General features: G+C 42.4%; 5 protein-coding genes and 1 long non-coding RNA gene across 16 annotated transcripts in view; 3 read left to right on the plus strand and 3 right to left on the minus strand.

Annotated features, from left to right (window-relative positions):
• The first annotated feature begins 15,824 nt into the window (after positions 1 to 15,824).
• PTH (parathyroid hormone) lies at positions 15,825 to 21,684 on the plus strand. The gene is made up of 3 exons (XM_081196771.1): positions 15,825 to 15,900; positions 20,019 to 20,109; positions 21,320 to 21,684. Exons 1-3 carry the CDS (start codon positions 15,876 to 15,878, stop codon positions 21,585 to 21,587), a joined length of 384 nt encoding a protein of 127 aa, XP_081052897.1. The 5' UTR covers positions 15,825 to 15,875; the 3' UTR covers positions 21,588 to 21,684.
• Positions 21,685 to 27,532: 5,848 nt separating this feature from the next.
• On the plus strand, positions 27,533 to 56,233 carry BTBD10 (BTB domain containing 10). 7 transcript variants are annotated; one of them, XM_081198422.1, is made up of 10 exons: positions 27,544 to 27,665; positions 36,281 to 36,439; positions 38,836 to 38,979; positions 46,160 to 46,350; positions 48,165 to 48,447; positions 50,037 to 50,139; positions 51,918 to 52,038; positions 52,508 to 52,705; positions 54,421 to 54,531; positions 55,077 to 56,233. In XM_081198422.1, exons 2-10 carry the CDS (start codon positions 36,339 to 36,341, stop codon positions 55,385 to 55,387), a joined length of 1,563 nt encoding a protein of 520 aa, XP_081054548.1. In that variant the 5' UTR covers positions 27,544 to 27,665; positions 36,281 to 36,338; the 3' UTR covers positions 55,388 to 56,233. The 7 variants fall into 7 exon arrangements, with proteins under 7 accessions (XP_081054553.1, XP_081054548.1, XP_081054552.1 ...); XM_081198424.1 differs by having other exon boundaries at positions 27,565 to 27,665; positions 36,310 to 36,439; XM_081198423.1 differs by lacking the exon at positions 27,544 to 27,665 and adding an exon at positions 29,767 to 29,819.
• A 916-nt stretch (positions 56,234 to 57,149) lies between these two features.
• Positions 57,150 to 102,185, minus strand: BMAL1 (basic helix-loop-helix ARNT like 1). 2 transcript variants are annotated; one of them, XM_081198337.1, is made up of 19 exons: positions 102,033 to 102,185; positions 81,847 to 81,984; positions 80,598 to 80,745; positions 79,550 to 79,570; positions 78,542 to 78,580; positions 78,090 to 78,131; positions 74,853 to 75,010; positions 74,222 to 74,301; positions 72,122 to 72,214; positions 71,728 to 71,845; positions 71,159 to 71,308; positions 69,030 to 69,276; positions 66,119 to 66,225; positions 65,677 to 65,827; positions 64,486 to 64,574; positions 63,187 to 63,295; positions 62,233 to 62,326; positions 58,737 to 58,839; positions 57,150 to 57,831 (listed from the first exon to the last, which is right to left on the minus strand). In XM_081198337.1, the coding sequence occupies exons 3-19, from the start codon at positions 80,735 to 80,737 to the stop codon at positions 57,671 to 57,673; spliced, it is 1,902 nt and encodes a 633-aa protein (XP_081054463.1). In that variant the 5' UTR covers positions 80,738 to 80,745; positions 81,847 to 81,984; positions 102,033 to 102,185; the 3' UTR covers positions 57,150 to 57,670. The 2 variants fall into 2 exon arrangements, with proteins under 2 accessions (XP_081054463.1, XP_081054464.1); XM_081198338.1 differs by having other exon boundaries at positions 81,847 to 81,979; positions 102,033 to 102,179.
• A 61,820-nt stretch (positions 102,186 to 164,005) lies between these two features.
• On the plus strand, positions 164,006 to 178,402 carry LOC308589557. 4 transcript variants are annotated; one of them, XR_014009383.1, is made up of 5 exons: positions 164,006 to 164,153; positions 165,285 to 165,458; positions 167,614 to 167,642; positions 174,802 to 174,882; positions 178,200 to 178,402. It is a non-coding gene; the product is annotated as an uncharacterized lncRNA (long non-coding RNA). The 4 variants fall into 4 exon arrangements; XR_014009384.1 differs by having other exon boundaries at positions 165,333 to 165,458; XR_014009385.1 differs by having other exon boundaries at positions 165,338 to 165,458.
• A 53,088-nt stretch (positions 178,403 to 231,490) lies between these two features.
• On the minus strand, positions 231,491 to 240,854 carry RASSF10 (Ras association domain family member 10). Its single transcript, XM_081198627.1, has one exon. It carries the CDS (start codon positions 233,221 to 233,223, stop codon positions 231,733 to 231,735), a length of 1,491 nt encoding a protein of 496 aa, XP_081054753.1. The 5' UTR covers positions 233,224 to 240,854; the 3' UTR covers positions 231,491 to 231,732.
• Positions 240,855 to 254,432: 13,578 nt separating this feature from the next.
• LOC308589408 (alpha-1,3-mannosyl-glycoprotein 4-beta-N-acetylglucosaminyltransferase C-like) overlaps positions 254,433 to 255,185 on the minus strand; it is a 4,940-nt gene continuing 4,187 nt past the window's right edge. Inside the window, exon 4 of the mRNA XM_081198643.1 lies at positions 254,433 to 255,185. This exon is cut by the window's right edge and continues 579 nt beyond it. Within this exon, the coding sequence (XP_081054769.1) occupies positions 254,632 to 255,185 (554 nt within the window). The 3' untranslated portion in view covers positions 254,433 to 254,631.

Here is a 255,185-nt window from a genome sequence, read left to right on the forward strand (position 1 = left end):
TGCAGGGGTTTGGACTAGATGACCGTCGGGCGTCCCTTCGAACTCTGCAATTCTGTGATTTGAGGAACCACTGTTGAATACATAAGAAGGAATATAGAACTGTGGAAGTTCAAAATACAAAATCTGCTAGCCAAGGAAGATTTAGCACTTACTAACTTTTAGAGATATCTGAGTAGGAGAACAGGCTCAGTAAAGGAAAGATCCCCATCTAGTGGTGAGTGAGGAAATAGGTGTTAAAATTGAAGAGATGGACTTTCCAATATACTTTGAAGTTAAGGGTTGTACAGTATTTTCTGAATGAAAAACACCTCCCTGAAGGAAAACATGTGAAGGTACAGTCTGTCATAGGTAACTAGTCTAGTTCTTCTACCTCCTTCCTTCTGTATGAATTCATAGATTACCTCAAGGTTTAATTTTAAGTTAGGCCCAGCAAAGCTGAATCTATCCATCACTTTTCCAGAGTAGGCCCAGGCCTAACTATCACTTTAGCCAGTACTGCCCCTTCCCATTGGAAAATGAAAAGCTATAACCAGTGTTGATATAAGAAACCAGCATTTCTCTTTGTTTCCTCACTCTGTGTTTTCTATTTTTCCTCACTGCTTTAGGTACCTTCAACCTTCCCCCCACCCAAGGTTCTTCTGGAGACTGTTTGGCTATGGGCAGGTTTTGGATATCAAGATGGTAACTGGATATTTGGCACCCGGCTTTCTTCAGCTGCTTATTTATATGCAATTGTTATTACAATTAGTTTTGAAGAATACAGAAATAACACTTGTCTGAACACACATTTTCTTGGGAACTGTTTACAGGGTGGGTGAGTGGAATTTCTGCCCCCAAAAACATGTCAATTGATACTTTGTTTAATTGCAACCTTTTGAAATTATTATTATGTAGCAGCAGTGCTTTCTTTCTAAAAAAAAATGTTTAGGGGTACTCTCATTTTCCTACTCATATTGAAATACTGCCCCTCAATGAGGCCAAATTTAGATTCACAAAATGTTTAGGGGTATGCGTACCCCCAGAAAAAGCACTGTGTAGCAGTAAGGCATAAGATAGCAATCGGCATGCTAATTATTTGTTACGTTAACATCACATCCTTGCCCACATGTGTTTTTAAGAAGAGTTTTCAAAAGTGAGCTTTTGGGGACTACAAAGCACATTGCATGACTCTTTGCAAGGGGCTTGGAAAGAGCCCAGAGCTGTGCTTTGAAGTCCCAAGGAACATGTGGTTGGGGGCACTTCAAAGCACTGGTTTCACCTGGCATCACTGTCATGCCAGATGACTGACACTTGGGTGGCCCCACCCATCCACCAAATTTGGACTGTGGGGATAGGGGAATAAGGACCTGATGCACCAGTAGGTTCCAGATTCCCACCCCTGATGTATGGTTTAATGGGTCCAGAAAATCCTCTTGCCATCACAGAGTTCAGAGTAAGGCCTGTCAGCCAGAGCTTGTTGGCTTTTTCCTACAGTGAAAATCAGCCTAAATTTCTGTGCCTAATCCACCCTCCAGACAACCGGTTTATTGAGCATTTGTCTTCTTTGCCAGCACAGTACTTCTGCAGAGGTTAAACTTAGGCTGCACACGGTTTCCTGCATTAGTTTAACTGGCTAGTCCTTCTGTCCTGTTTTCTAATGTCCCTTTCACACTGCCCTCACCTGTTCCATCATATCTTAAGCACTATACTGTCATGTTGCATTAAATGTCATTGACACTCAACAATGAGCAATGAGCATCTACAGATGTCAACTGAGATGTTCTGTTTATTTGTTTGTTGTTTGTTTGCTTGCTTGCATTCATACCTAACCTTTATCTCTGAGGAGCTCAAGGTATGATGTTTATGCTTCTCCCTCTGTTCACTTAATCTGCACAACAACACTGTCAGGTGGGTTAGGCTGTGAGGCAGGGACTGGCCCAAGGTCACCCAGTGAGATTCATGACTGAGTGGGGATTTGAACCCTGGTTTCCCATGTCCTAGTCTAACACTCTAACCACTGTACTACACTGGTTCCACATATCCACTGCTGTTTCTCCATTATTCACTCCTCTCCCTCTACACCCTGCCATTCTTATGCCCTTTACCTTTCTGGTATGAATTTCAAAGCTGAAAATACTGGCACACTTTTGTCATCCGGCAAAAGAAAAAAAGTGTGAGACTTGAAATGGGCGGGAATGCAGTACACCCTCGTATGCCATCTCATGGCTCGTCATGCAAACAGCTGTGGCATGAACCTGTGGAAACAGCAAGAATGTTATCATGTGAAACTCCCATGTTTTTCTGGGTTAAGGGGGCTGCAAATGGATTTTTCCAGAACCAAATAACACAGATATGTCCGTTAAACTTGCACCATATCCCATTAGTTTTCCAGAAGTGGCTTTTAAATCATGTGAAAACTCAAAATAATGTGAAATTAACATCAAAACAGAATAAACTGCAGAGTGAATCCAGCCTATGTCCGGTCTTTATTGAGCAGTCTTTCTGATTTGTTTGTGGGGAGGTTATACAACAATGAACATTCATCCTGAAATGCTTGTGTGGTGTGTATATATATCTTCCCATAAATAGTTCATTTAAGCTGCATTTCCCCATCACTTTCCCAATGGCAAAAAGCCAATTTTTAAAAAGTGAATTCATTGTGCTAGGGCGACAAAGTGGTTCCATCCTATTTTCATTGCACAAACCGAAATTTCCAAGATGCACTTGGATCCCACACACAAAATACAGTCATCCCGGAGGTGACCTGTCATGAAATGCTGTTTAGTATGCTACAGTATTGTAACAGAGATGTTAAGGTTTGTCAAATGAATGATGACTACATTGTGTTGAACTTGATTGCTTAGTAATGACTACTGATAAGGAGTTGTTTACAAGGAGATACCTGCTTAATGACTCTCTGTGAGAAAAATTTTCTTGTGTGAACATTGGTGACTGCTGAGCTATAACGACATATGCAATATGCTCCATTTCATGCTGGTGGAGCAGTTAAAAAATGGGCAGAATTAAACATTTTTCAGCTGGCTAAGGAAGGAATGGGCGATTCACATTTTGCTTCAGGGTAAGGGCATGCGCAGGCAATGAGATTTGATTTGGATCTGTATCTCTGTTGCTTTGGGAAGCAGCCCAGTCTGCTCTAAGTTACTCTGTTGTCTGTCCGACTCATTTTTTTCTTTCAAGTCCAGAGCAGCTTATTTAAGAATAGAGCTGTTTCCCACCATTCACTATTATAAGGAATAATAATAATAATAATAAACTATAACTTTTTCTTCATTTGACAGAAGTGGATAAAATTTCTAGGCGTAGGAGCAGAGGCATACCTAGGCTGCCTTGTGTCTTTGGCAAGGAGCTGTATCAGTGTCCCCTGTCCCTTGTGCCCCTGGCACCAAGCGATATCCAGTGACTTCCTCCATGGCCATTGGGGCTGGGTCTTCTCTGCTTCACCTCTTCCCTCCTGCACCTCCTCCTCCTCCTCTGTTGGTCTGTCTGTCTGAGCTTGTGGACGGGCAGACAGGCTCCTGGCCTTTGAAAAACCAAAGTCTATAGGTTCCCTGCATGAAACCCCCTGGATGTATCTGTCTATAATTTGGTGGTCTTAATCCACTCTGGATGGGCTGCTGTACCTGCAAACCAGTTGTGTGAAAAGCGCGGGGGGGGGGGGAGCTATAGTCATTTTTAGATTGCACAATATGAAGGGGGTTCTGTTTTTTGTTTGTTTTTTAAACAGATCAATTCTGTCATGAATAACAAAGTGGAGTTAGAAAAGCACAAAATATCTCCAAGACAGCTTCCCAGGGCCACAGATTCTAGTCACAGCTTTTGGCCAGTGGGTTCCTCTGTGGTACCAGAAAAGGACATTGGGAACAGATGGGATTGGGGTGGGAGAGCAGCTGCCCCTTTCTCGGCATCCCCTGGCTGAAGTGCCCCCCTTACTTTGGTAAGGCAAGCCCTCATTCGATCAGTGCTGACGAAATGTACTACTGTGCAATTTTGTTGCAAGCCTCAGATTACTTATCTTTTCTACTTCAATACGTGTGAGAATTGTTCCCTAAGGCGCTGGTAATACCAACATGATGATAATGCAGGCTAAGGAAATGTGCCCTTCATGGCAAGGGCGTATGAGATCTGTCCCTGCTTGAAAACAGCCATGAAATAAAATTCAACAAGCAAAGATATGCTGAGGGAAAGTTCAGAACAAATAAGTGTGTGTGTGGGAGAGAGAGAGAGAGAGAGAGAGAGAGAGAGAGAGAGAGAGAGACGGGAGGTTAAACACCCAAGAACCTGAAATAATTGAGATAGCTGAACAAAAAGCCGCAGTCATAGTATGCTAGGTTGAGTACCATTGCTTATACAGGCATTCCCCCTATTGTGTGCTATCAACTCGTGTGGTGCTGGGAAATAATTAAATAATTTAATTCATACCCAGAAATGGTGGGAGAGAGCTGGAGAGTCCTCATGGCTCATGAAGAGACCCTCCCTGAAGCCAGAAGAGAACTTCAGTGAAGGCAGAGGAAGCCCCAAAGAGAACAGAGGCTCAGCAGGGCTTTTTTTATGCTGCTCAGCCTCCCCACTTAACAGCTGGTAGTGCAGCAGCAGCCGCCACTTTCCCATGCATCCTGCAGCCTCCAGCTCGCCCCAGAGCTTCAGTTCCAGTTGTGGATGTTTTTGGCACAGTATTTTTGAACTGGATTTGAGAGAGAGAGGCAGAGACAGGGGCGCGGACTTATAAAAAATATTGGGGGGCCCGGGAAAGCTCATGAATAATAAATAAGCTCATGAATATGCAGATAAAGTGGCGCCGCCTCCTCGTGAGCGAATAGGGGAGAGCGTGCTGCGCCTATTAATCAGCTCCGAAGGAAATTGGGTGGAGCTTTTGCTCGGGAGGGAGGGCAGGAGGCATGCAGCCCGACCCTGTGCATTTTGGGCTGGGGGAGGGGCGGCGGTGGCGCTCTGCTGGAGGGGCGCCCGAGATTATTGGGGGGCGGAGCCCCCCCAAACGAATTTTTGAGGGGGCTCGGGCCCCCTCAGGCCCCATGGAGTCGGCGCCTATGGGCAGAGAGGGCATTTAAAGGGTGTCTAGAGGATGCTTCCCACTTACGTGATGTTCCCTTATGTGTGTGGGACGCCAGAACGTAACCCCCACGGAAGTGGAGAGTGGCTTGTATTCAGGTCTGCTGAAATGTTTCACACCCCCCCCCAGCAACAAAAGCTGAGAGGAATACCCCCCCCTTTTACTTCATGTCTCTGGTTCTACAAAGGCTAGAAATGTACTTCAAAGAAGGCAAGAAAGCAGAGAAACTGGGTATTTTATTTATTTCTAAAAATATTTATAGACCACTATTTTCGAAAAGCTCAAAGTGATTTACAGCAAAACCATGAGCGAGAGAGAGCGTTAAAAACAAACATTAATTAACCTTTGTAGAAAGATGTATTCCTAAGTGCAGTGGCGTAGCGTGGGGGGTGCCAAGGGTGCCGGCCGCACCGGGCGCAACATCTGGGGGGGCGCGAGTCCAGAGGGAAGGGACAAGTTCCTTCCTCCGCCGGGCTCCCCGCAGCCACCGCCAGCCTTGCGCCCTAGCGCGCGCGCCCCCCGCCGCCGCTGCGGCTGCGCTCCACTCACTGCTCGCAGGAGGAGCAGCCGCTGCAGCAGCGCCGGCGCCACCACCGATGCCTGGCCGGCACGGGCAGCCTACGCACCCCGACGCGCCGCCGGGCCTCGCCGCGCCCTGCGCTCCCCAAAAACCTCCGAGAGGAAGCCGGTGGGCGGGCGAGGCCCGGCTAAGCCTCTCGCCAGCGGGTTAAGGGGCTTTCGGTTTTAAAAGGATTAGCTTGGGAAGGGGCGGGGGGGGCTGCTCGCCGGCAAGCGCCTGCTCCGCGTTTCCAAAGGCGCTCGCCATCCGAGGGACACGGAGCGCTTGCAAGGAACGGGCTCCGTGGAGCAGGTTAGGAAGAAATCCCTTCCCTGGCAGGCCGCCGGCTTCGCCAGCTGTTTCCCATTCACGATCAGGAGGAACTTCAGGCTGCTTTCAGCTTTGGTAGAGGGAATCTAAGCAAGGGGATGGAGCCGGTGCCCTGAGGAAAGGCGGCAGCATTGGGTTTGTTTTTAGTTTAGAGAAAAGGCAAGCAAGAGGCGACAGGAGAGAAGCCTGCAAAACTAAGGCATGGCAAGGAGAGAGTGGACAGAGAGGAAAGTTTTTATCCCTCTCTCTGTACAATATAACTCGTGGGCATCCAGTGAAGCTGAACGTTGGAACAGTGGCGTAGCGTGGGGAGTGCCAAGGGTGCCGGCAGCACCGGGTGCAACATGGGGGGGGGGCGCTCGCACTCGGGTGCTAAAATCCACGGGTTAGGGGGCGCAAATTACTTGCCTTGCCCCGGGTGCTGACAACCCACGCTACGCCACTGCCTAAGTGCCTGCATAGGCCTGGCAGAATAGATAAATTTTTAGCAGGCTGTTAAAAGTTGAAACAGAAGGTGCCTGCTGATTATTGTTCATTGTGGGGAATGCCCATAGACAGTTGTCATGAGAGCATAACCATAGGTACCAAAGCATGCAGGTAGCTCAGTTGGTACGGATGAGACTCTTAACCTCAGGGTTGTGGGTTCAAACCCCAAGTGAGACAAAAAGATTCCTGCACTGCTGTGGAGATGACCTAGCTAACCCTCGTGCTCCCTTCCAACTGCAGGATTCTATGATTCTACAAAGAAGCATTTTTTAAAAATATGCCTTTCAGGTGTTCAAAGCCCAATGTGGTTAGAGGTGAGTGCAGATCCTCTCTCTGTTGCATTTCTGTCTCTGATACCTTCCATGTGTTGGAGAGCAAAGGTCTACAGCAGGGAGCTTGCTGTATGCCTGGAAGCTCCCTGTGTGAATTAGAACTCAGGTTTTAAAAACAAAAACACAAACCACATGGGAGCCTAGAACGGGTTCCCTTTTGCCTTCCAACACATGGAAAGTGCCAGGGGCTGGGTGACAGCGACATGCCAGAGAAGGTGGGTTTTCCATCCTAATGCCTTTAGGATCTCGGTGTGTGACTATTTAAAGTCTCAGGCACAGATATTAACTGCATGACTTGTTACCAGCTGTGTTTCACGGTCACAGGAAGATATATGATGCAAGGGAATGCCGGTGACAAAGTAGTTATCGTGCTGGGTTAGTGAGCTAATACGGAGCAGTGTTTTATTACATGACAGGAAAAGGGGTGGGGCCCACGCCACACAGCAGCTGCCGGTGCAAACCGTCTGAGCAATGTCAAGAATGAGAGCCACCCTGTGCATGAGAACGGAAGCAGAGCTCTGCTAGATCAGAGCAAAGGCCCATCTCACCCAACATCCTGTTCTCTCAGTGGCCAACCAGATGCCTGTGGGAAGCCCACAAGCTGAACATGAGTGCAACAGCACGCTCCCCATCAGCAAGAGCCAGTCTGGTGTAGTGGTTAGAGTGTTGGACTAGGACCTGGGAGGCCAGAGTTTGAATCCCCACTTGGGTAATCTTGAGCCTGTCATTGCTTCTCAGCCTAATCTTCCCCACAGGGTTGTTTGGGAGATTAAACGGGGAGGGTGCAGAACCATGTACACCACCTTAGGCTCCTTAGAGAAAAGTGGGACATTTGCACAATGAATGAATAAATTCCCAGAAGCTAATTTTCAGGATTTGTACATGCTCCTATTGACTCTGCATCCAGTGTGCTCCTGTGGCTGGTTGGGGAAGTGGTGTACACATGACATTAACCACACTATATCTGTCATTGTATTGGACCTGTCATTTCTTATGAAATGCTGCATTTCCCCCAGATCAACTTCAATTCAAATGGATCGCTGCAGAGCCATGTGGCTCTGGCAGTGGAGGTAGAACATAGGCGTTGTGGCTAATAGCCACTGATAGATTTCTCCTCCCTGAATTTCTGTAAACTTCCTCTAAAGACACCCAAGTTTGTTTGTGTATTTATTTCTTATTGCATTTATATACCATCTTTATCTTCCAAGGAGCTCAAGATGGTGTATATGGCTCCCTCCCTGCATTTCATCCTCACAATAAGCCTGTGAGTAGGTTAGGCTAAGAGATGATGACTGGCCCAAGGTCACCCAGTGAGCTTCATGACTGAGTGGGCATTCAAACTCTGGCCTCCCAGGTCATTGTCCACCACTCTAACTGTTACGCCACACTGGCAGCCATTGCTACATCTTGTGGGAATGAATGCCACAGTTCAACTGTATACTGTGTGAAAAAGTACTTTGTTCAGTTTGTCCTGAAAGGCCCAATGCTCAGCTACATTGGGTGGCCCAATGCTGTTGCTTTCATCGTTTTCCTGTAGGCAGCGCTTCAGTTCAAATCATAAAGGCTAGTTCAATAACTGATCCTTTCATACTGGCAGGAAACGGGACAGCTAGTGGAGGACACCCTGCAGTGAAGAAACGACCTGAGCAAGGTATTGTTTTCTTGGGAACCAATAACATGACCACCATCCCCATGTTGTCACGTCCATCTACAGAACATTTCTGCAGAAGTTATCAGTTCATCTGCAGAAATTGCAGAGAGTGTGAGAATTGGACCTTGGCATTTCTTTCAAGCAGCAGTGCTGGGAAAATCTCTTGTTTCTTTCTGCACCACAGCCAGTACGTCACCTGCTGTGTGCACCTGCTAAACACACCTCGATAGGGTAGGATTTAGATTTTGTCCCAAGACTGATTGTTTTATATCTTAAAGCAGGGGTGGCCAACTTCTTCAGGGCCACTCTGTTTTCCAGGTGCTCTCCCAGGAACTGGAATTGATGGATTTAATGTCACCAAGCAGTAAAGGCTTCGCAAGTATGGGTTGCATGAGCCCAGATAGTGAACAATCATCCTTTGGGGAGGCTTTCTAGAATGCACATGAGGAAAACAATACAATAAAAGTTGTATGAAAGAAGTCAGACCTGCCACAAAATGTTACATTGCAGAATACTCCCCTGTGACTACAGTATATGAGCACTGGTCCAAAGCATATTTTCTACAGCGTTTATATTTGCTTGCATGTAGGATTGGCTTGTTAAGAAATTGAACTGCATCCTTCTCATATGAATTCTTACAAGTCCGGCTGATGAAGAATTGATCAAGATTGGCTGATGAAGCATTCAACGAAACAGATTGGTTATCCGGAAACTCTGTTCCAGCGATATTTGGTGACAGATTATGTATATATCGAACTTTTGAATTATTCTACTGCGACTGGTGGAGATTTAGAGACTTTGATTGTAATTTCTGATCATTTGTATTAGTCTATAAATAGTATGTAGTGCCATTGTTCTAGGCCATCGTGTTGTGTTATATTGTTCAGCTTGTCTATAATGCAACACAGGGGTCTGTTTACGGACAAAATGTTACATTGCAGAATACTCTCCTGTGACCCTGTTTTCCTCCCCAACATCCAGCCAGCATTCTGTGCCTGCTGGTGACTCTCAGTCCTCATTGGGATACTTTGGCATGGGGGGGGAGAGTTTCCCCCACTTGGTGTCTCCCCCAAGTTTTTTGTACTTCTGCAAACCTTGCTTGGTAGTACTTCCTCCCTCCTTGTGCAAGAATGGTGCTGTTTTGGCAATGACACTCACCTCTGAACATTGGTAACAGAGTCTCACTGCTTCTTTTTCTAACAAGGAAAATTGAGAGCAAATTATTTGACCATACCTTGATTGAAATTTGGTAGCTTCCACAGAAGGTAGAATAAGTGTTTTGGGGGCTGTAACAACTTGTGGGCTACAAACGATCTAAAGTCATAAAAATATAAGAGGTCAGCCTGAGCTCAGTTTTAGATTAGACAAGCTGAGTTTGGAGATAGAAGTTGATGGTAAATCAGAAAAAAAAAATATGGAGCTGTGTGCTTGGGAAGTTATTGCAGTGATGAACCTAGATCTTCATTTCTTCTCCTTTAACAGCCTTGTGCATTACCATGTAGGTCAATTTCACATAAGAAATGGTTCTTGCTTGTTGGTTTGTGAAGCGAATTCAGATCTACATTGGCCTACATGCTCATTCACATTACCAGGGCCTCTCTTCCACTTTTCATCTTCGCTACAGTCAGGCATTCATTTTAAAAAAAAAAGTGTGAGGGATAGCTCAGAGTTGATTTTGTCAGGAGCTCGTCCTACACTCGAGTAGGACCCTAGCAGAGACACATGCCCAACTGGCATGTCTCTCCCTCCTGGTCGATCGTTTGGGAGCTTCAAAAGCTTTCTTCTGCCCAAACATCACAGCGACCCATGCCAACAGACATCAGCACACTTAGGGATCCTCAGAGTCTTCGCAGCTTGCATAACAGAACTCAGCAACTCAGCTTTTTGGCTAATCTACGTTTATTTACATATAAACACACACAGTGCACTGCAATATGGCTCCCTCTCTCTCTAGCATTAGACAGCAAAGAGAATGAACAAAGGGCAATAGTCCCACTTCACGGAACACAGTAACACAAACATCCTGTCTCCGTCACTTCCCACTCTGTGGAATGAAAACATGCACCATCATGTGATAGAGAACAATCCCATGACTGCAATCATGGAGCAGGAATTCTAACAGATTTAGCTCTCTCATATGAGAAATACCTCTGTCCTCAATTCATTGTTGATGTACTCTGCCCTGAAGCACTCTGCTCTGATTTTTACTTATCTATTTGCTGTGTAAACTCACAGCACACTGTTTCAGCGTACCTTTGAAAGGCATCTGAACTGCCTCCCATACTTTTAGCAGCTTGTGCTGAGATCTGCGCTATCTGCACCATTCACAGAAAGCCTAGGAATCCCCTAGATTAACACTGTAGAAGGTGAATCTGTTTCGGGGCTCCTTCACACGGTCTGGGATGGAAAGCCTAATTGCATATGGGGCTCTGGATCATGCCATGCATCAGGTGTGGGGAACCTCTGGCCCTCCAGATGTTGCTCAACTACAACTCCCATTTCCCCCAGCCATTAGCCATGTTTGATGGGGCGGATAGGAGTTGTAGTTCAGCAACATCTATCTGGAGGGTCAAATGTTGCCCACTCCTGTCACACATAATGAGTGTTGCTCAGTGCTTAAAGGACTCAGGACACAGACATACCATGGCACAGATTTGCAGGTGCTATTTTATTTTATTTCCCTTTTATTTGCAGATTCATAAATTGCTTCACAGCCAAAAGCTACTGAACGATAAGATAAGAACGGACCAAAGATGTAATAAACCAAAGCAATAAAGCCATTCCCTGCAAATGCAGAAAACGATTGCTCCTGTTTTGCAGGAAGCAAAACTCCTTTATTTAATTTCTATCCCCCCTCCTACTCCCTGCCTGCCACATCAACAATGCCCATCCCATCTATTTAACAAGCAGATTATGTGGGGTCTCAGGCATGCTTTGTCATTCCTGGCGCAGAGTGTCTTTGTTGTTGTTATTGATCACTGGGGTATGTCTCTGAGCCTAATAAGATGAAGCGCCTCTTCATGACTTTCCTTACCAGCATTCCTCTGCGCAGCTCATCAAGCCTGGGATTCTTCTCATTAAAGAGAGATGAGGTAACCATCCTTCCCCATTTAGGCTTCAAAACAGCTATGTAATGCTAGATGAATCCCCCTACGCAAGACAAGGTGTGAGGTGATGGCATGCGGATGACATGTCTGTCTTCAAAACATAGCATATCCAGCACAGAGCACTGTATGGAAAAGGCCTGAACTCATGCATGGTGTATGCTTCAGAAGCAAGCTGCAGACCACCCTGCCACCTCAGATATATAATGCAAAGTCCACTCAGCAGCTAGTGTATATCGATAAATATGCCCTGAGAAACCATGTATTATTGTGACTGGTGCTGAGATTTTAGAAGGTAAGGTCTTCTGCAGAATGACCATGAGACTCAAGGACAGGAAAGCAATTTGATCTTGATTGCATTTAAAGGCTAACCTACCTAATTCATGCATATCAAATACTATGCAAACTGAAACACAGTCATCTTTCAAAATTCACACTTTTTTGCAGTGATAGTTTTGCAGCGCTACTGTCAGAGCCATGCAATGTGTACAAAAATGCACACACTAGGGTAGTGTGTGCATAAAAATGCATATATGAGTGAAAATAGCGTACAAAAATGCATTCTCTTAGGGGAAATTGTTTTGCATATATTAGGAGAAATTTGTAATAAAATGCTGGTGATTTTTCATGAGGACTTTTAAAAAAAGATGAGCTGACGTGGAAATGTGAAGAACTGAACTGAAGAGTGCAAAAATGAGAATTTGAAAGAAACCAAAATTGACACATTCTCCCATCCCTACATGAGACTTAGTCTTTCTTATGCAGTTTATGTTTTTCTCAATCAGAGACCACCACTGCATTTATAGATATTGTCCACCTGATGAGAGTGACAGAATTAATAGATGCTCGGGATGGTTGTGCATTGCACAATATAAAGAGGTAGAGAATATCTTCAGAAACATTCAGATAGTGTTGTTGTTGTTTTCAGGTGGGCAAACATGTTCTAGAAATTTGGCCAGCGCGTTCTAGCTTGTGGGCTTCCCATAGGCATTTGGCTGGCCAAGATGTAGGACTAGAAGGGTTCAGCAGATTCAGCAAGGCTTTTCCTACATTATTATCATTATTAATTATTTATTGAATTTATATACCGCCCTATACCTGGGGGCCTCAGGGCGGTTCACAGAATAAAATCAAGATATAAAACCACAAAATACATAATAAAAATAAAAACAACCCAATTGCCCCACCCCATTTTAAAAGGCATAGGATATAAATCAGATCAACCAAAGGCCTGATTAAAAAAGGAATAGTTTTGCCTGGCACCTAAAGAGGTTTAATGAGGGCACCAGGCAAACTTCCCTGCGGAAGGGCATTCCACAGACGGGGAGCCACTTCAGAAAAGGCCCGTTCTCATGTTGCCACCCTCCGGACCTCTCAAGGAGGAAGCGCACAAAGAAGGGCCTCAGAAGATGATCTCAGGGTCTGGGTAGGTTTGTATGGGAAGAGGCGGTCCTTGAGGTATTGTGGTCCTGAGCCGTTTAAGGTTTTATAGGTCAAAACCAGCACTTTGAATTCTTATGTTAAGGATGTGCTGTACAGAGAGCATGGGACTAGTGTGCACAAAATAGGAGTCACCACCTGGTGGAAGGGAAACAGTTCAGCGGTAGGATACATGTCATACATGCAGAAGGTCCCTTTGATATAACCAATAAAGAAGATCAGGTAGAAGGTGATATGAAAGATCTCTGTCCATGTCTCTGGAAAGCAGCTGTCAGTCAGTAGATAATACTGGCCTGAATATTGTTAAGAGTCAACAATAGTGAGCTAAATTATTGTTGTACCTGATATGAGGTAGCTTCCTTTGTTCCTATTTGCACATAACAGAGAGGCTGGGACAACCAAGTTAGATGGGTGGGGTACAAGGAATAAAATTATTATTATTATGAGTTTTAAAAAAGGAACTAGTATTTTGAAAGCCCACATTCCACTGACATCCTTTGCCTCTTGTCTAGATGCCCCATTGATTGAAGAAGTTATTTTGAAGCTCAAAATGATCAAGAGCTGTTAATAAACAAGTACATTGTCCAAGCATGACATTTTTGTTAGGGCAGTTATAGGGCACCAGGGCCCTTCTGTCAGTTTTTATCCTTCGCTGAAAGCTTCATTTGGTTGCTAGCGTTGCTCAAGAGACACCCGAGGCTACGTCAACTTGGTTATGTTATGGACTAGGCATGCTGCTGTGGTATGTAAGAAGCCACAAATCTTGTCAATCAAATCAAGATCTAAAGGAGTTAACTGACGGTGCTTTCAGATCTCCATTGTGTCAGGAGAGAAACATTCTTTAGACACATTTAGAATGGTTGCCTCACCACAACCATCCATGTGTCACCACTTACTCCTCCTCCCTCCTCTTCCTTGACTGTGGCATTGTTAGTGAACACATCTAATGCAGCTCCCTGACGTGCGCAAAGAGCCAAACACTAATGCACTGCAGTGTAGTCCCTTCAATAGCTTACAATTTACAAGACTCCCATAAGTAAATGAAAGTGTTTGCATGCTCAAAGGTAAGGAAAGATTTTTATTGCCCTTTCTCAACTAAAGTTGGGCAAAACAGGAAAAAATTGTTGCATGAGTAGGAGGAATCAACATCAATGTGATTTGTCCTCTTGTATGGAATACAATACAGTGGTACCTCGGGTTACATACGCTTCAGGTTACAAACTCCGCTAACCCAGAAATAGTACCTTGGGTTAAGAACTTTGCTTCAGGATGAGAACAGAAATCGTGCTCCAGCGACGCAGCGGCAGCAGGAGGCCCCATTAGCTAAAGTGGTGCCTCAGGTTAAGAACAGTTTCAGGTTAAGAACGGACCTCCGAAATGAATTAAGTACTTAACCCGAGGTACCACTGTACATTTTATTGCACAATTGCACGTCAGTGCCTCATTCTTTTTAGCATGGGCGAAGACAGCCACATTTATTTATGCTCTGCTGCACATCTTAAGGTCAGTGGAAGATAATGATATATCTTTACATCTATATTTCATGTTTGGATAAACCAAAACACACAAATAAACCTGACCAGATTGGAGTACAGATAACTGTTTGCTATTCAGTGAAAAAAAAGGTCACGCTGAACTTTTTCTCTCAAAATGTGAGACACCAGCATCTTCACCCTATAATTGCTGTCCTTCAGAAGTTCATGATGCCCAGAGCTTTAAATCTGATATCCGAGACAAGGTTGTCATTATAAAGTTATTTACAAATTTTAGATTAATAATAGTGGGTTCAAGAGATGCAATGATAAAAGATTAACTCTATCCATGTCAAAGCTCTTTTTTGGAATCATAAAGTCATTGAATCTGAAAACAAAAGGTGATCTATGAATGTCTTCTCTTCACACAGAACTTGAATATTTGCAGTTTGACCTCCAGCTTTTCTAATTCTTTTATTTTTCGACATCCTCAGCCTCCATACTTGTCAAACACCTGTGGTCCTGACCCACTGTCAACAGCCCCAGGCCCTCTCCCCAAAAAGAGCCTAATTCGGAATCAATGATTGTACACTGAAATCAACACACAAGTGGGGTCCAGGACTGTCCTCACTATCCCCACCTGCTGTTGCACTTGCATGGTGGTTTGCCTTGCCTGTTTACACCATTGTGTTCTGCACAGAACTCCAGATCACATGGATGCCTTTGCACGTACATGTGAAAACTTCCTTACTGCAGATGTATGTAATGAACACATGGATGTCAGAGCGTGGGACAAGGCAGTGTGTGCAATGTTGTGTGCAGGCCCCAACTCACGTGTTGATTCAGTGTGTCATAGCATATTTATCGTATGCATTTGCTAGGCCAGTGGCTCTGGCTCATGAACCTAATTAGACTGGTCAGGCCTCATCAACTGACCCATGAGGTCATTTTAGCCAAGCCATGCCCACCTTCCCTACACCTGATGCCATACATGATGTCAGATGTGGGACAGGCAAAGGCGGGTCTGGGACAAAAGGGTTTGCAGGTACCGCCAATCAGTTAATTAGTAGCACCTGCATAGGACTGCCATATTTGGAATACTGCATTCAGCAGCAGTGTCCTGGCGGAAATCAGGAAAATGTCCAGGAAACTCCAGATGTATTGCCTCAAAAATGGCAAAAACTTTTCCGTCTGGATTTTCACAGTTCGCAATATGGCAACCCTACATCTGCATTGTGCGCGGCGCTTTGAAGTCAGCTGATAGTTGGGGTTCAAATTGCCATGCCTAAACTGTTTCATTTCAAACAATGCAGGTGAGATTGGGTCACTCGGCGCCATTGTGATCTCAGGGGGTTGACAGGTGGGTGGCCCATGAGAAAAGAGAAGGATCCAGTCAGCAGGCCAGAGCCAGGTTCCTATCTCCTTGCTAGTCCATGGGTTGCTTGAAAGAAGCAAGAGGTAACCTATCCAATGCAGCTGCAATCTTTAGGAAGACCACCCCTTCCTAATTAGTAGTGTGGTGTAGGGGTAAGCCAAAACACTTTTCAAGTCTAATTGCTGGTTGGTGGGAGAGTGTGTCCACAACAATTTCTCCTGATTATGGACCAGAAAAGCTGGTGATCCTTGCACTAGGTCAGGCATCTCCAACCTTCGGCCCTCCAGATGTTTTGGACTACAATTCCCATCATCCCTGACCACTGGTCCAGTTAGCTAGGGATCTTGGGAGTTGTAGGCCAAAACATCTGGAGGGCCGCAGGTTGGGGACGCCTGCACTAGGTACTATAAAGTAAGTAATGTAGGTGAGTAAGGTAGTCATACTGGGATAGCTCAGTTGGTAGAACAGGAGACTCTTACTGTCAAGGTCATGGGTTCGAGCCCTATGTTGGCCAAAAGATTCCTTCATTGCAGGGAGTTGGACTAGATGACTCTTGTGGTCCCTTCCAACTCTGCAATTCGATGGGTCTATGAAAAACGTTTCTTCCTACATCATTTACCCAGGGAGTACAAATTCATAATCATAAAAAGACTGTGACAAGTTGTTAACATATATCATGGAAGGATGTCGGTGAAAGACTTCAAAAATCTAGCTTTGGGCAGGAAATAAGGCCATCCACTTAGCAGTCTTCTGAAGAATAATCTATATGGGATCTAAGCCACAGTCTAAAAGTAGAGGTGGTGGTGGTGATGGTGGTGGAGAATCGGTGAACTCAAAATGTTGCCTGCACAATCAAGAGATACAAATAACTCAAGCAAGTGAGCCAACTCACCTGCCATGGTGGAAAACAAGCAGCAAAAAGTCTGAAAAACAAAACAATGCAGCCTTCAGTTACTGAGGAAAGCGTCTACTGCATGTGCAGAACCAAGATAACTAATTTAAAGCTTTAATTCGATTGTAATAGTTAAGCTGCTGCATGGGGGGGGGGGATGCTTGCTTTTAGGTGAAAAGTCTAGCTTAAGAACAGTTCTACTTTATTTTTCATTGTTTCCAAAAGGAAGGAAATAAAACGTTCCAATAACTGGTGTCCTCTCGTCTGATTTCATAGCTTTCACAACAAGACTCGCTTAAACTTTCACAGCAAGTTTATGTTGATGTTGCAGTGTGAGTAACTGATGACGTTGAAAGTTAGGCTACGGGGTTGTTCCCTGTGTTGCGATTTGTACTTAAAATCAATTTTTAGTGTTACAATAGTCAGCAGGACACCTGTGTAGCTTTTCCTTTTCCTGACTTGAATAGGTTGGATTTAATGAAGTTGAGCGCGCTGGTAAAAGTTTTCTAGAGCTTGGCATTTATTTTATTAGCTGTTTGTAACTCACTCACAAATGTGACCGTTTTTAGTCATCCGTGGGCTCATTAACATTTAGAGCTGATCATTAATTAATTAAACCAATGACATAATTTCTTTATAATGCATTTTTCTCCAACCCTAAGCTAAGATTCCCTAAAAGTCAAACTCTTTTGAAGTTGCCCAGGTTACTGTATTTTGCCCTCAACTTTTCTTTTCTTTCAATGCCCCATTAACAAAAGCACATGATGGGTGGTACATGAGGGTCAGGGGGTGTGTTTGGAGTGACATCAACTGAGACAATAAAAGAGCTCCTTAGTTACTTAGAAGTCTTCTAGACCAATTAAGCAGATTTTAAATCAACTTCTGCGGAAAACCTGCTTGAGAAACTTTGGTAAGAACTTTTTCTATTTTCTTTTGAAAGCAATTATTTGTAGCAAAATCAAAATTGATTGTTTCATCCATTATTGGAATGTCAACAGAGGCTTTTGACTGCCAGTCTAAATTGTTTCTTTAACCAGCAGCTTCTGAAATCTGTCAGGGAGACTTTTGCTAGGATGGAAACCTATTGACTAGTTCAATAATCACGTAAATCATGTGGAACTGTTTGGAGGATAGTCATATAAGATGTAACTATAGGTATTCTTATGCCACAGTGGTAAAAAATAATATGCATCACAGATATTGCTTTTAAAAAACACATTGAAAACTTTAATTAAAGTTATTAGGCATCTTACTGCTGTTTCTTTTTTCTTAGTATAACTCTCAAAATGTAAAGCTAGACTTGAAACTGGGCTCAGATTGTTTTCTTTCTGCTCCTTGCATCAGCAGCAGTAATACTGATCACTGCAGAGATTTTCACAGCACTCTGTCAGTGAAACACCCAATGATCATGATGGGTTTATGCCGGCGTGTAGCTTGAGCACCAGATTTTCTGTGCCTATAAACTTTATGGAGCAAAGCAAAAGGAAATGTGATTTCCTTTCCATAAGGAAGGTAGAGAAAAGAAAGAGTTTGCTGCAATTTTATCTATGTCACAATGAATCTCTGAGTGAGGGGGGAGTTTATGGCATAAGCAAGCCAGAATCAGGTTAGAAACAAGCCTTTCTTTTGTCTGTGATGCCATTTGACAAGAAACAGGCAAGCTAATATCACTAGGCACAACCCAGTGCTATTTTATGGCCCATTGATTCATCAACATGCTTAAATCTCTACTATTAAAATCAGTGGGACTGGACAGGGCTTAACCTTAGCTTAATGGGATCAAGGGACACAATGCTATTAAGATCTAAATTAACGCAAATTGACAGAGACTTTAGTCTGGGTAGATATATGTAGAATTCAGCATGTGATTTCTGTGGCTCTCCCATCTTGAGTCTCCCTCCCCGGCTACCTGTGCTGGAATGTCTCAGTGTCGTCTCCTTCCATGTACACTTATCATACACCAGGGAATACGCCAAAATTGAGTTAAGCAGAGGTGTAATGTGTTGGTGCAATATATATATTCTCTCACTCTTTGGTGAGAGAATCCCAGCAGAGTATTAAAGTCACAAAATATGCAGCAAAGTGAAGCATGGAAATGTCGGCTGTTAGGTCTTTAAAATATCCCTTTAAAGTTTAAAGTGAGTTTCAAAATGCATGGGAGTAGCATGGGCAGGGCAAGAGGGGCCATTGCCCTGGGCTCATTTATTTATTTTTGGACGGCTCATTTTGCTCCTTATGCTGGCCAGATGATCTCAGCTGCAGAGCAATCATATCTTTTAAGAATCTCCGTGTACAGTCGTACCTTGGAAGTTGAACAAAATCTGTTCCGGAAGTCCGTTCGACTTCTAAAATGTTTGGAAACTAAGGTGCGGCTTCTGATTGGCTGCAGGAAACTCCTGCAGCCAATCAGAAGCCACATAAGCCACATTGGACATTCGGGTTCCAAAGAACATTCGCAAACCGGAACACTTACTTCCAGGTTTGCGGCGTTCGGGAGCCAAAATGTTTGAGTTGCAAGGTGTTCGTCAACCAAGGTATATGACTTCAATCATGCGGGTGTTTTCTACAGAATCAGTAGAGTATTGTGCATTTTCAAGCCCTCGTGCTTGTTGTGTCAAGATCCATCAAGGGCAAGACCACTAAAATCCTCTTCATATATTTTTAAACAGGCATTCCGGTGTAAAAATATCACCGTAACAAAATATTATTTGAGTTGGGGTACAATCCCACTGCATTCAGTTCCTGCTTGTGGGCTTCCTATGGGCTGCTGGTTGGCCGCTGTGAGAATGCTGGACTAGATGGGCCATTGGGCTGTTCCAGCAGGCTCTTGTTATGTTTGTATGTTCATTGCCCATGCAGTATTTTTAATTTTATAGAGGATGGCTAATGAAGCAAAGGGCACTCCCCTTATATGGCTGGCATATGAATATGATGGAGAATTATTTTCACTGGACAAATCTCGTAATGGCTGGTTGCAATACCTCAAGTGGCTGTATGGAATAGACAAATCACATTTATTTTAATAAACACCAATGTTCTGTACTGTTCTCTTCAGTCTAATCTGGGGAAACTGTAAGGGAGAGAAACTAATAGGCTTAGCCAAGGTGTTACAAAAAGTGTGTGGGGAAGTGAAGTTGTTCCCCAGTTTGGTCCTTTGTTCAAATAAGAAAAATACACTACCGTTACACAGTCTTTTGCCTGAACATCACCTTCTTAAATGCTTTGATATTTATGTATAGCATTCTATTTAAAATCTCATATTATCTAACTCAATCCAACCATATGATAACTTTCTTTCATCTCTTATAGTTATCATGACTTCAATCAGAGACATGGCTAAAAGTGCAATCATTTTATGGGCAGTCTGCTTCTTTGCCAATTCCGATGGGAAAGCTGTGGTGTGAGTACAGTATTGCTGAATTTTTTTAGATGGTGAAATGAGTTAATGAGCAACATAGTCTAGACATGATGGGGTGGCAGCTGACTGCTGCTGCTTCTTGCTCTGATCACCTCAGTAAATTGCATGAATATTTTGTGTGAGTAAAAATCCATCATGGGGACCACTAGATGGACTAGAATCCTGATGAGGCCCCATTTGGTTCCAAGGAAGAATTCCTCTTGATACAAATATAAAGGTGTAGAGGGGCCAATCAGAATTGGGGGCACAGTAGGAAGAAAAGAGTTGAAGTCCTGGAACAACCTACCAGAGTGATAATCAGGAACCACCTCCCACCTGGATGCCTTTTAACTCCAAATAATTAAATAAAGGAAGGAAGGAAGGAATTGTTAATCCTGTGAACTCATGTCTACTTTGGCCCATAGGTGCAGTTAAAGGTGTTAGCAAACTTTGCAGCCTGGGTGAATTAGATTCAAGCAATCACTTAAAGTTTCTAGAGTTCAAAAACTTTATCCATGCAGGAACTATTCACAGGATGAGTAGAGATGAGAGAGAGAGGAGGGCGGGAAACCAGACATCCTGTCTCAACAAAGCTGGGGAAGTAGGGGCGTCTTACCCATAGAGGCTAGTGGTGCGGGGTGCTGGGGCGCCAAGTTCTGGAGGACACCAGGGAAGAGGTGGAGGCTGGATGTGGCACCTCCTGGCATCAGCTCACCACCCTAGCCCGCCTCCGCCTCACCCAGAGCCTCGCTCGGAGCCTCCGTCTGCCGTGGCCACTGCAGCACAAAGTGGCCAGCTGAGCCAGGAGGTGCCATGTCCAGCCTCCGCCTCTTCCCCGCCGGCGGAGCTGCCCTCCAGCCGCTGACCGCCTCCTCCAGCCCCACCGGCAGCGCCGTCCTCCCTAAAAAACTCTGGGAAATGGGGTGGTGCCACCAGAGGGAGCTTTACACCATGACGCCGGATATGCTTAAGACGGCCCTGTGGGGAAGGACAAACAAAATGGCTAAGCTTTTAGGGATGGAATTCACTTAGACAGAGAGGCTTACAAGCAAGTGCTGGTTAGATTGCTACACAAACAGTGGCATTGTGTGGGTTGAGATGCATTAATTACAAACTTAAGCGAAGGAAATGTATTTGCTTTTCTCCATCCAAAGGTTGGGCTGTTAATGCTATGTGGTTGTTTTAAATTCCACCTTATTTATCTGTATTACAGGAAGAGGTCAGTGAGCGAAATGCAAATGATGCATAATTTGGGGGAACACCTGCATTCGGCAAACAGGCAAAACTGGCTCCTTGAGAAACTGCAGACCGTGCACCATGACCCCCAGGCCAATGAAGCAGCAGGAGCAGTGGATGTTAAGGCCCGTGAGGTCCGAAGCTGGAGATTGCTCCCTGATGACCTGCAGGCAAAGCTGCAAAAGAAAGCAGTGGATTCTAACAAAAATTATAGAGATGCCACCTTCAAAACAAGACTCCAGTGAGAGGGTCCATAGTGTTGTCTTTCCAGCTAAGTGCATACAGTAGTGAGCAATTAGGGCATTTTGTTATTTATTGTTTATAAAATGATGTTTAAGGGCATGTTTGCATGATGCTACTTCTTGGGGATTAGGTGTGCTTCTGCTGTACATCTCATTTCTCCTAATGTACATGTAAGTGGGGGTTCACACACTACTTCTTCAGTTCTTCATATGGCTTACCAGGTGAATTGCAAGGCCGGTGCAAATTGAGCAGTCTACATTATTATCTTCCATTATTGGGGTAGGTGGCATGAGAGGGACTCTTACCTCTCCAAGGATATCTCCTACACTTCTTGAGTGTTCTACTACTGAGCCTGACACATTGGTCTGCTGCTGTAAGGACATGTCCAAATGAATGAAGAGCATGTATTGCCCAAGCCACTCATTTGGATCTCCAGATGGAGGCAACACAGACAAGCCAGTTGGATCCATTAATCCTCTGGCAGGGTAAGCTGGTGCCGGGACAACCCGTTGCCATTTCTATCCTGCTTGTTGAAATAATGCAGTTTGTTGCCTTCTCCTGGCAGTTAGGAAAGGGAGTGGCATGGAGAAGTCCAGGCATCAATTTGGGATGTTACAGTCCCTGTCTTAGTTTCTGGGAGATGGTAGCCTCCTGTATCCAGGCAGGCAGTAGCTGTGGCAATCTGGTTTCACTCCCATCTCTCATGGAGACAGTAATGTGAATCAGCACAGTGTTTGCGTCTGTGTGTGTGTGTGGAAGATGGCACAAAAACATTGATTTGGAATTGTCCCCATTCTTAATACACAGTCACTGGTAAAGTTTGAATAGCTTAAGAAATTGACAATGGTTTTTATCCAGAAACGAGTAGTCGTCCTGCAAAGGTACCATACATTTCAGTAAGTCTCCAAATGTGCTAAACTAAGGGCTCGTCCCACCACTTTCCCATGGGACAAACAGCTGTTTGCCGCTGAATCAGAACAAACGTCCATTAGTTTTTCTGTGGATTGGCGTTCTGATTCAGTGGTAAACAATGGGTTTTCCCAGAGAAAGTAATGGAGACAAGCAAAAGCAGCAGAGACCTGATTGGCTTTTGGATTGGCACCAATGCAAACTGACGAAGGGCTTTTGGGGAGACATGGAAGATTCAGCAAACTCAGATTGTAAGATAAATGTGCACAGCAGAACCAAATCAGAAGGGACATGTGTTCTGATACCTGTAGAGTATGCTAGCTTGTAAAATATTTAAGCTCACAGGCTCAAGTTAAGTTATCAGCACTTTATTTCATAAAGCCATATGGAAAGAAGCAGCACGCTCATGGAGCAGACTAAATCTAGTTGAACTGTCATTCCCTCTCCCTGGGGAACTCTGAGAACAGTAGTTCTGGTGGAGAGTCTAGAGCTCTCTTGTAGAAACTTCTCTCGGTGCCACACCAAACTACAGTTCCCAGGATTCTTTAGGTCAAACCATGGCAGTTAAGCTGGCATAAAACAGATATTAGTATAGATAGGTTTTGAGACTTGGACGCACCACATGAGTATATGGAGTGCAGTATGAGGATGTGATGTGCTGCCACATTCATTGCAAGTCCCGTGCACCTTTCCTTCCGCATGTACAGAGGCTTCTCCAACACCCGGGTGGATGCTTGTAGCCCTTGCTTATGCAGAGCCCAAAATGTGCTTCTGAGCACCTTACCTGCAAGTAAGTGTGCTTTGAATCAGAGCCTGGCACCCAGATCTGAAACGTATTTCCCTGGGAGCCCCATTCAAGTCAAAGGAAGTACATCTACATAAATTTGTGAGGCTGCAATCCTACGAATTCTTGCTTAGTGGAGACTTGCTCCGAGTAAAAATGCACACAATCCTACGCTATAAGGGGAAAACATCAGGGACACATCATGGGGCTGCCCAAATTGATCCAGGACTGGAGATGCAGATGGTGCAAGATTTGAGACGGAGGCCATTATCTTGCAGATTCTCGGCAGTCACAAACTTCCAGTTGAATATGTTAGTTTCTTTTTCACGTGAGACCTAAGGAAGATCAGACGCTGCTACTCTGCACTGGCCTAATCCAGTATGGTTGCTTTTATGTCTGTCTCACCTGTTTGTACGTGTGGCACCTCATGCATTTTGCAAGAGTTGGTGAATAAATAATAAATGTCAAAACACATCCGCCATTTTTAGACTAGAAGTGTATTTGCAAATAGCGAGCTGACATTCATTATATCTAGACAGCAAGGAAAATTCTGGCCCCCTTTAAATCAGTGGCAAAGCTACAATTCAGGGTCAGAATATTATCTTGGACCCCTACTAAAGACATGTTTCTGCAAACAGACAATACATTACTACAGACCCTTGAACCTGCAGAGAACTGCATTCAAATGGCATTCCATGTGGGAGCAAGGTTCTGACATGAGATAGGGTATGTTTGTGGGACTAAGACCTTAATATGCACTTTCTATTTATTATTTTGCTGTATGTTCATGTCTAACTTACACAAATGTATCTTTAGTCCTTTATATCTGTATCTTGCTAATGAATTGTCAAATAAAATGGACCAAAAGCTCTTGGACAGTAGTAGTTGAAAAGCATAAACCTTTGGTCTTTCTGTCATTATTTATACATGCACTTTCTCATAATTTCGGAAAATAAAACTATTCAGCTGAACCCACAGTTAGTTGAACCAAGTTGTCATTGAGATCAGTATACTACCATGGCAGGGGGAGAGATCAGTATGAAAAATTAGTTTTGACTAAGTTCCTATTCAACTCAGTGGGGATAGGTTCAACAATCTTCCCTCTCCACCCCCTGTAAGCTGTTCTGAAGATTCTCCTGCCCCCTCCCCAAGCCAATTTTGGTGGACATGGAAGGAGAGGAGAGGGGTGAAGTCTCATTGTGCAAATGGAAGTCCACTGATGGGAGTCACTAGTTGAATCCCACCTTTATTCTGGATCCATCCTACTGTATTTAGTCAGTAAAGCATTAATCTCAAGGTCTCCGGTTTGAGCCCCACATTGAGCAAGACGCCTGCATTGCAGGGGTTTGCACTAAATGATCATTGTGGTCCTTTCCAATTCTACGATTCTATAATTCTAACAAAGTATTTATGTTAACCTGGAAACACGAGAAAATACATGGCGGGGGAGCAGGGATAACTCTGAGAGGGCAAGCTTCCCCCTGTAACATGTTCAGATGCTGGGAAGAAAACACCAAGTGCATGGTTTTCCATTTGACAGTTGCAGCTCAAGCTGTGGCCCCCTACCAGGGGTGAAAATGGTGCTCTGCTGGTCACAATGACAAATATGCATCTGTTTGTGACCAGTCCAGTCTCAGCTGTTTAAGTTTATTGCAATGACACCATGAGTAGAACTAAGAGACAACAATGGAATTTTTTTACTGAGCACAATGTCTGTAATTACTTGCAATGCATAACAGCATGTTCTAGCATTATATTTTGATGAGTTAATTGTGGGGTTTTGCATAGGCAGAGAGAGGCGGCCTATCTGCAGTGTCTATCCTACTCCCTCCTTATTGACCTAGCCATATTTTGATTTGGTATCAAGATGAGAGTTTGGCTTAACCATGCCACTTTTTTGGCCCAAACGGAACAAGATATAACGGATAAGAATAAGAAACATCTCAACAGGCCTGCCATTAGAGGTCATTATTAGAGCTGGAAAAAATAAAGGTAATCATTCAAGGACTTTGCTCCCATAGTGATATTATCTTCAGGCAGAACAGACAGATGATTAAGCTTTTCAAACAAAGCAGGAGCCCTAAAGACAAAGTCACAAGACCCATTTTTAGCTGGCTTAGTCTGCTAGCGGGGGACCAGCAGTGCTAGCATGTGGAGAAATCTTTTAAGTTTCACAGGGCACTTTGGGATGAGAGCTCATTGTAGGATCAGTGTTACTTATGCACACAAGTTATTCACAGCATCCATACAAGATAAATAAAAATGCCAGCTAGTATTCCCTTCACCCCAATTTAGTTTCCCCTTACCATGGAAAATTGGGTAACTAAAAATAACCTCTTTTACATCTGCAGTCACTGCTGATGTGGCAGCTTCTTAGCATATTATTTATGTTAAGCAGTTTGCCGCCACTGTGGTGACGTTTCAGTGGGTGGCCTTCATTGATGCGCTCCAAATTCCATTTGCTTCTCAGCTGAGCACAATCTACCCATTTTGTTTCTGGTGACACAAGCAGGCTACCTAAAGTTGCTGGTGGCTGAACCTTTGACCTTTTGCATGCAAAGCATGCATTGTACCACTAAGGTAAGCTCCATACCAGATATATGCTCTGCCCTTCCAAGTAACCATGCATTGAACTGGACTACAAATCAGAAATCAATTATGGCAGGAGTAGGAGTGGCGGTTATGTGGAACTAAGCTTTGATCTAAGGTCCCCCAGGTGTTGCTGGACTACAAGCTCCATCAGCACTGATCCTTGGCAGCGCTGGCTGAGGCTGATGGGAACTGGAGTCCAACAACATCTGTAGGTTCACAACTTGCAAAACCCCTGACATAAGGCATTAAGGACTTGCCCAAGAAGAGCAACTTATTGAGCTCACACCCAGGGCTGATATTATTATTAAGGCCAACTAGATAGCCACCTAGGGCACAGACCTCAGAAGGAGCACAGTACTAACCTTTGAGGGGCACAGTTTTTATTATATCTTATAAATTTCTGTTTTTTTAAATTTTGAGGAATTTTATCATTTATGAAGTAATTAGTAGATTAGAATTAACTTGTGGGCTGCAGAAGTGATGAGGGTTTTCAACAAGTTTTGACAGATGCTACTGAGATTGCAAAGGAACTAGAAATACTACCAAACTTTTGAGAAAGAACAAGTTAGAAAGAGGGGAAAGAAACAGCAGTTTAAATTTGTGGCCCAAGAAAAGGCACTGCAAGATCCGAAGCAGATATCCAAAGTTAGGTTTCTGTTATGCTGTCTCACAACACGACCATAACAGCCTGTTGAAAACAGATTCCAACAGCCACCACACTTTAATTCCCTATTTGGCTTCCTCTGTGATATATACAGTATCAACAACAAAAAATCAAGATGTACTGAAGGCCTGCAAGAATTTGGAGAAATCACTGATGCTCAATGGAAACAAAGATATGGATACTGAAGATCTGTGCTGTGGACCTATACAGCAAAAGCTCGAAATCTTTCAGAGTCTATGCTTCTCTTCATACTATAACAAAAACTCCTGGATAATGTGCTCAACGTTTCTAAACAGCTCAAAGTTTGCTGTTTCACCGATTCTTGCAATTTAAAATAAACTTGGCAGCTTCAACGGTTGTGCTTTTCATTTCTTTTTCCTGCAAGACATCTGTTTCTGAAAACTGAAGTTAGCAAATATGTTTTTTGGGCTGGGGAGGGGATGTGCCAGTAGTTAGCCTTGCCTAGGGTGCAAAATAGCCCGGCCCCGGTCATGCTTACACACGGTCCGAGCGTGTTAATTATTATTAATAATAATAATTATACCCCGCCCATCTGGCTGGGTTTCCCCAGCCACTATGGGCGGCTTCCAGCAAAATATTAAAATACGATAAAATAAAATAAATGAAAGAAGCGCCGTCACAATCCTCCACTGATGCCCAATTCTCGGGGGACGACCGTCCACTTGAGCAGATTCGGGAAAAGGACGGGAGGAAGGAGGAGGAGACGTCGCTGCTACCAGAGGAGCGGGGCGAGAGAAGTGAGCGCCGAGGGGCGACGATGCCGCCGCTGCAGCCACCACTTCCTCGGAACGCGGCAGGCGCCTGCAAGAAGAGCCGGCCGCCGCGGAGCAGCCAACCCGCGCCCACCGTCCCGCGCCTCGGAGCCAAGCCGCCCGCAGCAGCAGCAGCAGCAGCCCTCGCGCGGTAAGCGAGCTTCGCGCTCTCCACCCGCTTCTCCTCCCTCCCTGCTGCCAGGCGACGCCTCGCGAGCTTTCCGCGCCTACCTCTCGCGAGAGCAGGGGGCAGACGGCCGGCCGGGGCCTAGTAGCAGCGACAGTTGCCGGCTAGAGGCAGCGGCGGCGAGGGGGAAGCGCGGCGAGGCTGGAGCCCCGGCGCTGTGGGGCGCAGCAGGTGAGGAAAGTGGGAGGGCGGCGGGAGGCCCTTTAAGCCCCCCCCCGGGGGTTGGTTGGGGCAGAATGGGAGGGTCGGGCAGACGGTGGTCGGCAGGCAGGGCGGCGGCGGCCACCGGTTGTTTTCTCCCACAGAAGCGAGTCTGGGCCGGAGATCCGAAGCGTCGCGGTGGCGGCCAGGTCGGGGCAGGTGGGCGCTGCTCGTCTGCGATGGCGGAGGGCGGGTGGCCGTTACCAGGGAGGTCTATAAAATGAGGAGGGTCAGCGGTTGTTGGGAAGCTGGGTACGTGTGGTGGTGGGTGCCGCGTGGTATTAAGATACGTTTGTGTGTGTGTACACGCGTATACCTGACTGTGTGTATGTGTGACGCGCGTCAGATGCGCGTGTATCTGCGTCTACCTGACAAGTGCGGCAAGACAGGTTTCTCTAGGAGGGGGGTATCTGTTTTAAAACCCATGTGGACCACAAAGAGTTGCGAGGAAGGAAGGGCGGGATTGAGGTGGTCATTATTATTATTATTATTATTATTATTATTATTATTAATTTATTTATAGGCTGTTTACGGCCTCGTTCATGGTGATTCCCGGTTCCCAGTGCCCCCTCCTTCCTCTCCTGGTGCTCTTACCGTTTTCACCGACGGGCTTGTTGGGCGTATGGCTGCTCCCACAGAAGTGCCTTGTCACGGGTAGCTCACCTTTGCCCCCTTCTTTGCCACATCCTGCCCTTCTGGAAGGGTGTTGGGGGGCATATTGGGGAAAGCCCGGGATGAGGAGGTGGAGAGGTTGTGTTGGGGGTGGGGGGAGAGTTTTAAGAATACAATACTGTACTCAAAAAAGTTGGACTGTTTTGAATTTTTTAACGGAAAACATAGATTTATGGGAAAAGTTGCCTTGTAATTTTCCCAATATATGTGCTGCTCTTTCTGTGGTTTATTCTGACTTTGGTGTTCTAAAGAGATCAGTCTTAAAATATTTCTAATGTTTACTTGGGAAGATAAGGGATGTTGTTTGTGCCACAAATCATTTACAGTGTCGTTTGTAGTTTTTTTTATTACTATTATTAGAGTTGGCTACCAGTACAGGAGAATGCAGTTGGGTCCAGTAATTCCAGTATCCCCATATCTGTCACATCACTCGTTCCAGACTTATCATTTATTCTTTGATCCTTGTGTCATTCATGTAACTCAGTTGGTGCCACTGTTTTTGTTTAGTATTGTATTTCACTATTTTGAAAAATATTTTCTAACAATACTTTTGATGTCATGCCACATACCTTCTTTATAAATTGTTTTTTGTTGGCATCCGTCATCTAACAAAAATTAAATTCCAACAGATGATACTTAGCTAGTTTCTTTCTTTTGGATAGGAGTTACTGGTTCACATGGTAAACCAAACCTTGGCTTAGCTGACACACTGCACTGACTTTAGGACTAGGAAGGAACAAAGTGGTTACAATTTCCTCTCCTCTCCAGTAGCCTACACATTCCTGCTAAGCTGTGGTTTGGCTTGTGTGTGAATGTGGCCATTTTGTCAGTTCTTTTATTATTGCAGTGTTAAAAGTTTTAAACCATAGATACTTAAGACATGTAAAATGTTTGAGTACTTTTCTTATATTTCAAAACAATTTGGGTATATTAATGGACATGTTCAAATATATACACACTTAACTTAGATTTGTGTTTAAGCTGTACACTTCTTGGAAAATAATAGAAAGCGCCTCAGACTAATCTAGATTGTATCATGACAGTAGATTATCCAACACTAGTCATATTTTGATTTTAGTGGGTCTGCTCTGAGTACAACTAATATTGGAGATCATCATAAATATTAAAAAAAATGTTATTCTTGTCTAAATAGAGATTTTAAGCCTCATTAAATCTGTGTGGTGCTTCAGTGAGACACCATGTATCTTTTGTAGTATAAACATCCCGTTTTATTGTAAAACAGTTAGCACTTATTATCCTGGAATTTTACACAACAGGCCTTTATGTTTTCTTCATCTCCTCTGCTTCTTCAAAACCTACAACTTCATTATTTTCCTTTCATAGAATATTTGCAAATACTAAACTAGTATGCTTGGATCATTCTGTTTTATTTCTTTTGCCTCCAACAATGCCCCCTTCATCATAGTAATGTAGAACAGTATTCTGGCTTTGGTAAGTAAAAGGAGACACTTAAATCCGGACAGAAATAGGAATATATTTATGAGAGCATTTTAATAATGTAAATATCAGCATCAAGAATGTGATTCCTAGAGGCATTGGGCATAAAGGCAAAATGTCCATAATTCTTAAAAATAACCCAAAGCAACTTACAGACAAACAAGCAAGACAATAAACCCCGCATGGATACAATAAAACCAAGAGGAAAATAAAATACTGTACATTAAAAAATCCCACCCTCTCCTAAAAGGCTACAAATAGTTAAAGTCCTGGTTACAGAGGAAAGTTTTTGCTTGGTGCCAAAAGATATGTAGTGAATGTGCCAGGTGAGCCTCACTGGGGAGAACATTCCATAAACAAGGGAGCCGCCTCAAAAAAAGCCCACAGAACAGTTGCCCCCCTCCAGACATGAAGAAGGGCCTTAGATTATGATTGCAGGGTCCGTGACAGTTCATATGAGGAGAGGCAGTCCTTGAGGTATTGCCAGCAGTTTGAATTTGGCTCAATCGCTAACTGACAGCCAGTGCAGTTGATCTAGGATTGTCACTATATGCTAAACCGTCTTGCCCTGGTGAGCATCCTGGCTGCTAAAGTTTCTGAACCATCTTCAGAGGCAGCCCCATGTATAATGTATTGCAGTAATCTAACCTAGAGGTTACCAGAGCATAGTTGACAGGTACAGCTATGGCCACCAGCCACAACTGATGGAAGGCACTTTGTTGCCACCAAGGCCACCTGAGCCTCAAGTGACAGCTATGGATCCAGAAGTACCCCCAATAATCTTAGCGGGTGCCACAATATTGGTAATGCAACACATTTTGGCTGTTCAGATCTTTAAATAATGCCTGTAATTTATTATGTATTTATAACCTGCTTTTCAATAACCATCATAAAGTGACTTACAAAGTGCAACCAACACAATATAGTTTAAAAACATTTAAAACATCTTCATCATAACATAAAAAGATATTTGAAAATTAGCTGTCCCGGGAACACAACAGTTAAAGATGTGATATTATAGCTTTAACAATGGTTGTTCAGTTCTTTATTATTGTGGAATGTTTTAAATGGCATTTTAATTAAGTTGTAAGCTGCTCTGTGCTTCTGTTTGTGAGGAAGGTTGGGATAGATAAAAAAGTAAATAAACATTACTAAAAGCCAGCACATAACCTCAACAGATACCTAAATACATAAAACCAAACCACAGTATCACTTTCACAGCTCAGTTTATATTAATCACTGAAGGCCTTGGAAAACAAATGTGTCCTCCCGGCCCACTTAAACGGGATGTCATGCTGTTAAACATGATGACAACTTTCATTAAAATAGAAAACCAGCTGTTAAAATTTTTACTTTGTGAAGGTCCAAATGGATATTTGGTAGAACTTTAGACAATGACTTAAACTGGAAAAGAAAATAAGGTGCTGTTTCCTAAAACTTCAACATAACACTAATGTACCTTAACTGGTGTAAGCTCCTCATTATTCTGAAGTAGCAGAATGCTTACCACCCCTCCTCCTCATTCCATCAGTTGTCTTAAGAGGCTGGTTCCCTATATATCACAGTGGAACAAATAAACTGCTAATTGATAAAAGTTCTCCAGAGGAAGTTTCTTGACATAATGTAATTTCATGTGCAAACTATGTCATAAAGTGTCACTTATCTTGTATGAAAGCCATGACTTGAGCCTAGAGAAGTTTACTTCATCAGACAAGCCTATCTGGCCCCAATCATCTTATTTAGTATCATGGGACAGGGAGGGTGACATGTAAGAAGAAACAAGGAAGAAAGAATGTGAGGGTAAATGGGGAAGAGATATTTGAAGATGAGGACAGATGAAAAGGAAAGGGGAAGAAGAGTCGGGTAACTAACCCAAGATTTGCTGGGATACGAGAGTTTGGATTTGGCAGATCTTAGTCTTTCCCAGTTGAGCCAGGTAGATTTTTATTTTTATTAAATTGTTATATCTTCTTCCAAAGATCTCAGGGCACTTCACAGCATAAAATACAAGATAAAAACACAAAATACATAATAAGGACAAGAAAAAAACAAATCAATAACCCACATACACATTTGAAAGGATAATCAGCCAAAGGCTTTGTTGAAGAGGAATTTTCACCTGGCGCCTAAAGGTGTATAATGAAGGTGCCAGCCAAGCCTGCTTCGGGGAGCCACTGCAAAAAAGGCCCGTTCTTGTGTAGGCACACAAAGATGGGCCCCCAATGGTAATTGCAGGGTCTGGGTCAGTTCATATGGGGAGGGGTGGTCCTTGAGGTATTTTGGTCCTGAGGCATTTAAGCTTTATAGGTCAAAACCAGCTCTTTGAATTTGGCCTGGAAACTAGTTGGCAGCCTGTGCAATTGGGCCAGGATCAGTGTAATGTGCTCATACCATCTTGCCCTGGCAAGTAGCCTGGCCATCAAATTCTTTACCTGCTGAAGCTTCTGAACCATTTTCAGAGGCAGCCCTATGTAAAATGAATTGCAGTAATCTAACCTAGAGGTTACCAGCAAATAGACAACAGTAGTTAGGCTGATCTCACCCTGGCTTAGTCTGCAGTGCAATTATGCTGATGCAAGACCCCAAAAGGGGCATTCCAGAGTGTGGTAGAATGGGGCAAGAATAAACTTATACCTATTCTAAACTTTTAGCTTGGTCATATTGTATGACTTTGGGCTCAGTGCTCAGAACTGACCCCCCACACTTTCTTGCCAGTTCAGGTGACAGTAGACTCCCCCCCCCCCCAAAGCCTCCTGAATGGAATTTGGAATAGCAGCAAGTTCTGCCACCATTGATTATGCTAGTTCAAATTACACCACCTTTCTACAATTAGGAGGAGGAGGATTATATTTATATCCTGCCTTTTCATACTGGGACTTAAGGCTGCTTACAAATTAGAACAAGACAGATAAAATTCAAAAAGCTAAAAACATATAAAAATAATCATTAAAAATAATTAAACTCAAGTAGAATGAAAACAATATAAAAACCAAATCTGTTAAATTACAAGTGATAAAACCAATAAAAACAGCACAGTGCTATTAAAGCCCTTTCCTTAAAAAAACACACAGTAAAGTGGAATAAAGCATTGTTGCTTTGTTAATGCCCCATATCTTTCAGGTATTATCCCTTCACTTGTTACATAGAAAGAGCCCAGAGTTTAGTGGTTAGCACACCATCTAGTTCAAAATTCATTTATTTATCTACACAGTGGTGCTATCCATGCCTGTGATGGTGTACTTTACAGAGTTTTATAATGAAAATACAAGCCACTATCAGTTCCTTGGGGGAAATATAAATGTAGCCCTTGGGAAGATAAAGACAAGAGTGTGTGTCTTGATAATAAGAATCCAGGCAGGGAGGGAGAAGACTGAAGAGGAGCTTCCTCCACTGGAAAAGTTGTACAAAGATCTACCTATAAGAGCATTGACTTAGAAAAGTGTTGCAGAAGCCTAAGGCATAGAAGGAGTCCAGGGGGAGGATTGTCCCAGTTCTCAATGTCGCTGCTGCTGTCCTTGATAAAGCAGACGGACACCTTTATCCCATGACATGAGAATTGCAAAGCCAATTTCAGGAAAACTCAAATTGTATAGGGAAGTTGTAAGTTTAAAGCAGTTTCAGTTCCTTGCATATTGTTTATTTGTAAGGTTCAACACAGTCAGCAAAATGGACCAACTAAAGTGGAGTGACCAGGAATAAACAGTCAGCTTCAATAGCCTGGAAGCAAGGGAAGTGAAAGCTTGCTTGAAATGGCCCTGAAAACAGATATTAGATAATGTCAGAGATGGTTACAGTTTCTGAAAGCTGTGGCATTTGCTAGTATATGGATTTACATCTGAGCTAATTAGAAATCTGATAAGGTGAAGCTATGAAATGAGATCATGTCAGTAGCCTGATCAGTAGTACCCATATTTAAATACAGTGCTCTTTGAGCCAGAAGCGTAAGGCCTTCTGCTTAAAAGTTGCACCTCGGCTCCTTCACATGATCACACTTCTGATCCAGTTGATTGTCTCATTTCTGGATTGATTTGATCTTAAATGTAACACATTGCTTCTCAGTCTAATACTGGTTCATTTAATATGATGGGTATGTAATATGACAAATATAACTTTTATGTATTTTTTAGATTATTCAAAGCACTTCACATATTATTCAAATATACTTTACAATAACACTGTAAAATCAGTGAGTGTCATTCCCATATTGTAGAGATGGGACTGAAACTGTGAGAATAGGAACTTGCCTTAGGCCACCTTGGGAATTCAGGCAAGTGAGGTTTGAACAATGGTCTTTCCAGTTCACAGCTTCCATGTCTAATGATGATATTTGCTGAGTCTCTTCTTGTGGTTAGCATTTATTGAGATTAATTGTATAAATTACAAATTGAAATGAAAAAAATTAAGATTTTAATGAAGCCTTTATCATGACATTTCTCTCTAACCACTCTCGTCTATTTAGAGTATAATAGCAGAGACCCAGTATGTGTATATTAACAAACTACATTCTTTTTTCAAGTCAAATGGAAATCAGGGCTATACATTTGTGATTCAAATACAGTCTGACAGTTAGGTAGAAACAACAGTTATACTCCTGTATAAATCTGCCTTCTTATGGTAGCTTCAGCAGAGAGACCTTGCCAAAAATGGCTTTCAGTATTATTACATGTACTATGAATTTGAGTCCTGGTTTGAGGGCTAATGGGTTCACATCTCTAAAAGGACGGGACTAGCCTTCCCTCCCTCTGCAGATTTCTTTTCTCATAGGTAAATTCCTTCTCCCAGAGCAGCCTTTGAATGCCTTCATACTTTGAAGGCAAAGTATGGAAGTGGCATTTGAGTGGTCAAAACAACAAAAAGTCGACCCTTGGTCACTTGAAGGGTCACATACTTAAGTACTTAAAATGGTAATTTATCAGTAACAAACTGAAGTCACTATGCTAATTATATAGTTTTGTTCTTCTTAGAAGCATAATGCATTTAGATTGGCAGATGCCTCTAAACTAGTACCGTACATTATTGATTTCACATATTACCACAACATGGTAAGTAGCTGACCGTCCAGATAACAATATTTTACTGGTCAGTTGACAGCCTCTCCAAATCATGCAGGCTACCAGTTTTATTTCTTTCAAAGCCACACAGGACCTACTTGCTCTGTTTTTCTTACCTACCTTCATGTTCAGTCACAGCACTGAGTGAATGGATGATTTCCTATTTTTCTTGAGTTGTTTTCTTCCCTTGATCTTCTCCTGTCCTCTATAGTCTTGATTCTTTTAAGTCTTGGATAATTTTGCATTGCTCGGAGCTTCATTGTATATATTCTCTTGTAGACCAAAGAAGCAGATTGTTGGTGAATTTAGTAACTACTTGGTACATCTGGTTTGGCTTTGAAATACTCCATATGAGGTTTTTTTTTTAATAGCTCCGATGATTACACTTTCTAAAGAAACTTCATTCCCCTCCCCACCTCTGTTCACCTGTGCAAACAGATGATGATTTTTATGGGGATCGAAACTAGGACTATGCTGAGATTCAAAGTGTTTATCAGAATATATACTACTAGTGGGGAGTTCCCAGCACTGCCCAGAAATACATACATACATACATACATACATACATACAAAAATCTGCTTTTTAAATAGTGTAATTTGCAAGTTTTGGGGTTGTGTTTACACACATGTACACACGCACCGACCTGGCTGTGGAGAACCTGATCTAGTACCAAATTGGTTTTTTGGGGGAGAGGGGCAAGCGTGATGTTGAGCCAGCAAGTCAAGAAACCAGTTTAATCTAAGCAAGCCTGAACCTGGATATTATCTCCATGCATATGGAAATCTAGGCTGTTGAAGAGAAATGCTGTGAATATTCAAAAGCTCTGAATACATGCTAATTATTGGCCAGTATTCAAAGAACTTGACCCTTGTCAGATGAACTGAAGGGGGCTTTTGCCTTCTTTCAGACAATGAACTGAGCAGGTTTCATGGCAAAGCATAAATTCAAAACGTACCTTGGATTAGGTGGGAGGAGGTACCAGCCATTAAAAGGAAATGGTGAAAACTTCCAGTGTTATAGCATAAATGGGAGGCTATGAGACCACATTTTGCTATCTGTCAAAGACAGATATTCCTATGAGTCATGCATTAAAGAACCTAGAGTTTCTTGTGTAAACTGTTGATGCATGTGCAGTTAAGCATTTTTGTATGTACTATTAAAAGGTAATTAAAGAGGCTGCTATCAATGTTCCATGTCTGCAAACATTCATGCATATAATTAAAACTGACTTCCCATAGTGGAAATGTCTCTGTACCATTGCCAAGTTCAGGTTTGTTTGCTTCTAAAAGTCTTGTTATGTTGACTGTGTGGGTGCATGTGAATAAATAGCAAAATGTTTCTGATTTTGCTTTTTTATTATTATAAATGGCATTTTAAAGGACAATGCTGCTCTTTTAATGTAGGTTATGAGTGCTGGCTGTATGCTTTTCAGAGCAGTAGTGTGAGGAAGCTTGGAGTGGAATGGCAGGACGGCCTCATCCTTATGACAGTAACTCCAGTGATCCAGAGAATTGTGATCGAAAATTGCATAGTAGACCCCGTAAACTTTGTAAGCATTCAAGGTAGGTAGCACATATGCTGTATAGCATCTCAAAACTTTAATCCAGATTGATTCTGAAAAACTATTGAAAAGTTTGATGCTCTCAGTAACAGATGATAAACATCATTCTGAGTGAATGTATCATTTTTTGTATCTTTATTGAGCTTGTTAATCACTTCTCACTTCTGCCAGCTGTAGCCATCTGAGAATGTGTAAAATACAGAGTTCAGTTGACCAATTATTGATTATTTCATCTAAAACTTACCAAAAAAACCTACCTGGGTAGAAAGATGTTAAATGAAACAAGTACGCCACTAGGTATAAATTATACACATCTAAGGCAATAAATATGGTCAAATGAATAATCTGAATAAGTTTTGTCCTGTCAGCAACACTATCAAATAGCAACACTATTTGACATACTTGTCTTAACTACAGATTTTTCCCCCTTCTGTAACTTGACTCTTACTGTGCTGAACCAATAGGTGAAGGCATTTGATAGTAGAAATAATTGCTTTGCAGCTTGCATTGCCATAATAAAAAATGTTAAGCAAATTAACACCTGGCATCTTTTCATGTAATAACTTTAAATTTAGAAGTTCATATACATTCATTGTAGTTCAAAATGATCCTCTCTGCCTCGCTGGGTATTGAAGTATCCATTGCAGAGATGGAAAAATAGGTCTAGAATATTACTGACAGAAGGTATCAGTTCAGTGAAAAATCTGTAAATACAGTTTATGGTGCCTTGCTTATATAAGCACTGTAACCTTGCTACTTTAGCACTAAAAACATGCTGTTGGTTTAAGACTGTTAACAGGATACCTTAGAAGCCACTGTGCTTATATGCTGCCTTGATTAAGGTTACCAGACATTCCCCAGGACAATCCCTGGATTTACAAATCAGTCCCCATACAAAATCCATTGAAGTTGAAAAGTGTCCCTGGATTCATTGAAAAAAATCTGGTAACCTTAGCCTAGATGGCCTTAGTCAGCTGGTGTATATCGAAAGAGCTGTCTGTGAATCATCTAAGAAAAGAATGGTGAGCAGGCATATTCTAGGAAGCCGCTTTCCAATTTGGAAATTTACTGTTTCTGGAAAAATCCACTCGGTCCTCAGCCCTGGGTCATTCCAGAAGTGATATAAAGCCCGATTTCAGCAGGCTTTCACTAGATGGGGATACGTTGGGTCAGCTAGAATAGCTTGTTTGCTTAATATGCATTGGCACTGCAAAAAAATGTTGTTACTTACCCTGAGCCTAGGACATCAGGCTTGGTTCAAAAGACTGAACTGCAAGCTGCAAATTCTGTTGTAAGAAATCATGCAAGTAATACAAATGAAAATAAAATTGTATTATATGAATAAAAGTAATTGGCAGCTAGCTTTGTTTTCTAATTTCTATACCACCTTTTATCGAAGGATCACAGGGTGGTTTACAGTATAAAACACAAAAATGCATGACTTTAGTGTTAAAAGTGTACATTTGGAGATAACGTTTAGAACAGAGAACATGGGTCATTATGCTGTGTTTATTTTTTGGAATATTATGGAAAATCTCACAACAAAATTGTTTTCAAGCATTTTAAGATCTCAAAAAAACAAACAAACATACATTTGTTACCAAAGTTGGGTACAGGGACATCAATAGCAAGTACTCTACTGCAAAACTATGGCATGCTCCCCTTCTAGACTCAGGGTGTGAGAACAATTGTTTGATTACACCAAAAGTCTTGAAAAAGGCACACAGATAAGCAGAGTGCAAAAACTGACTATGCCATGGCACAAGAACATTTGTGGAAGCTGTTTGCTAGAGAATTAAATACTGGATCAATCTTGTATTATTTTTGCAACTCACAAACAAAATAATAATCTAACATTTGGGGTCATGTGACACTTTACAGATGAGCATAATTTATTATGAGGGGCTTCTGTCCTTTCTGGAGTTAGAAAGAGCTAAATATTTGTTTGCTTTGATAGTTGCTTGCATTTTTGAGTTAAGAAGAGCTCTGCTGAATCAGACCAAAGGCCCATCCAGTTGAGCATTCTTTTCACAGTGGCCAACCAGATGCCTGTGGAAGCCCACAAGCAAGTCTTGTCCCCTCACATCAGCGGCCTAGATCTTGGTTTGTAATTGTATAACTGAGAAACATTGAAGTTGTAGAAGAAACTCTGGTTAGAGCAGTTACGGTGGCTCCTGCTTATTTTGCACAGGCAGTTTCTTAACCTGAGTTATCTTGACTCTTGCCTTTCTCTCCTATATCTCTAAACAGGGTGGCTTTTATTAAATATCTTTAAATATCCAAGCAAACCATATGATCCCAAATGAAACTCTTTGATAGTTTGTGTTGCTTTGAATGGCTATAAAATCAGGCATGAAAGATGTGTGATAGAATAAACCTTTTCCCTTGTTTTGTTAGTTTATTGAAATCTGACAAGCTGGCAGGACTAGAAATAGCTTCACAGATGGCATTTGGCAATATACCAAGCAGCTCTTCTCTTATGCGTTCCTTACACTGCCCATCAACTATGTTAGCCAATGGCTGCTCAGAGATGAGGAAACGGTAAGCATGAATTCAGCTTACAGGAGGCTGTGAGGTCAGACGTCAGTACTGCACTGTGCACGGCTGAGTCAGTGGCTGTGAGAAAATGAATTGAATTAATATCTAGGGGGCTTGCGTCTCTGAGCACTTAATGGACTGAATAGCTGTAACAGGATTGTTACCCTTGAGGGTGAGAGGAAAAGAGGATGCTAGAAAGTAAGGCAGGCTAATGGTGCAGAGGAGTACTGAGAGGAGGATGGAAATAGCAAATATGCTGAACTTAGCAAGTAATGCCAGAGGATGCTGAGCTGGCTTCCAAATCTACCGCCTGGAAGGGAGCGGATTTCCTTTGTACTTTAGTCTCGATATTTTCCCCATGTTTTTGTGTTTCTTCCTTGTTCTACGCCAAAAGCAGGTGCGTAACCATTAATAATCTGAACAGCATTTAGCAGGAGCTGGAATGCAAAGAAGACTAACTGTCCTTTGTGTAGTCTGATCTCTTTAAATGTCTGATATGACAAAGAGCAGATGTGTGTGTGCATGATCTTTTGTCTCAAGGAAAGACTGTAATATAAACAGAAATGTTATTGTTGGGGTGTTAAGATGCATTTATTTAGCTTAATTTAACAGGAGTTGGAAGTTTGTAGATCCACTCAAATGCAGTTTCTTAGAAGGGGCTATTTTTAAGTTTGGTTGACTAGCTTTTTTAGTGCAAGACAGAATATTCTTTTATTGTTGTTTGAAAGATTCATAGACAAAAGTTTTTGTAGGTGTAATGTTTATTTGAATGTACTCTATCACTTAGTCAGGAAGATAAAAAGATTTGGTTAGTAAGTCTCTGAAAGTGTTGGCATTTTTTTTAAAAAAAAGGTACTCTAAAATCTGAGTTTTCTAATTGTTAGTCCCTACACACTTCTTTAAACTATGAATATTGAACATGCTTCTTAAATCTGTAGTTTTAACATGTTGCTTTACAGCTCCTAGAGTTGTACTGTATATACTATAAATGCTTATGGCTGATAAAATAGTTGCTTTCATTTTAGTTGACTTGATTTTTTTTTTGTATCTGCATCATTTATTGCATAATTTTATTTTTATTGCATTTTTAGTGCATTATTTTTGTAGTGTAGAGCATCATATGAAGTTGTTTAAAATATGAGGAAATTGATGGTTTTATATACAAAATAGCTGATAGAAATTAATGGGTTGTTTTTCTTAAGACTAGTTTGGATTAGTTCAAATCTAATACTGTACAATATAGAGGCTTCTTAAAGTTACATGTATGGTATGTGCTCTGTGCACATCAATATGTTTGTGTGAAGTGACTTGCAACAAACAGTTGCTTTATGTGGTTTGCTGTTGTAGGAAGACAAATAGTGTGGAGTCATCCATTCATGTTGCAAGCTACTACATTGGAATGGCTGGGTCATTCTGTGTGATAATGTTTTGAGTTTACAAACGAGGGTTTATGTCCCCTTCAAATTACCAGGTTTGGGCAGCAATCTGTATTCTAGGTGCACATGTGTTAAAGTACTATGGCTAACTTTTTTTTGGCCTGAGGGCCACATTCATTCTTGATCAACATCTGATTGCTGCATGCCAATGGTGGAGGTGCCCCCGCCCCATACATATATCAACAGACACACAGCCCAAATGATCATTCTGATGACTGGGAAGTGGGTGATTTGCATCTCCAGTAGGAAACTGGAAGCCCCTCCCCCGGGTTGTGCCTATTCCAATTCCAATTTTTCTTGTGGCTACTGGCACTAAAATGGGTAGGGTTGTGGAAAGGGCAGAAAAACTGCTTGGGGGACTGAGTCACGCCCCCCTACATTACAGTAAAAGTAAAGGACCCCTGGATGGTTAAATCCAGTCAAAGGCAACTATGGGGTAGTGGCGCTCATCTCACTTTCAGGTTGAGGGAGCCGCCGTTTGTGCACAGATAGCTTTCTGGGTCATGTGGCCAGCATGACTAAACCGTTTCTGGCACAACAAAACACCGTGACAGAAACCAGAGTGTACTGAAATGCCGTTTACCTTCCCACCACAGTGGTACCTAATTATCTTCTTGCACTGGTGTGCTTTCGAATTGCTAGGTATGTAGGAGCTGGGACAGAGCAGTGGGAGCTCACCCTATTGTGTGGATTCGAACCGCCAGCCTTCTGATCGGCAAGCCCAAGAGGCTCAGTGGTTTAGACCACAGCGCCACCCACATCCATTACATTACATTACATTACATTACATTACATTACATTACAGTGCATGCTTCCAAAGAACTGTGCTAGCTCCTCTAAGTAACTTGTAATTGGACTGATATTTAGCAAACAAAGACTAAAATATGCCATGTTATTTTTTTAAGAGAATATTTTAATTTCTGTTTTTTCATAATATAAGCAAACAGTAGCAAATAAGAATAACCCAAATGGAGGTATACAAAATCTCAAATACAAGTTATTCTGTTGCTATAGCAGTTTTTGTTAGTTGAGTAATGAGTTGTCAGTGGTCTTGGAGTTGAGTGTGTTCACAAATGATAGGAAGCTGAACAATGTGTCAGCAAAGTCACTTTTTTTGGTCCTCCGTCGTAAGTTTTTCTGCTTGTGCAATTTACCAGACATTGCAATGCCAACAGCTAAGAGTTAAGCCAACTCCAGTTTTCCATTGTCTACCTATTATTAATTTAAGTGTATAAATACATCATTTTTCCAATAGCCAAAGGAAGTTGAACTGAAATCTTTGATGAGGGGGTAAATAATCAATTAAGTGCACTTACTGAGTTTAAGTATTAACATTCAACAAGTTCCAATGTTTCACCTGGAAATTTATTTTTATTAAAATGTTTTAAAACATTTGATTTCATTCTGAGTCATGGCAGTTGAATAACGTACTCAGAGGTATTTTAGATTTTAAGAAAACAAATGAAGGCACAGAGACCTGTTAATACACTAATCAGCAACAGAAGCACAGTTTTTGGTGACATGAAAGAGACTTTTCTGTGGCTGCTCCTATATTGTGGAATTCCAAACTAAGTTTAGAATGGCTCCCTCTTTGTTATCTTTCCCATGGCAGCCTAAGACCATCCTCTTCAGACAGGCCTTTGGAAACCAAGGTGCAGACAGTGCTGATCACTGGGTTGCTGTCAGGGCAAATTGTATCTTAATTGTTGGTTGTAAATATGTTGCAATGTATTTTATTATTGCTTTTAACTAGTTTGCTTTTATTATTCTATATTTTATGATTAGTGTGTATAATGTTGTAAGCTGCCTTGAACCCCAACTTGGGAGAAAGGTAGGGTATAAATATATTGAATAAATCATTTTAATATCCCTGAATTACTAGGAGTAATCCTAGGAGTAGTCACCTGGAAAGCTAAGTACTACTTTGATTTTAGATTTTAATGATTCCGTGTTCATTCCAGTTTGTCCAATTTGATTTGTCACAAATTAATTTTCAGAAATTCATTGTTTCATTAAATTAAACATCTTCCATTCTGAAGTCTCAGAATGGTTCCTCCTTTGGCACACAGGGATAGCCTTCGAAGTGGCAAGTATCTGCTCATCCCCAATACTCTCTTAGTCCTTGTTGCCAACACTCAGTGCGTACAAACTTCCTTCATTTCTACTCTTCCCAGTGAAAATAACTTCTTGAAGCACTCAAGAGTAGAGTTGTTTCTTTAATTTTCCTGTACATAATTGAAGAGAATTGAAGGATATTCTCAGTTCAGCTTCACACTTCAATTTATGCTATAGTTTCGTTGTTGTTTGCCTATAATTTTGGGGGGATAAATTTCTGAAACAAACGTTTGCTGCGATTTTCATCTGGAAACATATGCCATATTCTTTGTAGAGGAAATAGAGAATATTAGCAATATAAAATGGGAGTAAAATATGTTTTAAAATTAGTTTAGATTTTCCTCCTCAAAATACACATCTCAGTAGCTTAACAAAGAGTTTAGGGATTTTAAAATATATTTTTTTTACTGTGGTTTAGAATAAAATTCCAGTAGCATGATTATTCTCTATTCTAGAGTTTCAGGCTTCCTAAGGAAGTGTATTGTTGTGAGTCATCTGCAATACTTCCTGTTGCACCTGTTTACAGTAGATAATTTCCAGGTTTTAATATGCATGAGCTTGGCTTGTTTTTGAAAACAGCCAAAGAGAATAGTATTTTATTCTGTGGGTTGTGCAGACTTGCTCTGGGGCAGGACGAACCTTTAGGGGACAAAACAAAAAATTAAGCCTAAATGCAGATGCAAAATCATGACTTAGACTTTTATGAAATTTTACTTCCTTTAGCTAACGTATGTGTCATGTCACGTCGTGTTTCCTGCTTTCTTATTTCCCATTCTAGAGTTGGAGATCTCTATCTTTCACTAATGTTCACTCTTTGTCTTAAGCTGCTTATAGATTTGGAAAATGACTTTCAGAAAAGCAGCTTAGCATGCAGTGAAGGGATGGACAGTAATAATAAATACAGCACAGAGTAGTGCCAGCTTTTTTCTCCATCAGTAAACTACTTCAGGCACACACTTGAATGATCTAGGTAACTGCACTTTCGGTCCCCTCCCTCATATCTTGCAGAAGTTTTGAGAGGTTTGTCAATATGCGTAGGAGGGTATTTCTCCCTCCTGTCTTTTCAACTGGGCATAGGGTGCATTCATCCTGTGGTGGTTTTGTGTGGGCCGTCTGTCACTCTGAGGCTTGCTTCACACTTTATGGAACAGGAGGGTTCTTGTATTTCTCCAGCTTGCTGATGTGTCTTCTTATTGGCAATGGTAAAGGGAGCAGTGAGGATGCCGTCATATGGGCTCCACGGTTCCTTTTGTTTCCTCCAGTGTGCAAACATAAAGCATTCCAGAAATAACCTAGTTGAAATATTGTGGCAATGTGGGAGCTTGTCTTTCCTGTAATATGAAAAGTGTCCCTTTGATGCCATGCATTAGTTATGTTCTGCTGAAGTCAAGAAGGGGTTTTCTCCCACTTAAGATCTTGAGGGTGTGTCTCCCTTTCCTTTTTGGCATAAAGGACCATCACAGTTGGAGAGAAGGTTTGCGATGTGTTAGTCATAACAAGCAACTAATAAATATATAGGCTTTGCTTCATGCTTGAGATCTGAGATGAGAAGAAATTTCTCCTTCATCAGGTTAGCTAATTCTTCCTAGTCTTTTGTTGTGCTATATGGGTTGGCTTCTTAGGTCTTTTGGATATGTGGGGTAGTATACCACCTTAGCGGGTAATCTGCTTGTTTTCTAGTTTCCATCAGCCAGTGTGTGGAGGATCTAGTCTTAGAGGCTGGACTTTCTGACACTGCAGTTCCTCCTTGAAAGATGAAGACATAATTCTGTGGAACGCAAATACTTTTTGCTTGTCACATTTAATCTTAGACCTGTTTCATCCATGCAGCAATCCATGTGAGGCAAAGGAAGCTATTTGTGTGAGTGGCTTACATTGAAATTCAGGCACATTTTAACCACATCATCATTTCCTCCACACACACCTCCCCCTCCACCCAGTCATTTTTAATTGGGGTGGAATCCCCCATCATATCAGGCCTCTTCTCTGATCCAGTGCGATGGGACAGAATGTACATGAACTTCACCAACCAGTTTTCAGTCTTTTTCTGCCTGTATCAGGACCCAGAGCTACACATGTTTAGAGGCAATATAATGGGACAGTTGAAATGGTCAGTTAGCCATCTGTTGCTCATCTGTTGATAACTTGTATATAAAAACCAAGACCATTTATCCTACTTGTGGACTTTTGTAGGCATATAGTTGACACCATGGGACTGTTGGATTGAAGAGGCCTTTGGTCTGCTTGGCTCTTCTTGGGATCTTATTTTGGGGAGGTGATGATAAATCAAGGCAATTATATCTATTTAAAATGGCAACAAAAAGCTGATTTAAATAGTTGATTTAAATCAGGCTTCACATTTCTTAAGAGAGAGAAAGAGTGGTGCAAATCTGACCACTAAATTGCGTTATATTACAAATAAGATTATGTACCGTGTTCTCGAAGCTACAAACATGAGTCTGACCAAACTGTGGGAGGCAGTGGAAGACAGGAGTGCTTGGCGTGCTCTGGTCCATGGGGTCACGAAGAGTCGGACATGACTAAACAACAACAACCGTGTTTCATTCTTACAAGCAGACTTTGCACCAGGACAGTTTCTGTCCTGCTGTTTTGAACAAGCTTTACTACATTTGCCTACAGCTCTATTGTTCATCCAGTTTAATATGCATTCTGTTAAAAAGCAATTCTGCGTTAGAAGTAGACTGGATTGGTGGTTTTTAAATTTGACTGCTCAGATTTTAGAGGAGAGGCTAGGGTCAATCAGTGTGTATGATGTCAAATCACTGTTAATTTTCTTTAAAGGTAAGACACCACTTCTGCAAAAGGAAGGAGCTATATTAGCTGTGTGAATATGTACAAGTTAGTGGTACCTGCTTTGAAGCTTTTGGAAATGGTCTAAGGCTCCAAGCATGCAAATAAGCAGGGAGAGATTGTTTGATCTGCTGCTGATGTCACAATTGCTTCAAGGGAGAATGGAGCCAAGGGCTGTAGCACAAGGATGTATCTTGGGAGTCACATAGACTTCCTTCCCCACTTGCATGTAGAAGAGGTTGTGGAACTAGAGTGCAGATGTGGCATTTCTCTGGTTCCCCTTGTAATTAATTTTTCAGCTGACCTTTAAAACTTATTAATTGTACTAATTATAAATATTAGTGTTGCGGTATCCTTTTTGTCAAACTATTTCAAAAAGTTTGAGGGTTTTTAAAAATAGGAATAATTCAAATAATATTTATCTCAATTTTGTTTTACTTCTGTGTCAGTATCTTAAATATTTTTTCAAAGGCATTTTACATATTCTTAGTATATTGCACGTTGTGAATATACTTTTCAGTGTGCTCCAATGAATGGTCCATAGGATCTTCTATAGACAGGGTATTGCAAGCTGTAATAAAGAGGTGAGCAACATAATGATTCTGCCAGGATGGACTTAAACTTTCCCACAAGCAATGTGCCTCTTCTTAAATTTTTCAGAAACAGAACTTGATGTTAGGATGCCACTGAGGTTAGGAAATCATTTCAGCTAACGAAAGATTGGAAATAGACCTGTTAATTATTGATATTCCAGTGTGTAGATTGCTTTGTAAATCTTAATATGACAACTGTAAACTAAACATAAACATTTGTCTTTCTAGTTCTGCTTCACGTGTTGCTAAAGGAGATTGTAGCAAAATGAGTCTCCATGGTGCTAGTGGTGGGCATGAAAGGTCACGAGACCGACGTAGATCAAGTGATAGATCACGTGACTCCTCCCATGAAAGGCTCGAGTCTCAGCTAACCCCGTGTATCAGAAATGTGACTTCACCAACAAGACAGCATCAAGGAGGTATGTAAGGAGAGAACAGCACCTAAAGTCTTTTTTTTAAAATGTATTTTTTAGTAACAATAGAAATTTTGACCTTGCCATATATATGAGTGGATCCTTACATTTCCTGAAGACATATGTGTTTGTCTTCTTAATTGAGGTTAAATCTAGGGTTATTTCACACATGTGATGCAAATGTAAAAATTGCATTGGCCAGTATGTTCATTGGCATTACAGATGTCCATCCTCCACTTTATTTCCACACCAGTAGTTAGCTGTGAACATAAATAGTGCAACAGAGGCCCGGAGGCTATTTATTTATGCTTCATATATGAAAAATATCCTCACTAATTTGTTCTGTGTTCATATGAAAAACTTGGATCAACAGTATATGAAATCCCAACCCCAAATAGGTTATATTGTCAGTTCCTTCATTGAATCATATGATAATGGAAAGCACTAAAACAATTAAATAGATTTATTAACAGTTGTTTTATATTGTGAACTTCCCTGAGACCTGTGGGTGTAGGGTGTTATACAAAGAATTATTATTATTATTATTATTATTATTGGGGGATAGTAATCAACCATTGTAGAGTTGGAAGCGATCCTGAGGATCATCTAGTCCAACTTCCTGCAATGCAGGGATCTCAACCAAAGTATCCATGACAGATGGCCATCCAACCTTTGCTTTAATACCTCCAAGGAAGGAGAGTCCACCACCTTCAGAGGGAGTCTGTTCCACTGTTGAACACTTCTTACTATCAGAAATTTTTTCTGCTGTTTAGTTGGAATCTCCTTTTTTGTAACTTGAAGTGATTGGTTTGAGTCTTACCCTCCAGAGCGAGAGAAAACAAGCATGTTCCCTCTTCCATGTGACAGCCCTTAAGATACTTGAAGATGGCTATCCTACCTCCCCAGTCTCCCCTTATTCAGGCTAAACATACCCACCTCAAGTACTGCACACCCTTTGCACTTTTTAAGTGAACATACTTTTATTTGCACTTTTGTAAAATGAGGTGATCTTATTTGCTTATCACAGTGAACCAGGGCTTCTGGCCTGTTGTGGTTCACCATGAGCAAGCAGCATTCTGGTGTGCACAGCCCAGTCTCTTCTCACTTCTTTCTTTCCCTGGCACAAAAAGAAATCAACCGGGAAATTTATCACAGTGTCTGAACCTGAGATCTCAGCTTGTTCCCTACCAAGCTAGGATTCATAAGCCAACAGCAAACCATGGTTGATTATCTCAAGTCTTGAATGTAAGATGTGACTATTTCTTCCTCCCCCGCATGTATAGGTTTGCACACTGATACCTAGGACTAGAGATAACTGAAGCTTGTTTGAGAAAAAGTTGTATGTGTGAAATACCACTCCATTCATACAAGTTGTCCCCTCCCCAAGTGTTCTGTCCCAGCAGTCTGTGGGAAGGGAAACAGATCACCCACTTCCACTCTTAACCTCAGGAGTTCCTATACTGTGGCAGCGATGATGACTGCTGATCTTCACTTCCTATGTCCGTGGACAAGTGCACAGAGAACCCTTCCACTGCCGCTCATAACAATAAGATTCCATTCTGTGCAGTTGTCACCCATGTAATGATAAGCAGAGCGAAGGTTAGGAGACCTTCCCCCTTTGTCGTCCTTCACACCACAAGGTCACACCCTGCTGCCACTGTACCTAAGTCTAAGATCCATGTGGTTTAATCAATACAGTGGCAGCTCTGCTTGTTGGGTCACAATAATAGCTGCCCCCTGTGAGAATGTACGTTCTGATAGTGTAGAATATTTGGACACTGCAACACCGTTTACAATATTTTAATTTTTTTTTGTTGCAGAACGTGAGAAAGATCATAGCTCATCTCGTCCAAGCAGCCCTCGACTTCAGAAAACCTCTCCAAATGGTTCCAGTAGTAGTATTGGGAACAGTAGAAACAGCAGCCAGTCAAGTTCAGACGGAAATTGCAAGAATGCTGGCGAAATGGTATATGTATACGAGAATGCAAAAGAGGGAGCTCGGAACATAAGGACTTCTGAGAGAGTAACGCTCATAGTGGACAACACTCGATTTGTTGTAGATCCTTCTGTTTTTACTGCACAGCCAAATACAATGTTGGGCAGGTCAGCATTTCTTTTTACTGCATACTCATAAACTGTACTCCCTGAATTGCTGCTCAGAACAAATGTTTGGCTTGTTCAATATTTTTATTTGTTTAAACATTTTTATTTATTTAAACAAGGATGTACACTTTGGTAACACAAAAGAACAGGAAAAACCAACAGAATGAATGAAAACTAAAACTAAACATACACAAAGTACAAATTTGGGTTGTTTCATTTACTTTCCCCAGAAAAAAACAGTAATTATTTTGATGTTGGAGGGCAATAACGTTTTTTAAAAAGTTTTATTTATAAATATCAAGATACTGTCTTCGAGGTCTTATGATATTCTTAAAGCTAAAAGATTGTTAAGAATTCCAAATTGTAGCATATTTCATAGGAGTCATTTAAATATTTTTATCATGAAATAAATTGTTTTATGAAATAAATTGTTCAATTTTCTATACCTCAGTTTTACAGCTGTCTTGATTAAATATTTTTGTGCAACATTTCAGGTGAAATTAGCCTCTTTTAGAGTTGGTACCTTTTCTCTCATGAAGTGCAACTTAGATATTGGGTGTTTTTATCCTTGGGTAAACCTGTCCATGTTGGAGAGGAATATATCTTATATGACTTTCTCTACAGTAGTTAATTACCTAATAATGAATTTCCTCATGGGATGTGACCCGTGGCGGTATTGTTCTGCAGTGAATTACCAGATTCATTTTTAGATAGTGTATAGTATTAGGGACAGTGTATAGTGTATAGTATAGTATTAGGGACATATCAAGGTCTGTTCTTGTAGAAACCAATAAGGTAACTTCTAATGGCTGTGCTGAGTAGAGTTGGCTCTTATCAAATTCAGCAAAGGAGGTAACAAACCTTTTATGGATTGATCTTTGTCCATTTTAAGCTGACATTTTACTTGAAAGCATGTATTCGTCCCTGCTACTTATGGATTAAAGGACACATTGTAGATCAAAATGACATGACCATGCAGGAGAGTGAACTAAACCCATATTACCATATTTTTTGCTAAAAAAAAAAAATTAGGCAAAATTTGGTGTCTCATACATGGATAGTGAATGCAGAGGGGGGATGTGCGATTAATAGCAGCAGCAAGCAGGAGATTGGCAGTGGCGATTGGGTGGGTGATTGGTGGCTGCAGCAAGGCCTGGCGATTGGCTGCGGCAGGTGGGCTGTTGGTGGCAGCGAGTGGGCAGACAATTGGCTGCGGCGAGATGTGCGATTGGCAGTGGCGGGCAGATGGGTGAGCGATTGGCAGAAGTGACCCCCCCCCAAGCTAAACAACTTAATTTATTAATTTCGGGTTTAAAAAAATATGGGTTGTCTTATACATGGAAAAATACAATAATTAATATGGGTTAGTTCACTCTCCTGAATAGTCTCTTTGTATTTTATGTGTTCATATTTTATTTGAAGTAACAAGTCATACAAATATTATCTTAGGGAAGATGTAAGAGTTATTATTTTCTGTAGCTCTTAATTTGCTACTATTCTTTCTGCAGTTTCACCTTGCTAATTTGAACACTAATGAACGTTGTATATCTGAAATGACTTCTAAGCAAACCTTTTATATATATATCTAGGATGTTTGGATCAGGAAGAGAACATAATTTCACACGGCCCAATGAGAAAGGAGAGTATGAAGTGGCCGAGGGAATTGGCTCTACTGTGTTTCGTGCTATTCTGGTGAGATTACATTACTTGCTGCTCTTTCCACATTCATAAGTTTATGTACAAGAGGTACAGATTTTTTAAATGGTTTTGTAGAATTGAAAAAGAACACCTGAACATTCATCCTATTATATCCAGGGCCTGTGCGGGTTGTGATTGAGGGTGACTAAGGATTCCTGCAGGGCATTGTTATTCCATTGTGTGTGACATCTCTCTCTTTCATTCTCACATATATTGAATGACATTGTTTGAAAGAATAAATGCAATATGAAAATCCTTTACAATGCAGTTTTGTTTCTAGCTGTGTAATCAAAAGGCTTCAACTGAAATTGAGGGATATAAAAGGTGGTATCTATTTTTAGATATTTTATTGTCTCCAATGATAAAGAAGTTCTACATAAAAGCTTATTATTATGGACCTTTTGTATCACAGTATGGCAGTTGAGATAACTTATTTCACTACTGTGAGAACTGTTCTAGTGCCAGACATTAATTTCTGCAGTGTTTGACTCTAGACCAGTGATTTTCATCTTTCCTTGTTCACAGAACTCTTTCCATGAAACTGCTGGGTATTTCAGAGTGTTTTTGAGTGCACACTTGGTTTGCTTGAGGTGCTGCCCATTCCTATTGAGTGTCACGTGAGCTCTGTAAGCTGAGTTATAGAACACAGCCAGCACCACTGTGTTAAAACATTGGGGGGAATAGCAGGCAAGCTGTCTTTCAAGAAACACTGTTCAATATTACTGATATTCTCATTGAAGAATCTCCAGTAATCTTCCAAGGAACATCAGGATCCCCCAGACACAGAGTTGTTTGTGGATGGCTAAGTGGGAGGGTGAATCTGATAGGAAAAGATAGAAGAGGTGTCAGTTTGCATTTCTTAGTGCAGAAAGTATTGATTTGATGTGTAGAGACCTTTCCTAGTCTAATTAATTCGAGAGGGTACTGGAAGCTTCTTCGTGTGAAAGAAACAAGTACTGTAGAAGGTTCATGATGTTTGGGTTATTCCTTCAGAGAAGCTGAGTACAGCTGGCTTAAAGTGGTTCTGTTGTCTTTTTCTATGAAGGTCATGCTGACTATAATAGTAAGGCAAGAAGGAGCCTGGGTTTCACACTTTTCTATCTCTCTTTTTGTTCTGGTGTGGTGTTCTGTATATAGTATGCTTAGTGTTAAGGTTTAGTTTTATTATAAGTTATTGTTAAGTTTCAGTTAGGTCTGTTGCAACTGGATTTCTTATGGACAGTGCCAATCCTGAATGTATTGGATTTGTGACCATTATGCTCATTTGCCTTCAGCAGCAGTAAAGCTCTGCTGGATGAAATACAATTGCCTCTGGTCTATTTTTGGGGAATCCTGCAACATGTTTAGATTTTTTACTCTGATAGCTATACGTTGGAATCTGCTCTGGATCAATATGAGTAGAATTCATGACAAGAAGAAGCTAAAATCTTTGGCCAATGTTGTAGGGCAGGCAGGCATCCCCTAAGATGCACAAACCATAATAATGCAGGCCATTTGGATTGTACCCAGAAGCTAATTGGTATCCAGTACAGTCATTGCAGCTCCAGCCTTCTATGTTCCTTTCATGCCACACCTGACAGAAGGTATGCTTCAACTTTCTGCATTAGCTCTATTTTTTGCTCTGTTACCATGTAAAGGTATAATAGTAAGCTAAATTTGTCTTAAGATGGCAAAACAGAATTTTTGGAGAAGTGAAAAACTTTTCAGTAAGGAATTAGATGCTCCTTTCCAGTGTTTCATGGTAGTATAATTTTCCTTTTTCTTTTTCTAAGGATTACTACAAGACTGGGGTGATCCGTTGTCCAGATGGAATATCTGTTCCTGAACTTAGAGAAGCTTGTGACTATCTCTGTATTTCTTTTGATTATAGCACTATCAAATGTAGAGACCTCAGTAAGTACACAGTTGAAACTGGATTTATATGTATGTGTTTTCAAGATATCTTGTTCTAACTGTCAAATATTTTCCTGGAATAATATTTATGCAGCAATACAGCCATCTCCCTAAAAAGAACCCCTCATTTCCAGATGACTCTCCATATGTATCATGGCATTATTTTCTTTTAGATAATTCCATAACATCATGGAAATACATAGGAGAGGCTCAATGGGGAAATGAATCTTGAAACCAACATAGCCTGTTATCTGAAGCATTCCCAACAAATTCTTTCCCTACCACAAGAACCATATTGTTCAGTTTCCCTAGTCAGGGGAACGGCAGCAGAAGCTTTCCCCTTTTTTTGGTCTAGAAAAACTGTACTGACTAAAGTGTATTTAGTGTCTAAAGTGTATTTAGTGTACTGACTAAAGTGTCTTTCTTAAATAAGTGTTCAATAATATTGATTTGGCGTTCTTGATTTCAGGTGCTCTTATGCATGAATTATCAAATGACGGCGCTCGGAAACAGTTTGAATATTACCTTGAAGAAATGATACTGCCACTGATGGTAGCCAGTGCTCAAAGTGGGGAAAGAGAGTGCCACATTGTGGTGCTCACTGACGATGATGTGGTCGATTGGGATGAAGAATACCCTCCACAGATGGGGGAAGAATACTCACAAAGTAAGTCACTGAGGTTTTTTGAAGGTAAATTTGGCTCTGGGGTATTTCTCCAACAATACATGCACATATCCTCAGATAATTTCCATTAAACAAACAATAAAAACATCACTAGAAAACACCTGATGGTGATCTCTAAGAAAAAAATACTTAACTAAATAGGTAGTGGTGTTTATGAATTAGGCGCACATTGCAATACAGTTAAGGTTCTTGTTCAGTATTGGGAATTTATTTATACATAATGTACTTAATTGACTACATAGTATTAGAAAAGTTTTCAGTGGGTGTCTGAAAGTTGACACTGAAGGCGCCTATTGGCAAGAGTATTCCACAATAAAGGTAAAAGGTGAAGGACCCCTGGACAGTTAAGTCCAGCCAAAGGCAACTATGGGGTTGTGGCGCTCATCTCGCTTTCAGGCCAAGGGAGCCGGTGTTTGTCTACAGACAGCTTTCCAGGTCATGTGGCCAGCATGACTAAACTGTTTCTGGCGCAATGGAACACCGTGACAGAAACTAGAGTGCATGGAAATGATGTTTACCTTCCCACCTCAGCAGTACCTATTTTTCTTCTTGCACTGGCATGCTTTCGAACTGCTAAGTTGGCAGAAGCTGGGACAGAGCAACGGGAGCTCACCCCATCATGGGAATTTGAACTGCTGACCTTCTGATTGGCAAGCCCAAGAGGCTCAGTGGTTTAGATGACACTAAAAGCTCTGTGTCTTGTTATGAAGTGAACTGTGTCAGCTTGGGGAATGACCAGTGCCATTCCTGCAGATCTTGGTGATCGAGCTTGCATATAAGGGTTCAGGTGAGGTGTCCAGGACCTAAGTTGTTCAGGGCTTTGTAAATTAATGCAAGGATCTCAAACCTGCCTTGATAGTTGGAGGAAGCAAGGAGCGAAATGACAGCATTCAAGTGCAAAGCCTAATTTTGCTTAACCACGATTACTGACCTATTGTTATTTCCAAATTCAGCCTTTGCATAAATCCCATTGGCAAAGTATGAACTACATCGCAGCAAATTTTGGTTAGTCCAGTTAAATTAGAAGTGAAGAAGGGAGCATTCACAAAATTTTGAAGTGGGGGCAGTGCTTAAAACCTATTCCAATTTCTATTAATTATCTCACATTGGATTAAAATCTTTTGCTATGCCAGTTAGCAAAAAGCACTCACTGGCCCATCACGTTGTTCATGCTTTTAAGAAAAACAAATCTGGGAAAAGAGTACATGCACTTTTTAAATAATAGAAAAGCTTTCAAGAAGGAGGCCCCAGGCACACCAACTGCTTTTTAAACCTTTGCATGATGAGTCTGAAGGCCTGAAGGGACTTTTAAAGGCTTTGAGTGAATGTTCTTACAGCTGCTGCTCACAAGAGGGTTTCTGTCTTATTAGGGTACCTCCTCACAAAGAGTTTCTAATTGTATTCAGTAGAACACACTTAAAACCTCTTTAGAGCTTCATTTTAATTGCCCAAAGGTGTAAAGAGTAGCCCAAGTACCTGGAGACACTGGGAACAGGGCTTGCCTGCAGTTTTAAAATGCTTGACCTCTGTTATTTGTGTGGCAAAGTGGGTACAAAGGATTGTCTTCCAATTAAAGTTGCAAGCATTGTAACACTGGAGGAGAATGCATCCGTTGCTTTATCGACCGTTGCTGCTGAACCAGGAGTAAGCACTGCATAACGTTTTATTCATCGGTGCATTGTGTTCCCTCCCCCCAGTTATTTATAGTACAAAGTTGTATCGATTCTTCAAGTACATTGAAAACAGAGATGTGGCCAAGTCAGTCCTGAAGGAAAGAGGCCTTAAGAAGATTCGATTAGGTATAGAAGGTAAGAGGTCTTGGAATTACTTCCTAAGCTACATCAACAACGGATCTGTGTGTGTGCACTTCTGCATTTACACAAATGGAATAAGACAGGGTAGCACTGGAAGGCAGATAACTAAATTCAGAGAGAGCAACAGAGAGAGAGGAAAAAAGAGAGAAGCCTTGAACAAGAATGTAGTTGATCATTCTGAATGTATGGACCATTTCATGATTCATGTGTACATGAGTAAATCTTCCTGCGTAAGTACCAGTGCAAAGCCTACCTTGATAAATAAGCATAGCTTGAAATGTTAGTGTTTTACCTCTTGTGGTCTGTTAGCTTGTTATATATTATATGATCCTACACACAAATGACAAAAATATATTGCTTGAAGGCAGAGTGCCAATAATATCTTCAGTGGAGGGTGGAGGAGGTCCTTACATGGAGCAGTGCCTAAAACTAAAATACCTGCCTGGTGTCTTAAAGTGTTATATTATTTTAGATGCCCTGGAAATGAAGTACTTCTGGTTGAAACGTGTGCGAATTTTGTTTATCTTTTAATATTTCAGGTTACCCCACATACAAGGAAAAGGTTAAGAAGCGGCCTGGAGGACGGCCAGAGGTCATCTATAATTACGTCCAAAGACCTTTCATCAGGATGTCATGGGAGAAGGAAGAAGGGAAAAGTCGGCACGTTGATTTCCAGTGTGTAAAAAGTAAATCTATTACCAACCTGGCAGCAGCTGCAGCAGACATTCCCCAGGACCAGCTGGTGGTGATGCACCCCACTCCCCAAGTGGATGAGTTGGATATTCTTCCTGCCCCCCCTCAACCCAGCAACAGTGATGTGGATCCTGAGGGACAGAACTTGCCACTCTGATCTGAACTCTTGGTTAAACAAAAGCATGCTATTATAAAAATGAAGATGCTGTAATGAGCTCATACTGCACTACAATTCCAGCTTCTCTCCATTGTGTAATGAACATAAAATGTTTTAGGATATTGCAGTATGGACTTACAAAAGACCAAAGTGGGATCTGATTATGGTTTGTGGGAGTACATGTGTAACAACATCCTGAGGTTCAGTTACATACCTGCATATGTTTACCAGTAGGTTTTGTGGTATTGGTTATTTGTATGGTGGACTGTCCTCATCCTAAGGCTCTCTTGTCACAGCAGGATTTGGAAGTTACAGTTTATTCAGTATTTTGGTACACGAGTGGGCAAAATGCAGACTTAAAATTGATAGTGGCACTTTATTAATGGTGGACAAAAAGAATTCTCAAAGCCATTTTTATAGTCATGATGCACAATGTTGAGTCTAACAGTGTGCTTCTTTCAGAGACTTTCTATTCAGCTAAATGTAAATAGTTTGTTCTGAATGAAGGTGATGAGCCTACTTTGTTCTCTTATGGACGAGCACAAAATTAATTCTTGCCACTGGGGCTTTTGGATTGTGAGGTTTAGATCCAACAGCCTTCTTTTTCAGATTTATTCAGTGAAGGGTTTTTTCATGTTTGATGTGAGCCATGTTCAAGAGTCAGGAACATACGATACGGGCTTTATCTTAAAATTCTGCCTTACCTTAAATCTGTTCACATAAATATTTATTTACTGAGTTTTTTCATAAGTGTCATGGAATAGAAAAATGCAAATTGTTCACTCTTCATTTATTAACTGATTGTAAACGAGTTTTTCATTCAAATAAAAATTTCCATTATTTTAATATTAGCTGTGACAGTAATTTATTACGTATTTTTGTAAAACTAGTAACAGAATTTAGTGCCAAAATCAATGCCCTTCCCCCTCTCTTTTTAAAAATGAAATGCCCTAACAATCCACATCTGACAAAAGACTGGTCTTTTTTAGGGGAAAGCATTTAATGGTATGGAAGGAACCTATATCCTAGGTCCCAGTTGCAGTCATAGTATATGGGGACACAAAGACGCTGTTGTAAGGCAACTTCCTATATTTCTAAAAGTATAAGATTATATATGCAGCTCTGTAAAATCAGAAAAGACCAGTACAACAAATGGTATGTGGAAGTTATTCATTGTCTGTAATGAGGGTAGACTGGATGGGATGTGCATCTTTGTACTGGAAGGCGTTGCAGTAAAGTGTAGGAGGACATCTAGATTATGATCATGAGATGAAAATCCTCAAGAGTCAAGAATAAGTAGAAGCCAACAAGGCAAGTGCAGTGACCTGGTGGTTAGCAGCACCTAACGCTGTACTTCCTCCCCTGTATGAAGGTTTTTGCATGTCGTTTTTAGGCAAAACTTCATCTCATAAGCCGATATTTCTTCAGTCAAACCTTAACCGCCTGCTTTTGTCACCAGAGTATCTCCTATGCGCCACATCTTTTTTCATGCTTCAGAAGCTAGGCTGAAACTTTCATGCTTCAGAAGCTAGGCGTTTGACTGAAGAAATACATTGTAGGAAGTCCTGGTTGTGTGTGATTTGAAAAATTGCAGACCCCCATTGATGCCAGGCAATTCAACGGATTCCCATAAGCATACTTGTTCAGGTAAGGCCATCACTTGCTCAGGGGCCCCTTGCTTTGGAAATGCATTTGTTGTTCCTTTTGCCGTCGTCATTATGCACTTCAACCAGAAGTGCTTTTTCAATCCAAGTAAATGTAATTTAGAACAAGGGAAAACATTTTATTTTAAAAATATTTAACTGTCTAATACATTACACTTCAACAATATTTATAGTAAAGGATCTTACAAGAAACAGTTTTGATACATTAGTATAAGAAATATCCATTATCCACATGGGGGACCATTTTTGTAGTGTAAAAACACACCATACAGCTGAAATGACCATTTGCATATAAAAGCTACCAGTGATGCCAGTGCTTAGTTCGCACAGTGATCTTTTCCTTTTTTTAAAAAAATGTCAACACAAAAACAGAATCCAAAATATACAGTTAACGCAAGCTATACACAGCTAACCAAATCAAAGACGTAGGAGGAACACTGTAGCAGGTTGATCTCCACTTGGTGGTCTGAAATTACACATGGGAGAAGGATGACTGTTCTCTTGATATGGCTTTTTATGAAATTAAAACATCAAAGCAATTCAACAAGCTTCACAGATTGGAGAACTCCACCAATAATGCACTTTGATATATCCATATTTCAAAGCTATTGGGTAGCATTTACAAGGGCCATGGTAAGTCACTAAAATCAACGGGGCCTCCTAGACCCGCGTCAGCTTCCAGAAGGCTCATGATTACAGCCATTGCTGCTTCATCATTGCTGGGGCTGCTGGATCCCTGGTCGTTGTCTATCATGTCAATCCCTATATGCGAGTTTTCCCCTGGAAATAAAGCGGAAAAAATGAAAGCTATGGTGTGAAAAACGGATCAGCTCTGTCCAAACAGTATACTTAAGACCCTGAGATCATCTTCTGAGACCCTCCTTCGTGTGCCCCCTCCTCAAGAGGTCCAGAGGGGGGCAACACAAGAACGGGTCCTTTCTGCAGTGGCTCCCCGTCTGTGGAATGCTCTCCCCAGGGAAGTTTGCCTGGTGCCTTCATTATACATCTTTAGGCTCCAGGCAAAAACGTTCCCTCTTTAACCAGACCTTTGGTTGATCCATTACATCCTATACCCTTTTAAAATGTGTTTTTTGTTGTTGTTGGGGAGGGGGTTATTGGGTTGCTGTTTTTATTAGGTATTTTGTGGTTTTATATCTTGATTTTATTCTGTGACCCGCCCTGAGACCCCCAGGTATAGGGTGGTATATAAATTTAATCGATAAAAACAGCTGAGATAAAACAATGCCAAACAACAAAGAGGCATTACTTTTCCCTTTGTTCTGTATACTTTGTTCTAAGAAATGTACTAATTCACGTTTTAAAGATTAAATATTCCTAGTTTTATTACAAAAAATAATTGATGCAGATAAACATGCAAATGAATTGGTGCTCTAGAAAACTTGTAGAATACCTTATCTTTATAAGAGAAGAAGCAGAGGGTTAAATACTATTTGTTGGGAGGGACTCATCTGGAGAGAGTGTTTCCTGTATCTGGTGACCCTGAAGTTTTCCCAGGATTCCATCAAGAGAAGTTTGCCCTCAAGATTTAATTCAATATTTTTAAGTTAGAGGGATAGGACCCTAACCCTAAGGATTTTTACTACATAGTGACTGGGAGTGAGTAGTTCAATTCTCCATTCCTTCTTTTATTTGTCTTAGCTTGTCTTACATGGTTATATACTTACCAAGAATGGAAGAATTGTCAGAATACGGGTAGCCTGGATTGTCTTGGATCTGGCTAGATAGTAAACTGGCAGGAGGAATGTCTGGAGTTCCACCATTCAAAATCTAAAGAGAAATAGATAAAACATAACAGACTTTAGTCTCTAGCATGATCTGAGCACTCTGATCGTAGTATATTTTGCACACATGATCCTGTTACAAACTGTTAACATTTACAGAGCTTATGTTCTGACATTACTTATTTATTTATTCAACCAACCAACCAACCATTAAGCTGCCCTTCACCTGGCTCAGGAACCCAGAGTGACTTACAAAATACTAATGAAAGTTAAGCAAGTTAACAATAAATGGGCCAAATTTTTATAAAAACCAATAAAAAAAACCTGTACACCTTTTCATAATTTCTCCTGATTTCTACACGTTATGGTATCATGCTATGGTGAATCTTAGGAACTTTGTGGCTTTAACACCTGAATTTGAAGCAGAGGGAACCATTCGTCAACTTTCAGAGGATATTATTAACTTCAAATTTACATTATGACTCAGCAAGAATTTCCCTTTGGGCCTAGCAACAACCCATTCACAATGTAACAAGTCATCACTGGGGCTTTTCTTCCCACTGAAACCTGCTAGGCTGCGGAAATGACAGGTGAGTCAACATGTGATGAAAGCTTATTTTAGTGCTTATGTTAATAGCTCTGCTAGTCAAGCTATCCTGTCATCGGAATGATTTAAATGTGCTGCAAGTGAACCAATAATAGATCAATATAAAATCTCTGAATAGCCAACTTATTTTTTTAGCACTATAATTAAAAAACATGGAGTTACAGGCAATTACATTTTTATTTCTGGCAGTAAAATGACCTGGTAAGTCCCTACCTTGCATTCCAAAGGCCCCAGCTTCAATACTTGGCATCTCCAGGCAGGACTTGGAGACAGCCACTGCCGGTCAGTGTTGGGCAGATCTTTCCAAACTTGTCATGATGGTGACACACTTTTTAGATATGCATCATTTTGCAACACAGTAATTCAGTTTCACTAGCAAACTGGAGGTTAAACTAACCCCTTTCCAGCCCCTGGAGGAGTGCGGGGAGCATTCGCACAACACACCTACACACTGCAGCCGACACACTCATGTGTCACGACACAGTTTGGAAAGCTCTGGTGTAGGGAATACTGAGCTAGGTGGGCCATTGGTCTAACTTGGTAGAAAGACAGATTCCTAATGTGGTTTGTCACCTGGGTTGCAGTCACATAGCTATTTGGGGGTTGCAAACTTAAAAAAAGACTCAGTCCCTGTCTAAATAAGTTTTGTTCTCTTGCACTCTTATGCAGGCACCGGTGCCACCTCCAGGGGGCCCTAGAGGCCTGGGCACACACATAATTTTTGCTGTGGGAGCCTAATTGTAACTATTACTGGCATGTTTTACTACCATTTCAGATACAAACAAAGTTCAATTGAAATGTCGCTTAGGAAACTTTCAGCACCTACTCTGCTCTTTTGAAATGAGGGCAAGGGAGGAGAGGAGGGAACCTAAAACCTAAACAAAACCCAGCTGGGAAGATCATGCCAGTACTAAATGTTCACCAGGAGATGGCAGAAGCACATTTCAAAAAGGAGTCATCGCATCAGTAAGGATGTTTGAAATGCTTGCTGTGTTAGGTGGATCTGTGTGCAGCATTATCAAAATCTGCTTCACAGGGAGGAAGGGTTGGGGTGTGCAAATCAGGAGGGTCATGGGCAGAGGAGGAGGAGGAGGAGAAAGAAGAAGAAGAAGAAGAGGAGTTCGGATTTGATACCCCGCTTTATCACTACCCAAAGGAGTCTCAAAGCGGCTAACAATCTCCTTTCCCTTCCTCCCCCACAACAAACACTCTGTGAGGTGAGTGGGGCTGAGAGACTTCAGAGAAGTGTGACTAGCCCAAGGTCACCCAGCAGTTGCATGTGGAGGAGCGGGGAAGCGAATCCGGTACACCAGTTTACGAGTCCACCACTTTTAACCACTACACCACACTGGAAATACTGCAATGCAGGAGGGTGTGGCGAGATGAGCAAACGAGCAAATTGGCACTTGCTGACTGTGGTCCCTTGTAGGCCACCAAATAACTGTCAGTCCTAGGCAGCCATGCCCACTTACTTCCCTTGCGGAGCTGGCGAATGCCAGGTTGGCCTACAATAAAAAAAATTATCATCCATGACAATAACCATGGCTCAGGGGACTGAGGTGGCAAGTATTACGGAAACCTGGGAAGGTGGGTGGGCAGACTTGACCTGTTTCAGCTGAGCACACCTGGGTATTCAGTGCCGCATGAGCATTGGTTGGAGAACTCAAGGGTGGCCATTACTGTCATTCCTAAATCTCTGTCTTTCAACAGGAAGGCAATGCACCAGCATGATGGATTTGAGTGTATGTGCCTGGTGTTGGGCCAGGGAAAGAGAATAGGAATGTAATTGGTGCACTGCCTGCCCCACCACCCTACTGTCTTCCTGTCCAATCTGGTTGCAGCAATAATGTTTGAGAACCCCAAAGGGTTTGTTCTGAGGGACCAGCAGTGACACCAAAGGCATGATATTGGGCAACAGCCATGGGGCTGTCTCAGTACATCATGGGCTCAAGACGGGTTGCAGGTAAATGCACTGCATCTGATGTATGCTACTGAGTGGACTGGATGTGGCTCTGTGGCTGAAGGTGTCATGGACAGGCCACTTCCTGGTGGTTTGGACTGACGGTGGCAATACCAACTCCAGTGATTGCTAAATGCTTTGGGTGAGTTTCCAGCTGGCCTATCTGACACGCCTGTGGAAGCCTTGGTCTTGCTACAGGGTGGCAAGAGTTGCATTGGGAGAGACACAGGGAGAGTATAACCCTGTTGATTTTCCTCAGCATCTTAGCAGCTTTTGATACTGTCAACCATGGTATCCTCTTGGAGTGGATCTGGGGCCTGGAGCTACTGCGATACAGTGATTCTGCTGCTACCTGCAGGGTTGTTTCCAGGGTGTGGGACTGGCCAATTTCTGTTTGGCCCCATCGGGAGTTGAGCTGTGGAGTCCCACAAGGTTCCATCTTGTCCCCAGTGCCACTGCCATTGGATGTGGTCATCAGGTGGTTTGGAGCCCAGAGGCATCAATATGTTGATAGCATCTAGATCTATCTCTCTAGACCATGAGATGGAGCTGTGCTAGTGCGGAATCGGTGCATGAAAGCAGCGCATCGGGGTAAGGGCCAAGATGGCAAATCACATTGAAAATTGAAAACTTGCGCATTTGCTGTAGAGAGATAACTTTTGGGCAATTTGAAAAGTAACATTGTTGGCTGTACGTGTTCCAAAAATATTCAGAATGGACCTAACTCTTCCCTTGAATTGAGCTGCTGAGAATTCAGCCCTACAGAATACTAATCTAGCAACAGGAAGTTCTCACAGGATGTCTGCGCATTTGCAGAACAAATGTGTGAGACTGCTGAGAGAAGCCTAGCAATTTTAAAGACCCCATCTCACCTTTTTGCCTCCTGGCGAAGAAGTGTCAGGGGGAGGTGTGCTGGTCATGTTTAATGGACTAGAGCCACAGCTTGAAGGCGAAGAGCCTCTTATCCTGTCAAAACAAAAGCAGTCAGATTAGAAAGGTTATGCTAAACAATGCAATTAATGTTTGACCAAATTATCGTATTCATGGCAACCTGGCCCCTACCCACCTTGGAACACTGTACCCAAGGAGGTCCCATCTCTCTCATTATCAGGTGTGTGAGAGATGATGCTCTGGTTAGGACTTAGCATTTTGAATTTTAACATGCCAGAGGCGTTAATCTGTTCTGGTTTACAATGCCTTGGTGTTCTCAATTGTGTACATTATTGGAAGTAGAAAACATAACATGAGGAATTTCCCACTGACTATAACCAGCGATATTTTTCTAGAAAAAAAGGTGCCGGAACTCACCATGAACACCTCCCTCATTCTCTTAGAATGGCAATGGTGCCCTCCTGAGAGGTGCCAGAACTGAGTTCCGGCAAATTCCAGCTGAAAAAAAGCCCTGACTATACCACTTATGGTTCTTTTCTCCCTCTCCCCTATCAGTGATCAACATAATTTTGAGGCCGAGGTTTTGACCATTTTGGGTCATTGCTCTCAACATAACCCAATATATCGCCACACATCTTTCTCTCTACATTTCTACAAAAACAGCTACACCACTTACACAGACTACTGTAAATGCATCAAGAGAGAACACACTTGGCGATAAAAGTGAATGCATATTTGTTCTGGACTTGTCAGGTTTGCCTCCTGCTCCTACAATGACCAATAGTAACACTACAGCAGCTACTGATTTCTTGTAACCTGAAAGCAACTAAACAGGGATACTTGCTATTTATGGAAAGGAAGCATCTGGTCACCTTTTCTTCTTTTTTTTAGAAATAGAGCTTGAGATGGAAGAACAGCACTGGGGCTTTCCTCACCTGTGAATCTCCATAATTTCTTCAGCAATCATTCTGCCAATTTTTCCAGCTCCTGCTCTTGTTCCACCTGGAATGCCAGGGACTGTTGGAAGGGATCTTTTGGGACCACCTTTATAAAGGGGGGAGGAGAGAACATAAAGAGCTACACCCTTTCTGCTTGCACATTCTGAACACACATGAAAATTTTAGCGGAAAGCAGAAAATGTCCCTTGTCCAGCACTCTCTCCTCCATTTCCAATGTTAAATACTTTACTTCAGTAGTCATTGAGTTGTATCCAATGTAGCACCAAGTTAGGGTCCTGGCAGTGCAAGGATTTCTGCTTGCGCAACAGGACTCCTCCCATCCCACCCCCAAATCCTTTGTGCATCCTCCAAATCTGTTCTGGGGTCCCCCAACTTAGGTCCAGCTCTTAGGGCCTTCTGGCAGTTCCCTCACTGCGAGAAGTGAGGTTACAGGGAACCAGGCAGAGAGCCTTCTTGGTAGTGGCACCCGCCCTGTGGAGCGCCCTCCCAACAGATGTCAAGGAAATAAACAACTATCTGACATTTAGAAGACATCTGAAGGCAGCCCTGTTTAGGGAAGTTTTTAATGTTTGATGTTTCATTGTGTTTTTAATATTCTGTTGGGAGCCGCCCAGAGTGGCTGGGGAAACCTAGCCAGATGGGTGGGGTATAAATTTATTTATTTATTTTTAAGGGAGTGAGGTCCTGTTGTGTAAATCCTTGCACCGTTGAGAAGAGTTTGTTGGATATAGCCCAAGGATTCCAATCATTGCTGTAGCAGCGCAACAACTTCAACCCTAAAAAAAGCTCAGCGACGTTGGTCAGCCCTCAGGCATGTTCACTTCATCAAATCTGGCCCTCTTTGAAAAAAGTCTGGGCACCCCTGGGCTACTTGTTCAAATGACTTCCAAAGGAAGGCGTATAGAATGACAGACAGGACACCTACATATTTTGACCGACAAGGGATATGTTATTAACAGCTAAAGTGAGCCAAGTTAGAGTTTGTTAGAGTAAGACTAGGAACATCCAGCTTCAGATCTGCACTCAGTAATGAAGTAAAACTTAACTCCTATGTTACACTAACTTCACGTGTGTTCTTTGGCTCAGGGGCTCATTTGGACTCTGATATTTGGCACTTGAGGCTCGTGAAATTTAGTGAGCTTCTTGGCTCCAAAAAGAGCCACTTAGAACATGGGCTTGACTGGCTGACTTAGCTTTGATGGTGGAACACCAAATTGGCTAAAGGGGCTAAAAGGTGGCTATGAATGGCTTTGCACTGTACGGTGCTCTAGTTACCTTCTCCAGCCTGGAGCACACTGTCCATGCTGTGCGGTGAAGCTGAAAGCTGTGGGAAAGTCGCGTCTCCCCCATCAAGTACATTGGCGCTGCAGGGAGGGAGGTTTCAAAAGAAACAGAAAGACAAATGAGACCCTTGGCTTGCATGCAGCCAGTCACCATGTTTCCTCTTTTCAGATCATAGCCACAAAGTGAAAGACACACAGAAGAAATTACAAGCTTTGGATTACAAACTGATCATCAAGAAACAGATCATATGTTGCACAAAAACAAAATGTATACATCACGTTTCTGTCTTTCTGTTTGCAATACGTAAAGTAGAACTGGGATTTCCAGATCTCAGCAGCAGCAGCAGGGGTGAGATCCACTACACATTACAGCAGAATCAAGGAAGGCGGAAAGGCCGTTTACATGCTTGGAACATTAGGGAACATAGGAAGCTGCATTATGTGGAATCAAACCATCTAGTTTGGTCATGTCTAGCATCTGGCAGCATCTCTCCAGAGTTTCAGGTAGACGTCTCTCCCACCCCTAGTTGGAGATGCCAAGGATCAAACCAAGGCCCTTCTACATGCAAGGCAGATGCTTTGACACCAAGCTTCGCCCCTTCCCATTCATGCTTCTGTTTTTCCTATTCATTTTTTGTCCCTTGAAGAAATTCTGAAATGATACCCCTAAATTATAGGCCAGAACCTACATTGCAATGGAGCATGGCAACCAAAGTAGTTGCCTTCCCTGACCCAAGGCAATCATCAAGGTGAAGACCCTTATTTTGCAGAAGGTTAAATCTATTCTTGTCCTTCTGGCAAACCAATTAGTCTAAATTGGAGCATTCTGCTATATTTGAACATCAGGACTATTTGGCTGTTTCCAGTTCAGTCATTATTTGATTAAACATATCTTGACATTGAAAAGCAGATCAAGTGGCTCAATGAAGTGGTGTGGACCTATGTAAAATACTGTCTTGTTGACAAGTTGAGGCCCCAAACCAGGCAGTATGTAGGGTCCAGTTTTGCAGGCCACTTCATACCACTGGACCTAACAAAACTGTGAAGTCAATGGGAATGTCTGTGTATGCTTCATTACCAAGCAGATAACAATGTGCTGGTTTTCTACGTCTGCTTGTAACTCCTTTGAGACATAGAAAGGAGGATTAAGTGCCCAGCTTATCAGCTGAAGAAAAATACTTACGATACCACTGTGTTCGTTGAGACAATATATTCTACTTCTTTGGTCCACGGGTTCATGAAACTGAACCAACAACTCCTCAGTGTAATAAAAGATCCATCTTTGACTTTAAACTTGTAACAATTAGTATTAATTTTCTCTCTCGACTGTAAAACTGAAAGAAGGGGGAAATGGGACAAAAGTTAATATAAATGCACACTCCCTTGATAGTCGTGTGTGTTCATCACTTCCCATTGTGCGTTCCTTCCCACTGTGGCAAATTTCCTACATATGCACTATTATAATTACAACATCAACTTAAAATTTTCCCATTATTCAATTTATCCAGGTTGTGTTTCCTAACCACTCTTTCTTAATAAAAAACAGAAATAAAGTCAGAAATTTAATAAGTTTGGAATTATCTACCACCCCCTTGCATTTTTATTTTTTGTTTTGCTTATTTTACCTTGTCGATGACATTCTGCAAGATGCCCTATATCGTCTTGATGAAAATATTCATAACACGAAGTACCTAGAAGTTCCTGCGGTAAATATGCCAGAATTGCAGTTGCCCTAAAATATAAAAGGTTGTTTAGCTTAAAAAAATAATACTTAGGCAAAAACTACTATATAAAAAAGGAGTGCCAACAGACCAGAAACAGATTGGCATGGCCTGCTCCTTTGCCTTCAAGGAGAAACTTTTACTGTCAGAGAGAAAGACTGCAAAAAACATGGGCCCTCACACTGAAGCTCTTTCCTCTCCCTTCTGTTGTCACAACCAATGCTAATTATTCAGTATATAACAGCTCAACGTGGGAACACAGTTTCAGAAAATATGGCAGAGGGGTGGAGCAAAAGCAGGCACTTTATGGATTTATTTAAATGCATTTATAAACTACTTAATATTTCAAAAATCTCCAAGCAGTGTCCCAAAAGAGATATGCCAACCACAAATGGACAGAGGTACGCAAGCACAATGCCACTGATTTAAATGGGCTTCAAATGCCTGTAACTGGATGTTGGATTTTGTGGTTACAGTCAAAATTCAGTCTATTAACAAATCAATAAATTAAGTTCATGTATGTGCATGCTTTTGGTGCAGTGTTAAAAAAGGGGTGATAGCAAATGTGCATTGAGTGTGAGACCAAATGTACAAAGAAATGTAAAATAAGAAGTGACAAAAATGTATATTATTTGAGAGATTATTCATGAAACCTTTTCTTTTCCACCTCTGCTCTGTAATCTGCATGTTATGATTTAGCTGCTAGTAATAGGATCTTCCTTCCTGTTGCCAGGACAGTAGGTTGGCATGGAAATCTCTTGCATGCAAATATATTTCTTCTGATATTCTATCAGTAGTTTTTAAGGTACCATCTGTTTTAGCATCTGTATTCCAGATAACTCTGGGGAGGCTTTGCCAAGTATTTTCAATTTAGCTATTGGCATAAAAGAGAAACTCACTTATGAAAGTACTCAAGGAAATAAATAAACATGATGAGCACCCCCAAGGTTAAAGATCCAAATAAGTTTCTGTCTTCCACTAAATCCAGATTAGCTCTTCTGGCTGCCAACTGGCTGAATATATTATAGCCCAGAAAGCTAAAGGTTTATTTTCATACTACAATAAGGAATATAACTTCCCATGGTAACTTCTTAACACTGGAGAACATTTTCTAGTTATTAGCTCTTACCATTTAATATTTAACTGGCAAGGGTTAAAATGGAAACACGACCAAATGAACGAATATATAGCAATTCTCCAATGTATTCATATATTTAGAAATCCAAAGTGATATAATCCCTCCTTGCACAAAACTGAAAACATGTGAGAGCAGTAGCTCCAGTATAGAAATGGATTGCTGCCCATAATGACGTTGCTCACTTCAGTAGAAAGCTATAAAGGTGGCATTTTGCTGTAACATTACAGAAAGCTTTCAACCAAAGCTGAAATTGTAGTCAAAATTTCATTTTTGTGGCATGTCATGTTCTCTTTGGCATGCCAAAAATGAAGGGGGAAAGGGGTGCACAGCAAATATGCCACACAGCCATGCTAATTATTCGGTTATGACTGTGAAAAGTTCCTTCACCCTCAAAACAACCTTCACTTGCACCAAACGGAGAGTGAAAGGCAGGTTGTGCATCTTTGCATAAAAGAATCACATTTGTTCTTTTATATCCCTTTCTTAACCTCCCTTCTAAATACTAAGCAGGGGCATAGTTTGGTTTAATAAATCAAGCGCAAATGAATGATGATGCAACAAACGTGGAAGTTTCATGTATTTTCTCTTTATCGGCAACCCCTTCTATTCCTCACCTTTTATAAAGTTAAAGTAAATTCAAAGGATTTAATTTGGGGAAGCCATGGGTGTATTTTTAAAACCCAGTGGGAGTGGGGGTAACTATGATCTTGTAAGGCTGAGAGCTCTTGCACCTACTCTGGCCAGTCTCATTATTTCATTTATCAGTTTCTTCCCACAAGGAGTCTCAGAACGACTTATAAAAATAACAATCCATAATACAAATAATATTAAAATAAAAAAGCAACACTAAAAATAATCAAATCATAAACACAACACGAGCTCTCCCCCACAACGTAAGCATCCCTGCCAAAGACTAACCCTTTTAATTGTAATTTCTTTTAAACTGTTTTTAATGTTGCATTTTAAATGGTTGCTACCTGCTCTGGGGCCTTAGGATAACAGGCAGGTAATAAGTTAACAATAACAAGAAATGCAACAAGGGATAAATACACAATTGACTGGGAGAAATGTCTTTCCTGACATCAAAAAGATGCCAATGCCTGGGGCTGGTGAACCTTCCGGAGGAGAGCATTCCACAAATAGAGGGTCACCCCTGAAAAGGCCCTTTGGACTGTTGCTGAGAAGGGCCTCCAGTGTTTACCTCAAGCCATAGATCTAGGTAAAGGAGGTTCATAGTTTATTAATGTCTGGGCCATTGAAGACTTTGTGGGTTAAAATCAGCATTCTGAATTTGGTCTAGAAACAAATCAGTCAGATTGTGCTTTGTTTCCTGTGCTACGCTAGGAGGAAAGGAGATAACATGAGCACCATGGGGGGTTGTGGATTGCATCCCATTTTTCTAACCAAAAAGTTTAATTATTATTCATCAAACTAGGTGTCAATATTCTTGAGCAACAAATGATTATATTTATGATACAGGGATTCTGCCTTTCAGGGTGAGAAGTAATTTAGAGTCACAAACTGTGGATACATAATTGCTCCAAAAGTACTTTGCAATTACTTATTTTCATAACTAATATTATTGCTGTTCTGAATAAAAACATTAGTAGGTAAAAGAATAAACTTAAGTCAACAGACCATTGTCCTGATAGCATGAATTAAAGATGTTGTTCTTACCTCTGGTCTACAAATACAAATTTCCCATCAATTGCATGCCGAGAAACATATTCTGTCGGTTTAACCCTGATCTCTCCATTTACTGGTTGAGGAACTACATGAGGATGTAACCGTCCAATTGCAACGAGACAGCTTAAATTACAGCCTTCATTATCAGGCTCATTGTCTTCGTCTAGTCCCATTTTTGTTGGTGGCCAGCTTTTTAAATATCCTGTGCTATGGATAGTGCAAAAGCTTTTCCGGTCTGCTACAAAAGAAAATAAGGTTTATGTCATCAGTACTGCATTGGTGGGAAAATGGCAACTTGTGTTCAGGCATATGAAACATCTGGCATCTTATTCAACTTCTGAAGAGCTGTACAATGTGCAACAGGCTGTATGTATGCAGACTTCCATGCATATGCTTGGTCCAGGACCAGGAGTTCTTAGTTTCTTCAGGACCAGGAGTTCTTAGTTTCTTGGTGAAGAAACCCAAGAACTAATCGGTTGGGCAGGAAGAGGATCAAGAAGGTGCTACAGCAGTGCTGAACAAAGACATCTGCCAAAGTGGTATCGTGCAATTCTTGGATCATCATCTCGGTCAGCAGCTGGTAGTTTTAGCTGACCATAAACCAGAGATCCATCAAGAGTCTGCAGGAAAAGCTCCTCATGGAGGGCTCCAGAAGGGTCATGCAGTGGGTTCCAAGAAGCCACTGCTGTTTGGTGGCCCACCACAGGTAGCAATATCAGGTTCCCATTAGCAGAGTCCAGCTCTTGCACACCTACCTAGTTGTTATCATGGACCTTCAGAAGAGGACATGTGCTGCCTTGTTAGTAAGAAAATCAGACTACACCCCCCATTCTGACAGTATGTGTAATGCACACTGCTTCAGTAGAATTTATAGATATGTTGAGAAAGTGGTCATTTAAAAAAAACCTAAGCTTTTTAAAAAAATAAATTTCATGTGAATGAGCTCCTCACTGGTTTGCAGTCTATCTAGGGTTTCTTGAAAGGACAACTCATTTAATTATTAAATTATGCAATCCCCTCCATATCCAGGAGTTACAAACATTTCAAGTGTTTAGAACATAGGATCATTCTGATTATGCGCTTCCAAAGTGCAGTTTTATTTTAAAGATATTGATTTTCGAGGCTGAGTTCATTATGGTGAACTTGGCCAGTTCAATCTTTCTCCTTAAAAATATCCATTGCTGTTACACTTAAGACTATCAAATAATTTTATTTCCAAGCAAAGGCAACATAATCTGAGCAATACAGGAAAAGGAAGAGAAGGACTCCTGCTGGATAAGTCAACTTTGCTACTTTGTAAGTCAGAAGTGGACAAGCTTGCCACAGAATCCTCAGTACATCCAATTTAGACAGTTTACGTTGAATTTCCTGGGCATGGTTGTGATACTGGTTTTTTATCTGTAGTAGGTGAAGTACAACCTTTGTAAAATAGTTAAGACATTAATGTCAATGGGCTGGACAGGGGCGGAGGAAGGGGGGTGCGGTGGGTGAGGGCCGCCCCGGGTGTCACCACTGAGGGGGGTGACAAAGTGCCAGGTGGCACTCACCGTGGGGCCTGCAGTGCGCCTGAGCCACGTGTCTCTCCTGGGAGAGACGCGGTGGCTTGGGACCGTGCAGGCTCTGCGCTGCCCAAATGGTCTGCCTGCTGCCTCCCCCACCCCAGCTGTAGGGCGGCTGAGTGGGAGGAGGCAGACAGACTCTGGGGGCCTCGAGGTGCCTCTATGGTCACTAGCAACTTGACTTGCGTCACCAAACATATACTACTTGATAGCAAAAAGTCTTAGAAACTGTTAAGAGAATTGACTGTTTTTAGCAATAGCATTATTACAATGTTATTATTTCACCCATTCGTGGACTCAAAAGTCATGGAAGGACTGGAAGCTAAATCTCTTTTTCCAAATGATGCTTTATGTAGCCAGTGCAAATCTGATCCCATATGCAAAACCTGTGAATTGCTTCATAAGGTCAGAAACTGTAAGCCAGCGGGAGTCAGGTTTCTTCTTTATTTTTTCACATAGTTACAAATTTGCAGGGTCTTATTTGATCTCAGATAAACACCTTAATTGGTAGAAATTATCCAAAATTATTTTTCTAGATTAATCAAGACACACTACTGGTACCTTTCTTTTTAGAACAGGTGGAAGGAAAGTCTTTATCTTCTACTTTCACGGATGGTCTGTTGCATTTCATCCTACAAAAGAACGAACGTCTTGCTCCAGAGCATAGTCGTGATGGTCCAGGCGTTATATCTGTTTTAACTGGAAGTCCAGCTGCAGTGGAGTGAAAGAACACCAATCCAAAATGTTGAATCTGGCTTGGCTTTAAATTTCAAATATACAGATCTGTAACTAGATAGTTTGTATCCATGAACATAACTCAACAGAATGATATTCAATGGAGACAAAAGCAAAGTTCTGCATTCAGGGAAAGCAATTACGGGATTGGAAATACTTGGTTTAGCAACAATACATATGAAAAGGATAATGGAATTTCAGTCGATTAGAGGCCAAACATGAGTCAGGAGTGTGAAACTGCTGTAAAAAGGGCCAGTGTGATTTCATGCTTCCTGAGTTGAACCACAGTTTCCAAGTAACAAAAGGTAATAGTTCCACTTTATTTTGCGCTAGCTTAAAATCACCAGGACCTGTGAACTAGCCTGTGGAGCTCAATGAACATTCCAGTCACTCACTTTTCGCATCTATGAGCCTTTCCCGTGGTGCAGTATCAGAAGAAGAAAGTTGCTCCTTAACTTTGGCAATATCTTTAGGATGAAGGTAGTCAAATAAACTCTGACCAATCAGATCATTCTGCCAATAAAGAATGTTAACAACCAATTAAATTATTACAGACATGCAAGAAAAACTGTTAATAGCATTTTTGTAACATTTCAATTAACTGATATTTTAAATGAATGAAAACAATACTGTTTTTGTAAACTGAAATATTTCACTTCAACCCATAAAATAAAACAGAGAACAATATTGATAGCTTAAGCACAGAGTCATCTACACCCACCACTGAGTTGAACAAAATATGTTACAAGGCTCTGTTCTTTTCTACACCATAAGAAAGACAAAATATACCTGACTGTAGTTGAGAATCTTGAAGACTGATTCTGAAACAAACAGTATTTTGCCTCTGTCACAGCCGACAACGAAGAGAAAACCATCCGCAGCCTAATTGGGAAACACAGGATGGCCACTTTGTTATAGTGTGTTATTTACACATTGTTAAAATTATTCACAACATGCAGTTGAATTTCGGTGACCAAACACTTTGCATTTAAATATAACTAGATTAGCACACGGCAAAAAAATTCAGTGGAGACTTGAGTATGACGACACTATTTTTAAAATAATAATGCCAGAAAATGGCAAGGCAAAATGGCTGAATGTCATTGGTAAATGTCTATTTGTAAAGGGTAACATCCAGTCACACCTAAGAAATTATTTAAAAACCACCTTACTGCACTTGATCTTTTCTTTTTAAAAAACCTTTCTTTAGGGAAATTTCCAAAAACTGCAGGAGGTGACGTAGGGGGTGGGGTGGAGAGTAAGGGGTCATCTAATCTTCCTATTCTCGCTCTAACGAAACCTTTGTCAGGATCTTAAGAGTCTGCCAGGAGCTGTTCATGTGTGTGGGTGGAAAAGGCCATAGAAGCAGGGAATGCAAAAATGACTCACTTTCATTGGGCTGTTGCCAGCAATCTTTCCAAAGGGGCTTCTAGGAAACCAGGAGAAAAGGAATTGCTGGAAATAGGCTAGATTAATGCAAGGCAGACTCCAGAACATTATTATTGTGGAGTATCTTACCAGACACTTGGAAAGGGGTCATATGCATGCAACACACACGCAAAACAAAGAATGAAAATACTGCTTGAAGATCTTGCTAGATCTTTTCACCACATTAGAGAGGGGAGGAGGGAAGAGGTTGTCTTACACCACAAGATGGCACCCCTTTATCGCTTGGTTTATACCTCTTATCTGACCATGATGAATCTCACCCAGGGTGGGAGAGAGTTGGGTTCCTTTTACTGATGCCTTTCTCTAAAGTTTCATAGAATATGTTCTCTTCCGATCTTAAAAATAGGGTTATAAATCCTACTTAATTTCACTGGAGTGCTTTTCCATATGGAAGCATACAGAGTCAAGCCTGAATAATTGTATCAGTTGCACACCAAAGCTGCTTCGGCAGGGCAGAGACTCGGCATTCGTTTACCAGAGGGTAAAACCTGCAGGGCAGTCAGATCAAATTTGCAGAACGCAAATGAGATTTTGAAGATTTGTGGCAACCAATGAAAAGGAGCATTTTTATGTTGTATAGGATACTATTGGATACCATGTTTCTACCGACAGGTAAGCAGATGGGCCTTATTACTGTAATTCACTGAAACAGCATGGACACCCCAAATTTAATAAATATCAAGTCAGTTTCCACTAAGTTTCAAATATCACACGTTGCCATAAAAAACACCTTGAACCTGACAAGAAATTATAGTCAGTGTCATCCTTCACATGCACTTCAAGCAAAATCAGAGGTTCCCTATTCAATACAGAATATATTGTTGCCTGAAGAAAACACTGGAGTGGGGTGAATAGACAGCGAAATCAAAGGCCAGTTTCTAGAAACCAAGGTGCTTCATCTCCCTTTAGCATTTCTGCTCAGGAAACACATTAGTCAACCTCAAAACAGTAGAGCATTATGAATGGTATAATCTCTTTTTGTAGTCCCTGGTAATTTATTATCATTTTTTTGGTTTACTGGCTACTAATCCAGAGTTTCATGTTACTGGGGAGCTTACTCAACACTATATTGGGGTTAGCACAGTGTGCTCGTAACAGGCAGACAGTGACTTGCTGGTAAGTCCATTGGTTTAAAAGGGGCTGAAGCAGGGCTTTTTTCTGGAAAAAGAGGTGCCAGAACTCACCATGAATGCCTCCCTTGCTTTCTTATAATGGCGCCCACCTGAGAGGTGCAGAAATTGAGTTCCAGTACGTTCCAGCTGAAGAAAGCCCTGGGCTGAAGCTTTGGCATATAGCACGCATCTCCTACACTGGAGGAATTTATGGTCGCAGTGTCTGGTATAAGAGAACTCCACCCTACATGAAAACGCCACCATACTTACAAGAATCTTCTCTTTCATTGCACACTATACATGCTTTCATGTATCTGAAGACACATACCCTAAGAATAAGATGTTTTAGTTCATCGTCTGACAAAAAGGCAGGTTTGTAGTTTGCTTCTGTATATGGGTTTGTGGCACCTTAAAGGCAAAGGGAAGAAAAGTAATTATTCTTTGAGTAAATAAACCAGTTGTGCGAGGTGCAGAAGGGGTTACATTCTATTTGCACAACTATTTTCAGTGTCCCTAGTCTATTTTCTAGTAATGCCTAGAATGATGCCTCAAATACTAAAAACCAAGTAGACGCTGCTCCCAAAAGCTACTATGAGACAGCAGCAATTTCTTTCTATTCAGAAACTTACAAACCTTTTACCAATAAAGGTTGGCATGATAAAATATCTATTTTGTATCTTTTACTGGTATGAAAGCACCTTTAACAAATCTGTAGATCACATGGTGCAAGCTAGTTCAAATCTCACTTCAGTCAAAATCTCACAAGGTGCCCTCAGGTAAACTGCTGCTCTTTCATTCTCCCATCTAAAATAATACTAACCTACTTAACCACAATGGTGTAAGCAATACTGAAATAATAAGTGCAAAGTGCTTTCACTGCTCCATCACACCAACATTTCTCCTGGTTTTTAAGTTCCACAAGTAACCTCTCTAACTACACAGGTTGTTTTAAAATTTACCTCTTAACGTCTTCATGTGCTGAACAGCCATTCTCAGTACCGTAAGTTTATCTAGTTTTCTGGACATAGCATTGCATGTTGGCACTAAAGAGGCCAATTCATCGATAAAACTGTTCATCTTATCACGACGTCTTTTTTCAATCTGACTGTGAGCCTCCCTAAGTGATAATGAAATAAGGATCATGACATTTCAGGTATCCAGAGTTACATCACAAATCTTAATTGCTTTTGTGAAAAAAGAGACAGGATTGCTTACATTATCAGTTATCAGGAGATAAACCTTTATTTACTTTACATTGGCTACATAATGAAGAAATGAAACAAAGTAAACAGGAGGATGAAAGCTGATGAGTAAATTGAGGGAAACCAACTACAGTGGTGCCTCGCAAGACGAAATTAATTCGTTCCGCAAGTCTCTTCGTCTTGCGAGTTTTTCGTCTTGCGATGCACGGTTTCCCATAGGAATGCATTGAAAATCAATTAATGTGTTCCTAGGGAAACCGCCTTCAGACCAGGTCCGGGGACAGTCTGTCCCCGGACCTCTTCTGAAGGCTGGGGGGGGGGGGACAAGGGCTTTTCTTCCCACCCCCAGCATTTTAAAAAACCCTGGGACAGCGGAGGACTTCTCCGCTGTCCGGGCGATCTTAAAATGCTGGCGGGCGGCATTTTAAAATCGCCCCGGGACAGCGGAGGACTTCTCCGCTGTCCGGGGCGATTTAAAAGCCCCTGGGAAGGCAGGCAGGGGGGACAAAGACTTTCGCCCCCCGCCCGCCTTCAGAAGGTGTTCCCGCCCCCCCGCCCCGCTTCGGAGCAGCATTCCGAAGCGGGGCGGCTGGGGCAGGTGTTCCCTCCCCCCCGCCCCGCTTCGGAGCAGCGTTCCGAAGCCGGGCGGTGGGGGCAGGTGTTCCCTCCCCCCCGCCCCGCTTCGGAGGAGCGTTCCGAAGAGGGGCGGCTGGGGCAGGTGTTCCCTCCCCCCCGCCCCGCTTCAGAGCAGCGTTCCGAAGAGGGGCGGCTGGGGCAGGTGTTCCCGCCCCCCCGCCCCGCTTCGGAGCAGCGTTCCGAAGCTGGGCGGCGGGGGGAGGTGTTCCCTTCCCCCCTGCCCCGCTTCGGAGCAGCGTTCCGAAGCGGGGCGGCTGGGGCAGGTGTTCCCTCCCCCCCGCCCCACTTCGGAGCAGCGTTCCGAAGCGGGGCGGCTGGGGCAGGTGTTCCCGCCCCCCCGCCCCGCTTCGGAGCAGCGTTCCGAAGCCGGGCGGTGGGGGCAGGTGTTCCCTCCCCCCCGCCCGGCTTCGGAGCACCGGGAGAAGCGATCTCCCCGCAGCCCCTTGCTTCAAAAGAGGTCTGGGGGCAGCGGGAAGCGCTTCCCGCTGTCCCCGGACCTCTTTTGAAGCAAGGGGCGGTGGGGAGAAGCGATCTCCCCGCAGCCCCTTGCTTCAAAAGAGGTCCGGGGGCAGCGGGAAGCGCTTCCCGCTGTCCCCGGACCTGGGGCTGCGGGGAGAAGATCGCTTCTCCCCGCCGCCCCTTGCTTCAAAAGAGAAGACCCGCTGTCCCCGGGGCAAGCTTCGTTTTGCGAAGCAAGCCCATAGGGAAATTCGTCTTGCGCGGCAACTCGAAAACGAAAAAACCTTTCGTTTTGCGAGTTTTTCGTCTCGCGAGGCGTTCGTCTTGCGGGGTACCACTGTATAAATGAGGATATAAAGGTAAAAGGTAAAGGTACCCCTGCCCGTACGGGCCAGTCGTGTCCGACTCTAGGGTTGTGCGCTCATCTCACTTAAGAGGCCGGGGGCCAGCGTTGTCCGAAGACACTTCCAGGTCACGTGGCCAGCGTGGTGAAGCTGCTCTGGCGAGCCAGCACCAGCGCAGCACACGGAAATGCCGTTTACCTTCCCACTATAAAGCGGTACCTATTTATCTACTTGCACTTTAAGCGTGCTTTCGAACTGCTAGGTGGGCAGGAGCTGGGACCGAAAGACGGGAGCTCACCCCGCCGCGGGGATTTGAACCGCCGACCATGCGATCGGCAAGTCCTAGGCACTGAGGTTTTACCCACAGCGCCACCCGCGTGGGTAAAATGAGGATATAGTCTTGGTCATGTAAAGGGAAAAAAAGAAGTCAAGAATCACTGCAATTATCTGAAATGAATTGTTTTAGTTTAGACAACAACCCTAAGCCTCGGGTATGCCTGCCTGCAGGAAAAGAGACAGACCATTTCAGAGGAGCTTTCAAGCCATTTCACATACAATATAGAACACTCAATTTGTCTGGCAATCAAATTCTAATTGGACTTCCACACAGCATGAAGGCAAGGCTTCACCAGAAAGATGCTGAATGGGTAATGCTCAGTGATGATCATATAGGTGTTGCAGTGTGTGTGATGCACAAGCACCCACAGATTCTAGGGACCCACCAAACTCAAAAACCTTAAATGATCGTATAGGTCAGGTGCGTATTGCAAAATATTTTGATGAGTCTACTCATCAAATATTCGAAAATATGTAAAGTTAAAAATGTAATTGTTCTAATATAACTTTGCCATGCCAATAAATATCATGCATGAATATGTATTTATAATTTATATATATTCTGAAGATATGTACTTCATAGTTAATTAAATGTCCTTTTTGCATAAGAGTGTTTCATATCCTGTAAGAAAGGTACATCACTGTATTGAATCTTAGTGATGCTGATCTTGAAAAGTATGGGATGAATCTGAGCCTAACTCAATTCCCATATTGTTTAACATTTTTGGAATCTGAACCCAACATAAGGTCGTGGTCTCAAACTCTGAAGTGATTCTATGATTTGCTGTAGCAAACATTATTGTAAGATTATGTGTTTAATTCACATCTATTATACGCGGCACATTTATTACTTGTATAAATCTCTCTGTCACGTGATATATTTTAAATACTTCATAATTAGCTAAATCTTTAACTTCATCCACAATCTATAAACTGGAAACACTAAGGAAGCACAAACTGCAGGGTTTGAAAAATATCCTTGTTAGTGGGAACTCTATGGGATGCGCTGGCAGAAGAGAGAAATGTTGTAATCTCTGGATCAAAAATGAAATGGCTTTTTAATATAACCTGGTACGCTCATTTCTCATGAGTGTAGGAGCATAATTTTCTATTAAAGAAATAAAAATCCATTATAGGAACACATCCAAAAGGCCTTTATGGATCACATCATAAGCTCACTCACTGTTCAGGGAGTTAAAACAAAGACTCATTGTTTTACCTTGCATTTTTTATTCTGCCTTGCTGGTCTGTGTATTCCAACCTAGCAGAGAACAAAAGTGATACAAATCAAGTCGATACAGCAATATAATCTTTGCCATGAGACAAGGTGAGGAAGAAAGATGCTTTTCAAATGAATCTATACCCAAAGCCCACTTGAATATGTAGAAGTAACTGCACAATGCTTGGGATCACAGCCACTTACATTTCAGAAGGATCACAACTTCGCATTTTCTCACCAAGGTGAGGATTTCTATTTCATCTAGGTGTTATATTAAGACTTGATCTTCCAGTAGGATTACCCCAGTCCTTGTATAATCTCCAGATTCTCACAGACCTCAATTACACTCCACATCTCCTTATCTCACTCTCTAGAATTATCCAAGCTTTACTTTGAATACACTTATTTTTCAAGATGCACAATCAATTCAGCAATGATGCACAAATAAATACCTTCCATGTTGATCATCTTTATCTGTGTCCATACCTTCGCTACAAAACCAGAACAAAAGAAAAATCAACAGGGTCAAAATGCAGCAGAATTTGCTTCAATGATCCTCACTCCCACACCTTGCTAAAACATAAGCATTTACACAAGTAAAAACAGATGGCGTGCTGCAGCAGCATTCATTATATCTATATTTCCTGAACATAACCAAGATAAAAAACGGGCTGTTGAATGGCCATGAGCAGACATTCACCTCCACCCCACATTTAAATGTATCCTTGGAACTTGGCCATCCTTTGTAATGCATTGATATATCCACCTAATTTAAAAGAAACAGCAGCTAACTTTAGATGGTGGATACATTAAGGACTATCTAGTTAAACACATGAGCCTGGTTCAGGCATTTCTCTCCACACAACTGATATAGCGCAGCAAGTGACAAGGGGCCATATGCCCCGTCTCCCCATTATGCTTCACAATGTCCCCTTCTCAACACTGTACATGAGCTGTAGGAGCATCTACAGATTATGTATAGGCTATCGCTATGATCTGGAACCCTATATGCTCTCATGGGGGTGGCCTATGTGCATTTGGCGTAAGATACCTACAGGCCCACTGTCTCTTCTCCACAAGATTTCTATCATCTGATGAGAAATGCCTGCACAGGACTGGCCTGCCACTGAAAATGGTGAGCCATTTCCCCCTCAGCTAGCCCTTTCTACATTTGAGGACAGAGCATAGAGGGTGCAATGCTAATCATACAACAGGAATCCAAATACTGTGTGTGTGTGTGTGTGTGTGTGTGTGTGTGTGTGTATAGCTTCCCAAGAGCTTTTTTTCTTTAAAAAGGCATTTTATCAGAATCATGAACTTTGCTTACTAGTGACTAGCCAGATAAACAACAGTTAATATAGACTGTGCTTGAAAACAATCATATTTTTTCTCTTGCAATTCTTTTACACAGTGAGCATTGTAACAAGGCCCCCCTTTCCCCATATGATGTTTGTACTTACTCAAAAGAAAAGCCATCGAGTCTGAAAAGAGAGAAAAATATTGTTCAGTTTATACTAAATGATGAAAAGCGTTTTCTATCCACATTCAGTTTTCAGTGAATCTTAATTTCTACTATTTGATCATTGCAATTATGTACCTTGAGAAGATTTTTATTAAAAATCTGAACCTCCTGTCCAGTGGCGTAGCGTGGGTTGTCAGCACCCGGGGCAAGGCAAGTAATTTGCGCCCCCTAACCCGTGGAGCCAGGTAGGGGCAGAGAGCTGCGAGTGCGAGCGTGCCCCCTCCAGATGTTGCGCCAGGTGCGGCCGGCCCCCCCTGCACCCCCCACGCTACGCCACTGCTCCTGTCTAATGTTTCAGTAGGATACTTGCATTTGCAAACATAGGTATAGGTCTGTTCTATTCACACACAACTTTTATTTATTTATATTTCTTTCACAAAATTTATATACTGCTTGATTGCGGAGAGGACACCTCAAAGTGGTATACAAAAAACCCCCAATAAAATTATCAATAAGAATTAACAACAATAAGTTAAGACTTTTGAAAAAGTTGAAATATTTTATTTATTTCATAATATTTTGTTTCAGGTGGACATCCAAAGAAAGTAATGTGTGAAGAATGTGCGCCTTGGGCCTGACAAAACATCTCTGAACTTTTTCTGAAAGCAGAACTAGAATAATCAGCAAAGAATTGAATCATATTTTCAGCTTTAATTCAACTTACAAGTAAAGACTTATTTATCAAATGATACAACAAATACCCCCTATAAATGCAAATATTTAGGATAAGAACTCATTGTGCCACGTTTACAAAGCAGTCATTTTTATGTAAATGAAAGTCCATTGTCCCCCAAAACTCAATTCTCTTCAAAAGAGTGTATTTGTGATTTCCCATGAATTAATAGATCACTGTAGGAAATTTTTTACAGGTTGAAAAACACCTCATCTATTTCCATTATTTCTGGAAGGAAAACGGACTCCAAATAAAAATGGAATTTGAACAACAGGCACAGCTGAAAGGTTATACTAATAGGAAATGCACTTACTGATAATCAGTAGAACTGCCTTTCCTTTTCCTATTACAATCCATTCCTGAAGAGTTAAGAGAACTAGAGATTAGGTCAGTGGGGCCTGGTGACATAAAATCACTGATTGTAGAAGAAATGTCCATCCTTTGGTCAGCCATTGGATTGTCTAGAATTGCCACAAAAAGAAGAAGAAAAGAAGCACAGGAAATTGGTTTATCGAATGGCTACATCACAAGAATAGTTAATGGGTTCATAATAGCCCCTGCTATCCCTAAGAGTTAACTTCATTACAATAATTTCTCACCTCAGCCCACAACAATTCTATTAAGTATAATAAGAAATCATTTCCCCTATTCTACTGGAAGGAATAGATAAGAAATGCCATTCAGTGTCAGAAATAATGTCTATCCCGGTGTTCCTGAAAAGCTCACAAGAGAGGTAAGATGGAGACAGCCATTTTGTTTGTTCCCATGAGGTGGCAGTCAAAAGTACATGGGGTTCCGAACCTGGATGTTCCATGAAGACTAATCACCATAATCCTTTGAGATTTTTTACAGACTGTTTTTAAAGTCATCATGCCAAGATCATCTCAGTACTCTACTGCTGAACAGAGCGGTTATGCCCAGGTCCACGTCTAACACTCTTGCCACTGGGACCATAGCTGAAGCTTACAATTTCAATTTGAGTAAAGAGAAAGGTGAATCTGGTAACAGTTTTGCTATGCTTCTTTTTCAGTCTTCAAAGTGCTACAGTGCTCTTTGTTAAACTAAAGCTGTAGCCAACAAGATTGCTCTGAAAAACTAATTGTCATGTAATTTCCTGGTCACTTCTGAATGTATAGCAGCTGACTTTGCACCATGTGCTCATATTCCTAAAACACACCATGGATATCAAGTTCTTGAAATATTATATGAAGCCTAGAATTGATACATTAAAAAAAGTTAAAAGGTGATGGGACTTTATTTGAGAGGATGGCAAGACATCTGTAAAATACAGGCAAATGATAAAAGAGTTGGGAAAAGAGAACGGTAGAAAGCAAACAAATTTCTCCATGGAAAAAGAGCTGCAAAAGGTTCAAGTAACTTAAAAGGCGAAAGATAATTATATAATTAGTTTTCAATTATGCTTTTGTGTAATAAGCATTTTTAGAGTTCTTAAGAGTTCAACAAACAAAGCAGTCCACTCTTATTTCCATCTTTGTGAAATATAGTAAGAGTATATAGAAACGCAAGCCAAAAGCACCGAAACCCCCGATGGCTGTTCCTACCTGTAGACTTGATTTCTGGAATCTTAGATCCACTCTGGAAGGGTGTGCACTCCTGCTGCCAGTGCAAAGCAGCCAATCACCTTAACCCTCCTTTCATTTCCTCCAGCCTTGTTTCTCAGCAGCTTCCAAATGCCTGGGCTGTAGGAAACAAATATCACACTGTCAATTTCCTTTATTACAGCACCAGCTATATTCTTCCAATGCTTTTTAAAAAATGTTAAAGGTGACAACTAATTAACATTGTTCAGTTCAAAGGGTCCACACCCTAATCTGCTAGGAAACACTCCACTTCTTTATATCAGAATCAGGTGAGAGGGTGGCAGTGGTGAATCGGTGCCTCGACTCAGTAATGCCCTGCATGAAGGGTAACGTACTGAAGCTCAATCCAGACAAGAGAGAGGTGTGCATAGTTGGCCTTCAGCGGTGACATTCTGTCAACTTTGGATGGGGTTGTATTCCCCATGAAGAAGCAAGTTTGTAGTTTGGGAAAAACATTGACGTCAAGCTGATACTGTGGGTGGTCAAAATACCACCCATGGGTCTGGCACTTTCTAGGCAGATATAGTTACATCAGATTAATCAGAGGTGTCGTCACACCCAGGCTGTAATACTGTAATGCATTACACAGTACATGAGGCTGGCAAAGACAGCTCAGAAATTTCAGGTGGTTCACAGCAGGGGAGGAAATGGCCGTTCTGGACAATTAACAGCATCTAAAAAGAAAATCTGCACTGCACTAATTTAAGGTGTTGAGTTTAACCTTTTAATCCCTAAATGGCTTGAGGCCCTTTTGTCCCATAGGAACCCACCCCAAATGACCCCTCCTGCAAATACCCCTTTAGCAAATACCCATACCAAGGTTGTATTGGTGCAATTTGGAAAAAGGCTTTTTTGTTTGTATGTGATGTCTGCCTGGAATGCTCTTCCCACAACAGGTGAGGGGAACACTTATATCATGTGAACACAATCAAGCCCATTCTGTTCTTCAAGACTTTGCCCACCTCCCCCAACCTGCTGCCCTCCAAACGTTTTGAACCACAACACTCATCACCCCCAACCACTAGTCATGCTGGCTAGAACTGACGGGACCTGTAGCCCAGAACATCTGGAGTGCAATAGTGGTTTAAGTGTTTTTTTAAAGATTTGAGAGAGCTTTCTGTTCATTAAGTATTGCTGCTGCAGTAGATGAATTTTAAGTGAGTTTTATGGATTCTGTTTTAAGCTTTATAAACTTTGCTCATTTATTGGTTTTGCTTGCTGCCTGATATTATGTTTGTCATAGTACTGTTTCTGCTTATATATTGTTTCAACAGAAAAGCATATACAGTGGTACCTCAGGTTAAGTACTTAATCCGTTCCGGAGGTCCGTTCTTAACCTGAAACTGTTCTTAAACTGAAGCACCACTTTAGCTAATGGGGCCTCCTGCTGCTGCCAAACCGCCGTAGCACGATTTCTGTTCTCATCCTGAAGCAAAGTTCTTAACCCGAGGTAATATTTCTGGGTTAGCGGAGTCTGTAACCTGAAGCGTATGTAACCTGAAGCGTATGTAACCCGAGGCACCACTGTATTTTAAACAGATACAAACATACATAGTAGTCAGGAATACAGACACATAAGCATGTCTGTCATTACGCAGCCCCAAATGCTGCCTCTCTTTACACCAAATAAAGATGAATTAAATAATCAGTTAAACCAAGAGACCATAAACAAAACCCACCCCTCACATCCATGCGTCATGGCACTGGATGATGACTATTCATAGTTCAAGGCAAAGTCAAACAAAATTAAATGTACCTTCAGGCTGGCGTCTGATTGTATGGCCCAGTCTGAAATTATGTACAAGGATGTGTGCTCAGATACACAAACTCCCCACCCCCATTAATTTCAACAAATGGAACAGCTCCATGCACACAAAGGAAGGCCATGCAGAGCTACTGTGAATGAGGAACTCACTTGTGCAACCTTGCAACTATATTGGCAAAACTTTTTACTAACTCACAAGTCTCAGCATGCCTGTGCCAGGCACTTTCAACAGCCTGAACAAGTACCAACCCTTGGCCAACTTACAAAAGTTTCTCAGCCTGGTTACTTCCTTGGTGGAGACTCTTATAGATAGGTGACTGGGCAACTGCCAGGCCCCTAACCTAACCTATGTATGTACAGATGCTCTCCTGTGTGGACTGGAACATAATTGGGGGTCAGTACTGAAATGAAGCCCCTGGAAAGGGGGGGGGGGCGCGCGCACACAGCCAAACATTAGATTGAGGCACTTTCCATGAATGGAAACCCTGCTTACAGATGGCTTCTCAGCCCCATTTTGGAAACCTCCTTTTCCCTCAGTCCCTCATCCCATTCAACAACATTTCCTGACCTCCAGGAAAGATGGAGTTGGGAAGTTTAATTCCTTCAGCCCATCTCTGCGCACTTTGCTCTGTGTCCAACCCAAAGAAGCGTACTATGCAAACCACCTGTGGTTCAATATTTACATGTTCACAAAGCACATTTTTTTCAATAACTTCTAATTAAAATGTAATTTTACTACTTAGCCTCCTGCTCTCAATGTTAGCATTGCTTTTTGTATGTTGCCTTACATAATTTCTAAAACTTTTTTAATTGTTAGATTTTCATATTATAGAGTAAGACTGATATGCAGCCAAGAAGAACACATTGTATGCTTATTTGCCCAAGAATGTATATCCCCACCCTTTTAATATTTACTCATAATTCAGGGTGGTTAAAAACCATTAAAATAGCCCCTTCATAATGAAATATTAGAAGCAAACAGTTTAAGACAGAACAGACAAGAATAAAGAGGTAAAAAACAAGAATAAAGAGGTAAAATGACATCTACTAATTAAGGCAAAAGTTTGCTGGAAGAAAAAAGCATTTGCTAACCAGTGGAAAGTGGAAAAGAACCCAAATGAGCTTCACAGGGCAAGGACTTCTATAATTTGGATGTAAAAAAGATTTCTCTTGTTGTAGCCAACTGTAGTACAGAAAAAATCATAAACCTACAGTCTGTGGCCCATCAGCTAGAACGCTCCTTCGTGAGCCCTTTCTGAAATTATGTTGCACCTGAGCAAGAAGAGTTGTCTCTGCAAGGCAAGGCAAGGTAGAGGTGCCTATATTTTTTGAAGAGTTGGGGGTCTCTCCAAAGTTGAGGGGACTTTCACTTCATTTAGTTTTAAAATGAACTAAAATAAAATGACTGCCAGGTGATTAGGAGTCTTGGCAGCTGGTACAAAATAACCTCTTACATTAGCCACCTCTGGATTAAATTAACATGGCAGCCCTAATGATTTACAGGGCAATCCTGACCATGTCTACTTGGAAGTAAGTCCTATTAAATTCAGTGGGGCTTATGGCTGTACTCTTGGTATAAGTAAGGAACAGGAAGATGTTTACACTATCAAGATGAAAGGCTAGGAAACCTAACATAACTAAGGTACTAGAATCATGTAAAATATTAAGTAGATATGCTACAGTTATCTCCCACTTGGACTACTATTTTAACTTTAATTAATTGATTGTCTGTTTTTATGTTCTTATGTTCTTTGTATATTGCGTTAGTTTTATGATGTTAGCCACCCTGAGCCCGGCTCCAGCCAGGGAGGGCTGGGTACAAATAATTTATTGTTATTATTATATTATTATTATTATCATTACTGCAACATGCTCTATGCGGGGCTACCTTTGACGGTGACTCAGACATTACAACTAATCCAGAATGCGGCTGCCAGACTGGTGAATGGGAGCAGGCTCCAGGACCATATAACATGGGTCCAGAAAGATCTACATTGTCTCCCAGTACGTTTCTAGGCACAATTCAAAGTGTTGGTGCTGGCCTTTAAAGCCCTAAGTGGTCACAGCCCTGTATACCTGAAGAAGCATCTCTACCCCCATTGTTCAGCCCAGACACTGAGATCCAGCTCCGAAGACCTTCTGGCAGTTACCTCATTGTGAGAAGTGAGGTTACAGAGAACCAGGCAGAGAATCTGCTCGGTGGTCACGTCCACCCTGTGGAACACCCTCCCGTCAGATGTCAAGGAAATAAACAACGATCTGACTTTTGGAAGACATCTGAAGGCTGCCTTGTATAGGGAATTTTTTAATGTGTGATGGTTTACTATGGTTTATTAATTTGATGGGGTGGGCTTATTAATGGGTCAGATGAGTGGCTTATTTATAAATTTAACAACAACAGTAACAAATTTCCAACAAAGCCAGTGGGACATGTATTGAAAACCACTATTTTTCAATCCATATCTGGGATGTCTTCTAACTCTGCTTTCTTTAACACCCCTTCTGCACTGCTTCCCTCACACTAGCCGTGTGCTAAAAAGAATAACCATTATAAAATCCACTACACTGAGGTTGCTTTTAAAAAAAATACTCTGTCATTAGTAACCTCTGGTATAATACTTGTTAACTGCCAGGCGGCAGCTACTCATTTTATTACAATGTAATGAGAGAGCACACTGACAACAGATCTTTCCTCTTGTTTCTCAAGGCACTGCACAAAACAGCCCACAAACAAGGCAACACTGCCCTGCTGTAACATACTCTGAACACCCACAGTCCCAAACACAGCCAAGTTCTTCATATTGTGACCCCAAGCCTGTTGCCAAGATACTTCAAGGATTTATTTGAAAGAATGCCATCTAGGCCACTTCCTGATTAGAGTCCTGGTAGAAGAGAACCAAGGCATGCTCTCGATGGATCGCATTCTGCCGCTGCTGCAACTCTCCCTCTCTTATTTTATCTTAAAACATTTTCTCAGAGAGATACTGAACAGAAATCAGGGATCAAGTCACAGACTCTGCCTGCATTTGGATTCAGGGCTTCTGCCCATCGTCACATGATTGATTTAATCACGCAGCAAATCAGATCATGAGCACATAAACACCTCAATGAGCAAATCAAGGTCAGAGCAAAAAAAAAAAAAAAAAAAAAGTAGGTCAACTTAAAAAGTCTGCTGAGGCACCCATCTGGGAGGTGAGACCTCAACACGCAAGCGCTGCCAGCTCCAACACTGCCTACAGGAAAAATTACTGTCACCATAAAACAATGCTTGTTTCTTTCCAACGAGACATCACTCCTCACTTGCTGAATCACAAGTGCACCACACCACGAAGGCATTCTTTTTCAATTACCAACAATGTCTGCACTGCACTTCTTTTAGCAAAAGAAATACGACAATGAAAGTTGTGCCTGCTTTCATTATGCATCCCCAAATGACAAACGTATACAATGCAGACTTCCCAACAAACAACTGTGCATGTGTTTTGTGAACGGAAAATTATGAAAAATGTAAGAGTAGCCCTGCAGGATGAAAACAAAGCTACATCTAGACTGGCACTCTTTTTCCCAAAGGAGAGAAGCACATGCCTCCAGGAGCCTACAAGCAGGAATGTCACTCCCCAGAAACTAGCATTCAGCTGCAAAAAGTCTCCGACCATGGATGTTCCATTAAGGCAGGGGTCAGCAAACTTTTTCAGCAGGGGGCCAGTCCACTGTCCCTCAGACCTGGGGGGCTGGACTATATTGGGAGGGGGGATGAACGAATTCCTGTGCCCCACAAATAACCCAGAGATGCATTTTAAATAAAAGGGCACATTCTACTCATGTAAAAACACGCTGATTCCCAGACCATCCGCGGGCTAGATTGAGAAGGCAATTGGGCCGCATTTGGCCCCCGGGCCTTAGTTTGCCTACCCATGCATTAAGGCATCATGACTAATAGCCATTTCATTACAGCCTCATATGCAAACCTGTTTTCAAAAACACTTCTCTGAAATGAATGCTTAAAGGGTTTTTCAAACAAACAGTAAAAATGAAGGGGAAAAGATTGAGGGAAGTGAGTGCTAGGGCAAGTGAAAAGGCTAGGAAGAGGAAGTGAGAAAAGGAAGAGGTTGGTGGGAAGAGGAGGCAGAAGAGACAGAAGAAAACAGAGCAGTAATTCCCAACCTTTAGAATGAGAGCCCCTTTTTAACCTAAACTTTATTGCCACTAATGTAAAATATTCCTGCACACAGGACTATCAGTTGTATATGTCAATGAAATCTGTAATCCCTGTAAGTAAAGCTATTTCAATATACAGTACAATTAATCTGATTCTATTTTATTTATATTTCATATCTGTATTTATATTTCCTTTTTTATAAGCCAGCAGGCATTAGCAGCAAATGCTACTTAGAACAACAGACCCAAAAAGTCTGCCTTCCCAAATATCTTAAACCAGAAAATGGCCAGAACTCACACCCCACACCCAAGAATTAGGCAACACCAATTCACAGAATTTATCCCAATAAAGCACATGAAATAACGTCAAAACTAAGAAACCGTAATGTAATCAGAAATTAGGAAGCAAAAAGTCTGCCAATGGTCCATAATACAAATCCCATTAAAATTAAAAGGGGAGCACAGTGAGACTTGTAAAGGCTTTAATAAAGTTCCTCCGCTCCCATTTGAACCTCCAGAGGCACAAACAGGAGACAAGGCTGTTTTAAAGCCCTTTGCAAATGTGCTTTTTGAAGCATCTTCTCTCCCACTTTTAAACATACTGTAGCTTGTTCAAAGGAGAGAGAGGAGGCTGTTTCAATGAATGTTTTTGCTTTAAGTGAGCAGGCAAAGGGGCAACACCTTTTCTGACGCCTTGGAATGGGATGGACCCCAAGTTGGCACCACAAGTTAGTGTCTGTCAGCATCTGTATTAATTTGAAGACCATTATTATGGATGTTTCACCATATTTTGTCCAGATAGATATGTAGTTGATTTCATTATACAACCATATATGACCCTCTCATAGACTTCTCAATTAATCAATCAAGCTTGGACATGGATTTGTCCATCCATGGTGGGCTGCTAGGTGAGTAGGATTGAGCTGGCTTACAAGTTGGTGAATGTACCCTTATCACTGGAGGGTGGTGCTTTGATTCCTTCCAATGCCTGCCAACATGTAATGGGTTTTGGTTTTTTTAAAGGATGCTAAGACTGCCCCTCCCAGAATGAAGCATGTCTGAGCCCACCAAAAAGACATTATAAAATTCTGAGATACGGCATGTTAAAATGACTTCTCTCAGTAGGTAGCTATAACTTGGCTCATGGCTCACCAAAATAATAAAGTATATTTTCCCCCAAATAAACAATAGGAAATGTTAATGAATGAAAGGCCTGCAATTACATAAAATATGTACACATTGAGGTTGAATACACATTTTCATAGTGTACTGAACTTCACTCAAAGCTCTGACATCTTTCCATAGCAGCTGAGTTATCGCCTTGCATTCTGGCCATGTTAAACCTGACCTACCTATAGGTTTGGAAAGATATGAACAAGTCCAAGGGGACGGTTAAGAAACACAGTCAAGGAATTATAAACACAAGAAAGGTTCAAAAAGGAGTACCGTAAGTGCTCTTTTTTATCCAACTGGCCACAAATCACAACCTCATACATTGTTGCAAGTAGTACAAGCAAATCTTTAAGCAGCTACAGTATCAGACAATTTACAGTTCTAGACATCCATTCTGATTTTTAGTGCAGCTCTGAGCTTTGTGGCTAGCAACAATCCGTTTTAGTACTTCAAGAGCAATACTAGCACCTGCACTGCCTCTACCTTAGGCTACCAAATCAAAAGCTCATAAAAGCCAAACAAACCTCCCAAGGCAAGGAGTTCCACATTCTTGATGGCATGACATAAGAGATTCTTGCACATCCCTGCCAATTGTACCTCAGCAGGTGATGGGACACGCAGAAAGACTTCACCAAATGTTCTTAGTAGGCAATGATCTTACTAACCAGCTCATTACATGTTTTATTTGCCTGCATGCCTATACAAAGTTCCATTAGCCATTGGCATTAGCCATCAGCAACTATTTTCTATGTTTGTTTTCAGCCTCGCCTGCCCTCAAAATGGCCCATTTCATCAAACAGGGACACAATCATATGAACCACACACACTTCGTGTAATTGTGAAAATACTTGTGTCAACTGTATCGTATTAAAACACCCAGACTTAAAGGGGCAACAAAACAAATTTAGAGAACGTAAACATCTGTGTTCTGATTTACAGTATTTATTAGAGAATTTACTAGATTTTTTTTTTGCAAAGGTCCCAATTTACTATACATTTTTCCTTAACTGTAGTAAAAATCTATCACCCTACATTTCATGTTTGCTTATTCTGTATATTTGTTTCTCACGCTATCCAAAAACTGCAGGATTGATTATAAAAGAAACAAGTGTCTATAATACACTTAATCACATTGAGTTGTTACACTGAACCATGGTTCAGTGAGACATGAACAAAACTAGTCTCCTCCCAGACTCATTAAAGGGGGGAGGATTTTGAAAGCTTTTACTCCCACTTTCCCTTAATATGCACTGCATCCAAACCAGGGGAAGTGGTTCGAGTTCTACAGTTAAGTGTTCAACCAAACCAACCTCCTGGCCCATGGTTTGACATTAGCTTGTGTAATGCCTTCCCATGTCATTTATGCATTTTGGTAAGGATTATTCACAGAGGTACGCTGTGAGCAAAAGATGTACCTCAAGCTTTACATATACAGTATTTCAAGCTGCATAACAATCACTGTAAAGGCAGAACTGCTATGATGCTTTTGGTACATTTTAAAGGGATGCATGCAGTGTGATCCAGGCATGTATAATCAGAGGAAATTTTCATTTAGTCTTACTCACTAGAATAGGTGCTAAGGATTGCAGTTTGACTTTTCCTGCATATGTAAACAACACCCTAAGCCAAAAACCTTGGAAAAGGTCTCGTTCTAATCTACAGTTATAAATTATGGACCTTGTGAACATCAAACAGAGCTTCCTATTCACCTAGGGGAAGATATACTGAAATCTAAGTTTTAAACATAAACCATTACTGTACATCTGGCCAGCCATCCTTCACCAACCTTGTGCCTTCCAGATGTCTTGAATTATAAGTCCCACCAGCTCCAGCCTGCTTGGCTCTACTGAATAGGTCTGATGGGAGCTGTAGTTCAAAACATCACATGGGGCACCAAGTTGGCAAAGGCAGCATTGACTCCCACATTTTTTTTTTACACCACACATAATAACAGGATTGACATACACACATATTTCTGTGTTCAACATTTCACATTACTTGTCAGTCACCAAAACAAACTATATTTCCTGAAGAATCTGAATTGGTGACCTGCCACAGTCACTTATCCTAAAATATGTGCTTCATGCACAACATTATTTAGAGAAATCACTGGAAAAAAGAATATAAATCCTTGAACTAAGCCTGTCCACCATTGTTCAATTAATAGTATGTCCCCCAAGGGATCAAGTATGCAACTTTATAGGACTATCTTTACTATGTCAACTAGGAACGGAAACCACTGATTCCAACAGGGCTTAATTCCAGGCAAGTATGCTTAGGATTACAACCATGCACCAGGTATGATGCATGCTTAAGACTGCAGCATTTGAATGACATGAGGCCTATGCCAGAAAAGAGACACTCTGGGCAAAAGCAGATAAGAGTTCAACAAATGCTGGATTTACTGCTGGGGTGGGAACCTTTTAGGACCAAAGGCTGCATTCCCGTCTGGGCAATCTTCCAGGGTTGCATGCCAGTGGTGGACAGTGACAAAGGTAAGAATGGGTGGAGTAATTAATAGACATTTGACCTGTGTAAAATACACTGGTTTCTACACATACCTCTTTATACCCTCTACCCAGGCAAACAACAGTCTTTATAATGTTCCAAGTACACATTCCAGCCAGGCACCAACACTCCAGGAGGATGAAAATAATGCTGGAAATGGGGTGTAGCATGGGGAGAGTCCCAAAGGCTAGACAGAGAGTCTGAGGTTTCCCACCCTTCTGCAGGCACACACAATTACATGCGCAACCACCTACTGTAGTAGCTGTCTACAGCATAAGGAGAATTTTCAACGGTTCCTTAGATTCTAGATCTTATGCAGAAATGTGAGTAAGTCTCATAATGTGAGCAGTTGCTGTCGGGACACTTCTAAACCTACTGTGGCAAGTCAGGACTTGGCAGTGGATATTATTCATGCCATTGCAATGATTAAAAAAAAACCACCCTTCAACTTCAGGCAATACCAAAAATAAATTTTCAAGCTTGCTATCTAGATGACCCTACCTCGAATTACAGTGTGTGTGGTTTTTTCTAAAAAAATTTAGCTATCAATTTTATACACCCTTTACCCAAATAGGTAATTATAATGGAAAATACTGCTCTATACCAAATCAGACAGTTGCATCACCTAATCCAATATGATCTACTGTGATTGGAAACAGATATCCAAAGGCAGATGTCAGGGAACTGCCATCAGTACTGGAGGGGGAGAGCGAAAGCCAGAGGGATTCCAGAGAGCGTCCAGGGATCGGGAGGAGCAGCCCATCTTCTGGGGAAGAGAATCAGCGTAGCACCAGTGGAGAAGGAGGGCAGATGGGGGAAGCGGCGAGGCGGTCCCATGACTCCTTGCCAGGGACCAGCGGGGAGAGTAGGGGTCCTCCGCTGCCCACACCCTCCTTGCGCAGAAGGCTTTCGCGCAGAGAGAGTAGGAGGAGACTAGGCATCAAAGAGCTTCTTTGCTGGAAGAAGTTTAAGAAACGCCCACTCACGGATTCTGCCAGCAATTGAGTCAGCCACAGGTGAGTGGCTGTCTGGACATAAAAGGTTCACTTTGGCAACCCAGCCAGGTGTTTGCACCCAGCCGGGGAGATAGGCACCTGCTTACGCACGAGCAACCCCTAAAACCATTACAACAGAGGACTTCCCCTTCGCCTCACTTGCTCCCTTATCCTGGCGATCCCAGGAATTGTACTGTGCAAAGCCGGTGCTCTACCGCTGGCCCTTTCCAAACAGAGGAGTTTCAAACATCAGGGGCTGCATACAGTATATGTTAATGTTGCAACTTGGTTTGGGTTTCTATGATTTGCAAAATGAAACCTGCACAGATCCATTGGTACTGCCTAAAAATACAGGCACTGTCTTATGGGATCAAGCCATTTAATCTAAAACTTCTTCATCAATGAGCCATCAGATGCCCGTAGGGCTCTCCACATGGGGAGACAGAAAAAGAGAAAGAGAGGGAAATGGGGGGGGGGTGAGAGAAGGACTGGAGCTGCCATCCTAGATCCCAACCTCTCCACTAAGCAAATTAACTAAGGCAAAGATGCACTAGACAATTCAGAAATCAGATTGACAGGCTGCAGCAGAGAATGAGGTTAAATGTAGTTTCCAGATTTTCTTTTTGAAACTAAAGTCTACCCCCGCCCTTATGAAGTTATTAACAACCCTTCACTTACTGAAACATGAGTGCTTACATGAACCAATTTAAAATGCACTATGCCAAGAACATATGGGAACTGACAGTACTGCTTATGTGGAACAAATGTCACCAAATCAATTATGTGACAAGTAAAATAAAAAATATTACAGATGCGCGTTCTGTGCAAAACAAACAAAAAACTCTAAAAAGTTTAATTCTCCTGGCTGTATAAATTTAGGCTTCAATCCTAAACAGGCTTCCTATGCAGTAAACCCAACTGGATACAAATCCAAGCAACATCTAGATTAGTCCCGCTCAAATCAATGGGAGTAAACTGATTTAATTCCCAGGAGGAAGCAGTTTGTGGAATGTTGTTTTAGGACAACCCTTCAGATGTTTTGGACTACAACTGCCACTATTCCCAGCCAGCATGGCCAATGGTCTGGGACAATGGAAGCTGTAGGCCAACAGGCTGGGAAGGTTGCCTTCTGATATCTCAAGTCAGTTTGTAACTCAGGCTGCAACCAGTCCATTACTTGATGCCAAACTGGGTCTTCAGATTGTGAAATACTTGAGAACTTATGGATAACAATTTCTCAGGGATTCTGACAGAGATCAACTTGCAATCCTTCACCAGAGGATCAGAAGGCAGCACATAACCCATGCATATTCAGTTCCATGCCATTGTCTCGACCTTATTTTTCATGGGTATAAAAAGGAAAATAAAAGTTTGCTCCAGAGGGCACAATATGATTGTGTTTGCCAAAATGCAGAACAGCTATACCCAAGTCAAACTTGGGTTTATAGAGTGGAGAGAATAATAAGGGTGATATGAAATATTGGCTGCCCACTTGTATTATGGCTCTTCACCTGTGCAGATAGGACTGGCCCTTCTTCTCCTTCCCCCACCATGCATGCCCCTAAAATTTGCTTCAGGCGTTGTCAAAACCTCTGGAGCACATTGAAGGCATGGGGGAAGAAGAGGAAGGGGAAGGTCTGCTAGTGCAATGTTGGATCTTGCCCTAAGAATACAAGCAGGGCTGCAGGTTTAGTGGGCTTTTGTAAGAATCCATGTTTAAATGGTAAGCAATATAGGCTTACCAGCAAACATTAAAAGGAAAAATAATTGTAGACAGTGATATAGGCAGAGCAAACCTGCTTTCAGAAACATCTCGGATAATGCCTGAAGATTCCAGAAGGCAAAAGCAAACCATTTTAATGCTAATGATTCAGAATTATTATCCAGCAATAATGATGTTTTTCAATAAAAAAGGTCTAGCCTAGTATTACCGTTATGTAGAATAAATAACCGCTATGCTGCTGACATCCAGTTCTATTTTTCTGTTATATCTGAATCAGTAGAGGCTATACCTATCCACTGCCTGGATGCAGTGGTGTGTTAAGTGAGGGCCAGCTATCAAAGAATGAGTCCTGGTAAGGTGGAGACTCTGTGGGTGAGCAGTTCCCACATCTGGGAGGTGAGGAGTTTGCCAGCACTGAATGAAGTTGCTCTCTCCTGAAGAAACAGGTACATAGTTTGGGAGAGATCCTAGATTAATCTGTCCCTGGAGGCCCAGGTAACCCCTGTGGCAAGAGTAGCCTATTATTAACTTAGCTTGGTATGCCAACTACGCCCTTTCCTGGAAAGGGAAAGCTAGACCACCATGATCCTTGCATTGATAACCTTGTGATGGGACTACTGAATTGTGCTCTGTGTGGGGCTTCCCTCAAGACTGGTTTAAAAGCTGCAGCCAGGTTGCTGAGTGGAGCACCTGAACACATAAATATTAAAGCTGCATTGAGGGATAGAACAGCTACCAGCCATGTTCCAAGATATTGCTACTAACATATAAAGCTCTAAACAGCTTGGGACCAAGTAACCTGACCGGCTGCCCTATATAGACCTGTAATCACTTATATCACCTAGGGAAGTTATACCCAACAGACTATCACAGGGCAGTGACCAGAAAATGGGCATTTTCTGCTGTTGCCCCTGAACTATGGAATGCTCTTCCCCCTGCCATATATTAGTTGCTTCAGATGTTTTGTGAAGGCATATCTTTTTGCTCAGGCTTTCATTTATACACAAGGTTGGATTGTGCTATTAAATTCCTGTGTTTACCTGATTCGGTTTTATTATATTGGGGTTTTTTGTTTTGTTTTTATACTGTTTTCATATATCACTTAGGGAACTTTAAAAATATGATGCAGTCTAGAAATGCTTTTAAATCAATCAATCACATCAATATATTAAAAGTACCCAGGACTGGAACCTAAGATTGGTAACCTAAGCACTGATTAGAAAGCAAGTTCCAATGCTATCAATAATCCTCACCCTCCAAGTAAGACTGCAAAATTACCTGAGGGTATCACTGAAATCAATAGGATTTTCTTTTCAGTATTCACACACAGGATTAGGCTGTTAATGTGTATACTAGAGTGTGAATAAGCTTCAGTGAGTTGTGAATGGAGTTACAAGATCTTTAGACTAGGATATGCCATTCACAGGCAATATTGTTTGCTGTAGGAGTAGCCCACTGGCACCATTCCTACTAGAAATTAACCCAACACACTACAGTGTGGCATCACACCAACATCACAAGCTATTCCAGCTCCTGCAGCTGACTTGGAAACATCTCTTGGCTGTTGAGTCTCTAAATACCAAACTTCTCAAATAGCAGGAGGCTGAAAAGGTTACCAAGTTCATGGGTGCCAACTAATACTCATTGCCATCATAGGTGAGAAAAGATGACCTGGAAGTGTCTCCTTTTTCTCCTAGAATGATCTTTCCGGACACAATTAACTCAGAATTACACACTGGCTTATTTATAAGAACAAAGCAGGAAGGAGGGATAATTTATCAACAAGTTTTACTGCTCTTCATGTTAGTTGCTTCACTGTTGGAGGACAGCCAAGAGTCTGACAGTGTTAAAAGAGTTCAAAGCTCATTTTAGGTATTACTCGTTGCCCAAAGCAGCGCAAAGGGGATGACGTTCTCCTTCAGGTTTACAGAAAAGGTCACAAACATTTTTGCTCTGCTTTTAGGGATCCTAGGTATCACGTTATTGAGACTCAATTATTAGATATCAAAGGGTTTTCCTTTTCAATTATTAACTGTTTATAACAAAGTTCCAAAGAGAAGAATACATATATTGAATATTTTTTATTGCCAAGTGTATGCTACATTAGAAGTAGTTGGAAAAAATGAAAAACAGGTTAGAAAAATGCAATAGGGACCATACAGAGATTCTCTCACTGAATAAATGAGGCTGCCTTATACCAAACCTTTACCAATCCAAGTCCATGTGTCTATGCTGACTAGCTGATAAGTCTTTAAGTTCTCAAGCACAAGTCTTTTCCATCCCTACAACCAGAGATAAATGCCAGAAATTGTCTCTGTGGTTTTCCACTTGCAACACATGTGCTCATTTCTGTGCTATACATTCTCCCATTGTTCTGTGTACATGAACGTTGACTTAAGTCAGTTCACAAGCAAGTCAAGTCTTTTTGTTTAACCAGCACACCTTCCATCTCCAAACAAGTAACCCCAAAAGTGTATCTTAACCTTGAAGAATGACTTAGTAGTCAAACAGGATTTGTCGTAACTTCTCTGCAAGTTCATGTGCACCAAGCTAATATGTTGCCAACCTGGGGTGGTCCCCCCCCCCCCCAACTTGGTGAGAATGAGATGAAACACAAGCCAGCATCAACTCACATCTTAAGAGAGCTGTGGGGAGAACTGCTGGAACTCATAACAATATGTGTGGTGGGGATGATGAAAAAATGAGCTGCAGGCATTCTGCATAGAAAAAGAAGGTAAACATCAGTGGCAATATAACCACATTAAAAATATACCCACACAAATCAATGGAAGGAAATGGAGGAAATTGCTGGATTTTTCCATTTATCTCAGTAGGAGGGTACTTTCCTATCCTTTTGCAGGAAAAAGGATCAAGTCACTAACTTAGGCTGGAAGATGCTTTAAATGTACCTTGTAAAACTATTATGCGGTAGGATAGGCTTACCAGTGAAGTTCTGGTAAGGGGAACAAAGGTTGCATCTTTACAATAGCCAATGACATTGTGGTTGTTAGTGGAGCATGGCAGAAGCAGTATTTCCAATCTACATACATACCCTGTAAAAAGGTAGAAGGTACCTTTCACACCCCGTAAGTATCGTTACATAAATGTAAGCTCTTAAATTTAATGTTCAATACCTTCCAGAATGTTTGACTCAAAAAATGATAATTTTACAGAACTTGTGGCCACCTAAATTATACAGAAGTAGGTCAAACTTTAAAATTTGAGTACAGAATAAATATTGCCCATATTCTCTATTCAAAGAATTTATTAGAATTACCACAGCATACCTTTACAGCCAATGGGCTTAATTTCTATCAAGTTAGTATGCACTACCAAAAATCTAGATAAGTGTATTCTATTGCTTTCTGCTTTCCATCAAAATCAAAAAGGCAAAAAAATGTAAACTTACTAAATGTGGCTTGTAACACTTTTCTATCACTTACAAGACACAATTGGTTATTTGTTTACCCTGGGAGTTGGTAAAATGCATTGTGAAGTAATATAAATACTATTCTAAAGCACTGACTGTTTCTTCCTCACTTTCTTGATTTGGCCCCTTACCCACATGAAAACTTTCTAGCTCTTTTAATACCAGAAATATACTTATGTACATTTGAGAGGTGCCTTGAATAACATTTCCCATGAAGTTATCAAGAGATCTGCTCCTCTCTAGCACCAAAGGGTCTCACGTTCATGGCAATGGTTGGGTCTGTTGTAGAGCACATGGAGTTCAGTGAGGAGGAAGCGGGTGGGAAGGCTCAATAAACTCCCTATGAGGATACCAACTAACACACTCTCTCTCTCTCTCTCTCTCTCTGTGTGTGTGTGTGTGTGTATTCAACAACAACTTGTAAGGCACAAGATCAATTTTATGGACACCTAGTGAAACACACCATTAGGCTTCCAATTCTGTACTTGGTTCAAATAAATATGACTTTCATGCTTTGGTCCTTACATATCTGACTCTTCCCACATGGTCTCGAAAGTTGAAAAAATACCATGCAAGGCAGTAACAGGATATACTCCAGTTCTAGAATGCCCCACACTACAGAACTCTAGCCTTCCCAAGGCCATTATTTCAAAAAAGACTGTAGCATTTTCTGTTTGGGTTGTCACCTAGAAACTGTGGTTAAGCATGCAGAAAGCATGAAGAGTTTTATAAATGCAGCATTTTTAACTGTAGTATTTTTACCTTCTCTACTCTGTTTAATTTAAGGGCATCATTTATGGCTATCAATTTGGAGTTTACTACTGGGTAGGTTCTCAAACCAAATAAAACAATTTATTTTTAGACCATTACAGCTACATCAAGTAACAGTTTATCTGAAGTATTAGAATTATCCTCTTTCATTGACAACCTAGTTCTGAACACACTTTCATGGAAGTCATTTCCGTTGGTTTCAATGCACTCAGTAATCTCTTAGGTGATCAATTTACAGCAAAATGTATGTGTGACTAATTTGTTGCATGGGAACTATGCTCAAGGTAATATTTCTGTTTGTGATTTTTTTTTAGTACTCAAAATATTTTTGTTGCTGGGGAAGTGATCCTCCTCTAAGCAAGCACACTCATTGCCACTCTTGAAACATGGTGTTAAAACATGGTGAGCACTCACTGGATAGTGCCTGTGGCATTAAGTGACAAGACCATGGCTCCTGACCCATATCCATGCTATTTTTGGAGATGCAGACCCTTGGTGGCTGTGTGTTCCTTTCTATGCTGCTAAAGCACTAGAGGGCTGATGCAGCACTAGTTTGTTTCTTTTGTTTAAAGCAGTAACTCCTACCCCCTTTCCCCACCATGCATTTTTAAAATATTAACTCAAATTTGATTTTTACAACAGCCTACACATTTTTACTCATAAATTAAAGTCCCACAAAGTTCAATGCAGCAAGTAAGTGCACATAGAACTACAATTACAGTATTATGTGCATGCTTGATGTGGACTTCCCATGGTGCAAAGCCAGAACTAGAGCTGTCATCTGTAGTGTAGTATCTTGCCTTGTTTACAAATATAAATATTCTGAACAGCAGCAAGGGAATTCCACCAGCCCACATCTATTACATGAACTCAGGATGTCATATTAATGGCACTGCATTGGGACCAATGCAAGTACAACACTAAAGTGAACTTTATAAAATGCTTAGAAATCTCTTAATCCCAGGTGAGGCTACCATTCTAACCATACTTATTCAGATGTAATTACCACTGAAGAACTTCCTTGGACCTCAGTGTGGCTCAATTTAAGTATGGTTAGAATTGCAGCCTCAACAAGTTTCAATGTATCAAGCAGAACTACATATACCCTGTGGGCTTACACATGCATCATACTATATCCAGAACACATAAGCTTTCACAAGTGCATTTAATCTTGTAAGAAATTGATTCTTAGTCCATACATTGCCTCTCTGGTTCTCTTTCATCTAAGGACAAATGGACTGATAATATGCCTCATATAGGGGTGGACTTTGGTATTTTAAATTTCAGCAGTGCCCTGTGCATGGTCAAAATTCGGTACCACTCCTTCTTACCTTCCAGTCTGCTTAATTCACTATTTCATAGTAGTGACATCCTATGGCACCCCCTAGGCTTGGTACCCAATGTGGCAGAACCAGTTGTATTGCCCTAAATTCACCTCTGCCTCATCTGAACAACTTGTAAGCACCTTCCATATCTCTTCTGATTGCTCTAATTGCTGGAATAAGCAATCAGCACAACACAAATGTTGATTTTGATCAAAGTCTGGAATCAAGGAGCTCACTTTGCTCAGGAAAACAGGGAAACTAAATTAACATAGCCACTGAAGGTTACGCAAATGGCCAATATATCCACTACTGACTCAATTTAATAGGCACAGAATCCCCCAGCAGAGATAATGTGAACAATGCAACATACTCCTATTGCATGGTGGCGCATACACTAGATGGTTTTCAGTCAACAGGTTATCATACATGAATATATAGGATGCAATCCTAAATACACTTTGAGTAAGCTCCACTGGACACAGTAGGACTTACAAATAACATGTAGAACAGGGGTAGAGAACCTCTGGACTACAACTTGATCAGCCTCAGCCAGCATGGCTGATGGTCAAGGATGATGGTAGTTACAGTCAAGCAACATCTGGAAGGCCACCAGTTATCCACCCCGATGAAGAGTGGATTATGCTCTTAAACATCACTCTTATCTAGGAAGCTGTCTTTTACTGATCAAATCATTGGTCAATCCAGCTCAGTATCCTCTATACTGACTGGGAGTGGGTTTCCAAGGTTTCAGACTGGTGACATTCCCAGCCCTACTTGGAGATTCTGCATGCCAAGCAAATGCCCTACAAGTGAGCTTTGGAAACTCCATTAATAACTACGAAGTTAACTCACCAAGCACTTACAAAACTATTTGCCTTTTTCCCATTCAAGCATTTTAATGTCCTCTTTCGGTACTTTTTCTTGACAAAATTACAATACATCAGAGATTTTGCTATTTTACACCAGGGTCTATTCAAACTTTACTTAAGAGTGAGTTTGAGTAAATCCTCCTATGTTCAGGGGCCACCTGACAAATATATCACCATGCATTAAGATGGGCAGCAACATTGTAGCAAGAGAGTGATTTTGGTATTGGTTAAAATGATACAAAAGACAAGGTTTTTAAGAGTGTAATATGCTTGATGGATACAAACTCAATAAGAGCAAGAAAGAAGACACAAATGCTATCTTTATTGAACAATCATAGTATCTAGTTCAGATTTATGAGCAGGACAAATCATTTTACCCAACACATAATTATTTGCCTTGGTCACAAATCTGAACCAAAAAACAGTGTATTAAGAAATACATATGACATCTCCACTAAAAGAACCAGAACCCAGGAAAAGGAAATAAGATCGTGATCTTATGTATAATTTGCAGGGAGTAAGTCCCACTGCAAGTCAGCTTTATCCTCCCAGAAACACAAGGTCCATTCATCTTTTGTCTCCCAAGTTTTGCCTCTTACTAAGTTTGCATGAGTTATATTTTAAAATTAAGGTCAGTTACTAAGGCCTTACTAGTTGCTCAGTTGACCACAACTTTGTTTCTAAAATAATAATAAGAGGATGGGCTGTGGATTTACAATGCCAGTACCATTCCCACCCTGTCCACTGAATTTTTGTTTGAAAAAACCTCTGTCCAGAATACCACCCAAGTAACACTGCATGTATATAGGTTTTCTGTTGTTTTGTTAATAGGACAGCCCTAGGTAAACACACTCCGCTCCCTGTTCTCTGGTCCAGAGGAAGACAATCTAATCCCGTTTCCTTATCGCTCCTTAGCAAATATCCCAGAAATAAGCCCAAGAAACACAGGGAAAGGGGATAATTTCCCCGCGTGTGCATGCGAGCCCCCTTCTCCCTCTCCAGTGCACCGACCCGGAGGCCCCGAGGAGGAAAACTACCTCAAGTCCTCACCCAGAGTAGTAGATGCGTTTAATCTGTTGGGAAACCCGCCCCCCCCGGAAAAGTCTCGGGCATAAGCGCCCTGGTATGCGTGAGACAATTTTCACACATGCACCCAGACCCGCGCTTTCCGCGCACTCCCACCCACCCACGGGCAACACGCAGAGGGCAGCAGCGCAGCCCGAAGAAGAGCCACCTCTCCCCACACCTGACAGGAGTCGAGAGGGGCTCCGCATTTCGCCGGCAGGGATCCCCCGCTTCCCCGCACTGAAGTCACCGAGCAGGAATCTCCTCCACCAGCTCTCCCGCTCCCCTCCCTCGCCACCTCCATCTCTGCCCTCCTCCCCAGCCTGACTGCGGAAGGGAAGCGCTCCCCCGGTCCCGTTCCTCACCGTTTCAGAAGGGCGGCGGCGGCGAGCGGGGGGGGGGAGGTGCGTGGGGGTGACAGTGCGCAGCCCCCACAACGGCGCGCGGGATGGCAACACAAGCGACGCCCGGCGCGAGCAGCCCCCTATACCTGACCTACTTTCCGCCTGGCTTGCCACTGAACGTCGCACCACTAACCTACTTTCCAGCCAATGGCTTCTCCCCCCGCACCAAGCCCCGGTCCGCCTCCCGACCAATCGCGGGACAAAGCTACGCGGGCACGACGCCCAATGGGCAGCCGAGAGAGGCTTCGCGGTCCCGCCCTCCGCCCCGGCCGTCCAACCGGCGGCGTCGGCAGGAGAGAAAAACGCGTCGGGAAAGGGGATCAACGCTCTCGTTCCTCCCGCCTGTTTAAAGGGCTGTAACTTGTGAGGCGGCGGGGAAGCGAGGGAGAGCGGAGGAGAAGAGGAGGAGGAGCAAGGCTCCCCCCCCCCCGCGCGCGCTCTTTCCTGCCGGCCTGTTGTTGCTCCTCTTAACGGTTGCGTAAGTGACTGTTTGGGACGGGTGGGACCCGGATGTCTCCCTGCTGTAGCGCCGAGCGCGGGCTCCAGCCTTTCCTGCGCGCGCGCGAGCGTCGCTGTCGTCAGAGCGCTGTCGTCAGAGCGGGGCGGAGACAGCGGAGTCTGTTTTTCTTCTCAGGGATTTCGCTGCCTCTGCGCGTTTTCGCTCCTCGCGGGGAGGCCCCCCCCTCTCCCGGGAATGGCGCGCGGCTTCCCGCTCTCGGCGCCCTCTCGCGCCTGTGCCAAACGGCGGCCAAGGTTGCCCGCCACTCAGTGCCAGTCAGTTCACCCGAGCAGCCTCCGCTGATCTCGGGCAGATCCTGCTACTGGTGCTGAAGCGTTATTGGCTTCCCGCTCCGCCTGAGGGATCGCCGGCACAAGTTAATGTTATGAACACGGAATACCCCCATGGAAAAATAATAATTTGCTGATCGCGAAAACCCTCCTTTGCGCTGCCTTGTGCAACTCCGCATCCAGGACCCTTTGCCTCTCCCGACGTGCGCTGTGAAAACGTCCCCATCCATCGCCCTCTGTTTCCATCTCGACAAATTCCAGAGGACGGCTTATTGCGGCAAACGCCCACACGAACTTCTTTGCGGTGCCATAAGAGACCGAACAGATGCATTGCGACTTCTGCCACAATGCATGCTCCTTAATTTAGTCATTTGTTTACATTCTTTGCATGGTTCCTTTTCTTTCTTTATTTCGCCAAAGCGACTTACAGTTGTGAAACACTAAAACCGACGAATGGTGCAAAATTCAGAACTGAGTTTTCAGATCAACCGATGGTCCCCCTTCAGGAGCTGGTGGCACAAGCTCTCTGGCCTGGGCTTCCTCCTCTCTTCTGCCTTCTCTCAGGGCAGATGGGTGTTGAACAGCTCCAGGGTGGTGGGAAAGGGACTAACCCATCAGTTCTCTTGGGCCTTGATTGTATTTTTTGATTATTTTTATAACTACTTTTATCTTCCTGTTAGCCAGAAGCAGCTTGCATGTCAGTGATATAAAAGACAGTCACTGCCATCAAGCTTACAAACTAAAGGTTCACTATTAGTAGGATTACATTTACAGCTGCTATACTGCTAACAGAAGCTGAGTTAAGGGATCATATATCTGATGAAATATCTCCACTGGTTCTCAGTTACTTTCTAAACTCAATTCCAAGTGTTTTTTGCTTATTTTTAAAACCCTGCACAGATGCCTACTGGATACTTTCAATACCTTCATTCACTGAAATCTTTAGTTGAGGCCTTTCTCCAGGTGTCCCACATTCTTAGTTTAATGTGTGACACCTTGAAATAGAGCCTTTCCAGTTGTGGCTTCCAGTGTTTGGATCGTACTCCCCAGAGGAGTTCATCTGTTGCCTCCATTGCTGCTATTTCAGTGTCAGGAAAATACTCCCCCCCCCCTTTTCCCAAGCCTTTTACTTTTTTCTACCATTTAAGCAGAGTGTAGTATCATGCTGTTCTTCAGTTTCTATCTGTCCTGCCATTTTTGTCCCCCACAATTCCACTGCAGCGTATCTCAGACTACATCACAACAATATGCTGCAAGATTCCCACAAAAATCATTGTGTGCTGCTACAATAGTAACTTCTCTCATCCCTACTGTGACCACCCCCTCATACTGCCACAGCTTCAACTCTGTAGTTGCCATGGCAACATCAACCTCCGCAAAGTGCCATAGAAGCACTGCTGTAATGCCATAGCAATGACATCATGCTGCCAGGGATGCTGCCCATCCTCGCCATCTTCACATGCCATAACATTAAACTGCCACTGAAGTATTTCAGAGTTTCACAAGGCACATAGGAACATCAGCATAACAAACACATTACTGCCCTATGCACTTAAATTGTGCATATTTTATACCAGTAGCTGCACCCCTATTTGCTCCACTTGCCCCCCTTTACCAAGCCTGTGGGGAGAAGCAGGGTACACTTGCCCTGGGCCTCAGAGGGCTAAGCTGACCATAGGCAGTGGGCACCAGGGCCCTGCTGAACTTCGGCTGTCATGGCAAGAGCAAGACTCCTTCCCCAGGCTTCAGACAAGCTCTGCATGGGCTATTAATCTAGAGATTCCCCTTCCCACTCTGTGCAACTACTAAGATCAGTTTTCAGCTTCCCAACCCCATTTATGAAGCCGCTTCTCTCTCTGCAGTCCCATTTTGCACTAATTTTCACTTTTGCCCCATGCCCCTTCGTTCCCCTCCATTTGTGCAATCTGCTCCCCAAACTACCCCCATGTGTTTCCAGTGTTTTCCAAACTCCCCTGCCTCCATGGACCACCTGAAAAATGCCTAGGGTCTTGGAGGACCAACTTAACAATTTTTCTACCTGTTGTAGTAATTGTAGCAGACTGCACCGGAGGCTGTATGCTTTTTAATTATGTTTTTATTTCTTCTATTTCTTACAATTCAAAGTGTAATACAATAAAATACAATATATAAAAAAGCAACAAAAATTCAAATTAAACCATTTTATGTGATGGATGTGCTATCTCCCATATTCAACAACAAATCTACAGACATGCTGTGAACCATCTGAATGGAGCTAACGGACCACAATTTGGGAAATATTGGTGTAGAGAACAGAAGCAACTAGCAATATGGATTCAGCGGAACTTAAGCACTTATAATGAAAGCGCTAACTATTAACACTCCTATTGAGAGTTGAGATGAATGGGATTTGAAATGGTTTAAATGCCTGGATTGTGCCCTTGGTGTTCTAAACTGCAGCCATGAAAACGTATATCATTCCACCCAAGGGTGTATGCCTGATAATTGGTAAATACACAACATGGGAGCACCCTATATTTATTGTGCTTTTATGAAGGAGGACAGGAAGTACTTAGGGAAACATTCCAGGAACATTATTCATCTGTATTTGTGAATCAGACTAGTCAAGAAGGGAGTTCCCTAAGAGTGCTGAACAATCCTTTTGAACTTGATCTTAACTGCACAAGCAGCACAGTCATTCATCCTGGAAAACCAGGAAAGCCGGATAATGTATTGTGTGCATGCTCAAGAAATAAACTACAGCCTTTTCAAAAGTTATTTTACTATAAAACCTATTTTGCATAACACTAGTTACAACATTGTGGCTGACTCTTCCCATCTATCCATAATTCTGATGGTAGCCATTGTGGGCCCAACATAGGCCCAGCAGTAAACAATCAATGCAACTTAATCTTATCAGCCAATCTGCTGACTGGCATTTCAAGCTCCTGGTGATGTCTCCTTAAAACTGTAGTTTCCTTTTAGTGTAGCAGCGGCAGAATCAAAGTGAATAACTTGCTTATGGTGAATGCTGGCCGTCTTTTCAACCTGGAGCCCGCCAGCTGTTTTGGACTACAACTCCCATCAGTCATGTGGGTGGGGGAGGGACTGATGGGAGTTGTAGCCCAAAATGGATGAAGGACAGAGATGTGAAAAACTTCTCTAAAGGGAAGAGAGGACATGAAGTTGGCCGTTTTGTGAGTCAAGTGCTGTAGTAGAATTTATCTAAGTGTTCCCTGTTGCATATTCCCCCCCAGAGTGGCATAAATCCAAAACTTTGCTTTTAACTTGTGTGAACTCACCCTTATAATTAAGGAACTGGACCTCTCAATTGAAATGTTGTCAAAGCCCTCCGTCACCAATGACAACACCATAAGAAGAGCCTGCTGGATCCGGCCAGGGGTCTATCAAGTCCAGCCCCCTGTATTCACAGTGGCCAAGCAGATGCCTGCAGAAATCCTGCAAGTAGGACCTGAGAGCAAGAGCCCTCTTCCCTCTTGTGGTTTCCAGCAATTTGTATTCAGAAGCATTTCCAACTGAGACGACTGGTACTGTACACTGTATTTCAAATGCAGTTGCACCATAGATAATGCATAATGGCATTACAATGTTGATAGTTTTATTTTAAATTCCTTTCCTAGTGATCCCTAGCATGGGATTTGTCTTCTTCACAGCTGCAAGCACACTGAATTGATGTCTTCATTGAGCTATCTACTACAACCCCAAATAATCATTAAGCTCAATAAATTTGTTTTTAAACGAGGCTGTATAACTCTTGAAAAGATTCTCAGATACTTCTATAAGGCATTAGTTCTCCCTTAATTGTAATCAATGTCCCCAAGCACAAGATTCTATTTATACCACTGTCCTGTTTGTTTTACTATGTTTTCACGCACTCTTCTTCTTCCTGCCTTCCCAGACACAAGGACCAGGGTGGCCGCCTGCATTATGTTCTTCTGTTCTTACACCAAAGTACCTTCCAGTTTCACTCCAGCAATGACTGTTGCCTAATTTCATATTCAGTTTTCCTGGGCTGTGCTCCACCTAGGCTCCTGCCCATATCTTCCTGTCCACATTGTCTTCCTTATGGTCTGACTTCATGGTTTTGATCCCTTGGCTCCACTGGCTCTTCTTGCTTCACCACTCTGCCTTTCTTACTTGACTCATCTTGATCTTCTTAGATTCTTCCTCCTAAAACACAATCCTGATAAATGCTTCTGACATCTTTCCTCTCAATGACCATTGACTTACGGTGAACTTTGGGAATCCCATAAGTTGCACAGTGCTCTTTAATGCACAGAATACCTGTTGCACGTGCACAACTTCTAAACATACTCCTACATACTGCTGTTCTAATGGAACAGCCTTCTGTACTAACTTTCAAATGTTTAGTTAAAGCATTTTTATGCCACCCACCTTGTGCAGACAATTAAGGATCCCTAGGAAACAGGGTATCTGAAGGGATCCAATTATGGCAGTGGTTCCCAGTTAGGGGCCCGGGGACCCCTGGAGGTCCATGGAACAAACCCAAGGGTCCACGACACCACCCCCTGCCAGGGACTCACTTATCTTTCTAATTGCACAGTGAAAGCCTTCCATGGATCATCCAGCCTCTGCTCACAAACAGCACCTGCTTGCTGGCAGGGGGAAAACTTGTGAAAGAGCTGCTGGATGGCAAGCGAGCTGGGATTGGGCACAAACCTCTGACACAGTTTCTTAGGGTTCTTGCGATTGGATGGGGTGAGTGGGGGGGAAGAGAGAGTGCAAACAGCTCACATGCTTATCATTAAAAAAAATATGTAAGGGATTCCTTTCCCTTGCTCTCTACTTTTTAACTGAAAAGAACCAATTGCTTTCAACAGCTATCAAGTTCAGAGGACTCTCTCACTGTTTGTAGGTAGGGCTTTCAGTGAATCTTTCCTGATGAGCTTGGGATTCATGTCTCATCTTGGAAGTCCAACAGGGGAAATAGCTAAGCTAATTGCCACTATGATTAGCACAACATCTCACACTCTGATGATTTAGTTTAGTGCTAGGGCTGGGCAATATTTTCTTTTCAGCATTGTGGTATATCAGCAGCTAAACACCAGTATATGCTGATATATCATGATGGCTGGAATTTCTCTTGGCTGCTTTGTCCCATCTCTGGACAGTCCCAGCCCTGCACAGTGAATGAGTCCTCATGCCTCTCAGGCTCACGGGCAAACTGAGGAGCATCGGGTCTTTGCTGAACTGCTCAACTGGGGGATGGAAGAGGCCTTTCACACACACACCCCAGCTGAACGAGCCAGTGGTGGGCTGGGGGCTCTGTTAACTGCTTGACTGAGGGGAGCAGCAACCATAAACCCCTCAGTGAAGCAGTTTCATGTGAGCCGGTGGCAGGGCAGGTCTCCATAAAACTGCATGGCTTAGGCAAGGGCAGCTACACGCTCCTCAGCCAAAGCAGTTTAAAGAAGCAGAGGGAGGGAGGAATAAACTGTATTGTGCCTCACCAGTATGAGGGCAGAGTGGGATGGCTTCACTCAGTGGTATATCGGTGAAACCACTGCCACTCCTGAGTCCCTCTGCTACCAGCGCCAGCTGGAGGGAGCCAAGAACAGTGGTGGCTTCACTTGCTGAGTGAAGCCGCCATCACAGTCTGCCCCTCATACCAGTCATGCGTGATGCATCAATACATCATCCAGGCCTATTTTGTGCAAAGGTAGTATGCACTTGGCTAGTTTAGATGTATTCAAGTCTCCAGGGCCAGATGAACTGCATCCAAGAGTATTAAAAGAACTGGCAGATGTGATCTCAGAACCACTGGCAGTCATCTTTGAGAATTCCTGGAGAACAGGCAAAGTCCCGGCAGACTGGAGGAGGGCAAATGTTGTCCCTATTTTCAAAAAGGGGAAAAGAGAGGACCCAAATAATTACCGCCCAGTGGGTCTGACATCAATACCAGGGAAGATTCTGGGGCAGATCATTAAGCAAACAGTCTGTGAGCACCTAGAAAGGAATGCTGTGATCACCAATAGTCAGCATGGATTTCTGAAAAATAAGTCATGTCAGACTAACCTGATCTCGTTTTTTGACAGAATTACAAGCCTGGTAGATGAAGGGAACGCAGTGGATGTAGCCTACCTTGATTTCAGCAAGGCATTTGACAAGGTGCCCCATGATATTCTTGTAAAGAAGCTGGTAAAATGCGGTCTTGACTATGCTAGCACTCAGTGGATTTGTAACTGGCTGACTGACCGAACCCAAAGGGTGCTCATCAATGGTTCCTCTTCATCCTGGAGAAGAGTGACTAGTGGGGTGCCACAGGGTTCTGTCTTGGGCCCGGTCTTATTCAACATCTTTATCAACGACTTGCATGATGGACTCAAGGGCATCCTGATCAAATTTGCAGATGACACCAAACTGGGAGGGGTGGCTAACACCCCAGAGGACAGGATCACACTTCAAAACGACCTTGACAGATTAGAGAACTGGGCAAAAACAAACAAGATGAAATTTAACAGGGAGAAATGTAAAGTATTGCACTTGGGCAAAAAAAAATGAGAAGCACAAATACAAGATAGGTGACACCTGGCTTGAGAGCAGTACATGTGAAAAGGATCTAGGAGTCTTGGTTGACCACAAACTTGACATGAGCCAACAGTGTGACGCGGCAGCTAAAAAAGCCAATGCAATTCTGGGCTGCATCAATAGGAGTATAGCATCTAGATCAAGGGAAGTAATAGTGCCACTGTATTCTGCTCTGGTCAGACCTCACCTGGAGTACTGTGTCCAGTTCTGGGCACCACAGTTCAAGAAGGACACTGACAAACTGGAACGTGTCCAGAGGAGGGCAACCAAAATGGTCAAAGGCCTGGAAACGATGCCTTATGAGGAACGGCTAAGGGAGCTGGGCATGTTTAGCCTGGAGAAGAGGAGGTTAAGGGGTGATATGATAGCCATGTTCAAATATATAAAAGGATGTCATATAGAGGAGGGAGAAAGGTTGTTTTCTGCTGCTCCAGAGAAGCGGACACGGAGCAATGGATCCAAACTACAAGAAAGAAGATTCCACCTAAACATTAGGAGGAACTTCCTGACAGTAAGAGCTGTTTGACAGTGGAATTTGCTGCCAAGGAGTGTGGTGGAGTCTCCTACTTTGGAGGTCTTTAAGCAGAGGCTTGACAACCATATGTCAGGAGTGCTCTGATGATGTTTCCTGCTTGGCAGGGGGTTGGACCTGATGGCCCTTGTGGTCTATTCCAACTCTATGATTCTATGATACTGAGCATGGCTGGGACGCAGGTGGTGCTGTGAGTTAAACTACAGAGCCTAGGACTTGCCGATCAGAAGGTCGGCGGTTCAAAGCAAGTCAAAGTGCAAGTAGATAAATAGGTACTGTTCTGGCAGGAAGGTAAACGGCGTTTCCGTGCACTGCTCTGGTTTGCCAGAAGCGGCTTAGTCATGCTGGCCACATGATCTGGAAGCTGTACGCCGGCTCCCTCGGCCAATAAAGCGAGATGAGCACCGCAACCCCAGAGTCAGCCACGACTGGACCTAATGGTCAGGGGTCCCTGTACCTTTACCTTTAGTCTGCATGGATGTTGTTTTCTTGTTTTCTGTGGGAAGTAAAGTGGCTATATTTGGGGGTGGGAGGAAACAGATGTACAGAATCCTAATAAATTAAAAAGTTGGTTGTTCCTATTGGGTAATCAGCAAGAATAACAACCTCACTCCAAGTAAGTACTGTATTTAACTAATTAATCTCTTTGAACCAGGGATGAAACTTGGGCACAGGAGGGCTAGCTAGCTAAATAAATAAATACATAAATACACACACACACACACACACACACACACACACACATATACTACTAACATTACAAAATTCCAGCTGTTTTCTACTCCGTCTTCAGCAATACTTCATCAAGCCCTGACCAAGCCTTCACCTATGTCTTGAAGGTGCAAGTTCCCTCAGCAGAACCATATGCTGCAAAGGTTTTGCTAAGGTGTACCATCTCAGATTGCAAGTAAGGAATAGCATGTTTGAATACCCTCTCATATAAAAATCCTTCTGCATATAGAACACTTGCAAGTTAGGGAAACAACTGCTTTTTAAAAATTCAGTTGTAGTGGAGCAATGGAGAGAAGTTTTCCCTTCTGTCTGGGGATAGGCAATTTGTGGTAATATCCCAAATTTTATGGTCTGCTTTTTAGTATACCTTTGATTATTAGGATTCACCACACATTTTCTTCAAAAAAATTGCTTTGCACAGGTAACTACCATAGAGTTATCAAAATTTTCAAAAGTAAGGGGTCCATGGCTTTGCTTTCGAAAAACGGGTTCCTCAGTAATTAGCTAATTGAGAACGATTGAATTATGGTATATAGCAATAGCACATGTCCCATTGCAAGCAAGTATACAGACCCCAATTTGTTGTCTTAAGTGGTAATTTCAGTGGGCAGAATACAGAGCTTGATGCTGGAGGAATGACACAAGCAGAAACTAGCAGAGTAGTTTTGGGCTAAGCCAAGAGATACTTCTGCCCCATCCACACATCCACACAGTCACTACGCATGGCGGGTCAGGGGTTTGCTTTGCAGCCTTATTTAAAAAGGAAAATTATGCCCCACTTTTCTTTCTAAAATAAACACAATAGCAACTTTCAAAACCACGAAGGGAAAAAACAAACCAGGACATAATGAAACCAGTTCAAATTACTAAAACCAATTCTATAGTTTAAAATCAAGAAGAGGTCAAAAGCGTTCAGCGTTATAGCAGGGAGACAGGATTGTAACCTATACTAAAAGCTTGGTGAAATAAAAAAGTCTCAGCCCCTTGCCTGAAGCTTTTAAAAGAGAGAGGGGTCCAAAAACCTCTCCCTTACATGGCAGTTGTTCCAAGCAGGCACTTCTTAAAAGGGTGAAATCCAATCAGCTCTCTCGTTTCCTTACACCTTCACATTCACTAATAATTTTATTGTTTTCCCTCTTTGCATCCTTATTTTTATAGCTGCTGGGCTACTGTTAAGTTGTGCCATCTGCCAGCAGCAGATGGCATCCTAGCAAATAGAAACAACGAGAAGGAGCTCTTTACACATCAGCAAATTTGCTTTGGGGGGCAATTGATTTATCTCCGTCTCTTCCTTTTGAAAGCTAGTCTCCAGACTTTGGCTGTGTCTTGGATAGTTCCAGTTAGCTTGCTAGATCAGACCCAAGCAAACCTCAGTCACCCCCCTCCCCCAAAAATTCTGTAAGCATTGCAGAGACAGGGCCTTCTTAAGCATATACAGCGCTGTGGTGCAAGGATCCCTTTGGAACACCCACACACCCGTTTCCCAGAGTTGTCAACCTTTTTTTGGGGAGCTGACACCATGCTTACACATTATCTCTAACAAACCCTTAGAACAAAATAAAATGAAAAGGCAGAAGAAAATCTAATGAAGTCCTCAATTCCAAAGCAAGACTCATTCAAGACTCAGCAGTTCTTCTAATTCATCCTCATGATTCAAATCACCACATATCAAAAAGTTAAAGGAATCACCAGTTTGTTGTTCTTTAAATAAATTAGTAAAGACACAGACAATGCAGTTCCCGGCCAATTTGTGTTTAACTACAAAGCTGACGTTTTCAAATATTGTGGGGTAAAGCAGTGATATCCTGAACCTAAAAAGGTCCCGAAACTTGGGTCACAAAGGCTGCAGCCCTAACTGCACTTACCTGAGAGTAAGCCCTGCTGAATCTAATAGGACCTTACTTCTGAGTAGACAGTAGGACTGCAGCAAGAAACACAGTTGGGAATTAGAGCTTTCTGTTTTAAGTCTCAACCAGAGGAAAATGTAATATTGGAGATTAGGGAGAAAGGAATATGAATAGATTGGGGGGAGAGGGCTGACGAGAGACCAAAAACCACAGGTAGCAAGACAAGGCACACTTTCCGGGGAGCAAGTCTCACAGTTGGGTTGTGCGTGTGTGTTTTTCAGAAAAACGTAGAATTGGAAGGGACCCTGAGGGTCATCTAGCCCAACCCCTGCAATGCTTTTTAGCTTGCATTGATCTCAAAAACCTTCAGTGCCTTTCTTTTCATTGGATAGGCAATTAAAAGGCTTGTTTCACAAATAAGGGAGAAGGAGGGTTGCTGGCTTGGTTTGGTTTGTCTTTGTTATAGTTTTTAGCATGTGCTTCGTACCATAGTTTCAGGCTGTGAGCCGCCCTGATATCTATGGGTGGAGGGCAGCAGCAGCAGCAGCAGCAGCAGTAGTAGTAGTAATGGTGATGATGTTTTTCGCAGGGCTTGGAGTGGGTGATGGCCAGCTGCTGGAATGAATGGGGTTGGTGCTAAATGGTCTGGCTTGCTTTACAACCCCTAGGGACCTTGTTGGCGGTGGGGGGGGGGTGATGGAGAAGGAACCCACCCTCCAAGAAGAAGAAGAAGAAGAAAAGTGAAGGGAGGAGGCTTCCCTTCCCCGGGATAGAGTTGCCCATAACATTAAACACAGGGAATGATTCCAGGGGGAGAGAGAAACCAGGGCAGCAGCTACTGCTACTCATGGCTTGGGCTAGATGTAGCTGAACAGTACGGGCAAGGGGACCCTGCAAGCAGGGCTGCAAACCCAGTGTGGAGGCTCCATGGCTGGAGAAAGAAAGGGGGCAAGTGGGGGGCTCTCCTCCTCCTCCTCCTCCTCCTCCTCCTCTTCTTCTTCTTCTTCTTCTTCTTCTTCTTCTTCTTCTTCTTCTTCTTCTTCTTCTTCTTCTTCTTTCCTCCTAAGCCTCTGCAGGGATCGCTCTCCCCTGCAGAGGCTTGGGAGGCAAGCTGCATGCCCGCCAGCCATATGATTGGCGAGGCGCAGCTGGCGGGTGCAGGGAAAGGGTAGGCCGCTGGTAAATCCGCACAGCTCCTCCACTCGCTGGGGTGCCCCTGAGATGCCAGCACCCTGGTGCAAAACACCAATAAGCCCAATAGGAAAGACGCCTCTGTGCAGAGAGTTAAGCTAACTTTGCCAAAATGTAAATGCTGAACAGAACTAATACAGAACTAATGACTTCCGAGATTTTCAGGATCTCAGCTATGGAGCTGCTTAACTTTAGCAGAATTTCTTCCTTCGCACTGAATTATCTCCCATGCCAGCGCAGGGCCGGTCTTGCTATGCAACTGGGTGGAGTGACCTACTTCAGAAGACACCTTGAGGGGGTTTAGAGATGAAGGTGCATGAAGTCAAATGAGGTTATGCAGTGATGCTTCAGTGTTCAGGGAGAAAGCAGGATAATGAAACTGTTCGAAATGAAAATTGGAAAAGCTAGCTGGAAGAAGAGAGGGAGATAGTTAAACCTTTCTTTCCTAATGTTCTGGCAAAAGCACGTGAGGAGCAGGATTTATCCTTGGCATCAGCATAAATCCCAAAAAAGGAGGTAGAAATAGCAGGCTTTCACTATCCATAGCATGGCTTTACCTTGCACAGACCACTGGATGTGGAAGTGCAAAAAAAGAGAAAGAAAATATCACCCACAGCCAGGGGTGCAGAGTCAGGCTACAGTGATCTCTTCTGGAATTACCTATGGCTCAAATGTGCAAAAATGACACCTAAATCAGAAGCCAGCTAGATCGAGTTTACCCCAGTTTACAAAAAAGTCATTCTGGCTTCCGGAATCCGAGGCCAGTGGCAGCCATAGAAAACAAAGAAATGCAAAAGAACAGGGTGGTTCTAGAATGGAGGATCCTCAGCTGCACAACAAACAAATACAAAATGAGGGAGTCTGGGCTCTGGGTGGCGCTGTGGTCTAAACCACTGAGCCTCTTGGGCAGGCACCCCCAAACTCGGCCCTCCAGATGTTTTGGGACTACAATTCCCATAATCCCTGACCACTTGTCCTGTTAGCTAGGGGGGATGATGGGAGTTAAAGCCTTACCTAACCTTTACCTTACCTTATTACAGTACAACAACAGGGCTCTCCATGGCCACTTGAACAGTGATACAAATGTGATTCAGATGGCCACTCACATACTTTCCCACCGTGAGAATTGGGAGTACACTCCATAGCCCTGCCACCAGCATCATGCACACCAGCTGCTTCTAGCACCTTTAGGTACCACACAAACATCTACAGGAATGGGGGCCGTTACACCAACATTCTGTTCTGATTTGTTAGGTCTTGCCAGCTAATGTTTTCAAACAATGGAGACTTCTGAGCCAATTTGATTACGAGGAGACTCAAAATGAACCAACCTGGTGCTTTCTTTTAACAAGCCACTCTGTAGATTGCAGTCATATGTAATGAGAAGCCTGGTTAGCACGTCTCAAGTGACGACTTTCCAGGTTTTTGTTTCTCTTAAATTCTCAACAATGCATTGCCCATGGGATGTCATTTGGCGTAGGCCACTAGTTTCCTGGTTTCCATTTCAAGGAAGAACTCTCACCCACTGATGCTGTTATTTATTCTCTCCCCCCCCCTTTAATGTGCATTGTCATCAATCCTATTTCAAAGCAAATTTGTGGTTTCTACCTCACGACTTCTGGATGCTGTAAATTCAAGGCAAATCTTCACTGTGCACACTCAGTTCTTGAGATCAAAGGCATTTTCATTGTTTGCAATGGGAAATGATAATATATCCTGAATACCTTAGACCACTGAAAAGGCTCCATGGACTTCGCTTTCTTTGTCCTTCATATAATTGCCACTGACAAGAGTTTGCTTTGATGTGTACAAAATTAATCATGCTCCTATTTTCTGCTCTTTGAGGACGCCAGTGAGGTTTGCGCACTGGGCTCCATCCGCTATCTTTTCATTTCCATGGTTACTATTAGTCACCATCATTGTGTTAACACCCCTCAAATGGCACACTGATTATTTCTCCTTTCCTGAATGTAGTACAAAACTGGCCAATTAGGTTACATTCAAATGTCAGTCTGGCTCCCCATGTTGTGATCTGAGGTACAGATTAGCTCCTCATTGATTTTTTATTTTTTTAAAAAAAGTCGGCTAACAACTGTTGATCACGATAGTATTTATTTAACAGAACTGTTTAAGGCCCCAATGTTATAGTTGTTGGCCTCAGGATAGCTATCTCTCTTCTTTTCTGTAAGAAAAATAAAAATGTAAGGGGATGTATATATGAGCCTCAGTGCTAGCCCTACTATAAGGTAGGTTGAGGCAGCTGCCTTAGGCAGTTAACTTTGGGTGGCATGAAATGACAGCAAATGGTGCATTATTTAAATTATTATTATTTATTGTGGGGTTATTTTTACTCCCTGGGGAGGGGAGAATTACTTGCAAGGTTTTCTCCCTCAGATGCCAGAATAACTTGGCTGTCCTGGGGTACTATTAAGGTTGGGGGCAAATTCAATTCATTTCATGTTTAAAGGTAAATCTGATTTATTTACACTTTTTGAAACAATATGTGGACTGAATTTTGCAATGTGGCTCTCCAGCCACGTAACTTGTGCCAACATGCATATGTGCATTTTAATATGTGTATTAAAATGCACATATTAGTGAGAATAACATACAAAATGCATTGTATTAAGGGGAAATTGCTTTGCAGAAATGTGTGCGTTAGGCAAAAAATACACACAAATGTGCGTACAGAAGGAGAAATTTGCATTAAAATGCTGATGAATTTTTGTGAGTGTTGGAAAAACGAGAAATGTATAGGAACTGAAACTGACAGATTCACCCGTCACTAGGGGAGCCGTTCACCATGCTGTGATAGGCTAGCCCTGGTGAGCCGCTTGCTAAAGCTATGCCAAAGAAGATAAATCCTAGTTGTACATGATTAAAAACAACAACACATATTGTACTATCAGGGAAAGCTCTATTGTTAGGTATATATAAGGAGGCAGCATGTGTTCCGCCTGAGCCCCCTAGCTATATCCTTCTGTTGGAAGACTGAACTCTACATCACACTGCCTGTTCTGCACCTGCGTAACTACCCTCCTATCCTCAGGTGCATTGAAGGAGGCTGTCCCATTGTCAGCAATGAAGGAATATTCAGCAGCCACTCTGCTTGAGTTCTGTGTACAGAAGGGTGGTGGTGGTCATCAGGGCTGTTTCAAGCAGCAAAATGTATGGGGCTCGCCCTGGGTACCATGGGAGGGGTTCTTGAGTCCTACACTCTTTCTTTAGCTGAAGCCTCCTCTCCCACAATCAGAGCTTTGGGTTGCCCTTCCCTTCCTTTTTGTGGCACCGCCCACAGAACTGTACTCAGTATTCCAACTGTGTTTGCAGCATAGATTTGCATCCTCCCTACAGTGCCACATTTAACTACAGTGGGATCGTGCAAGTGAAATTTGTAACCAGAAATTTCCCAGGTCATATTCGCATAGTTATTTCCTATAACAAACACTCCACGTTGTGCTTGAACTCCAGCTCCTTTCCCACCGGTGCCTTATTCACACAGTTGGTGCAAGGGCACGTGAACTGCTTGGACACTGCCCATAGGGAGAGGAGAACAAGCCAGATATCACAAGCAAGCCCAAGTCAAGACGGGGACATGCTTGACAAGTATTTGAGATTAACCAACTTCTTGTCCCAGCCCCCTCCATCAGAGCAAACCAATGTAGTAGTAGATCCCTTTTCAGATTAGCTATTTACCTCCACCTGCTGTTCAAAGCGAGAGATGTCACAATTCCAAATTCTGTATAAGTTTACTCAGTGCTCCCCCCCCCAAAAAAAAATGTTTAGGGGTACTCTCATTTTCCTACTCATAATGAAATACTGCCCCTCAATGAGGCCAAATGTTTAGGGTTATGCATACCCCTGTGTCCCCCCAGAAAAAAGCACTGAGTTTACTACCCTAGCAGCTGTGCCTATTACAACATACTGAATGGATATGGTTCTCTCTCTCTCTCTCTCTCTCTCTGTGTGTGTGTGTGTGTGTGTGTGTGTGTGCGCGCGCGCGCACACACACACACACACACACACACACACACAGAAGCCACATAGGATTACTTAGAACCAAACTCGTCAGAATCTGCAGACTCAAGAAATTATTATGCTGTCTATCTCCTACTCCCCATTTTCCAAAAAAACCTTGCAGGTTCATATGTTCACATTCATCAGGCAATGTGGAGCAATGGCATACATGTATCAAAACCACCAGAGAGCAAATGCTACAGACTATTTCAGTATTGGGTCCAGGGATGTTTGCAGAATTTCATTTTTGCAAACTCAAATACAAATGGATCTGCACCACCTGGACCAATGTGCGAATCAGAATGTTGCCATTCTTTGTTTTGTTTTTTAACTTCTTTTTATTAATTTTGTATGCCAAACAACAAACAAAGAAAAAGAAAAGTAATTAAGACACACCAATAAAGAGAAAAAAAACATCAAGCAAAACATAAACATGTAAACAAACCAAAAAACAAACATAAATTAACACAAATAATGATTGACTTCCCTCCAACTCGGTTTTGGGTTATGTAAAATAGTAATTCTATTCTGCAGTTTCCATTTTGTATCATCTAAACCAGTGTTTCCCAACCGGTGTTCCGCGGCACACTACTGTGCCGTGAGACATCGGCTGGTGTGCCGTGGGAGGGAGGCGGGCGAGAGGCGGCGGCGGCGAGGATCCGGCGGGGGTGGGGGGAGCGGGGGCCGTCGCGCGCAACCGAACTCACTTGGCGCGCTGCCGGCTTGTCCTCCTTCAACCCGGGTCGGGCCAGGCCTGCTCACGTCCCCGGATCCCCTAGCAGCAGCCGCACGCTCTCCAAAAGCGCAACGCTGCGCGCAACCGCTCGGCCAGCTGGTGCTCTGCGACTCCGCCCTTTCCCCTCCCAGCGCCGGAGGGTTCGCGCGACCGCAGCTGTTCCCTTTCGCAGCGCGCGGGAAACAATTCCAGGCCGATTGCCTTGTGCCGAAAAGCACCGCCTCTCCTTCCAGCTCAGGCCCGGGCCGCCGGCTCCCCGAATGACGTCACGGGGGCGGGGCTTTAATGGTGGTGTGCCGCGAGATTTTTTTCCGGTAAACAGGTGTGCCGTTGCCCAAAAACGTTTGGGAAACACTGATATAAACATCGCAAGAATTATATTAAACCTACTGTGATTTTTATATCTCTAGAATTTGATTCCATGTATGTTATAAATTTAGTCCAGTCATCAGTAAACTTTGTACCTTTTTGCTGTCTGATGTTCTGCGTCATTTTTGCCAAATCCATATATTCAAATAATTTAATTTGCCAATCTTTAACGGTCGGGATATTTGGGGTTTTCCAATTTTGTGCTAACAGGATCCTAGCAGCTACAGTTGCATATTGAAACATTATATGGTCCTCTTTCTTAATCTCGTCTCCGATCATTCCCAGAAGAAATGCTTCGGGTTTTTTAACGAAAGTGTATTTAAGTATTTTTTTTCAGTTCATTGTATATAGATTCCCAATTTTTTTTGATTTCTTCACATTTCCACCACATGTGGAAAAAACTTCCTTCTTTAGTTCTACACTTCCAACACCTATTATCTCCGGTCTTATACATTTTTTGCAGTTTCACAGGGGTGATGTACCAGCGGTACATCATCTTTTCCATATTTTCTCTAAGAGTGGTGCAAGCTGTGAATTTCATTCCTTTAATCCACAACCTCGTCCATTTGTCAAAATCCAAATTATATCCAAGGTCTATTGCCCATTTTGTCATAACATCCTTAACCTCCTCATCCTTGGTATCCCATTCTAATAGCTGATTATACATTTTAGATAGCAGTTTGGTTTTACTTTCTATTATCTCTACCTGGAACTTAGATTTGTTCTCATTCATTCCGATCTTTTTATCTTCCTTCCATAAGGCATTAATTTGATGATACTGCAGCCAACCTGATAATTTATTTTTTAACTCTTCATATGGTCTAATTTTCCATCCTCTTTCTGATCTTTCCAGGAGGTCTTCATAGGTCCATCTCTCACCTTCTATATTTGTTTTTTTAATAGTTAAGATATCAATAGGCGAAAGCCACCAGGGGTGTTTTTTCCCCAACAGTTTCGTATTCTTTTCCCATGTTTCTAACAATGTTCCTCTAATAATATGATTCGAGAAGCCTTTGTGCACCTTATCCTTATTCTGCCAGAGATAAGCATGCCAACCAAATCTTAAATCGAAGCCTTCTAAGTCTAGCAGATCTGTGTTTTTTAAGGTAATCCATTCTCTAAGCCAGCAAAGGCACAAGGCTTCATAGTACAGTCTCAGATTTGGGACCGAGAATCCCCCTCTGTCTTTTTTATCTGTTAACAGTTTAAATCTAATTCTCGGTCTTTTACCTTGCCATATAAATTTGGAGAGAATTTTTCGCCAATTTTGGAATATTGCACTACCTCTAATCACCGGGACATTTTGAAATAGGAATAACAGTTTCGTCAGTATGCACATCTTGATTGCTGCCATTCTGCCTGACCAGGAAAGTTTTGTCCTGTTCCAGATGTCTAGTTCCTTTTGGATATCCTTCCAGGTATTTATATAGTTATCAGCCATTAAATTTATGTTTTTCGTTGTAAGCCAGACTCCTAGGTATTTTACCTTTTTTGCTTCTTTAATTCCTGATTGAAGTTCTAACTGCCTCCTTAAATCTTCCCCCATGTTCATAACCATCATTTTAGTTTTAATTTTGTTTAGCTTAAAACCCGCTACTCTCCCAAATTCCTCTAATAGTACCAGGACTTTGTCAATACTTTGTTTTGGGTCCTCCAGTGATATTACCAAGTCATCCGCGTACTCTTTCAGTTTAAATTCTTTCACCCCAATTTTAATTCCTCGTATCTCTGGTGTTCTCCTTATATTATTTGCGATTACTTCCAATACCATTATGAAAAGAAGCAGTGACAGGGGGCAACCTTGTCTCGTACCCTTTGAAATCTCGAATGTATCAGTTAAGTTGTTGTTAATAATCAGTTTGGCTCTTTGACTAGAATAAATTGCTTTGATTCCCTCCATGAAGGCACCTTCTATCCCTGCTTTCTCCATACACTTTAATAAGAACTGCCATGATATATTATCGAATGCTTTTTCTGCATCAATAAAAATTAATACAGCAGGGATTTCATTCTTCCTTTCCAAGTATTCGATATTTATTATATGCCTGACGTTATCTTTTAGTTGTCTGTTAGGAAGGAATCCAGCTTGATCCGTGTGTATTACATTTTTTAGATAATACTTAAGTCTGTTTGCCATGATTTCCGCAAATATTTTATAATCGTTGTTGAGAAGCGATATTGGTCTGTAATTTCTTACACTCAGTTTATCTGAATCCGCTTTGGGTATCAATGTTATGTGGGCATCTTTCCAGGAGTCCGGTATCTTCCCTCCTTATAGGATGTTATTCATTACGTCACATAGCACCGGGGCTAAATATTCTCCAAGAACTTTATAATATTTGGCCGATAAGCCGCCTGGGCCTGGTGCTTTCCCTAGTTTCATTTTCTTTATTGCTTCCTGGACTTCATCTATTGTTATGGACTTGTTCAATTGGGTTTTCTCTTCCTCCGTTATGGATGTTATTCTGTTATTTTCTAAATATTTTCCTATTTCTGTTATGTCTTCTTCTTTTTTATATAATTTTTCAAAGAATTTTAGGAAGTTTTTCTTTATTTCGTTTGGCTCTTCCACAAGCCTTTCTTCTATTTTTATCTTATTAATCACATTTTGCTTTTTCCTTTTTCGTAGTTGCCAGGCCAGAAATTTTCCCGTTTTGTTTGCGGATTCGAAGAATTTTTGCCTCATTGATTTAATTCTCCATTCGACTTCTTGGTTAATTAGCATTGAATATTGTAATTGTAACAGTTTGGCTGTTTGTTTAATCTGATCGTCACTAGGATTTGTTATTAATTTTTTCTCGTATTCTCTTAATTGGGTCAGGATTCCATCTTTCTTTTGTTCTCTTATTTTTCCCCTGTAACTGTTTTGTTGGATTAGGAAGCCTCTTAACACCGCCTTACTGGCATCCCAAACTATATCAATATTTGTCTCTTTATTAAGATTTAAGTCAAAAAAGTCTTTTAAGGTGTTTTTGGCCTTCTCAGTTACATCTTCGTTTTCAAATAAATATTCATTCATTCTCCATCGATACATACCCTGAATTCCACACTTAATTTCCAGGGATATTGAGTTATGATCAGACAGAGTTCTGGGTTGTATTTCACATTTTACAGCTCTTGTTACTAGCTCTCTTGATACCCAAATCTGGTCTATTCTGTTGCCATTCTTTGGCTTTGGTGCTTCATGGCTGAAAAAAGTATCAAAATGCATTTTAAATTGTGTATTTTGAAAGAGAACAGTTTAGAAATGTGCATTTTGAGAGAAGGAAATGTTTAGGAATACCTTTTTTAAAAAAAAGAAAAAAGAAAATGTGTTCAAAATATGTATTTAGCTATTATTGTGATGCAAAGTTCCATACATATATAGAAATATAAAAAACCACTGCAGATGCTGGCTCATCCAGTATACCGTACAATCTCATCTTACATAGGAGGTTGGTTCCAAGGGTTCTGTGTATACTAAAAAAAGTGTATATTCAAACCATTGGAATCACCCCAATGGGAATCAAGGCACAGAACCCAAGAGCTCTTTTTGTGCCCAAATCCCCTGATGCAAACATAACTCTTTTAAGGTCTTGTAATGGGAATTGGGGTTGCTCGTGCGTAAAGGATGCTGAAGATCTAGGCAACGTTGCCTGGCTAAACCTTTCCCTAGCTGGACAGCCCTTTCTCCATGGCTGTGTCAGTCACTGGCAGAATCCGTCAGTGGGCATTTCCTGAACTTCTTCCAACATAAAAATTCCTTGACGCCCAGTCTCCGCCTAGCTTCCCTGCGCGGAAGTTTCCTGCGCAGAGTAGGCGTAGCCAGCGGAGGTCCTGGACTCTCCCCGCTGGTCTCTGTGGAAGAGTCTTGGAGCCCTCTCTCCAAATTCCTTCCCTGATCCCCTTCCTCCCCGGTGTCATGCTGATAACCTTCCCCAAAGGGAGTGTTCTCTCTCCCTCTACTGTTCCCTTCTCCTGCATGGTTGGGGAGCCTTACCTCCACTCTTGGCTCCAATGGCCGTTCCCTGACAGGTCTCTACCTTGCTTCCCCAAAAAATGGCCCTCTGCACGTGCCAGATCCACATTTAACTTGTGGGATTTCAACCAGCTGGCCTTCTACTGTGTATAATTGAAACTGCACAAGTTAAATGCATGTAAGACATGATCGTACTGTGCCTCAGCTTATGAGATATTGAATATCATACATAACATCAATAAATCAGACGTTTGACATGGACGGCAGCTAGTGTGAGCAGGTGCAAGAGAAGGCGGTGGTGGAACTGAGAAGTAATGCAGAAAGAACATGGGAGAAAAAGGAGACAGCCAAAGCACACAATGTTTTGGTGTCAAATGCATTTGGAAGTGTTTGTGCAGGTGGTGATGCTGTCATGATGCCTGAGGTGAAGGGTAAGATGGCAGGCGTCCCACCCTGTATTACTTCAGGAGTGGTGATGGGACAGCATCCCAAGGGCAGCAGGTTAGCTTAAGAGATATAAGGCACACTGCCTGGCACACGCTGATCTGTCGTTCAACGGGGGGACAGCTGGGAGCTCAGGAGGAGTGGCTGAGGGGCTGCCCCTGCTGCCCTGGCAAAGGTAGGTGGCTGCATAAAGCAGTCATCTTACTTTGCCTAATGGTAAGACCAGCCCTGCAGGAACAGCTGTAGGCTGTGGGCTTCTGGTCAGTGAGGCTTATGTCTTTGATAGAGGATTTCCAGGAAATTGGGGGGGGGGTTAAGAACAAAAGTGGGGCGAGGGGCAGACAACCTTTCTCTTGATTAGGTTCCTATAGATGTTTGTACAGTCGTACCTTGGATCCCAAATGCCTTGAGACTCGAATGTTTTGGCTCCCGAACGCCGCGAACCTGGAAGTGAGTGTTCCGGTTTGCAAACGTTTTTTGGAAGCTGAACATCTGACAGGGCTTCTGCGGCTTCCGATTACGTGCAGGAAGCTCCTACAGCCAATCAGAAGCCGTGGCTTAGTTGTCGAATGTTTTCGGAAGTCGAACGGACTTCCAGAACGGATTCCGTTCAACAGCCAGGGTACGACTGTACAGTGGTACCTCGAGTTACATACGCTTCAGGTTACAGACTCCGCTAACCCAGAAATATTACCTCGGGTTAAGAACTTTGCTTCAGGATGAGAACAGAAATCGTGCAGCGGGTGGTACAGCAGCAGCAGGAGGCCTCATTAGCTAATGTGGTACTTCAGGTTAAGAACAGTTTCAGGTTAAGAACAGACCTCCAGAACGAATTAAGTTCTTAACCCGAGGTACCACTGTATAAGAAAGCGAGCGCGAGCTAAGCAAGACAATATGTTTAATACATTATTGCATTTGCTGCATCTAGTTTCTCCCTCCACTCCCCCCCCTCTGTGAAGGAACCAGGATCATGACTGCAGATGTGTGTGGAGGAGTGATTTTAACTCATACCCCTGACATGGTTCTGAGAAATACAGTATCATCGACCAATTTGTTCTTGTATATATTTATCAAAACACAAGGGGGCAGAGTTGCATAGGTTTATAGCAATAGATGTAAGAACTGTGTAAACTCTAAGAACTTCTGAAGTTGCTAAATTTCTGTTTGTGAAGATGCAAACTTTACTTCGTAAAAGTGCTTTACTTGACTTTTCTTTTTCTTTTTTTACAGGTTCAACACATCTCAGGTCTATTAAAGGGAGGTGGGGGAAGGGTACCAAAACAGAGCCAGAAGGAATAATCAAATACAATTGAAAAATTTGGGATAGAAGAAGGAAGAAAGTACAGTGGTACCTCTGGTTACAAATGCTTCTGGTTATGAATGCTTTGGGTAATGAGCTCCGCTAACCCGGAAATAGCTGTTCCTGGTTGCGAACTTTGCCTCAGGATGTGAACAGAAATTGCACGCTGGAGGTGCATGTACAGCGGGAGGCCCCATTAGCTAAAGTGGTACCTCAGGATAAGAATGGTTTCAGCTTAAGAACGGACCTCTGGAACGAATTAAATTCATAACCAGAGGTACCATTGTATAAAGGTACACATTGCAACTTATTCTGACTGGAATTAAAATTTAAATAGGATTATGATACATTTGAAGGTAAACCAAAAAAGCAAATCTTCTGTTACAGCAAATCCTGTTAAATTATAAAACGTTTGTAGTTTAATATTTAGTTACGGAATACTTGGGAACTATTTTTTTCCATACCCATGGAAGATTGTGATGAGATTCCCAAATTGTTATAAACTTCCCAGGAATGTAAATAGGGTTACCGCAAGCAACAAAAAATGCTGGCTTTGATGTGACGTTTGATTCAGTTCAACTGTGCTAAGCAAATTACAGACCTTGCATGGAGCTACTGTTATGATACTGAAATGCTTTTATAGCATCTAACAACCTCTCAGTCCAGCACCCTCAAATGCCTTTCTGTGTTTCTTTTCCAAATGACACATTACAAATTTAGCTCATCATGAGTCTTAAGAAGGCCCTCCACCTTTGGTTTCTACCTGGCTGCAATTCCCTTTGCTCAGCTGATGCCAGAGAACCTAATCTCAGCAACCAGGATTCAATATGAGGCTGAGTATTGCTTTTTCAATATCACTAGTTTGTCCTGCGGCCGCAAACTAAGTTTCCTTGGTAAAAAGCCCAGCTAATTTCAGTTGATCTTACTCCCAAGTCACTATGTGAAGGATAAGGATGGATGCTGCATATTGTGGCCAGGTTGTTGAGTGGAGTATCTGGATGTGCACATATTACACCTGAAGTGAGGGAACGGCATTGGCTTGCCAGTCAGCACCAGGCCATGTTCAAGGTTTTGTTGTTTGCTTCTATATTCTTTACTCACTAGTTTTATTGGCTTTAGGTTGTATTTTCAATTTTGTGAAATTTGTTTTCAAATCAACAATGCAATCCTATGCATGTCTAATGAAAGTAAGCCCTGCTGAGCCCAGTGAGACTCATTCCAAATTAAACTTGATGATGAATCAGTGAAATTATTTGGTGAAACAAAAGTTGGTGGGGCATTTCCTGAAACATTCTCCTCAAATTACAGGGTCAATTTTATAAACTTCTGGTTAAATTGCTGCTTCTTACCAGCTGTAAAGGTAAAGGGACCCCTGACCATTAAGTCCAGTCGCGAACGACTCTGGGGTTGCGGTGCTCATCTCGCTCTATAGGCCGAGGGAGCCGGCGTTTGTCTACAGACAGCTTCCAGGTATGGCGAACCAGAGCAGGGCATGGAAACTACCTTCCCCCTGGAGGGGGGAAAGCACTTGACGTGCTCTCAAACTGCTAGGTGGGCAGGAGCAGGCACCGAACAATGGGAGCTCACCCCGTCGCAGGGATTCGAACCAGCGACCTTCTGATCGCCAAGCCCTAGGCTCTGTGGTTTAGACCACAGCGTAGTTTTCACTTATTTTGTTTTTAAGAATGAATTGAATGGGGCGGGGGGGGGGGAGCTCCTTAACAGAATTATGGAAACACTGGCTTATCACATTCCAGGTTCTTAGATAACTTCTAAGAAACAAAAGTATTTGATGGCAATTTTACACAGTAATTTAATGAGAATTGCAACTAGCACGGGGGCGGGGGAATGTAGGAATTCATTCCTTCTTTTGAAATGTACAACTTTGTCTCACGATAATCTAAAGTACATTTGAAAAACTCCAGAATCTTGCAAAGTGGGAATAGCTTTGCTACATATATCATAATATGAATGAGCTGCTGAAGAGTGTGTACCAGGGGAAAGATTTCCTGGGAACAGTGCCCAGACCTGTGGCACGAAACAGTACATTTTTAAACACAAAAGGGGTGGGAATAGGGCTTGATGATTACTGTGTTAGCCTGCACTCAGATTGAACTGTAGGTAATCATAAAGTGGAATGAAATTCATGTTTACACACTTTCAGCGCACACTGCCATTTAAAACTCTGAATATAGTGCACTTTCCCCCTTAAGGGAACCGTGCATATATTGTATGCTTTTGTTTGCTTATACATATGACTCTTTTCTCATATTCATCATTCTAACTCCAAGTTCTCCCACTGATTTCAGAACAAGTATGACAGGCATTTGAGCATATTCGTTTTGAGGCATCATTGCTTGCATTCCACACTTGTGGAGAAAGTGGATAGAGAATTTATTCCCTATCCGTCTCCTAACACTAGAACTTGTGGACGTCCAATGAAGATGAACAAATAAAGAAAGTTCTACTTCACACAGCACATAACTAAACTTTGAAGTTCATACCAACCAGAGGCAGTGATGGCCACCAACTTAGATGGTTTGAAATGAGTCTGCTATCAGTGTCTACTAAGCATGATGGCTATGTTCCACCTCTGCTGTCTGAATGTCAGCTTCTGGAAACTGCAGGAGGGGAGAGGGCTCTTTTGCTGAAGTCCTGCTTCCAGGTTTTCTGCAAGCATCAGGGCTGGCCTCTGAGAAGAGGATGCTGGACACAATGGGCTATTGGCCTGACCCTGCAGGCTCTTCTTATGTCCTTGTGAGGTGGAGTGGAAACCTCTCTCTACACCATGCATAATTGTATATACACTTTTATCACTTCACCTCTTAGTCACCTTTCCCCTAAACAAAGAAGCCCCAAATGCCATAGCCTTTCCTCACAGGGGAGTTGCTCCATCCCCTTTGTGGAGCAACACCCCCTTTTCAAGTGCCAGGCAAAGAAGACAATACTGGGCCAGTTGGATCAATGCACTGATTCATAATAAGGCAGTGTCATATCGTCATGTGTTTGTATTATGATATTAATTAGGGTTAATTAAGGTTGCTCCTTAGTACCTGCCTGGACATGGGGCTACACTTTTGAGTGGCCTGAGGCACTAAGAGAGTGTGCAGCTGCATTGCTTCCCTGCCCATTCTCCCTACCATTAAAAAACCAAAAATACTACTTTGATTTGGGTTCCCAGGTAGTACAATGTTTATTCTAGGTTGCTTGAAAAGGAGCTGTGGTACAACGTGTTTTGCATTGGATCTTGGAATGTTCAAATACCAGTAACATTGATTAGGAAACCCTGGAGAATGGAATAATTACCTTTAGGTGAGCCCCAAAAAGAGAGTTCCAGCTTCCTTTTACTGGCCTACATACTGTGCTTTAAAGGCAGCATGATACATAGGCATTTAGCATAGATGAGTAAAAAGAAGGTGGCAGCTCTATGGGTCACCTGATGCCATCCTGGCATCAGGTGACTGACAGGTGGAGGCCCTACCCACCTGTCAAAACGCCCCATTGGAAGGGGGAGTTGAGGGTGGGTTCAGCTGTCTTGATCCTGCTCTCCACCCCTGATTCAGCAGCTGAAGCTTTTCTCAATAATTTTGTCCTTATGCTGAGAAAGGCTTCCTTTACATCTCACCTCACAGTTAAAAAGGTAAAGGACCCCTGACAGTTAAGTCCAGTCACGAACGACTCTGGGGTTGTGCTGTTCATCTCGCTTTACTGGCCGAGGGAGCTGACGTTTGTCCCCAGACAGTTTTTCCGGGTCATGTGGCCAGCATGACTAAGCCGCTTCTGGCGAAATCAGTACAGCGCACAGAAACGCACAAAAGCAGAGTGATTAAGACGGTTAACAGCCATGGTCCTGAGATATTAAAGCAGGGAGAGAAAAGAGTCAGCTTCTTGCATGAAAATGCTCAGATAAAACAAGAGAAGATGTAGCTGTTAGCATTTAACGCCTCTGATGGTGCAGATGAGATGCACCTTTTCCAGCCTGTTTTTGCTGAGTCTTTTTGTCCATCCTTCTCTCTCACCTGCAGTAGTAGGAACTGGAAAGTCCCATTCAGCACTATTGGGGAAGAGAGGAGTACAGATGAGTGAGGTAGGAATCTCCGGCATCTCACCAATGTGATTAAAAATAGACACACACTCAACCAGTGTGAGAATTGGCACGTCTTTCTGGTTGCTCTTCAGCTTTTTCTTACGACTTCCCCTTTTCTGGATTCTTTCATCTTTCCATTTCTTTTCATCAGGGCACTCCTGCGGGTGTTAGAGTTGCCTTCAGCTTGACTCCTTCATTTGGAGCCTGTGGCAGTCAAGATTTTGATAAGACAGGCGAAGAAGGAAGAAAAAGCAGCTGGAGGATGAGGCGAGGGCAGAGGGAGACGAAAGAGCTCTGAGTGGAGGGGGACCATTTCCCCATCCTTTGGAGCCCCTGGGAAACTCAGGAAACCTGCTGTACCTGGAACTGGGTGTGGAGAGTGCAGCTGGATGGGGCACCGCTTGTGGGCAGCCTGAGGAATTACCATTCATCTTGGGTCTGCCCATTAAGGCAAGCATAGAGTGAGAAACTAGAATTCCCAGGAATTCTTCTTGTGAGACTTTTGTGGATGAGTTGAGTTTGTTTGGACCCTGGGTGAAAACTTGGCAGCTGAGAGGGAGTGAACGTCAGAAGGAAAATGAATTGATATTGATGTGCATATATAAAAAACTTTGTATGGATATAACGTTTTCATATGTAGCTGTATTTCTGTAATATTTTATTTAAGTTGTGTGTTGTTGCTTCGGTTTTTTGCATACTGCTTAGAAATTTTTCAAAATATATTAAATGGTATAGAAATTAAATATTCAAATCATCAAATCATCGGTGCATCAAATGCACTTTGAACTGCCATGTATACACAGTTTGCATTTGTGAGTACCGTAAACTGCTGCCTCTGGATTAAAAAATGCTTTAGCTTGCATTGTGAGAGAGCAGGCAAAGAAAAATTGCCTAGTGCAGCTTGAATCTCTGCTTCTCTACAATTATGTTAATAACTGGAAATCAGATTTAATTGATATTTTAGGGTTTTCACATAGCAAATAGAAAGTTTTAAATTTCCTGACATAAGCAGATAAAACCTTCTCTCCCAAGAATCCCTAAGCATTTGATGAAAGCTTTGTGCCAAGCAGATGCAGTTCTTGCTGAGAAGGCTCTCTATTTTTGTCACAAACTTAAAGAAAGCAACTTTAATTTCACGTTTGTTTAGCTGCAGCCTTAGAGAAAATGAAGCTCTGTTATTTGCCTTGTTTCACCAAAAGCAGGACATTACCTTGTTGGTTGTTATACAGTAAAATAAACAGGCCAGATTCAGCAGAATTGAGAGAGGTCCTAGTAGATTATCTGCTACCCCTTAGGGTTGTAGCATCTAAGGACTGAGGAGAAATTTTGTGAGGCAGTTCTCCAATAAAAATGTGTTCAAAATTGAATATACTAGGGGAAAGGTGTACATGTATGTTTATACTAGTTAAAATAGCATACAAAAAGTGTTATATATGAGGACATTGCTTGCTATATATCTATATCTAATGGCCCCATGACCTGGAAAGCTGTCTGTGGACAAACGCTGGATCCCTCGTCCTGAAGCAAGATGAGCGCCGCACCCCACTCACCTTTGGCTGGATCCTTTACCTTATCTATAACCTATCTATCTATCATCTATCTATCTATCTATCTATCTATCTATCTATCTATCTATCTATCTATCTATCTCCCTATCTCTCTATCTATATCTATCACTAAGTTGCATATAGAAATGTGTATAATTAAAGAAACGCTGATGACTTTTCATTAGTTATAGGCAATGTAGTAATGTGGGAATGTAGGAAACTGAACTTAAGACTGAAAAAAATGAGAAACTGAAGTTGGCAGATTCATCCATCCCTAGCAAAGTCAAAACTTTGGACCTGTACCTTTAAATCCCCTGAGGCTGTAGCCGGTCCACCCTGGCACAGGGTGAGGCAGCTGCCTCAGGCAGCAGAAATGGAAGAGGTGGTACTCCCCCACGCACCCTATTTGCCCCACTCTTGCCACAGAAGCAGCCCAGGTAAGGGAGGATTAGGGGCGGAGAGGGACCAGCAGCAAAGCTCTGTGCAATACCTCCCATCTCACAGAGCTGGCGAGAGGCAAGGTATCCTGCAGCCGGCTTTGCAGCTCCCAGGTAAGGGAGGATTAGGGGCAGAGAGGGACCAGCAGCAAAGCTCTGTGCAATACCTCCCATCTCACAGAGCTGGCGAGAGGCAAGGTATCCTGCAGCTGGCTTTGCAGCTGCCAGGGAAGGGAGGTTTGGAAAGTGCTTCTTCTTACAGCGAATGGCTTTCTGGAGCTTTCCACCCCTCGGGCCCAGTGAGCTGCCGAGACTCGGCAAGGGCTTGGTGAAGGCTTCTCCTCCCCCGTAGAGGTTTGTGCCTCTCTCCATCACAGGGATGGCGGGGAGAATGTCACCTCATGTGCTGAAACATCTATGGCTGCCTCGTCCCGAGACATTGAAACATAAGGAAGTGATGTCTTCTCTTGGCCATTGCCCCCAATCTTCTTGTGTTGTACAAAGAGCATGACATCACGCTAAGCCAAAGCTTGGTTTAAGCTCAGCATCGTACAGCAGTAAAAATGAGGAGCAAAACAGCTGTGAACTCCTCTCCAGAAGCCTCCAGATTTGCCGTTGTGTTAGGTGAGCTGCAGTTTGCCTATGGTGACATGTGAATATGTGGCTCCTTCCAGCAACTGCTGCAGCCAAGCTGGTGCCAAATGTATTGCTCGGCTTTCCTTTGGACCACGTCAGCAAGGCCAAGGGGGGCAGGGCGTCTTATCATCTGGGCAGCCCCGGACCTCCATACACACTGCCCAGGCTTGGGCACCAGGGAGGTCACTTGGGTGTTGCTAACGCAGCGGCTTGTCTTCACCCCTGGAGGAACACTCCATTGTCTCTCAAGACAGTCAGGTGCCAATAAGTAGAGTGCAATAGGACCAGTGGAGGAAAGCATTTCAGTTCAGTTTGCTTTCAGGCGTGTGTGGTTAGTGTTAATTAGGTAATTTGGGGAGCAAATCTGCATGTATGCCACATCCTTTGTGTGCCTCCTCCTCGAGAGATCCAAACACGAGAACGGGCCTTCTCTGCAGTGGCACCCTGCCTGTGGAATGCTCTCCCCAGGGAAGTTTGCCTGGCGCCTTCATTATACACCTTTAGGTGCCAGGGGAAAATGTTCCTTTTTAACCAGGCCTTTGGTTGATCTGATTTACATCCTATGCCCTTTTCAAATGTGCTTTTTGTGTGGGGGAGGGGCAGCTATTGGGTTGTTGTTTTAATTCTTATTATGTATTTTGTGGTTTTATATTTTGATTTTATTCTGTGAATCACCCTGGAACCCCTGGGTATAGGCTGGTTTATAAATTCAATAAATAATAAAATTATAATAATGAGGATGGGGAGTGGAATGGAGGTTAAGAATGGAGGCAAACTGTGGTTAAGAGGACTCTGGCTCAGAGTTTAAACAGGCCCAGATGCCTGCTTCAAAAGCAGAAATGTCTCTGTTTGACTGGACTCTGCTGGTTCATGGGATATGGAAGGCTTAGCAATGCTTCAGTCAAGCTGAGGTAGTATTCCTGTGCAAAGGAAGTGCAAGGTGTGATACTCCCTCCAACCATGAGTGCCTGGTGACCCTGTGATCGACCATGAGATCAGAAAAACTGACAAGACTTTAATCAGGCTGAGATTGTGTACCAGGATGAAGTAGGCACATAAGTGGCTCCAAATTACCTTCCCGGGGCTCCTTGTACCCTGCTAAGGCGTGAGAACACGTCACTCCTCAAAAACCATTAAAATTAAAATGGAATAAAATGAAACACCTGTTTCACAGGACTGCGCTCCTGACATCATCTGCCAATACAGAATTGAATGGCCATGAGAAAAGGTGGGCTGAAAGGAAAAAGGTCAACCAAGACAGCAAAATTGGGAGGTGTAGCGAAACCAAAAAGAAACTGGACCCAAAGTGAATTTCTTATTTGCCTAATTTTAGTTTTGCTTAGCTCTGAGTTTTTCAAATAGATTTTGGCTTGTGCTGGGAACTTTGGAGACCAGACTGCTTTTTTGCCTTCTTTCTTTTCATGCTAAACTCAAGGTGGCGAGTTTAACAAACTTTGAGATACATCATCTAGAACCATAAACTTTTTTTTCCAGGTGGAAATGTCTGCTTCTACCCATCCCTCATTGAGTCTTAAAGACAGTGGTTTGATTTTCTTTATTTTCTGATGTTTAGTGATTGTACTTAATTGAACTCTTCACCTTAACATTTTCTTCTTCAGGATTTAGGCAGCTGCAGGTGTCTCTCAATTCTTCATTGCTATTTTGGCTCTTTAGAAACTGTGTTACCCATTCTGTCACATACCGAATTTGGCAGCAAAACACAGCTTTGTGAAGCTTTTACTCTGAAGTAAGCGCCTTTGATTTCAACTATTTAGGACTGCATCCCTGATGCTCAAAAGTCACAGGTCAAAGGATTTGACTATTGTTTGAGTTGGCCCGAATTTAGAAGCTTGTGATTTCAATTAGCAGGTTGGAATGTCACCATGGGAAGAGTGTTCTTCCCTGTAGGTACTGTCCTATGTCTTAGCTAGCTTATAAAACCATTGTGTAAGATGGCCCCTTGGCTTTCACTTGTTAAAGCCTTGTTCACCTTTTTGCTCTGCTGAGCACAACTTTGTGACTTTGTAGCTGAGGAATTAAGATGCGAGCACAATGGGGATTTACCAATAGTTGTTTGAAGATTAAATTAAATGACTGTTCTGTATAATATTTCTGAGTGGATTGGGACGCACGGCTCTAATTGCCTGCTTGTCTCTTCTCGTTTGCTACATGCCATTGTCACTGCTGAGTTCTTTTGGAACATGACTTAGGGGTGGCATAGTTCTTACTGAGCATTAAGAACTACTATAGGTTTTCCCCAAAATTGGCTTTGCCTAGTGTTGCAAATAGACTTTAGCATCTTTGTCGTTTGAGTTCATACCTGTATTTGAAATAAAAATCTGGTTTATAAATGTTCACACATAATTTGTTTACATATTTCCACAGATAATTATCCTGAGCTAAAACTTAAGACTTTGCTGGCTTAAATCTTTTGCAAACAAAATTCACTGCCATACTTTAAAATTGAATTTGCAGATGAGGAAATACAATACTTTTTAGTCTTTAGTATCTTACCGTTTTGGTTTTACACTGATAACACATTCAAACAAATCTTTGCCTGTTAGAATCATTCTAATACAAAGACAATTAGTAGTGAAAAAAGTGCCATGTATGTGAGAAAGTATTATTTCAAATTAGCCCTTTAAGTGGCTAATTTATTTCCACTTATGGAGCATTAAGAACTTCATTAAATTTGTAATCTTATGATTATCATCCATACAATGGAGTTACGCAATGATTACAGAATTTCATAGTGCTGCAGGTTATTTCTGCTTGCCAATATATCTTCTTAATTTAGACACATTTAAATAAGGCACATTATTGAATATATTGTTGAAGATATGACATTTTATTTTCCCCTTCTATATATTTTGAATCCTATGGATAAGCCATTTTGCTGAAAGACCATGTATTCAAGTTATGTGTGGTGAGGTCTTTCACATGTTCATAAGTACTGTTGAAAAGCCTGTGTTGAAAAATAAGTTGGTGGTTTATATAAAGATACCTTTGATGCTGGATGTGTTTCTCTGCTTGCCTAGCAAATAAAATTTCATATACATGATCCTTCATTTATACCTTTAGTGATGCGTTGGATTGTAGCTGTGTTAAATGTCAAGGATTGCTGCTTTGGAAAGAAAGAAGCGCTCTTTGGTCATCAGCCAAATTGTTAGAATAAGCTTCTGCTTTGACATCAGCATCAGAGACACAATTACTTTGAGGTTTAACAAATTCTTGGGAGACATAAATTGGTAGGATTAGACCAAGCCATCTTTAGAACTAGCCAGGAAAAAGTACTTTTGAACGATTCAGTGCTTATAGTTGGGGCAGAAAGATAGCTTTTTGGGAAGCTAAATGCACGTTAAGTTAACCATTGTACAAACCATTTCCTGATTCACGTTCTCACCATATATTCCTGCACATTGCAAACACTATACTTTTCCTGATGTAGACAGTGATTTCTCTCTCTGAAATGATAACATGTAAGGCCTGAAATAATCTCTTGCCTAATTCTGTGTACTCCCACTCCCCCAAAAGAATGTCCTGTTAATTGCAGTTGTGGGTAGGAAGTTCCTGGCTCTGGGAATTAGGTAAACAGCCTGTTTTGGATGAGGTTGCACTCCCTCTGAAGAAGCACATACACAGCTTTGGAGTGCTCCTTGATTCTGAGATATCAAGTGCCTGCGACAAGGGATGAGGTGAATGACAGATAAACTGTTACTGATTGATTGTCTGTTGTTTTAGTAAAGGTATCTCCCTTTAGATGCTTGTGAGCAGTGAGACACTCACAAGAAATTCCTGTGCCATTCAGTGACAGGGAATGTATCAAGGCTGAATGAACATTTTTATTTATTTATTGTGCTTACGGAACATTATAAAATAGAGAGGGAGGGAGGCTCATTCATGCACAAATCTCCTAGTGTGAATTGAAAAGTAGCAGAAATAAATAGGCAACTGGAAGTATATGCAGCCAAAAACATCAATATATGAAAATGGAACATTCAAATTAAGAGACATTCCCCATGAAATAACAAAATATGCCTGTGTTAAAAGCTTTGGTGGTGGCAACATAAAAATCCAATTAAAACAATGAAAAGCTAAAGATTAGCCATCTGGGGAGAAAATCTAATGGTAATCACTTCATCTAAATAAATAAATAAATCACATACTGTACACTGCAGGGAGCAAATTAGAGGGACTTCGGAGCATGTTCTGCTATGGTGAAAGAGATTCTTTGGATCATTCCATCAGTGCAAGCTTTTCAGCTTGACAGATGGGACAACCCGCCCCCCTTCTCCCCCTGCATGTTGTTCTGAGGGTGAGGGTTCTCCTAGCCTGCCAAAACCAATTTTGGGGAGTATGGGAGGGGGGAAAGCCCTGTTCCACAAGTGGAAGTCCTTGTGTAGCCCATAATTTCTAGATTTTTCGGTGTAATGGGAAGCTAGGATTGATAGCTGAATTCCAGCTTGTGCGGCTATTTACACAAAGGGATGAGCGAAGTGGCTGCAAAGGTGCTCCATGTACTTACACATAGCTTGTGCATAACCTGAAAACCTGGCCACAGCCGGGGAGTTGATGGTCCTTTCCACGTCCACCCAGAGGTCCTTTTTCCTCCAGCAGTTGTGGAAAAGCCAGTGTAACTATGGTCAGATCCACACCGTACCTTTAAAGCACATCCAACAGACATTTATGGCACATTCTATCCCTCAAAGAATCCTGGGAACTGTAGTTTAAGGGTACTGGAATTGTAGTTCTGTGGCAGGGAAACGGCAGTTCCCGTGATTCTTGTGGGGAAGTAATGTGTTTTAAATGTCTGTTGGATATGCTTTGAAAGTGTCGTATGGTATATCAGTCATATCCTTTAAGTTTTTGTGTTCCAGTTTAAATCAAGATAACTAGACAGTGGGTTAGCAGTTACCACGTGGCAGCCTTTACCAAAGGTTTCATGGGCTTTGAAGATACTCGAACTCAGGACGCAAGGGAGAAATGTGCTAAGAGGAAGGCATGCTTGGCAAATCCACACTGTGATCCACTCCCACCCAGAAACCTATGTCCCCACTGTGGAAGGATGTGTGGATCCAGAATTGGCCTCCACAGTCACTTATAGACTAACTGTTAAAACCGTGTTTATGGAAGACAATCTTACTCAGCTACGAGTTATCGACAAAGAAGAAGGACCACATGGCATTCATCTGGTGAGCCTTTCACCCCTGGGAATTGGAGGAAACCAGGAAAACTCAATAAAATGGTACCTCGGGTTACAGACGCTTCAGGTTACAGACTCTGCTAACCCAGAAATACTACCTCGGGTTAAGAACTTTACCTCAGGATGAGAACAGAAATCGTGCAGCGGCAGTGGGAGGCCCCATTAGCTAAAGTGATACCTCAGGTTAAGAATAGTTTCAGGTTAAGAACGGACCTCTAGAATGAATTAAGTTCTTAAGCTGAGGTACCACTGTACATTATGCCTTACATTCATTCAGTGAACTCTACTAAACATTATGGGCAGGATTCCCCTAACAAGCCCTGCACAAATACTTTTTATTGTTCTATGGGGCGTCCCACCCTCCTCCCACCATTTATCCCCTGCAAAATCCCCCCACCCCCCATGACTCTCCCAGAACAGTGCATGGGAGAAGGAGAGGGGGATCATTCTATTCATCAAGGATCCATCATAGCACAACACTGAATTCCATCCTATGTTGAGAGGGTAGAAAATTATGCCCTAGGGATGCTGACTGCCAGTGTCCATACTAGGTTCACATTGCTTGTGGGTTTCCCACAGGCGTCTGATTGGCCCCTGAGAGAACAGAGCATTGGGCTAGATGAGCCTGTGTGCAGGAAGGTTCTTCTTAAGATATGGAAGTCCTATTTGTTGTGTTTGTTCTAACATACACGCAACAGAGGAAAACCTAGAATCATAGAATCATAGAGTTGGAAGAGACCACAAGGGCCATTGAGTCCAACTCCCTGCCAAGCAGGAAACCTGAGATTCTCTGTACCTTTTCTTCCTTGGCAAGAAAAGCATTTGGGACAGGATATTTTTATCAAACAGCTAGAAAAGAAAGGGTTAAATGATTTTCACCATTTCCATCTGCCCACTCAGCCAGAGGCTACCTGTGGTTGCTTTACATCAAAAGCTGATCACCTGGGGGGGGGGGAAGCTAGTCAAGAAAGCCTAGCACAGAACTAAATGCAACCTGCAGGTTGGCCCAGAGAGTGCACCTCCCAGATAAACTCATCCTTTTTTGAGAACTCTGGATCTGCATTAGAGGAGGAGTGCATGTTTGGGGATTGAAAATAAACCCCCCTCTCATATAATCAAACCACTCCTAGGAAATAGAAAAGAAATGGAAGCTAACAACAACAACAACAACAACAACAACAGCAACAACAACAATGTATTTGTACCCCGCCCATCTGGCTGGGGTTCCCCAGCCACTGTGGGCAGCTTCCAACAAAGATTAAAAATACATTAAAATGTCACACATTAAAAACTTCCCTGAACAGGGCTGCCTTCAGATGTCTTCTAAATGCCAGGTAGTTGTTTATCTCTTTGACATCTGATGGGAAGGCGTTCCACAAGCCAGGCACCACTATCGAAAAGGCCCTCTGCCTGGTTCCCTGTAACTTGGCTTCTCGCAGTGAGGGAACCGCTAAAGCCTTTCTTTTAGGAATTCTAGGTGCCGAGATCCTAATGGAGCAGAAAAGACTATTTATTTATGCAACCACAGCTGCGCAGATGTTAATGGCCCAGAGATGGAAACAAGATAAAGACCCTACCAGAAAAGAATGGCAGATTAAGTTAATGGATTATGCCAAAATGGCAAAAATGACGGAAGATTCAGAAATCAGGAAGACCAAAATTTTAATAAGGAAAGTTTATAATTTATCTTAAAAACCATTGTAAACAGCTAAAACCGTTAGTAGGATTGGAATAACACTTGTAGTTTAATGGTAAATTTTGGATATAATGGAGATGTAAAAGATTTGGATTATTTTAAAAGATGCAGGAGGAAATGACTAACAATTGGACCCACAAAGGGGTAGAGGGAGGTTCTTTGGAATCTTGTTTTTATGTTGTATGTTGGATATGTGACTGTAAAACTTTAATTTGAAAAACCAAATACAGTGGTACCTTGGTTCTCAAACTTATTACATTCCAGAAGTCTGTTCCAAAACCAAAGCGTTCCAAAACCAAGGCACGCTTTCCCGTAAAAAGTAATGCAAAATGGATTAATCCATTCCAGACTTTTAAAAACAACCCCTAAAACAGCAATTTAACATGAATTTTACTATCTAACAAGACTACTGATCCATAAAAGGTAAGCAATAATCAATGAACTGCAGTCACACAATCAATCAGTAGCTGAACTGGGTTCCACACAGTCACAAAAATAAAAAAGCTGCAAAAACAAAAATGCAAAATAAATAGCAAAAAGAGACAGACCTCAGCATAACACTCAAAACAGAAGTGTGGCACTCAAATTGGGAGCATAACACTCAAAATGGAGCACGTTCGGCTTCCGCAAAAAGTTTGCAAACTGGAACACTTACTTCCGGGTTTGCAGTGTTTGGGTTCCAAATTGTTTGAGTACCAAGGCATTTGAGAACCAAGATATCACTGTAAATAAATTTATTTGAAAAGAGAGGGAAGCTATGTTGGGAGTAGGATCTTTCTCCCCGACATTTTGTTTCCTGTGGGCAGGGTTTGTTTGTTTTAAACATTGCAGGAGAATTCACACATTTCCCCCCAGTTTCATTTCTTCCTGTGAGAAAATGTGTAGGGATACTTGGCTCTGTTTTATACGTAGGTCTCTGTTTTCATTTTGTTGTTTTTACTTTGTTTTCACCTGTGATTGTGAGCTTGGGAAACAATTTGTTCCCCTTTCCCCCTGTTGTCAGGCAAGAATATTCCCAGAGCTGGCAAATTCAAAGGAGCTCTATGTCTGGATATGTCTGCATCTAGAAATGAGCAGATGGATTGAGACAAAGAACTTAATCAGCTTACTTCACAATGAAGACCAATTTTTTTTCACCTGCTCTGTAAACGTTGAATTAGTTATGGATCTTGTCACAAGGGGTGGAACAATGCTTTCCCATCCTATCTACAAATTACAAATATTCTCCACTTTTGGACATACTGTAATAGGACAGCCTAGGTTATCCATCTGTATCAATCTTTAAATGTTGAGAAATAGCACAGCTTTGCAGAGGCGATGATGTGCAGTAGAATGAAAAGACACCTACAAAATTAATTGTATCTTCAGTAGAGATGTCAGAGAATTCCATCAGAAAGAAGAGTGGAGATTGCAGCATTTTGCATGTTCGTTAGAGGGCAGGAAAGAAATCATCTCCTATAAGCATGTCTCATTGTGTAATCTACTATCTCCAACAAAAGAGCAGATGTGTCGTGTGGATTATTTCCACGTATATATGATTTACACACATGCACACACACACACACACATCACTGCAGCGTTATATTCCTCACATAAGAAACACAGGAGCTGTTCTTCAGAAATGCCTGGAACTAGAGCACTATAATTGCTAATACGAAAGGTTCCAGAACAGGGGTTCTAAATGTTTCTACCCCCCCCCCCAGGCCTCACTTGAAACGGCCAAAAATATTGGAGGCCCATTACCTGGACGAAGCTATGGCACTTTAATTTATGACAAGTGAAAAATTCTGCTGAACATTATTAACAAAGTATCTTTTTAAAAGTGGAAACACCTGACAACTTTAGATTACGAATTCTTATAAGCAAGGGCTTGTTTCAGCATATCACTGAAGTATAAACTAGGTTATGACTCTGAAAACGTAGAGAAATAAATACCCTATCTGACACTGTAAAGAATATATGGCACACAAGCAGCTTCTAAATTGCCTGTTTCAGGTGCCAAATTCCATGCAAAGCCTCAACAAACAACGTATCCAGTAAACTGCTCTGTGCTCTTGATGGATGAAAAGCATCTCTGAGGGGCTATGGACTCAATGTAATTCTAAATTGAAGCAAGAATAGTTCACACACACACACACACACACACACACACACACACACACACACACAGGCTGGCATTCTCTCTCTCTCTCTCTCTCTCTCTCACACACACACACACAGTCAGGAAATAAAAATTTTCTAATAGATGTTCCAATTCATTAGTATGAACAACTAAGAGAAAAAAAGAACTTGTTTACTGGCATCCATTCACTAATTTCTGTGCAGATATAGTTTTTCTTTTAAACTGGCATATAAGTGACAGCTTTGAGTATACACAATACTCTTTTGAACATTAGAATGACTGAAAAGCATAAACGACAACAAATAATATATCATCATTTTAATTAAGCTGCCTTTGCTTTAGAGTCTCAGTCAGGATTACTTGTTTAATGGAGAGATATTACTTTTGCCCATGCAACATACACATTCATTCTCTGAAAGGCAATATTGCCTGTGCTTCAACATGAACTTTTTCTGACTGTGTGCCAAAAGAGTGATCTACTAGAATATTTTAGCATTTCTAATGATAGGAACTACAGAGATAAACTTAATCTACATGCAGATGCACATAATAAATTTATATGATGCCTCCAGGAAATGTCTTTATGACTTTTAACAATTTTACTTTGGGCTTAATGCAGTCTCAGTCTTCAGAATCTGCAGGTGGATGATTAGAAATAGCTAACAAGAAAGGTCATGATGCCTGAATCAATGCTTATCCATAAAACAGGAATTTTAGGGTTTTAAGCTCCAGTCCATGCTGAGCTTTTGCTAGCGCAGCCCGTACTGAAGCAGTCATGTGACCTGCTGCCATGTTCCAGGGGGGTGGCTGTATAAGGCAGCAATGGTGCTCCAAAAACCCATTCTCAGCACTTAGGACTCAGCTAGGCTGGATCTAGACACATCAAAGAAGCATTTCAGAAGCTTTGTAAATTTAACAGGGAAAACAGGTAGAGAAAAACAGGACTCCATGTTGCCATCTGGTGGCACAATGTTGTATCGCATCTACAACGCATATAAATGGCTTTTTATTTACCAGTCTAGCTAGCGATTTATATGCCTTGTATGTGCAATATAACATTGTGCCACCAGATGGTGATGTGGAGTTCCATTTTTCTCTACTTGTTCTCCCTGTTTAAATTTACAACACTTTAAACTGAAACACTTCTTTGATGTGTCTGGATCCAGTCATAGTTGCAAGTATACATAGAAGATTTATTGCAGGCTGTGGTGGCTGCATCTGAGTAGGAATTATCCTTTTCACACAGCTGTCGTGCTGAAATGGCCATGGGGGCCATTAGTGTTAGTAGTATAGTTATATATAGCTATAGTTAGTGGTAGAGCACATGCAGAAAACCCCAGCTTCAGTCCCTGGCAAGCCCAGGTAGGGTTAGGAATGTCCCTTGCCCAAAAGCCTGGAAATATGCTGAGCTATAGCAGACAATGCTCAGCTAGATGGATCAATGATCTGACTTGGTATAAGGCATTGCCCCATGTTTCTATATTCCTCTCTTGACTGGTAGGGCTGGGAAGAACTCCACTATGAAATCTAACAGCCACTGCTAGCCAGCGTAGAGTAATCTGAGCCAGATGAACCAACAATCTCTTTTAGTATAAGGCAACTTATTGCGCTCCTAAAATGCCCTTAGATTAATATAAATTAACATGCAGATTTTGCATTTGTCAATAGTGAAACATCTTGGTCATTGAAAATGTCAGTGCTGTGCCATGCTCAACTTTGCCAGCTGCCAATTTGGAAATAGAAAGTAAGCTGGGAAATAAAGTTCCAAGAAGGAAACAGTCCTATATAGCAGAGTAACCCCATATGTAAAGCCTAACTTGACATTGCTCTTAGACAGTCTCCATTTCTTCACATTTTGTATCTTTAACCAGGGATGTAAAATATACAAATAACTTCATAAGGCTGCTGGAAATGCAACTATTCTAACCCAAAAGAACCAAGTGTGCTCCCTTTGGGGAACCCATGGTAGTTTTAAAGATTCAGCTCTATTCTGAATCCAGATCTGGAACACTGTCCTAAATGATGATACCCTCAAATTGAAACCTCATATAAACTTTTAGGGTAAATTTTACCTTCGAGGATTTTGAGGACAGGAAGAGCATGTTTCTGGCTTTAGGTTCTCAGTAATTTAATAACGTTTTGGACAGATTGTTTGGCTTTCATCCTAATAGCCTAAATAAATATTTCCCAACTGCCAAGTGCAGACAGCATCACCCTTTGGTTTCAGTTGGACTGGGCTTGTTCAATTGCATGGCTGCAAATGTACTGTGCATGAGAAGATTACTTTCTACCCAAAAACCGCAACCCTTGTTTTATCATAATTGATATATCGTGTTGAGACTTACAAAAGTTTCCCGAAGCTGACAACAGATGCCTCAAGCCAATTTGTGTGTAGGAGAAGAAGACCATATCACTAATGCATTTTAAGAGAGTTTGGGGCCTCTTTACCAGCTGGAGAACAGTGATAAAGCATGGGTTGATTTGTTTTCGTTTTTGAATGTTTAAGTGGGAACCACCTAGGGTGTAAGACAAGCAGGTTAGTCAGAAATGCCTGCTTATTACTGGAGTTTGCCACATCACCTTATCTTTTTCTTTAGTATGGGCACATATTAGTGCATATTTGAAATCACTGGGAGTTAACTTTGGCTGCTTATACACCATATATTTAAAGCAACCACCCTCTCTGAATCATAGGAACTGTAGTTTAACCACCATAGTGCTACAATTCCGAGCACCCTTAATGAACCACAGTTCCTAGGGATCGGGGGGAGGGGGTAGCGAACGTGCTTTAAATGTATGGAGTTTATGAAGAGTTTCTCACATTCAAGTACTATCCCGAATAAGTTGTGTTTTGCACTAACAGAGCCCAGTGATTCAATTGTGCCGTGACTAGCAGCCTGTAAACAAGCAGATGCAAGCGGAAATCCTCTCAATTGGATTAAAGGGCTGAGAGATGGGTGGATAAAGGGGTAGAGCTCATGTGGTTTTTCCGTATGTACACACACACACACAGCAGTGCATTTAGACTAATTGGAGAAACTTCCCAAAGTGCTGTTATGTGTTTATGTGAGCATGTTTTTAAAGATGATTGCTGCCAACTGAGGCCATGTGCTCTGGTTCAACTCTACTTCTGCTTTCAAAAAGGCAGTCGTGCATGACAAGGTTAGCAGAATGTGGGCGGGGTTACGGCGTTCAAATGTGCGCCCTACAGAAGGCAATGTAGCTCAGTGTCTGCACTCAGATGCCAAGTAGATTTATGCCCATGCTCCCTCATCCAGGAAGTGATTTGCATCAGAAGCTCACCGATGCCCCACAGAAGCAGGCTTATGCACACCAACTGCTTGGATTCAAGTCAGCGGCGTACAAAATAGCAAACCATTTGATCTTAGTTCTATGAAATCCTCAAGGATGTATAGTTGCCTGATTAAAATTAAGGCTCTGGGACCCCAGCTGCATCACACTGTAAAGGCAGGGTGTGTACACTTCCATTCAGAGAGATCGGATTTATACTCCCTTTGACATTAGAGACTGAGGGAATGCAGATGGCAGCTGTAGCTTCCTTTGTCAGGTAATTCATGAAGAGGCTCTTCTGTTGCCATTTCATGGCATCTTTTCATGCTTTCTCTCAGCAGGAAGCACAGCTTTGGGGAAGCGGATGCGTTGCAGAAAATCTGGGGAAACAACACTAAACTGCCCCAATAAGCCTAACTTTCAAAATTTGTCTATCCCTTATGCATGCTTAACTAAAGTCAAAGGAAAATAAGAGAGAAGCTAAAGTAAGTCTACATCTGGGCAGGGTTGCTTGGGAATACCCTTATCTAGATGCTCCATTCTCAAGGAGAGAAATAAAAATATTCCATGTAAACTGAATGGGGACATACTTTAAGCCCTAAGAGGGAAGGCTTAACTTACTATGTCATTAACACTCTAACTTGCTACAGGATATCATTGGGGTCAAGGGCTTAAGAGGGTTCAAATGCCGATTAGACATCTTTAAAGATAATGAGAACTTCCACAGATGCATTAGATAGGATTTTTTTTAAAGAAGTGCTATAAACCGTCAGACTTCCAGAGCGTAAACCAGCCGGGCTGCCTCTTGTAACCTTCTGTGTAGTCTGTTCATGTTGGTCTGGGTAGTTAAGGCCGCCAGGGCTTCATCCAGAGATGTTGCCTGTCTGAGGCACTCAGGCAAAGTGGCCATGTGTCCTACAAGGAACTCTTTGAGGGAAGGGCTTTTTCTCAGTGGCAGAGCATCTGTTTACATGCAGAAGATCCCTGGTTCAACCCACAGCATATCTAGACAGGGCTAGCAGTGTCTTCTGTCTGAAACCATAGAGAGTCACTGTCAGTCTGTGTAGACAATAATGGACCAAATAGAAGGTGTTCTGAAGAGGTCCTCTTTCTGAAGAGCAGCCTGGTTCAGGTCTGGTTGAAGAATAAAGAACCATAAGGAGCGAGAGCAGTTGGAACTGGCACAGCATAGTCCAGATACATCCCCTGGTCACAGTCTTTCCCACTATTTCATTTTAGCTCGGTTTTTATGAAATATAACCCCAGAGCCTGATACATTAAAACCAACATAGCTTTAAAACAGGAAACATCATGTCAAGAAGTCCAGTTTGGGCAGATACAGTACAGCATCTCATTATGGTGTGATTATATTTCTATTAAAATTATGTTATTTTTTTCTCAGTTTCTATGGATAAAGTAGCATATACGTGTTTTATGTGAATCTCTGCCCCTTTTTATCCTCTATCTTTTTGGTGATGCAGTCTGGCCACCGTACTTTCAGGACACTTGCACCTCACAGTCTGCCTCTTTTCGTTTCTTTTTGTCTCCTCTAGAGAAGACACATTGAGTCCTTAGGCACTTATTTCCTAATCAAATACACCTCTCTTTTACTGGGGAGGGTGAGAGAATATCTTCACCTTTCAATATCATGAGCATGCTGCATTTTTTGTGGTGAGGTAGCAGAAATCTCCTACATTTTATTTAGCTTTGAGAATCAATTTACAACTTGCCCATATCCATATTACAGATGCTCTGTAAATTGGGAAACCTGCCTCTGCAACTAGTAACTCTGCAACTAGTAATAGTGAATTATTTCACAAATTCCCCCTCTTGTAGTATACACCTTCTTCTCAGTAAATTTTAAAAGATGGTTTGATAATCTTATTTTTTGTGGCAGGGTGCTGGGAAGGGGGGGAAGGCACCCTGTAGAGCGTTGCTATAGATGCCTCCAATAACTTGTACATATTCCAAGGCAAAATTACTTGGATAGTTTATTTGAGGACAAATTTGTCATCTTGTATAGTTAAGCTCAGTTGTTTATCTGTCAGAGAATCCTCCCTTGGGGCCATCTGAGCAGACAATACTGATTTCTTTTTATGAGTAAAGGAGGAAAGCTGGCCTGGCCTTTATGATGCATTTCTGTTTTAAGTGAGGAGATGTTTCATAAACAAAAAAGGCTCACTAGACACAGAATTGATGGACAATACCTGACAAAAGCCAATACAGTGGTACCTCAGAAGTCAAAACAAATCTGTTCCGGAAATCCATTTGGCTTCCAAAACGTTCGGAAACCAAGGCACAGCTTCCAATTGGCTGCAGGAGGAATTGGAAGCTGCAGAAGCCGTGTCGAAAGTTTGGGTTCCAAAGAATGTTTGCAAACTGGGACACTCAATTCCGGGTTTGCAGCATTTGGGAGTAAAAATGTTCAAGTTGCAAGGTGTTCGTCAACCAAGGTACAACTGCATTAAGAACAAGTCCAAACCTTTGTTTTCCAGGTGAAAGGCCAAAAGGGGACTGTGCTCCATATATGGCGGAGGTTTTACTTGATGAATATTTCCTTTTTTCAAGTCTATCTCCTCTTGGAGATAATAACTTAGAGAAACGGGCCTTTAGTATAAATTTGCTTCAGAGAATTCAGCTCTTAGCCATTCAGTGATTTGCTGCTGAAGGACTAACTTCAGTGATTCTGCCTGACACGGGATTTATGCCAGGAGTGACTGGCTAATCCTCATGGAACACTGCAATTATCACCTACAGGATAGGTGTTAAGTGCTGCCTTCAGAAGGCAATTATCAGCTCTCCTCCTTTCCTGAGCAGAAACACAGAAAGTGCCATTCATTCTCAATTTGAAGTAGAGGATCAGAAAGGAATGCTTGCTCTGCATCTACAGCAAAGAGAGGCTAGAATGGCTCCTTTTCTTTTAATCTTGCTTCTATTCCCACACAACTAAGGATAAGAGAGTCCTTGCAGTCCTTTGAAAGTGCAAGAAGAAGACAGGAGTCTAAACACCTGAGTGGAAAGTGGAGACCTTCCCCCAGGTATCCTGAAGTTAGTTAGAAGGTGCTTTCTTCTTCCTCTTCTTCTTCTTCTTCTTCTTCTTCTTCTTCTTCTTCTTCTTCTTCTTCTTCTTCAATGAGGGAGCCAAACTGTATGAAGCACCAGCTCCTTGGCTATTAAATATGAGGGTGCAGAATATGAAACTCAGTGCACTCTCTCGCCTTTGAAAGTCTTTCTCTGAGTGATTTATTTATATAAAAAACTTTGCAGAGGCACCATCCATCTTGGATTCTTTGTTATGAAGCCAAATCCCTCCAGGTGGCTCAACCAGATGCTAGCACCTTGACGACGCCCTAGTTTGTATACTATTTTAATAGATACTAATTACCCATTCAGTGTCATTACTGTGTCTTTCTGGCTCTGGCTCCAAAGTTACAGAGCAAGTTTCAACAGTCATGTAAATGGATCTCTCTCTCTCATATGTGAGACTAGAAAGTGGGTTAAGAGTTTGTGAGAGGAGTTGGTCCTTGTCTGCGCTTAGTATCTGGAAGCCTTGTTAGCTTTCAGTTTTCTCAGTTCTTTGGCATTTCCTCTTCAGCTGAGATTATACTCGAGTCTAAATTTTCATGCTTTTGGAGAATAAGGATAAACCTCATGCCATTCCTTTGATCTTCTATGAAACGAAGTGAAATTTCTAACTGAAACGCAGTGCTCAGCTTTATTAAACCCAGTGGGGTGGGAAGCAGGAATCCTTTTTCCTCTTACAGTGGTACCTTGGTTCTCAGACACCTTGGTACACAAACAACTTGGAACCCAAACACTGCAAACCTGGAAGTAAGTCTTCCAGTTTGCAAACTTTTTCGAAAGCCGAACGCTCGCTGTTTTGAGTGTTATGCTTCCAATTTGAGTGCCACACTTCCATTTTGAGTGTTATAGTGAGGTCTGTCTGTTTTTCCTATTTCTTTTGCTTTTTTGTTTCTGCAGCTCTTTTTGTTTGGTTTTTGTAACAGTGAGGAACCCAGTTCAGCTACTGATTGATTTATTGCAGTGCATTGTTTATTGCTTTCATTTTATGGATCATTGGTCTCGTTAGATAGTAAAATTCGTGTTAAATTGCTTTTTTAGGGGTTGTTTTTAAAAGTCTGGAACAAATTAATCCATTTGCAATACTTTCTATGGGAAAGTGCGCCTTAGTTTTGGAACAGACTTCTGGAATGGATTAAGTTTGAGAACCAAGGTACCACTGTCCCTATATTCTGGTGAATTAGCCAGCCATTCTGGACTACCAACCATTCATAATGTAACAAAAGAAATACAGTAGTACCTCAGGTTAAAGACACCTCAGGTTACAGACACTTCAGGTTGCAGACTCCACTAACCCGGAAGTAGTACCTCCGGTTAATATTGCATATGGTATGTACAGTTGTTTATGGTTTTTTACATTACTTTTGCTGTAAAAATGTGTGAGATTACGATATTGTATTTATTTGCATAACTTAGAGCCTGTTCTGCTGATGAAGCCTAGGATGGCGAAACAAGGCTAATATTCTGGATATCCTTGTCTTAGACTATGAAAGGATTCTGTGGAACTGTAACAACCCTTCATGTGGATTATTGGACTCTTTGAACAGACAGATGGAACAGATACTTATACATGTATGGACCTTATGCATGAACTGACTAGAGAATAAACTGATCCACTGGATCTTCTGCTTTTTTCGTTGAACTTTATGAGACTTCTGTTGAAATCTACAAATTGATACAATGAATAGTATACCTTGTTTATTCAAAAGTACAGCCGGTTACATCTTGTGTATTAATCAGTGGCGTAGCGTGGGTTGTCAGCACCCGGGGCAAGGCAAGTAATTTGCGCCCCCTAACCCCCAGATGTTGCGCCAGGTGCGGCCGACCCCCCCTGCATCCCCCACGCTAAGCTACTGCTCCCATCCTCTCATAGCTGGAGGTGCCGGCGACTCAACCTGGGGGCCTTTTGCAAGGAAAGCAGCGCTCTCCCATGCAGCCACGAACTGTAGTAGACCGGCTCTTTTGAGAAGCAAGGCGGCCTCGGCTGAGGGACGTGGCTGGTCTCTGCAGGGGAAGGAAAGGAAGAGACCGCGGGGTCTTTTTCTTCCAGGCATCCGTCCAAGAAGGAGCGTCTGCCTCTGGTTTAAACCTCGCTCACCAGAAGAGTTGCAGATCCAGCCGGGGCCGCGCGCGCTTTCCTGAGCGGGAAAGCAAATGCGGGGGAAAGTCTCCTGAGAGGCGCCCTCCCTGCTCTCAGAATGGCGGGATGATGAGAGGCGCCCTCTAAGGGACAAGAGACCTGGGAAATCCACCTCCCACTGAACTGAGGTGGGGTGGGGGACTTAATTGAAAAGAGGATCGCAGCTTCCTCGAAGGGAGCCTTTGACCTTGAAGCTTGCTGCTGGCAGGGTGGTTTTTTGCGGTCGCCCCAATTTGGGGCGCAAATACCCGGCGGCTTCGCCCCCCAACCCCCGCGAAGATGCGGCTTGGGGGGCGCGCGCGCGTTTCCACCTGACTCTCTCCCTCGCCCCCTCCCCGGAGCGTTGCAGTGAGAAAGGGAGAGTCTCCCGCTCGGCTGCCGCTGTTTCCACGTGTCCGCTGCCAGAGGCAGCAGCGTCGGCGGCGGGCGGCCGTGCCTGTGCGAGCAAGTCTGGTGGCGGAATGGTGGCAAGGTGCTGCGGCTGCCGCCGGGCCCTGGCGGTGGTGCCTCCCGGCGCGCTCTGCCTGGGCGCGGCGCTCAGCGGGCTTCAGCTTTGGCTTCTTGGCCGCGGCCCTGGTGCTACAGCCTGTGCCCGAGGCTCTTCGGAGACTCTGGAGGCGGCGAGCGCGCCCCCTCAGATGTTGCGCCCGGTGCGGCCGGCCCCCCCTGCACCCCCCACGCTACGCCACTGGTATTAATCAGAGGAATTATTGGCATGCCTTAGATGAAATCTCCATGAGGCACCCCTAGTTGAAGCAGGACCTTCTGAAGTACTCTGGGGCACCTCTTCAGCTCAGAAGCCAAACTGAAGTATCTTGTGATTGTTAGGCTACATGCCTTTGACAAACTCCGTTGACACTTTGCTCTTCTGTAGTCTGCAAACAGAAGCAGCTGTTCTGAATGCAGATCACAGGCATCAGCCTCCTCTAGTGTTGCTAAGGCAACTAGACAAAGCAAGCTGCTAGCTTTCACATTATGCCTTTCCTTGTTAGCCAGTGCCCTCTTAAAAGAACTCCTTAACACTCTTTTTTTTTTTTTGTCTGGTAGAACCATCAAAACAAGGAATTATCTGAATTAAATAGAATTAGGTTTAATAAATTTGCAGAAATTTATTTGCTCAAATTAGAGTCTGAATTTGAAAGAGGAGGATGTTTGAAGAAGGCAAAAGCAAAAGGGACCAAGCAGTAAAGTTTTGGGTGGAATAGATGTTAATAAGAAGAAGAATTGAAGAATGAAAAGAACAAGAGGTAACATATAGGTAGGGCAAAATAAGAAAGAGAAAAAATGCTAAAGTGGTCATTTAAAGAAGAAAAGGGTAAAAGTTTAAACAAGAGTCAAGAAATGAGAATCCTATGAAATAAAGAACAAGGAGACTAACCTGATCTCGTTTTTTGACAGAATTACAAGCCTGGTAGATGAAGGGAACGCAGTGGATGTAGCCTACCTTGATTTCAGCAAGGCATTCGATAAGGTGCCCCATGATATTCTTGTAAAGAAGCTGGTAAAATGTGATCTTGACTATGCTACCACTCAGTGGATTTGTAACTGGCTGACTGACTGAACCCAAAGGGTGCTCATCAATGGTTCCTCTTCATCCTGGAGAAGAGTGACTAGTGGGGTGCCACAGGGTTCTGTCTTGGGCCCGGTCTTATTCAACATCTTTATCAACGACTTGGATGATGGACTCAAGGGCATCCTGATCAAATTTGCAGATGACACCAAACTGGGAGGGGTGGCTAACACCCCAGAGGACAGGATCACACTGCAAAACGACCTTGACAGATTAGAGAACTGGGCCAAAACAAACAAGATGAACTTTAACAGGAAGAAATGTAAAGTATCGTACTTGGGCAAAAAAAAATATGAGAGGCACAAATACAAGATGGGTGACACCTGGCTTGAGAGCAGTACATGTGAAAAGGATCTAGGAGTCTTGGTTGACCACAAACTTGACATGAGCCAACAGTGTGACGCGGCAGCTAAAAAAGCTAATGCAATTCTGGGCTGCATCAATAGGAGTATAGCATCTAGATCAAGCTAAGTAATAGTGCCACTGTATTCTGCTCTGGTCAGACCTCACCTGGAGTACTGTGTCCAGTTCTGGGCACCACAGCTCAAGAAGGACACTGACAAACTGGAACGTGTCCACAGGAGGGCAACCAAAATGGTCAAAGGCCTGGAAACGATGCCTTATGAGGAATGGCTAAGGGAGCTGGGCATGTTTAGCCTGAAGAAGAGGAGGTTAAGGGGTGATATGATAGCCATGTTCAAATATATAAAAGGATGTCATATAGAGGAGGGAGAAAGGTTGTTTTCTGCTGCTCCAGAGAAGCGGACACTGAGCAATGGATCCAAACTACAAGAAAGAAGATTCCACCTAAACATTAGGAAGAACTTCCTGACAGTAAGAGCTGTTCGACAGTGGAATTTGCTGCTAAGGAGTGTGGTGGAGTCTCCTTCTTTGGAGGTCTTTAAGCAGAGGCTTGACAACCATATGTCAGGAGTGCTCTGATGGTGTTTCCTGCTTGGCAGGGGGTTGGACTTGATGGCCCTTGTGGTCTATTCCAACTCTATGATTCTATGATTCTATTCTATGATTCTATGAGAATGAAGAAATCTGTTTTCATCTTACATTTGTGAAGAGGAGGCTTGTATGGTCAGAGCCAAAATTATGGCACCAGACGACAGAAAATCCCCAAAGCTGCTGTAGCCTACCTGCTTTAAGAAATGGCATGGGTTTTACCTCAAAAGAACTTTTTCAAATTGTGAGCCACTGTGATATAATATCATTTCTACTCAATTGTCTCTTGTGCTCTCCAATAAAATGCCAATCTTGTTATGCTTGCAGGGTTCCTGGATACTGGCCACCCACACAGAATTATTTAATCAGTCTTATCATGGAGATGTTCCTTGGCTCACTTTTGAACTTGTCAAGTCAAAGTTTGAAAGCAAGCCATCTTTAATTATTTTTTAATTTCAAGCACATCTTTCAGAGCTTTTGAAAGTGTGTCTGAGACAAGCAGCTCCTGAAAAGACCATCTTTAATACCTAATCAAGTCTTTCAGAAACCCCCCACAACCATTTCTTTTTTTGAAGTTGAGCCAGTGCTGAGGTGACTTCCAGTTTACTGTAGTTTACTCTTAGGATGGAAGCTGCAGACTCCATTTGCAACTTCAAACAGTCTCAAAATGCCATAACATCTGTGGCTTCTAAATTAGCAATAAAAATCTCCCTTTACTTCCAAAGAAGACTGTCTTCTCCAATATATTTGCTTTATTGCAGTGACAAATTTAGGATGGTTTTATAGTCCCGATTTCCTCCCCTCTCCATTAACATATATTCTGTGATTCTCAGCTCATTTTCATGTTGTCAGTAACTTCAGCTCCAGTAATTGACGGATTCACTTCTTCACCAATTTTCAAGATTAAAGCGGCGCTACTCTGTCTTCCAAGATTATTTCTTAATGTGATGATAGATTTCCATTTTAATGAGCCTAAATATCTGTCAGCATCTTTCCCATGCCCATCCCAGCGAAACTTTTATTGTTAAACTCTTCGTGAAAACTACTTTATACAGTTTAAAAGAGGAAATACATCTCTATATGTTGATTTGTGATGTTTGTGTCCCACCCCCACCGTTCTTCAAAGGAGTTCTGAGTGGGATGCAGTGTGTTTCCTCATGATCTCCCGTTCATATACTGGCTTGCATTTTATTCATCAGTTGTGATTTAGTTATTAATATTAAGTAATGCCACTCTAAAGATAATCTACACTAACGGATTCATATGAACATCATCATATACATAATCTCAGATCCTTGAGAGTTGTTTTTTATATATATCCATGTGCACACTCCCTTCCACTTCAGGACAGGAGTATTTTGAATTATTTATTGTTAGGGTGGCCATGCTCCCTACATTCCAGAGCAACTCTCCATTTGAAGCCCTATCAGAGGACAATCCTCTGCTTAAAAGTGTCCTCTCTTTGAAGGGCTTCCCAGACTTCCTGTCTGACTGCCATGGCAAATGGCTGTGCCCATTCCAGCAGAGCCTTTCTGTGTGGCTAATTGCGGATAATATGGGAGCAATTATCCCAGGGCCAGGGGGCTGCTCTACCCACAGATCGTCCGATACCTGCCGCCCATCCTGATGGAATGCGGGGGGGGGGGGGGCGGCGCTGGCTGCAATGCACTGCGTTTTGGCAACTCTCCAAAGCTGTCGCCATGAGCGGAGGACACCTGTTCTTTAAGATGAAATTGGGACTTAACTAACAGGCATGCTCTGAACTAGGGGGGAATAAAGTATTCTGCTAACTGAATCAGCCACTAAGCGCCAAGGTTTTGACCTGGAGAAGGACTTTCGTCATGATCAGATCAAGAGAATGGGAAGGCACCCAAAATATATATAATTTGGCACTGAATATTTGGCTTTTTTGTTGTATTATAATATGGAATGTTTTGATGTGATTTTTATTGGATTGTTAAATGGAAAATTTAATAAATATTTTGTGTGTGTGTGTGTGTGTGTGTGTGTGTGTGTGTGTGTGTATGGGATTCCCATTCCAAGCCCAGTTTGAATAACAGATTGATTGTTATTATTGTGCAAGACACTGTATTTCTATTTAAGTTCTATACAGCTACACATATAAATTGGCATATACAATTTGTGTGCAGATGCATAGCCTTTTTCTTTCTTTTTCTCTCTCTTTTTTTAGTGTCTGCGTGTCTTGTTTTTCCTGAGAAATTATTTCATTTTGACGAGCTGGAAGATAACTGATTTAAAACAGGATTTTATCTATGAAGTAGATAATGTAATCCCTTCCTCAGCAGCTGGTTGCAAATATGAATGTAGATAGAAAGAAAATATTATCAAAAATAAATATTATCTGAGCCAGCTCTACTAATGGTCTGCAAGTGAAGTCAGTTTCCCATTAAACAATCTCTCATGAATTTATCATACTCAGAAATAGTTGCAAACACAATAATTTGGAGGAGAGGGTAGAATCCACACTGTAAGACTGTTTTGCAGACTGTTAAGGCTAAATAAATGAAATTAAATTTTCAAAGAAATTTAAAGCAACTTTTAGGTCTTGCGCACGCACACAAATGTGCTTGTAATGAGATCTGTGAGTTCATTTGCGTAATTATTTTCCATGTGGAATTTATTATGGCCTTTCACACTCTAGCATAAATGAAACAAAAATTAGATTGAGATCTACAAGTCCAGATTAGAAAGCCAGGCAGCAGGTGACATCCTACGCGGAAAATTAGCCTTTCTGCCTACAACTCAGTTATCCACCTCATTCGTCAGTATTTAAGGCTGGTCTTCCTCAGGCAAGAAGCTTATTTTTAACTGCAAAGATAATCCTTTCTTCATCTTGATTAACTGCTGAAGTAGCCAGCTCTCTAAATTTGCACCCCACCTCATTTTGGCCAAACATCTTGTTTCTATGAATCAGCTTGCTAACAATTGGGTGTGTTGCACAACATAAGTCTGTATGCTGTACTTAGCAAGTGAGAATGAAGGAGGTAGGGTCACACCACTTTCTTTGCCGGGCATTTGTGAAGCATGAAAAGAGGCCCTCCAACCATACCAACGCTTGTGTGTGAAACTTGTCAGCACAACGGGAAGATCCTAATTGGCCCAGGATTCCCCAGCATGGGACAGTTTATGCATATAGGTCTTGAGCCCCTTCACATGCTTGCCCCTCCTCCTCTCAGTGTCTTTGGGGATGTTTATTTGAATTATATTAAGTTGCAGATAGCCAGTGTGGTGTAGTGGTTAAGAGCGGTAGTCACGTAATCTGGGAAACCGGGTTCGTGTCTCCGCTCCTCCACATGCAGCTGCTGGGTGACCTTGGGCTAGTCACACTTCTCTGAAGTCTCTCAGCCCCACTCACCTCACAGAGTGTTTGTTGTGGGGGAGGAAGGGAAAGGAGAATGTTAGCCGCTTTGAGACTCCTGAAGGGGAGTGAAAGGCGGGATATCAAATCCAAACTCTTCTTCTTCTTCTTCTTCTTCTCACTCTCCCCCCCCCCCATTTTTGGAGGTTTAATACAGCAATATTTGGCTTGTACATTTAGTTGGTTGCTAGAGCTTTATTCATTTTCAGCGACATCCAAATGATCAGGCAATCCCACCTGGTGTACTGCTGACGGCCATTCCTGTTTTTTTGGTAGAGGTGTTCTCTGTTTGGGGAGGAAGCCTCTTTGCAAGGTGGGTGGCGGTGGGGGAAGGAGATTTGAAGTCAAAATAACTGTATGTTGGTGTGAGACAAGTACCTGATACACACACAAACTAGGAATTTAGAGAAAATAGTCTTCAGAAGCATTTTCTCCACCTGTCTATTATTGCAGCATATTTAAGTAGAAGATTGCACAGGAGGGGAAAAAACCAGGCAAAGTACTTAACTCTAAATTCCCTTAAGCTAAACTGCTTTCTTTTGAAACTGCAAATCTTGGAGGAGTGGGGTGGAAGGGAGAATTATATAACTTCTGTTCTGAAGTTACTCCAGAAATTTGCACAATGATGTAAAGAAATAGTAAAGACCTTCAGTGTGTGGACCTAGTCATTTGCAGTGGCTCATGTAAATTTTATGCAAATCTGTACTATCTTTTTTACACTTTTTTAATGGTGCATAAGTAGCCTCCCTAGCGGTGAATCATATGATTGAATGTTCTCTCAAATAAGAAGGTACCTGGATGTCAGGGAGAAAGTCCTAGCCTGGCCTCATCCCTGAAATGTTAATCTTGCATATTCAGGGATTTTCTCCAACAACTCGGGCCACATCCACACTATACATTTAAAGCACTCTTTTGCCACTTTAATAAGCATGGCTTCCCCCAAATAATCATGGGAACTGTAGTTTGTTAAGGGTGCTGAGAGATGCTAGGAGGCCACTCACAGAGCTACAATCAGAACCCTTAACTGTGTGACCAAAGTATAATCGACAAGTGTTGGGAGAACCACATTAAAAGACATGGGAAGAAATGAGGGCAATATGGAACATGTAAATCTACCTTCTACATAGTATTGGATTCAAAGGTGCTGCCCATGAAAGGTTCCCTTCCATTCGCTGAAGTGGCTCATCTCCAGGGAAGACTATGCCAATATTCACCACAGATAACTTTTCTGATTCACCCCTCCCATAAATGTCTCCTTTTTATCCTCTCAACCATTTGGACACCAATGGCAGAGGAGGAATAGGCTTCCACATCAGCAACAAGCTGCAGCCTACACATCCATCTACAAGGAGAACTGCAAAACCACCGAAACGTCTTCCAAGGGACCATGTGAGCACTTCCTTTGATGGAAGCAAGAATTTTCTACAAACATTAATAATAATAATAATAATAATAATAATAATAATAATAATAATAATAATAATATCTTTATTGTCATTGCCCCCTCTCGGGGACAACGAAATTACTTGGCTGCTCCATCCACCCAGGTAGGGCACTCCACACAAAATCAAAACAACTATAAAAACACTAATTAAAACAATACAGTATAATACAGCAAGGAAGATTAGATGACTTTCAAAGTCCAGGCTTCCCATTCAGGGCCGAGATCGCTCTGGAGAAGAAGCTGTTCTTAAGACGGCTCGTTCTTGTCTTCATCGTCCTGTATCTCCATCCCAACGGCAGGAGCTCGAAGAGACAGTGACCAGGATGCGATGGATCTTTTACTATGTCCAGTGCCTTCCTATGGCACCTTGTGGCATAAATCTGCTCTAAGGTGGAGAGTGGGCAGCCAACAATGCTCTCTGCTGCCTTAACAACTCTGCACAACCCCAACCTGTCCTGGGTAGTACAGCTTCCGTACCACACACATAAGCTATAAGTGAGCACGCTCTCAATGGCACAGTGATAGAAGGCAAGCAGCAGTTTCTGCGGAAGATGGTTTTACCAAGGCCAGTGACGAGTTTGTATGGTGAGATCTTTCTATGTCTGTTTAATTGACCACTCTCAAGTTGGTGGTTGTAAACCTCCTGCTGTTTTTATGGTTGGAAACCTTTAATACTCAAGACATCACTGAGATGGTGAGGGAACAAAAAAGCCAACAACCCAAAGAAATAATCTGGAAACAAATACATGGATCCAGGTCATTCTTGATATCAACATAGGTTGAGTGGCTCATTGATGCATTCAGGAGGGGGGGTATCTAATTTCTGACAATTAATATAAGCCTACTTAATGAGAATTACATTTCAAAGAGAACCATGTCAACGCTTCATGAACAGAGAAGTGAGCAGAACTGAAACATGTTCCATTGCTAGCTCATTAATCCTTTTCGAAATCTGGTTTTATGATCGCCTTCCTGTTACAAGGCAAAAGTAGCAATATACTAAGTGCAGATATGTGAAGAATAGATCAGGTGTATAGACTAAAGAGTCAGTGCAAGAGTAGATGGTGATCCTGCCATGTATGTGAGAACTGAGGTAGGATCATACCCTCAGGAGTAAGAGTTAATTTGCTGGTGGGCATGTATTGTTTGAAAGCCAGTGCACAGAGGATTCTAGTCTCTGGAAAAAGTGCCTCTCAATAAGGAAGAATATAACTGGTAAACCAAATGTGCAGGCATAATACTGCAGTAGGTGCTGGACCCCAGAGCCTTAAAGGAACACATATGATGCAGTACCAGCAATTGGATATAAACCAATTATAACTACCGGTAATTGCAGGCTATGTCTCAGATCTAGCTATCTGCATCCTCCCCAAACTCGGCCCTCCAGCTGTTTTGGGACTACAGTTCCCATCATCCCTGACCTCTGGTCCTGTTAGCTAGGGATGATGGGAGTTGTAGTCCCAAAACAGCTGGAGGGCCGAGTTTGGGGATGCCTGTCCTAAACTGTTCCATTACACTACAGTCTCATAATATGCAGCACAATCCTGTTCATGAGTCCTCAGAAGTCCCTCTAAAGTCAATGAAATTGACTCCCAGGTCAACCTATATCATTTATATCATTCTGCCAGGGCCAGCCTCAGATGAGCTGCTTTTGATGAGCAAACCACTAGCCACATAACACATCATTGCATTGTTGTATTTTTACTGTCCAAAGTTGGGGAGAGATACTTGTGGAATTTTCTGTTTTAGGCATCAGAACAGCTCAGCTGTGTACCTTGACTAAGGTGGTGGTTGCAGAGGTTGCCATTTGGTGATGGGGTGGGCAAGTTGTCTGGCTAGACTGTTGTTTGGGCAACAAATGTGAGCAATTTCACAAATCACTGAGATCCTTTCAAGCAATCAAGACAAAATAATTACCAACAGGACAGCAACATTTCCACCAAACTGAGCAATGTCTTTATAAAGGGTGGTCTTATGCACCACCTTGGAGAAACAATTTTATTGTGCTCATTTTGTTACCCCCTCCCCACTTCCGATGACTTGTGTATTGTATCAAATAGTATTGTTGTAACAGCCAGTGGCTAAGCATTGTAAACCATTACTATGTAGATATGAATGAGGACAGAAATAGGAATAAAACGTATTTAAAATCCATTTCTCTTGATTTCATAATTGAAAGATTAGAGCATATTCAGAATTGTAAAATTTGAGCCATTGGGTTAGAACCAATAAACTTTACTCATGGGAAGTCAGATCTATGTATCCAGCCCATTATGTCCTTTGGTTGCATCTCTGAAAAAAACAAATCAGAATCTTGCCTGATTTAATATAGAAGAAGGCTGCCCTCTGCATGTTTACTTGGAAGTAAATCCAATTAAACAAAGTAGGCCTTACTTTCAAGTAAGTATTCATGGGATTGTTTGCACACACATTAAATAAAGAGCAATCCTAAAATGTAGAGGGGTTAACTTGACATTTCAGAGTTTATAACTTGATAGGATGAATGGACTCATTGAAGATGCTGTTTGATGGTGGGCTGAGTTAAATAGTGTTTCATCTACTAATTTTGAAAATGTAAGCTGAAAGGCCCCAAAGGCAAGAAGAAAATTCCCCCTTCACTTAAATAATAAAATCAGGAGCCTCAAAATGAAGCTGAAGCAGATTCTTGGAACAAATTCAACTGCTCTAGGCTCACGGGAACGAAAATACTGCATAAAATTCTTTTTGCAAGTCGTCGCTATGTCGGCAGATTCCGATGAGTGAAAATATTTGCAATTTGTTTAGCCGGAGTGATAGCAAATGATAATTTCGTCAAAAAAATTGGCACACAATGTTTGAGTGTAATTGGACTGAGAAACAGCTGAAAAAGACCAGCAGGTGTCCTTTATCAGGGCTAGACCTGCTGTTAAGCAGAGTGAGGTGGCCACCTCAGGCAGCGGGTGCTGGGCCATGGTGAGTGGCTGCGAGGTGCTGAAGGACAGTGGTGGGATGGTGGCTGGTCCATTAGGGCAAATGAGGCACTACCTCGCCAACCTCAGTCTACCCTCAGCCAGCCCCTGCCAGCCTGCCATCTCACTGACCACCAGCCCACAGGGTGGCTCTGCTAATCAGCTTCGTCCTCACTTGTCTCAGTGTTGAGCTTGTAGAAGTGAGCAGGGAGGAGAATGGGAACAAAATTGTTCGGCTCTGTCTGTCTGGGGTTCCAGTATTCCACCCTACCCATCCCAATGGGCACCAGCCACCACTTCAGAGATGTGTGCCACATGGCCTGCACACATACATACCATACAAGCTCGCCTGCTGCCCTCTGGTGCACTGGAGGACCCTATTGCCTCACCTGTGTTGAAGTAACATCCAGCTGTTAGGCTGGCCAACTTCTAAATATGAAACGGAGAGGTTGCTCTCTTGCTCTTTGCCCCAGGCAGCAAAATGTCTCGGGCCAGCTCTCTTCCTTATCAGCTCATATGATTTAAACAGTGGAAATGTTCAAGATTTTACGCAGTTATGTTGGAATCCAGCCCAATAATTTTAATCAAGACGTCTTGCCAGTGTCAATATTTGAAGATACAATCTATGAAGCAGAGTTATGTGCAGTCTTTTCCTGGTGACATGCCAAATAGAGAACTTTTCCCCTGCAATTAAATAATGCCTGTTGAGATTATTTGGCCCAGAAAGATGAAAGATGGCAATTTGATACAAATTTGTAGTAAAGACTAGTATTGTCAATTAAATGTACAGCTCTATTAAGATATAGAAAACAATACAGCCCAAGCTAATACTTTTTGAATTCCATTCATTTCAACAGAGATATTTTGAGTACACAGTGGTACCTCGGGTTAAGAACTTAATTCATTCTGGAGGTCCATTCTTAATCTGAAACTGTTCTTAACCTGAGGTACCACTTTAGCTAATGGGGCCTCCCGCTGTTCTCATCCTGAAGCAAAGTTCTTAACCCGAGGTACTATTTCTGGGTTAGCGGAGTCTGTAACCTGAAATGTCTGTAACCTGAAGCATCTGTAACCCGAGGTGCCACTGTATGCCTAATTATTCCACTGAAAGTGGTGGAACTTTAAAATGCTTAACTTTGGCCATGACTGGAACTCTTTCCTGCTAAAAGGAAATGTTAGCTTATTAGTAAATGGTCAAACAGTCAGAATCTGAAGTACAAATTATAATGATATTGCAATCTGAATAAATAGTGACACAGAATGCTGAGGTTGCAGCATTTATTGTGGCTGCTAGGAGGCAACAGTGCACTGGAGTGACTAGCAGGTCCGAAAAGGCTGCAAGGAGCCAACATTTGGCGTATGTACAATTGCATTTTGAAGTGATCTACGCAAAGAAATTATATTGGAATGTGTGTTTCAAGTAAGATGGCATTTGGCCAGGATACAACCAGAGGCTTATTATCTTAGATTACCTGAAACAAATAACTGGGACATGTTTCTACCTCACAAACCCAAATATGCACTTAAAATAATTATTGCATGGTTTCGAAGACTAGTTTGAAATGAGTCCACTTAAGAATAAGTCCAGAATTGGATTGTCAATTAAAAAAAAAAGGTGGAATTAAGTTGACCATATGATCTGGGTTATTTTCCTCCTCTCATCCATATTGATGGTACTCAAATATCTCACACACAAAGAAGCGACAACACAAACATGAGTGGCACTCACACTTTTCTATCTCTGCTTCCAGGTTTCATGCAAAATTGGTGGCAGGGGAGATGTTCTGCCCATGGAAAGGAGAATGAGCAGTGCTATTTTTCTAGAAAAAGAGGTGCCGGAACTCACTGTGAACACCTCCCTTGTTCTCTTATGACAGCAATGGCGCCCACCTGAGAGGTGCCTGAACTGAGTTCCAGCTGAAAAAAGGCCCTGAGAATGAGCATCTTGCTGGGGGGAGGGGAATGTCCACATATTCACCTGAGGCTTAGAAGTGGCAACAGTCACTCATGTTTCAGGGGACCATCTGAATCATATAAGAATATAACTCAGAACAACAGCAAAAATACACTGAAACACCTTATTATTACTGAAGTTTTGCTTCTATACACTGGCCCCATTTTTCTCAGATGTGAGACAGTTGGCTTATCCCCTCACTATGACTTGCTAATAATCATTTGTTGTTGGTAGTCATGTACTGGAAACACTGGCTGAAGAATGAAGCATGGACCACTGGACTCTCATTCTGACATACAGAAAAACCTGTTAGTTAACACCCTCTGGAGGCCAGGAAACAGTGAAGTGACATCACTTTGCGCAGTTTTGGTATGTCAGAAATGCTGTCAGCAGCTTCAAGGGGTGTGGATAGGTGCTACATATGCTCTAAAGCCCAAACCTTGGTTAATATTTTTCCTTTCTTCTGGGCAACAAATCCTAGGTGCTACTAGGAACAGTAGATATCCTATTACAAAGGCATTTATTTGTAGCAGCAATATAATAGAACATCCATTATGCAAACCACAGTCAACTAGAATCTTCTTGTTATCAAGTGCATGTAATCTGATGTGCCAGTGCAGCAGAAGGCAGACAATACTCCCATTTATCTAAAATGCAAATTATTTGGATGCCTGCTAAGCAATTAGGATAAAAAGACTTGGCCCCCATCATTTGCTGTACTGTTCTTCTAAAATAGCTTTCCCCAACATGGCAACCTCCAGAGGTTTTGGACTACAATTCCTATCAGCCTCTGCTGGTGAAGTGGACAACTAGTTTGACTTTAGAAGATAATATTTCCACATGGTAAAGAATGATGCTTTCTCCAGATGGCATGTATTTTATACACTACACTACTCTATATGCCACATTTGTCTTCTTGTAAATAAATATGGAATTGGTTTTGATTTGTGGGGTCAGTAGAAACAAACTCACTGAATTTACCTGCAAGCATAAATAACATCAAGTAATTAGATGCTTGCTTAACACCTATCCACTTGATTGACTGAATTTATTAGTCTAAAAGTTGCCCAAGGTATTTGATTTCTTTTTTATGATATTTCTCTCTTTTTGTACACTATTAGGATACTTTGAGGTTTAGTGGTTTAAAATTTCTGTGAGATAAATGAAAAGTGAGATCTTAGACAAGGTAAAGCAAATTGCTCTGTGACTTAGTTCTAGGTTTCTAGGTGATCTGTTTTGTTTCCAGCCAGTAGATACAAACGAAAACAGCTCAGTACATGATTGGCAGGAGATTGCTGTTTTTTTAATGGTAAATACTGGCACATCTAGGTACTGTTGAACAATCAAGCATATCGAGTTTCAAATGTTGGTGATAATTTTTCTGCAGCGGATAACAATAGTACCTGGCAGCAAGGGTGAAATACTCAGTAGGGCACAGCTATGTAGCTTTAAAAATAAAAAGGGGGAGGGACAAACAAGATTATTTCTGAGCAGAGCCAACTCATCGTGTTTAATGCAACTCTATGCAAAACAGAGGCATAGAGTTACATGGAGGGGCAGGAGCAGGTTAAAGGAGTTTAGATGCAGCTGGACAGCAGCGGAGAAAAATCCACTTAGCCTATATATGTGGGCAAAGAACTTCAACCTGCCATGGTATAAGATCAGGGCTTTTAAAGGACTTAAATGAAGACCTCACACTTATTAGACAGCTCTGTAAGGCCTAGAGTTCTGGATAATTGACAAATGAACTTTGCTTTGGTCAACAGTTAAAGTGTTTATGAAACAACGGATGTGGGGTGGTAGTGAGGGTGGTATTTGCTTGGTTCATATTCTGCTCTAACCACAAGAAAATGTAATCACAACATGTGTAACTGCAGACTGGCACATAATGCTAGATAAGCTGATTTCAAAAGAGCAAGCCTATTTTAGTAAAGGTAAAGGGACCCCTGACCATTAGGTCCAGTCGTGGCCGACTCTGGGGTTGCGGCGCTCATCTCGCTTTATTGGCCAAGGGAGCCGGCGTACAGCTTCCGGGTCATGTGGCCAGCATGAGCAAGCCGCTTCTGGTGAACCAGAGCAGCACACGGAAACGCTGTTTACCTTGCCGCTGGAGTGGTACTTATTTATCTATTTGCACTTTTACGTGCTTTCAAACTGCTAGGTTGGCAGGAGCAGGGACTGAGCAACGGGAGCTCATCCCGTCACGGGGATTTGAACCGCCGACCTTCTGATAGGCAAGTCCTAGGCTCTGTGGTTTAACCCACAGCACCACCCGTATCTCACTATTTTAAGGCTATTTTAGTAACTTGTCGAAATCTTCTTGCAACTTTTGTCATTTCCCAGGATAGTTGAGGAAGTGATTTGCGTGCTTGTTGTGTGTCAACTGCTATAAAAATATCTTGCACTTTGTACAATGTTCAGACCACCCATGGCACAGGTGGGCAAAAGGCGTCTCTCTTGTTATATGTGTCAGAAATTAAAGAGATGTCATTGGTGTATGTTTCAAAATGATTATCTTGTGATCTGATTTCCACAATGCACTTAAACCACTACACCAAAAGCTCCCACTCTTTTGAGAAGTGGTATGATACATGGGTGAGAGGTTTGGACTAAGAAATGAGAGACCTGGGTTCAGAATCCTCAGTCTGCCCTAAAGCTATTTGAGCGACCTTGGTCCAGTTAATATATATCAGCTTAGTTTACCTCACAAGGTTTTTGTGAAGTTAGAAGGGGGTGAGGGGAGAAAAGAGAATTGTGTACATCATTTTGAACAATTTGGGGTTAATGAAATTGATAACAAAATCACTATCCATGTGAATCTTCAATGTCCCACCTGTTCAACTCCATTGTATTCTTTTGTGTAAAGCTCCAACAAAGTTCTCATTGCGTTAGATTTAGAACACAGTGGTACAGAATAGACAAAAGGCAGCATTCTAATCAAGGTTGCAAGTGGAATGTGGCACGTTATGATATGAAACATGTATACCTGCAGGTTACCATTAAAGTCAAAAACCCCAACCAAATCACAACAGAGGGATTGAAAGGTTCTGGGTAATTAAATGGAACATACCCACAGAGGAAAAAGAAAACAATTCAAAGCATTAATAATGAAAGATTAACTATAATCTCTAGGTAACCTCTAGGTTAGATTACTGAAACAGATTATACATGGGGCTGCCTCTGAAGACAGTTTGGAACCATCTCTTTCCATATGAACTGACCTGGGCCCTGCAATCATCATCTGAGGTCCTTCTTCATGTGCTTCCTCCACTAGAGGTCTGGAGGGTGGGAGCACAAGACCAGGCCTTTTCTGCGGTGGCTCCCCATTTGTGAAATGTTCTTCCTAGGGGGCTTACCTGGCCACCGTCATTATACTCCTTTAGGTGCCAAGCAAAAATGTTCCCCTTCTCCTCGGCCTTTCATTGGTGTTAATGTTTTTGTTTGTTATACTATGTTACATACTTCTGTGTTTTTATATTGTAAACTGCCCTGCAATCCTTGGGTGAAGGGTGGTATAGAATTTCTTATTCTTATTATTTAAAACAGAAGACTGTCTCCTCCCCAAGAATTATGCTATAGATCTGTCAAAATCAAGGCTGTCTTCTCTTCATATCTTTAATTGTACTTGGCTGATATTCAGACCAATCCTCACTACTGATAATGATAGGTTGCTGTGGGAGGAAGAAAGAGGTAGACACCAATTACTTGGATTAAACAGGTCACAACTTTATTTCCACAACATGGCATAAAACATTAGCTAGGCTCCAGAGATATGGGAATTTAGAGATGATCCCTGGAAAAAGGGGGCAGAACCAAGAGCAGACTTAGAGGAGCGCCAACATAGTAATCTGTTTTATCTGTTTAGCAATAAAACATTTTATTAACTTTTTACTTGGTGCGACCTTGATGTGAACGAATTCCTTATTACAAAAGCCATATACAGTGGTACCTCTGGTTAAATACTTAATTTGTTCCGGAGGTCTGTTCTTAACCTGAAACTGTTCTTAACCTGAAGCATCACTTTAGCTAATGGGGCCTCCTGCTGCCACTGCACTGCCGGAGCACGATTTCTGTTCTCATCCTGAAGCAAAGTTCTTAACCTGAAGCACTATTTCTGGGTTAGCAGAGTCTGTAACCTGAAGCATATGTAACCTGAAGCGTATGTAACCTGAGGTACCACTGTACTGCTGTTATCAAAAGGCAGTGTGTGGGATGCAGCAGTCATATGATGAATTGGTACAAGCTCTTTCGATTTTGTTACAGGCTTATGAGCTCCAGTTTGCTTATGCTACTACAGTGTTTTTTTAAAAGAACAGTGCAAGTTTATTGGGATTCCTATACAGAAGCTGCATAACGGCAGACAAGGTTTTCTAAAGCTTGATGACCGTCCCTGATATTTACTTTCTCCTACAAAGTGAAACCATAGGAGAACATTAGGTGCATTTTATTTTATTTTTTAAAAATGATGTTTATTGGGAATTTAAAATTACAGAAAAGAGAGAAGAAGGAAAAGCAAAGAAAAAAGAGATTAAACAATACAAATCAATAAAAAGAAAATAAAAAGTACCAAACATACAATACACCAAAATCAAAAACAAGAACAAAAAAATAAAATAAAAACAAATCCAATATTCCCATACCCTTATCTTCATTAACTTGTTTCCTCGACCTCCTCACACCTCCCTTTTTTGTATTCTAATTATTAATTATCTCAGCAAATCCTTTCCATCTTTCACTGTATTCTGTCCTTTAATTGTCTTAATTTATTTTAGCCTTATCTTACCATAAAAAACCCTAGAACTTAAAAACTTATTTATACATAACTCCTTATAACATTTCTACTAAAGCCTAATAGTTTCATTCCAAGATTTTCCTAACAGTCATTAATTTTGCAATATTTCTCTAAATGAATTTTTAAACTTTCTGCCAATCTTCATCCACCGTCTCTTCTTCCTGGTCTCGGGTTCTGTCAGTCCTTTCTATCTGTTCCATCTAGTCCATCAACCTGGTGATCTTATGTCCGAGGCTCTTAACTCTTTTCCATGTCCCTTCTGCAGATCTTCTTCATAATTGTACCTGCACTTTACTTTGTCTTCTGCTGGTCTTGTTCTTAATTTCCTTCCTTTGTCTCTGAGGAGTAGATCTCGGGGGAACAACCTAAGAGTGTCTTTATCCCTTCTCGGCCGGTCAGCCCGTTCTCCATGGTTAGCACTAAAATCCAAAAAATATTCCAAAACATACTTCAATGCCCCTCCAAAGTTGAGTGCCTCGACCACTCCAATCTCCTCCTGGCCCAAAACCAAATCCCAAAGGTCAGAGCATCCCTGCATAGGAGGATCTGACCAACTTGCCATCTCCAGTCCCGACAGGACTCCGTCTCTCCAAGTCTGTCTCACTCCAGATTCAGTCCTCAGAAACGACAGCTTATGCTCCTGCAGGACCGCATCTCTTTCAACTTGTATTACTTGAGGTTCAACAACAACCTCCTCCTTTGTCTTCTCCGCAACTTGCCCTGTCAGGGCAGATTCCTGGGTCAGTTGTTGAGCAGGTTCTATATCAGTGGTCACTGTTTGACCGAAATTATCAATTGCAGTAGTCATCAAATCCATCTTCGCATGAAGCTGCTCCAACAAAGCACTTGTCCTGCACAAAGCAGACACTAAGGTTTCCTGTGTCAACATTCTTATCCAAGGTCAGAGCCTGTTTCTCACGCTCTCTAATCTCTACAGCTGTAGAGTTCCCCAGGTCCACTCCAACAACAGTTCAAAAGCTCCCTCTAGAGGAAACAATTTCTATTTGTATCCATCCTTTTACAAGCAGATCCAGCAACAAAATTGCTTTCATTTTTCAAATCTTTGTTCCTTTTTAGTGCAAAAGGAAACATTGGAGTCAATATGTTTCTCTTATTTAACTATCTGTCAACATGCGTTATTATTCACAGTCAATGAACTTTCCCCAAACGTCTATCTTTGACAGCCCGTTCCCAGGTTCAAGACGATAGAAATTTATCTTTCTTTACTCCCTCTCCTGCAGGCTTGAACAATTTAAGATTTCCTCCCTCTTCTCCTGCTTCCAAGGGGGGTTTGTAGTTTAAACCTATGGAAATTTAGTCCTTTACAGATGACTTTCCAGACTTTAGCTTACGATGTCTTTGCTTCAAACTGTTTACAAAAGTGGAAGGCGGACTTCCTGTTTAGACCTTCCCGCTCCGGTGCCAAATTATGAAGTTTAGTAATCCAATTTTCCGTTCTACTCACAGGTACTTGTTTAGAGTCCAATTGTCCACAGGAAAAAAGTCAGTGCTCTCCGACAACAGCAATGCGGCTTCACTCCGTGAAAAGAGCAATCAATTCGAAGCACCACGCCGCTCACCCCACGTTGCTCCGGATCCCCGTAGCTGGGTTTCCCCGCAAGTAGGGGAGGCGCTAAAGGTGCCAGCCGAATCCCAGGTACACAGGCTTCTCCCGCCTGTGGTTTTTAATGGGTCTCCGCCTCGCCGTGGCGGTCCAGACCCTGATTTTCACGGAGCGGGTTCCTCCAGATCAGAGGAAGCCCGCCATTGCCGGTGGCGCTAACCTGGAAGTCCCATCAGGTGCATTTTAAAGCACCCTCTCCATTCAGGTAAGAAAACAACGAAGTGCATGAACTAAACAGGTGACTCAGGACATACTGCAGAATCCCCTGCAATGCATTGTGGTTCTCTTGAAGATCTACAGGATGTGTTTGGCACAGGAGTCAATGGATGCATCATGCTAATCCATGGTTTAGTGCGACTGTGGTATGAGCTGGAATGACTACGAGCACGCCTACAGTTCCAGCACTTCCCTCTCTTCCCACTCAACTAAGAGGAAAATTTCAACAGCATTTAGTTTTGCTTTCCTTGAACCTTGCCTGCTTGTGTTGCCTAGACCAGGGACAGATATAACAAGCAGGAGAATTTTTTTTTTTTTTTTAATAAATAACTTTTATTTTTTATTTATTTTTTTTTTTATAAATAACTTTTATAACAAGCAGGAGAATTTAACAAGTAGCTATATAACCCATAGCTTGAAGCTGGCTTGTTCTGAAATGGACTGGCATTTCTTCAAAACCATGATTCCAGCAAGCCGAGAGTCAGGGAAAATGAAGTGAATGTTGCAGAAGTCATCCTTCTGGGCATGTAAGAGGAGGGGTGTGTAAAACCAAGGCTCATGGCAACTCCTTCCTGTTCATGCATGATTTAGCAGGACATGCAAATGTATAAAAAGGGTTTCCAGAAAACAGACAGTTATGGCAGAGAGGGCACCATGCTAAACAGCAATGATTTATTTTTTCCCCATTAAAAATTACATGGATCCTGAAATTTGCAAAGCCTCAGCATGGTGTTTAGCTTACCATGCAAATGTTGAAGCCAAGAGAAAGATAAACTCATCTCAGATATGAGGATGCAGGAAGAAATGCTCAGGGACAACGTTTACAGGTCTGATGCAGTTTGCATAGCTGATTAGTCTGCCTTAGTCTAATTACCCTTGCCTGTCCTGACTGTAAAGATAAAGACGCAGAATATTGAAGGCAGCTAAGATGAAAGAAGACCGTCTCTGCCATAAAGAAAAAATACATAACCAGCAGCCTGTCTGTCTATCTGTCTCAAGCTCGAGGCCTAATTGAACCCAGTTTTATTGAGGTGCAGCAGACACCACCAGGCCATTTTTTTGGCAATGCTTCACGTGTCAGATATCAAAGTCTTACTTCATGCTAATTAGTCTTACTAAGTTATTTACTTTGGCAGTTCTCGTGGATGCTCACCAAAATAGACTTTTTAAAATTAGCTTTTTAAAAAATTGTTTTGTTTTGTTATTTAACGTTGAACACACTCAACTTCGGTGAGCTTAGACATATTATATGTATTCTCCAGTAAATAGAACCTATTCATCCCATCTTCTCAGCAAGTGTCTGGGTAGAATAGTAAGTTTCCCAGCATAGTTGGAACAATTACTTTCCTAACATATCTGAGCGATGACAAAATGAATTCCGAAGAGGAGAATTTGAATGCCTTCCCTGCATATGTCTTTCTTTTATATCAAACACTCCAGTTGACTTTGGGCAAGGGAGGGGCAGCTGCAGCATCAAGCAGGAGGGGATGCAGCATGGAAAATACCCAAAACAGATTTGCTCAAATTCCATGATTTCTTATGGTTTCAAGCAAAGAGGTTTCTTACCAGTGTGGTGTAGTGGTTAAGAGCGGTGGACTCGTAATCTGGGAAACCGGGTTCGCGTCTCCGCTCCTCCACATGCAGCTGCTGGGTGACCTTGGGCCAGTCACACTTCTCTGAAGTCTCTCAGCCCCACTCACCTCACAGAGTGTTTGTTGTGGGGGAGGAAGGGAAAGGAGACTGTTAGCCGCTTTGAGACTCCTTAAGGGGGGTGAAAGGTGGGATATCAAGTCCAAATTCTTCTTCTTCTCACTGTCTTCTTCTCTAAAGGGACGTACATATTAGAAAGGAAACCTTATTAATCAAAGGGCTTCATGTGCATCTGCAGCAAGGAGTTGACTTGAATAATGGAGAGCATGTCAAAATGCTTAGCATTTGAAATGAAAAAGATCACTAAAAAGCATAGTCCTCCCAACGTATTCTTTATGTGTAAACTGAATGTATTCATCAGAAAACTGTCGTGCATGCACATAGCAATCTCCCATGCTGAGATGACCACAAGCAAATATCGTCAATGTACCCTTAAATAAAGTCCTATGCAGTAGGAACCAAACAATTTCCACATGAAAGGAGTGGATTTAGCTGAGAGATTCTAACAATAGTGTCATTTACTCTGCTGAATTTATTACTGTATTTTGATTATTAATCAGCTGATCGGGAGGCGGGATCTATGCAGCATTCAAGACAGTTACATTTTCTCTTATTATCTCAACTGAAAGCAGACTTACATTCATCTGGACACTGATTATCCTGAATAAATATTCCTGAAATATTTGGTTCAAGGAGAAACCTGTTCTTTAGTTGCTTGCACCACGGGCTTCAGATCCCAGCCCCAACTTTATCCATGTGGCACAAGCTGAGCAGACGCCTGCAACAATGCCCTGATACATATTGGAAAACAACGCATCCCTGATGTATAGCCCTTTTTAATTGTTAGGATATTTTATAGCACAAAGTGCATTGCAAGAATTTTTTCTTTAATTTCTTTAATTTTCTTTAATTATTGTGAATATTCGCATCTTAGAGACTGGAACTCAATTCACAGTGTGACTTGTTCCAAGGCTGCCCAGGGTTTTTGTGGCTGAAAGGGGACTTGGAGCCAGCAGCACCCTCCAGCTCAAGTCCAACTGTATCCACCAGACATATCTTCATTTGCATCCTGCTGTATAAGCAGTAGAAGAGTCCTTTGAATTTCTGCATACAAGGGAGCTTCTCCATTCATTCCAATAAAGGATGCAGTCGCGAACATACAAGTTGTGCACCAGAAGCCATTTGCAATAGCAATTTGCTCGCTTCTCCTAATCCTTCCTGCCTGTCAGGTTTTGCAACTATCTTGTGGCCATGGATATCAAAGCCAATCAATCAACTCTGCCAAGATTAAGACAGAAAGGGAGGTTTTACAGAAAGCTGATAAAACCAAATGTCATTGAGTTGGGTCCAGATTTACATGTGACCAGTGCTTTTCTTCTGGGGGGACGCAGGGGTATGCATACCCCTAAACACTTTGTGACTCTAAGTTTGGCCTCATTGAGGGGCAGTATTTCAATATGAGTAGGATAATGAGAGTACCCCTAAACGTTTTTTTAAGGAAAAAAAGCACTGCATGTGGCAATGTTCCCTTGTGCTGGAGAAAGGGTGAGGCGACAATGTTCACCAAATCCTCCTTCCCCAGAGTCCCTGAAAACCCTTCACCTGTGTCCAGAGGTGGATTTAGGGGGATGCAACAGGTTTGGTCACACAGGGTGTAGAGCCTCAGGGTGCCGCAGCTATGATGTAGAAGAGATGGCGAGAGGCAGGGGGCCACCAAATTTTGGTGTTGCCCAGGGCGCCACTGAAATTTGAGTTCTGCAAGGTCCCCCACTGCCTGTAGCCCATGAAAATCTGCTCCAAAGGATTTAGGGACCCTGCAGAGCAGCATAAGAAGTGACTGCAGAGGAAAGGGAGAATCAGCCCAAACCATCTTCTACCCTCCCTTCCAGTGGCAAGCCTCCAGTGGAACTCAGAGCCTTCTGGGTGAACATGTGAAGTACAAGGTGTGACCGGAAAGTTCAGTGAATGGTCACAGAAATCGGATAGCAAGAAACGTTCGGACATACAATCAGCATCGGAAACCCATGCTCACAATTGTGTACGGAGACGAAGCTGTAACTCGAAAGACAATGTATGAGTGGTTTAAGCATTTCTGTGAAGGCCGCCAAACCATGGAAGATGACCCTCAGTCTGGCAGACCGTCAATGAGCAAAACGGAGCCAAATGTCGACAGAGTTTGTGAGTTACTGATGTGGGATCGGCGTTTGTCCATCTGAATGATGGCTGAAGAATTGCATATTCTGCATGAAATCATTACTGAGGTTACTGAGCTGTTTCACCCTTCATATTCTCCCAAACTGGCCCCACCTGATTTCTTTCTTTATCCAAAACTGAAATCTGCACTGAAAGGGCACAGATTTTCCAACATTTCACACGTCCAAGCTGTTATGATGAGGGAACTGAAAGCAGTACGAAAAGAGGACTTCTCCAGAAGTTTCCAACAGGTCTACGAACATTGTCAATGGTGCATTGTATCAGAAGGGGGCCTGCTTTGAAGGCCTGTAAGGTGTGTATGTTCAAATATTTCTCACTGTCTGATTTCTATGACCATTCACCGAACTTTCCAGTCACACCTTGTATTTCCATTTGCAGACAGGACACACCGGATCCAACCCAGTGTTTTTGACCGTTATCTAGGCAAAAAGAATTCTCTCATGTTCTTTAAGAAAATTAGTAGCTTTAGGGTTTGGGATTGCAATAATCCAAAAGTTGGCAGAGTTCCTCCTGTGCGTTTCACAAGGTATATTTGTCCTCAGTCAACATTATCCGCCTGGGTGTGCAGGATGTCTCATGCCTGAAGACTAAAATCTTTGGAGGAAAAAGGGTAAAATATAAGGATCATTCATTTTGTCAAAATTCATGAACAACTGACTCCTCATATTGGAAATTGGCTTTTAAAGCTGGGCTCTATCATTTGTGACTGCACCATGTGATGTATAAAACTCATAAACATGTTGCAGCAAGTCAGAGATGGGCGTGAAGCAGAGTTTCAGAAGCTGCCAGCACAGAGGAACCACTAAATTGGCATGGTGCCTTGATAGGCCCAACCCTTAAAGAAGCCAAGATTTAAACTATACTCACACGCACATTAATGACAATATGGTCACTGAATACTAACATGGATAAATACTATTAATTAAAAACATTCAAATGTTGTTTCAAAACTTCATTTGCCATTTTTAATAAGTGTTAAGCAATAGTAGTAAACATTGCTACAGTCATTTTAATAATTTCATTAAAGCTTTTTTTAAAATGCTACTTAAAAACTACTACCCGACACCTTTTTATGTTGGGTTTTTCATGTTCTTTCAAGGTTTGCCTCTTCTTCTCTGAACAAACCAATAGCAAACTTTCCACGAACCCATGCTGCCATCATATGATGCCAGTGGGCATCTTTGTTGCATCAGATTTTTTCCCCCACCTCCGCCTTTCACTCTGGCTGACATAGACATCAGGATTGTGGATATAGCAATGGCTGTACCACTCCATCAAGCTCTGCTGTTCCCAGCCAGATTATTTTGGATGGCACCCTAAAAACATGCATTTTTGCACAAGCATTTCCCAGCTCTTGATACCAGATTTTAACTACCTGGGTCCTGTGTGATCTTTTACTGTTTTATCGTAATGTTTCATTAGCATTGCTGTTATTTTGTTGTTATAAAACCCCTCTGGATTTATAATTAAATGAAATCTGGCACTGAAATTATTTTAAATAAAAAGAGGAATGCACAAGCACCTCTGTGTGCACTGTGAAAGGAGTTGAACCTATGCAGACATTGGAAGCAAATGTTTGCAAAGCCCTTTAGGGTGTTCAACAAGTTCCTGCTCTCCTGTCCAAATGGTTCTCTTCCAGCGCTTTTTAAATTTGGCACCCTGTGGCAACAAAAAAAGGCACCCAATTCAAAAGCACAGAACTGTAGCTGGAAAGGAAAAATTCTCAGCTTTTTCCTTTCCAGCAACAGCTTGAATTCAAAAATATTTCTTTGCAGCTGCAAGGAAGACAGGAGGAATTCTTCACCTGAAGTTGAAGCGCTTGATGTCATGTGACATCAGGTGATTGACAGGTGAGCAGCCCTTTCCACCTGTCAGGAACTTTTGTATCCAATCTGTGAAATTCACTTCCCTACCCTTACTCTAGGATATAGACAACAGAGCAATAACCATATTTGAGATGGCTGTTCCACTAATGTGAACATGTCCCACATTTATTTCATATTACAGAAATTTCCTGTTACTCTGGGCTCGTTGTTTGTTAAAAGAGAACTATGAGGCATGACTTTGGTATCATCTGCTTCACAATCATTTGCTGTGTAGATGCAAGGCCTCTCCTTTCTCTCAAGAATTCAGTGTGTGCTGAGCTAGAGATTTTATCAGCAGGCAGCTTTGCTCTTGAATCAAGGGCTTAACCAAAGGTTAGCGGAGATTACTGCAAAAGCCCCAGAGTTGCTTTACGGGGGAAATTGTGTTTATTGACAATGAGGTGAGGCATACACATGCATATATGCGCGCGAGCACGCACACACACACACAGAGTGGAGAGGTTGCGCAAGTGATACAATAGCAGACCTTCTTAGAGAAGTGGTTTCAAAATGGATTTCCCACTCCTTTCAAGACTTGCCAAGATTGCAATCACCTTGTGAAAGGCTTGCCTGTGCAAACTTGTTCTAAGGCGAGTGAATCCAGATGGTCATTGTGTAAGCTTAAACGGGGACCTTGTTGTGCTCAATCCACCAAGCTCTGCTCACATGTAGGCCTTGCTGAGATGAATGGAAGTGGTGCCTCTTGGTTAAGGGGGAAATGCTAAGAGCTTTCGTTAATGCAATGCAAGTTCCTACTTTATGCAGCTGTCAATATATTCTGCCCACTTCTTTTATACACCCTAGAAGTTTCTTTGAGAGATAGGCCAAAGAAATTTTTGCCCAGGCACTCCAAACCGAAAGAAAATAAACTGAAATTATTTTTCCATTAGTGTATGTTCTGTGAAATAAAGCTGCCAGCTTATAGGTCTGGGTTCTACTGCTGAAGCTTGGGCTAGTGCATCATCTTTTAATGAATGACAGGCTGACTTCATGTGTATAGACATAGCTTTATGTGGAAGCATAATGGCCTGCATCTTAGAAGTCCAGACTGTGCCCCACAGATGTAAAGTGGAGGGAGGGTTTGAAATGAAGGAGCAGTCTGTTAATGGATACATTTAACATATATCTAAGACCTCAAAATCCCTATCACGCAGTCTATTGCACTTCTCTTTCCCCCAATGTTTTTTCTCCCTGATAACAGAAATCTGGCCAAGGGAAATGCTTCTCAGGGAAGGATTGTGAGGGAAACACCCCCATTTGAGGGAGCATTCAGCACCCCTTTCTACAACTCTTCCAGAGGAGCCTTGAAACTAAACACCCAACTTCTATCCAAGGAATGATGTAAAACGAGAAACAGGATCATTAGCAATCCATCTCGCTGTAGCAATATATATACTATCTTCCTGTGTTTTACCGTAGATATTGGAACTATAGATACTGGAAGCTTTGTCAGAACAGGCCTCCTTAAACAAAGAAAACAGCTACCTAATCCTCTCTAAGGTAAGCTTTCATGGCCAGAACAACAAGCAACATTTCGCTTCTGAAAACCCAAACAACCCCAGACTGCTTACATAGAAGCCTGGATAAAGATAGATTCTTTAAAACCGGAGTCATAGGGACCTATAGCAATTGTTTAGATCTGGACCAGATTCCAGGGAAAAATAAGAAAGATTCTCAGTTCAACTTCAGTGTAGACCACCAACATTAAGGAGTGGCACTGATTTGGCATCAGAAAGGCAATTATTACTACTTTGCTACCATCCATGGAATCCTGCAATGGGACTTCCATACTGGCTCATGTGTGAAGCTTTTCAGTAGAGCTGGCTCACATGTTCAGTTGCTGGTTACAATAATCAATTGTAGATAAATTAAATTATGCAGATGGCTATGAGAACCAGGCCTCTGAGAAGATGTTCTTTTTTAAAAACAACAACAAAATCTAGGAATAGAGAAAAAAAATTATTCACAAGGGTCTTGTGGTGAGCTCTGCATACCAAACATCTCCTAACAGGTCTCCCTCTCTCTCTTACTAAGATGAGAAGTCATTTTGAATAAGTTGCCTGTTCAAAGAGTTCTTTGATAAGCACAAAACTGCTTGCCAAAATTCATATTTAGAGCCTTAACTGTGGGAGAAAAACCAAGAAATTCAATACTAAACAGTGGATTAAAATGTATAAAGCATATTAAATGTTGTTAGTTGAAAGCAGGGTTGTTGGTCGTTAATGAACACCCTCTGCTATATACGTAGAAGCTATATCCATTTTGGTAATATAACTCTGCCTTGGGCATGGTAGAAGTTGGGAGTAATGCCAAGGCCCAGCAGGGCCAACTGCCACCAGACTTCTGACCCCACAAGAGATGTAGCTCAGCTGGGCCATGGTAACACCAAGCAAAGTTTTGGGCCCACAAGTGTGATGCTTGTGTACTGGCCTGTGTTGCTATGCTAATATACCAGCCCTACTCCCAACTTGTATACGAAGTGGGCTGGGCTGATTTCATTAAGAGGGTGGTGCCAGCCACCAGATGTCTACTATGTTTTGGCTGGCACTTCCTCCAGACATCGCCCTAGTCCCTGATGACTGTCCAGCAGGGACCAGAGGGCTTCCCACCAGCACTACTGAGCAGAGCTTCTGGCTTACATGTATGTCCTGATAAGTACTGCTGACTGTGTTAACGATACCCTGTCCCACCCCTGGCATATCCACATTGTGACAGGTCCAGCATCACTAATGTGATGGGGTCAGCAATTGCCCATGATGTATTCAGGCCCAGAGCTCCACTTGGTACTGCAGCCTGAGTACCAACTAGGAAATGGTGGTGGCAGGCACTGACAGTGCAGCCTTTCAGTTGGCCAGATTTGACACTCATGGGCAAGGTTCCATCTTGACTAAATAAAACTTTGCCAGTTTCTCCAAGACAACTCTTGGACAACTTGTATTGTCTGTTTCAGCTCAAGGTGGAACTACTCTATTCCGAATTTTAAAATGGAAAGCGTAATGCTGGTGGTCAACAAAAGAGGTTCAAAGTCTCTCTCAAGGCAAATCTTAAAAAAAGTAGTATAAACACCAACTGGTTGGACAGTTTTCTTGAAGCTACAAACATGAGTCTGACCAAACTGCGGGAGGCAGTGGAAGACAGAAGTGCCTGGCGTGCTCTGGTCCATGGGGTCACGAAGAGTTGAACACGACTAAATGACTAAACAACAACAATAAACACCAACAATTGGGAAACACTGGCCTGTGAGGGCTCCAGTTGGAGAACAGCCTTTACCAAAGGTGTTGTGGACTTTGAAGATGCTCGAATTCAGGACGAAAGGGAGAAACGTGCTAAAAGGAAGGCACGCTTGGCAAATCCACACCATGATCAACTCCCGCCTGGATACCTATGTCCTCACTGTGGAAGGATGTGTGGATCCAGAATTGGCCTCCACAGTCACTTATGGACTAACTGTTAAAACCGTGTTTTTGGACAACAATCTTACTCGGCTACGAGTGAACACCAAAGAAGAAGAAGAGCATGTACTGTGGCCTTGAACCAGCACCTTGATTCTTATCCAGGGGCTTGGCCTGCTTACTGAGCTCCAGCTTGCTTGGGCCACTGCCTTCACTTGGTCATGGGTATCACTGTGGATCAAGACAACATCTTTTCCCTCTTAAAACCTTAGTCATCATTTTCTCAGATGACTGAACAGTGCCCAAAACTGGAGTGTAAGGAAGCAAATACCTATATCTGAGTTATGTGTCTATACTGAGTTTATTGTAATGATATTTTAGGATCCCTTATTGTTCTTCTATTCTTAATTGTCTTTGAAATTTTGCTCAGAGTAGTAAATAAGTTTTGCTCCAGGAATTAAAGGAGCATTCTCATTTTCATTAATATAATTTCTACTGGGCAAAGTATACTATGACGTATATCCCATTGACCTTTAAAGTCACCCGTGAAGCATACAGTTCTTAATCTTACTGTCTAGATGTGCAACCAAAACTCAGACACAACCTCCCAGTGGGCTTGTTTGGCTTATGGGTATTATGCCATGGCAGAAGCTTCAGCAGACAATGTCTTCAGATACCTGGTAATGAAAACTACAACCTTCTAATGTATTTCTTGCCAGCCCAAGGAGGTATACTAAAAAGTCCTATTATCTTAATAGAGTCTATTGAAGGTTGGAGCTCATATTTGACTCTTACCTTCCCTTTTCTCTGGCAAGATATACAAAAGTCTTACTCATTTCTGACCCCAAAGGCGTGAATAAATATGTTGGCTTAGGTGGTGATTAATGTATGTTGATCTCTTGATGTCTACCAAATGGGGAGTCATGGGTGAGGAACTTTAGTTTGAACTCTTTGGGCATGAACTTGTTAGATCACATCATGGCTAGGGGGGGGGGGGCAGACATTTTGCATAGCAGTTTCTTGTCTCTGCAAACCTCAGATGACAGAGAGGCTTCTACTTAAGCTGAATCGACCCCTATGGAGAAATCACCACTGATACAGGGTGTGGGTAAGGAGCAAAACACACTTTGTGTTCATTTGGCTTCTCCCCCCATCCTTTTCTGTGTGTGGGGTGTTTGACAGGGAATTTGTGCAGTTGGGAAATCTGCTTTAAACCTACTCAACACCAGTGTGCATTGTGTTTTAAAGTTGTATTGCTACAAGCTTGTCTTGATGTGTTATTTTTGTAATTTAAAAAGAAAAAACCTGAGCTGTGAGCTGTCTTGAAGACAAATTCCATTATTTATTTTTAAAACAAATAAGTAAAATAAATAATTTTATTTATTTATTAACAATATTTTGTGTTCTTGCTCATAATTTATTCAGGTGGTTTCCCTCTGTATAGTTTCAAGAACATCATGTTTCTGCCAAAGCTTTGTGGGTGGAAAGAGCCATAAGCATCATGGGTGAAAAGGGGGGGGGGGAAACGTGTAGCTTCAGCTCAGATGTTAAAAGACAAGCATCTCTCCGAATCACCCCGAATCTGTGAGCCGTATGTATTTGTGAAATAAAATTAAAACCTGGCAACCTGAAGCGCATAAAACACACCCCTTGTCAAAAAATTTACTTTCAAGATGGTGGTGTTGTTGTTTTTTTAATAAACCTCAAGATGGCTGTCTAAAAAATTACAGAATATTGCTGGAGGTTTTCCTACTTTAGGCCCAGTGGTACTGTTAACAGTCAATGTATGCAGGCAAATGATACACAGTCCTGACAAAATAACATTTACATCTAAACAACCTTGTTCTTATACACTTAACATTATGAGACTTCAGATACACTGTACTTCATTGTTCCCCATCATTCAGAAATCAATATACCTTCACTGCTGCTTTTCAGCTGCAGATTGTCATAGATATTCTACAGTCATTCTTTTGAGCATCCCCCCCTTTTTTGTCATTTGAACCTAAAGTAGCAAGAACTTTCGGGAGGGAGGTGGGGACTTTTGTTAGTCAGTGAACAGGCTAACAAAAGTATTTGGAGTGATCCAGGATTATCTTGGAGACCAGGGCCAAAAGCCTGAGAATATATAACAAAGTAAAGCTGCTCACAGACACATCATTGTAAAGCTGTTATTTGAGATGTATGTCAACAGCTTTGCACTTCAAGAAGCCAGTTAACAGTTCTGGGAGGAAACCATCCTCCCAACAAAATGTTGCAGTAATGCCATTATAATATACCCCTCCTCTCTCACTCTCTCTTCCCCTCCCTTCAAAGCAAACAAAATTATTATTTGTTAATACACTTTAATTACCATCTTCAAGTCCTCAGAAAATGTTCCTGTCTGTGCCTACCTCAAGTATATTCCGTTGAGGACCTGCTTTATTTTGTACACAAGGTAATAGAGAAACAGATCCTTGCAACTCATTAAAATGGATCCTGTTACCAGTGATCAAAAGCACAAAAGCTGCCCTGTAAAACCTACTAAGATTACTCACTCACTTGCTGCTTATGCTCATTTATTGGATGGCCACAATCCATTTTCAGTATCTTCCCGGCAGGCCTAGAAATGAAAGGAAGTCACACACAAAAAAGCAGCTGTTGTCTTGCACAACTTTCTCTCACGTCAATTGGCTTGGTGAGGAGAGATTCCTGGGAGCTTTGCCCAATTCATATATATGAGAAACCAGTCATGAAAGGCTTCAGGGATTTTATTGGGTGAGATACGGGTCTAGGAAAATAGCATGTTACACTTGTAAAGGCAAAGTATTCTATACCTGAAAGGATTAGATTATATAGCAGGTGTGCTCAAAATGTACAAATAAATCTCTATAGTACAGTTGTGTAAAAAGAAGCAGAGATCATTTTATTTGCTACGCCCTCCCATCTCGCCACCTGAGGTGAAACAGGAATTGCCAGCTCCTGGCTGCCCAGCCATGTGACCCCAACTTCCTCTGTTACCCCACAGCTCTCCCCAAACTTGGCGAGAACCGGGATGCTCCTCAAAGCATTGCCGCTTGCTCAGTTTCTCTGACCCGGGTGCAGGGAAGTCAAGTGACAACGCTATATGCCAGAATACCTCCCCCTCGGTGGTGGAAGCAGTGGGACGGGCTGAATGCCGCCTCTTGCATTTCTGCTGCTTGAGGCGGGTGCTTCACCTTGATACACCTCTAAACTAGAAACTCCTGTCATTTAAGAAAACTTCACTTTCAAATAATCATTTTTTCCTGTTATCAAGAGAAATGAATGATACATTCTACACCAGGGGTGGGCAGAAGGTAGATCTGTATCTGCAGTAGTTCTTGGGGTGATTTGCAGTAGATCATCAAGGATGATTTCCAATGATTTTACGACAGCAACAACGAAATGACTCCGCTCCATGCTCCAGCCCTAAACTATACTGCAGAAATGAAGAAGGATTGGGGTAACCTGGAGTGGAACTTTGTGTGGAAGGAATGCGAGCTGTTCCGCCAGGCCTTCGGTCGGGGTTCAGTCTGATTCTTTTCTTTCTGTATAAGAACAAGCATTAAAGAGGCCTCCTAGCCCGCTCACAGGTCCTTTATAAGACCAGTGGTAACAGTTGGCCCTGGAGAATATTAACCGCTCTCAATTTTACCCGTGGACTGCCATCTGTCCAGATTTTAATTTGCTCTGAACTAATTTTAAGATGTATTTTAATTAATTGATTGCCTGTTTTATGTTCTTATGTTCTTTGAATACTGTGTTAGTTTTATGATGTTAGCCACCCTGAGCCCGGCTCCGGCCAGGGAGGGCAGGGTACAAATAAATTATTATTATTATTATTATTATTATTATTATTATTATTATTATTATTATTATTATTATGTTTAGGAGATATTAGAACTAAATGGTGTTCACAGTCCTTCCACACAAAAATCCACTCCTGGTTACCCCAATCATTCTTTCTTTCAGCAATATAATGTAAGGCTGGAGGAGAGACATCTGTTATATGATCCAGAACAAATTCCTGGGATCGGAATTCCTTGGTTCTAAGTATATATCTTTTGTCCCAGGCTCTGTTTGGTGGGCTGAGGTTTCTAGACCCTACATGTCTAGAATCTGCCCATCCCTGCAGTATATGTTAGTATACAAACTAACCACATTTGGTGAGGTTGCCTCTCTGCTTTGCTTTCACCGGCAGACCGATTTTCCTGTTTAGTCAGGTCATTGGCCACTGATAGGCTACTGTGGCAGGGGTGGGTGTTGTATTCCACCCTTGTACTTTTAAATGGCTTGGCGTGTCTTCGGTGCTGTTTTTAATCGGGTTACTTATTTAATTGCTTTTTAATATTTAAGTTGATTGTGTGTTTTTAGTTGCATCTGTTTTAATTTATGCTGTGGGCCCTACACTGGGAAAAAGGGGATATATAAATTAAATACAGTAAATAAGTGCACTACCACACCTGTGTGTTCTCAGCCTAATACAGTGGATGCTCAGGTTGCAAACATGATCCGTGTGGGATGCACGTTCACAACCCGCAGTGTTTGCAACCCACAGCGCCGTGTCAGCGCATGCACAGGTTGCGATTCGGTGCTTCTGCGCATGCTCAAAGCGCGATTTAGCGCTTCTGCACATGCGTGACCGCCGAAACCCAGAAGTAACCTGTTCCGGTACTCCTGGGTTTCGGCAGTCCGTAACCCGAAAAAACACAACCTGAAGCATCTGTAACCCGAGGTATGACTGTATGCCTATCAACAATATACGACCTTCCATTCCATAGTTCAGGCAATGTTTCTCCACAGTCCCATTTCTTAATCGGCACTTGATAGACTCGGGTCTTATTTTCATCTACCTATTTCTCCCAGAAGTTGCTCGGTCTTTATTCCCCACCACCACAAACATTTTTTCCCAATGAAATGCCCTTTGTCTCCTCTTCCTTCAACCACCCTGTTGTCCCTCTTGAAAATGGTTGGCTGTGTGAATTTGAAGAATAATGCAATGAACATGCATAGCAAGTTTCATCCATCTTAATTTCTAGGGAAGGGGTAGAATTGTTGACTGAAAATGCACAAGCAGCAAAGAGAAAAGCTTCCTATATAAACTGGAAAATGTTAATATTACTATTCCAAAAAAATCCTTTAACAATATTTTTTTTAAAGATAAAAAGTGATTGCTTCCAATCACTTAATTCCATGAGAATTAAGCTGACATTTTCTTGTTTTGTTTTTTATTGTGCCAAAGTCTTATATGGGGTGGGTCTACCTGATGTTCAACACAAAAATCTAAAGGTGTGAAGGAAGGAAATGAAGCAAAAATCATGGGAAGCCTCACTATTTGTCCTATACTGCCGCTGAGGTTTTTTTTAATGACTGTGTTGAATGAATATTATTTATTGCTGAAAAGGAGACCAATGTTCTTGTGGGCTTTGGGGTCTACAGCTAATGGCTCTCCAGCATAATGAAAGCATTTTAGCAAAGGATTGCTTTTCTCCTTTTTCTGTTATGTTGTCATTTGTCTTTCTATTCACATTTCTGTCAGCACTATGTATACAAAAGCATTGTGTGGTAGGTGTTTCCCGGCAAGTTCATTGCTATGCTTCCTTGGATACTTACTAAGCCTGCCAAAAAAATATGTGGCTTTTATGAAAGTGGGTGGGGTCAAATTCTTGTTGGAGGCTCTCTCAGGAACGTAGTGTCTCATGAACTAGTTTTGATTTATAGCTACTTTTTCTTCTTCTTAAGTAGTTTGGATGAAATGAGACATTACAGTGGCAGACCTGAAAGTGTCTGACTAAACCCATAGCCATAGAACTGAATCATTTTGCACCCAAAACTGTGTCCTCAGAAGCTGCTTTGCCCCATTTGGTTTTCCCCTGGTGGAGCTCTACAACCATTTAAATGTTGAGGACGGGATAGGAAACAAGGAAAAAACACATCACCACTAAGTAGTGGTTTAGGTCAGTGTTTCCCAACCACTGTTCCGCGGCACACTAGTGTGCCGCGAGATGTTGCCTGGAGGGAGGCGGGCGAGTCGGGCGGCGAGAGGCGGGGCGGCGGCGGCGAGGAGAGGCCGCCCAGCACAGGGCTCTCGCCGTCTGCCTGCCTGGCTGCCTGCGAGCTCGGCGGGCAGCGCCTCCGTCCGCAGCGCCCGCCTCGCGGCTCTCATTCCCTGCCCCTGCCAAAGCTCACCCAGCCAAGCCGCGCTCTCCTTCCTGCCTCGCTTTGCTGCCTCCTCCCCCCCACCCCCAAAGCTTGGAGGTTCCCCGGCAAGGGGGAGGGGAAAAAATTGAAACTTACACTTTTGTGCGTCCCTCCCGGCGTGACGCTGCGCGCTGACGTCACGGGGCTGTAATGGTGGTGTGCCTCGAGATTTTTTTCATCAAACAAGTGTGCCTTTGCCCAAAAAAGGTTGGGAAACACTGGTTTAGGTGAGGGAGCTTACACATTTTAACCATAAGGTGACCTCCAGAACTGTGTTTCTCAAAGAGTGGGTTGGCAACAGAAGTTAGGCCATCCTTGTCCAGATAACAACATAGCTGAGCCAACAGAAGGCACTCTGCAGCACTGAGACCACCTGAGTCTCAAGTGACAGTGATCAATTCTGAAGCACCCTCAAGCTACATAGCTGCTCCTTCACAGCAGCTGACCACCTTCCATCTATCCATTCTAGGGAGACACCCACTAACAGTGACTCAGTCTTATCCGCATTGATCTTCAGTTTATTGACTCTCATCCAGTTCATTACTGAGGCACACGAAATCCACTGCTGCACCGGCAGATGTAAAGCAGAAGTAGAGCTGCGTGTCATCAGTATATTGCTAACATATTCTAAGACTCTGGATGACGCCACTAAGCAGCTTCATGTAGATGTTAAACCATACCCTGCAAGTGTTCCAGAAAAATGGGAACATCCCATTTTTTCTCAGTAGAAGATGGTTGCCATTTTGGGCACCATGATCTCGCACCACAATTCCCCTCCCACAAAAAGTGCTTTTTCAGGGAGGAGAATGGCATCACAAGATCACGGTGCCCAAAATGGCCACCAGCCTTTCATGAGAAAAAATGGGAAGATGGCATCATCCTAGACTATGGCATCCCAGTGTGTTGGAAGATATGGTTAAACATGGAGAATAAAACTGAACCATGTGGAACCCCACAATGGAAGTTTCCATGGGGACATACAACACCCCCAAGCATCACCCTCTGAAAATGACTATCCAAATAGGACTGGAAACATCGCAAAGTGTTGCCACCTCCTGCCCCGTGACTCAGATAGCTGCTGATGACAGAAAGTGATGACAGTAATTGCCAGTAGATAATGCCAATCTCTGCCTCCATTTTGTGACTGGTGGGCCTCAAGTGATTTTCATGCACCTCCAAGTTCAAGAACCCTACTTCTAGAGACCTGTGCCAGAAAGAACAAATGATATCATCAGCCTGTGGAGACCTGGCTGCATGCAGATTGTACAAATCTTCCCCTGTTACTCAGCCACCTGTGCACAGGCCTCTCCTGTTTTTCTCCCCAGGTTCAAAAGGTAACTTCTGGTTTATTCAAAAGACAGGAAAATTCATTTAGTTGCTTTTCTTTAAAATTTACGCAGCCTAGATTTAAGCATTACTTACTTTTATCCTTTAATCCAACTGTCTGGAATTGTTTATGTAACTCCTCTTGTATAGCAAGGGAGGAATAGTTGAAATAAAAACAAAAATGAATAAATTCTGGAAGACAGAAAGAGGCTATAATGATCATACAGGTGACCTCATTTTGCCCCCCTTGTGGGTTGAATGACTAAACTGCCCAGAATTTGCCCGTTTAAAATATGGAAACCCAAAAGGTAGCCTTCCCCCCCAGATACATGAATAGCCTTTCAGAGGTCTACACTTGGTGACTTCAATCGGCAGCGGAATGAGATAAGAAAATGCTGAAGTGGTGAAACAGACTGTACCCTTTTGAATTGTGTTTGTGTGAGGTTTTTTAAAGTTCCTTTGTGTTTTAAAAAACTTTCTTTGGAGGTAGAAAACTAGTATCGCAGGCATGAGCAGGGCTACCTTGAAGCTACTCTCCTTACCATTTAATTTTTTTCAGGAAACTTCTTTTTTTAATGTGGTGAAGCATGCAGAAGAAGTATCCTCCACTAACAGTAGTGCAGTGCATTGCGCCACATTATCATTATACCGCACATTATACCAACTACCGCACAATTGCACTCATTTCACACGCTAGCAAGGTTATGCTTAAAATTCTACAAGGCAGGCTTAAGCAGTATGTGGACTGAGAACTACCAGAAGTGCAAGCTGGATTTAGAAGAGGCAGAGGAACCAGAGACCAAATTGCAAACATGCGCTGGATTATGGAGAAAGCTAGAGAGTTCCAGAAAGACATCTACTTCTGCTTCATTGAGTATGCAAAAGCCTTTGACTGTGTCGACTACAGCAAACTATGGCAAGTTCTTAAAGAAATGGGAGTGCCTGATCACCTCATCTGTCTCCTGAGAAATCTCTATGTGGGACAAGAAGCTACAGTTAGAACTGGATATGGAATAACTGATTGGTTCAAAAGTGGGAAAGGAGTACGGCAAGGCTGTATATTGTCTCCCTGCTTATTTAACTTATATGCAGAATTCATCATGCGAAAGGCTGGGCTGGATGAATCCCAAGCCGGAATTAAGATCGCTGGAAGAAATATCAACAACCTCAGATATGCAGATGACACAACCTTGATGGCAGAAAGTGAGGAGGAATTAAAGAACGTTTTAATGAGGGTGAAAGAGGAGAGGGCAAAATATGGTCTGAAGCTCAACATCAAAAAAACGAAGATCATGGCCACTGGTCCCATCACCTCCTGGCAAATAGAAGGAGAAGAAAAGGTGGCAGTGAGAGATTTTACTTTCTTGGGCTCCATGATCACTGCAGATGGTGACAGCAGTCACAAAATTAAAAGACGCCTTCTCCTTGGGAGAAAGGCGATGGCAAACCTAGACAGCATCTTAAAAAGCAGAGACATCACCTTACCAACAAAGGTCCGTATAGTTAAAGCCATGGTTTTCCCAGTAGTGATGTATGGAAGTGAGAGCTGGACCATAAAGAAGACTGATCGCTGAATAATTGATGCTTTTGAATTATGGTGCTGGAGGAGACTCTTGAGAGTCCCATGGACTGCAAGAAGATCAAACCTCTTCATTCTTAAGGAAATCAGCCCTGAGTGCTCACTGGAAGGACAGATCGTGAAGCTGAGGCTCCAATACTTTGGCCACCTCATGAGAAGAGAAGACTCCCTGGAAAAGACCCTGATGTTGGGAAAGGTTGAGGGCACAAGAAGAAGGGAACGACAGAGGACGAGATGGTTGGACAGTGTTCTCGAAGCTACAAACATGAGTCTGACCAAACTGCGGGAGGCAGTGGAAGACAGGAGTGCCTGGCGTGCTCTGGTCCATGGGGTCACGAAGAGTCGGACACAACTAAACGACTAAACAACAGCAACATCATTCTACCACCCACCACATTCTGCTAAATGTGTGGATCCAGTCTGAAACCTGGTCTCTGTGGGAATGTTCAGGGAGGCAGGAGAGGATATATTGTTTATTAATATCCTTCCTAACTTGCGCTAGCAAGTTCTATAACTTAGCAGAGTTTTACATTCCCCTTTTAAACGCACAGCAGATAGCTGGTTGCAGGCTTGTTTAAGCCTCTCAGTATTAGATTCCTGGTAAGTTCCCTTATATCCCTCTTAAAAGAATAAACACGCTGCAAACTTGTGTAAAGTATATAAAATAAGTTTACTCACATCATCAGTTTACAGTTAGATCCCTGAAGGCAGACTTAGTCACAAAGTATACATGTGGATCTATCCCATATGGAGATAGTACCAGTGTCCTCTTTTGGCTGAGAGCCAACAGAGCAATTCTAGCTAAAATCTGCTGCTCCAACGATGGAGGAAGTCAAAGAGAGAGCGAGAGAGAGAGAGAGAGAGCGCATGCCCTGTTCCTTTCAAGCTGCAGATGTGGATACACTCAGATTAAAAATATGCACGCAACCCTAAAAACCTCCCTGCAAATTAAAAAAACCCCACTATCATATCAGGGAGAAAGTCAAGTTCACTTGGCAAGTTTTATCTATTCAGAAGGTGCTACTATTCCTGCACATTTAATCAAATTCCTTTAAAATGTTACCATTATTTGTTCCTTTTCCTTTGTTAGTCAATGCTTCAAACTTGCAAAACAAGACTTTGATTTGACCTTCAGGCAAAGTGGGTCCCTGGTCCTGGTCAAAGGGGTCTAAAATGAAACAATCAACTATCTGAATTCCTGAAGCAGGACCCAAATTGAAGCTTGTTCTCTATGCTTATCTTGAGGCATATCTTCAGAAATCAAGACTCTTATCTCCACTTTCAGTAAAATAATTCAATAACTTTCCTGCACCCCCTTAGCTATGCCAGAGGTTCTGCTATAATTTAAGTCTCTGTGGAAATAGTAATAAAGCTTTTTATGTATGTAGCATATTTCATCTGAGGCGTTAAAGTGATTTATGAAAATTTATTAAGTTTCAAACTCTCTTTAGACCCTGGCCCAATAATTCTCAGAGACATTTATTACATTGCTCAAGATCTCTGTAGTGAGGAATATATCAGTGCTAACAAGTTTTTAGGGATATTCTTTTGCCATTCCAGACAGTATTCCCTTTGTCAATATTTTTATAAAGGGGCTTTTTTCAGTTTCCTCCTGTTCTTTCTGACATTCATGTGGAAATCTGAGAGCTGTCAACAGAGCCCTATTCCCCTATATAAATCAGTGCTGTTCCTTTGTAATGAGGATTACACAGCAAATGCTGAAGGCACTTCAATGCCAGCAACCTCTGTATTAATGCTCATGGGTTCCAAGAATCAACTCAGGGGTGGAGCATGTCAGAAGGTACTCTACACACACACACACACACACACACACACACACACGTGTACTTGTGTAGAGCACTTCCACAGAAGGCAGAGTAGGCTCCATACTCCCCTCCTCTATTGTTTTCCCATGTCTATTTTAGATTGTAAACCCCTTATCCACAGCATATCATTCAAGAATTTCTTTACCACTTAGGGCTGTGCCTGGGTACACCTGGCCTTTGAGAAACTTGTATTTTAGGTCAGCCCCTCCATTGTTTCTTAACAGATAGACTTCCTGTTCTGGCCACCAGAAAACATCTCAGTTCATAGCAGAAACCATCCATTTCTTCCAACAAGCTCAATGCGGTCTGCATTGTTCGTCCCCTCCCCATTTTACCCCCTAAACAACTATGTGGTGTAGGTTAGGCTGAGAACTAAGGACTTCCAGAAGGTCTCCTAGGTTAGTCAGTATTATTTGAACAGGTGCCTTCTGTTTCAACTTTAAAATGCCTACTGAAAACTCTTCTATTCCATCAGGCTTATGTGGGCAATTAGGAATAGATCTTTTCATAATAGCTGGCTTATTTATGATTTTAACATTTTATATGGTTTCCTATTGTACATAATTATTGTACACTGCTCTGCTATATTTTATGAACAGCTGCATATAAATGCTTTTATAAATAAAATAAATTAAAGTAGATCTTGGTTCTGGAGCAACATGCTGTTATTGAATTTTAATTGACTACAAATCAAGGTCTACAATTGTCTTCTTGTTGTTTTTTTCCTTCTTAGAGATCACCCCCTCATAAACTTAGGTGCTTTGGAAAGGGCCCTATCTCCACCCTTAGCGAAAGAAAGAAAGAAAGAAAGAAAGAAAGAAAGAAAGAAAGAAAGAAAGAAAGAAAGAAAGAAAGAAAGAAAGCTTTGTTTTCACCTCTCTGTGTGTATATTGGGGGGATTTCCAGCAATTTTTCTACTTCCAAACATGTGATTCTTTGCAATGTAGCTTTTATAACCATCTTTTCTCTCTGCCTCATGTTGGAATAAGGACAAAATGTTACAGGACAAGCTCTGCTCTCCATGTTAATTGCTCCGGTTAATTAGAGATACTATCATACTTGTAACCCCAAACTGACTCCCACAGGCAGCTAAAGACACACCTATATCAGTAAGCACTACAAAAGGCAGAAACCTGCCTCAGGACATTGGGGTAGAAAACAATGGAGTAATAAAATAAGGAGCAATAAGCAAATGCACTGGTGAACAATTTTGCTTTTATACTCCTTTAGATTTTTCTAAGTGAAGTGTGAATATGGGAGTGGTAATGAAGATCACCAAAACTGAGATTAGCAGCAGAACATCAGACACACACAAAATAATGCTTTAATAAACAGGTAGAAAAAGGAGGGGAGCACTGAAGCATTTGATATGGGCCTCTCATTTCTTCATTTGTTTAAGATGAATAGGTCCTATTTGTTTGGTTTCAAACTATAATTAACTAGGTGAGAAATCAAGATTAGTGCCATGTATACTTTAATATGCAGTGCTTGAGACAGGAAGATTAAGAAATGCTCATAAGCCCGTATTCTGCTCCTGTTTAAAGAAATATATTGATATTTGATTTTTTTTGTTTTGTATCACGTGCTGCTCAGTTTGGATCAGTTGCTGTGTGCAAATAATTTAAGGTTCTCTTGAGAAGGTGTCAGATAAAATTGACAAAAATACGCAAACTGGATGTACAAACCGAGCAATGAAATGACAAAGTCAAGCTTCTTGAAATACAAGTATTGATTGACTGATCATATTTCCACAACACAAAAGGTTATGACCAAAGGCTAGTAATCCTATGAATTGCTACACACTGGCCAATGTTAAGACCTGTCAGCTCCCAAAACCGAAATCAGGTGAGACCTCCTCATCAGACGTTGACCTCACTACACATTTTACCACAAACCAGCTGGAATTAGAGCACCATGAAGGAGCTCCTACTCCAGGGAAACATTGTCATCCAGAAGTAAGGAACCAAATGAAACCAACTGGGTGCACCCCTCCCCAGCTCTGAATCCCGTAATTACCACTCAATATTTCTTGGCCATGCTAGGCACCTCATTGCAAGGCTCAGGAGAAAGAACCATGACCTTGTCAGCATCAAGGTCTTACTATTTCCCCGGAAAGGGTGAGAGCAGCTAAGCCGGCCATAAAAACCATCAGGTCACAGCAGAACAGTCACACCTGCTCCTTGATTTGGCTGCCTCTTGGGCAGCTTCCCTGTAATTCAGTACTTGGCCTTCTGACTTTGGGCATGGACTTGACTGGTGCTGCTGGACAGCTCCCCTGTGGACTCCTATTCCATCTGCCAGGTCTTCACAGAAGTTCTCTAGTTCCCTGGACTGCTCCTCTGACTCACCCAGAAAATGGAGCTCCGTATGGCCAGATGCAGCCATGTGGTAGCACATGAAACCAGAAGACAGCAAAGATAAAAGCATAGAAGGTATGGGCAGGTCAGAGCAGGTCATAAGAAGTGTTCTTATTACCATTTGCAAATGCAACCAGCCCTTCTGCATCTAGCAAGGACACATCTTTAGAATTAAAACTTTTCATAGGGCCCGGAACAGGGTTTGAAGATATGGAAATGCAGAAACAGTGCTTTCCATATATACAACTCCTGGTAAGGATAGTCGATAGTGATAGTGTGATCCTTTTTTCTTTTCTTTTTTACTCTACAGATAGCAATGGTGAAAAATAGCCATTCGTGTTAACTTCTGCAGCATGAAGGAAGAAGCATGTGTTTCTCACACATGCCATTCACAAATTAGATCCAAGCCCTTATTCACAGGGCTAAAGCACATATGCAGTCCTGTCACTGTTCATGAGGATCTATGGGTCAACTACTTCCCCAAAGGCAACCACTTATTGTATAGTAAATTATATTGGTTTTATTCCCCGCCCCCCGCTACGTTCCCCCTATCTTTATTTTGGTTGTTTAGTGAGAGTGCAAAGCATTGTTTTAGAGCTTTCTCCCCTTAATTTCTTCATTCTCATATGCCATTGAATTATGTGTTCTTGACTAAATAAATAAAAATATATATATTTTTAAAAGACCTGTTCACTGTCAAAGAACTACAGTCCCTACATTTCCCTAGGCAGAGGGGGAATGCAGGGAGATGTATATAGAAGCAGCAGGCTTCCTATCTGCAATCCCTCGTCTGATTTTTTTATATACAGTGGTGCCCCGCAAGATGAATGCCTCGCAAGACGAAAAACCCGCTAGACGAAAGGGTTTTCCGTTTTTCGATGCGCTTCGCAAGATGAATTTCCCTATGGGCTTGCTTCGCAAGACGAAAACGTCTTGCGAGTCTTGCGATTTTTTTCGCTCCCCCCCTTTTTCTAAGCCACTAAGCCACTAATAGCCTTTTAGCCGCTAAGCCGCTAAGCCTTTAATAGCCACTAAACCGCTAATAGCGCTAATCCGCTAATAGGGTTGCTTCGCAAGACGAAAAAACCGCTAGACGAAGAGACTTGCGGAACGGATTATTTTCGTCTTGCGAGGCACCACTGTATACCGGTACTTACAAAGCCTTTTTCCTATTTAATGCATGCAATTAGCTGTAAACTATATCAAGCCTACACAATAAAAGAGAAAAGAAAACAAATACTCAGGTTTCATAGAGGAGGAAACACGCAGAGAAAGATGGACAGACAGACCATATGAGGCTAGCATTATCTGACTTCAAGCCTCAATCATGCCTAAGTACAATTTTCTCTCAAACAGGTGGCAAAGGCCCTGTCTGGCTCAAATCCTGCTTAAATAATCACACACAATAAAAATGTCCGCTGGATGGAGATACACATTCATCCTGTCCACACCGAACTATGAATCTAGCCAGTTCAACAAGGCCTGCATGAGCATTGCAACACCATTACAGGAGGAGAAACTTATTTCCACATACTTATCTCCCTTGATGGACACCGATGAAAATGCCTGCTGATTATAACAGAGCTGATTTTATCTGAAAGGTACATGAGAGTAAAGCTGTTTTGAAGTAGACATGTACCTCTATGGCAGGGGTGGCTAACCTGGGCCTTCCATATGCCACTGTGCTCCAAACCCTACCAGCCCCAGGCAGCAGGGCCCAAGAGCAGGGAAGACGGGAGTTCCCATTCAGCAATGTTCAAAGGGGCACGGAAGGGCTGTCCCTTCTCTATGGGCTGGAGACATGAATCACACTAGAATGTAATCATTACCAAATAAAAACCCAGAGCGGCATTTTGCCTGTGTAAAGCCAATCCACAGAAACCCTAAAATGATTGATTGGAGTGAGCCCAGTGCTGGATTTACGTACAGTGGTACCTCAGGTTAAGTACTTAATTCGTTCTGGAGGTCTGTACTTAACCTGAAACTGTTCTTAACCTGAAGCACCACTTTAGCTAATGGGGCCTCCCGCTGCTGCCGTGCCGCAGGAGCCCGATTCTGTTCTCATCCTGAAGCAAAGTTCTTAACCTGAAGCACTATTTCTGGGTTAGCGGAGTCTGTAACCTGAAGTGTATGTAACCTGAAGCGTATGTAACCTGAGGTACCACTGTATAAGCTAAACATGCTATAGCTCAGGGCCCCACTCTCTTGCCCCCCCCCCCAAATAAACTGGGTGTACATTTCCAAAATATAAGATAAAAAACAAATAAAATAAAACCTACATACAGCAACAGTGTTTTGCTTTGTGTTGTGTAGGCTCCTATGATGTAAGTAATGGGCCCCACCTGCTAGCCTTCTCCCTAAAATATCACATATAAAGGGCCCCATTACCTTCAGTAGCTTAGGGTCTCATCAAACCTAAATCCGGCCCTGAGTGAGCCCTATAGGTACCCCACACAGAAGGACCCATAGGCGGCAACTCCTAGGGGCTGAGGCAGTCTCTCCCCCCCAAAAAAGTATTTTTTTAGAAGAGCGGGCCCCCTCAATTTTCAGAGGGTGTTTGCCTCTGCCCCCTGGCACCTTGCGATGTTGTGCGCATGACATTGCATTGGGGTTGGGGGTCCCCAATCTGCTAGAGAAGCCAATGTCTCTGGAAGGACCATAGTTAAGGCAGCATGTGAAGCTCCAGTGTCTGCCACAGGCAAATAGATTAGCTGGCAGGGCAACCTAGGGTTGAGCACTGGAGGGACGGGAATATCTGGCTCTCTTAAAGCAATTCTTGCATAACAAGTTCTCGCATTTCTTTGATGCATGCTATAATGAACTGTTTACTATTATTATCATCACCACCACACGATCATATCGCAGTCCTATCATAGACATTCTCATTTTTCATGACTATAGCCTCCAAGTATCAAATGTCTAGAAAAAAAATGAAGTTCATCGAAAAATTAATCTCTTATTTTCTGAACTACAAATTGATTGCTCACTGCTAGCAATGCAAAAGCGGCTGCAGGAAAATGCTGTTCTTTTGCAAATTTTGTGTTATTCATAAGGAATAACTCTGGGGTACCTAATGTCCAGAAGTTGGTAACTACAAGTCCCATCATCCCTGACTGCTCACGCATGAATGCAGCTGCTGGAAGTTGTAGTCTACAATATCTTACCACAGTGGCCACCCTTGTAATAGCTTGCGTGAGCTAAAGTTCAAGGGCATTAAATCAACACTACATGGCATGCTGTTGTTGTTTTAATCTTTGTAGAATGTAAGAATATTCTCAGTAAGCTTTGCACAGGGTTTAGGAATATGAAAATAATGACAACTTCCTACTTTTGGACTTTTTCAGCAGTACGTAGGGTTAGCACCATTCCCTGAACACATTATATGTTCTCTGGCGATACAGAGGTGAGTCTTTGAAAATGGAAAATGGATAGCTAAAGGCCTGATAACAGTGGACAGCGCTGGTAATAAGGCAAGTAGATTTGCCAATCAGCACTTGCAACTTGTTGAAAACCCGAGTGGAAGATGCATCTCCCATCCCTAGCAAAGCAGAGGACAAAAGCTCTGCAGGCAGTGGCTCAGCGTGCGTTTGCTCTGTGCCCTCTGGACCAGCTGTAGGCGCCTGCTTAAGAATGAGTGTCAGTGGGCGACTGCCCCTTTGAGTGTGCTGGTTTTGTTATCTTATTACACGATTTTTAAGAGGACAAAGGTGATAGAGATGACTGAAGGCTTTCGCAGTGTATCTGCGGTGACCTTTCTAATCTTCACCGTATTATGAAGACAGGAAGACAAAAGCAACCCCTCCTACTATTGTGACAAAGACCTGCGGGGAAGAAACCACAGGACCTACTGCACTGCAAAAGGTTTTGGAGCCCTGAAAGTCGAGGCAGGGTGGGGGGGGGGGAGAGAGTAAAATCTCTGAAATATTTGTCCTGAGAAACAGCAAAAATGGTCGCTACCACCCACCACGGTGTTGCTTGCTTAGAACACATCTCAAAAACTTTGCCTTTTGACGTCCTACTTAAAACAACAACAACACAAAAGACTCTGTAGATATATAGGCCCAAATTTGGAGGCTTAATGTGTGTTGTCCTTTGCTACCTCAAATACAACATGACAGGTTTTATTTCCTGACATTTATCACTGTCTTCAGAAATCTGCACAAATATTCAGATATGTTTCCTGCTGGCATGTTTGCGAGAAAGTGCATATTGCTTTTCTGCAAAATGAGCAGTCAGACTCGCTTATTTCAATGACTGAAATTTATAATGTGAGAGAAATGAACAAACTGAACAAATTCATTTAATTTTAAATCAAGTGTAAATAAACTGATCCTAAAGAACTAGATCAAGCACACTTGGAAGCTTCCACACAATTATGAATCCCAATAAGGCAGAGTCCCAGATGACAATGAGGCAGTACACACAACATTTTATTCTGGAATCAATGGAGAAAGAGTACTTCTATCTTTTGTCTACACAGTCCACACACAACCTACATCTATTGGATATTCTCCCCTCCCCAAAAAGCACTTCTTGAGAAACTGGTTTCATTCTGAATATAAAAGCCTCATTGTACATTGATTCTGCATTACCCCTCACAGTGTGTCCTTTCAGAAACAGATGAAAGCAGATGTGGGTGGTTCTGACAACTGGAGGTAGGGGTTTATACACACCTGCCCAATGACAGTGTGAGTGGGTGTATACCAAGACTGCAATCACCACTTCCTTCATTCCTCTGGGGTATGTGCAGGGAGGAAAAAGCATGGGGAGCCTACTCCACAGGCGGGTTTTCAAATATGCATCAAATAACCCCAAGCACCCTTGTGGATGGCAGGATCTAGAATCAATCTAGGTGCTCAGCTAGATTGGTAAAGATATTCCTTTTATATGTGTTGTATATGTGATATAACACTGTGACACCAGATAGCTCTGTGGGGTACCATCTTTCCCTACCGGATTTCCCTGAATGAGTTTACAACACATTTAACTGAATCGTTTCTTTGACATTCCTAGATCCAGCCTAGACTGAAAGCAGCATGAAGAGGATGGTCATGAATAATTCTGGATTCACAAAAACTACATTTGGGGGGCTACAAATGGTTTAGTGTGTACGCAGCCTAAGACTTCCAGCCACGTTAAGTCAAATGGACATTGGCACTCCCTTCAGATCTTCCTGATCAACACACAAATATCAAAGAGGAGCCCTCACACTAAGGGATGTTGGGGGCTGAGCTATTTTTTTTAACAAGGACCAGGTGGCAAGATCCATGTGCATCATACATGTTTTTAAACAACTTCATTGGAACTTGTTCTGTTTTTGGCTCAGTTAAAATGCTGGTATTGATCTTTAAGACCTACACCTCTTGATCATAGGGCAAAAACTTTGAATTTTATTTTCCTTGATGTTTTAAGCTAAGTGTTTGTATTCTTTTTCTGTGTTCTGTGTCCAAGATATAACAGTTGTCAACAGCTTTGTATTTCATTATTTATTGTTGTAAGCTGCATTGAGAATACATCCTGGATTCTAGTCCCTTCCCATTATGGTCTGAAAATGTCAGTTTTAAAGAACATGAAACATGTCAGAGTGAAATATTACTTTAACTTCCTGGATTGCATTCAGAGGTGACTTTTGCTAACCTTTTTTTTTTTAAAAAAATCACATTTTAAGACATGTGAATAAAGTATTGGTGGTGAATCTAGTGTTTTTCTTCTTTAAAAAATGAGGTGTTGATATATAAACTAGTTAAATGACTGCCATGGAGACTGCGGAAATAATAGTGGATACATCTGACTGCCAGTGACTGAGAGAAAATCATGAGGAGGACATAAATTAAGAAAACAATGAAATATTTAAAATAGGGAGAAAATTGGGGCTATCACCTATTATTTCTTATCAGTGAGATATATTAAACCAGAAAAAAGGTAGCCACTTCATCAGCATCACTTTGGGTTTGGAAATTGGATTAGAAAAAGAAGACTTGGAAAATGGATAATTTAGAAAGCAATCTATCGTTGCTATAGAGCCAATTACTGCCGTTCTTTTGAGAAACCGATCGAATGAAATATTTCTCATTAGGATTCTTTTAGAGATTTGTAGTAATTAAAGCAATTTAAATTGTAGATTTTCTAAAAGAAACAATTTACTGTCTTTGGGAACTGAGCCCTTTCTCAAATAACTGTGAAATTAAGACATGCTTGAAACAAAGAAGTTGGTTCTTTCCAAAACACTGTGTTTTATTTATTTTATTTTTGCTTCTTGGCTTAGTGTATAAAAAGGAATGGAAAGCAAAATCATTATGCTGTGATGTATTTCATGTAAAATGAGTGCTTCAGATACTTTGGGTATGCAATCTGCACTTCCGTCTCTGTGGCCTCATAGCCTTATTCCTAGAGGAGAAGACTTTCAACAGCTGCTAGCCACAGTGGCTACACTTTGCCTCTGTGGTCGGAAGTACTATACCTCTGAATGCCAGTTGCTGGAAACCTCAGGAGCCAGAGAAAACTCTTGAGCTCATGTTCTGCTTGGCGGCTTCACATGATTTATCTAGCTGGCCGCTGTGAACACAGGATACTGTACTAGATAGGCCACTGGCCTGATAAAAAAGTGTAGATTAAATTCCTCCAGAGCCATCTCTCAGCAAGCAAAATTGATTACGATGCGATTAAATTACAGTGGTACCTCGGGTTACATACGCTTCAGGTTACATATGCTTCAGGTTTCAGACTCCGCTAACCCAGAAGTAGTACCTCGGGTTAAGAACTTTGCTTCAGGATGAGAACAGAAATGGGGCACGGCGGCCCCTTTAGCTAAAGTGGTGCTTCAGGTTAAGAACAGTTTTAGGTTAAGAACGGAACTCCGGAACGAATTAAGTACTTAACCCGAGGTACCACTCTAGTTCTTATTTCATTTCACATCCTGGCAACTTATAGGATATCTCTGACCTACTATCTCTCAAAATCAGTCTCCTTCCCCCCAACCAGAAATGTGGGACAGAACAAGAGACTGAAACAAACCTTATCATCTGCTTGGTTATTATTATTACTTCCATGGATTTAAATCTGTTAGCCTTATGGTGTATACGAAGGTTAGCCCTTGTGGATCTTTTATCATAATTAGAGCAATGGAATGACAGTAGATTTATGGTGTGGATTTATACTAATAGCCCTTGATATCCAAACCCATTTGGATGCTTGTATCCAAAGAGTTAAATAAAAGATTTATCTGGTCATTCTCACCTTTCTTTCAGTCACTGTCCATGTCAGTCAGCTTGAGCCTAACAACAGGAAAAGGGTTGGTCAGCTCTAACATATGAAAACTCCCCAGGGAACACTGAATGATGACTTTGAGGGATTTGTGCAACATGTGACCTCGTTATATTTTTTTCACTTGCATCAGCAGGAGGCTCTTTCTTTTCTAAATTTACTTATAGTTACTAGCTTCTGTGGTTAGTGTTCCCTGGCCGCTCCCGTTCTGTGCTTTTGGCAGGCTATAATTTTATGGGATCACATGTTGTAACATTATGAATCTGTATTACGTTTGCATATAATTACATTTACACCCTTGCTGATTTGCTCTTTGTCATCTTACATCCTAGCGCCATGTACGCTGAGGGCATCAGTGCTCATAAAAACAATAACCTGTGGGATTCAGTGCTACAGGAAATGGCTCAAGGAGCCCAAAATTATCCCCCATGAAACAATCAGCACCATTTTTTAGGACAATAAGAACTGTTGCCTCCTGGTACTGTAATTTTACCCTCGAAGAAATAGCCATTGCAGTTTGCAGCTCACCCTGAGTCAATGCTTTTGGATTTCTTCACATGAAAGTAAATAAGCTTCATTAAAAAGTAGTGGCATGTCCTCATGTTGCCTGGGTCATTATCACTGAATGCCCCCCATCCTAGCCTTTCTATCTATCATTTTCTTTCCAGTGCGCTTCTGGCTCAAATTTCCATACAATATTTATGTGACATTCAGCAATAGATTAGCATCAACCGGTTGCGAAGGTGGAGCCACTTGCTGCTTGACGACAGAGTACATGCTTTGCTTGTAGGGTTATATTTACTTATTTGAAAATATTTTATATGCTGCCTGTCATGTCAACATATCCCAGCAGTGTAAAAAAGAAAAAAAGAAAAAAGATGTGCTAAAAGCCAAAGATATAGCACAGTCAGTAGCCGAAAAGCTCAGTAGCTGACACCTCCAGTGAAAAGGAACAGGTATCAGGTGGTAGAAAAGCCTCAATGACTGGCAAGGTGCTGTCAGTTAAAAGTTGGCAATATCTGGCTAAGTGGACCAGTGATATAGCTCAGTAAATGGCAGCTTCATAGCTTCAGATTTTTTATTATTATTATTATTATTATTATTATTAAACTTATGTGGATTTAAAAATGATTCAGTAAATGGTAGCTTCTAACATTCACCTCAATCTCAAGAGGAGGATGCAGTTGGGGTTTTTTGGGGGGGCTAGGGAAACCAAGCCAGATAGGCAGGGGTATAAATTATTATTATTATTATTATTATTATTATTATTATTATTATTATTATTATTAGTTGGTTGTGGGCACTTTGGAAACCCAAAGCTATTGTTGTGAAGCAACTAACAACCACCATGAACTACAAGGACCGCTACTATACAACTTAAAGATCCATGAATTGATGACTTCTGATACTGGACAACAGTGCAATGGCTCAGTCAATTTAAATAACGTCGGAGAACCAAAAAGAAAAAAGAAAAAAAAGGCAGTCTCCATTCACCACCACCACTAACGCATCTCTCTCTCTCTCTCTCTCTCTCTCTCTCTCTCTCTCTCTCTCTCTCTCTCTCTCTCTCATATTGTGTATTGTGTGAATTCTTTTATTAGGAATCATGACCAACATCCTGACTCTTTTCCAAACTAGGGATTTCATTCAGTCAACTGGTTCTGAGGCAAGATTGAAAGAACATGCCCTAGGGAGACTGGGGCCTGCGCTCTCAAACAGCAACCATCCCATGGAACTGAGGAGAACTTGCATAACAGTTTGTGATATGGCAGGAGGGAAGAGACATCTCTCGCTCCACCACAACAAAGAGCAGGTCAGCTGGGTAAATCTGCGAGTCTTGGGGATAAACTACCCATTGCAGACAAATGAGTGAAAGAAGCATCCATTTTACCTCTCCAAATAATCTGCCAGCTCCCCGCCCCAGCCGGGTTTTACATATGTGTTTATATAAACATGCATATGAACTTTCCTCAGGAGAGAGAAACTGCTGAGGGGGTGATTTGATGCTGGGGGGTGGGGGAAATAGCACACAAGGATAGAGTTGTGCATTCCCTTCCCGTCTGCATTTCTTTACTCCAAATCATACCCTCCCAAACCTGCTTTTCATTATTATTTTTTAATATGCTGGATATTCTTCACATATAATTGCATGTAATGTGTAGTTTTCCCCTCTGTGTTCACAGGTCAAAAGACAACAGTGAAGTAAGAAGATGGAGGAAGTTGAAAAGAGGTGTGTGTGTGTTTGTGTTTTAATGGAGAAATAACAAGCAAAAAGGGAACGTCTTGGAGTCATGAGAAGTGCTGGGAGACTGACTAATAGCTGTGCATGGAAAAGCAGCTAAATGAATGCTGCCGGCATGATCTCTTCTGACATACGCATTGGGCTGAATGCATTGAGCTGGGCTGCTCAGGACAGATTGCATCTTGCAGTAATTCCCACGATTCCCCAAAAATATCCAGATCGCTTGCGATGTAGAGGATGATTTATGAATTGAAAGATTAATGCTTTTTGTTTGTTTATGTAATGGGTGCACTTGGCCTTGCCTTCGCGTAAGAAGAAATGCCGCGCCGAATATATATCCTGAAGCATTAATCACATAATTAGCAAACTGCATGAAAACACGGGCTACTGCAATGACCTTGAAAAACCCAGACAATGTTGGATGGAATTCATTTTCTTCTGAAAGATGTCTCAACAAAATATGAAAAACAGTCCGGAAGTGAAATGGAATGTTACTAACATGCCTTTACCAAAAATATTCCTTATTGAGTGTGCTACATTAAGGCTATTTAAAGCCTTAGTGAAATTGTACATTGAAATTGTACATTTCCCTTAATAAAATACAGTATAGGTTAAAAAATTTCTTCCGTATTTTCCCCTGAGAGTTCTGCGAAACTTTCTTAAGGACTGACTACAGAGAGCTGTAGCTCAGTAGTAGAGCTTGTGTTTTGCATTCTCAGGGTCCTGGGTTCAAATTCCACATCTCCTGGCAGGGTCAGAATACACCTTTCTCTGAAATCCTGGAGACTTGCTGCCAATCACTGTATCCAATACTGAGACAGATGTGTCAGTGGCCTGATTCTGTATGAGACAGTTTCCTGTGTTATTTCCTCAGGATATAACTTTTGTGATTTTTATTTCTTAATTTTATTTAAAAGAGTTTATATATTGTTTGATTTTAGTAAAAACCCTAATCAGTTTACACGAAACATTCAAATTATCAATAATGTGGCTGTTTTTTTAAAAAAAAAACATTTAAAAATAATTAAAATCAGCAGTGAAAGAGATTAAAACCTGTCAACATCCACATGTCTCGGTAGGCTTGTCTAAACAAAAACGTTTTAAGGAGGCATTGAGAAGAGTACAGTCAAAGTGACTGCCTGACATCAACAAGTAGGGAGTTCTACATTAAAATATTGATTTCTTACACGCGCAGAAGGAGTATTATGTGGCTCCTATAACAGGGTCTGTTCCGCAGATTGAAGTGGTTGAGTGGGTGTATCCTGCAAGTCAACTGGTCTTAAGCTGTTAAGGACTTTATATACTAATAGTAAGTTAAAAAGGTAAAGGTACCCCTGACTGTTAGGTCCAGTCTCAGACGACTCTGGGGTTGCGGCGCTCATCTCACTCTATAGGCTGAGGGAGCCAGCATTTGTCCGCAGACAGCTTTCGGGTCATGTGGCCAGCATGACTAAGCCACTTCTGGCGAAACCAGAGCAGCACACGGAAACACCATTTACCTTCCCGCCAGAGCGGTACCTATTTATCTACTTGCACTTTGACGTGCTTTCAAACTGCTAGGTTGGCAGGAGCAGGGACCGAGCAACGGGAGCTCACCCCATCATGGGGATTCGAACTGCCGACCTTCTGATCGGCAAGCCCAAGAGGCTCAGTGGTTTAGACCACAAGGCCACCCGTGTCTTAATAGTAAGTTACTTGCATGGTAACAAATCAGCAACCGGTGCAGATCTCTGAGCAGAGGGGCTGTATGCTGATGGGGTCCCCCCTCCTGTCAGCAACCGTGGCAGTTTCTGAATCAAGCTCATAGAAAGCTCCATGTAGAGCGTGCATCGCAGTGACCCAGTCTTGATGTCCTCAGTGCCTGATCTACTGTGGCCAAGCTTTCCCAGTCCTGGGGCTGTCGAAGCAGTCATATGAGGTGTAGCTAGTAAAAGGTGCTTCTAGTCACTGAGGTGACCTGGGCCTCCAGTGACAAAGTTGGATCCAGAAGCACCACTGGATTGTGTGCCTGCTCCTTCAGGGGGAGTGCAACCCCATCCAGGGCAGGCAACTGACAAATTTCATGGACACAGGAACCAGGACTAGCCCAGCCATGGGGCAAGGTGAGGCAACTGCCTCAGGCAGCAGGAACCACAGCTGCAGCAAATCCCGATATAGATATTTATGTCCCCCTTGTTCCTGTTGTAGCTCTTCACTCAACCTTTCATCCTGATTTGCTTCTACAAAGCTTACGTGGAGGTGAAGTTATATCTGGTCTTTACTATTTGTTCTGATTTGTTTGCAGGGCGATTACACAATAATGAACATTCACCCTGATTTGCTTGCAGTGTGTTTACATGCTTCTTAGTTATTCATAGATAACCACACTTTCCAATGCATCTCCCATCACTTTCCAAACCGCAAATCCCCAATTATTTTTCAAAGTGGATTCTTTGCCCTAGGGTGACAGAGCCCTTTTTAATCCACTTAAATTGCACAAATCTGAATTTCAAATATGCACTTGAAATCCCTGACATTCAGGAGGCACCCCATGTCTGCAGAAACCTCCCTTTTGTGTGTGGGTGCTGCTGTTTTAATTTCATAAGGATTCACGCTCAGAGGGTGAGTCTGCAAATATTGTATAGGATGCACGTTAGTGCTGATGAAGTTCTTCATTTGTATTTAGGAAGGTGTTACATTTACATTCAATCCTTCCCCCTGAGGCGCTCAGGCTAGCATAAAATGGATTCCCTGGTGGTCTCCCATTTGAGTATTTGGTAGGTTCAAACCTGCTTAGTTTAAAAGACGGGTCTGCCCCAGGTGTCTTCCAAATATCCTCTGACATATAGACCGGGCTCTATGGATTCCTTGCATTTTTTGAAATGTTTCCTTACCTTCTTCCATTTGACTCAAAGTGATTGCAATCCCACAAGCTTTGAAGCAGCACTAAACATTGTATGATTTTGGTATGAGGGCCATATACACCACTTTTCTCAGTACAAAGTAAGCACTAAGTGACTTTCTGTGACTGCCTTAGGAAACAGTTGCCATCTCCTGATCATGAGAATGCAAGTCATCCCCACTACCACAAAGGGAGTAGGAGATGGACAACGACATCAAAGAAAGTTGTCATGATTCCTGCAAGGCCAAGGTGTTATGTACTGAAGTTCTCACCCTGGGCCAGCAGGGGGATACTGTAGATACTTTTCACTCAGGTCCACGTATGCTAATAAGGGATTGAAAGTGACGTTCAGTGATTGGATAGTTACAGAAAATGGTTACTGTTGCATTCTAGAGGAGCTCTATATAAGCAGGCTGGCTGAACCCTTCAGTTCAGTTCTGTTCTGGCCTGTGAATAAACAAGAGCTGTTTGAAGAATCGCTGTGTCGTCTGATATGTTCATCCACAACTTAACACAAAGCATTTCCCTGACTATAATTAGGCGATCTCGTATTACCTATCCTATTCTTTCAGACACAGATGTGACTTGCACGAACACTCCCATGTTGTTCGATTGGAATGGGAAGAACCCTTAATTACTTTGGACACTCTCCAAGACACCTGGGATATACTACAGTCCAAAAGGAACACATACCTTTTGTTCGCTTTCAAATGTATTCTTTACTAGTTTTCTTTTTAAAACAACAACAGCCCTATAATAAGCCCACGAGCACGTGTGCAATTTTAAAATACCAGTATATAGAAATATATCTCTGTATAATAGCAAGTTGCCAGCATTCTGTCATGCTCAAATATGAGCAAAAATAAAAAGCAACCTGTGATGCAGATCAACAGATGGGGCTTTACAGATAGGAGAAATAACCCCACTGTTTGTGCCAGATGCAAGCTACCTTCCCCCTATTCAGTTCAGCTGAACCTAGCTGGCTAATTGTAACCTAGAGAGAACATCTAACATGTGTAATGCTCTTTTATCCCATATTAAATAAGAGAACAACCTTGGATTTAATGAGGCATGTTATATCATTATCTTCGGGGGGAAGCAGGGAGGAATCCGAGTCTGATTTTGAATTCCATCCTTGCAGCCTCCTAGTTATTTTTTGAAGAACATAAATCTCAGCCAAGCCAAATCCCTACAACCAACAAATATTCCGTGATCATAGCTGCCCCCTGCTTGTGGTTCTGACTTGTTAGCCATGAGCATAGCTGTCAATGTTTCCCTTTTTTTAAGCGAAATTCCCTTATTCCGAATAGGATTCCTTGCAAGAAAAGGGAAAAGTTGACAGCTATGGCCATGAGCAGAAACTGCAATCTTGCATTTCACTAGAAACTTTCTCCATGGGGATTTAATGTTGCTTTGCAAAACTGCATCTTCTGATGCAGGGCAGCTAGTGTTTCTCTTTTTTCTATGTTTTACAGATTTTCAAATCAATTTGCAGTATTTTTTAGAAAGTCTGCATGAAAATTCATCAGCATTTTAGTGCTAACCTCTCCTAATACCTTTCTGCCTAAGATGTTTGCAAATAATTTTTCCTTAAAATAATGTACTTGTGTGTGTTACTTTCACCAATGTATGCATTCTTAGTCACACTTTGCCCTAGTAGATGTATTTTTCTATACATTACATGACTGGAGAACTGCATTGCAAAATTCAGAGAGTTTATATTTTGAAGGATGGCTATGTTTCGGTTCCTGTGTTGCTTTGAGGAAGTTCTAATTTGGTAGGTTCAATGTTATTATGGACTGAACTGAATTTCTGCCCACCCCTAGTATTGGGTGGTCATATGTGGAACAGATCTGGTATTGGTGTTTTCTAATCCAAGAGGCCTGTAGCCTGGAGGTGGGATCTGGAAAGCAAAGACAATTGATTCTGCTCTGTCAGACAAGCAAGGGTAGAAGACAATATTCCTAGAATTTGTCCCTATCCCAGCCAATCCAGAAAAAGAACACTGTTTCACAGAACACAGTTCCTAATATTGTACTTTCCTAGACTCTTTTCTACGTAAAAATCTTGAGCTAAATTAATCTGTTAAGGGCTCAGTGGCTTAAACTGGGAATCTAATAATCTACAATTAATTGAGCAAACAATTCAGTTCCAGAGCTTTTTTTTTCAAAAAAAATGTTTAGGGGTACTCTCTTTTTGACTCAAGAAAATCACCATTTTATAGTTCAAACCAGGAAAATTAATACAGTAAATGGACAAAAGTACAAAGGTTCACAAAACGTTTAGGGGTATGTGGACCCCTGCATACCCCCAGAAAAAAAGCACAGGCTTGAATCATGCACTGCCTTTTTTAAAAGTATTCTTTGAATTAAATTTCAAAACTGTCAAATTTGAATTATGAAAACTTTCCGTATTTCAGATTGTGCAAAAAATTGTTTCTGTTCTAATTTATCAAATGAACAAGAATGTGTCTCCTTTCACTGCATTGCTTCATAGGCTGTTCCATGGCACATGACTTCTAAAGGGTAAAGAAAACTATGGATGTATGTTTTGCCAGTGATAACAAATTAAAAAGCTTCTTTTATTCTTAATGCTGAAGGGAGTTGGATTCTGTCAGATTTAGCATCTACACATGTTTGGACTAGATACACCAACAAAACATAATAGATGTTTTAATTAACAGTCATTACAACAGAAGATTCTGATTACATTTTTACATATAAACATTCCCAGTTGAAATTAACTTAATTTCTCCCCCCAGTAATTTTAATTTGTGTTCATCATTCATTGACATACTTTTTAAATCTCCTGATGATGTTTAAGTAAGTTTTGCCCTTCAAAAAACCAGGTCAAGAAAGACAACTTAATCTCTCTGTGTTACTCCCCTGTTATTTTTTTGAGATGCTTGTGATTCAAATTGCTTTCGGATTTATTGTGTTGACTGCACTGTTAGTATAATTTGTTGAATAATGCGAAGCGTTTTCAGCCTCTTTCATCAATGAGTAATGTGCATTAACATGCCAACGGAATCTTTCGGGGTTTCGGGCCCTGGACTTGCTGAAGGATTTCAAATGAGGCCTTGTTGCTCTTCCACTTACAATTCTGATCAGGGTTTTCTTTATTTTGTTCCATGAACAGAATAGGTACCAGTGCTGTGCCAAAGATTTCCATTGCGTGTTTTACCTCCTCCACCAATGAATTAGAAAAATAAATTGCATGACAAAATTATCAAAGGGGACAGCAGATTTCAGTGAAATTCTTCCATCTGCGGTGCAGGGTTTTGTTTTGTTTTTGATGAACTTACCTTAATTTTGTAGTGGCTTAGGGGTGTTTTTGAGTGTCATATATTTCATTCTAAAAAAAAAAAAAATTCACGTTCTCCAACACTCTGCAGCCTTCCCAGGTGCTGCTAGGCTTCAGTGAAAAGCCATAATGAAATAAATTTTCCCATGGGGCCTTTTCAGATCAGGAAGCACAGGGAGACTGTGGCATGCTGGAGACGAGAAAATAGGTACTACTTCCAGCCATGTCACAATTATGAAGTGACATCAAAATCCCACACCCACTGGAAGTGCCCTGAGAGTGAGGCATAAAAATGGGAGTCTATTTTGTGGAGGAAGAAAACGTTTGAGAAATTGGAGTGCAGTTTTAAGCACAGCACTAATTCATATAGACCAAAACCCCTAGTCTGGCTAGCTCAAGTCTCCCTGCAGTGGTGTATTTGCCTTGCATGGAGCACTGAAGAAGAGAGGGAGCAGAAAGATCACAGATATTTAATACAGTCTGCTTCTCCACTCCTTTCCCTCCACAGGCCGTTAGGTGGGAAAGGCAACTTGTGTTTTTTGTCTTATTGTTCCAGGAGGTGAAAAGATGCTCACTGTCTTTCCAGTGAATGTTCTCCTCATCTTCTCATCTCTCACCAGATCAGTGTCCTCCCTTTCCATGGGCAGCAGGGAAAAGATGTTTCTGCACATGTATATTTTAACAGCTTCTCCACAAGAATATCTGCACTTAAAATGATAGTTGGGGGTGCAGGTACAAAAATTCCCTGGGGTTCCAAAGAGCATAAAAGACGCATTTATTTAAAATGCCTCCTTCTTATCTTAAGCGTGCTGACATTTATCATACAATTAAATGACCAAACTAATATTTTGTTGTGGTTGAGATTGCCCTTGCAATTTAGTTCGTAGCAAATATCATATCATCTAGCACTGCATTCCTTTAAGAATCTGCTCGTAAAAAACAAAGGACTATCATATTTATGCTACAAGCATATGCTGGATTTATACCCTTTTAATTACAGTAATTACCTTCAAAGTATCCTGGGAACTGTAAGTTGGTGATGGTCTGGGAATTCTTTGTTACATTTCTCTGCATAGAGCTACAACTCCTAGGATTCTGTGAGGAGAGGAATTTCCTGAATATTTTGAAGATGTGAGGAGTGTCACCTAGCTGTCAGGAAATGAACACTGGTGTCATTAAAGTAAAGGCTATCATCATCATCATCATCATCATCATCATCATCATCATCATCTATTAAATTTCTATACTGCACTTCATCCAGGTTTCACAAGGTGGCTTACAATATAAAACCACAAAAATACATAACATAGTAATAAACAAACAATACCCCCAACAACACACAGTTTAAAAGGCTATAAATTGTTTAATTCACCAAATGACATAGAGAAGAGGAATGGTTTTTCCTGGCACCTAAAGATATGTATCGAAGGCACCAAACAAGAGAGCATTCCACAAGCAGGGGGCCACCACAGAAAAGGTTTGTTCTAGTGGAGGAGGCACAGGAAGAAGCGTCTCAGATGATGATCTCAGGGACTGGATCATATGGAGAGAGGCGGTCCTTCAGATATTGCAGTCCTGAATTGTTTAAGGTGTTATAGGTCAAAAAACAGCGCTTTGAGTTGGGCCAGGATCGGTGTAATATGCTCAAACTGCCTTGCCTCAGAGAGCAACTAACCACCAAATTCTTTACCACCTGATGTTTCTGAACTGTCTTCAGAGGCAGCCCTATGTATAATATATTGCAATAATCTAATCTAGAGGTTACCAGAGCACAGACAATAGACGTTAGCCTATCCCTGTCCAGTTAGCTGAAGCTGATGGAAGGCACTCTGCACCACTGGGGCCACCAGAGCCTCAAGTGACAGCAATGGCTCCAGAAGTACCCCCAAGCTACATACCTGCTCCTTCAGAGAGTATAAGCCAATAAAGTTAAGGCCACCTCCCATTCATCCAGTCTAAGGAACTGCCCACTAACAGTTCCTCAGTTTTATCTGGATTGAGTTTCAGTTTATTGGCTCTCATCTAGTCCATTACTGGGGCAAGATGACAGTCCAGCACATCCACTGACACATTTTTTCAAGACCTGAACTCTCTCTGTTTGTTTTTCTGGACCCTTCATCTTCTGCACTATCAGGCAGTTCAGTCCATCAAAGAAGAAGGAATATCTTCTATAGGGATCTTTTTATATTATTATATTATATAGAATATAATATTATTTATATTATTATATTATATAGAATTCTATATTATATAGAATATCTTCTATAGGGATCTCTTTATATTATTGCATACCACTTTGATTTAGGGGCAAACTGCACGGTAAACAGCAGTTATGTTAAAGAAGTTCTGGTGGCACCTTCTTTCCTCCTGAAAGTTCCTCCTGAAACACAGAGCTCCAGATCTGGGTTTGAGAGGTAAACAAGGACCCAGAAAACTGGTGAGAGGACAACACAAGGTTAAAGAGGAATGCACCCAGCAGAGGACCACAAGGGCATTGCTATATACGACTACAGCGTAATAGGCATCCGGCAGAACAGAATGTTTCTGCTGGCAGGGGGAAATCATCCTGAGGGCATTGACTCGCTCTGTTAGTGCCAAGGCAGCCTCTGTGGCTTGCCTTTGAAGCATATCCATGAATGAAATATGCAGAGCAGCTGCTCGGGCATAAAGCCACATAGTTATCAGATTCCATCTGGTGGGCTTACAAGACAGACAGTTGGCAAGCCTAGAACTCTGCCTCAGAGAGGCTGCAACTTGGCTCTATTAGCTTATCAAGGTTTGCTTGCTGTGGGTCCAATAAAAAGACTAAGAATATGCCCACCATCCAGATTATCACTATGCGCCAGCTAAGGCTTTATTAGGAGGGAAGAGGCAGTGTGGTTTAGCATAAAGTAGAAAGGGGACTAAATGAGAATATGGGACTCATCTCCTGCACTACTTTTCAAAGTCATGGATTTCATGTTCTCTGTTGATTGAGTTACATAGCTCAGGCCCCCAGCCCTGCCTAGAGACTAAGCTTAAGATACAGCCAATATTTGTAAGAAGCTAATACCAAGCCTGACTCTCTGAAATATCATGTTTTACTCTGGAGGAAGGCAACTGAGAAAATATGGAAATTGTGTTTTGGTTTGGGTGTCAAAAGGTGCCATTCACACTTCAGGGCTTACCAGAGAGCAAGCCCCATTGAACTCAGTCAGCCTAACTTCCTGATATGTTTGCCTTGGATTTGGCATTATGGTGCTCTGCAGACATTTTGGGGGTGTATATTAAATGTGTACCGTATGGATTTTTTTCAATGCTAAAAGCCAAACTTAAATCATTAAATTAATTTACACATGTATATACTTCTACAGTGGAATGCCTTCCCTAGTGAGGTGTGCCTGTCTCCATCATTATTAACTTCCAGCAGGAATTTGAAAACCTTCCTGTTTATTCAGTCACTTGGTGACGGAATAATACTGTTCCAGGCAACCTAGATCATTGGGTGGAAGTATGCTTTTAACTTTTGGAATGCTTTGATCTATTTTAGAATGATTTTGTTTTCAAATTGCGTATCTGTTTGCCCCCCTGGGCTCCTTGGGGAAGAAGGGCAGGATATAAATTCAGTAAATAAATACTGTAATTCACAACTGTTGACATAGAGTATCCAGTTCGTTGTAATTGAGGCAAAAACAAATGAACATGACTCTCTCTGTACTTTGGGAGCTGCATTGTGCTGGTATATTTGTGATAAGAACAAAAAAGTGAACCCTAACTACGACATATCTTGGCTTAGTAGTCATTTTGTTCCACCCTCTAGCAAGCTGCAATGCCTTTTCTGAGCAGAGATGCTGTATTAGCAATGACAAATCTCCTCAGAACACCCTCATGTCACCATGTAGCTTTGAGCATTAAACGTCTGTCTGCAGATAGTAAACTCAGTCCTTTACAGCAGAATGCAGCAGAAACAACTGTGGTTGGAATAGCCACATCAAAGGTTTTATTTATAAAACAAATAACAAAACAACAAACTACTCTCACAGCCATCTTCTTCAGCAGGGGAGCAGAGAGAGAGCAGAGAGAGGGAGGAGACATTTAAATAGTTCCCATACTCATACATCAATTAAGTAATTAAAGGTAACCTGCAACATTATGCAATGTGAGAATGAGACATTACAAATACTAACAGTAGCATTGTGAGGGACTTCTGGTGAGGGGGGTGATGGCTGCTGTCAGCTTCCCGGAAGAGCACCTCACTTTCATCTCAGAAGCATTGTCGAGCAGGGGCAAAGGAAGGGGTGTGTGGTGGGTGCGGGCCGCCCTGGATGTCACCACTGGGGGGTGACAAAATGCTGGGTGGCACTCAACGAGGGGCCTGCAGTGCTCCAGAGCCACGCGTCTCTCCTGGGAGAGACGCGGTGGCTTGGGTGCGCGCAGGCGCCGCACTGTCCAAACAGTCCACCCGCTGCCTCCCCCCCCCAGCTATAGGGTGGCTGAGTGGAAAGAGGCAGGCAGACTCCGGAGGCCCTACAGTGTGCCCTGCCCCTATGGGCAGCTCGCCCCGCCCCTGGGCGCGCTGCCCCAGGCACCCGAGCAGCTTCCTCCGCCACTGTTGTAGAGTAGTTTCTTTGTCTCATTCCAAGGACACAGCTATAAAGTTTAAACTGGACCTTTTCTTAACAGCATCAGCCATTGCCAGTTACAGCAGAAGGAGTGAAAGCAAAAAGAGAAAACTAAACTCACAACTGAGGAAGGCTACTTTCTGTTCCTAGATACAGTGACACTTTAGAGCCTTTTTTGCTCAGTACAGTGAGTATTAATTAAAGGCTATTGCTTATCATAACAAGAAGTCTCTTCTGATGGGATTTCTGGGTGGAAATGGTGACCACCAGCTGCTTGGAGAAGCACCACTGCCACTGTGGAACAGGAGCAAGCAGTAAACAAAAGTAGGGGAAGACTTAGCCCAGGGGAAGCAATTTTGTATTACCCTTCAGCAACTCCCCTCCATTTTAAGTTCAAAGTTCACTATATGAGAATTTTCAGAACCGGCGTAACATACATTAGCACATATTAACTGGAGCTGGTCCAGTTAAGTTGACCACGTTTTATGCATCTGGCCAAAGCCAATTTATTCCATTTTCATCACACTTATCTCACAAGGGTTATTGTGGTATATATACCGGTAAGTAATATGGCGAACTCCATATAGTGGCAAGTGATATTAAAATGTTTACCCATAGTGGCAATAACACTTCTGTATGTAAAAGAAGGCTCAAATTACTAATAGAAGAATTGCAAAGAGGAAACAATAAGCCACCAAATAAAGGGGAAAACTGACTGTGATTTCCATACCGGGGTGGAAAGCTCTTGCCCTTATTCCTTATTATCACATCGGACAGGAAAGCACTTAGAGAAATTACAGTCATTGCAAAATTGTAAAGGTAAACAAATGTGCAAAGAAAATACAGTAAGAGAAGTAAATAAATTATAATGAATGAGATTCCCCTCCAAGGCTGTAGGCATTCATAATTATAGGAGGTGGTTGTTATCACAGTAAACTGCAGAGGTGGGATTAAGTGTGCATATAATTAACACATTCAAAACAAGGTAATTGTGTTAATAAACTAAATTAAGTACTTTAAAAGTGAATTACTTGGGTGACACATGACACTAAAATCAACTGATACCTTGAAATGCCATCAGGTTGGTTTGGTGGCATTTTCCAAAGTGCACGCAGATATTTCATCATGTGTGTTCTAATTCAAAATAATCTCTATAAAGTAGAGTGAATTGGTCAGGCTCTGTGCTCCATTAAATGTTTTATATAATGGTTGAAAGGCACCCATGAGAAGACAGATGTGCCTTGAGTGATTTCCTTTGGACTTAGAGAAGATTGATAGCATCTATGTCAATATTGTTGATGGGAAATGTTGAAGCTTAGTGTCAGGAGGGGAGAATCAGTAAAAACTGGGTACCCTATACTGCATGAGCGGAAATGTTCCCACTTGCCTTATGCCAACATTATAAACAACTAGGGATGTAATTCAATATAGCATGCATCTTTGTTCAGCTTTCATATGATCTCAGGCCTCTTCTGGTTCACTACAGTTTCAGTTTCACAATGTTGGTGTTCTTTCGATTTGCCATGCTTCATCTGCAGTGGATTTTGTAAGCAATTTCAAAACATTTGAACCAATAACAAGGTGTTCACTTACAAAATTGATTGGGTTACTTAACCTTAGTTATCTGACCTTACTTACCCTCCCCCCACAGCCTGTAGTGCGGGTGTGTGTGTGTGGGAGAGAGGGGGGATAAAAACCAACCATAGCACTTTTCAAGGGTTATTTTGAATAATGGGTATGTGGGTGTCTGGTTCTTTGTGTTCAAGTGAACACTTGCTACTGCTGTTGGAAGTGGTGTAGACCCCTCAGTTCATTACAGCTAGCCAACTTTGGAAAGGAGATCTCTTGCATGAAGTGAAGCTAATGCAGCAGGAACCTTTTGTGATGGAAAGATGGCTGGCATCAAGTGAAACTAATTTTTTTTGTTAATTTCAGGAAAGGAAGGGGCAGGGCGCAATAATCCCATGGACACTTGCAGCATCTCCTTCAGTGTATGCTTGCTTCAAAGGTGGAATGAAACAATGAATTACATGCTTTGTTAGCAGTTTTGAAAACTGCAAACCTGGTGCACATCCCTGGATACAAACCAGTGCCTTGTATCTGATGCAGAACAAAGTAACCATCCCGTCAGCACAAGTGGGACTTCCCCTCTTCCGCCTCCCCGACACCCCTTTAAATCTGTTTTGTGATTTCCCTCTACCTCTGGAACAGATCTGGGGAGAATGCAGGGCAGACACAGGAGGAGAAAAGCGAGGAAGTCCCATTGTTTGTTTGTATGTGTGTGTGTTCTTTATTGAAAAATATGGGGGGGGGAATTATACCCATTATAAAATTATAACCGCACAAGGTAAAATAAGCCATGAAAAAATGACAATTGTTAAGTTACACTCTTGTAATAAAAAAAAGACAAAAGAAAATGAAATTTATAAATTTACAAGGTTATTATTTTACTTATTCTAAACTTAACCTAATGCAGTGTTTATAAAAATGTCCATGGCAAGTTTGTACATGACTTGTTCACATGTTGCAAGATTATACATATCTTCTGTCCATTCATTGAAGAGACCCACATTTTTATTTTTCCAGTTCATCAATATCAGTCTTTTTGCCACAGTAAGGGTGGGGAAGTCCCATTGTGCCCATGGAAATCCTTGCAATAATGGGATGGCTGCTGGATCTCAGCCTTTGTCATTAATCAGCTGTCACTTGCTTTATATGTGAAACATGAACAGCTTTCTTTTGTCTGTCCTAAACTGTCTTTCTTTTTTCCTTATCTCTTTCTACTCAGGTTCACTTTACTCTTATCAACATCTCTTCCCCTATTTTTCCCTCGTGTTGTTGTCCCATAATTGTTGGTTCCCATTGCCCTATCAGTCAATGACTTATTCTCACCCTCTCAACTGCCCCCACAATTCACTACATCCCCAATATATTGCGTTTCAAGCCTATACAAGTTTACTTAGAAGGAAGCCCCATTTAATTCAATAAGGTTTACTCCTAGTTAGTGGGTGTAGAAATGCACTGCTAATAGTATCTCCATTCTTCTTTCAGTATCACCAAGTTTTTATTGGTAGGGTGTGTTGAACCTCTCCCACATTGCAAAGCGGACCAGCTTTACTAAGATGCAATGCAAAGTCGCTGCTTCAGGCAGAAGGTGTCAGGAGAGAAGCCATTTCCCCATCCTTTCCCATCTACAAACTCTTTCATTGTTTTTAATAAAAATGGCCAGAGGTGGGAAGGAAGAGGGGATCATTCTGACCTTTCTTCTTATTCTTCGTATGCAAAAAACCTGTCAAAAGCTGGTAGTTCTTGTGGATAAAGACCATGTGATAATGGTCTCACAGGGCATAGGGACCTGGTGACAGCATGAAAGGATAGCTTTGTAGCTTCCTGGAAGTCACCACTCTTCTCAAGGATGAGACCACATTTCAATTGCAGTTCAGGTGCTAGCCCATACGGTGGTACCTCTGGATGTGAACGGGATACATACCGAAGCTCCGTTCGCATCCTGAGCAGAACGCAACCCATGTCTGCGTGTCTGCATGTGCGTGGGTTGCGATTCGCCGCTTCTGCACATGCACACGACGTCATTTTGAGCGTCCGCACATGCGCGAGTGGCAAAGCCCAGAAGTAACCTGTTCCATTACTTCCGGGTCCCATGGAATGCAACCTGAAAACGCTCAACCTGAAGCAACTTTAACCCAGGGTATGACTGTAATGTGTTCTATAGTATTTTGCTTCTCAAGTCAACAAGGTTGCAAGCCAGAATGCCCATCTGTTCAGACAGGAAGCAATAGTTAACAAAAGTAGCGAGTTGATGGGGTGGTGAAGGACGGAAAGATATCTAGGAGAACAAGACCTCAAAAAAAGATTTTCCTCTAAATTCTGGGTAGGTAACTCCAAGTATAAGATATATTTGAATTGGAGTAGCACCTTCTCATTTCCTAGACATTAACTGTCCCCAGTCTAGCTTTAGTCAAGTGCAAGTAGCATACATGTGAATCTGTATAAAAAATGCATCCAGCCAGTTAAATGACCCGATAAACACTGAATGTGGTTATACCAGCAGATGTACATTTACATATGTACCATCTATATCCTGGGGTGTGCTCTGTGCTGTGGCTAAATAGCAAGGCAAATTTTGGGGTGATTTTGCCTCTTCCGAAGTAGAACCATTATGTCAACAAAGCACTCTAAGTCAGATCATGGGCCCTGAAAAGCTTGTTTTTTTCTGTACATCATCTCTATGTTTGTTGTGTTTCGCTGTTTCTGTATAGCACTGAAGAGCTCTGGGTGATATTTTTTTGTTAAAGTAGAGTAGCAGACAGGTGTGAGTTGTTGTTTTTTAAGCTAATCAAAGTTAAAATTTTTAAAATTGCCTGCTGCTCTGCTTTCAGGAGGGTAAGGAATCACTCACAGCTCTACAGCACTCCATAGGCTCCAGTAAGGGTAGTCTCATTTTGTGATGCCTGTTGGAGAACAGCCTCTCCCAACACAAACAAGTGCCAGAAAGTGAATCTAGGCTCGTGTTTTTCTCTTAATGTAGACTTAGAGTAGACTTAGTCTGTTCTTCAGGGCTCCTGTTCCTGCAAATTTCATCCGCTTCTGCCAAAAGAAGGGGAAAAGCAGAGCTTTTTTTCAGCCAGAACTCACCAGAACTCAGTTCCTGTACCTCTCAGGAGGACACCATTGCCATTATAAGAGAACAATTGAAGCTTTCATGGTGAGTTCCAGCATTTCTTTTTCTAGAAAAATAACACTGGAAAAGTATGGCAATTTTTAGATTCCCCATAAAACTGAATGGGGAACGTACAATTTAATTACAGATAGGGAGCCATGTTGGTCTGCCATAGTCAAAATAAAAAATTCCTTCCAGTAGCACCTTAAAGACCAACTAAGTTAGTTCTTGGTATGAGCTTTCGTGTGCATGCACACGAAAGCTCATACCAAGAACTAACTTAGTTGGTCTTTAAGGTGCTACTGGAAGGTACAATTTAATGTTACACAGAGTGGCACAGAATCCAAATCACAGATCAGATCAGCACAACAGAACACAGGAAAAAAAGTACAGATACAAAGTGAATGAGGGGGCATGCACTCCCCTACTATATGCACAGAAGCCACCTTCTGTTTATGTAACCTTCTTGCTGAATTAGAGCTATTGAGGTCAGTAGATATTTAAAATGTTTGACTTTAAAAATAAAATCTGGAATTGCAGTTATTAAATACATACCAGGTTGGCCGCTTTCATGAAAACAATTGTGCATTTAGATATTAAAACAAAGGTACTATATCTTATCTGAATTGGAAGACAGATTAGATCACTTCCTTACAGCTACTAACCTAAAGCTGCTTTGAACCACAATTCTACTGATGAAAAGTACTTCTTTTATAGATAATAAACTAAGTAACCAAATAACCACCTACTCTGCAGCTGGTTAAAATGATGATACTATGCTTCAGTGATATGAAAAAGTTCTTCCTGTGAGTCACAGTTACAGAAATGCTATCATCAGTAAGCTAGCTACCTCTCCCAGATTCATTAGGGAATGGCTCCACATCTCTCATCTACAGGTCATGTGGCAATACTGCTTAACTACAGAGTTCCACATCTGGTGATATCGATTGGAAAGAGAATTACTATTATTCTCATTGTATAGCTAAAGGAATTGCTGGGAATATCCCTGTGCTCATAAAATAGATTAAGGGACATGCCCAAGGTCAAATTGCAGGTCAGTGGCAGAACAGGAAATAAGAATTCCAGCCTCATGATTCCTAGCCTAGACCTGTATGCAGTAGGTCAGGCTGGTTCTCAAGACATGTCTCACTTCCCAGCTATTCCTCCTGTGCAGAGAGCCAATCAAAGGCCCATTATTAACGCTCAAAGTTAAAAGCCAGCAGTAACACAAAAGTGCAGGGCAGAAAATTGCCTGCCAATTCTCTTCAGAAAAGAGCTCATTATCTTGGGCAAAACATAGCTTATTCCAGAACATCTGTCAGGAAAGAAGCTTATTTCTGCAGACTCCAATGGTGACATTTCTATCGCTATAAATAAGGTGCAAAAATATTATGCTGCATATAGAACACAGTATTTATATAACATTTTGGGGTATCTTTACTTCTTTTTAAGCAGGCCATGGAACATGGTTCACTAGAAGAAGGACTGGAGGCCTAGTCAAGCGTTTGCTCTAAATCTTGGTGAAGTTTTAAGCTTACGCATGCAGCTAATAAGAATATAGATAAGGATGGCATATGAAGGTCATGTCTTTATCAGGTTCCTTCAAGGAGAATTAGTTTTAACTAAACTGGAAAAAGGTCCTGGAGATTTGACATGACTTGGAAAGGATGTTAAGGAAAGGAGAGAGTGCTATATATGGAAAGAGGAGTGTGCAAAGGTCAAGAGAACAACGGGGTGGTATCCAAGCCAGATGATAGTTAACTTGTAGACCAATGGCATACATGTCTACCCAGAAGTTTTCATCCATTTGTGTTTAAGGGGACTTACTCACATGTATGCTGGCACAGGGTTGCAGTCTAGGATTTGGCTTAGGGTTAGCACTGGGGGAAAGCAGAGATATTGTGACTAACAGCTTGCTGTATTTGAACATAATTTTTATAAATGTCAGTTGTTTGTGGATATTGATTTGAACATCTGGGGGTTTTATATTGACTTTGTATGTTTAGTTTTGGAGGGGAAAGTGTGTGTTGTTATTGTATTTTTCTTTTTCTTTTATAAAAAGCTATACAGTGGTACCTCGGGTTAAGTACTTAATTCGTTCCGGAGGTGCGTTCTTAACCTGAAACTGTTCTTAACCTTAAGCACCACTTTAGCTAATGGGGCCTCCTGCTGCCGCTGCACCATCGAAGAACGATTTCTGTTCTCATCCTGAAGCAAAGTTCTTAAACTGAAGCACTATTTCTGGGTTAGCAGAGTGTGTAACCTGAAGCGTATGTAACCTGAATCGTCTGTAACCTGAGGTACCACTGTATTTGTTTTTGCTTTCTTCTTTGTTAAATTTGACTAGATGGATAGATAGATGATAGATCAAGGCAGACAGACAGATAATTGATGAAAGAGAAACTGCCCAGCAGAGAAAGGTTAAAATGTGAAAAAGCTGTTCCTAAATGTGCACCAACTTTACAGAAAAATGACTAGTGGACAAAAGACTAAATGCAAAGTATCTGTCTTAATTGGAGATGTCCTCCCACCCCACCCCGGCATGTTGAAATGCAGTTGCAAATCCATGTTCCTGCATGGCCACCCATTCATTTAAAAAACCTGGCAAGGATGCTTAAAATAAATCTGCATCTCTTCGTTTTGTACAAGCACATCCACAGCCTGAGAGACACTCAAGAGCCCTTTAAGTGGCATGTGTGAAATCTGTTGGTGTCTGACTGCCTCCCTAACAAGTCCTTACAAAATAAAGGCTATATGTAAAGCTTTCAGATAAACATCACAAAGTATTATGTAATGGGCATTTCTAAAGTCATTCCCCATAGTTCCCACTAGATGTTATTTCAGTTATGCTCCATAGTGACCTCATTTTTTTTAATTTTATTTTTTGCTGAAAGTTTAATTTCCCGCCCTAGGACTAAGCTTCTAAGTTCATTTAGCCAAAGTTCATATTAAAATGACCTGTTGGCAAACAGTAACATCTGTGCACATTCCCTGAGATACAAAAATGCTCTTTCTGAAGATCCTTGCTTCAAAGCAAAACTGTAAAGCCCCTACATTGGATGGTCTGTCGCATTTGGATGCTCTGTGCCACATGGCAATGTGGTAATCATTTGTGATGGCAGCATGTAGAGAAAGCATATTACTTTTAATGTGATGTCACATCCATGTATTGGCTTATACACAAATATTTAAAGCCTATTTACACCACTAGCTGCGGCGGTTGTTGTTTTCAGTCAGCTGGTGATCGCTTTTAGGAATGCTGCCAAGAGCAGAATAATTGTGTGGCTGGAGAAATACTCGTGTGGGACTTCTGGGTTGGTGCCTCCGGTAATGGCGGAATTCCTCTGATCGGGAGGAATTCGCCCCATGGGAATTTGGGTCTGTACCGCCACAGCGAAGGTGGAGACCCGTAAAAATCACAGGCAGGAGAAGCCTGTGAGCGTGGGATTCGGCGGGCACCTTTTGCGCCTCCCCTACTCGTGGGGAAACCCGGTTTCGGGGATCCGGAGCGACGTGGGGTGAGCGGCGCGGTGCTTTGAATCGTCTGCTTCTTCCACGGAGCGAAGCCGCATAGCTGTTGCCGGAGAGCACTGACATTTTCCTGTGGACAATTTGACTCCAAAGTAATTACCCGTGAGTAGAACTGAAGTGGGAGAATTGGATTTTTAAACGTTTAATTTGGTATCGAAATGGGGAGGTTCAATACAGGAAGTCCGCCTCCCCCTTTTGTAAATAAACTGAAGCAATGAGGCTGCAAGCTGAAGTCTTGGAAAGCCTTTTGTAAAAGACTAAATTTCCATCGGCAAAAAACATTTTTGGAGACAGGAGAAGGGGGGGGGGAGTGATGGACTGAATATGCCTGTAGGAGAGAGTGAAGAGAGTTAAAATACCGCCGCTCTGACTCTGGAAAAGGGCTGCTAGCAGGATTGATGTCTTTTGGAATGTTCATTGACAGCATTTAGAACGTTCATTGACAGGTAGCTAAACAAGAGAATGCATTGTTTCCTCTGTCTCCGGCTGTTTAAAAAAAAAAGGAGTAAAAGTAACTGAAAACTTAAACTAACTTTGGATTATTGGAACTGTGTTTAAAAGAGGACATTACTGACTAATACAAATAGAAACTGTTTTCCTCTAGTGGAAGCTTTTGAAATTGGTTGCTTTACAGGAGCTGGGCTAGGGGAATTTCCAGCTGCAAGATAAAAAATTGTGAGACTCTGGGATCGACCTTGAATTTCTTAAGTGTTATGGCAAATGGAAAGGAAAAAACAGACGGAATGTCGACAGAAGAGGCCTTAGCGGTCACATTAGTGAAAATAAACGATTCACTGGAACAGCTTCACAAGAAAACAGACGTGATAAATGCAAAAGTGGGTGCTGCAAATATTAAAATCGACTTAATTGCAGAAAGTATAAATAATCTGGGACAAAAGGTGAATACCAATACAGAAACCATCCAGAAATTGATACAGGAATCTACTTTGATACGGCAAACTGCGGATGAAGCCAGGGAGAAAGCCCTTGCTGCTGAATGTAAAGCAATACAACTGGAGAGAGAGTCCCATCCATACAAAGGCAACTTGATGAACATAAGCTGACATTTGTTATGATTGAACTTAAAGAAAAACAGACGAATTTGAGGACCAGAGCCCTACCTGAATTGGAAAAGGAAAGCTTGACAGAGTTTCAGGAGGAGACAGGACTAACATCGGTTGAGAAAGAGAGGTATTTGGGGGTTAGTATGACCACCAAAAATGTGAATCTATTTAAGGATAACTGTGAAGGACGTTGGATTGAAGAGAAGGGGGATTTGGAAATATGGACAAATCTGAAGTTGTTATTGTTGGGCCGAGTTGCTGTGGTGGGGATGAGGGTTGCTGTGTTGCCGGGGATGTTGCTTTTGTTTCAAACATTGCAAGCTTTGGATGGGATGGATTGTTTCAGGAGGTGGCAGAGGGATGTTTCCAGATTTGTTTGGCAGGGCAGGAAGCCTCGAGTAAAATTTAAGATATTGACGGATGCCAAAGAAGGAGGTGGACTTGCCCTGCCAGACCCCTAAACTTTGTTGTGAACCATCTGCTTTTTGCTGGCTGAGAGAATGGCTGCTTCTTGAAAACATTGAAGTGTTGGATAATGGCAGATGAAGTTGATGGACTATATGGAATTGGCGGAAATGACTGGCAAGATCCGAGACCAGGGAGAAGAGTCGGTGGAAGAAGGAGACTTCCGGGTTGACGCGATCTGGAAATGGCGGATTCCCTCCGAGCTGCGGAGGGAATCGGCTCTACTGAGGACGGGTCTTTGCCGCGCCGGCGACGCGGGGACCCTTAAAAACCGCAGGTGCGGAAGCCTGCGGACTGAAGACTCGGCGGGTGCCTTAAGCGCCCCCCCTGATCCACGAAGAGCCTTTTTAAAGGCTGCGGAGAGGATACGGGGGTGGCGTGGCACTGAGAGTCGACCGCTACCTCGGTGGAGCGAAGCCGCGAGCCATGACCAGAGAGCGCTGACTTTCTTCCTTGAAAATTTGGACTGAAAGAATTACCCGTGAGTAAGACGGATTAGGACTTTAAAAATTTTACCCTGAATTGGAGACGACCGGGGTGTGTGCTAAAAGGAAGTCCGCACCCCCCCCCCCTGCAGACGATCTAAGCAACGACATAAGAGCTAAGCTGGAGAGCCTACCCTTGGTGGGGTGAGTTAAAAAGGACACTAACTTTCAAGATTTAGTTAAAGGAAATTTTGTGCTGGAGAGTGGAGTTTTGGAGACCCTCTTTATGTTTTAAACAACCCCCCCTCCCGGGCTCGGGAACGTCCTGCCTTTGTGCCTGTGCAAGAGCTGCGGAGTTTGACAGCTGTCAAAGCTGTCAAACGGGCAGTTTAAAGCGGAAAAATCACTATTTAAGATCCCTCTGGATTAAGACGAGTTATAATTGAGCTAAAATTGTTGGAAACAAAGTAACAATAATAAGCTAAAGGACTGTTGGAGAAAAGACTAATAAGTAACCAGATTCCCCCTAGGGGGAATTCTGTGAAACTACAATGGATACAATGGCTGTGGATGGAAAGTTACTAGTGGAAATCGAAAGGATGTTTCAATTGGTGGGAATCTTACAAGAGCAGAGCTTAGCCATGAATAAACAACTTATCACTATGACCTTGGGAACAGGCAACTCTGCTGTTTGTATTGAGGACCTGAATGAGAAAGAATCCACAGCTGAATGGGAAACAATGTCTACAGAGGTGGAAGAGACTAAACAAGAAAAAGAGAAAGTAACCTTGGGAAGCAACAACCAAAAGCTGACATCTGTGGAACACAAGCAAGGAGACTCTGGGAACATATCTACCACAAGTCTGCGAAAGACGCAGAAGAAGAAGGAGGAGGTTCTGGGACAATATGGAATACAGGAACTTAAAATAAAGAAATATGATTGGGGCCTCCGTTTGGACTTTGACTTTGAAGATACAGGCTTTGTGGAAATACTCCAGCAGTTGCTTTCAAATCTCCTTGTGGGAAGAGAATATGCTTTGATGGTGAAAGATCTTTTTCCAGACTCGACGACTGACATAAAGGACTACCAACAAGACCGGCGGAGAGGGACTGAAAGGGACTTGAAAGCCTCGGACGTGAGGAACCCAGGCTGAGAATCTTGACTTTGGATTTTTATTGGGAAGGGACAAAAACCGGGGATGGGAGGGAGGGAAGAGGAGATTCTTAAAAACTCTTAAGACTTTCAGGTTTGGTTAATATGACTTTTAATCAAGATAAAATGAAAAATCGATGGAAGAGAACTTAAGTCCAACTTAGGAAAATCAATTTTTTTATTAGAAAAGAGGTAATAAAATGAATAAGATGGTTAAGAGGAGAAATACCAACTTGCTGATATAATCTTGGGAATTGGGATGCACGAGGGGGGGTGGGGGGAAGTCAGGGAACAAGGTTATGAAAAGAGGATCTGCTGAATTTATACATGTTTGTGTCTTGTGTTATTTTTGTGTCTGTATTGTCTTTATAAAAGCGGAAAACCCAATAAAAATTTTATAAAAAAAAAAAAGAGTCGGTGGAAGAAGATTGGAAAAAGTTTAAAGACTATTTATAGAAATATTGTAAAATTAATGAATGTTAGAAGAATGTTGGAATGAAGTTATATGGCTTCAGTAGAAATGTTATAAGGAATTAAGTATAAATAGATTAATAGAATATTAAAGGAAAAAATAAGGCTAGAATGTGTTAAGATAATTATAGGATAGAAAACAGAGGAAGATGGAAAGGAATTGCTGAAACAATTAATAGAAGTGGAATACAAAAAGGGAGATGTGAGGAGGTCGTTGGAAATAAGCGAATGAAAGATAAGATATTGAAAATGTTTGAGGTGTTTTTAAACTGTTTTTGCTTTGTTTTGTTAGTTTAATGTGTTAGTGTTATGTACTGTTTTTGTAGTGTATTTGTATTGTTCTTTTTCCTTTCTTTTTTTGTTTGTAGTGTTGTGTTGAAATTGTTGGAAAAGTAATAAATATCTTCTTTTTTTATAAAAAAAGGAGAAATACTCGTGTGGGAAGGAGCTACAGGACGGACCTCTCCTATGCAGCTTCAGATATTGAGGAGTGGAATTGAATGTAACCTTAAGGAGATTGTTCCATTTCTGCTTGCCCAGTGAAATAGTCCCCCCCACCCCCTGTTCTAATGGTTGCTCCAACCCCCCACAGCAGATTTGCAAATAGGCATGGGATTAGGAGACGTAGGGAAGCCCTGTTGTACTAACAAGAGTTCTTGCAACGGGCTTCTGCTAATGAAACTGAGTACTGTAGTTGAATTCATTCCCAAGATTGCTGGCCAGCAAAGAGCCTTGTTGCAGTGGGGAGCCTCCATCCTCCATCCAGTGGGTCTATACCTGGCCTCCTCGTATGGCCTGCGAGGCCATTTCAGCCAGGCCACGCCCACCTAGTCCAAATGCAAGGCCCAAATGGGTTTCCGCGGGTAGCCCAAGAAATGCAACATGCGTCACCATTCTAAACTATTCATAGCCAGCCCTTATCTACCTGTGCTATCAGCATTATTATGTTTGACCCGCATCACCACGAACCAGTTTGGTGTAGTGGTTATTGTGTTGTATTAGGGTTCAAATCCCTTCTCAGCCATGAAACTCACTGGATGACCTTGGGCCCATCACAGTCTCTTAGGCTGACTGTCTCACAGGATTGTTGTGAAGGAAGGAACAAAACCATGTATGCCACTTGAGCACCTTGGAGGAAAGGTGGGATATATATATAATAAAAAATAATAATAAATGAGCAGGTTTTGTAGGTGAAGATGTGGTTTTTGAATGAGGTGGATGTTATCAATAAAAAAAAACACACCAAAGCACTTCACTCAAGTTCAAGCATTGTATAAGCTTGTAAACAAGCTTTGTTGTAAATTCAACAAAGCAGCATCTTCTATCAAATACTAATATATCTTCAAAATTAATAAAAAAAATGTAGAGCTTGGTTAAAAAGGTATTTCTCAATGGGACTCCCATGTATAAATTCTGTTTTGTCTCCACTTGTTCTTCTAAAGCCAGAAGAGCATTTTCTTCCTCTTTTAAAATTAAACTAAAGTAGTCATAGAGTTATTGATGCATCATCACACATTTCCTGTCTCACAGGTTTGGAATACAGTACCATTTTAAGGAGGATGCTGACTAAAACATTGACCTGATCTCACGTGTGTTGTTTAGTCATTTAGTCATGCCCGACTCTTCGTGACCCCATGGACCAGAGCACTCCAGGCACTTCTGTCTTCCACTGCCTCCCGCAGTTTGGTCAAACTCCTTTTGGTAGCTTTGAGAACACTGTCCAACCATCTTGTCCTCTGTCATCCCCTTCTCCTTGTGCCCTCAGTCTTTCCCAACATCAGGGTCTTTTCCAGGGAGTCTTCTCTTCTCATGAGGTGGCCAAAGTATTGGAGCCTCAGCTTCAGGATCTGTCCTTCCAGTGAGCACTCAGGGCTGAATTTCTTAAGAACTGATAAGTTTTATTTTACACATTGTGTGTTACCTACAGCTGCTCCTCTTGCCTGCAGTGTTTGCATTGCAGTTTAATAGAGCATGAGAAATTAGAAATCACATAGAATACTTATAGGACTTACTGAGATGCCAGGATTCTGAAACTTGAGTTTTCTGTGTTGAAAGCAGCTAGATCAGTGCATGTTCCCCATCAATATGCATAGGTCTAAGGCAGCAAGGCTCATTTTGTTCCTTTTCCACAGCTTTGGTCTATTTTTTCACGTGTTAACAAGCAGCAAAAGAATAAGCAGAAAGACAGGATCCTGTTTTTCCATCATATTTTTTCAGTGTGGCACTCAGTTAATCTGGGACAGAACAACACTTTGCCAACTTCTGTCCTCAAGTGAAATCTTCCACTCCTTTTTAGCTTGGCTGTGGTACCTAATAAAGGAAGAATAAATGAGACAAGAAGCTGGGAAAGGTAATAATCATGGTCTAGCACAAAAAAACTCTTTGATCTTTCCTACCTCCTTTTTATAGCACTGTGAGACAAGTATGCCTGCATATAAACTGTGGCTTTAAAATGCTAGATGTGAGAGTCAGACCCCTAGAATTAGGCTTAGACTGCCAACTGGGCAAGAGGGACACCTGCCCAGGGTGCTGTCTTGACTCAACCCTTAGCTGGCCTTTCTTTCCAGCTGCCATGGAGCAACCCTTTGTGATTGATTGCATCCACCTGAAGCCGTGCTCCCTTTCTAAGCTGATAAGAGGGAGCTGGCTCTTTATGTGTTTGTTAACTCTGCTCTTCCCTGCCCTTCCTCCAAAAAGACCTCAGGATACCAGACATGGCATAACCTACTTTCATTCTCATAACAACCATGCAAGACATAAGAACATAAAATGAGTCTTGCTAGATCAGATTAATAAAATAATGTATCTAGTCTAGCATCCTGCTTCCCACTGTGGTCAATTAGATGCCTCCAGGAAGCCCACAAGCAATAGCCCTCCCTCTTGCTCACCAACAGCTGGTATTCAACAGTTGCCTCCTTCCTTTCTCTATCTCATTTCTTTAGTACAGTGGTTTTCAAACTGTGCTCTGAGAAATCATGGGCACGTATCAAGGAGAGTTATTTGATGAAACCATACAAGTTTCTTCAGAAGACACCACAACTATTTGTGATATTTCCATCCAGAGCTGCATGAAAGTGCTTGATCAGCTACAACAGGTATGCAGTGCGTCCTCTAGAATAGGCTTCAGGATCTTCTACAGTATGAATGAGGTCCTCTGGTTGTTGCTGTACTCTGACTTCCATCATCTTCAGGCAGCATGGCCGATGCTAAGGGATGATGGAAGTTGTAGTCCAGCAACTGGTTCTCCAAGCCTGCTTTAGAATCATAGACTTGTAGAGGTGGAAGGGACCCAAAGGGTCAACTAGCCCAAGACCCTGCAATGCAGGAATAACACCTGACAGATGACCATCCAATTTCTGCTGGGAAACTTCAAATAAAGGAGAGTCTGCCATCTTCCAAGGTAGTCCATTCCACTGTCAAACAGCTTTAACCACCAGAAAGCTCTTCCTAATGTTTAGTCCGAATCTTCTTTATTGTGATTTGAATCCATTGGTCCAGGCCTTACCCTCTGGAGCAGCAGAAAGCAAACTTGCTCCATCTTCCATGTGACAGCCCTTCAGCATGCAAAGGTTCCCTGAAACGGCTCACAAGTTACTCAGTAGATAGGGTAATATGAAAAGGATATTCAGAATGTTTGAAAACCACTGTTTAAGGAAACATAAATACCACAATAGTCCGGAATTATCCAGGGACAAAAAACAACCCCCCCCCTCAGATTGTTCCCTCCCAGCCTCCCTTCAGTTCTGTATGCTTATCCATCTCCAAATTGCCTAAAGATCTGAGTCAGGGTTTAGGGCAGCAGACATCTGGCAAAACCTACTGTGAATAAAGTTAAGCTCTGCGTGCTGAAATAAGCACAATGACACTTACATAAGGGATTACACTTCTCAAGCAAATGGAAATGGCTATTGGAGTGTGGGGGAGAGGAGATAATAAATACAGCATACAGGCACAGCAGCTAAGTGACACGGAAACAATTGAAACTTCAAACCTGCGTTACCGCTCAGATTATTTCTTGACATACTGCTCTCCTCTCCTATTTCAAGTGCGGCCTATGCCATAATACAATGCAAAAGGCTACCCTGTCTCAAATGCAGACGTTTTGTACCTGCAGACAGAGCCACAGCTACTCAAGTGCTTTCACATGCAATCTGAGCTTCTGGCTTCCCAACTTTTAGTTCCTTAGCATTGGTACCTTGTGTCTCACATTTCACAATACACCAAAGATGTGTATCAACAGCACAGTATAGCACATTCTGTGGTAGCTGATTCTTCTTTCTGTCATGTGGGTTTTTTATGTGCTTGGTAGTACAGCCAAGAGGAGAGTTTACGAAAGCTTGGTGAAAAATAGACGCTATCCACAACCGCTTTCCTTACCTGCCCATTATGTCTATAAATAGTTATAAGCATGCAACAAACAAAAATGGCCTCCACCCTCCAATTGAGTTCTCCATAAGCACTTCTTTAAACACACACACACAGTTCCGTAAAGGGCCTAATCTAGTTAAGTGAGTATTTCTCTCCTTTGACCTTAATTATTTATGAGGATGATGCTCATCATCTTATATTCCACAATGCCTTCCATGACCATGTTAGTTTGCTTCAGTCTTTGATTGGCCATATGCCATGAGCTCACCTTGACATGCCTCATGCTACAACTGCAGGGAATGGCTCGCGATTTGCCCAGGGCTACTGAGGAAGAGCAGGATTTCAACTCTAGAGTGATTCCAGCACTGTGCCTGCTACAAACAGAATTGCCACTTCATAGGTCTCCCTATGACATTGTTCAATTCTGTGCATTCTGTGTCATATTCTTGAAGCTAAATTCACATGTGCTATTTCCCCAGATACAACTGACATGCTTCTCTGCTGTTCTCCTCTTTTGCGTAGTCAGCTGTGTAAACTGAATCTGATACGCTAGCAGCCAAAGCAAGTGAGAGGGCTTTTGATCTTTTCTTTCCTTCCTTCCTTCGCTAAGTAATGAATGGCCCAGTACTAACCATGTTTATTCAGAAGTAAGTTTCATTGAAACCAACTTCCTAGTAACCAAGTTCACAATTTGCAATCTTGCAGGCCGATCTTGTTAATATTTACTTGGAGATATAAATCACACAGACATCAATCAGACTAACTCCTAAGAAGGTATGTACTGTATAGCTCAGAAGTCCTACATGGGAGTAGGCCCCATTGCATAGGATTGTGCTGTTCAAATCAGAATTTTAGCATTCTAAAGACACCATTTCCCCCTGTAATTCCATTGCTTTTCTTAATAATATAGCAAGTAGATATTTTGCAAAACTTCAAATGGATAAAAACAATATCCAATGTGTTATTAATAGCTTGCCTTGAAATTTGTTAGTTGAAAGCTGCACAATTGTACCTGAAGTTCAGTTATATTTCTACTGTTGTAAAGGATGAAATCCTTAGTTTTTACCCTTGAAGGTAGATGTTACTGATGTCTGTGGATACCTACCAAATTATAGAAAGGAATTATGCTGGTCTATGACCGAAATAAAATTTGATACTGATACTGATACTGATACAAAGGAATGATATGTTTTAAAGTGTCTAATTATGGTTTACTACATAAACATCAGTATGGTAAATACAGACTGTATCCTTTTAGGAACTGTTCAGCAGCAGAGGATGACTATTTAGCTGAAAACACCAGGTACTGATAATACAAAAAAGTGTTACTGAAACAGCTGAAAATGCTACATTCAGCTGCGTTCTTAAAGGTCCTCTTTGTCAGCCGGGGATGGGCAGGCAACTCAATTCAGTTCCCAGTTAAAGATGCCATCCTTCAAAATTCGCAATTGTCTGACCTTTGCAATGCAGTTCTCAAGCCAACTAATGTGTTCAAAAATACATATACTATTCTTTATTTTATTCATTTATTTCATAAAAATGATACATCACTTGATTGTAAAAAAACCAACAAAAACCTCAAAGCAATTTACAACTAGGGTAAAGTGTGCATAAAAACGCATGTGACTGTGAAAATAGCATTCAAAAATACATTATATTAAGGGAATATTTTGCTTTGCAAAGATGTATATATCAGGCAAAATTGGATATAAAATGCATATGAGGAGATATTCACATTAAGATGCTGATGAGCTTTTATACAAATGGATGCTGAAATGTGGATAACTAGAATTAAAGGGTGGAAAATAAGAAACTGAGAGGAGCTACAACTGACAGATAAGCCCATTCTAATGGTCACCATATTAATTTATTCTGGTCTGTGTTCCTGATTTGAACTAAATGTCAAAAAGACACTGCAAGCCATGTTTCTTTCTCCCTTTTTTGGCCCATATTTGTTTGAGCTAAATAATGAACACACTTTCTCGCCACCTTATAGCTCCCACCTACTAATATTCGTTTGAGGGAGCACCAAACGCTTCTTTGGGTGTTCCTTCCTCCAAGAAAGTTAACACTCCATGCAAGACAAAGTGGGAGCATGGTCACTCCCACCCCCTCCATTGCTCTCCACTGGTTGTCTCCAGTGTGCAGCCTACCTTACTGGTGTGGAGCAGACCCCAGCTGCAGTCCTCCTCAACTTGTGGAGGGCCAAGGCAGGGAGAGATTTAGGACTGTAAGAGTGGTGCACATGCACTGGGGGCTGAGCCAAGGGGGCGTCCTCTCATCCTCTCAAAGACGCTGGGCTTTGGGAAGGAAGTGTGAGGCTTTTGACAGGGTCCTAAAGTCCTCCTTCCTAAAGCCTAGTTAGCACTCTCCCAGCTTTGAAAAGGAAATAGGAGGGCTCTAGGACCCTGCTAGAGCCCTCACACCTCCTTCCCAAAACTGGGTGCCTCCTTGCCGGCCTTTGGGAAGGCAGTGTAAGGGCTGGGGCCTCACACAGGTTGCCATACTACCCAGGTCTGCCACTGGCAACAGTGGGGTGACAGCAGGGATGAGAGGAGAAAAGCTTGCCCTAACATATTCCTCCATGTAATGTTAATGATATTGAGAAAGGAATGCTTGAAGGTTTCCAATCTCAGGGATATCTCATTTACTTTCCAGACAGCACATTTGTTGCAAAATTGGCAGGTGGAACACGGTTGTACAAATGTGACAAGACATTTGCTGAATGTCGCCCTGGCTCCATCGGACCAAAGGTGTTTTGAACTTACATTTATCAAAAAGTAGCTACTCAAAGGTCTTTTGAAAGTGAGTGGAATTCCAAATACTGCATAGAATAGGGTTCAAAGAGGGGAAAGTTGGTGGGCATGCATGCCTGAAGTTGGTCTTTGGGTCATGGTCATAGTCTGTGAGGCCAACAGTGAGGTTAGCAACTTCGCACCTGCATGCTGTGACTTTCCAATAGTGCCCGTCTGCAAAGGTATCTGGTTTTAAATAGCAACCACAGAGGCCCAATCAGGTCTGCTCTTTCCTTCTCCTCCCTGTTCCCAACCAATCACTCCCATGCAAGCTGCACTTCGCCACAGGTGGAAAACATCATTTGACACCAATGGAATTAGCACCGCTGCTTCCCCAATTCTGAAACTTTGAAAATTTATTTGAAGGGTTTCCATTCCCTCTTTTCAGACTCTTAACCAAGAGTACACCCCTAGCTAGTTTACCCAGTTGGACAACCATAATGCATTATAAATGGGGCTGCCCCAGAAGATGACTCAGAAATTTCGATTGGTACTGAAGAGCAGCTGACTGTCTTAAAGGACAAGTTACAGTACATTTCAGTCCAATTCAGAGTGTTGGTACTTACCTTTAAAGCCTGAAATTGTTAGGGGGTCCAAATATCTGAGGTAGAGTCTTTTTCTTTAGGAACCTGCCAGGGCTTTCAGATCTTCTACTGAGACTCTTCTCTGAGTACCATCTTTTTCAGAGTTATACTGTTCGGTTACATATAAGAGGGCTTTTAAAAAAAAATAGATATGGCACCATGATATGGAATATCATCCCAAAAGAGGTGCACCTCGCATTTACACTGCAATCTCTATTCTTTTTGGATAAAACATTTAAGCTCTCCTGGGCATTTTAACTGGTTAAGGCTTAGTCTTGATGGGGGGGGGGGGAAGGTGCTGAATGGTTTTTAAAGATTAATTTCATTGTGGTTGATTTGCATTTATGATATAAGTGCCTTGAAATTGAAAGAGGATGAAGGGTGTTTTAAAGGAATGAAATAAATGTGAAGTAACATTGCTCGGCTGTGGATATTACAGAAGGAGTAGCAAGATATTGTTCCATTGCTACTGAAAGGTTATTCAAGGCAGCAGGGCAATAGCTCAATTAAGGCACTGGCATGTGTGATGGGAAGGTTCTTACACAGCATTGACTTAATCAGCACTGATGGATTACTTTGGCTTAGGCTAAGACCTAATTTAAGTCCATTTTATTTAAAATATACAATTATTCTGCTATTGTTTGGGGGTTGTTTATGGGGAAATGGGCTTGCTAGACATATTGATGTTTCCAAAAGTCTTCTGTTGGTTTTGAGCAAATTACGTTAGGTCTTCTGCATCCATCATCCATTTCTGAGAGGAACAGATGCTACATTTTTTTGTGGTGTGGTTTAGTTTCGTTTGCCTTCAGTGGTTCATTATTAGCATTTAAATTAACCCCCCCACCACCTGCATGACCCCATGTACACATGCATATGATATCTATTGCTGTTAAGGGCATCAGGGAATCAACTGGAATCTATTCCAAAACACAGCATACATACTTGTGAGTGAGTTATTAATCACCCAGTGTTGCTGCTGTGTCCATCCTTATTATTAATCATCATCATCAAAGGAGCAAACTAATTATTTCATGGCAAGTTACACAGCTGCCTTTAAAGAAAGGAAAAAAAGATCAAGGTGCTAAGTGTTCTGTTTCAACTGGAAAACATAAATCAAATGAATTCTATAAAGAAATGCATACTGTCCCATGTTTACATTGCAGAACTGAACGGTTAGAACTTCCCATTCAACAATCTTTGATGTGAAATAAAAAGGTATGAATCTGAAGGAAACAGGTTATTCCAATATTAAATGAAATGCAAATACCCCTCTCTTGCTGCTTCTTTAAAAGATAAAAGTAGGAAGGAGTCAGCCTGAAATCTGCCTGCCAGGGACTCGCTTTAACACGTTTCAATGTCAAAGCCACAATTAAGATGCAATCAAACGGCTATGATACAATATAATCTCCCTTTCCCATTCCTTCAGAGAACCCCGCACATCCTTTGCAGTCAGTGGGCATCAAAACGCAGCTGATGTCTTTCCTTCGAACTTTTTGTTTGAAAAACAATACCTATAGGGTGAGATGCTTTTTACTTCAGAAAAAAAGAGAAGCCGGTGTTTTTAGGTGCACAAATGTATGTTATGATTCCCGGTGACCACAAATTAACTACAAACATGAATTTTATTATTATATTTTATCAGAATGAAAGCATGTGCCTCCTTGAGTCGTTTTGAAAAATAGATCTTTGTTGGGAGGGGGAAGCGGAGAGATCCAGGAACTCCCCGTCTGAGCATCTTGCAGAAGACAAAACAAACAAACAAAGAATAATAATAATAAAAACCCGAGGGAAAGCCCAACTCTGCGGTCCCTGAGATGACATGTGGGGGGAGGGGGGAGGCCGCCGCTATACCAGGGATTCGCAAACGGGCAGCGAGTCCGAGTCCTGGCTGTGCATGGAGCTCAAGCCCGTGTCGGAATCCTCGTCGTTGTCGTCGCAGTCTTTGCGCAAGCCGCGCGCAGCCTGCTCCCCCCACACCTCCGCCGTGATCGGGGCCGGGTCGGGGGGAAGCTGGCCCCCGTCGTCGTCGTCGTCTTCGACGGGGAGCTGGAGAGATGGGGCCGCCTCCTGCTCGAGCTCGCCGCCCGCCTCCTCCTGGACGTCGAGGGAGCGGATGGTGTCGAGGAGGCGCTGCAGCTCGCTCTCCTTGTCGGCCCAGGCGCGCTGCGTCGAGTCCAGGTCGGCCTTGACGGCCTCCAGGTCGGTGCTGAGGCGCAGCCCGATGTAGAGGCTGGTGCTCAGCTGCGTCTTGACGCGCTCCTGCTCGACGTGCAGCTCCCCGCCGCCGCCGCCCACCAGCTCGGTGGTGTTGCAGTCCGTTTCGGAGAGGCTGGCGCTGGAGCCCTTGGCGGCCGCCAGCTCCTCCCGCCGCCGCTTCATCCAGCGCTCGTTCAGCTCCTCCTGGATCTCGCCGGCCAAGTGCTCCAGCAGATCCTCCTGGCGGCGCCACTGTTCCTGCAGCTGCGCCACCTCCTCGCACTTGCGCGCGTATTCCTCCAGGTCGCCGTCGAGGGTCGCCGCCTCCAATCCCCCCTGCGCTTCCCCTTCCTTTTCCTCCCCGCCGTCGGGGACCTCCGTGTCGCCGCCGCCGCCGCCCACCAGGTAAGTGTCCTGCACGTAATTGACGCCGTGGCGCTTCATGCGGTCGAAGTGGATCTTGGCCTCGAAGCGGTCGATCTCGCGATCCAGCTCGCGGAGGCGCTTCACCTGCTGGCGGATGGTGTGGTCCTGCGACAGCACGAGGTGCACCAGCGTCTCCATCCTCTCGGCGGCCGGCGCCTCCTTGGCCGGCGGCTCGTCGGGCTGCCCCGACGGCTGCCCCTTGCGCTTGTTGATCTTGGCCAGCTTGCGGAAGGCCTTGCGCACCACGCGCCGCTGCCGCTCCTGGGTCAGCGCCAGGCTGGCCCGCGCCGCCGCCGTGGCCAAGCCATGCTGGCAGGGGCTCTCCTTGCTGGGCACCACGCGGGCCTCGGCGCTGCGCGGGCCCGTGTTGGGCAGCGACGCCTCGCTGCGCACCAGCACGAAGCGCACGTTCTCCTGCTCGTCCCCCCAGGCGGCCCAGAGCCGCAGGATCTTGGTCTTGTTGGGCAGGATCCGCTCGAAGCCGCGCCACTTCTCCACGATGCAGTAAGACTGCGGGACCCCCGACAGCATCCCCCCGCCGCACTCCTGCAGCGACGCCACCTGCTGCTGCTGCTGCCTCCGCCGTCGGCTCTGCTTGCTGTCCTCCAGTAGCACCCGCACCACATCCGAGCAAGTGGTGCGCTTGGAAAGCCCCGAGATCAGCTTCTCCTCCTGGCAGATCCACACCGAGATCTTCCTTCCCTCCGGCTCCATCAGGGCGCGCCTGCGCTGGGGGCTTGGAGCTGCTGGGGCCCGCGGCTACTCCCGCCCAGCGGGGGATCCCCCATAGAAGCGCTCAAGGGTGCCGCGGCGGGCCAAGTCGGACGGCCCGCGAGCCCAGCCGAGCCATGGCTCCAGCCTCTCGGCTCTTCTCTCCCTGCCCGACGCCGTCTCCTCCTCCTTCTCCTCTTGGCTAAATGGATTCCACTTTGGGGCTCTCCATGATCCAAGTCCTCCGCTGGCCGCGTAAGACACAGGCTCGCCTCCTTTTGAAGCTTTGCAATCTTTCCCCTTCCCGTCACTCTCTCTCTCTCCCTCCGACACACACGGCGCGTACGCTCAGCCCGGGGAGTCCCGGGAAACTGCCAACTTCCAGAGTTGCAGCTCCTCCTGCTTGCTGCTTCTGTTGCTGCTTCCAGCAGCGCCTCTGTGTGTGTCACAATCGGCTTTGCCTGGGAGTCTGACACTGCCCTTCCTTTGCTGCCGCCTTTTTCCTTTCCTATCACGTGGTTCTCTCCTCCCCCCACCCCTCTCACACTCACACACTTTTCTCTGTGTCTGTCTGAGCAGCTGTACTGTTTGATCCAAGACGATCTCCCTCTTATTGATTTTACCCCTTTCAGGCAAATTCACTCTCCTGCCTGGAAAACAGAAAGGCGCCCACCTATGCAATTGGATCAAATGGCTTGCCAGATGTTAAAGTAGAGGGTTGGGGGAGGGAGAGTTGGAAATGCTGCTATCCTGACATCCTACAGCCTCCAAAAGAAAGAAGGTGGGAAACAAAACTTCAAAGCAAAAGGCCAAAATGAGACCACATTTCTTCCGTTTCAGTAAAGTCCCCAGCCCTGTAATTAAAAGGAGTTCATGGGTGCCAAAGCACTTTGCAGATTAAAATGCACAAGCAAACAGTAAAACTTGCTAAGTGTTATTAAAATCCTTCCTTGCTGCCAGGGCTTGAAGAAGAGAAGACTTAGCCTATAAGGCTGCAGTCCTGCTAGGCATACTAAGAGGAAACTCAGCCCCACAGAGAGCATAGTAGGACTTACTTCCCAAGTAAACGTTGTGCTGTAAGCATAGATTTGGAGTACCAAAGAAAATGGGCATGTGGGTGTTCTTTTTTAGAAAAATTATAATTGTGTCGTATAATAATAAAACATTGCTTTTCCCATAAAGGAGAAAATAGCAAAATGGTGATGATGATGATCAATCCCATGACATTTAAAGTACCTTAAGTTTTCCCATCATTAAAAGCCACAAAGCACGCAATCACAGGGAACTTTCTCCTAGTTCCATTGAAATGAATGGGGAGCTGTGCAAGTGAGCATCTCTGTGCTTCTTTCACTACTCTTATTAATTTCAACTCGAGAAATTCCTGGAAGACACACAGATCGGAATAAACAGAGTTTGAATAGTTGCCACCTTGGAGAGTGTTGTCAGTGTCCATGGTTCCTGCTTGATTTGTGGGCACCTATAAAACTGCCCTAAACTGAAAAAGAATGAAATTGGTATAAATGTATGTGTGCGTTCCCCTCCCCCCCCCCCCAAGTTCACATTTGCCTTAGGACAGATGAACACAATTTCCGAAATGATGGGTGGGCTACCTGTGGTTTACCCTGTTATTTTTTTTTCATTTCTCACATTGTGTACAGACCTCTTTGTAGGGACTATGCAGCATTCCTGGCACACTTGCAAGCCTAAGGAATGGCTAGGCTGCAGTCCGTCTTCCTGGTGGGCAGGGTATGGTTTTTTGGGGGGGGAGGGTTTGAGCAGGAACTTAAGGGAGCTGAGTTCCCTTACCTTTAAAATAATAATAATAATAATAATAATAATAATAATAATAATAATAATAATATTGTCTGTGAGGGCTGGAACGGATATACACCCAATGCCTGATCAAAAAATCCACCAATATCTGTAATCAATAAAGTTGTGGCCATTTCTTATCCTTATTTATTAACTGCTTGAGTTTATTAGTCACATCTTACATTTAGCCATTGCCCCGGGGTGAGGGTGGGTGGGAAGGTGGCACTGCGACTCGGCCCCTCAATAAACAAACAAAGAAAGAAACTAACTAACTTTGTGGTGAGTTCCCCCACCCTTTTTCCAGAAAAAAAGCACTTCTGATGAGTTAGTTCTCCATGTACAGATGACTTTTGATATCGGAGCATTGTCAGTCAAATACTCTCCCAGGTGCATTCTGCATCACCCCAGCAATGTCTTCCCTTCATGCACATTATTAATTACATTTATATCCTCCCTTTTTTTAACTAGAAGAAAGTCAGAGGGAGTAACCAGGCCGCCCCTGAACCTTGGGCACTTCTTAGCTTTAACCACAAGCCGCATTGGGAGCCATTAGGACAGCCTTCTCCAACCCTAGTGGCTTCCAAATGCTAGTTTCTTCCAAATGCTAGGTACATTGAACTACAACAGCCACCAGCCCCAGCCAGCATGGCTAATGGTTAGGCATGATGGGAGTTGTAGTCCAGCAACTGCTGGAGGGTACCAGGTTGGGAAGTCTGCCTTGGGCTATCCTTTAGATCGAACCTGCTAGCAGAGCAGTGTGGGAAGAAGAAGCCGCAGGGAGAGAATGCCCTGTAGCCTGCATTCTGAGGTGGTGGTTCCCCTACAAGAATACCATCCTGCGTGCAAACCCAGCATGTTTGGGCGAGCTTTGCTCAACTATAAAGCATCGCTCTGCCCGTTGTGCGGCACTGAGCTGTAGCGTGGCATCCGTTGGATAGATTGCGCTTTGTGTGCCAGGGGAGGAGGGCTGAACACCTCCATGGCCTGACGGCAAAGAACTAGCATTTGGAAGCTTGTTAAAGTGTTGGGGCAGTTGGAGTTTGCAAGGGAAGCACATTAAGTGGGTTAATTAAGTGCTCGTCCGTGACGTACGAGTTGCTTCATTACGACTCCACCGTGATCGCTGTAGGCTGTGTGCAAGCTTAGGCATATTTTATTGGTTTGGTCATGCTAGGTTTTCACTTGGAAGGGTTTCTTCAAAAGCATAATACCTCTGCATATGCATATATATATATATATATGCATACGTGTATATATAGTACAATGGTAATGACCTCTTGGCAAATCCTCCTCCTCTAGAACCATAGGGCTCTGTTTAAAGTTCCACACTCCTGTTTGGCAGAGGTTTATCCCTTCCCTGCCCAGCCACCATCCCAATAAGAATTACAACCCCTGCCAGGAGTAAGGGATTTCCATTGGGATTGTGACTGGGGAGACAAAGGTTAAACCTCCCATTCCCAGGCACTGTTGAAAACCAGGGGCCCTTGCACCTAGTTTTATATTTAAAAAAAGAACAGCAGACCACACAGTTGCTAACCACACAGTTTCTGCAACGTGTAGCCTGGCTGTAATTCATGGTTATAAAGCAGTTTTTTAAAAAATAAAATAAACAATAACCCAAAACAAAACATGGCTTCTGAGCAATGAGATTTTGACTCCTAGTTTTTAGTGTTGTGAAACTTGGGACTCCTGATCAAACTCATTAAAGAAACTGGGGATTCAGGAATGTTTGTGGAAGCTAGAGTAATTCCAAGTAGCTTGCGATCTGGGGAGAGAGACCCTTAAAGTCATGTAAACTACATTGCACTGAGTTTAGCTATAACACTGTGAAGCAGGAAGGGGCACATTCAAGGAAGGACATGGTAAGTGAGAGGTGGAGAAGGTCCTTAGCTCAGTGGTGGAACTCTTCCTTTTCAGGCAGAAGGTCCCAGAAGGTTCAATCCCTGGAATCTCCAGGTAGGTCTGGGAATGTTCTCTGCCTACTATTTTCCGGAAGGGAAGTTAGATAGTTTCGGCATCTCATCCAGTGTAGCATAGTGGTTAGCATGCCAGACTAGGACCTGGGAGACCAGGGTTCAAATCCCCACTCAGCCATGAAGCTCACTGGGTGATCATGGGCCCATCACTGCCTCTCATAGCCTAACCTACCTCACAGGGTTGTTGTGGGGGGAAATCAAGAGTGGGAGAAGCATATGTGCCACCTGGAGATCCTTGGAGGAAAAGTTGGGGTATAAATGCAATCAAGAAATGTAGAACAAAGTATGGTTTATAACAGGAATGGGCAACTCGAGAGCTGAGGGTCAAATTTGGCTCTCCAACCCAGGCCTCACACCATCTCCCCAGATAAGACCCTTCACTGGCCCTGCTTTGCACCCTCCCTGAGTGTTTTTCCTGGCTGGAATACATCCTTGTTTCTTGCTTGTCGGGATGGAGGCTAGAGAGGGGTGTGCAAGGGTGTGGAAACTTGCCTACTTTTCAAAGGTAAGATTCACATTTAGTTTCCCTGCCCGCTTTTGCCTCTGGCCCCGCCCTCCACTGCCACATGGCCCCTGGAAGTTTGCCAAAAGCGGAACTTGGCCATTCTACTGAAAATGGTCCCCCATAAGATCTGAGAGTATTTTTTTCCTGTTTTCTCCCCCTGAGCAATTCATATGGAGGTGTTGATTTAGGACTGGTGCTTAACTTGGTGACAGCTGCTAAGATCCCAGTTACATCACACTGGAGAACCTCTATTAATCTGCCACTCTGTAATTGGCTTTATACGACACATCTGGAACTGGCGACAAAACGTTGCCACGGGGAGCGCTCAGGTTCAATGTTTCAGCTGTCTCGCTTAGGAAATAGTGAATTGCCTTTATGCGTAAACAGACTCCATAATTTGTGAAGATAACATATAGCGGCTACAGTAGCTCATGGAAGAAGCAAGCTGTGGCACCAAATCCAAAACTTAGCAAATGTTGAAGGAGGAGCAAGAGGAAGAAGGCAATGTGCACAGAATTAGGCCTGCAGCAGACACTCCCAAATTCTTTGTGTGGGGCTGCTGGTGTGCAGGTCAGGCTGCAGCTGGCTCTGGTCAGTTCACAGAAGTCCTCAAGACAGCTTTAATGAAGTAGGTCTGGGACAGATATCTGACAGGGAGGAAATTCCAGGTGTGTGCAGGAACACAGAGTGCTGAGGGAAACGAGATGACCTTGAGATGAATATGTATGCTCAGGATTAAAGGTGTTGAGCAGGAATGTACTGAGAGATTTTAATATATATATATATGGGGAGGGGGCAGGATGTCCTCCCAGTGGTTAAGATGTGCTTCTGAAAGAATGTAAGGGCTCTGCACCTGGGAACCATGGGAGATTGTTCCAGGATTTGTGTGCTCGTGTGTGTGTGTCCTCAATTCCAAGTTTGAGAGGAGAACTGAGGTTGCCATTTTTATGCTATGCTGCTGAGGAACTTGGAACACTCCCAAGGCACCATGAATACAGGAAAAGGAAGCTGCCTCATACTGAGTCAGACCTTTGCTCTATCCAGCTCAGTACTGTCTACACTGGCTGTGGGTGCTGTTCTCCAAGATTTCAGAAACTGAGTCACTCCCAACCCTACCTCGAAATGCTGGGGCTTGATCCTTCTGTGTGGAAAGCAGATGCCCTTCCACTGAGCTAAAGATACAGCCTTTACTGACTACAAGGAACAACAACAACAACAATTTATTACTTATACCCCGCCCTTCTGGCCGGGTCTCCCCAGCCACTCTGGGCAGCTCCCAACAGAATATTAAAAACACGATAAAACATCAAACATTAAAAACTTCCCTAAACAGGGCTGCCTTCAGATGTCTTCTAAATGTCAAGTAGTTGTTTATCTCTTTGACATCTGATGGGAGGGCATTCCACAGGGCGGGCGCCACTACCAAGAAGGCCCTCTGCCTGGTTCCCTGTAACTTGGCTTCTCGCAGTGAGGGAACCGCCAGAAGTCCCTCGGTGCTGGACCTCAGTGTCCAGGCAGAATGATGGGGGTGGAGACGCTCCTTCAGGTATACTGGGCCAAGTCCGTTTAGGGCTCTAAAGGTCAGCACCAACACTTGGAATTGTGCTCAAAAACGTACTAGGAGCCAATGTAGGTCTTTCAGGATCGGTGTTATGTGGTCTCGGCGGTCACTCCCAGTCACCAGTCTAGCTGCTGCATTCTGGATTAGTTGTAGCTTCCAGGTCACCTTCGAGGGTAGCTCCACATAGAAGATTCCCCCATCCCAGCTCCAAGCTCAAGAGGAGAGCAAGAGCTATTCCTTATTGCCCAGAGACTGGATAAAAATTCTCTCAACCCTCTCCATGCCTCTGAGCTTGCATTCTGAGGTCAGAAGCTTGATGAGAGGTCAGGGGCAAGGCCCCATTCCTTATAAGAGGCAGAGTCCTTATGACCACACATTTTTGGTTAGCTACCAACACCAGCCACACAGTGTGTAAATACCCCAAGAAAAGCTCAAACCAGAGTCTGAGCGGTTGGAATGCAGAACAAAGATCAAAATTAGCAGTGTTGCAGCCAGACAGGAAAATACAGAGTACAATTGGATCAGAAAGGTTCCTAGTAGCTTAACACAAGGAAGCACTGTGTCCAAACCTGACAGGTCATCTTCTTCGCTCATTTAGGCTTGGTAGCCTTTATTCTTTATCTCCTCCCTTCTCTTCTCACTGTCATCTTTTCCTCCCAAGAAAAAGCAGTGTTACTCACAAGAAGGGTTTCCAGAGAACAGGAGCCTTGCCAAAATTTATAAGCTTCTGTTAGGGAGTTAAGAACATAATGATAGTCTGGTGAATCAGGCCTGTGGCCCATCTAGTCCAGCCTCCTGTTCTCACAGTAGCCAATCAGATGCTTGTGGGAAACCAGTGAGCAATACAGGAGCACAAGAGCATTCTGCACTCCCATGGTTTCCAGAAACTGGCATTTGGAAGCACTGCTGCTTCCAACTGTGGAGGTAGAGCATAGCCACCATGGCTAGGAGCCATTGATAGCCCTCTCCTCCATTAATTTGTCCCATCCTCTTAAAGCCTTTCAAGTTGGTGGCCATCACTGCCTCCTGGAGGAGCAAGTTCCATAGTTTGACTATGTGCTGTGTGGAGAAGTAGGAGTCCTCTCTTCCAGTAGGGGGCAGTGGCGCACCGGCTAATATGTGGAACAGCTGTCGCTTCCTCAGTGAGGAGAGGACTTCTCTTCCTTCCAAGTTGAACACCATCATGGGTGTTCAGTTTTGTGCTGAAGCACTTGCAAGACAGAACCATGTTTAAAAGAAACAGAGTAGGAAGAAAAGTTACACTTACATACCTGAATTATGGTATCCTGAATGAAATGCTAAATAATAATAACAATTTTTCATTTCATACGAAGACATTTTTTCCAGAAGGTTACGTTCACTTTGTGATACAGTTACTGGATCCACCACATCAAAATATTCGTAACATTCCTTGATTCAAGTCAGAAGACAGAAGATTGCGACTAAATGTCCAGAAGAACTTTATGACGGTAAGAGCTGTTTGACTGGACTGCTTCAGAAGGTGGTGGACTCTCCTTCCTTGGAGGTTTTTAAGCAGAGGTTGGATGGTCATCTGTCATGGATATATTACTTGAGATTCCTGCATTGTAGGGGGTTGGATGACCCTTCCAGTTCTTTAATTCTAACCAACAATCATCCAAGACCAGGTAAGTATTGTTCAAAATGAACTTTTTTCCTGTTCTTCTGATCGCCAAAGACTCACAACCACAGTATTCTGAACAGCAAACAATAATCTTCCATGTACATCTCTTCTACCATATACTCTGAAAAGGCTGGGGAAATGAAATTAATAATAATAATAATAATAATAATAATAATAATAATAATAATAATAATAATTTGTTATTTATACCCCGCCCATTTGGCTGGGTTTTCCCAGCCACTCTGGGTGGTGTCAAACAAAAGATTTCAAGCCGGGGATGCAAAGGAAGAAAGGAAAGAACCAGGAGTATGTGCTGCTGATTATTTCCTTTTAAGTCTTGGTGATGTCAGGTGATTGTCGGGTAAGTAGTCCACGGAGGACAGGGGATTCTCCTCCCCACCTGCTGCATATGAATACACCCCGGCCTGGAAGCAAGTCTTACCAAACTCTGTAGGATTCACTTCTGAGTAGATGTGCATAGGATTCTGCTGCTGAGTCCCACTGAAATCAGTCCATACATTATTACCAGTCTGTGGCCTGGTTTCTTAAACGTTATTAAAAACCCTCCTTTCAGTGCTGAATATGATCACCTGCAAGCAAACAAGTAAGGGTTTTTAAGTGTGCAATTTTCTTATTAATATCCAGTTTGTTTGCAGGAAATAGAATGCTGCCGATGGCAGCTGAGCCAAGGTGAGTTGCAGCTGAGCTTCAATCCACCCCTTTGAAATGAAGCTGCTCTTTGTTCCTTTCCTGAACAGCAGCGCCATTTGTTCTGCGTCCCTCCCTGGGCTCCTGTTAATCTTATTTTATGAGGCTTTGCCGTGGACGCTTTGCACTTGTTGTTTTCCTTATGGCGAGACAAGCAGCGGTGCAGCTGAAGGCACAATAAGGCCATTAATCAGGATCCGCAACAGGCTCTTCAAGAACCTGCCTGGGATTTGAGAGGCATGAATAGGGAAGAGGCTACTTGACCATACATATTCTCTCGCAGATGTTTCGTTTCTCTCGCACCTATTTGTTCCTGAAAGCATAAAAGAGAACGACCAACCCAGGTTGCCTCGGGAAATTTGCCACTCTTCGTTGGGATGCAAATCATGAAGCACTAACTTCTCAGTCCATGGTTGTGTGGAAGAGCACAATGAGACATTTCCCCACTTGGGCTTTGTCCTATATTTTGCAAATGGGAAAGAATTTCTTTTCAAAGAGCTGGAAGGTACAAGTTTAGCTAATCAGGTTGATAACTATTGGCTGCTCTGGCAATCTGGAGAAGTCGCACTAGCATTATGTCCTACTTCTTTGCAGATGCTAGTTTTTGCAATTCACTTTCAGTTTCCTTTTTAAAATAATTGCTACACACACACACATGCACCATATGATGCAAACCAGTTTTGTTTGAATGACGTATCTGGAGGGCAAACCCAGGCATCGAGATAACCAAACAAGTAAAGGTAAAGGGACCCCTGACCACTAGGTCCAGTCGTGGTCGACTCTGGGGTTGCGGCGCTCATCTCCCTTTACTGGCCGAGGGAGCTGGCGTTTGTCCGCACACAGCTTCTGGGTCATGTGGCCAGCATGACTAAGCAGCTTCTGGTGAAACCAGAGCAGCGCACGGAAACACCGTTTACCTTCCTGCCAGAGTGGTACCTATTTATCTACTTGCACTTTGATGTGCTTTCGAACTGCTAGCTTGGCAGGAGCAGGGACCAAGTAACGGGAGCTAACCCCATTGCGGGGATTCGAACTGCCAACCTTCTGTTCGGCAAGCCCTAGGCTCAGTGGTTTACACCACAGCGCCACCCTCATCCCTAACCAAACAAGTGGTCCTATTTTGAATAGTGGAAAGCCTTGGTCCCACAAACCTCATTGACCACCAGGTCTCCCTCCACATTTGGCTCACAAGCCAAGTCATGGCCACCTGTTCCATTGCATACTGTCAAAAAATGTCACCTTTACGACAGGTAAAGATGAGACAGCAAACAACACTGAATTAAAGTCACCTTTTGCAGTCCTGGTTTGAATCTGTCATTCTTCATATTTGGCACCTTGCTTTGTCGTGCTCCTTGCCATATTTCAAACAGTGAAAATCTGGACAGAAAAGTTGTTGAGCTTTTTCTTAGTTTTTTTACTTTGGCCCAAATTCACAAAAGAAGAAGCCTTTTTACTGGGAATATTAGAACCAGATATTGCAAAGGAAAATAAGAGAATCTTTCTTTATGCGACAGAAGCAGCAAAAATTCTAATTGCCAAAAATTGGAAAAATGAAACAATCCCAACAAAAAAAGAATGGCAAGATAAGTTATTTGATTATTTAGAATTGGCTAAACTGACACAGGCAATTAGAGACCAATCCAAACAAAAATTTCAAAAAGAATGGGGAAAATATAGTCAATACATGAAAAAGCAGTGCCCTCAAATTAATACTTGGACTTGTCTGGACTAATTTTCGCAAAATAAGATATAGTGAAAAAATGTAAGATATAGAGGAAAAATAGAGAAGAAGAACTGAGAAAGAAACAGTTTATTAAGTATACAACCAGACCCGCTTTGAGGGGTAAGGAAGTCAAATAGAAATGAATAAGAATTGAAATAGGAATGTATGTGTATCATTTGTTCTATATGTGTAGTTATATTTTTTTGTATTCTTGTCTTGTGAGTGACATCTGTGTTGGTGTTAGTATAGTAAGTTAATAAAAGCATTTAAAAAGAGAGGAGGAGGAGGAGCTATTTTTAACAGAAATCACCAAAAACGACACTGCCAACATGGATTGCCATAGGTCCAGATTTTCCCAAACATTTTGGTGATTTCTGCCCAGATACTGCTTCAGGGTGGAAATTACAGACCAATAATAATAATAATAATAATAATAATAATAATAATAATAATAATAATAATAATAATAATAATAATAATTTATTATTTATACCTCTCCCATCTGGCTAGGTTTCCCCAGGCACCCTACTTTTTGCCAAGGATCAAATAGATCAGAAATTTGCATCAGCCACTAGCCATAGCAATAAAATAAAATATACTGAAGATAGAGGTAAAAACTTAACTATACCATATACATTTTGGAGGTTTATGTCAATAATCAAATAATAGAAGGATCTGATACATTTAGCAGCTCCTGACCACTCCCAAATGTATCTGATCCATGCTGAGTGCAGCAGGACAAGGCACCAGATTCCAACAAGTGTTGAAGGTCAAGCCACAGCTGCAAAGGGACAATCTGGGGGTGTGCTCCCCCATTACTTCTTTGCAACCACAGCTTTACCTTTCCTGCACTTGACATCATATGGTATCTGATGATTAGCAGGTGGGGGATCCTGCCTAACTGTCAAGGTGGCCCACAGAGGGTTCACTCTTTTCAGATCCAGCCCTCTGGCCAAAACTGGTCCCTCCATCCTGGGACAGTGTTTTCTGCCATAGATGGTACAGGAACATGCGTGGATTAAGAGAGGAACTAAAAGTCTATTTTGAAAGATTTTGCTGTGTTCATGACTTGAAGTTTACAGGTTAACTTTTACAATGGCCATTTCCTGACTGATATAGGAAAGATAGACTGCTTTTTAAAAATAAAAAGCTAAAAGGAGCACACATTCTTCACTGTCTTTTTAGTGTCAGAGGACATTTGGTTGGTTTGCAACTGCTTCAGCGTCTCCTCTGATGTTTCCATGAATTAATAACTAAGTCATTAAAGAAAACCTGCCCTCCATCTTGGGACTGAGAACATCTGTGGACATGATTCACCAGATGATACCTTATCTCTGAATGGAAGCAGCAGGTTTGTGTTTCTTCTTGCCCCTTTGCCAGAACAATTTGCCCGAGGAAGGTTTGTGTATGCTTGGAAAGCCTAGAGTCTGGATTTTCAGTACTAGTTGGTATAAATTAAGACATTGTTAGTCTCACTTGATTTGAGTGTCTTGTTTGCTGGGAGCAATATGGCTTCTACAGCTAAGGATATTTTCATGATGCCATTGAGGTGCATGCGATATGAATATAGTGCTATTTTTCGTAACTTGAAAACAAAACTAGCAAGGAGTTGTGGGGAGAACCTACTGAAAGAAGCCAAACACCAATCCATAGCTCTGGAAGATGTTGAGTATAGGGCAATGGTTCCCAAACTCCCCTGCCCCACAAACCACTTGGTCTGTCAGGGTCCTGGTGGAGCGTGCAATAATTTTTCTGCCTCTAATAGCAATTGGAATCCACTGTGCCAGATGCTGTATGGTTTTTAATTGTAATTTATTGCTGCTTTCATTACATTGTATTTTATTGTAATTACAACTTGAAATTCTATGAAATTAAAATTGTAATACAATAAAACAAAATATAAGAAATAAAGAAGCAATAAAAACACAAGAAAAATAATGGATATGCCACAGACCACCAGTGGAGTAAACTCCTACTCTTGAATGAAACAAGGAACAGGTAAGTATGAATGAGAGCCCTGGACTGACCCATACATTCCATCTCCGCGTGTGTTTCAGAACCAATGAAAACTGAATTGGTTGGGTCCAATTCAGTTCAATTTTTTCATTGACTCCAAAAGAAATGCACATTCACATTATGCATAATGTAAGTTTTTGGTTCAATAATGGACCATTAAAAAAAAATTCAGTTCATTATACTTTTTACTGCCTGCAGTCCCTAGATTTCAAAAGCAACCCTGAATTGGGGTTTCTAAGGCCATCACCCACCATCAATAGTGCTCATTCATTGAACAGGTATATTGCGTGTAGAATTCAGGACAGGCCACAACACTCTTGGATACCAGCCAAAGCTAGAAGAATTAGGAAGAGCGAAGAAAGAAAAGGAAAGCTAATATTCTCAGGTTCGGAGGGCATGTTGCCAGAGGTTGCTTCCACATGGCATGATACTCTTGCAGCCTAATGTGCTGTCAGCATTTTGTATATTAAATTCCTGCAGGTGGTACCTTCCTGCCCCTCCAAGTTTCAAGGATAGGAGAATGCAACAGTTGTGCAGTGTTAATACTGATTTATCATATATGTACGTTTGCATATGTTCTCTTAATGTCTGCATCCTCCTTGTTGACCTCAGCTGGGCTTGGATGCAGCCCAAAGGCTCGATTGTTGGAAGCTACAAATCCAAAGGTTCTTTTCAGGCAGGCAACATAATACAGCAACTTCATATCCCAGGTATAATTGCTTCGGCAACTGAGGCTCAATATCAACCTTGGCATAGCTTTTGGCACACACCTCCAACTTGCACGGGATCACAAGCTTACGGACTGTAGCTTATTTTGGGGTGGGGGGGTGGGGAAAGAGCTAGTACAGCTCTGAAAGACAGAGAATAAAAAGCCTAATTGTCCAAATCCAAGGCAGCAGAAAGGAAAGCAATCCTGCAATGGTTGTAACTTCACAGATACTTGTTGTAAGATAACTTACAAGGTTTTCAGGCCTGCAGGGTGACATGGTTATCCAAATATCATCAAGTTGATGTTCTGTTGCATCCAGAAACTGGAGAAAGGCTGAAATGCAGGTGTGTGGTGTGGTGGGGGGTTGCTGAGATAACAACTGCATGCAAGATCGGTGTAATTTCTTGAATGTTTGCTAAAGCTTGAAAATCGCAGGATGTATGTTACTCCAGTACAATACAGTATAGTTCCCATTTGTGAACAGGATTAGGTTTCCTAGAAATCTACATCCTTTGTGGATATAAAAGGAAATTTATCCATGACAGAAAATATATTGATGTTTGTGAACATGATTACAACTGACATACATATGAATATGGCTGAACTGACCAGACTTCTGCTGGGCTTTCAGCAACTGTACATCATAATCACTCATATTTTGTGAATTGAATATACACTGGAAAATGAGACTGGGAAGATTGGATGAAGACATACTGTGGACAGAGTTCCCAAAATCTGTTTTTCAAGTGCCCTAAAAATCTACTGTAAAGATTTGGAGGCTGTTCTGGAAAATCCTGAAAATTTGTGCAAGGGGAAGGGGGAATTGGCAAGAATCATTTGCCCCTCATTCTGTGAGCAACTGCTGCTGCTGCTGGACTTGTCTCATCAGGATGGAACACAGGTCAGGTCAGCAATAGCAGGCCAGTTTTCTGTTGCAGTTCTACAGATGAATTTCATGATGGGTGAGGCAAATCTGGTTTCTCTGTCAAATAGGATACATTATGAAAGCAACGCCATGGTCCATTGTGCAGCACGCAGCACCACAGTGTGTGTTACTGTGAATGAATATTTACATATTATTAGACAACACACTGCAACCTTCAGCACATTGTTCCAAATTGGAACATGAATGAATGTGAAAAGTTTCAAAAGGTGAAAATTCGGTTTCCCTTCTGCTAGCTATACAAAACAAAACAAACAAGAGAGGAAAACATGAGGAGGGAAGACTGAATCTAGCTGGAAGGGGTGCTGGGGATCATTCATTTATCACAGCCAGCATTTGCAACAAAGGCTTTATTGAAAATTTCATAAACAATTGCTCTTTTATGACTAAAGGTTTAAATTGCATAGATTTTTGGGCCCTTGCCATAGGGTTCAGCTGGGGCTGCTGTTGCTTTGAGCTATATGGCACAGTTTTCAAGGCTCTCTCCCCTTGGAGGAATTCACATCTAATAATATATTCACGAGACTTATTCTTTAGCTATGTACTATATATATGTGTATGCCTTCTGGTGAGGAGTTGGAAGGAAATTGAGATTCTGATTGTTAACAATATTTCATGACAATAAGAGGCTATATCTTGTAATATTCAAAAAAGCTTCACCTATGCATCTGTGTTAAGTGGTTTGGTGTGATAGCAGTCATTGACTCTCTCAGGCTATAATTCTGTGCCCAATACCAAGGAATACACACCCTTTATTTTCCACCGTTTAGCTTCTTTATTTTTGCCCCCTCCTGGCCTTCCTCTTTCATCCCTAACTTCTTGATTTCTGCATCCTCCCAGTCCCTAGTCTTGGTGCCACCATACTCCTGTGTTAACATCTCTAGAGCCCCTGTGAAATATCTCCATCCTTGTACGCCTTTCCCCCAGTGAGCAAGAGGGTGGCATTCAACAAGGCCTCCACCTGCTTGACTTTTCCATGGTTTGTTGTTGTTGTTAAACTCTGCATACTGTCCTTCAGCCAAAGATTACAGGGCAGTTCACAACAAAAATACAAAATGTGAACACAAAATGCAGACGAAAGCAAAGGCACATCAATAACCCCCTCCCACAAAGACATTTAAAAGGTTTGAGCAGCCAAAGGCCTGCATGTAGAGAAAGGTTTTCATCTGATGCCTAAAGATATGTAACGAAGGCGCCAGATGAGCCTCCCTGAGGAGAGCATTCCAAAAAAGAGGAGCCACCGCAGAAAAGACCTGTTCTTCTGTTGCCTTGGATTTGCGTCACAGAGTCTGCCATGGGAAAGAGTTGCTTCTCTGTTTTCCAAGCAGACTTGGAACTCAAGCTCCAGGACCGGCAGACTGGATGACGACAGAGGTAGCCGCAAAGAATGAGAGCGCAAAATTGTAGCAGCGAGAAGAGCTACACACTCTTGCGAACTGTTTGCCAGAAGGCTTAGTGAATCATGGAAAGACAGAGAACCACCACCAAGGGAGTAGATCAAAGAAGCAGAACCAGCTTAGGTTCCTCAGACCTTTTCTCTGCCTAGTAATTAATAGAAATATTTACGGAAGGATGATCACTGTGTTCTAATTGCTTGTAAAAAGAGGATACATTAATGGGATTTCCCACCAAGGGTGGGGAAAGAGAAATACATATTATTCCCATGTCAAAGCAAGGGGAATTTTAAGTGTGCACTGGCTGTGAAAAAGGTGGACAGAATGTCTAAGGCAGAGATGGGCAGCCTGTGGCTATTCAGATGTTGCTGGACTCCATCTCCCAGTGGTCATGGATGATGGGAGATGACGTCCAACAGCATCTAACTACCATCTTTACATGTTATAGGAAGGATCAATGCCTGTCTTTCCACAGCATGTTCACCATGTATTTCCTGGTGCATTTGAAGGGGGAAATCTAATCATTTGACTTTTTTTGTTGTTGTGCCAGTGCAAACAATGGTCTTCTGAACCCTGCATCCCAGTTTGCTAATAAGGTTGAGGTAGTCTGCTTTGTTTCACTTTAACATTCCTTTACACCTAGGGAATGGGCCATGCGAAGATGTCCTCAGCGCCAAGGCTATGGCCTGCATCCATCTATTCCCTGTGCCCAACTCTTACTCTTAGCTGTGCCATATAGGGGAAAAAAGAAGAGTGCTGCCATGCTAATATGTGGCCTATATCTGGGCCCTGGGCCAAAATGGGGAGGCCAGTTGCTCTCTTACACTGGGACAGTGTTGAACCTGTGAGTCAATGTCTAAGCAGAGGTTCATGGGATCAAACCATTAGGGCTGTATGTCTGATCTGGTTGACAGGAAGCCTGGTGTATTTGAAACAAGGCTTTGGATCCCTCTGAGAAAACTAAGGAAGGAAGACAACGCCTGAGTGAGGAAGCTGAACTGCACATTTATGCATGCAGGAGTGGCAAGCACTTAAGCAGACTCCCATTAGCATTACTTGGCTGTCTCTTCCTTTTCAGCCCGGGCTGGAAATTTCTTTTGAAGGGAGATAATTTTATAAATTGCTGAATGCACATTTTCCAGAGCCTCTGGCATTCGGCAAGAGACACTTTGCTTTTAATTTAGCCCTTCTGTTCCTGTATTAAAAGGATACATTTTCAAAGCAATGGGGGCACAGTACTGGTATAAACATATCCTCCTCACAGATAAAGAGCATGTAGGATGTAACATAGATGTAGATGCTTTGAAAGTTCAATCCCCACCCACCCAGGGCCTGGAGAACAAGTGCTTCTCCCTGACTCCGAATGATATGACAATAAAACAGAAAAATAAGTTTTGTCAAATTTCAGAAGGTGGTTTTCTTGCAATAACAGGCTTTACATTTCTGGAGTGGCTAAAAATAAAATCACTTAATCTTTCCTGTTATTTTGTGGATATTTTGTAGGAGAGCAGCACACACACAAGAGAAATACCCTTAGGTAAGAAACCTGCTAAACAGCAGACAAAAAGGTCCATGAGCTGTTCTGCTAGCTTCCTACAAGCTTGATGTATTAGTAACAAAGGAGCTGTCCCACTGAAATCTCCTTCCCCACTCTGCCATTCCCCTTGAACTTTGAGAAGACAAATGCTTTGCCCTTGCGGAATAGCATCTGCATCCCAAGCCATGGGATTGGTGAGCACTGGTGAAGCTCCCTTTGATTGCAAATTAGACCTATCAGTTGCCTCCACCCTCCTGATCTGGGCATTTTTCTAGACGTTTTGATTTTGTGAAGCTGCTGCCTCTCCCACTTTCTCCACACCACAGCCTTAAAGGTTAAGCTTTGAGACATCATTTCACTTTTCACAGACCTTTATCTGCAGAATTTCTATTTCTTTTTAATGCCTGGGTCAGAGGCCACAGGGTGCTCAGGGGGTTCTGCTTTGACTTGTTCCTGCCTTGTAGAGATCTTGCAAAAGCCCCCAATCCTTCTAAGGCATCTCACCCCATCATTTGGGAATTGTACCAAGCTTTAGCACACCTGGACAAACAGGGATCCCAATTCTCTCAGCGCCAGTCCTTCCGTAACTAAAACAGCACTTTCTGGCACAGGATATCAACAGGCTCAGGGAAGCCCCAAGTTTGAAAAGATACAAAACAACTTTAGCAAGCCCACCTTTCAAGTCTGCAGTTCTAAAGTGGGGAAGGGGAAGGGGGACCAGAAGGTGGTCAAACAGTCTCATGACAACAATCAGAAGAGTGGAGCAACTCTCTTGCACACCTTCATCCTTTCCCATTCATTTTTATTTTACAAATGAAAAACAAATTACGCCAGCTCCTGGGCTGGCATAGTTTTCTCCAAGTGGTACTACTGGGAAGGGTATGGATCCTTTGGATTGATGCCTTCCCCAAGCCTACGCCAAACACACCCACCCTCTCTAAGGTTGGACCCCTGACTTTGGAGAGGGAGAGGTTCTTGATGACCTCTGGGATGACTTCTCAGGGATCATAGGCCCGCATGGTCTGAGGGGGAATCTCATTAAAGCAGACCAGTGAGAACCAAGTCACGTCGGTGGCCACTGAATGCTGACTGAGTGTTGGAGGGAGGAGTCTGCATTGCCCCACTGTGTTGCAGGTGCCCCTTGCCCTTTTCTTTTAGGTAAGGAATAATAATAATAATAATAATAATAATAATAATAATAATAATAAATAAATAAATAAATAAATAAAAATTATTTATATCCCGCCCTCCCCGGCCAAAACCGGGCTCAGAGTGGCTAACATCATACAAGTAAGACAATGCATAAAAACAACTGATCAATAAATTAAGATACAGCCCACAATTAATTCAAACAAATTAAAATTAAAACTGGACAAATGGCAATCTTCAGGTTAAAATTGAAGGTGGTTACCAACTGTTTCCACTAATATTATAAGCATCTGTGAGCAGGCTGGGAGCCTCCTTCGTGCTTGTTCTTATTCAAGGAGAAAATGAGTCAGAATGAACCCTGACAAAGGCTGGGGTTCAGGCTGGTGCTGCAGCAAATGTAAAGAGTAGCTTTGCAGCACTTACTGAGCTTGAGAGTAGATGAGAGGCTTTTCACTTGTTTTAAAGTTGTTGCAGTGTTTCTAGCTGTTTTTAATTATCTCATATGTAAATTGCCTAGAGACAGTGGTTTAGAAGGCCATTGGCAAATTAATGATGATGATGATGATGGTGATGATGATGATGATACGTGCACCATGCACTTCCCTTCATCAGTGCTCTTTACCAGGAACATCAAAGGAGCAGCTTGAAGGCTGGAAAGTAGGAGCCAGAGCTCAGTGCTGAAGGGGAAGTTGAGGAACAGGCTGGTTGCCACAAAGTCATGCTCTTTTAAAAGCTGCTAGTTGGCAAATTTGATTCAAGAAGCTGCTGGCTTGGCAGGTCTGTGGATTCCAAATTTCCCTTACTATCTGCATTGTCAAAAATCCATCTATTACCGTCTGTTTTGTGTTTTAGTATCTTAGAACAGTGTTTCCCAACCTTTTTTGGGCAAAGGCACACTTGTTTGATGAAAAAAATCTCGAGGCACACCACCATTACAGCCCCGTGACGTCAGCGCGCAGCGTCACGCCGGGAGGGATGCACGAAAGTGTAAGTTTCAATTTTCCCCCCTCCCCCTTGCCGGGGAACCTCCAAGCTTTGGGGGTGGGGGGGGAGGAGGCAGCAAAGCGAGGCAGGAAGGAGAGCGCGGCTTGGCTGGGTGAGCTTTGGCAGGGGCAGGGAATGAGAGCCGCGAGGCGGGCGCTGCGGACAGAGGCGCTGCCCGCCGAGCTCGCAGGCAGCCAGGCAGGCAGACAGCGAGAGCCCCGCGCTGGGCGGCCTCTCCTCGCCGCCGCCGCCCCGCCTCTCGCCGCCCGACTCGCCCGCCTCCCTCCAGGCAACATCTCGCGGCACACCAGGCAACATCTCGCGGCACACTAGTGTGCCGCGGAACAGTGGTTGGGAAACACTGTCTTAGAAGCTTCAATAATATACTAGTTTTGTTTTGTTTTGTTTGTTTGTTAAAAAAACCCAACCCTTTTTATTTTCATAGGTTACATGAGAGCATTTCCACTCAGGACATTAAAAAAAGAGAACAGCAGTACATAACCCATAAAACAGAAGAAACTAAGAGGTACCCATGTGCAGACCTTGCAAAAGTCTTTCCAACAAATTCAGGGTAGTCAATAGCTGAATTAAAAAAAAAAGAGGCTCCCCTTTTGTTCTCTGAAATATTTATATTAAAAATAAAACTCCATCAATCTCACACAAATGCATCTTTGTGGTCCCCCTCTCACACACCCTACATATTCTTGGTTTACCTGCAAGTCGTCTCCACTAGGGGATCTGCCAATCCTTTTATACCAGGCTGTTAGGTTAGTTCCTCTAATATTCTTCCTAGGGCTGCTAATTCATATCCTATCAGTGATTTGTCTGGCATGTTATCATCCAAAATATCACACTTGAGAGTGAACAAGTTCGTTCTACCAAGCATATTGAGTATAATTCATCCCCTGCCCCCTATTTTTGTCAACTTTGTATTATTGTTAATAGTTTTGAATGCCACATAAAAAATTAAGTTATCCCAGGATGCAACTCTTACAGTAAAAGGGTGGGGGGAAAGAGGTCAATTGGGGAAAGGCAACCGATGTGGACTTGCTGCCCTCTAGTGGCTCATAGTGGAGGGGGAAAATGAGTGTGTGTGTGTGTGTGTGTGTGTGTTAAGAGGAAAATCCAAAATTGGAGAATGGGGAAACTAAGGTTGAGTACAAGGCATCTTTCATTCTGTGGTTTCTGCATATTACATGCTCACCCACACTGTCATGAGCATGGCTGGGTACCATGCTCAGGGTGCATGCCACAATTGAGAGCATTGAGAGCAAGGGGTCTTCCCAGCTACGGCTGCTACCATCACCAACTTGAAGCTGCTGTTCTCTAGCTTGGTACCACCATTGCAACGGTAATGTAACTGACCCCCTTCCATAGCCACAGAAGGAAGCCCTGAGTTCCATGCAGACCAGAGTCACAGAGTCACTAAGGCACTGAGCAAAGCCGGTGGGATTTATTTATTATGGGGAGAAAACCTGGGGAAGGGGGGGAGAGATTTGAGAGGGAGAGGGTGAGGAGAAATGGGGCACCAGAAAGACACTGGTGCTTGAAGGTGAACTGGTTTGTCTTTCTGACTCTGACTCCAAGGACTTTCCTGCACACCAAGACAGCTGTGGACTTCCAGTTAGAACTTTATTCTGGTATTGAGGGGCATGGGGTTTTTTTTCTCCTTTGGTTCTGAGCACACAAACTTCTGCCATTGTTACTGCTACTGCTGCCTCTCTGGGGTTGTTTGAGGTGGTGGTGGGGCAGATTACAGGGAGATTACTCTGGATCTCAGCCTTATAGTTTGGACCTAGCCATGGCACCAGTTGTGATCGACACAGAAACATGTGGCTGGTCGCTGCTGGGAACTGAAAACTAGACAAGATGGACCAGTGCAGTTCTTAACGTTCTGACCTTCTGCTCTGCACCACTGGAGCTTGGAGGGTGGCTGAAAATCACATAGTTTTGCTCTGTGTGAAAGGATTTCCTGCTTGCTCTTCACAAACAAAGTCTGCACACAGAAATTATGGAACCCCAATAGTATGCTATTAAAGAAAGGTTAAGACAGAGATCTGTAGCCAAAAAAACAAGAACCCCTGAAATCATAATAATCTTTCACTGCAGCCTTCTTCAGGGAATACAAGTGCAATCCTGCCCCTGTCTAGTCAGAAGTAAGGCCATTGAGGTCTGTGAGACTTTCTCACGGATAAGTGTGTATTGCAGGGGTGTAGGACTCCAGCAAGGGCAGTAGTGAGGGATGCTGGGAGTCATAGTCCAACACCTGTAGAGTCACATGTTCCACACTCTGCTGCACTATGAAGGCAGCCTTAGTCTTTGCCAGTCATGCATGTTCAGAACTCCCACTATAGTTATTAAAAAACAAAATCAAATCCTGAGAATTTCCCATACATTTTTAATTCAGAGCTTCAGTGAAACTGATCTTATAAAAGTCCTGTAATCATATGGTCCAGTTTCTTGTCTTTGGATAATTTATATGATGCACGTACATCATAGACAAGGAATTTCACAAAGAAGCCACGTATGTACAAAAGCACTCACAGACATAAGTGCTTGGTGGGAAAATGTTAATTTATTATGTAAGGTATTGCTTTTTGCTTTCTATTCAACCGTTTTGTTTTGTTTTATTTTAAAGAGAAACAAAGGGGCCATCCATAACAGAAGGTGAAATGCTGATTTATATAATTATCGTTAGCAAGATTCATTATAGCTTTCTGCAATGGTGAGCACTAAATAATAGAATGTGAAATTAACTCTTCTTCACCCAAATACTAATTCTCCTTATCTTCAGCCAGTGCTTTTGTGGAGCTGTAGCTTTTATTCGAAGGCATTCAATGTCACCTTTATTAGTCTGATCTTCCATTTCAAAAAATCCAGACTTAAAATCCCCAATTCGTATGAAGGATAGGCATGTTTGACGTTCATTTAAGTGGACTTTGAGCCTGCCCTTTTCTACAAAACCATTATGAAGAATGTCTGTGCGATGTTCGGCTGACCCTGTGTAAATATGAATCTTCTGGGGAATAATTGGGTTGTCAAAAACAATGGTGAAGTAGCTTTCTGCTGTCACATTCATACCCCAAAAGACACCCCTTCCAGGGGGACACACATTGGCCGGTATGTAATTTCTATATATTTGCATGTTTGTGAAACAGGAAGCAGTAAGGGCATCTCCCAAACTTCCAATGTCTTCATAAAACTCTGAATCTGTGTGTTGCACTTCCAGCTCGTGAAATGAAGAAATTCTCCCTACATGCTGGAAGAGAGAAGGCCAATAGAAAATAGTTTCTCCTTGCATTTTGG

The sequence above is a fragment of the Podarcis bocagei genome, assembly GCF_964188305.1.
Source record: "Podarcis bocagei genome assembly, chromosome: 1".
Taxonomy (NCBI): domain Eukaryota; kingdom Metazoa; phylum Chordata; class Lepidosauria; order Squamata; family Lacertidae; genus Podarcis; species Podarcis bocagei.

What these genes read in the sequence shown, in the direction of transcription:
- PTH (XM_081196771.1), top strand. Translation starts at nt 15,876, where the DNA reads ATGGGTTGCTTGAAAGAAGCAAGAG. An exon ending in TTGCTTGAAAGAAGCAAGAG is followed by an intron (nt 15,901 to 20,018) that starts GTAACCTATCCA and finishes CATCTCTTATAG; the next exon opens with TTATCATGACTTCAATCAGA. An exon ending in TCCGATGGGAAAGCTGTGGT is followed by an intron (nt 20,110 to 21,319) that starts GTGAGTACAGTA and finishes TCTGTATTACAG; the next exon opens with GAAGAGGTCAGTGAGCGAAA.
- BTBD10 (XM_081198422.1), top strand. Translation starts at nt 36,339, where the DNA reads ATGGCAGGACGGCCTCATCCTTATGACAGTAACTCCAGTGATCCAGAG. An exon ending in AACAAGACAGCATCAAGGAG is followed by an intron (nt 46,351 to 48,164) that starts GTATGTAAGGAG and finishes TTTTTGTTGCAG; the next exon opens with AACGTGAGAAAGATCATAGC. An exon ending in TATCAAATGTAGAGACCTCA is followed by an intron (nt 52,039 to 52,507) that starts GTAAGTACACAG and finishes TCTTGATTTCAG; the next exon opens with GTGCTCTTATGCATGAATTA.
- BMAL1 (XM_081198337.1), bottom strand. Translation starts at nt 80,737, where the DNA reads ATGGCTGACCAAAGGATGGACATTTCTTCTACAATCAGTGATTTTATG. An exon ending in TGTGCTCCAGGCTGGAGAAG is followed by an intron (nt 63,296 to 64,485) that starts GTAACTAGAGCA and finishes CCCTTTATAAAG; the next exon opens with GTGGTCCCAAAAGATCCCTT. An exon ending in CTTCGCCAGGAGGCAAAAAG is followed by an intron (nt 58,840 to 62,232) that starts GTGAGATGGGGT and finishes ATTTCTCTTTAG; the next exon opens with ATTTTGAATGGTGGAACTCC.
- RASSF10 (XM_081198627.1), bottom strand. Translation starts at nt 233,223, where the DNA reads ATGGAGCCGGAGGGAAGGAAGATCTCGGTGTGGATCTGCCAGGAGGAG.